The 288,358-nt window shown below is 35.0% G+C and overlaps 2 protein-coding genes across 3 annotated transcripts in view; both read right to left on the reverse strand.

The window, feature by feature from the left end:
• Positions 1 to 180,917: 180,917 nt before the first annotated feature.
• LOC146993942 (uncharacterized) lies at positions 180,918 to 187,554 on the reverse strand. Its single transcript, XM_085826433.1, has 3 exons — positions 187,421 to 187,554; positions 183,220 to 183,325; positions 180,918 to 181,339 (listed from the first exon to the last, which is right to left on the reverse strand). Exons 1-3 carry the CDS (start codon positions 187,540 to 187,542, stop codon positions 181,016 to 181,018), a joined length of 552 nt encoding a protein of 183 aa, XP_085682559.1. The 5' UTR covers positions 187,543 to 187,554; the 3' UTR covers positions 180,918 to 181,015.
• Positions 187,555 to 283,886: 96,332 nt separating this feature from the next.
• The window catches only part of LOC146993943 (mast/stem cell growth factor receptor Kit-like), a 12,007-nt gene continuing 7,535 nt past the window's right edge, over positions 283,887 to 288,358 (reverse strand). For both annotated transcript variants that reach the window (XM_085826434.1, XM_085826435.1), the window contains exons 3-4: positions 286,227 to 286,332; positions 283,887 to 284,342 (exon numbers count right to left, since the gene is read on the reverse strand). In XM_085826434.1, coding sequence (XP_085682560.1) covers positions 284,019 to 284,342; positions 286,227 to 286,332 — 430 coding nt within the window. In that variant the 3' untranslated portion in view covers positions 283,887 to 284,018. The remainder of the gene's footprint in view (positions 284,343 to 286,226; positions 286,333 to 288,358) is intronic.

Genomic DNA, 288,358 nt, shown 5'->3' on the forward strand with positions numbered 1-288,358 from the left:
CTCGTCTCACTGTAACAGTGAAAGAAGCGATGGATTTAAAGGGAATATCAAGTACTTGTTGGACTGACTCCTCTACCGTTATGTTCTGGATCAAGCATGAAGATAACTGGAGAACATTTGTACATAATCGAGTGAAGGAGATAAGAAATTTAACATCAAAGGAACAATGGAAGCATATTCCAGGAAGCGACAATCCGGCTGATCTCCCATTCAGAGGATGTTCTGCTGGAATTCTGTTCAGATCCAGATGGTGGGAGGGTTCACCGTGGCTTAAACAGCGTGAAGAAAATTGGCCCGTCTCTGAAATTAAATTAAATATGGAAGACGTTTATAAAGAAAGAAAAGAGGGGATAACTGCCTTAGCTACCTCAGTTGCTCCTAATAAAAAATGGTACTTGCATCGTTTTTCTAAATATTCGAGAAGCATTCGGCTGATAGCTTGGATTCTGCGATTCTTTAATAATTCTAGAAATTCCGATCAAAAACTGAAGGAAGAATTATCTGTTCAGGAAATAGAAGCAGCTGAGAAAAGGCTTTTCTTAATTGTTCAGAAAGAATCTTTCCAAAACGAATCTACAAAGTCAAAGTCGAAAACTCTTTGCATTTTCACTGATAAAGAAAGCTTAATGAGACTGAAGAAGAAAATCCTTCGAAGAGATGATATTTCGTGTGTCCCATACTTTTACCTTCTGATCATCAAATTGTAGAAAAGTTAATTTTCGAAAGACATACAGTACTTTCACACGTTGGAGTTCAAATTGTTTTCACGGATATTCGTCAACGGTTTTGGATTTTAAGAGGACGCAAAACAATTCAAAGGGTAATCGCAAAATGCATTCGATGCAAAAGATATAATGCAACAAAAAAAAAAAAAAATCGGAACAGTTCCAGCCCCACTGCCTGAAGATAGGGTCCGAGACGCTCTGGTTTTTGAAGTAACTGGGGTAGACTTATCAGGACCTCTTTATCTAAAGGATGGAAAGAAAAGCTGGATACTTTTATTCACCTATGGTGTTTATACGGTCATACATCTTGAACTGATACAAAGACTTTCCACCGAAGATTTTTTGTTGGGCTTCAGAAGATTCATAGCCAGACGTGGACGACCAAAAACTATGTATAGTGACAATGGTACGAACTTTGTTGGGACTAACAACCTCTTTCTTTCACTCGATTGGAGCAAAATTATGCAAGAATGTTCTATTTTGAAGATTACATGGAAGTTCAATCCCCCCACAGCTGCGTGGTAGGGGTGTTGGTGGGAGCGTATTATTCAGATGGTTAAGAAAATTTTGAGAAGAATATTAGGAAGAGCCTGCTTGAGATATGAGGAGCTGTATACCATTCTCTGCGATACGGAAGCTGTAATCAACGCAAGACCGTTAAATTATTTGTCTGAAAATCCTGAAGATTTAATGCCTTTAACACCCTCTATGTTCATTCAGGATATAAGAACGGTGGGAGTTCCGGACTTAGACCATATAGATGAAGTCAATATCAATAAGAGATATAGATAATTAATTACAAGATCTCAGAAAAAGGTTTAGAGACGAATATTTGAGTCTCCTAATTCAGTCCAGATATAATAAAGCTACTCGAAGGCAAATATATTTAGGAGATGTGGTACTTGCATCTACTAAATATATGTAATAGTAAATATAGTGACTAATATAGTGACTAAATATAGGGACAAAAAAAAAAAAAAAAAGATTGGACTGGCCATTGAGTTATTGAACTACTCCGGAGTCAAGAAAATTGTGTTAGAGTGACAAAGGTGAAAACAGCTGCGAGTGAATTGATCCGTCCTGTGCAACGACTGTATCCTTTGGAAGTGATGGACGACGAGAACTTGTTTTTACCTAAACAAAACCAATTTAACATTCCTGCTAGTAAAGAAATTAACTTTAAACCTCCTGATAAGATAATTAAAACTAGATGTGGTAGAAATATTGTAAAACCTTCGCGTTTTAATTAGTTTTTTTCCTTTTATGATTATACTAAGTATTCTTTAGCCTCGTTATTAAGTATATTGTATTTTGATTTATGTTCTGCCCACCATAAATCAAAAGGTCAGACCGTCTGAAGTATAGAGAGAATGTCTGCATAGGAGTCGCTATCTATCGTCAGAGATCAGAGATGCGCTAATAAGAGAATCTTCGAAGCGTCCACTGAATCTTAAATTGCTCTTTAATTCTAGAGACAGCGTGGCTTCTCAATCGTAGGAGGTACTTTAGTGAAACACCGTTTACCACATCCTGGGCAAATTTAAATAGCGGTTGCAAGACATTTATTTTTGCGTTCTCCATGTTGATTTTACAGGCGTAAAAACTCTAGACTTATAACTGATATGCACTCAGAGGCCACTAGTTAAAACAATAAGCATGTGAATGAAACGTATCCAGCATTGGGATCACAATGTACAAATCATAATACACCTACTAAACGTATCCAGCATTGGGATCACAATGAAAAGTGCAAAAATAGTGCGGAAATTTCTCAACCGAATAAGACCCTGTGTCAGACAGCTTTTCAACAGATAATGACACAAACTTACTAAATTTTCAAAACTGCCCTAAACTAATTCGTGTCTTCTTATGATCAAAAGTAACTTAATGACATATTTATGTAGCATTTTAAAAGCTTTCATGGTTCTTATGAACAGCTTCCATGGTTCTTCAGGCCACTTTTCCGTTAATAACTTATTAGTAGCGAATGCTTCGAGATCAAGTACAAAAAACTGAATCTCAGAAGCTTACGTAAATTCCCATTTAATTCTAGAGAAGGCGTGTCTCCTCAATGGTGGGAGGTGCCTTAGTGAAATACAGTTTACGACATCATGAGGAAGTTTAATTAGCGGCTGCAGGACATTTATTTTTAAGGTCTCCAATGTTAGTTTTACAGGCATAAAAACTCTAGACTGATACGCGCTGAGTGTGCTAAGCATGAACATGCCGTCGAGCGAAAGACAAGAGTAAGGTAACTTACAAAGTTCTAACCATGTGGTGCCATCTAGCGGAAGTTAAAGTCCATAAACATGTTAGTTAAACATCGGAACGTTTGTGAAAGACGAAGCGGAAACTTTGAAGGAAGACAATTAAGTGAAAATAAAGTTGTGTTTAGGTCGAAATGAAATATATGGAGAGATTCAACAAATTCGATCTGCAGACCGTTTTGAAATGTTCGTTTCGGAGAAGGTGACATTTAGTTATTCAAGTAGGTGTAGTCTGTAAAGTATTCCAATGAGAGCTTCCTTCTTTAATACAACGAGGGAATTTGCAAATATTTATCTTCGTGTAAAGAAATATAATAGAAACGAAAGAATTTTTCCCCGAAATTAACATTATATTACTTTGATTCGTTAAATTCCAGGAGTTATTAGGTCTCGACTGAATGCAATCGCAGGCATACTGACACCAGTTCTCTCTAAAATGCACCTTCTGAGTATATAAAACTAATCTTGTTTAAATAGCTTTTCGGAAGTGATTTTCTTATTTCAAAATAAAATTAAAATTAGTTTTACCATGTAAATTCTATTTTTATGTAATTAAAGGATGATGCACGTGAGAAACATGGCTAATGAATAATTACGAGAGCTTCCATTCTCATTATAGACAGATGAGTCATGATCTTTCAGTTTTCGTCCTGTACTCTTACCTCTCTAGGGTAATTATAACAAAAATTGTTTGCAACGGTATCACTTTAAACATTGACATAGTGATCTTTAATTTAAAGAAGTGACATCAAAATATCTGAGCTTTGGTATGAGAGATATCTTTCTCACAGAAAATAAAGAATAATCTTTATACCTTTTGAAAATAATTAAAATAGAAATATTCTTTCGAGTTTTCTCCGTATATTAATATGCTAAACACGAAATGTTTCATCTTCCAAAATGTACGTCGTAAGTACGACAAATCCTTAGTTACTTGTTAACTATCATTTTGGAAACATTCTGCTTTTCTTTTTTTGAAATTTTCACGTAATATCTTGAATAGGATACACTCCGTTCCCATCCATCTCACATTTTTTAATGAAACGCATTTCCAAGCAAGTGGAAACACGATACTGGATAGTTAGAACTAAATACATACAATTTTCTCCATGCAGTCAGTCAGTCATACCGGTATCGCAGATGTGCTGAAGCTAGTGAAAAAATAGCTACTAGTGAAAAGCTGTATCGTCTGCCAAAATTTATAAGAGAAATGATGAGACAGAGAAATAGATTTAGGAAATCCTATCATGTGACATGGGACCCGGCTATTAAAAAAGACTATAATAAAATCAATAAAAAGATCAGTAAAGCTATCAAACAATACAAGGAAGAACTTTGGGCGGATAAAATGATTAATCTCAGCATAAAAGATGGTTCCTTCTGGTCTTTAATTAAAAACATGAAAACTAATTATTCAAGCAACCGTCCCCTGCATTATAACAACTCCGTAGCAATTACCAACCAAGAAAAAGCTGACTTATTCGCGACACATCTCCAAACTCTCAATTTCTCCCTAATGTTTGGCCCGCAAACCCAGACATTGAAAAGGATACGCTACTTAAAATTAAAGACTGGCTTAATGCTCCTACTGCTAGAAATATTAGAAATCTTACTAGTCCCACAGAAGTGTCCGAAATCATCAGAAAACTCTACCCTAAAAAAGCTCCGGGAATTGACTGCATTGCGAATAACACCCTCAAGCATCTACCCAGGAACATCATTGCTAAAATCGCCAGCATTTTTAATGCATGCATCTCTAACACCTACTACCCTAGCTCATGGAAGTTAGCTAAAATTATCATGATTCCCAAACCGGGGAAAAATCAACTGCATCCTGATGGCTTCCGCCCAATTAGCCTTCTTCCAAGTCTGAGTAAAGTTTTTGAAAGGATTCTGCTTGCTAAAATGAGAACCTATCTCACTTTACTACCGCCTGAACAATTTGGATTCAGAGCTCAGCTTTCTACTACAAAACAACTTGTTAGATTGACCGAATTCATCGGATCAGCTCTGCACTGTAAACAAAATGTTGCTATCCTCATGTTAGATGCGGCGAAAGCATTCGACCGCGTCTGGCATGAGGGTCTCATCTCCAAACTCATCGACTTCAATTTCGAAAGAGAACTGGTACTTATTATCCTCTCCTTCATCACCTGCAGAAAATTCAAAGTGACCGTACGCGGTTCCTACTCCTCCGAACGTCCAGTACTCAGTGGAATTCCACAAGGAAGCGTTTTAGGACCTATCTTCTACCAGTTTTATGCTGCGGACTTTCAAATGTTCTTCACAGCAATAATTCCATCTTAGCGTGCTATGCAGACGATACTGCATTAGCAGTAAAGTCTGCTAATGTGAATCACGCCGTCCGTAAACTCCAGGATCACATCCCGCTCATCGAGGAATGGTGTAAGAACTAGAAAGTGCAAATTAATGCCTCAAAATCCCAGCTTCTTATCATACACAGAAGGAAAAAGAAAAAGAAACTCAAAAATCAGCTTAATCTTTTCAACGAACCTATCCCTATTATAAATCAAGCAAAATTTTAAACAGTAAAATGACTTGGACAAATCATATCAATCACGTTAGACAAAAAACGATCTATGTCATGAAAAGCCTATATCCCATGTTAGGATGCTTCTGCAAAGTTAGCTTAGAGAAAAAGAGACTTATCTACCTATCGATTTTACGACCAATAATGACCTATGCCTCACCAGCCTGAGCCACTGTGTCAGCGTCTGATTTAAAGAAGCTACAAGTAATTCAAAATCGCATCTTAAGACTCATTACCAACGCTCATTACTTTGTACGGAACGATGTTTTGCACACATACCTTAAAATTGAGACCATGGACAATTTCCTTCGTAAAACTAACAAGAACTTCTTTAGGAAAGCTAAAGACTGTGAGCATCTAGATAAATTCAACTTGTTTCAGTATGAAATACTGGACGAAGATAGACATCTCTGTCCTTTCGCTGCATTCATGCTAGATAGCAATCAGAACTTTCCAACTTAAATAGTTGTTTGTTTTTCTCAAAGTCTGACTTCACAGATGCAGTAGCATGCACCAGAGCCAGGACTTGGGAGGGTGACCTCTCACGTGACCTGTGTCGTATGACGTATTTCTAATTTCTTGAACAATTAATACTTTCCTGCGACTTTGTACATATGTAAATAGTGATTATTTAATCAAGAACTTGTTTTATACTTATCATTTTGCATTTTTAAATTTATATTTTCACTTGCATTTTGTATTTTATCGCATATAAGGTATACTGCACTGCACCTCACGTGACGTTGGTCACACCCCCTTCTACAATCCTGCACCGCCCAGCTCATGTAATTCTTTACTTTCAGCGCTCCTCGAAGTAACTATACGTGCTGTGTTCCGGCAGTCATAACGTGCTAATCGCGGCATAAAGTGGAACATGGAACATGGTATCGCAGAGCGGTCGCGGACTTTAAGCTGACAATCAATTAGCCGACGGGACATTTAACCGACACCAGTTAGCCGATATGGACACTTAGCCGCCAGGACATTTAGCCGACACGGACAGTTAGCCGACAAGACATTTAGCCGACAAAGACACTTAGCTGGCAGGACATTTAGCTGACACGGACATTTAGCTGACACGGACAGTAAGCCGACAGAACACTTAGCCGACAGTACATTTAGCCGACACGGACAGTTAGCCGACAGGACACTTAGCCGACAGGACATTTAGCTGACACACAAATTCGCCGTCAGGGCATTTAGCTACGTGACAGTTAACTGTCAAGACATTTAGTCAACAGGACTCTAAGCCGATAGTGACATTTAACTGACGCGTACCCACTAATTATTTAAATTTACAATCAATTACAAAATTTCTCGACTTCTCTATAAGTTCAATATTTAAGTTATTTTTTCCACCTATTAGTAAAATTCAGTTTTCGATTCTTGAAGAAGAGGGAGCCGCCTGGACAACGGCTCCCAGCGCATTTTCCAAGGTGTGCGCTAAGAAATTGGTGGATTCGAGTTGCTCGCAGCTCGAACGTTCTATGAACGTAAAGAAGCATTCGGAGCGGGGACTTGGTGGATGAAGGTTCACCGTCGGAGATTGTGCCTGCCTCTCAGATCCGGTTAGCAAGTACGTCCGTCTCGTGTGGTTTCCCTGGGCGACCACGTGCTCATACGAATCTGATTGCATCAGCACTTTTTAATGCTATTTTACGGTTAGTATTTATTGTGAAATGCTTATATGCTTTCACTATTTTACTATTTTATATTATTTTAGGATTATTTCGCAAAATTTTGATTTTCACCACCACATGTCTTGCCAAATTGCCTGATTGCTAGTATTGCGACTAATACTGCCATATTGCTTATCATTAAGATTAATTGCGCGATTGAATATTTAATCAGATAAAATTAAAATATTTTGCGCGTTTGATTTTGGATTTTAGGATCGGATAACACACGTAGTTACCCCCAAGCTCTCACTTCAGGTGACTATCAGGGGCCTCCTGTGTTCTTCGCCTGCACATCTGTCTGTGGAGAAGGCTATCGAGCCAGGGCTCTATTCCGGGGTGCAGGACTCCATTTTTATGGGCGCTGGATTTTGGATTTTTTGTGTTTATTTCTGCGTAGCGGACCATGGAGAGGCTCGTGGACATTTACACAAATCAGCTTAAGGAGTTAGATAAAATCAGAGGCAAAAATGATGGGAAATTATCTGACATTGAAAAAACATTTTACAATTTTCTGCTTAGCTCCCTTGAGATTGTAAATACTTTGAAAGAACAAAATAATAGCGTCATTGATAAAACACCTAAATCTAACACTGGTAAAAACTTTGATGAAAACAGCAGGGCCAGAAGTCCAATAAACTTGCATGATGATCCAATTAACAGTACCGAGGAAAAAACACTTGATCAAGATACAAGTTCGGATGAAGGACCATTTAAACGCCGCAGAGGCGACCAGACCGTTAGAACAAAAATTCGCAAACCAATTGCTAAAATAGTGAAACTCAGTACGCACACACAAATAATCTCACCGATCGTTACGGCTAACCAAGCTAGTAATAGCACGAATGATCATACGTCGATTAATAGTGTGCAAACACATGCAGAATATAATCAGGATAATGAAACAGATAATAACATGGATACCAACGTAAGCGAAACAGAAAATCAGGATAACACAAATAATCAGACGATAACAAATAATGAACGCACTGAAAGTAATACGCAAAATTCAGAGACTAACACGCAAAGAAAACTCCCACCGCTAATTCTTAAAGAAAATGTCATGACTTGGGGAAATATCAAAAAAGTATTTCATACCAAAACATTCTCATTTATTGGACAAAACTTGAGGAATGATGGCATAAAAGTCATTGCAGGAGATGCTGAAAGTTATAGAGGCATGGTTAAAGTACTCAAAGAGCTCAAAGTTGAGCACCACTCCTACATATTGCCTCAAGATAAAAACTTAAAAGTGGTCATAAATGGACTCACTACTACTTCAGACACAGAGGAAATTCAAACTGAATTAGAGGAATTGAATTACAAAATTATTGAAATTAAACAAATGTCACGACAACGAGGGGGGAAGTCATTCCACTCCCATTGTTCCTTGTTACACTGCCAAAAACTGACGATTCGAAACGAATCTATAATGAATAGAAACTCTGCGACATGAAAATTAAAGTAGTAGAGTATAAAGGCAGACAGGGGCCCATACAGTATTTTCGCTGTCAGGGCTTTAACCACACCCAAGCCGGATGCAATTATGCTCCGAAATGTGTCCGATGTGGCGGAGGCCATTCAATTAAAGAATGCCCTGACAGAAAAAATCCTGATAAGCCCTTAGTCTGTGCGAACTGCGGGGGACCTCACACATCTAGCTTTAAGGTTTGTGAAAAGTATCCCAAGAACAATAGTAGCACAAGTAATACTGTCAAAAACAAAACATTCTCAAACCGTATCATAGAAGGTAAAAGTTATGCACAAGCCATATCATCAGGACTATATTCGGAAACAATCAATGAAGCAAAAACAGTTTTTGCTAATCTAGCAGAGCTAGTAAAAATCATTAAAGGCGCTGGCTTCTTGCAATTAACACAACAAACAAAACAGACTATTCAAACCAGTCCAGAAACTGCCATAACACAGACTTTAGTTCATGGGTCAATACAGAAATAGTCGGGCCCCTATTCAGTTCATGACCTGGAACGCACATAGCGTCCAGAATAGAATTACGGAACTTCATAACTTTTTACTTGTGTATGATATTGACGTTGCACTCATCACAGAAACGTTTGCGACTCCCTGTTATAATATGAATATCGCAAACTATAGATGTTATAGATGTGACAGATTGAGTCATAGAGGTGGGGGGTCGCGATTTTTGTGAAAAGCACCCTACAATCTTGCCTCATCAGCGAAGATCGTGATAACAGATATGAAGCAGTTACTGCCTCAGTTCTACTCCCATATTATGGAGTTGTCTATTTTATTGCAATGTATAATCCACCGAACAATGTACTTGACATTGATAAATTAGCTGAGCTTCTCCCAAATAATAAACATATGATCCTGGCTGGAGATCTGAACTCAAAAAATACTGAATGGGGCTGTCGAAGAACCAACAATAATGGCGAAGTCCTAATCGAGTTTATCAATAACTATCCTATTTATTTCTATGCACCTGCAGTCTATACTTACCTCCCAGATAACCCTAGAAGAGGAGACATTCTAGACATTGTGCTCACTAATACCGCCATTCCAATGTATATGGACGTTAAAGTTGAACTAACCTCCGACCACGTGCCGGTTATTGCTATTTTAGGCACTAACAAATGCGAAGAAAACAAGTTTAAAAATATCACCGACTGGCAGCAATATTACACCCAATTGTTAGAGAACCCCCCCAATTATTAGCTCACTTAAGAATAACGACGGCATTGATAATGCGATTGAAATTCTCAAAAATAGTATCCTCGGTGCATATAACACTGCTACCAAGAAAATCCCAATTGATAGAGACAATTTCCGTTTACCCAGAGAAATCAGAGATATGATTAAACAAAGAAACCGATTGAGAAAGAGGTGGCATATCTCTTGGGACCCAGGGGTCAAGAAAGAACTTAACAGACTTAATAATAAAATCAGATGCAAGATTCGGAAACATCGGGATGAGGTCTGGAATAATAAAATTGAGAGTTTCAATGAATCTGGAAATGATTTATGGTCTTCGCAAGAACACTTAGGCGCAAGCCCCCCTGCAATAAACCAATTTATAGCAACACAAGAATCGCACTTACATACAAGGAAAAGGCCGCCCTTATGGCAGAGCACTTAGAACAATAATTCGTGCCGAATCAAGACCCTTGTGACCCATTTTTCTCATTTAATACTAGGCAATTTATCAAAGACTGGCTTAAAGGACCCGGAGCCAAAAATCGCACTGAATATACATCCCCGATAGAGGTTAGGAACATTATCAGAAAATTGAAAAACCGGAAAGATCCGAGTTATGATGAAATAACGAATGTTGCAATTAAAAATATGCCACTTAACACGGTCACAAAATATGTTAGCATTCTCAATGCCTGCCTGGAAAATAACTACTTTCCCGAAAAATGGAAAAAGGCGAAAGTCATTCTTCTACCAAAGCCGGGAAAAGACGCCACCAAACCGGAGGGATACCGACCGATTAGTCTACTCCCAGGACTAGGTAAGATATTCGAACGGGTCATCTATAAAAGAATTGAGCCGCATGTGTATAAGCTCCCAATGGAACAATTTGGTTTCCGTAGAAATCTATCAACGACAAAACAACTTGTTCGTCTATGCGAATTCATTGGATCTGCTTTATTCAGGCATCAAAGTGTCGCCTTACTCATGCTAGACGTGGCGAAAGCATTCGACCGCGTCTGGCATGAGGGGCTCATTTTCAAGCTCATCACACTTGATTTCAGTAGAGACCTCATCTTACTTATCAACTCCTTCATACGGAACCGCAAATTCTTTGTAAATTTTGGAAATGAACACTCTGAGACCAAATATAAGCCGGTGTAGCTCAAGGCTCTATTCTTGGTCCTGTTTTGTATCTTTTTTACGTTTATGATTTACCCAACAGTGCCGACCTCAATACTTACCTCGGATGTTATGCTGATGACACCGCCCTTGCCGTCAAGTCACATAGTCAAGAACATGCATTGATAAAACTTCAAGAAAAAATTCCAGCAATAGAGGAATGGTGCGCTAAATGGAGAATTGCGATTAACGGACAAAAATCCCAGTTGATTATCTTCGGCAAAAAACATTCCAGAATCCCTTTAGACAGAAAAATTAATATCTTTTCTGTACCACTTGTTAATGAAGAAGTACCACTTGTTAAGAAGGCTACATATCTTGGGGTAGTCTTAAATCACAGATTTACCTGGAAAGACCACATTCACAATATTAAATGGAAGACCTCTTATACTATCAAAACTGACTGCCATATATTATGCGCTTTTGTACATCTCAACGCTGCACCATTGAAAATTCATTGTATATACGGACTCCTACAGTGCATTGAAAGCTTTAGAATCCTTTTCTAGCACTGAGAATCCTGTCATGGTGGATGTTCTCAAGTTGAATATTAAATTGACATGTCGTGGATTTGAACTTCTCTACTGCTGGGTCCCCGGACATACAGGAATAAAGGGCAATGAGCTGGCGGACATCGCAGCGAAATCTGCTGTTGAAATGTCTGGCCGCCTGATCCCTTTTAAAGATATCCGTTGCGTCATAAAAAAGAAGATCCGAAAGAAATGGCAGCAACTTTGGGACATTCAACTTCATAACAAGTTGAGAAGGGAGAAGCCTAAAATAGAGCATTCGGATACTACTAGCAATCGCAGGGAGGAAGTGCTCTTGACCCGCCTTAGAATTGGTCACAGTAGAGTGACACATAACTACCTTCTGAAAGCTGAGAACGAGCCTGTTTGTTCAAATTGTAATGTTTGTCTATCTGTCCGTCATACTTTAATTGAGTGTCCATATTTTAATAATCTTCGTCAGAAATGTTTTAAAGGCTGTGACTTACCTCTCGACTGTTTAATCGGAAGAGAGGTCAATTGTAATTTATTTTATTATTTAAAAGAGACTGGCTTTTATTACCAAATGTAATTTGTTTTGAAAACTGTGTCTTGAATTTTAATGTGTGCTTTTAATTTGTGTTTATATGACTTCATCCTCTGGATTTGATACATTTGTCTACTTGTTTTTATTTATTGAATTTTAACGTCATCAATTGTAATCATCACATCTTGTGTTTGGCGCGGTATAATCATTTTTGGTTTTTGCGCCATAATCACTCACTCACTCACTCACTCTGCCCAAAGTGGAAATTGGAAAAAGAAGTGCAGACTGCAAAGGTGACGAGGAACATCTCATATGCCGAAGCCAGAAGATTAATCCAAAGCACACAGCTACGACCAAATACATCTTACGCCACTGCTCTTAAAAGATCTCGCACAGTTGCCACCCAAACATCAGTTAGTATGCAGACTCCCCCAAACAAAACTCAACAGACTACAAACAACAGGAAGAAAGAAAACCCAACCCATACAGTACAAAATAAAGAAATAGGAATTCATAACAAACCCAAAACTACCACACAGAAAGAAACAAATAAAGATAGAAGTTCCAGCAATAGCTCTCTTGATGGAATGGTTTCTGAATGTGTGGATTCAGACTTTATGGAAGAGGAAGAGGGTCTAGAAGTTCCCAGGAATCTACTTCCACGAAAAACAAAAGAACAGCACAGGAAAAACAAAAACCATTCATAATTTCCACCCTCGTGTCATGGAACTGTCGCGGTTTCCACCGAAATTCGCTAGACATCAAATCTATAATAAATGAGTATCATCCTGTATGCTTCGCAATACAGGAAACAAATCTAAAACCAGAACAACAGGCAAAACTTCGGAGGTTTTCCATCGTCAGAAAGCATAATCTTGCAGGTGAGCGTGCCAGTGGAGGTGTAGGTCTCCTCTCCTCACTGGATTATCCCTCAAATGTACTTTCTTTGACGACATCCCTCCAAGTTGTCGCTACTCAAATAAATCTTCATATTGTTGTTTCATTTGTTTCTTTGTATTTGCCTCCAAATGAGCACATTTATCAGCAAGATTTAAATAATCTAATAGAGCAGCTGCCTGAGCCTTTTATCATAATAGGAGATTTTAACGGCCATAGTCCACTCTGGGGTAGTAAAGATACAAATTGCCGAGGAAGACAAATTGAGCAGATGATCGAAGATCATACCCTTTGTCTCCTAAATAATGGGCAGGATATGCACTTCCATGAGCCTTCAAGGACATTCCCCGCTCTCGACCTTGCCATCTGTTCACCGTCTCTGTTGCCATTTTGCATTTTTAGTGTCGGAAATGACCTGTACAACAGCGATCATTATCCCATTTTTGTATCTCTTGCACGAAGAGGAGCAAACCCCATGTCGAGACTCCCTCGGTTTATATTGGACAGGGCAGACTGGGAACTCTTCTCTTCATCCGCAGAGCTGACAGAGAAAATGGTAGAAGATGTGCATATCGATGACGCTGTGGAAGCTGTTACTAATACTATTATTCAGGCAGCTATGCTTTCGATTCCAAGAACATCAGGAAAAATACTAAAATATTCGAAACCGTGGTGGAATTGCCATTCTCATGAAGCACTGAAAAAACAGAAAAAAGCATGGGGTATTTTTCGTAATTATCATACTCTGCGAAACCTCATAGCCTTTAAAAGAGCCAAAGCAAATGCACGAAAAGTAAGAAGGCAGAGCCAAAGGAATTCTTGGATTTCATATATGTCGTCAATAACATCCTCTACGCCTAGTAAGCGGGTTTGGGAAAGAGTTCGAAAAGCATGCGGAATATATAAAGACCACTCACTTTCCTTTTTGCAAGAAGATGGCCGAGTGATTAGCTCCATAGAAGAAATTGCGAATACGATTGGTGAGACATTTGCTGCCGTTTCTTCCAGCAGAAACTATTCACCTGCATTTCTCTCTATCAAGCAGCTCTCTGAAATAAATCCCATCACATTCAACTCTACCAAATCTGAATCTTACAGTAGAGCATTTACTATGCTGGAATTAAAGAGACCTTTATTGCAGACACATAAGTCTTCTCGGGGTTTTGATGGCATAAATTACGAAATGCTAAAGCATCTGTCCTATAAGTCACTGACTGCCCTTCTCACTCTTTACAATAGAGTGTGGAAGGAGCATATTTTCCCAGTGCATGGAGGAGAGCTGTTGTCATTCCTATTGCTAAGCCAGGGAAGGATCCAAGGAATCCTGCCAACTATCGGCCAATTGCACTTACCAGTTGGGTATGCAAACTGTTTGAAAAGATGGTAAACAGCCGCCTAGTCTACTCCTTGCAAAAGAATAATATTATATCGCCTTATCAAAGTGGTTTTCGAAAAGGGAGAACAACCGTAGATAAAATGCTCCTCTTAGAGACATCCATTCGAAAAGCTTTTGTAAGAAGAAATCACCTTGTCTTAATTTTCTTCGCTATAGAGAAAGCTTATGATAAGGCATGGAGATACGGTATACTTCGCGATCTTCACGAGAGTGGCTTGCACGGCAACCTACCAATTTTCATTCAGAATTTCCTGAACGCTAGAACTTTTCAAGTAAGGATTGGCTCTGTTTTTTCGGATGTTTTTCAACAGGAAGAGGGTGTGCCTCAAGGCTGTGTTCTTAGTGTAACGCTTTTCAGTTTAAAAATGAATTCTCTATTAAAAGAACTTCCTCCCACCATCTTGGGATCACTATATGTAGATGATTTACAGATTAGCTGTCGAGGAGCAGACATGTGATACATAGAGAGGCAATTGCAGATGGCTCTGAATAAGATCCAAGAATGGTCAGACAGACAGGGATTTACTTTTTCGAAACAGAAAACTGTGTGCGTGCACTTTTGTAGGAATCGAGGTCTCCATCCTGAAACTGAGTTATATCTAAATGGTACAATTATTCCAGTTGCGCACGAAGTAAAATTTTTAGGAGTGACCTTCGACCGGAAATTGACTTTCCTTCCTCATGTTTTAAACCTGAGAAAGAAGTGTTTAAAAACACTAAATATTTTAAAAGTGTTGGCGAACACCTCCTGGGGTGCAGAAAGTTCCTCTATGCTTCGCATTTACAGAGCCCTCGTTCGCTCTAGACTGGACTATGGCTCAGTTGTTTATGGATCCGCTCGGTCATCAGTTTTGTTAAAACTTGATCCTGTACACCATCAAGCTCTGCGGATTTGTTCAGGAGCTTTCAGGACTTCTCCTGTCCAGAGCCTGTATGTTGACACCAACGAACCATCACTTTATCTGAGGCGTGAGCAATTGTCCCTTTTGCAATATTTTAATATTCTATCACAACCTGAACATCCCAATAAGCTGTGCTTACTTGATAATATATGTAACACTTTATTTGAAACACGTCCATCCTGTGTTCCTACCTTTCCTTTAAGAGTTCGCCCTATCATTGAGGAACATTCCCTCTCTGATATGCGCCCCCAAGCAGTACAGAACTTTGACATTCCACCTTGGGAAAATTCACGGATTCAGCTTCTTGATGTTTTTAAGCATCATGCGAAGCCAAGCACTAACGAGATCATTTACAGACAACTCTTCGCTGAGCACAAGCACAAATATAGCAGTTATATGCCAGTCTATACAGATGGTTCAAAGTCAAAAGATCATGTCGGAATGGCATTTGTAATTGAAGATCACATGGACGGCAGACGCTTGAAGCATGCTTTGTCTGTCTTAACATCCGAACTAACTGCGATATATTATAGTCTTTTGTACATCTCAAGGCTCTGCCACAAAAAGTTTATAGTTTATATAAACTCTTGTAGTGCGCTTAAATCATTAGAAGCTTTTTCCCATACTCAAAATCCAGTCATAGTGGATATTCGGAAGTTACATATAAACTTAACGAGTTGTGGATATGATATCCTGTACTGCTGGGTTCCCGGCTATGTGGGAATAAAAGGGAATGAGCTGGCAGATATCACAGCGAAATGTGCTGTTGTTCTGTCCAGTCGCCTCATCCCTTTTCGAGACATCTGTTGTGTAGTCAAAGAGAAGATCCGAAAAAATGTCAGCAACTTTGGGATGTTCAGCTTCAAAACAAGTTAAGACATGTAAAGCCTAGAATTGACACTGGGAATTAACTAGAAATCGTAAGGAGGAAGTTCTTTTGACTCGCCTCAGAATTGGTCACACTAGAGTGACACATAACTACCTTCTAAAAGCTGAGAATGAACCTGTTTGTTCATATTGTAATGTTTGTCTATCGGTTCGTCACATTTTAATTGAGTGTCCCTGTTTTAACAGTCTTCGTCAGAAATATTTTAATAGCTGTGACTTATCTGTCGACCGTTTAATCGGAAGAGAGGTCAATTGTAATTTATGTTATTATTTAAAAGAGACTGGCTCTTATTACCAAATGTAATTTGTTTTGAAAACTGTGTCTTGAATTTTAATGTGTGCTTTTAACTTTTGTTTATATGACTTCATCCTCTGGATCTGGTACATTTGTCTACTTGTTTTTATTTATTGAATTTTAATGTCATTAATTGTAATCATCCCATCTTGTGTTTGGCGCGTTATAATTATCTTTGGTTTTTGCTCCATAATCACTCACTCACTCACTCACTTCATCTAATCAACTGGGTATTTTTGATCACTTTCTCATGATTATCAATTTCCCTTGTTTACTTAATGATAATAATTTTCCAATCTCGCTCTTCCAAATGCTTTCAAATTTCCAATATCCTTACGTTTCATTAATATTTTACTCATCATATAATGTTACATTCTTTCCCTTATAAAATCGTTTCGCTCCTCCCACTCTTGAAATTTCCTTTCCCTGTCCATTGCCTTTCCCTGTATATAGCAAGTGGAGTTAGTGAGCATAAGTTTTTCTTTCCTAGCATTAAGTTCAGGAGATTTCAATGCGAAGCATTCAGATACCATTTTAGCAAAGTAGGAGGGGATGAGCAATTATATTCATAGGGAGGAATTATAGTTATCTGGCAGATACTGTTTAGACATAACTTGGTTGTGGGAATATCGTGAGAGAATCCGCAGTGAGTGATCATTCATTTCGTGTTACGAAGCGCAGTTACTTGAGAGACATCGTAGGCTAGACTGAACTGGCTGCTGTCCTCAGCGTAGTAGAAGTAGACCGTTGTGAAAAATCTGAAAAATGCAATAAAAATTATTGTTATTCTTGAATTATACTTTTTTATAGAAACATATGGCGGTGAGGCTTAGTTTAGCAAATATATTTTATTTTGTTATTAGAAACAATTAAAAAAAGTGAAGTTCTAAGACAAGCAAAAGTATAAATTATTTGTGACCTCTATAATTTGCAGTTCATGTCACTATTCTTGAGATAAAAACATTGTGACCTTTTATTGACCACGCCTCTCGTTTAAAATACTTACTTAGGTTAATGTTTATTGCCCTAAACTAGTTCATAATGTTTAATTTAGAAGTAAAATTATTCTTTAAGGTTTTGATTTTTTCATAATTAAAGCTGCAGAAGGGGGCCACAAAGTAGGGCGGAGCAAAGTGACACATCGTGAAAAGTTACCTTAATGTAGTGCCATCTAACGGTGCTAGATTTAACTAGATCAATCATGTAAATAGATAATATTATTTACTGTGTTTTGAAAGTCGCGATGTGTAATTTACAATATAATATGTTATATTAATGTTTTTCTTATAAAATATAACTTTTCTCAATATCTGTTTAAAATGCATAAATTTTCATTTCCATTTCTCATTAATTTTTTTTTCCACTCTTTCATTCCTTCTCTTTCTCGTTTCTGGTTTAGCGGCCACCTAACAGAAGTAAGTTTGGTTTATGTAATTACGGCAAAGCCAGAGGGCTATTTGCCTAAGGGGAGGGATGCCTTCGTGGAGGACTTTCTAAGAAAAACTGCCTCGTATACATGTTACACATGGGAAAACCACGAAAACAGACTGTCTGTTCGCGGAAGTCAAATTCGGTCTGAACTGCCAGTGTTCAGTAACTTTACCGCTCGGCAGCTGCTGAGTCTAACAGAAATAGAGTGACCTTTTTTTAATACATAACCAGGCTCTTCCAATGAAAATTGCCTTTTTAGGCTAGAACCTTCATTAACACATTGAAAATGAAATGGAAATAATTGAGGAAAATGGGCACCAAAAAATTTCCCATTCATGTAGTTAAACCGAAAACGAGAAAGAGAAGGAATGAGGAAAAAAAAAATAAAATGAAAATTCATACATTTTTAACAGATATTGAGAAAAGTTATAAGAAAAACATTAATATAACATAGTGTTACGAATTTGGTATTTAAAAAGCTAATGTTAGTTCAATTATAAATTAAATGGTTTTATTTCTCGCGCAGTGCAGCGCGTGACGAATATTAAAAGAAAGCTAAGCCGGAAAATTGAAAATTCTAGCGCGTGATTTTAAAATCTTATAAAGGAGGAAAACATCTCAGTTTGTAGTAGTTGCTTAGTTTGATGTTGTTTAGAAAACTACTGTTGTTGATTGTAGCGAATTCGCGGATTAGCGTTCTTTAGCTGTTTTGAATTACGTTCTATTGGACATTTGAGTAGTTAAAAGAAAACTACTGTGAGATATTGTGATACTGCATGATAATTTGAGAAAATTTAAGCATTTTTGTTGTGATAATAATAAATTTTTGTTCATTTTTCATCGGACTTGTGCATTCATTTCATAACAAACCCGTACGCACGCAACAATTTTTGGTGTCAGAAGTGGGATTTGAATGCCAATAACAAGAGCGATGGAAGAACAATTGAGACAGCTCATTAGTGCTTTTGCTGCATTCCAAGAAAAGATGGAAGCTGGCCAAGCATCATTTAAGGAAGAAATGAAATTGTGCCAGGAATCCGTTAAGGAAGAAATGAAATTGGGCCAGGAATCCGTTAAGGACGAAATGAAAGCCGTTCAAGCTGGTCAAGAAGAAATGAAAAGAGAAATTACTTGCATAATAGAAAATAAATTTGAAGCTATGGAAGGCAGAATTGACGCAGTTGAAAATAAAGTTGGACATATTGAAGAAAGAGTTTCTTCGGTGAAAGAAGAAATAGAAGAAAGAGTTTCTTCTGTAAAAGAACAAATTGATGAGAGAGTTTCTGCAGTTGCCAAAGAAATGGATACTTTAAAGAAATTCGTAGCTTCGGCAGGGAGCAGGAGTGATGATTTTAAATTCTTACCAATGCCTGCTCGTCCACCTCTGAAGCTATCCACATATGATGGGAAGACCTCCTGGCAGGTGTATAAGACACAATTTTCTATCGTGGCGGATGCGAATGGATGGGATTCCCAAGCTAAGGCCTGTCATCTCGCCGCTTCTCTAAGAGCCGACGCAGCGGATATCCTTCAGACTCTTCCCGAAAACAAAAGGTTAGATTTCGAAGCTCTGTCCGGCGCCTCGGAGTTGCGCTTTGGGGAGAAGTGTTTAAAAGACTACAGCAGGCTCCAATTAAAATCTTGTCAACAGAAGCCTACCGAAACACTTCAGGAGCTCGCCGCGGATGTTGAAAGGCTGTCCCATCTCGCCTTTTCGGAATGCCCGACAGAAACAAGGGAAATCCTGTCCTTGCAATACTTTATCGACGGCATCCGAGATACTGAAATACAGAAAGCTCTACGAATGGCGGATGTAAAAGATTTAAAAAGTGCTCTAGTGTACGCCATGAAATTTGAGGCAGCCCAGCAAGCCACTCGTCGAGACCGCCACCCAGTCAGAGCTGCTCAAGTCCAGGAGCCAGGGGATCAAGTCACCGCTCGACTTGACGATTTAACTAGACAACTGAACGCCTTGAGACGGAATATTGGTGAGAAGAAACCGACCGTTAAGTGCTGGAACTGCGGTGCTGAAGGACACATACGACGAAACTGCAAAACACCCCAGGGTACTGATGTTAAGACCGCTTCTAACAAGCAGCAGGGAAACTAATTAGTGGCCATCTCGCGGGGCGGAGGTTGCCAGATAATGAAAAGCCCCCGTTTAAAGCGCTTCAGATTTCTGCAGTGAGAGGCGGCAGTAATGGAATTTTCATAATAGGACATATTAATGGAGTTCCGTGCAATATGACTATAGATACAGGAGCCAACGTCACCATCATCCGAAAAGATTTGGCTCAACAACTAGGAAACAAACTTATCTGGACGCCGCCCTGCGTTACCCTCCAGACTGTGTCCGGTGAGAAGATCGATATCGACGGAAAAGTAAATGTTAACATCACGTTTGGAAGTGCCGCTTACCATCACACGGCATATGTAGCAGAGATCACTGATTCTTGCATACTCGGATTGGACTTTCTAAGGAAATACAATTTTTCCTTGGATTTTAAAAATAACGAATTGCATTCTACATCTGAGGACATAGCGTTATTTGGAGTTAATGATGAAGAAGTTAAATCTGTCCATAAAATCATAGCACAAGACTATATTACAATACCGGCAAGAACAGAAATTTTACTTCCTGGATCCATAGCCGAAAATAGAAATTTCCGCTACGGCATCATAGAATATCCCAATAACTGTAATATCCCAAAAGGAGTATTAGTAGCCTCAACACTCGTCGACCTATCCAGAACGGTTATCCCGGTGAGAGTCGCCAATGTAACTGAAAAGTCGAGAGTTATTAAGAAAGGTGAAGTGGTTGCAACATGTACTCCAGTAACCAGGGTTGAAAAAAAGAGTAACATCCCAGAATCCGTGTCCTCAGAGAGCATTACATCGGAGTTATTGCAGAATGCACAATTAAACGATAAAGAGAAAAATGCTGCCGATCGCGTCATTAAAGATCTTCAAGTTGTTTTCTCCCGCTCGTCTTCTGACGTGGGTCGAACTAGTTTGACACAACATAGAATAGATACTGGCGATCATCCCCCGATCAAGCAACATCCAAGACGTCTACCGTTTGCTAAACAGGAAGAGGTGCGAACACTGTTAAAAGATATGGAAGAAGGCGATGTCATCGAGCCTTCAGCGAGTCCATGGGCATCTCCCATCGTTCTCGTCAGAAAGAAAGACGGCTCAACAAGATTTTGCGTTGACTATCGCCGGTTGAATGAGGTTACGAAGAAAGACAGTTACCCTCTTCCTAGAATTGATGACATTCTAGACACTCTTTCTGGAAGCAAGTGGTTCTCAACACTTGATTTAAAGAGTGGGTATTGGCAGGTAGAAATCCATCCTGATGACCGAGAAAAGACGGCATTTACTACGGGACAAGGACTTTGGCAGTTCAAAGTGATGCCGTTTGGACTGTGTAATGCGCCGGCAACATTCGAACGTCTTATGGAGACTGTTTTGAAAGGCCTTTCTTACGAAGCCTGTCTGATATACCTGGACGATATCATCATCGTCGGAAAGAGTTTTGAAGAGCATCTAGAAAATCTTAGAAAGGTGCTTCAGAAACTGAAAGAGGCCAATCTGAAGCTGACTCCCGCTAAATGCAAATTGTTTCGAAAGGAAGTGACTTACCTGGGACATGTCATCTCTGCAGAAGGTGTGCGCACGGATCCTGAAAAGGTATCAGCGGTTAAATCCTGGACGCGTCCCGAAAATGTCCATCAGCTGAGAAGCTTCCTAGGGCTTTGCACCTACTATAGGAGATTCGTGAAGAACTTTTCTTCCATCGCAAGACCACTTCACAAGCTGACAGAGAGCAAGCAAAGATTCTTGTGGACAAAGGAATGCGAGGATGCATTTAACAACTTAAAGGAAGCTTTAACATCTGCTCCAATCCTGACGTATCCTCAGCTCGACAGATCATTTATTCTCGACACCGACGCGAGCAATGAAAGTGTCGGTGCTGTTTTGTCCCAAGAAATAGACGGCCAAGAACGTGTAGTAGCTTACTGGAGCAAGTGCCTGTCTAAACCGAAGAGGAATTACTGTGTCACAAGGAAAGACTTGCTCGCCATTGTCAAAGCTGTAGAACATTTCCATCATTATCTATACGGGAGAAAATTCCTCCTCCGCACGGACCATGCCTCATTGGCCTGGCTTTTAAATTTCAAAAATCCTGAGGGTCAAATAGCCAGGTGGATACAGAGACTCCAAGAATATGACATCATTATCCGTCATCGTAAGGGATCATCCCACGGAAACGCCGACGCCCTGTCTAGAAGACCTTGCCAAGAAAACTGCCGATATTGTTCCAGGGTGGAAGTGAAATACGAGCTGCTGATTCCGGTCGCAAGACAAATTACAACATCAACATCGGCTGATCGAGACCCGTGGAGTGATGATGAAGTCAGGAAAGACCAGCTGGAAGACCGCGACATTAAACCCATACTTGATTTAATAGAGTCATCAAACAGAAAACCTACATGGCAGGACATTTCTATCTGTAGTCCTACAACAAAACAATACTGGGCACTCTGGGATTCACTTCACATTCGAAACGGCGTCTTATACCGGAAATTCGAGTCGGATGATGGGAAGACGTTCCGATGGCAACTGATACTTCCAAGATCCCGGATTCCTGATGTCCTCAAAGAACTACATAACAGCCCTACAGGAGGTCACTTTGGAATTATGAAGACCTTACAGAGAGTTCGTGAGCGCTTTTACTGGAATAATGCAAAGAATGACGTGCAAAAGTGGTGCCGATCTTGCGATACCTGTGCAGGTCGGAAAGGACCGAGGAAACGCAGCCGAGGCAGACTGCAACGTTACAACGTAGGTGCGCCTTTTGAACGTATCGCCTTTGACATCCTGGGACCTCTGCCATGAACTGTTGATGGCAACAAATACATACTCGTTGTCATTGATTACTTCACCAAGTGGCCTGAAGCTTATCCTATTCCTGATCAAGAGGCAGTCACAGTAGCTGAGGTAATGATACAGCACTGGATTTCCAGGTTCGGAGTGCCTCTTCAGTTACATTCCGATCAGGGAAGGAATTTTGCCTCGGCAGTAATCAAAGAACTATGCAAACTACTTGGCATTGACAAAACTCAAACGACGCCATTGCATCCCCAGTCGGACGGCATGGTAGAGAGGTTCAATCGAACCATCCTTAATAACCTCTCATTAGTGGTTTCCAGAAACCAACAGGACTGGGACAAGAAATTACCACTCTTTTTACTGGCTTACCGCAGTGCTGTCCACGAGACTACCGGCTATTCTCCATCACAGATGCTCTTCGGTCTTGACCTTCGTCTGCCTTGTGATCTATTGTTTGGCCGCCCTCCGGATGCTCCTTCATCGTCTGAGGAATATATTCAAGATCTCCAGGCCCGGTTTGAAGTGATGCACAATTTTGCACGAGAGCGAGTCAACTTGGCGACGGAGAAGATGAAGACCCGATACGACACAAGAGCTACTGAACATCAATTCCACGAAGGAGACAAGGTGTGGTTGTGGAATCCGACTCGACGGAAAGGACTTTGTCCGAAATTACAGTCACCTTGGGATGGGCCGTACACAGTCCTAAACAGGCTGAATGACGTCGTGGTTCGGATTCGTAAGTCTTCGAACTCTAAACCTAAAATCGTTCATTACGACAGGTTAGCTCATTACTATGGCCATAGTACATAATGTAAATAATTGTAAATAGTATAAGACCATGGTCCATTTTGTTTTTAAATGTGTATTTGATTTGTATTTGATAGCATTTGATTTGTTTTATGTATTGCATTTATTGTTCATGTTGTTTATTATTGTAATGTAATGCTTATTAATGCATTTATGCCACAGTTGTAAGTTTTGCTTCCTGTCCAGGGATTGTACTGCCCGGGACGTGCAGTCCTTGGGAAGGGGGCAGTGTTACGAATTTGGTATTTAAAAAGCTAATGTTAGTTCAATTATAAATTAAATGGTTTTATTTCTCGCGCAGTGCAGCGCGTGACGAATATTAAAAGAAAGCTAAGCCGGAAAATTGAAAATTCTAGCGCGTGATTTTAAAATCTTATAAAGGAGGAAAACATCTTAGTTTGTAGTAGTTGCTTAGTTTGTTGTTGTTTAGAAAACTACTGTTGTTGATTGTAGCGAATTCGCGGATTAGCGTTCTTTAGCTGTTTTGAATTACGTTCTATTGGACATTTGAGTAGTTAAAAGAAAACTACTGTGAGATATTGTAATACTGCATGATAATTTGAGAAAATTTAAGCATTTTTGTTGTGATAATAATAAATTTTTGTTCATTTTTCATCGGACTTGTGCATTCATTTCATAACGAACCCGTACGCACGCAACAATATTATGGTACTTTTCTGTTTTGCCGGAGCAGACGGTTAAAATCGTCAATAATGGTGCGACCGATGCCAGACGGAATATACTCGCTGGTAACCTTTTACTGTTCATTTTCAAAACAAGTCGCAGCCATTTCTTATCAGATTGATTGTTTCTTTTAGTACTGGCTCACGATTACATAGAATTTTTATCAGATAGTACAATTTTATGCCCTGAGGCCATTTGTGGTAATTAAGTCAATTAGAATGCAATCACACCTCTCACCCGAAGGCGAAAATATAGAAAAAGCAAAGTCAAGGGTTAAATTCATCAATTCTAGTTGAGAATGCACTAGCGAAGTAAAGCACTGCGGTTTCACATAATTTCTGAATAAGCTGTTCTTACGAACTGAAGTAATTCTTGCATTTAAACTTGTATTCCAAATTAAGAGTGAACTTGAAATTAATGTAGATAATTAGAGATAATTATATTTTTGTGCCTTGGGGTCACGTGATATGAACTGGCGATTCAGGACGTTCAACCATTAAAGCATTGTAAATTCTTAAATTAATGTGTTTTTACAAATTTATTGGCTTTATCTATTGGATTTTTAGAAAATTTTAAACGATATTAAAATGTTTATGCCTTCAAAATAAAAAAAATTCTTAGAACTAACATTTTGCTAAAACTTTTTATGTGTATATTGTCGCCAATAAAGTCTGCTTGGCGAGATTTGCGCCGAAAATTACACATCGCGACTTTCAAAACATAGCACATAATATTATCTATTGACATGACTGATCTAGTTAAATCTAGCATCGATAGATGGTACCACATTACGGTGAATTTTCACGATCTGACACGCTTTGTTCCGCCCTACTTGGTTTGTGGCCGCCTCCTTCTGCAGCTTTAGTTATGAATAAAACAAAACCTTAAAGAATATTTTACTTCTAAATTCAACATTAAGCATTAGTTCAGGGCTATTAACATTAACCTAAGTAAGGATTTTAAGAGAGAAGAATGGTCAATAAAATGTTAGAGAATTTTTATCTCCAGGATAGTGACATGAACTGCAAGTTATAGAGGTCACCAATAATTTATACCTTTGCTGGTCTTAAAAATTCACTTTTCTAAATTGTTTTTAATAACAAAATAAAATATATTTGCGAAACTAAGCCTCACCACCATATAGAAACATATAAAAAAGTATAATTCAAGAATAACAATAATTTTTATTGCATTTTTCAGATTTTTCATAACAGGAAAAGGAAATTTTATTAGTGGGAGGAGCCAAACGATTTTTTTAAGGGAAGGAATATAACACGATATGATGAGCAAAATAGTAATGTAACGTAAAGATATTAGAAATCTGAAACCATTTGGGGTTGATCTTTACATTATGGTAACTTGGCGATTTTTTGGCGAAAATTTGGCGACCAACTCTCCTACAGCAACCCTCTATTTTTTTTTTCCCCGCCGCCATTTTGTCTTCACGAAGTAAAGACATGTTTCTTTTCTTTTTATCTTCTGAACACTATCTCCTGAACACTCCTGAACACTTCTTCCAACAATCTACTAGCCGAATTACACTTATGCTAGAAATTTTATGAAACAAAACTGCTTAATCATGACAAATATTCACTGCAAAATTAGGAAAAACTGCACAATACCATCCTCCTTACGCATTTTTAAAATAACACATACACATAAACCATGTACACGCCGACTTATTTTTACTTAAAAAAACATCCCAGAATTGCACAAAAACGGCATTGCGCACACTCTTCACTATATCCATGTACACTGCTTTTTTCTCATAAATCAGAAAAATTTCACAAAAATACATGACAATTTTCTCAATCTTTAAACCCGGTAAAAAGAACATATATGAAATTACATGATCGCGAAAAAGTATTTACCCTTTACAAATATGAACATTTCCACATATAAAATAAATAAAATATCCAAAAACTTTTACCTCTAAATCATCTATTACACTATACACGTCACCAACGAATTCATACATGAAGCATTACAAATATTTAGTATCAAATATTTAAATTATTTCCATGCACGTTTATTTCAACTTAAACGTATACCAAATTCCTACAAGCATAAAATTCACAAAATAACTATCATTTCATTAAAATATAATTAAATTCAAAAACACTACTTAAAATATAAATGAGCACATACATTAAATTAATAAAAATTACCTTACAATCCTAATTACTTTAAACTAAATCATTGCTAATAACAATTTTCCCAATAATACCAAATTCCTTTCCACCTTACATTTACAACAATGCAAAAAAATAATATCCTCAAATAATTAAAAATACTAACTTACCTAATCTTCTTCAGAATCTTGATTACGTGGCGGATACACTTTTCTTCCTTCTGTATCAGAATCTTTAAAATCATACTTATCTTTCAAAGCAAGATACCAGGTAAAATAAATAACATAATAAAACACCTTTATTTCTCTCTCGCACAACCTTAAAAAACATTTCTTACTATCCTTTTCAATACCACTAAATACCCATTTCGAATTCACTTTACTTACGGCCATGGGATCCAAAAATTCACAAACACTATTTCACACAACACAGAATAAAGCCAAATACAAAATTCCCAGATTTTTCCCGATTAAAGAACAGTAATTCGTCCATTAATATCACATGACATATCCCATGATTTCTCATTTCCCTCACACAAAATAATGCGTAATCAGAACTGAATACTACTCACATTCTTAACAAAGTCTAACTAACCTAATCTTCTTCCGAATCTTTCTTACATGGTGGATACACTTTTATTATGGATTCAATAAAATTACTGAACGATTTTTTTTCCGAATTTTTCCTCCAAACTTCCTCCGCTAAATAAAAAGCAAAATTCTCCTTGTCGCAATGCCTAGGAATGGCGCTTTTTATACCACTCCAGGTGCCCTCTATTGTGTTGGTATGCGCACCACTTTCCGGATCTTTAAAATAATACTTCTGGTTTACAGCAAGATGCTTAAACCCTTCATCTTCCAAACATTGATATGATTTCCAACAATCTGAAATAATTATAGTAACCGGTAAAATATATTGTTTTATAAAACTCAATAAACAATCTTTACTTCTATCTCGCACAACCTTAAAAAAACATTTATTACTACCCCTTTCAATCCCACCAAACACCCATTTTCCTTCCACTCTCCTACCTCTCTCATACTTCCGCTTCCCAAACTTACTCTCATCAATTTCCACAATCACATTCATACCACCAAGCATACCCATATCATTTTCGCAAAATTCCACGCACACTTCCCTACAAAAAGAATTCCAATCAGCTGCAGTCCTACTACTAATTTCTAAATCCGAAATCCAATAGTCAACTGGCAATCTATTCACCCAATAATAAGAAATCAATAAAATCTCACCCATACTCACACGACTTTCAGCAAACCACGTACCCTTCCTTATACTCCGTTTCACAAAATGTGCATTTTCACCAGATTTCTTGCACCGCCATTCAAACTTATCAGTAATATCCTTCCTTTCACACAATTTCATTTCATTCCCACATTTTGGACATTCATACTTATCCGCAATTAAACCTACACTCATGCACCATTCAACCAATTCTTTTGAATTATCACACAAACGTATTAAAAATTTCGAATTCACTTTAGACAGCGCCATACAATCCCAAAATTATTCAACCCTACTTCACACAACACACAGTGAAGCTTAATACAAAATAATATACATCCACAGATACTTGTCCAAATTCCCCCCTTTTTCGATTTAACAACCGTAATTCGTCCATTAATATCACGTGACATATCCCATGATCTCTCATTTCCCCCACACAAAATAATGCGTAATCGGAAGTGAGTACTGCTCACATTATTACCAAAGTCCCAGATAGTAACCTTTATCGCCTCCAAAATGTCGCTAAACTACCAGTTACCATATTGTAAAGATCAACCGCATTTGGAAGAGCGAGATTGGAAAATTAATATCATTAAGTAAATAAGAAAAAGTATTAATGATGTGAAAGTTGATTAAATAAAGAAGCTTTACAGATAATTTTTGAAGATCCCATATTAAAATGTAATTAAGGGACCGCTGCACTTCTTTCTCCTTTCGAATTCTTTCTCTTCTTCGAAGTTTTTCTTTCTTTTCTTTCTTCGAAATTCTTTCTCCTTTCGAAATTTAATTCACATTCCCTGACGAGATATTTCAGCGCTTTTTCAATTTGGCCAATATGCATCAAACAGCAAGATACATATCAAACAATGCTAAATTAACACAATAATTAAAAGCAAGTATGAGATCTTCAAGAATCGAAAACTGAATTTTACTGATAGGTGAAAAAAATAACTTAAATATTGAACTTATGGAGAAGTCGAGAAATTTTGTAATTGATTGTAAATTTAAATAATTATTGGGTACATGTCAGCTAAACGTCACTGTCGGCTTAGTGTCCTGTTGACTAAATGTCTTGACTACTGTCCCGTAGCTAAATGCCCTGTCGGCGAATTCTGTGTGTCGGCTAAATGTTCTGTCGGCTAAGTGTCCTGTCGGCTAAGTGTCCTGTCGGCTAACTGTCCGTGTCGGCTAAATGTCCTGTCGGCTAAGTGGTGTCCGTGTCGGCTAAATAACCTGCCGACTAACTATCCGTGTCGGCTAAATGTCCTGTCGGCTAAGTGTCCTTGTCGGCTAAGTGTCTTGTCGGCTAACTGTCCGTGTCGGCTAAATGTCCATGTCGGCTAAATGTCAGTGTCGGCTAAATGTCCTGTCAGCTAAGTGGTTTTCGGCTAAATGTCACAGACCCGTCAAGGAGCTCTGGATATAAACAAAAAAGACCCCCTCTGGAGACAGTAAGTAAAAATACATGCAAAATCGAAGTATTGTAGGTCAGGTGTCCCCAACCTTTTTCTCCCTAACAGCACATTCTAGATTATCTGTTGGACGGCAGTCATCTTTCGCATTTTCAAGGTGAATTTATAGTTGGACATGCACATAAAAAAAAAAGAGATCCATCGCAATTCACTTTGTGCTTGTACCTGCGTTGGATGCAATTTCATTAAAAATGAGAAAAACTTTCACATACAATTTTATTGGAAAATAAAACATTTTTATTGTGATCGCACAGCAGCGGGCACATGTTAAATGATAGGCGGGCGCCCTGGTACCCGCGGGCATAGGGTTCGGAACCACTGCTGTAGGTAGCTCAAACATTCTACCTGAAGTGGTCTTTACTAATATCTTTATTTAAACATTACAACTAGCAATTAAAATGCTGCAAATTTACTAACTCTAGTCTACTGCTTAATGTTACGTTATATAATCCTAAGCCATTTAAAGGCGCCTCAATGATAAAATCACAAACATCATGTTTAGTTACAGAAAGAATTCTTATACTTTGTCAACCTTGTCTTTGACAGGATACGTCTGTTAAAATTATATATTGTCACTAATATCTAGGTATTATTTATGGCCTACGTTATTATTTGTACCTATTATTAGCTCGACATTGTAAATATATTGTGAATAAAATGATGAATATGAGTATCTAAAGTTTTTTTTTTTTTTTTTTTTTCAAAAAGTAACAGATTTTTCAAGGATATTGACTTTTAATATTCCTGTTTTCACACTATTGTAATAACAATTTAATGCATTTGTCTAACATGCACGACTTACTGATTTAATTAAAATACAATATAGTCAGGATATATATAAAAACATTGCAGTTTATTGCTCTTGTACAGCTGATGAAATGTCAATAGTTTAATTCATTGTTGAGATGCCAGTGTCAACACCAAATGCTCAACTTATTACATAGCTGATGCATCAGAATGTGCTCATATGTGTCGTAAATAAGCCGTTTTAATAGGCCTTTACGCATAAGCTTAGTATAAGCAATAAAGAAATTTAAGGAACAAGTAATATGCACTCTCTGTCATTGTCCAATAAATTCAATCATCTTCCTGACCACTCAATAGATGGCGCCACCAGCTCGACAGTAGCTAATACCCAAAATAATCAGCCAGACGAAATTCAGCACCAATCCACATCCACATCCTGAGCCTGGAAACTGGTACACAGACCTGAAAAGGTCTTTAACTAGGCAGCTACGTACCCTTGATAGGGATTCCAAATTTAGAAGTACTCCAGAAGCATTCACTTCTATTGGAGAGTGGCGCCATCCTTAGGCACAAGATCTCTATTTAGCAAGGAGGTTAGAATAGAAGGAGGGAGGGTTCGCAGTTTCCTCCACTATCGGGGAATGAAACTCCGCCGAACAAGCGGCGTCCATGTTTGTGACTTCAAAACATTGCATTACGACAGTGATATGTACGTGTTTCTAAGCTGTTCCGTGCATTTATTTTCCAGTAAAAATATGTTAAATTTATAATGAAATCCTTCGCTATTGTTGAATTTTTGTTTTAAAGTAATAAAGATGATATCCATAATTTACTTTGTACAGCAAATTATTAAGAAATAGTTCGAAATCTAAATGCATGCGCATAACATTAAAGCCTTTAAAAAATGATGTTTCTGCATATTTCACGGATTTGCTTAGGTTAGAAAATAAATCTTAATAAAATAAAACAGATTTATGTGAATTCATTGATTTCAGTTTATGCGCATTTCATATTTATTAATCTCAAAGAAACTGCCTTTAATTAAGTTGAATTACAGAAATACACCTATATAAGTTTTTGGATACATCTTTCCACATGTTCAATTGTGTAAATATTTTACTTAATTTTATCACTATACTGCCCAGAAATTTGTAAGTTTATGCAAAAAATTTTTAACAACAGAACAGTTTATTTTAACTTAAAAAAATGAATAATAATTAATATATAAAGAAAAGCATTGCTTTACTTAACACCTTTACAATTAATAAAAATAGTAACAATTGATTTCTTACTTTTCGTGAAAGTTACAAAATGAATTAACTAAAACGTTCAAATTATACAATTTAAATCCTACCGTATAGCATTGTATCTTAAGGAACGAAGATACCAGCTATAAACAGAAACATTAAAATGTATTTAATATATTTTGATTATAGTTATATTAAATAACCTATTTTAAGTCCTTTTTTTCACATCTGGAAAGAAAACCACATGACATTGTGATATTTTTTGACATAGTTGTCATATTACATAAAAAAAGAAAATTAATACTTACGTGTGAAAAATAATGCCCGGAATTTTTTTCGAGAATCTATTTGTGCATCCATATGCAATACAAGCTGACATGCTTCAAAAAGAAAAGAAAAAAATGTTGCAAAGACAGTCTTCCTTGCACAAGTCACGGTGATAACAGGAAGATGGCCGCCAAGCTTCACCGTTTGAGTTGAACCTTCCCTCCTTCTATTCTAACCTCCTTGCTATTTAGGTATAGCTTCTTCATAGGTGTCGCCATCTGTTGGTTGGTCTGCGTAAGAATTTAGTTTTCATCTTCAGCGAATTGTCAGGCTATTTTTACTGCTTGTAATGCTATTGCGAGTTTTTCAGTGTTTAATTTTGCTGTTTTAATATTTTTTGCGATGTCAGTCATGGCCTGAATGAATTTAAATATTTTTGGATTTGAAAAGACTTCTGTTATAGGGTTATCATCTTCAGTTGGAGTTTTTTGTCCTTTTAGGATTGCACTGTATGAGATATTTCTTGGAATTTCTTTATTAGTTGTTTCATTTTTTGAAAGGGCTTGAAATTGAAGTCTTTAAGTTTTGGAATTTCTTGAGGTTTTTCTGCTGATTTAGTTTGGAATCTCTTTTTATACATAGGACATCCACGATAGAACGAGACATGCTCGCCTTGGCAAAAATAGCAAGTAGGTTTGTCATCATTTTTTAATGTACAGGTATTTGTGCGATGATTCTTTGAACATTTGCAACAGATATCTTTTTTAAAACAATTTTTTTGTGAGTGTCCATAATTTTGACATCTGTAGCATTGGACTGGTCTTCTGTTTTGGGGGGAGTACTTTTCTATTATAACGTTAAAATTGAAGATATTGTTTAAATTGAAAATTGCTTCACCAGCTGTGGTTCTTTCAAGTTCGATGGGTAATTTAACATAGTCGCCTTCGATTCTTTTGGTGAACTGCTTTACTTTAATTATTGGAAATTTCCTTTTCTGTAAATCTTCTAGTATGGCTGCTTCGGAAATGCTTCTTGATATGTTTTTTAGTATAACTTTGATGGTGGATTTCGAATAGAGTTGATATGTATGGAATTCAATGACTGCTTTCTTTAAAAATTCTATGGCGTTATTGTGGTCGTCTTCGGTATTTGTTTGGAGATAAACTTTTTTGGCTTTCATTTGCGTCTCGTAAGGATTTTTGAGTATTTGGGTGCATAATAATTTTTGTAGCTCGAGCCAGTCTAAATCTTCGTCGGTAATAACTATTGGTGGGATTTTTACACTATTGTCATTTGATTTATTTTCAGTGGAATCTTTGTCTTCATTATTATTTAGGGGTTCAAATCTATTTGATTTTTCAATTTCAGTATCGAGTATGGGGTTTGGGTCCGCTTTACATGTTTTTGTGGGTTTTTCCATTTTTCTACACTTCTTAATACTGTTTCCTCATTGGGTATTTCTATTTCGCTGAGTGCATCATTGGCCCTCAGGGGCTCACTTTTGTGAGTACGGGTGTGGCAATCCCAAGGTACCCTAGCCCTTCAGGGGATCATCTTTTTGATGAGACGGGTGTCACGATCCTGGAGCCCCAGTGATATATCCTCTTTTCCGTCTCCTCTCCTCTTGGCTGGAACTTTTTCCCTTCCCTTCTCCCTTGTGGTTTCTCTCTACGGAGTTTGGGGCTCGTCACGAGAGGCTGGAACAGACCTTGTTTGTAGTTTTCGAGTGGCGAGAAAACTGCCCACGTGTTTGCCGTGCGTGGAGACCCGTGTCGCTGGAAAGGAGGGTCCTGGTAGTTGAGGGGCGAGGTACTGTCCCCAACACACTACTTTGGCCTCTGATTCAGCTAAACGGGAGGCACCTTAGTCGTCCTCACACGGGTGTCAATCGGCTGGTCACTAGTCCTTGTGTCAGTGGCTTGGGGTCAAGCTCTCGGGAGTACCTGCTTTCGGGAAAGCCGACTGTAGGGCTTCAGTTTGCGTATAGGTCCGGCTAGCCCTAGCACAGGAATCTGTGTTCCCTTGTAGGGCTCCGTGGTGGGCGGGGCCGTTGGACCCGAATCTTTTCTTTTCTCATGATGGCTAACCCTCAAATTTTTCTAATCAAGGATTTTGAAGTTACTCCAGTCACTCAACCGAATTCTGAAAAGTCTACTGCTAAGCCAGTCACTCAACCTAATCATGAAAAGTCTACTGCTAAACCAGTCACTCAACCTACTTCTGAAAAGTCTACTGCAAAAAAATTACGCACAGATACAAATGAAAAAAATCATAACAATAGTCCATGTTTCCTAGTCATTTCTAGTCCTTATGGCGAGCTGCAGAAGATGTCTCCTTTCATAATAAATAAATATATTCATTCTTGTATTGGTGAGCCGAGAAACATAAAGCGTCTCCGCTCCGGAGACTTGCTTATTGATACAATCTCAGCCACCCAGTCTGCTTCTTTACTTCAAATAACTAAACTTGGGCAAGCGAATGTCACTGTAACAGCACATAAGACACTGAATTATTGTCGTGGCGTAATATTGGAATTCGACCTTCTGTATGTTCCTGAAGAAGAGATCGCTTCCGAGCTATCCGATCAAAATGTCTGCGGTGCTAGGCGGATCAAGATGCGTAAGAAAGGTAAGTGGATCGATACGAAACACGTGATCCTTACCTTCAACACGCCTGATCTGCCTAAGAATATTAAGGCCGGATATTTAAATTGTCCTATAATACCTTATATTCCCAACCCTATGCGATGCTTCCAATGCCAGCGTTGCGGCAATTCTAAGACGTCTTGTCGTGGCAGCCTCACATGCGCCCGATGCTCACAGATTGGCCACGATTCTGAAAATTGTACCGCTGCGCCTCCTTGTATAAATTGCAAGGGTGAGCACCCAGCATTTTCACGCCTCTGCCCAAAATGAAAATTCGAAAAAGAAGTGCAGACTGCAAAGGTTAGGAGGAACATCTCATATGCCGAAGCCAGAAGATTAGTCCAAAGCACACAGCTACGACCAAATACATCTTACGCCAATGCTCTTAAAAGATCTCGCACAGTTGCCACCCAAACATCAGTTAGTATGCAGACTCCACCAAACAAAACTCAACAGACTACAAACAAGAAAAAAGAAAGCCCTACCCATACAGTACAAAATAAAGAAATAGTAATTCAAAGCAAATCCAAAACTACCAAACGAAAAGAAACAAATAAAAATAGAACTTCCAGCAATAGCTCTCTTGATGGAATGGTTTCTGAATGTGCGGATTCAGACGGTATGGAAGTAGAAGAGGGTCTGGAAGTTCCCAAGCATCTACTTCCACGAAAAACCAAACAAGAGCACAGAAAGAACAAAAACTATTCATAATGGCCATCCTCGTATCATGGAACTGTCGCGGTTTCTACCGAAATCTGCTCGACATCAAAGCTATAATCAATGCTCATCAACCTGTATGCTCCTCAATACAGGAAACAAATCTAAGACCGGAACAAGAAGCAAAATTTCGGAGGTTTTCTTTCGTCAGGAAGGATAACCTTGCAGGTGAGCGTGCCAGTGGAGGTACAGGTCTCCTCACCTCACTGGACTACCCCTCAAGTTCCTTTCCTTTGACGACACCCCTCCAAGTTGTCGCTACTCAAACAAATCTTGATATTGTTGTAACAGTCATTTCCCTGTATTTGCCTCCAAATGAGCATATTGATCAGCAAGATTTAAATGGCCTTATAGAGCAGCTGCCTGAGGCTTTCATCATAATAGGTGATTTTAACGGCCATAGTCAGCTCTGGGGTAGTAAAGATACAAATTGCCGAGGAAGACAAATTGAGCGATTGATTGAAGATCATAGCCTTTGTCTCCTGAATAATGGGCAGGATACTTACTTCCATGAGCCTTCAAAGACATTCCACGCTCTCGACCTTGCCATCTGTTCACCATCTCTGTTGCCTTTTTGCACTTTTAGTGTGGGAAATGATCTTTATAACAGTGATCATTATCCCATTTTTGTGTCTCTTGCACGAAGAGGAGCAAACCCCATGTCGAAACTCCCTCGGTTTATACTGGATAGGGCAGACTGGGAACTCTTCTCTTCCATTGCAGAGCTCACAGATCAAATGGTAGAAGATGTGCATATAGATGACGCTGTTGAAGCTGTTACTAATACTATTACTCAGGCAGATAAGCTTTCCATTCCTAGAACTTCAGGAAAACTACTAAAATATTCGAAACCATGGTGGAATCGCGACTGTCATGAAGCACTGAAAAAACAGAAAAGAGCATGGGGTATTTTTCGTAGATATCCTACTCTGCGAAACCTTATAGCATTTAAAAGAGCCAAAGCAAATGCACGAAAAGTAAGGAGGCAGAGCCAAAGGAATTCTTGGATTTCCTATGTGTCGTCAATAACATCCTCTACGCCTAGTAAGCGGGTTTGGGAAAGAGTTCGAAAAGCATGCGGAATATATAAAGACCACTCAATTTCCTTTTTGGAAGAAGATGGCCGTGTGATTAGCTCTATAGAAGAAATTGCTAATACTATTGGTGAGACAGTTGCTGCCGTTTCTTTCAGCCGAAATTACTCACCTGCATTTCTTTCTATCAACCAACGCTCTGAGAAAAATCCCATCGCTTTGAACTCTTCCAAATTTGAGCATTATAATAGAGATTTTACTGTGTTAGAGTTAAAGAGAGCTTTGTTACAGACACATAGATCGTCTCCAGGTCTCGATGGCGTGAATTACGATATGCTAAAGCATCTGTCCTATAAGTCACTGAATGCCCTTCTCACGCTTTACAATAGAGTGTGGAAGGAGCATACTTTTCCCAGTGCATGGAAGAGAGCTGTTGTAATTCGTATTGGCAAGCCAGGGAAAGATCCAAGGAATCCCTCCAACTATCGGCCAATTGCCCTTACGAGTTGCCTATGCAAGCTGTTTGAAAAAATGGTAAACAGCCGCCTAGTCTACTTCTTGGAAAAGAATAATATTATATCGCCTTATCAAAGTGGTTTTCGAAAGGGGAGGACTACCGTAGATAATATGCTCCTCTTAGAGACATCCATTCGAAAAGCTTTTGTAAGAAGAAGTCATCTAGTCTCGGTATTCTTTGATATTGAGAAAGCTTATGATAAGGCATGGAGATACGGTATACTTCGGGATCTTCACGAGAGTGGCTTGCGCGGCAACCTACCAATTTTCATTCAGAATTTCTTGAATACTAGGACTTTTCAAGTAAGGATTGGCTCTGTTTTTTCAGATATTTTTGAACAGCAAGAGGGTGTGCCTCAAGGCTGTGTTCTTAGTGTAACTCTGTTCAGCCTAAAAATAAACTCTGTATTAAAACAACTTCCTACCACCATTTCAGGAACTTTATATGTTGATGATGTACAAATTAGCTATGTAGAGAGGCAGTTCCAGATCGCTTTGAACAGGATCCAGGAATGGACAAAAAGACAAGGATTTACGTTTTCAAAACAGAAGACTGTGTGCGTGCATTTTTGTAAAAAGCGAGGTCTCCATCCTGAGCCTGAATTATACCTCAATGGGTCTGTAATTCCAGTTGCACCTGAAGTAAAATTTTTAGGGGTGATGTTCGACCGAAAATTGACTTTCCTTCCTCATGTCTTAAACTTGAGAAAAAAAGTGTACCAAAGTTTTAAATATCTTAAACGTCCTGACGAACACCTCCTGGGGTGCAGAGCGTTGCTCCATGCTTAGCATTTACAGAGCTCTAATTCGCTCTAAACTGGACTATGGCTCAGTTGTTTACGGATCTGCCCGGTGTTCAGTGTTGTTAAAACTCGATCCTGTTCATCATCAGGCTCTGCGCATTTGTTCTGGAGCCTTCAGGACATCTCCTGTGCGGAGCCTTCAGGACATCTCCTGTGCAGAGCCTTTATGTTGACTGTTACGAGCCATCACTCCGTTTGAGGCGTGAGGAGTTGTCTCTTTTACGGTATTTCAATATATTGTCTCTACCTGACCATCCTTACAAACTGTGTTTATCTGATGATAGCTGTGACCATTTATTTGAAGCACGTCCATCCTGTGTGCCTTATTTTCCTATAAGGGTTCGTTTGCTCATTGAAGAATTCTCCTTATTTGATATGTCCCCACAAGCAGTACAAAATTTTGAGATCGCACCTTGGGAAAATGCACAAATCCAGCTTCTTGACATTTTCCACAATTACAGAAAAACAACCACAAATGACATCATATACAGACAAATTTTTGATGATCACAGGCATAATTACAGCAGTTATCTTCCCGTATATACGGATGGATCAAAGTCAACTTGTCACGCTGGGATGTCCTGTATAATTGGTGACCACTTGGAGGGCAGACGTTTACACGACGCCTCCTCGGTCTTAACCACTGAACTGACTGCTATCTGTTATGCGCTTTTGTACATCTCAACGCTTTACTGTAAATATTTCATTATATATACAGACTCCTACAGTGCACTAAAAGCTTTAGAATCCATTTCAAGCCCCGACAATCCTGTGATAGTGAATGTATTATAGCTAAATATTAAATTAAGAAGTCGTGGATATGAAATTCTGTACTGCTGGGTCCCTGGACATGCAGGAATAAAAGGCAACGAGCTGGCAGACATCACAGCAAAATCTGCTGTTGAAACGTCTGGCCGCCTCATCCCTTTTAGAGATATCTGTTGTGTCATCAAAGGGAAGATCAGATATAAATGGCAACAACTTTGGGACATTCAGATACATAACAAGTTGGGAAGGGTGAAGGCTAAAATAGAGCATTGGCACACTACTTGCAATCGTAAGGAACAAGTTCTTTTAACTCGCCTTAGAATTGGTCACACTAGAGTAACACATAACTACCTTTTGAAAGCTGAAAACGAGCCTGTTTGTGCAAACTGTGATGTTTGTCTCTCAGTATATCACATTTTAATTGAATGTCCATATTTTAATAGTCTTCGTGAGAAGTATTTTAATAGCTGCGACCTGCCTCTCGACCGTTTAATCGGAAGAGAGGTCAATACCAATTTGTTTGGCTCCCTGAAAGAAACAGGTTTCTATTATTTAATTTGATTTTTGTCTTGAGATCTTATGTTAGAATTTTAATGAATCAGATATTTTAAGATTATATATCTATATTGCATATTTCATTATCTGGATCATAATCAATATTTTCATCCCACCATTTCACTATCTTTTTACTTGCCTCCATTTTAAAAGTGTGCTGTTGCTTTAGATTTTTTCTTTTATACTTTATATGCGAAATACGAATCCTGCGTTTGGCGCATATGGCCTATAGAGCTTTGCGCCATAAATCTACCACTACCACTGAGTGCATCATTGATTGTTTCCGTTAAATTTTCGTGGTCTTTTACCTTTCTATATAAGTTTTTTCATCTATTGCGCCTGTATCCATTAAATCAGTTTGTTCTATTATTCTTTCTTGGGATTTATTCAAAATTTCTCTGAGTGCATCGTATTGTATTTCTTGGTCTGATTTTACTGAATTTACACTTACAGGTTGAAATCCTTTAACTAAGTTGGGAAATATGCTTTTGTATTTTTCCATTATTTCTTGAAATTCTTTAGTTTTTGGAGTTGCCGAATTAGGGGAGCTATTTTTCTTAATTCTTTTAGTTTGATGTAACGTAGAGTCTGAGCCGGATGTTTTGAGATAATTTTTAACTTTATATTTTTCGCTATTTTTAGAAGAGGATGAATATTCTGAGTGGTCCATCTCGCTATCGCTATCATGCCTTTTCCAAAATCGGTCAGGTGGTTTTTTGGCCGCCATTGATGATGAAGAGGAGGAGAGAGCAAAAATTTCTTACAGTAATTCAAGATGCGTGCGTCGCTCAGCGACGCTAACCTCTGTGTGTGTGTGATGTGAATTCAGCACCAAGAGGAAGCCAACAATGATAATACTACTAATTATGATATTAATACTAATGACCAAAATAAACCCAACGAGTATAATCAATTCACAAAGCCCAATAACACTACAAACAAGATCCCACCACTTGTGATCACTCAACCAAACATCAGCTGGAAAGAGCTGCGTAAGGACATAAAAGAAAATCTAAAAATCGAGAAAATTGAAGGCAAAATGGAAGGTGAAAACCTTGTAATAAAAACCTTTACATCAGACGACTATAGTAAGGTTCAGAACAAGCTTGAAAAAGCGGAAATTCCTTTCCATACTTTCTTAATTAACTCCGACAAAAGTATTCGTCTTATTATCAAATGACTAACGACAGAGTTAGCGCTGATGAGGTTAAAGAAGAAATTGTAGCCCAGCAAGTTCCAATCAAAAGATGCAGACAACTTCAACGCATCCGCGATGGAGCTATCCAAACATTACCTGTATATTATATTGAAGTACCTAAAACATCGGAAAGAAAAAAGATATACCAACTACGCACAATTATGGACATGCGTTTCAGGCTTGTACCCTACAAATCGAGACCAGGGCCTACACAGTGCTTCAACTGTCAGCGCTATGGTCATACACAAAGTGCCTGCCATAACCCGGCACGATATGTTCGGTATACTGGCACTCACGAATCTACTCAATGCCCTAACAGACTTGCCATCAACTATACGCCTAAATGCATTTTGTGCCTTGGCCCGCACGCAGCCAACAGTGAAGATTGTCCTCAACGACCTGAGAAAACTAATTATTATCCCAATCCACCCAAAATGAATTTTAAAACCTCAGAAAATGACTTCCCTGCTATAACTCCGACTTCTAACTCAAATAATAGTCACTCAGAAACTTCCATTACTAACATGCAATCAGGAAAAAGTAACACTCAAGCAAACAATCAATCATATGCTTCGACCACTATCAGCAAGAATTTTACCAAGTCCAAAGCTCCTACTATCAATAATAATGCTAAACCCAGATCTATAGAAGTATTCCAGCTATTCATAACCGATCTATTTAAGATTTATCAACGATGTAACCAAACGGAAGCAATGGAGGATCGACTAAGTATGGCTCTAGAAGCCCTAAAGATATTTTCCTAATACAACAATGTATAGTACACCCAGTACTAAATATAATTACAATTTGAAACATATCAACTATGCCAAGTTTATGTTTTACAACTGCAATGGGCTCAAAAGACAATCTACAGAAATTAAGGATTACATCAACAATCATAGCATCGATATAGTACTGCTCAATGAGACTCATCTTAGAACCACTGACTCATTTAAAATGGCTAATTTTGACTGTTTTACTTTCAATAGAACTACAAATGGAGGAGGCGGCACCGCTATCCTGACGAAGAGATAACTTAAATGCATAGAATATCCTTTACCCAGTTTCAACAGTATTGACGCCTGCGCCTGTATCTTCACAAGTAAAAATGTTGACTTTTTTCTCATTTCAGTGTACAAACCTCCCTCCACTCCTCTTGATGTCCAAGATCTAGAAACAATCCGTAAACTAAACTATCCTACAATAATAGCAGGAGACCTCAACTGTAAACACCGCAATTGGCACTCGCTCAGCTACAATAATGATGGAATTCAACTAAATACCTACATTCTCCCTCACAATACAGCTGTCCGTGCACCCAATGAGCCTACAAGAATACCTACCATCATATACGGATCTCCTGATGTCTTAGACATACTCATTACCATGAATATACAACAAACACCTTATTTATATGTCAATAATGACTTGTCCTCTGATCACTTGCCTGTGCATTTCACCTTGTATGGCCTTAAGGGGGCTCATACACCTTAAACCCCTTATGATCTTCGAATATGTGACTGTTGCAAGAATTGGGATAACTTATTTATTTTAAAAGTAATTACTTCAAACTTTTTATGGCTATTAGGATTACATTATATTGATATTTAGCTGGGCCAGAGGCCTATCCATATTATTAAGATCATTATAGTCGTAGTTGCATATTTTGATACTTGGGTTGCTTAAAGTGTCCTGCTTTTCATGAAAACTTTTAGCTAGCTTGTAATAGTGAGATCTTAGTTGCTCCATGCAAAACTCTTGGTGAGTTCTGTTATTTCGAACGTACCATGGAGCGTTGTTTATCTGTTTTAATGTGATATTCTGACATGTCTGCAGTCTCTGCCTATTAGTTTTTCTGGTGTGTGCCCAAACAGGGCTTGCATAGCATAGCAATGGTCTGAGAATGGACTTGTAAATAAGTAACTTATTATCTATGGATAACACACTGTTCCGAGCAATTAAGGGGTTGAGTAATGCTTTACGAACTAGGAACTTATTGATAATAGATGTGATGTGTGGGGACCATGTGAGAGTATTATTGAGGGTCACCCCAAGATAAAGGACTTGCTTGGCCCATGGAATATTCTGATTGAAGAACTGGAGGTTTCTCATCTGTTTCTTTTTTCTGATGAAGAGCACAGCTTTAGTTTTGTCAACATTCACAGCAATTTTCCATTTATTTAGCCAAATCTCAAGTGTTTGTATGTAATTTTGTAATCGTTTTATAACTGGACCAGCAAATGCTCTTTGTGCTAGCATCGCTGTGTCATCTGCATAAATAGCAAGTGCTGTGTCATGAGTGGTGGGAATGTCGTTCCCGTAAATATTAAAATATGTAGGCCCAAGCAAAGACCCCTGTGGGACCCCTGCTAGGATAGGATGTGTAGTTGAGTTTGTTCCTGAGACGCGAACGACAAAGTGTCTACCTGTTAGGTAGGAATTAGTGATGTTTATGATGTATTCTGGGAATCCCATTTCTTATTGCTGCATCTGCTTATTTTTGTATTTATGTTGTGTCTGTGACATCCTTTTGTAAGTTCTGGCTCACTCTGCATTACATCCAACTGCTTCTTATTGTAACTATTCTGATTTGTAAATTTTCTGATTTTCACATGTATTTTAAACATTATTTCAAAGTACCAGCATTTCTTGTTATGTTCATTCACGTAAAATTATACTGCTTTCTCACGGCAGACTCCTGATACCCTGATTGGCTCTCAGTAACAGCTTTCTGAGCCACCTGACCCCGTCCCTCTTCCTCCTAGCTTGCCATGACTCTGCCCTTGACTTTCTACCTTGGACCAGTCAGCGTAGCGCATAGTGTTGTGTAGCGGATAACATGTCCTCGGCGACTTATTACCAGAATTTCATTCATCTATGTTGTATGTAAGGGCATATTATTTTCCTACCCATCCTTCCTCACATTTTGTATTTTTATCACCATGCCATGCTCTTCTTCTGTTTATCTTAGGAACTACTGATGCTATGGAAAATCACAAGATCGAAAATCGCCCACAATTGTTATTCTGCGGTAGCGCATCCGCGCGGGAGCCCGCTTTAGCGAACTGCGTTCCCCTAACTCTCAATAGGAACATTGTCACAAGAAAAAGTTTCAAGATTAACACCATCAACGAAGAAATTCTCAAATTATCTAAACATTTTCACACCAAATGTGATAATCATCAGCACAATGTCATTAGATATCTAGGAAATTACGATCACCGCATTAACCAGCCCTTCAAACGTCCTAAGACAATTTTCTATAATAATAATTGGAAGTAGTCAAATATCTATGTACGCATTTGTATATATTAACTCAAGAAATTTCGTTATTTATCCTGTTATCTATCCCAGAAGATCAAGTTTAATTACAACTCGTAACGTGTTGTAAATAATCTTTGCTAAATTTTTTTAGCTCCAATTGCTAATATTTATCACAGAAGTTCAAGTTTTATTGAAATCGTATCGTATTGTAAATAATAATCTTTGCTCAAGATACTCAGAATGTGTTTTCGTCAGATGACTATTGGACATCATAGCATTGATCAAGGCTAAGTCCCGCCAACATTTTTTTTTTCATTAATTCTACTTCATCTTTTTTAAAATTTTGGTATTTTCCCATGAACTTTGAATATTTATCTTACGAAAAATACAAAAATTTTACTACTCGGACAATTTTTAATGATATTGGAAGTCATTATTCTTCACTTAACTACTCTGCATATTCAATCAAATAGAATGCACTAGGTGTTGTATTTAATCTCGCCGTCATCTATTGCTTCGCCGAGGAAGACGTACAAATTGTACTGTTTAAGATTTTCACTAAGACTGCCCAGTAGGGGACTACCGTAATAAAATGCATCCATTCTCGACACATAACACAAACTTCCAAATCACACGATATTTCAGATAAATAAACAGAATATGAGCGCTGCAGCATATGCGCACAGGAAGATCAGATCACGATCCCAAAAGTTGCCATCTCTCCGTACACGCTAGTGTGAGATTTATGTGCGCTTTCTGAGGCACTTCAGAACCTTCTGCATGAAATTTTAGAGGATAATACAATGGGTAAATAAATGTGTCTTCCCTCTGGGCTGGCACATTGCACTTCAGTAAGCAAAGACTACACATCGTCGATGGCTCAATATCTCCTTTCAGTTCAGTTCAGTTATCCGATTTAGACAGCATTTAGCAGCCCACTGCTTTATCTGCCTGTCATGGTATTGCCCTTGGAAAAATGAGAATAAGGCAGTAACCGCCGCGCCTCTAGAATAGTACATGAGTACACAATGAAATTTAGAAGTGCATCTGGGGAAAACTGTTAGAGCTAGCAACAAAATATGAAAATATATTAAGTTATGTAGTAAATTAGTGATGAACAATCATAATTAAATCACTAATACATTGAATTTCAGAATTTAAATCAAATGGCACTTGCAGGTTAAATTGCAATGAGTTCTATCAGTGGGTGTGGCTTGAAACGTCGTAGGTCGGCGGCAGTTATGACTGGAGTCACCCTCCCGTAAACTGACCTCGGCCAATGCTTCTTGAAAGTTCACACACCGGTGGAAAAAGAAACAGTACTTGCAGGTAAGCACAGTGAAATAATAAAGCGAAAATGAAGAATTCACACTTGAAAACACACAATACTTGTAAAGCATAGTAAATTAAATATATACACAGTGAAATAGCAATAGTACACTTAATGAACCAACAACACAGTGATTTTAGTCTTGTACTCTGTAGCTGTTATTCTCAAAACGCGAAGTGGTGAATTTCTCTATATACACAATATGTACACAAAAGCAGATACTTATGACTAAGAAATTACCCATTTGGGTGTCGCAAAGTCAATCATAAGTAGTAGAAAACAAACTGAACATGAAAAATATAAAAAAAAGCTAACAAAGAGCGATGCCTTTATCAGGATGTCGCAAAGACCATCTGAGTTAGTTGAAAATACAAAGAACAAGTGCAATTTAAGGTGTACGGTAAAAGCCCAAGACGGAGTAAGTGCCTAAATCGTTAGTAGAGATTTCTTTTAATTACGAAGACGGCGATAGGAAAATATGATAAAGCACTCAATGGCGAGGGCTATCTGTTTGGAGAGCGGAATGGCGTAAACCCAAATAAATATACTTAACCGGTTCACAGCTGTGTTTTTCTGCAAGTTTTTTTTTTTTTTTTTTTTTTTCTTTTGAAGGAGACATGCAGCAGGACTAAGAGTTGAAAAATTCTTATAGCAAAATCAAATTTACAGTTCGCCTTTTATTTTCACGCGGAAGAAAATTTTTAAGCGTACAAAAACAAGTGAAGTAACTGAAATACTATAGTATTCGCATAAGCCTCCAAGAGATTTTTTCTGTTAAAATATATAAAAAAAGATATCAAGTGCACCAAAATTCCGTTCCATATTATTAATTATAAATATGCTGCTCGTAATTGAAATTTGGTGCAGGGAAAAAGTATGAAATAACAGAACAAAAATTTAAAAAAAAAAAAAAAAATGAGAGAGAGAGAGAGAGAGATAAAACTTGCAGAGTAGTTCAATATGGCTCATTTACCATTTATATCAGAAAGGCCATATTTCATGTGTATTTTATTTTATATAATTATTTTGCACTACATTCTGCACTTTTGAAAAGTATTTAATTTTGAACAAAAGTTAATTTAAGGCTATCAACTTTTAAACCCAAGACTAGGTATAGAAATTAAATGGTTTAAAAATATCCTGAAAATATATTAGAAGTTTACTTAACTATACACATTGATAACAGAAATTACCATAGAAATAAGCTTGTTTTTGAAACCATCACTTAAGCAATATTAGATTTTCTTGATTAAATTCGGTAGTTTTAAAACAATTTTCCTACATTATCAGGCTGAATTTATCTGTATAAATCGAGTACACGTTGAGAAATGTTACATATTTAAAAAAATGAATAACTAATTATTTTCAAATAAATGGATCTCCATTTTAAAATAGTAATGCGTAATGATACGTAAAAAGCAATTAGGAAAAGAAATATTCTGCTTACTTTTTATTTTATTTTATTTGTTTAGAAAATATTCATTATCGAATTTGAGTAGAAAATGCAAATCACAGTATACTCTACGCAGTGCGTAGAAATAAGGTGTCGCAAAAGTTTGATGTTATACTTCCTTTTTGCAAAATACAGAGCCAGCAGATTTAGGTTTTGCCAAAATTTAAGCGTAGAGTTAGAAAAATAATACAAAATCCTTAATTAATAATATATAAGACTTTAGTGTAATATTATATAAGACGTTTTTGTAATATCTAGTGCCAGAGGCGTGGTCAGTAAAAAAATGACACAAGAATACGCCTCTGATTGCACAACCTGTAATCCCATCCTAAAGACGTGGGAAGGAGTATCTTCATCATGTCTTTTTAAATTTAATAATATAATGTATTTAATTGGCTATATTCATTAGAAATAAATTTAGAAATTATGATTAAGGGTAGCGCTGAATTTAGCAAATGCTGTGACTTCGGAAACTAGGTGCAGTTTTCTGAGTTTGCCTATCTACATGTTACTTGCAAAGTATGAATGCTGAAAACTGGCGGCAGTGTATAAAATGATTAAACATTTCACACATTGCCTAGGGCTTAGGTGTTTTAGAGAATGCCAAATGACAAACCGGCAAAGTATGAACCGGCAAAGTATGAAATAGATCTGCGATTCTTTTCTAATAACCGAACCAGAAGTTAAAAAACAATGTAAAAAGGCCAAAATGACTGCTAAGAAAGAACCACAGGACAATTGGTTGCTAAATTGTTATGATGTGATGTTTGTGAAAAACAAAAGTAAACTCATTTATCTTGTTCAAAAAGAGAAGGTAAGTTGATCGATACGAAACACGTGATGATTACCTTCAACACGCCTGTTCTGCCCAAGAATGTTAAGGCCGGATACTTAAATTGTCCTGTAAGACCTTATATTCCAAACCCTATGCGATGCTTCCAGTGCCAGCGCTTCGGCCATTCTAAGATGTCTTGTCGTGGCAGCCTCACATGCGCGCGATGCTCACAGATTGGCCACGATTCTGAAAATTGTACCGCTGCGCCTCTTTGTATAAATTGCAAGGGTGAGCACCCAGCATTTTCACGCCTCTGCCCAAAATGGAAATTGGTAAAAGAAGTGCAGACTGCAAAGGTTACGAGGAACATCTCATATGCCGAAGCCAGAAGATTAGTTCAAAGCACACAGCTACGACCAAATACATCTTACGCCAATGCTCTTAAAAGGACTCGCACAGTTGCCACCCAAACATCAGTTAGTATGCAGACTCAACAGAATTTTTCAACAAACAAAACTCAACAGACTACAAACAAGAAGAAAGAAAACCCGACCCATACAGTACAAAATAAAGAAATGGTAATTCAAAGCAAACCCAAAACTACCACACGAAAAGAAACAAATAAAAATAGAAGTTCCAGCAATAGTTCTCTTGATGGAATGGTTTCTGAATGTGCGGATTCAGACGGTATGGAAGTAGAAGAGGGTCTGGAAGTTCCCAAGCATCTACTTCCACGAAAAACCAAACAAGAGCACAGAAAGAACAAAAACCATTCATAATGGCCACCCTCGAATTATGGAACTGTCGCGGTTTCAACCGAAATTTGCTCGACATCAAAGCTATAATCAATGTTTATCATCCTGTATGCTTTGCAATACAGGAAACAAATCTAAAACCGGAAAAACAGGCAAAACTTCGGAGGTTTTCTTTCGTCAGGAAAGATAACCTTGCAGGTGAGCGTGCCAGTGGAGGTACAAGTCTCCTCACCTCACTGGACTACTCATCAAGTTCCTTTCCTTTGACGACACCCCTCCAAGTTGTCGCTACTCAAACAAATCCTGATATTGTTGTTACAGTTGTTTCTCTGTATTTGCCTCCAAATGAGCATATTGATGACCAAGATTTAAATGGCCTTATAGAGCAGCTGCCTGAGCCTTTCGTCATAATAGGTGATTTTAACGGCCATAGTCCACTCTGGGGTAGTAAAGATACAAGTTGCCGAGGAAGACAAATTGAGCAGATGATCGAAGATCATAGCCTTTGCCTCCTGAATGATGGACAGGATACTTACTTCCATGAGCCTTCAAAGACATTCCATGCTCTCGACCTTGCCATCTGTTCACCATCTCTGTTGCCTTTTTGCACTTTTAGTGTGGGAAATGATCTTTATAAAAGTGATCATTATCCCATTTTTGTGCCTCTTGCACGAAGAGGAGCAAAACCCATGTCAGGACTCCCTCAGTTTATACTGGACAGGGCAGACTGGAAACTCTTCTCTTCCATTGCAGAGCTCACAGATCAAATGGTAGAAGATGTGCATATCGATGATGCCGTTGAAGCTGTTACTAATACTATTATTCAGGCAGCTATGCTTTCCATTCCTAGAACTTCAGGAAAACTACTAAAATATTCGAAACCATGGTGGAATCGCGACTGTCATGAAGCACTGAAAAAACAGAAAAAAGCATGGGGTATTTTTCATAGATATCCTACTCTGCGAAACCTCATAGCATTTAAAAGAGCCAAAGCAAATGCACGAAAAGTAAGAAGGCAGAGCCAAAGAAATTCTTGGATTTCCTTTGTGTCGTCAATAACATCCTCTATGCCTAGTAAGCGTGTTTGGGAAAGAGTTTGAAAAGCATGCGGACCACTCACTTTTCTTTTTGGAAAAAGATGGCTGAGGGATTAGCTGAATAGAAGAAATTACGAATACTATTGGTGAGACATTTGCTGTCGTTTCTTCCAGCCAAAAGTACTCACCTGCATTTCTTTCTATCAGGCAACGCTCTGAGAAAAATCCCATCGCTTTCAACTCTTCCAACTTTGAGCCTTATAATAGAGATTTTACTGTGCTTGATTAAGGAGTGCTTTATTGCAGACACATAGGTCTTCTCCGGACATGGCGTGAATTACGAAATACTAAAGCATCTGTCCTATAAGTCATGCCCTACTTTCGCTTTACAATAGAGTGTGGAAGGAGCGTACTTTTGCCAGTGCATGGAGGAGAGCTGTTGTAATTTCTATTGCTAAGCCAGGAAAAGATCCAAGGAATCCCTCCAACTATCGGCCAATTGCTCTTACGAGTTGCCTATGCAAGCTGTTTGAAAAAATGTTAAACAGCCGCCTAGTCTACTTCTTGGAAAAGAATAATATTATATCGCCTTATCAAAGTGGTTTTCGAAACGGGAGGACTACCGTAGATAATATGCTCCTCTTAGAGACATCCATTCGAAAAGCTTTTGTAAGAAGAAGTCACCTTGTCTCGGTATTCTTTGATATTGAGAAAGCTTATGATAAGGCATGGAGATACGGTATACTTCGGGATCTTCAAGAGAGTGGCTTGCGCGGCAACCTACCAATTTTCATTCAGAATTTCTTGAAGACTAGATCTTTTCAAGTAAGGATTGGCTCTGTTTCGTCGGATGTTTTTCAAGAGGAAGAGGGTGTGCCTCAATGCTGTGTGCTTAGTGTAACTCTGTTCAGCCTAATAATAAATTCTGTATTAAAACAACTTCCTCCCACCATTACAGGATATTTATATCTTGATGATCTACAAATTAGCTGTCGAGGTGCGGATATGAGACATGTAGAGAGGCAGCTCCAGATCGCTTTGAACAGATCCAGGAATGGGCAAAATGACAAGGATTTACGTTTTCAAAACAGAAGACTGTGTGCATGCATTTTTGTAAAAACGAGGTCTCCATCCTGAGCCTGAATTATACCTCAATGGGTCTGCGATTCCAGTTGCACCCGAAGTGAGATTTTTAGGGGTAGTGTTCGGCGGAAAATTGACTTACCTTCCTCGTGGCGTAAACTTGAGAAAAAAGTGTACCAAAGTTTTAAATATTTTAAAAGTCGTGGCGAACACTTCCTGGGGTGCAGAGCGTTGTTCCATGCTTCGCATTTACAGAGCTCTAATTCGCTCTAAACTGAACTACGGCTTAGTTGTTTACGGATCTGCCCGGTCTTCAGTGTTGTTAAAACTCGATCCTGTTCGTCATCAGGCTCTGTGGATTTGTTCTGGAGCCTTCAGGACATCTCCTATGCAGAGCGTTTATGTTGACTGTCACGAGCCATCACTCCGTTTGTGGCGTGAGGAGTTGTCTCTTTTACAGTATTTTAATATATTGTCTCAACCTGACCATCCTTACAAACTGTGTTTATTTGATGATAGCTGTGACCTTTTATTTGAAACACGTCCATCTTGTGTGCCTTATTTTCCTATCAGGGTTCGTCCTCTAATTGAAGAATTCTTCTTATCTGATATGTCCCCACAAGCAGTACAGCATTTTGAGATCCCACCTTGGGAAAATGCACAATTCCAGCTTCTTGACATAATACAGCAGGCGTATACGCCGTAATAAGGCGTAATTACAGCAGTTATCTTCTCGTATACACAGATGGATCTAAGCCAACTTGTCACGCTGGGATGTCCTGTATAATTGGTGACCACTTTTAGGGCACACGTTTACACGACTCCTCCTCGGTCTTAACCACTGAACTGACTGCTATCTATTATGCGCTTTTGTACATCTCAACGCTATGTTATAGAAATTTCATGATATATACAGACTCCTACAGTGCACGGAAAGCTTTAGAATCCTTTTCAAGCACCGAGAATCTTGTGATAATGGATGTACTGAAGCTAAATATTAAATTAAGAAGTCGTGGATATAAAATTCTGTACTGCTGGGTCCCTGGACATACAGGAATAAAAGGCAACGAGCTGGCAGACATCACAGCGAACTCTGCTGTTGAAATGTCTGGCCGCCTCATCCCTTTTAGAGATATCTGTTGTGTCATCAAAGAGAAGATCAGAAAGAAATGGTAGCGACTTGGGGACATTCAGATTGATAAGAAATTGAGAAGGGTAAAGGCTAAAATAGAGCATTGGCATACTACTTGCAATCGTAAGCAACAAGTGCTTTTGACGCGCCTTAGAATTGGGCACACTAGAGTGACGCTTAACTACCTTCTGAAAGCTGAGAATGAGCCTGTTTGTGCAAATTTGTAATGTTTGTCTATCTGTCTATCACATTTTAATTGAATGTCCATATTTTAATAATCTTCGTGAGAAGTATTTTAATAGCTGCGACCTGCCTCTCGACCGTTTAATCGGAAGAGAGGTCAATACCAATTTGTTTGACTACCTGAAAGAAACAGGTTTCTATTGTTTAATTTGATTTTTGTCTTGATGTTTTTATGTTAGAATTTTAATGAATCAGATATTTTAAGATTTTATATCTATATTGCATATTTCATTATCTGAATCATAATCAACATTTTCATACCACCATTTCACTATCTTTTTACTTGCCTCGATTTTAAAAGTGTGCTGTTGCTTTAGATTTATTTCTTTTATACTTTATATGCTGAAATACGAATTCTGCGTTTGGCGCATATGGCCTATAGAGCTTTGCGCCATAAATCTACCACTACCACTACCACTTGTTAAAAAAGGCATCAGTTTTTTTCACGTGCTTCATGAAATCCATTTTGCTGTTGGGCACAGAGGACGTGACAGAAAGTTAAAGAAATTTACAGAATGATATATTTTTTTTTGGATACTCTTATGCCGGGCTGCCGCTGTTGAGCTCTCGATGTTGCCGGCTCTTTGACTAAGTATGCCATTATGTCACAAGACGTTGAACGGTCTGACCGGGGAGTGAGAAGGCGTCGGAAATGTCAGAATGATATTGAACTGTATATCCAACTTTGTGAGTCCTGCCAGGAAAAGAAAAGGGGTGAGCGGGGTTAAAAAGGGCATTATTGTGAAAACTATGGTTTTAAGAATTTAATTCTCGTTGTCAGGTATTGATTTCAAGTTAGATAGAGAACATAAATTTATTATGGTGTACCAAGTTCATCTCATTTGTTTTTTTCAGATTAAAAGTTTTTTTAATGGCAGTCTTTCATTATTTTTTCATAATAACATTTGTATTTTGCAGGAATGAATGTCTTTTAAGTTATAGCTTATCACAACACTTCTTCATACTTGCCTAAAGCGCATTTATCATTCTTTAAAATACCTAGTGGATCTATACAGTGCCTATGTAAAGTATATAATTATAATAATTCTCATATTTCATACTTTGCCTTTGAGGATGATGCTTTCTCATACTTCATACTTTGCCTTTGAGGATGAGGATGATGATAGTTGTAGGAAGGTTCACAAATATAAAAAAAGTTTGATCGGTATACGAATAATGCCGTACTCTATCAAATGCTTTTTCCATGTCTAGGAAAATACCGATTATTATTATTATTATTATTATTATTATTATTATTATTATTATTTATTTATTTATTTATTTATTTATTTTATTGAAACTTTCTCCTGTATATTTTACTAATCTTAAGATCTGATGTACAGTAGAGTAGCCTTTCCTGAATCCAAATTGCTGTTTGCATAAAATGTTGTTAACTTGGGTATGTTGATGTAATATTTTAATTAAATTTCTTTCAAATAGTTTAGCAAATTCGAGAAGAAACCTAATAGCCCGAAAATTAGATGTGAGTCTATTATGTTTGCCAGAATTTTTTATTTTAAATACGATAATGACTGAATATTTCCATTTTTTAGGAAAAAAATTATTTTTTAAACAGGCATTGAATGTATTCGTGAAGAAACCTATGGCATTTTCAGGCATTTCCATGACTGTTTTGTTTGATGCGTAATCATACCCTAATGCTTTTTTGGGGATTGAGATTTTGGGGATTGAGATCGAGATTTTTTGGGGATTGAGATTTGCCTTCATACTTTGCCTAAAAACGGTAGACATTCTATAAAATGCCTAGATCTATACAGTGCCTATGTAAATTATATAATACCAGCGTATTATATAATTTACATAGTATTCTATAGAATGCCAGCGTTTATTCACTGTCAGTAACATATAGTACATTAAAAATTGGCAAACTGCACAGTCTCCTCTTTATAGATATTCTACTTTTAGTACCTAGGCAAATACTTTATTGCCTTGCTGAAGACTAATTTGGAAATTTGAGCTTGAAGAGCATTTATTGTATCATTTAAGATTCAGAATCAAAATATTCACCAGAAATAAACGTAGAAATATATTAAAAAATGACAAAGGCAAGAGCAAAAAGTTTTATTTTGATGCTATTAAAAAGTCATTTTAATTTATTGTCATTTTAGCAATATCAATAACGCATATGCCCGAAAAATTCGAGACGTTTATTACAATTTCTATGCTGTTTAAAGTTATTAGTTCACCTCTGTTACACCCACTATTATTAGTTCTTTTTTGTGCTAAGATGTATATATTGTAAATTTTAAGACGGCTTTAAGTGATTTAGATAACAAAAGGTGTATTTTATTTGTTCGCATAAGTATTAAGAGTTACCTGTATTAAGAGTTTAATAAATAGTATGTTCCAAACATCTTTTAGAAGTTATAAGCAGAAGAATTTCTTTCATTAAGCTTTATTTGATAACTAAATTCTTCGTCAAGTAAATATTTATAACGATTTTATCACATTTGTTTATTTGCACTAAAAGTTTGGCTATGCGGAAATCTCGGTTAACGAAATATTCCTTATAGTTAGGTGTATAAAAAGTGCAACTCACAGTAAAGAAATACGAACAAAAGAAGAGATTTCACGTCTAAAATAATAATATGTCATCTCATTTTCTTAACAACTTCACTACCAAACATTTAAAAGTTTATAATACCTCATACATAATGTGCCATAACTAGGAACAATTGTGCTATCGCGCAGTGTTAGATGTGTAATATTAAACAATTTTAAATTAAATCCTGTGCAGAGTTTATGTTAACGTTCTCCGTTAATTTCGCTTTTCTGTCCAAGCTCTGTACAGTAAGCTGCAGTTGGTGATATTCTGAAAAAGAGACAATAAAACTCTGTAAACAAAAAAATAAGTGATTATTAGTAATTAAATAAAATACAAAGTATTGGGAATTTAGTTATTTAATTTTATTCCTACTGTTAGTTATACATTAATGTACCTGGTTGAAGGAATTATCTTAACATCAAGTTTGAAACAATTTAGACTTGCCTGTTAAAAGTATTCCACCCAAGGAAGTGCATGCCCATCAGTAGGCGGGGCATAAAGTAAAAGTTGGTGTAACCACTTTGAAGGTCTGAGCCACTTTCACTACGAAAATTTAGTTCTTGAAGAAATTTGAACAAAGTTCTTAGTAAAAAAGTTCAAAATCTTTTCCTTTTTCCCTAATTAACGTTAAAACTTAACAGTTTAGGTTTAGATAGTGGAGACTTGAGGAACGCTACTTTTATAGGACGAATAGAAGTTTTAAGCTTTCACTTGGAAAGTTCTGTCATTGAGAAAACAATGGATGAGGATGATGATAGTTGCAGGAAGGTTCACAAATATAAAAAAAGTTTGATCGGTATACGAATAATGCCGTACTCTATCAAATGCTTTTTCCATGTCTAGGAAAATACCGATTATTATTATTATTATTATTATTATTATTATTTATTTATTTATTTATTTTATTGAAACTTTCTCCTGTATATTTTACTAATCTTAAGATCTGATGTACAGTAGAGTAGCCTTTCCTGAATCCAAATTGCTGTTTGCATAAAGTGTTGTTAACTTGGGTATGTTGATGTAATATTTTAATTAAATTTCTTTCAAATAGTTTAGCAAATTCGGGAAGAAACCTAATAGCCCCAAAATTAGATGTGAGTCTATTATGTTTGCCAGAATTTTTTATTTTAAATACGATAATGACTGAATATTTCCATTTTTTAGGAAAAAAATTATTTTTTAAACAGGCATTGAATGTATTCGTGAAGAAACCTATGGCATTTTCAGGCATTTCCATGACTGTCTTGTTTGATGCGTAATCATACCCTGATGCTTTTTTGGGAATTGAGATTTTGGACAACAGGCGGACTGTTAAAACCATACAGAGGAGTTTAATTTCTATATTAAGTTGATTAAATTTCCTTTCATTCTAGGGCCTTGAATATATTGAAATAATTTGCGAATGCGGTATTTCTCTTTGAAAAACATGCCGGGGAGATACATATCATCTTTTTAATAGAGTATTTGGCAGAATTAATACCATTTTGAGTGAGTGAGTGAGAGGTTATGGCGCAAAACCAGAGATGATTATAGCGCGCCAAACACGAGATGGGATGATTACAATTGATGAAATTAAAATACAATAAATAAAAACAAATGTACCAAATCCAGAGGATGAAGTCATATAAAAACAAGTTAAAAGCACACATGAAAATCCAAGACACAATCTTCAAAACAAATTACATTATGTAATAAAAGGCAGTCTCTTTTAAATAATAAAATAAATTACAATTCGCCTCTCTTCCGATTAAACGGTCGAGAGGTAAGTGACAGCTATTAAAATATTTCTGCGAAGACTATTAAAACATGGACGCTCAATTAAAATATGACTAACAGATACAGAAACATTACAGTTAAAACAAATAGCCTCATTTTCAGCTTTGAGAAGATAGTTACATGTGTCACTCTAGTGTGACCAATTCTCAGGCGAGTCAAAAGAACGTCCTCCTTACGATTTCCAGCAAAATCCCAATGTTCAATTCTAGGCTTTACATATTTTAACTTGTTGTTAAGCTAAACGTTCCACATTTTCTGCCATTTTTTCCGGATCTTTCCCTTAATGACACAACAGATGTCCCTAAAAGGGATGAGGCGACTGGACAGTTCAACAGCAGATTTTGCTGCGATAACTTCAAGCTTATTTCCCTTTATTCCAGTATGTCTAGGAACCCAGCAGTACAGGACTTCATCTCCTCGAATTGTTAAGCATATATGAACCTTAAGAACATCCACTACCACAGGATTCTGAATGTTAGGAAAAGCTTCCAACGAATTAAGAGCACTATATGAGTCTGTGTAAACTATGAACTTTTTGTGGCAGAGCTTTGCGATGTAGAACAGACCATAATATATTGCAGTTAGTTCAGATGTTAGAACTGAGAAAGCATGGTGCAGGCATCTGACCTCTATGTAATCTTCAAATACAAATGCCATCCCGACATGATCATTCGACTTTGATCCATCTGTATATATCGGGTAATAACTGCAATATTTGTGCCTGTGCTCAGTGAAGAGTTGTCTGTAAATGATATCGTTGGTACTTGCCTTCACGTGATGCTTGAGAACATCAAGAAGCTGAATTCTTGCATTTTCCCAAGGTGGGATTTCAAAGTTCTGCCCTGCTTGGTGGCGCATACCAGAGATAGAAAGTTCCTCAATGACAGGGCGGCGAACTCTTAAAGGAATGGTAGGAACGCAGGATGGACGTGTTTCAAATAATGCGTTACAAACATTATCAAGTAAGGACAGCTTATTAGGAGATAGAATATTAAAATATTGCAAAAAGGACAATTGATCACGCCTCAGATAAAGTGATGGTACGTTAGAATCAACATGCAGGCTCTGGATAGCAGAAGTCCTGAAAGCTCCTGAACAAATCCGCAGAGCTTGATAGTGAAGAGGATCTAGTTTTAACAATACTTATGACCTAGCGGATCCGTAAACAACTGAGCCATAGTCCAGTCTAGAGCGGACAAGCGCTCTGTAAATGCGAAGCATGGAGCAACGCTCTGCACCACAGGAGGTGTTCGACAACACTTTTGAAATATTTAACGTTTTTAAACACTTCTTCCTCAGGTTTAAAACATGAGAGAGGAAAGTCAATTTTCGGTCGAACGTCACTCCTAAAAATTTTACTTCGGACGGAACTGGAATAAATATACCATTCAGATATAACTCAGGCTCAGGATGGAGACCTCGCTTCCTACAAAAGTGCACGCACAAAGGCTTTTGTTTTGAAAAAGTAAATCCCTGTTTGTTTGACCATTCTTGTATCTTATTTAGGGCCATCTGCAATTGCCTCTCTACATATCTCACGTCTGGCCCTCGACAGCTAATCTGTAAATCATCCAGATATAGAGATCCCAAGATGGTAGGAGGAAGTTCTTTTAATACAGAGTTTATTTTTAAACTGAATAGGGTTACACTAAGCACACAGCCTTGAGTCACACCCTCTTCCTGTTCAAAAACATCCGACAAAACAGAGCCAATCCTTACTTGAAAAGTCCTAGTGTCCAAGAAATTCTGTATGAAAATTGGTAGGTTGCCGCGCAAGCCACTCTTGTGAAGATCCCGAAGTATACCGTATCTCCATGCCTTATCATAAGCTTTCTCAATGTCAAAGAATATTGAAATAAGGTGACTTCTTCTGACAAAAGCTTTTCGAATAGATGTCTCTAAAAGGGCCTATTATCTACGGTCGTTCTCCCCTTTCGAAAACCGCTTTGATAAGGCGATATAATATTATTCTTTTCCAAGAAGTAGGAAAGAAATAGGAAGTAGTTTGCTCACCATATTTTCAAACAGTTTGCATGTACAACTGGTAAGGGCAATTGGCCGATAGTTCGAGAGATTCCTCGAGTCTTTCCATGGCTTAACAATAGGAATCACAACAGATCTTCTCCATGTACTGGGAAAAATATGCTCCCTTCACACTATGTTGTAAAGAGTGAGAAGGGCAGTTAGTGACATATGGAAAAGAAGCTTCAGCATTTCATAATACACGCCATTCAGACCCGGACAAGGCCTATGAGTCTGTAACAATGCTCTCTTTAACTCCAGCGCAGTAAAGTCTCTATTATAAGGCTCAAAGCTGGAAAAGTTCAAAGTGATGGCATTTCTCTCAGAGCGCTGCTTGATAGAAAGAAATGCAGGTGAGTAATTTCTGCTGGAAGAAACGGCAGCAAGTGTCTCACCAATAGTATTCGCAATTTCTTCTATGGAGCTAATCACTCGGCCATCGTTTTCCAGAAAGGAAAGTGAGTGTTTTTTTTATATTCTGCATGCTTTTCTAACTCTTTCCCAAACCCGTATACTAGGCGTACAGGATGTTACTGATGACACATATAAATTCGAGTAATCCCTTTCTCTCTGCCTTCTTACTTTTCGTGCATTTGCTTTGCCTTTTTTAAATGCTATGAGGTTTCGCAGAGTAGGATATCTACCAAAAATTCCCTATGCTTTTTTTCTGTTTTTTTCCGTGCTTCATGACAGTCATGATTCTACCATGGTTTCGTATATTTGAGTATTTTTCCGGATGTTCTAGGAATGGAAAGCATAGCTGCCTGAATAATAGTATTAGTAACAGCTTAAACTGCATAATCGATATGCACATTTTCTACCATTTCATCTGTGAGCTCTGGGGCGGAAGAGAAGAGTTCCCAGTCTGCTCTCTCGAGTATTAACTGAAGGAATCACGACATGAGGTTTACTCCTCTTCGTGCAAGAGACACAAAAATGGACAATGATCGCTGTTGTAAAGATAATTTCCGACACTAAAAGCGCAAAATGGCAACAGAGATGGTGAACAGATGGCAAGGTCGAGAGTGTGGAATGTCCTTGAAGGCTTATGGAAGTATGTATCCTGCCCATTATTTAGGAGACAAAGGCTATGATCTTCAATTATCTGCTCAATTTGTCTTCCTCGGCTAGTTGTATCTTTACTACCCCAGAGGGGACTATAGCCGTTAATATCTCCTATTATGATAAAGGGCTCAGGCAGCTGCTCTATAAGACCATTTAAATCTTGCTGATAAATGAGCTCATTTGGAGGCAAATACAGAGAAACAAATGAAACAACAATTCAGAAATCATTTCATCAAGAGAGAGCTATTGCTGGGACTTCTATTTTTATTTAATATTTTTTGTGTGGCAGTTTTGGGTTTACGTTGAATTACTGTTTCTTTATTTTGTACTAAATGAGTTGAATTTTGTTCTTTCTTGGTGGATGTCGTCGGTTGAGTTTTATTTGGTAGAATCTTTGTACTTACTGATGTTTGGGTGGACACTGTACGAGATGATTTAATAGCACTGGCGTATGATTTATTTGATCGAAGCTGTGTTCTTTGGATTAATCTTCTGGCATCGGCGTATGAGAAGTTCTGGTAACTTTTACAGTCTGCACTTCTTTTTCTGATTTCCATTTTGGACACAGGCGTGAAAACACCCTTGCAATTTATACACGAACACGCAGCGGTACAATTTTCAGAATCGCGGCCAATCTGTGAGCACGGGCGCATGTGAGGCTGCCATGACAAAACGTCGTAGAATGGCCGAAACGCTGGCATTGGAAGCATCGCATAAGGTTTGGAATATAAGGTCTTACAGGACAATTTAAGTATCCGGGCTTAATATTCTTAGGTAGATCAGGCGCGTTGAAGTTCAGGATCACATGTTTTGTATCGAGCAACTTACCTCCCTTACGCATCTTGATCCGCCTTACACATCAGACATTTTGGTCAGACACCTCGGATGCGATCTCTTCTTCAGAAGCATACAGAAGGTCGAATTCCGAGATTACACCACGACAATAATACAGTCTTATGTGCTGTTATTACTGTGACATTTGCTTGTCTAAGTTTGCTTATTTGAAGTAATAATGCAGACTGAGTTGCCGAAACTGTATCAATACGCAAGTCTTCAGAGCGGAGACGCTTTATTTTTCTCGGCTCACCAATACAAGACTGGATGTATTTATTTATTACTAAAGGAGACATCTTATGCAGGTCGCGAAAATAACTAGAGATAACAAGGAAACGGGGACTGTTGTTAGGATTATTTGCATTTGTATCTGTACGTACGTTTTTAGCAAATTTTTCAGAACTAGTGCTTTGACCGACTTGACTAACTTCGAAGTCTCTAATTAGAAAAGTTTGGCCATGTTGAAGAAAGAAAAGATTCGGGTCCGACGGCCTCGCCCACCACGGAGCCGAGCAAGGGAACGCAGGTGTTAGGGCTAGCCGGACTTATACGAAAACTGAAGCCCCACAGTCGGCTTTCCCGAAAGCAGGCACTCCCGAGAGCTTATCCTCAAGCCACTGACACAAGGACTAGTCACCAGCCGATTGACACCCGTGTGAGGACGACTAAGGTGCCTCCCGTTTAGCTGAAGCAGAGGCCAAAGTAGTGTGTTGGGGACAGTACCTCGCCCCTCAACTACCAGGACCCTCCTTTCCAACGACACGGGTCTCCACGCATAGCAAACACGTGGGCAGTTTTCTCGTCACTTATGAACTTGAGACAAGGGCTGTTCCAGTTTCTTGTGACGGTCCCCAACCTCCGAAGAGGAAAACCACAAAGGAGAATGGAAGGAAAAAGGTATCAGGTCAGAGAAGAGGAAATGGAAAAGAGGATAGATCATTGGGGCACCAGGATCGTGACACCCGTCTCACCAAGAAGATGATCCCCTGAAGGGCTAGGGTACCTCGGGATTGCCACACCCGTAATCACAAAAGTGAGCCCCCTGAGGGCTAATGTATGGTGGAGAGTTGAGTGTTGTGAAATAATGGCAGTGTCGTCTGCATAAAGTGCTGGATCGACAGTAGGTAATTGTAGGATGTCATTAACATACAGGTTGAATAAATATGCGCTAATTATTCCTCCCTGCGGGAAACCGGCCAGGATAGGACGGGGGAGAGAGAGAATTTTTAACTTTGACACAATGTCTATTACTTAGATAAGAGTGCATTAGTCGCACAAAGTAATCCGAAAACCAAGTGGCATGAGCTTGTAAATAATGCCGATGTGCCAACACCTGTCGAATGCTTTAGCTACGTCTAAATAGACGATTGCTGTAGGCATTCCATTGCGAGCACCCGCATGAATGATTTCCACTACTTTCAGCAGCTTTGCATACAAAAGTGGTAAGGGCAACTGGCCGAAAGTTGGAGGGATTTCTTGGATCTTTCCCTGGCTTAGCAATAGGAATTACAACAGCTCTCCTTTATGCACTGGGAAAAGTACGCTTCTTCCACACTCTATTGTAAAGAGTGAGAAGGACATTCAATGACTTATAGAACAGATGTTTTAGCATTTCGTAATTCCCACCATCAAGACCCGGAGAAGACCTATGTGTCTGCAACAAAGCTCTCCTCAATTCAAGCATAGTAAAGTCTCTATTCCAAGGCTCAGATATGGTAGAGTTGAATGAGATGGGAATATTTTAGAACGCTGCTTGACAGACAGAAATGCAGGTGAGTAATTTCTGCTGGAAGAAACGGCAGCAAATGTCTCACCGATAGTATTCGCAATTTCTTCTATAGAGCTAACCACTCGAAAATCTTTTTCAAAAAAAGAACGTGAGTGGTCTTTATATATGCCGCATGCTTTTCTAACTCTCTCCCAAACCCACTTACTAGGCGTAGAGGATGTTATTGATGACACATACGAAATCTAGGGATCCCTCCGGCTCTGCCTCGTTAGTTTTCATGCATTTGCTTTGGTTCATTTAAATGCCATCAAGTTTTGCAGAGTTGGGTATCTACGAAAAATTCCCCATGCTTTTTTCTGTTTTTCCAGTGCCTCATGGCAGTCACGATTCCACCATGGTTTCGAGTATTTTATTATTTTTCCTGATGTTCTAGGAATGGAGAGCATAGCTGCGTGAGTAACAGCAGTTGTAACTGCTTTCACTGCATCATCGATAAGCACATGTTCTACCATTTTCTGTGTGAGCTCTGCAGAGGAAGAGAAGAGTTCCCAGTCTGCCCTTTGCAGTATGAACCGAGGGAGTCTCGACATGAGGCTCGCTCGTCTTCGTGCAAGAGATAAAAGAGTGGGATAATGATCGCTGTTTTACAGATCACTTCCAACACTAAAATTGCAAAATTAAAAAGAGATGATGTACAGACGGCTAGATCAAGAGCGTGGAATGTCCTTGTAGGTTCATGGAAGTAAATGTCCTGCCCATTATTCAGGAGACAAAGGCATTGGTCTTCAGTTACCTGCTCAATTTGTCTTCCTCGTGAATTGGTGTCTTTGCTTCGCCACAACGAACTATGGCCATTAAAATCACCCATTATGATAAAAGGCTCAGGCAGCTGAGCCACAAGTTCATTTAAATCCCGCTGATTAATGTGTTCATTAGGAGGCAAATAAAGAGAAGCGACTGAAACTACAATATGGAAATTTACTTGTACCGCGACAACTTGGAGAGATGTCGTCAAAGGAAAGGAACTTGAGGGATAGTACAGTGAGGTGAAGAGACGTACACCTCCACTGGTTCGCTCACCTGCATGGTTATCCTTCCTGACGAGAGAAAACCTCCGAAGTTTTGCATGTTGATCTGGTTTCAGATTTGTCTCTTGTATGGTCAAGCACACAGGATGATAAGCATTGATCATAGGTTTGATGTCAAGGAAATTTCAGTGGAAACCGCGACAGTTCCATGACACGAGGGTGGCCATTATGATTGCTGTTCTTTCTGTCTTCCTTTTTAGTTTTGCGCGGAAGCAAATGTTCGGGAACTTCTAAACCCTCTTCCACTTCCATACTCTCTGAAACTGCAGCTTCAGAAATCATTTCATTTACAGAACTATTGCTGGGACTTCTATTTTTGTTAGTTGATTTTGGAGGGACTTGTTTTGGTTTGCTTTGAATAACTATTTCTTTATTTTGTACAACGTGTGTTGTATTTCCCCTTTTTTTGCTTGCAAGTTGGGTGGGTTTTATTTGGTCGAGTCTGTGTACTTATGGAAGTTTGGGAGGTTATAGTGCTTGTTGATTTAACGGCGCTGATATATGACTTGCTTGATTGAGGCTGTGTGCTTTTAACTTGTCTACTGGCTTCGGCATATGAAATGTTCCTAGAAACTTTTAGGTTCTGGACTTCTTTTTCTAATTTTCATTTTGGATAGGAACGGGAAAATGCTGGATGGTCGCCCTTGCAATTAATACACAGTGCTGCAGTGGTGCAATTATCGCTAACGTGGCCGACCGACGAATACCGAGCGCACGTTTGTGTCCCACAACAGGACATCTTGGAATGGCCAAAACACTGGCACTGGAAGCATCCGATGGGGTTTGGAATATAAGGTCTTATGGGGCAATTTAGATATCCATCCTTAATATTCTTCGGCAGATCAGGCGATTTGAAGGTCAGGATCACGTATTTTGTGTCAACCAACTGACCTTCCTTACCTATCTTGATCCGCTTGGCAGAACAAAACTTTTGATAAGCTAACTCGGAGACGAACTCTTCTTCTAAAACACACAGAAGGTCGATTTCCGAGATCACGCCTCTACAAAAATTAAGTGTTTTGTGCACTGACGCAGTTATAGATACCTGTCCAAGTTTGGGTTGTCGTAATAGTGAAGCAGACTGGGTGGCCGAAGCGGTATCAATAAGCAGGTCTCCAAAACGTAGACGCTTTATGTTCCTTGGTTCACCTATACATGAATGAATGTATTTGTTTATCAGGAAAGGAGACATCTTTTTCAATTCTTCAGAGGCACTGGAAACAACAACAAAGCCAAGATATTCAGTAGTTTCTTTGGCATTTGCATCGGTACGAATTTTTTTGCTCGCAGCTTTGTCAATGATTTCAATGTCTTGATTGGTGTCATTTGACTCACGTTTTCTTTAAAATGAAAATTGAAGCCAAGATTGAAAAATATAAGATTCGGTACCGACGGCCCCGCCCACCACGGAGCCCATCAAGGGAACATACATCCCTGTGTTAGGGCTAGCCCGACCTATACGCAAACTGAAGCCCCACGGTCGGCTTTCCCAAAAGCAGGTACTCCCGAGAGCTTATCCCCAAGCCGCTGAGTCAAGGGCTAGTGACCAGCCGATTGACACCCGTGAGGATGACTAAGGTGCCTCCCATTTAGCTGAAGCAGAGGCCAAAGCTGTGTGTTGAGGACAGTACCTCGGCCCTCAACTACCAGCACCCTCCTTTCGAGCGACAGGGGTCTCCACGCACGGCAAACACGTGGACAGTTTTCTCGCCACTCGAAAACTAGAGACAACGGCAGTTCCAGTCTCTCGTGACGAGCCCCAAACTCCGTAGAGAGAAACCACGAGGGAGAAGAGAAGGGAAAAATTTCCAGCCAAGAGGAGAAGAGACGGAAAAGAGGAAAGATCACTGCGGCTCCAGGATCGTGACACCCGTCTCACCCAGAAGATGATCCCCTGAAGGGCTACCTCGGGATTGCCATACCCGTTCTCAGAAAAGTGAGCCCCTGAGGGCTAATACCATTTTGAATCTTGTGATTAAACCCTCTGTGAGCATTTTCTGTTTCAGCTTTAGTACGGATTACCAGATTTGCAGTGATAGTATTATGGAGATTTTGCTTGAATACATTCCAGTTCTCAAAAGTTTTAGGTGTCAGTGCATAGGTACGCAGTCCATAAAGTGGGAATCTAATCGGGAGATGGTCTGATGGTCTGATTGTAGATTGTAATCAACGTATAATTGAGGAGTGTGAGGAGACTTGTGATGATAATTTTCAGAACGTCGGGAGTGTAACTTTTTCTGAACGGAATATGGGCGTCTTTATTAAGAGCAAAAATATTGATAATTTTTTTTAATAAAAATTGTAGAGAATATTTCCATTTTCATTAGGATTAATCGAGTTCCAATTATGGTAATCGAGTTCCAATTATAGTGTTTACAATTTAGGTCCCCCGCAATTCAGGTAGGATAGCCTAAATAAAAGATGTTTTGAATATCTTGAGTGCCGAGTCTGCTACTGCGGAATTTAACAGACGGAGATGATTAAATATTAAATATCGCCGCAGTAGATAGTTGTAGTACATGTTGCGATACTTTAAAGAGGCGGAAGAGAAAAGCTGGTGTAATTGATGCGTCTTTTAATTGCTAAATACTTTGATATTTTTGTGGTCATTCTGGCTCAACCCCATCTAGGTCCTGATGTAGGTGGAAAATCTGTGATTAAATTTCTCCATCTGAGGCTCATCTGAAAGAAAAAGGAATGAAAACCATTTCTTCGGTGATGAAATGCCGTGTTTGGAAATTCAGTGCTGGAATGTCATCTCCAAAACCATGAACTATTTGAGGGAAAGTCATAAAAGTCTTCCTGAGGTCATTAAGTCCGTAAAAAACATTGTTAGAAAATATGCAATTCCTCTGAGGGCTTGCTGTTTTTCATTGGCCGACTCGGTTGATCTGAATGAGCTGTAAGGCAAATGAGCGTAGGTGTTTGTCGAGTTTCGCAACTGAGAATTTCAGCTAAGTTAGCAGGGTTTAGATTAAACGTTTTACAGAAAAAGTTTTCATTAATTCTGTTCATAAATCCCTGGATTGACTCTAATTTTAAATCTCGGTGCAGACTTCTTTTGCAGACAAAGTAAGGAGCGCCGATTATGGTTCTCCCGTCAGGGGTTCACTCTCGTGAGTACGGGTGTGGCAATCCCGAGGTACCCTAGCCCTTCAGGGGATCATCTTCTTGGTGAGACGGGTGCCACGATCCTGGAGCCACAGTGATCTATCCTCTTTTCCTTCTCCTCTCCTCTGATCTGCTACTTATTTTGCTTCCATTCTCCCTTGTGGTTTCCCTCTTCGGAGGTTGGGGCTCGTTACGAGAAACTGGAACTGCCGTTGTCTCTAGTTTTCGAGTGGCGAGAACACTGTCCACGTGTTTGCCGTGCGTGGAGACCCCTGTCGCTCGAAAGGAGGGTGCTGGTAGTTGAGGGTCGAGGTACTGCCCTCAACACACAGCTTTGGCCTCTGCTTCAGCTAAATGGGAGGCACCTTAGTCATCCTCACGGGTGTCAATCGGCTGGTCACTAGTCCTTGACTCAGCGGCTTGGGGATAAGCTCTCGGGAGTACCTGCTTTTGGGAAAGCCGACCGTGGGGCTTCAGTTTGCGTATAGGTCGGGCTAGCCCTAACACAGGGATGTATGTTCCCTTGATGGGCTCCGTGGTGGGCGGGGCCGTCGGTACCGAATCTTATATTTTTCAATCTTGGCTTTAATTTTCATTTTAAAGAAAACGTGAGTCAAATGACACCAATCAAGACATTGAAATCATTGACAAAGCTGCGAGCAAAAAAATTCGTACCGATGCAAATGCCAAAGAAACTACTGAATATCTTGGCTTTGTTGTTGTTTCCAGTGCCTCTGAAGAATTGAAAAAGATGTCTCCTTTCCTGATAAACAAATACATTCATTCATGTATAGCTGAACCAAGGAACATAAAGCGTCTACGTTTCGGAGACCTGCTTATTGATACCGTTTCGGCCACCCAGTCTGCTTCACTATTACGACAACCCAAACTTGGACAGGTATCTATAACTGCATCAGCGCACAAAACACTTAATTTTTGTAGAGGCGTGATCTCGGAAATCGACCTTCTGTGTGTTTTAGAAGAAGAGTTCGTCTCCGAGTTAGCTTATCAAAAGTTTTGTTCTGCCAAGCGGATCAAGATAGGTAAGGAAGGTCAGTTGATTGACACAAAATACGTGATCCTGACCTTCAAATCACCTGATCTGCCGAAGAATATTAAGGATGGATATCTAAATTGCCCCATAAGACCTTATATTCCAAACCCCATGGGATGCTTCCAGTGCCAGTGTTTTGGCCATTCCAAGATGTCCTGTTGTGGGACTCAAACGTGCGCTCGGTATTCGTCGGTCGGCCACGTTAGCGATAATTGCACCGCTGCAGCACTGTGTATTAATTGCAAGGGCGACCATCCAGCATTTTCCCGTTCCTGTCTAAAATGAAAATTAGAAAAAGAAGTCCAGACCATAAAAGTTTCTAGGAACATTTCATATGCCGAAGCCAGGGACAAGTTCAAAGCACACAGCCTCAATCAAGCAAGTCATATATCAGCGCCGTTAAATCAACACGCACTATAACCACCCAAACTTCCATAAGTACACAGACTCGAAAAAATAAAACCCACCCAACTTGCAAGCAAGAAAAGGGAAAATACAACACACGTTGTACAAAATAAAGAAATAGTTATTCAAAGCAAACCAAAACAAGTCCCTCGAAAATCAACTAACAAAAATAGAAGTCCCAGCAATAGTTCTGTAAATGAAATGATTTCTGAAGCTGCAGTTTCAGAGAGTATGGAAGTGGAAGAGGGTTTAGAAGTTCCCGAACATTTGCTTCCGCGCAAAACTAAAAAGGAAGACAGAAAGAACAGCAATCATAATGGCCACCCTCGTGTCATGGAACTGTCGCGGTTTCCACTGAAATTTCCTTGACATCAAACCTATGATCAATGCTTATCATCCTGTGTGCTTGACCATACAAGAGACAAATCTGAAACCAGATCAACATGCAAAACTTCGGAGGTTTTCTCTCGTCAGGAAGGATAACCATGCAGGTGAGCGAACCAGTGGAGGTGTACGTCTCCTCACCTCACTGTACTATCCCTCAAGTTCCTTTCCTTTGACGACATCTCTCCAAGTTGTCGCGGTACAAGTAAATTTCCATATTGTAGTTTCAGTCGCTTCTCTTTATTTGCCTCCTAATGAACACATTAATCAGCGGGATTTAAATGAACTTTTGGGTCAGCTGCCTGAGCCTTTTATCATAATGGGTGATTTTAATGGCCATAGTTCGTTGTGGCGAAGCAAAGACACCAATTCACGATTAAGACAAATTGAGCAGGTAACTGAAGACCAATGCCTCTGTCTCCTGAATAATGGGCAGGACATTTACTTCCATGAACCTACAAGGACATTCCACGCTCTTGATCTAGCCGTCTGTTCACCATCTCTTTTTAATTTTGCAATTTTAGTGTTGGAAGTGATCTGTAAAACAGCGATCATTATCCCATTCTTTTATCTCTTGCACGAACACGAGCGAGCCTCATGTCGAGACTCCCTCGGTTCATACTGCAAAGGGCAGACTGGGAACTCTTCTCTTCCTCTGCAAAGCTCACACAGAAAATGGTAGAACATGTTCTTATCGATGATGCAGTGGAAGCAGTTACAACTGCTATTACTCACGCAACTATGCTCTCCATTCCTAGAACATCAGGAAAAAATAATAAAATACTCGAAACCATGGTGGAATTGTAACTGCCATGAGGCACTGGAAAACAGAAAAAAGCATGGGGAATTTTTCGTAGATACCCAACTGTGCAAAACTTGATGGCATTTAAAAGAACCAAAGCAAATGCATGAAAACTAACGAGGCAGAGCCGGTGGGATCCCTAGATTTCGTATGTGTCATCAATAACATCCTCTACTCCTAGTAAGTGGGTTTGGGAGAGAGTTAGAAAAGCATGCGGCATATATAAAGACCACTCACGTTCCTTTTTGGAAAAAGATTTTCGAGTGGTTAGCTCTATAGAAGAAATTGCGAATGCTATCGGTGAGACATTTGCTGCCGTTTCTTCCAGCGGAAACTATTCACCTGCATTTCTGTCTGTCAAGCAGCGTTCTGAAATATTCCCATCTCATTCAACTCTACCATATCTGAGCCTTGGAATAGAGACTTTACTATGCTTGAATTGAGGAGAGCTTTGTTGCAGACACATAGGTCTTCTCCGGGTCTTGATGGTGGGAATTACGAAATGCTAAAACATCTGTTCTATAAGTCATTGAATGTCCTTCTCACTCTTTACAATAGAGTGTGGAAGAAGCGTACATTTCCCAGTGCATAAAGGAGAGCTGTTGTAATTCCTATTGCTAAGCCAGGGAAAGATCCAAGGAATCCCTCCAACTATCGGCCAATTGCCCTTACCAGTTGTATATGCAAACTGTTTGAAAAGATGGTAAACAGCCGCCTAGTCTACTTCTTGGAAAAGAATATTATATCGCCTTATCAAAGCGGTTTACGAAAGGGGAGAACGACCGTAGATAATATGCTCCTTTTAGAGACATCTATTCGAAAAGAAGTCACCTTGTTTCAATATTCTTTGACATTGAGAAAGCTTATGATAAGATATGGAGATACGGTATACTTCGGAATATTCACGACAGAGGCTTGCGCTTCATCCTACCAATTTTCATTCAAAATTTCTTGAACACTAGGCTTTTCAAGTAAGGATTAGCTCTGTTATGTCGGATGTTTTTGAACAGGAAGAGGGTGTGACTCAAGGCTGTGTGCTTAGTGTAACCCTATTCAGTTTAAAAATAAACTCTGTATTAAAAGAACTTCCTCCCACCATCTTGGGATCTCTATATCTGGATGATTTACAGATTAGCTGTCGAGGGGCAGACGTGAGATATGTAGAGAGGCAATTGCGGATGGCCCTAAATAAGATACAAGAATGGTCAAACAAAGAGGGATTTACTTTTTCAAAACAAAAGCCTTTGTGCGTGCACTTTTGTAGGAAGCGAGGTCTCCATCCTGAGCCTGAGTTATATCTGAATGGTACATTTATTCCAGTTCCGCCCGAAGTAAAATTTTTAGGAGTGACGTTCGACCGAAAATTGACTTTCCTCTCTCATGTTTTAAACCTGAGAAAGAAGTGTTTAAAAACGTTAAATATTTCAAAAGTGTTGTCGAACACCTCCTGTGGTGCAGAGCGTTGCTCCATGCTTCGCATTTACAGAGCGCTTGTCCGCTCTAGACTGGACTATGGCTCAGTTGTTTACGGATCCGCTAGGTCATAAGTATTGTTAAAACTAGATTCTCTTCACTATCAAGCTCTGCAGATTTGTTCAGGAGCTTTCAGGACTTCTGCTATCCAGAGCCTGCATGTTGATTCTAACGAACCATCACTTTATCTGAGGCGTGATCAATTGTCCTTTTTGCAATATTTTAATATTCTATCTCAACCTGAACATCCTAATAAGCTGTGCTTTCTTGATAATGTGTGTAACACTTTGTTTGAAACACGTCCATCGTGTGTTCCTACTTTCCCTAAGAGTTCGCTCTGTCATTGAGAAACTTTCTCTCTCTGATATGAACCCCCATGCAGTACAGAATTTTGAAATCCCACCTTGGGAAAATGCACGGATTCAGCTTCTTGATGTTTTCAAGCATCACGTGAAGGCAAGCACTAACGAGATCATTTAGAGACAACTCTTTGCTGAGCACAGGCACAAATATAGCAGTTACCTTCCAGTATACACAGATGGATCCAAGTCAAAAGATCATGTCGGGATGGCATTTGTAATTAAAGGTCACTTGGCGGGCAGACGCTTGCATCATGCTTTCTCTGTCTTAATATCTGAACTAGCTGCAATATATTAGTCTTTTATACATCTCAAGGCTCAGCCACAAAAAGTTTATAGTTTATACAGACTCCTATAGTGCGCTTAAATCATTAGAAGCTTTTTCTAAAACTCAAAATCCAGTAATAGTGGATGTTCCCAAGATACATATAAATTTACGATTCGTGAGTAGTAAGCGGGGGTACTCGGGCGGCGGAAGTGACGTCACAGAAAAGGGGCGTGGGCAGTATCCAGAGGGGCCTGGAACCGGAAATGACGACACCAGCGCCATCTTGTATCACGTGATGGAATGACGTAATCAAACTTTCGTTTTGATTCTGTGGCAAGGATTTTATGTTTTCAAAGTTTTTATTTTTTGTGGCAACGACACTATTTTTTATGTTTATGGCATCGAGTTCTTAACCACGTGTTTGGCAGGACACCACTTTTAATTTATTGTTTTTAATTATTTAATACGTGATTAATTATTTAATACGTCATTACTTTTAATTATTTACTCATTTTATACGATACATTTTAATTATTTAATCCTTCATTAGTTTTAATTAGTTTTAATTGATTACATTATATTTTAATCCATTTTTAATGAATTTAGTATCATTTTCCATGTATTTTAAAAATAAATCCACGGCTGAGATTCGAACTCGCTATCTCTAGGATGAGAGTCTAGCGCTTTACCGCTCGGCTACCCGGTCTTCTTATCAGACTTGTTATTTGAAACCATTGATGACATAAGGCTGAAAGTCTGAGCATGCGCTTCATTTGTTTTTACACGACGGCTAGGATTTCTTTTGGCTTCTTAATCATTACTTTATTCATTGCTGTTTTAAATGTAAGATTTTCCCACAGTTTAATTTTTTTATTATTAAGATATTTTTAATTGTTTTCATTTTTCATCTTATTCTTACTATTTTTTAATTAATTTATTAATTTTTGATTTCATTTTTTTTCCCTTTCCCAAACATAAATTTTATTTTTAACTTTCGCAAATTGACGTTTACTTCCACAAAAGTGAACTTAAATTTTCTTTTTACTTTTTATCTTGCAAAGTTTATTTTTTTATATTTAATTTTCTTTTTGGTTTTACAAAAGTAATATTTATTTTTACGAATTGAATTTTTCCTTTTCACTCCTTTATTTTGCAAAAGTTTTCTTTTTTTTCCAAATTTTTTTCCTTTTCGTATTTTTACTTTACTAAATTTTATTTTTTGTTTAACTTTCTTTTTGGTTCTACAAAACTAATATTTTTATTTACGATTTGAATTTTTTCTTTTCACTTTTTTATTTTGCAAAAGTTTTTTTTCCAAAATTTATTCCTTTTCGTATTTTTACTTTACTTTATTTTAATTTTTTTTTAAATTTTTTTGGTTTTACAAAAGTAATATTTATTTTTACAAATTTAATTTTTCCTTTCCGCTTTTTATTTTAAAAAAAAGGTGTTACTATATTTTTAACTTAATTTTTTTTTACAAAGGTAATATTTATTTTTATAAATTTAATTTTTCCTTTCCGCTTTTTATTTAAAAAAAAGGTGTTACTACATTTTTAACTTAATTTTTTTTTACAAAAGTAATATTTAGTTTTATAATTTTAATTTTTTTGAGTTTTTTGTTTACACAAATGCAGTTTTTTGTTTTTTCCATTATGCATTTTACTTCCAAAAGTAAATTTTATTTTTTTCCCTTTCCCTTAATTTCTTTGTTACATTTTTATTTTACCTTTAATTATTTTTCCCCTTGTTTTAAATACAACATCATGTTACACTTCCATTTCTCCAAAAGTAAACTTACCTACATTTCTCCGCCTTTGAAATTTTAAGCTGGAATTTATATGCATATAACTTCACTAAATAATATTTTCTGTAATTTTAAACCAATATACACAATATTCCTGCTATATAGTTTAACTGGAATACTACATTTCTTACTTTTTTACTACTAAGTTGGAGATACTCAGAACTTTTCCTTCTAATGTATTTTACTAACTATACAAAACTTTGTTGATTCCCTTTTACACGTCTTACTTTTATTCAAAGGATTCACCAAACTATAACTGACAAATGTAATTTTTACACTTTCCATTTACACATTTACCCTTATATTTAACTTATAAAACATATTCATGCTGTATTTCTGATTCCTTTTTCCCATATTAAATACAGATGTTTCTTTATTGTAAGACCTACTGACTTTATTAATCTTATAAGGAGCAATAAATTTTCATGGTATGAAGCCACTCAAACCAATGCATGGAACATTTCTACCCAGTTAAGTTTAGATACATACCAATAGTACTTCATTTCTTCTTATTTTACTCTACAGACATTTATACATATATATTCAGAACACTCTCTTTTATTCAGTAAGATTCATTTATACTACTAACACAAATTTTGCTAACTCTTTGAAATATTTTACCAAAATATCTTGTATTTTCTTGCACATATCCTACTTAAATCACCAAACATACACTGAACCTTGATTTTTCCTTCATGTGAAAACGTCACTCGGATTCTTAATATGATTCCACCATTAATCGCAGAACATTATAAACACTACTCTATTTGAACTTATCACAGTCTAACTCTTTTAACAAGGTAGAGAAGATTGAATTATATTTTAACTGCAGAGAAGAATATCCACATTGTAATGAATTATTTTACATTTGAATTATAGTCACATTTTGTGAAGGAGAACTTAATGTATATAATATACATGGAATTAATATTCAGCTATGGAAATGAAACTTTATCGCCTTTTTCCCAATTAGGAATATAAAAATTTGTTAACTTGGAATATTTTTAACGTATTTATTGTAACTTAACTGAAACAGACTCATATTTCACATTGTCAATAATTTATTTAGCACTGAACTCTTACAGCCTTTTGAGAACGAAATTTAATTTATCATTACTGACAAATGACTCCTACATAGTTATGATACATTACACGAAATATCGAGTAGAGTTCCAAATAATGATCTAACATAGTAATTAACATGACCTAACACAAATAATTTTAAGATAGAAATATCAAACTGACATTGCTTAATAATGAACTTTTACAGCTTTTTTGACATTTAACTTCTTATAGCTAATAAATAAAATTACACACAAATAATTATACAAAATAGGTAATAATGACAGAAAGTCCATATAATGATCTACTATAGTCACCAACTTTAAAAATTTTAACACATTTTTAATATGTCATAAGAAAGACCACACTTTTTTGAAAAGCATTATTTTAATTAAACATTGGAACCACGCAATCCTGCGCACATGTATAACATTTTTTATTTATCATAAGCATGACACATAATAAGTAAATAAAATTTTCACAAAGTACGAAACACATTTCTCTTTTAACTTAACTGTACTCTTAAGAAAAATGCAGTATGGAATGCTTAGAACACTCAGGGCCACAGTTCCTCATTTCCCCACGCATTGACCAAAATATACATGTACTTTAAAATCAGTTAAACAAATTCAAATGTTAGTATTCAAAGAGGAATACTTCACAAATTAGATGAAAGAAAGGTACACAAGGAACTTGAGTGATAAATACAGAAAAGCATGTAAGGACCGAGAAAAAGATGTATTCGTGGAGAACTTTTTTAAGATAAACTTGCTCTATTTTTTGCACATGAGTTACATTTTGCATTTCAGATTAAGCAAACATTCAAGATAATTCCTGTATAACTAGGGATTTTCACATGTTAGTAATGTAATTTATTAGAAGAGTCACAGATATATAGGACAAGTATGCCATTTCCAAGGAAAACAATTTTCCCAATCCAGACTTTAACAGTGAAATATAAAATGGAATAAGAAAATCCCATATTTCAAACAAAATTAGTATCTGAGTATGCAAAAACATGAACAAGAAATGAATATTTTTTCTGAAAATGTTCCAAATGGTTTAAGTCAGGACTAGTTTCATGAACAGAGCATGAAAAATAATGATGAATTTTTAATTTTATTTTGTCTGTAGTACATTTACTTATGCTAAAATCTTCCATTTGGTTGACTGTACTTTACATTTAGACCTAAGTTGATAAATCAGAGTGATTTTGTGTTTTAAAGCTTCAGATTCAGAAATAGTACAATTTCAGAAATAATACAACTCAAAAGCAAAAAGATTAAAACGACAAGAGAATATACTGCAAGCAAGCGAACGTGATAAATGATTTTTTGGGCTGAATTTCATGAATTCATAGATGGGGTGCAAAATTTTAATGCACTGTATATGAACTATTTTTCAAATGTATTACGATCACCAACTTTACATAGACTTTAAGTAAGCATTTCATGTTAATTTACCATTTTTTCCTGAGATTTATCTACGTAGTTACTAAATTTTTGCATTTTGTTTATAAATATAATACATAAGAGAACATTTGTTTCTTGAAAATGTCCATAATTTTACCCAACTGTTATTTCTTTCATAGCTTTGAAGTAACCTATTAAACATATAGTTATCTTGTATTGACCAGACAGCCGTTGGTCTTGCCAATGTCTGAGTTGAGCCACGAAGCTAGGGAATTTAAGTAATATTTTACCAGTAAGGAGAACTTCTTACGGCGTTTTTGATGAAAATTGACCGAATTTAGTAGTTCATTACTAACCTATGAGCCTTTAACTATTTTTTTATTCGAAAAAAACACACCAGAAATTATGCTCAAGATTTTCCATACAGATTTTCCATGTACTACTTTTCATGAAATTACATTTCCAATAAAATTTGATTCATTGTCCAGATAGTTAAATGTTTGTTATTTTTTCGCATACGAATGCATTTCGTGTCTCACATACGCTCATTACATATGATTTAACAAAATTACAAACGAGTTAGAAGTTAAGTGAATATTTCCTGAAATACTGTACATTTCATTTCGGAAAGTTTACACGAGTATCTTCATTTTGAATCCTTTAATGTTTCTTTTCCTGGATCCAAAGTAAATTTAGAGTAAAAAATTTTCAGTTTGGACGAAAGTTATTTACCGATGGTTGTGACGTGTTCGTGTTTTCATATATTGTTTTTTGTGAAGTACCTTATCGATAACCTTTTGAACACTTTGAATATTACGGCCACTGCAAATCATTGAATTTTCATAAATTTTCTTATTTATCTTTTACAAGTCCTTGTAAAGATTTGGGAACAAATTTTTATTAAATAGTTGTATTGTATGATTTAATAACTTTTTACACGTTTGGAAGATTTAACTTCAACAACACTACCACACTGAATCAGGAATTAAGAAAAGAAATGGAATTTTTTTTTATCTTAGTATACTACAGGAATAGATAATTTTTCTCTAATGTATTCGAATGTGGTAGATAATGGAGACTTTTAACACAGATCATACAGACTTTGAATATTTTCTCTAAGTCACCAAAAATTGCATTGTCATAGATTTTTCTCATAAAGTCTATTTCTTTCTTAAAAGAAGTTTATATACTAATTTCATTAGAAACATATCTAAGAAAATATATGATATTCATAAGAAAATCAGCGCTTGTTTCTTTACTAAATTTCTACTTTCTGACTTCATTCTACTGAAACGAAAATATTCATAACTTATTGCGAAGAAAAATGTTATACTTTTTGATTAATTTTCATATCACAGTATTACCTTTGAAATTTTTTTCCCTAGTCCACTGCTAATATATTGCTAATTTTCGTACGTGACAAAAGAACTCAGTTTAGAAACTTTCTACTTAAAACCTTGTATTGCATTGCTGAACCGGGCCATGCTTTCATTTTTATCACATATCATGCGAATATTTTAAAAAAAGCATATTTTTTCCTTCTGTTAGCACAATTTTTAACCAACATTATACTATTACAGAGACTTCTTTAGTAAAATCTCAAGTGTTAAATTGAACGTTTCATTACTAATTTTGAAGATTCTGGATATATCCTACTTAAAAGTTCATAACCGATTAGCAAAATAATTTATATATGTACTTCGTTGTGCTCTTGGTTAATTTTTAAATCGTTGTTCAACTATAACACTTCATTTCTAGTGAAGTATCGAAATGATTATTTACTTTCTGCTTTTTCCAAAGAATTTCGTAGACACACATGTTCAGTACAGAACATTTTCCTAACTTACCAGTATCATTACCAAAATAGAAAACATGCAAAATTTTCCTAAAAATTTATATGCAGTCAAAAGTCGTTAATCCGGACTCGTCGGGACTTCGGCGATTCCGGATTATCGATTTTTCCGGATTATAGATCATCAGTTTAAATCTGGTAAGATGGCATACAGAAATTATAAAATTAAAAATATGAAACCGTAATTTATGAAATAAAGAACAATTATGATCTAAAGGGTATCAAAATTTACAAAAAAAAGCTTAATATTTATTTGTTTACTTTATTAAACATTTCTTTCAATGTAAGTTGTTTAAGTTGCTTCGTTTTATGTGATAATACTTAATTCTATAAACAGACATAATTTCTTCTTCAGTTACAAAGTTCCGCTGTTCAAATCCTATAATTGCTGTGTCGAGAATACCGACTAATTTGACAATCGAAATTTTTTCGTTTTCAATAACCTCTGTGTCACTTTCTTCACTATTGGAAGCGAATTATAATGACGAGGAATTTGATTTAAATCATATCAAAGACGGAGTACATCGAGATGAAATACTACATTTAGTAAGCAATTATAAGCCAAATAAAATAAAAACATCTGCCCTGAAGATAAGGATAGTGCTGATAGATCAACTTCCAATTCATTGCGCACCGCGGCGTTTCCCCCCCTCCCACCGTAGAGCAGCGTGAAATTGATAAACACATTTCATAATGGTTAGAAAAACGAAGGATATGCTTTTATCCATTTTTTGCAGCAATTCCACTTTTTGTTTAATGGACTTCGAAACATACTTTCGCTTTAGAGATCCTTTACATATTAGTAAATATATATCGGAAATTCTATTTGACATAATCGAAAGTTCAAGCTTACTTTTATAAAATTGCTGTAACAGTCTGCAAAAAATAATAAGCCGGATCCAATTCGAAGATTAAGGAACAACGCAATCTGCAACATTAACTGAATTAGATAATTTTAGTTTAGTTTATACCGTCCGTTATACATTAAACGCGCATGCGTAAACATATGCGCACACGCATATTCGCAGCCGTAAAGGTCTTACGCGCATGCGTCAACGCGACGCATGCATAGAAAGTTTGTAGCTTTGAGGTCCGGATTATAGATCATTCCGGATTATGGGTGTCCGAATTAACGACTTTTGACTGTATTTGTTTTTTACAAACATTTACACGAATACCCACATTTAATTATTTAAGGTGTATTTTCCTATATCAGAACTAAAATTTCGAACGAAAATTTTTAACTAATGTTATGTTCCGTAAAATTTTTGTATTTGTGATGTCATCTTTTTTTTTGCAAAAGTTTTGAGAGTGTGCTCTCGGTAGTCTTTTAGACATTTTGAAACTGTTTTATCTTTGCTATTGGAAACTATTCTCTTTGCTATTGGAAACTATTTTATTTTTGCTGTTGGTATATGCCTATGAATTCTCGATACTTTCTTGGTTTATCTTTAACTTATGAAATATTTAAATACTTAAAAATATATTTGTAGATCGTCTATGTTGAAACTTGTGATAGATTTCCTGGATTAAATTTTTTTTGGAAAATGTATTTTATTTTATTTACGTGAATGAAACTGATGTTTTCTTAAAATTTTATTATTCAGAGTATTAGTCAATTATGACAGAATGTCTAATTTGTCCTCTTTTTAGTCAACATTCATATGAACTTCAGTATTTCAAATCTCTCACGTAACTGTAATTTTTCCTATTGGTAGTAGGAAGACAAATGGAATACATGCAGTTTATGCAGACATAAGGGTAAAAATCTGGAAGTAGAGAAATTCTTCATATTTAGGCAATTCAGTAGAATGTGCAAATATTCATCCTATTAGAAGCTTATTTTTGGAATTACATAGCATATAAAGTGTAAATTTAATAAAAAGAGATATAATGAAAATCAAGTACTCTGCAAAATCTGAACGATAATTATGCAAAACTAGTTATAAGGCAGTTTTTCATAAAAAGTGGTTTCAACGGAGGAAACATGCCAGCAATCTCCTGAAACTCTAAGTGGGCGTTTGATCTTCGCTCTTACGTAGTATTTACAATTCTACTTTACTTTTGTAAGAGCAAAGATCAGGTGCTCACTTAAAGTTTTAGAAGACTGCTAGCGTGTTTCCTCCGTTGAAACCACTTTTTATGAAAAACTGCCTTATAACTAGTTTTGCATAATTATCGTTCAGATTTTGCAGAGTACTTGATTTTCATTATATCTCTTTTTATTAAATTTACACTTTATATGCTATGTAATTCCAAAAATAAGCTTCTAATAGGATGAATATTTGCACATTCTACTGAATTGCCTAAATATGAAGAATTTCTCTACTTCCAGATTTTTACCCTTATGTCTGCATAAACTGCATGTATTCGATTCGTCTTCCTACTACCAATAGGAAAAATTGCAGTTACGTGAGAGATTTGAAATACTGAAGTTCATATGAATGTTGACTAAAAAGAGGACAAATCAGACATTCTGTCATAATTGACTAATACTCTGAATAATAAAATTTTAAGAAAACATCAGTTTCATTCACGTAAATAAAATAAAATACATTTTCCAAAAAAAATTTAATCCAGGAAATCTATCACAAGTTTCAACATAGACGATCTACAAATATATTTTTAAGAATTTAAATATTTCATAAGTTGAAGATAAACCAAGAAAGTATCGAGAATTCATAGGCATATACCAACAGCAAAAATAAAATAGTTTCCAATAGCAAAGATAAAACAGTTTCAAAATGTCTAAAAGACTACCGAGAGCACACTCTGAAAACTTTTGCAAAAAAAAGATGACATCACAAATACAAAAATTTTACGGAACATAACATTAGTTAAAAATTTTCGTTCGAAATTTTAGTTCTGATATAGGAAAATACACCTTAAATAATTAAATGTGGGTATTCGTGTAAATGTTTGTAAAAAACAAATATATAAATTTTTAGGAAAATTTTGCATGTTTTCTATTTTGGTAATGATACTGGTAAGTTAGGAAAATGTTCTGTACTGAACATATGTGTCTACGAAATTCTTTGGAAAAAGCAGAAAGTAAATAATCATTTCGATACTTCACTAGAAATCAAGTGTTATAGTTGAACAACGATTTAAAAATTAACCAAGAGCACAACGAAGTACATATATAAATTATTTTGCTAATCGGTTATGAACTTTTAAGTAGGATATATCCAGAATCTTCAAAATTAGTAATGAAACGTTCAATTTAACACTTGAGATTTTACTAAAGAAGTCTTTGTAATAGTAAAATGTTGGTTAAAAATTGTGCTAACAGAAGGAAAAAATATGCTTTTTTTAAAATATTCGCATGATATGTGATAAAAATGAAAGCATGGCCCCGGTTCAGCAATGCAATACAAGGTTTTAAGTAGAAAAGTTTCTAAACTGAGTTTTTTTGTCACGTACGAAAATTATCAATATATTAGCAGTGGACTAGGGAAAAAATTTCAAAGATAATACTGTGGTATGAAAATTAATCAAAAAGTATAACATTTTTCTTCGCAATAAGTTATGAATATTTTCGTTTCAGTAGAATAAAGTCAGAAAGTACAAATTTAGTAAAGAAACAAGCGCTGATTTTCTTATGAATGTCATATATTTTCTTAGATATGTTTCTAATGAAATTAGTATATAAACTTCTTTTAAGAAAGAAATAGACTTTATGAGAAAAATCTATGAAAATGCAATTTTTGGTGACTTAGAGAAAATATTCAAAGTCTATATGATCTGTGTTAAAAGTCTCCATTATCTACCACATTCGAATACATTAGAGAAAAATTATCTATTCCTGTAGTATACTAAGATAAAAAAAAATTCCATTTCTTTTCTTAATTTCTGATTCAGTGTGGTAGTGTTGTTGAAGTTAAATCTTCCAAACGTGTAAAAAGTTATTAAATCATACATTACAACTATTTAATAAAAATTTGTTCCCAAATCTTTACAAGACTTGTAAAGATAAATAAGAAAATTTATGAAAATTCAATGATTTGCAGTGGCCGTAATATTCAAAGTGTTCAAAAGGTTATCGATAAGGTACTTCACAAAAAACAATATATGAAAACACGAACACGTCACAACCATCGGTAAATAACTTTCATCCAAACTGAAAATTTTTTACTCTAAATTTACTTTGGATCCAGGAAAAGAAACATTAAAGGATTCAAAATGAAGATACTCGTGTAAACTTTCCGAAATGAAATGTACAGTATTTCAGGAAATATTCACTTAATTTCTAACTCGTTTGTAATTTTGTTAAATCATATGTAATGAGCGTATGTGAGACACGAAATGCATTCGTATGCGAAAAAATAACAAACATTTAACTATCTGGACAATGAGTCAAATTTTATTGGAAATGTAATTTCATGAAAAGTAGTACATGGAAAATCTGTATGGAAAATCTTGAGCATAATTTCTGGTGTGTTTTTTTCGAATAAAAAAATAGTTAAAGGCTCATAGGTTAGTAATGAACTACTAAATTCGGTCAATTTTCATCAAAAACGCCGTAAGAAGTTCTCCTATTTGGTAAAATATTACTTAAATTCCCTAGCTTCGTGGCTCAACTCAGACATTGGCAAGACAAACGGCTGTCTGGTCAATACAAGATAACTATATGTTTAATAGGTTACTTCAAAGCTATGAAAGAAATAACAGTTGGGTAAAATTATGGACATTTTCAAGAAACAAATGTTCTCTTATGTATTATATTTATAAACAAAATGCAAAAATTTAGTAAATACGTAGATAAATCTCAGGAAAAAATGGTAAATTAACATGAAATGCTTACTTAAAGTCTATGTAAAGTTGGTGATCGTAATACATTTGAAAAATAGTTCATACACAGTGCATTAAAATTTTGCACCCCATCTATGAATTCATGAAATTCAGCCCAAAAAATCATTTATCACGTTCGCTTGCTTGCAGTATATTCTCTTGTCATTTTAATCTTTTTGCTTTTGAGTTGTATTATTTCTGAAATTGTACTATTTCTGAATCTGAAGCTTTAAAACACAAAATCACTCTGATTTATCAACTTAGGTCTAAATGTAAAGTACAGTCAACCAAATGGAAGATTTTAGCATAAGTAAATGTACTACAGACAAAATAAAATTAAAAATTCATCATTATTTTTCATGCTCTGTTCATGAAACTAGTCCTGACTTAAACCATTTGGAACATTTTCAGAAAAAATATTCATTTCTTGTTCATGTTTTTGCATACTCAGATACTAATTTTGCTTGAAATATGGGATTTTCTTATTCCATTTTATATTTCACTGTTAAAGTCTGGCTTGGGAAAATTGTTTTCCTTGGAAATGGCATACTTGTCCTATATATCTGTGACTCTTCTAATAAATTACATTACTAACATGTGAAAATCCCTAGTTATACAGGAATTATCTTGAATGTTTGCTTAATCTGAAATGCAAAATGTAACCCATGTGCAAAAAATAGAGCAAATTTATCTTAAAAAAGTTCTCCACGAATACATCTTTTTCTCGGTCCTTACATGCTTTTCTGTATTTATCACTCAAGTTCCTTGTGTACCTTTCTTTCATCTAATTTGTGAAGTATTCCTCTTTGAATACTAACATTTGAATTTGTTTAACTGATTTTAAAGTACATGTATATTTTGGTCAATGCGTGGGGAAATGAGGAACTGTGGCCCTGAGTGTTCTAAGCATTCCATACTGCATTTTTCTTAAGAGTACAGTTAAGTTAAAAGAGAAATGTGTTTCGTACTTTGTGAAAATTTTATTTACTTATTATGTGTCATGCTTATGATAAATAAAAAATGTTATACATGTGCGCAGGATTGCGTGGTTCCAATGTTTAATTAAAATAATGCTTTTCAAAAAAGTGTGGTCTTTCTTATGACATATTAAAAATGCGTTAAAATTTTTAAAGTTGGTGACTATAGTAGATCATTATATGGACTTTCTGTCATTATTACCTATTTTGTATAATTATTTGTGTGTAATTTTATTTATTAGCTATAAGAAGTTAAATCTCAAAAAAGCTGTAAAAGTTCATTATTAAGCAATGTCAGTTTGATATTTCTATCTTAAAATTATTTGTGTTAGGTCATGTTAATTACTATGTTAGATCATTATTTGGAACTCTACTCGATATTTCGTGTAATGTATCATAACTATGTAGGAGTCATTTGTCAGTAATGATAAATTAAATTTCGTTCTCAAAAGGCTGTAAGAGTTCAGTGCTAAATAAATTATTGACAATGAGAAATATGAGTCTGTTTCAGTTAAGTTACAATAAATACGTTAAAAATATTCCAAGTTAACAAATTTTTATATTCCTAATTGGGAAAAAGGCGATAAAGTTTCATTTCCATAGCTGAATATTAATTCCATGTGTATTATACACATTAAGTTCTCCTTCACAAAATGTGACTATAATTCAAATGTAAAATAATTCATTACAATGTGGATATTCTTCTCTGCAGTTAAAATATAATTCAATCTTCTCTACCTTGTTAAAAGAGTTAGACTGTGATAAGTTCAAATAGAGTAGTGTTTATAATGTTCTGCGATAAATGGTGGAATCATATTAAGAATCCGAGTGACGTTTTCACATGAAGGAAAAATCAAGGTTCAGTGTATGTTTGATGATTTAAGTAGGATGTGTGCAAGAAAATACAAGATATTTTGGTAAAATATTTCAAAGAGTTAGCAAAATTTGTTTTCGTAGTGTAAATGAATGTTACTGAATAAAAGGGAGTGTTCTGAATATATATGTATAAATGTCTGTAGAGTAAAATAAGAAGAAATGAAGTACTATTGGTATGTATCGAAACTTAACTGGGTAAAAATGCTCCATGCATTGATTTGAGTTGGCTTCCTACCATGAAAATTTATTGCTCCTTGTAAGATTTGTTTTAAAGTTAGTATGTCTTACAATAAAGAAACATGTGTAAGTCTGTATTTATTATGGGAAAAAGGAATCAGAAATACAGCATGAATATGTTTTATAAGTTAAATATAAGGGTAAATCTGTAAATGGAAAGTGTAAAAATTACATTTGTCAGACATAGTTTGGTGAATCCTTTGAATAAAAGTAAGACGTGTAAAAGGGAATCAACAAAGTTTTGTATAGTTGGCCAAAACGTTAATACAGTCATTAATAGTTAGTACAATGCATTAGAAGGAAAAGTTCTGAGTATCTCCAACGTAGTAGTAAAAACATAAGAAATGTAGTATTCAAGTTAAACTATATAGAAAGAGCATTGTGTATATTGGCTTAATATTACAGAAAATATTATCTAGTGAAGTTATATGCATGTAAATTCCAGCTTAAAATTTCAAAGACAGAGAAATGTAGGTTAAGTTTACTTTTGGAGAAATGGAAATGTAACATCGTATTGTATTTAAAACAAGGGGGAAAAGTTAAGGGTAAAATAAAAATGTAACAAGAAAATTTTTTTAAAGGAAAGGGGGAAAAAATGAAATTTATTTTAGGAAGTAAAATGCATAAGGAAAAAAAACTGCATTTGTGTAAACAAAAAACTCAAAAAATTAAAATTATGAAACTAAATATTACTTTTGTAAAAAAATTAAGTTAAAAATGTAGTAACACCTTTTTTTTTTTTAAATAAAAAGCAGAAAGGAAAATTAGTAAAAATAAATATTAATTTTGTAAAAACAGGTTTGATAACATGAAGAGCTTAACCGAGCGGTAAAGCGCTAGACTCCCATCCCGAAGATAGCGAGTTCGAATCTCGTCGTGGAGTTATTTTTAAAATACAGGGAAAATGATACTAAATTCATTAAAAATGGATTAAAATATAATTGAATCAATTAAAACTAATTAAAAATAATGAGGGATTAAAATAATTAAAAAGGATATTTCATAATTAAAAATAATGAATAAAAATGATTAAATAACTAAAATAATAAAGGTAAATAAGGAAAATAATAAAGTTGACGTCACGTGGTTCAAGAGTTCGTTGCTACAAGCATAAAAAATATCTGCCACAAAATATAAAAACTTTGAAAAGATCGTTGCCACAGAATCAAAACGAAACTCAACATGATTACAAATGAACATGATTCAAAACAACATGATTCCATCACGTGATACAAGATGGCGCTGGTGTCGTCACTTCCGGAGAAATTCAAAATGGCGGAGGCCACGCCCCTTTTCTGTGACGTCACTTCCGTCACCCGAGTACCCCGGGTTACTACTTTCGTGGATACGAAATCCTGTCAGCGGGGTTCCTGGCCATGTGGGAATAAAAGGGAATGAACTGGCAGATATCACAGCGAAATGTGCAGTTGAACTGTCCAGTCGCCTCATCCCTTTTGGAGACATGTGTTGTATTGTCAAAGAGAAGATCCGAAAAAAAATCAATAACTTTGGGATGTTCAGCTTTAAAACAAGTTAAGAGAAGTAAAGCCTAGAATTGAGCATTAGGAATTTACTAGAAATCGTAAGGAGGACGTTCTTTTGACTCGCCTCAGAAATGGTCACACTAGAGTGACACATATCTACCTTTTGAAAGCTGAGAATGAGCCTGTTTCTTCAAATTGTAATGTTTGTCTATCTGTCCGTCATATTTTAATTGAGTGTCCATGTTTTAATAGTCTTCGTCAGAAATATTTTAATAGCTGTGACTTACCTCTCGACCGTTTAATCGGAAGAGAGGTCAATTGTAATTTATTTTATTACTTAAAAGAGACTGGCTTTTATTACTTAATGTAATCTGTTCTGCAGATTGTGTACTGTATTTTAATGTGTGATTTTACCTGGTTTTTTTTTTTTATACGACTTCATCCTCTGGATTTGGTATATGTATCCTTTCTTAATTTTTTTAATAAGTATTTTATTTTATTAAGTTAGGTCATCCCTCCTTTTTTTGGGGCGCATCATAATCATTTCTGGTTTTTGCGCCAAAAAGCTCACTCACTCACTCCGGTTATGGTTCTCAGAAACTTGTTTTGAACGATCTGCACTTTCTGATGGGCATTAGCCCAGGCATTACATTGTTTGCATTAGCCCAGTCCTTGTCGTTTGCATTAGCCCAGGCAAGGGAATTGAAGGGAATTGTAAGACAGAATCGGTCGATGACCGAGAGGTGGAGTCTCTGTTTCAAATTTACAGACAGCTTTTGACATTTGAGCGGTGATAGAAATTGAACGTAATTCTGTAAGATTTTCCGCATACCTGGGTCACGTGATCTTTCCAAGTGAAATTTTTTTTAACTCCTAAATAGGAGTTAGCTTTATCGACGTGGAACAGACAAAGAGACTGTCTTCAGTTTTAGTAACGTTTCTTTCTTGGTGTTTCCTGATGAGGAATATATTAGATTTAGCCGGTTGAATGCTGGTTTTTCAGCGTCTACACCACTTTTCCATAGTTGGGATTTTCTCTTGTAACGTGACGTGTGAATGATCCGGGCGACGTGACTTTAGTTTCAAACATGTGTGCTTTGAAATGTGCGCTAGCACTATTGACGGCGTATCTAGCGAGAAGTATATTTGTATCATCTGCGACGTTAGGAAAATTATTTACATATAAGATGTAAAATATCGGGCCTTGTGGAATACCAGCCTGGATAATTTCCGGCTGGAGATCACACTTCCATGTTTTACAGTAATGTGCGCTCTTTTAAAAAAGAGTTAATCATCAGGATTAGTTCAGGAGGCAGCTTAAGCCGGATGAGCTTGTAGTTAAGACCTGGATGCCAGATGCGTTCAAAAACTATGTTCAGTCTTACGTCCCTGATATATGAACTGCAAAATGTAGAAAATGCCTCCAGAGGGCATGCTGTGCAAAAAACAAAAACTCAGAGAATGTGTTCTCGCTGTGGAGAAAGAGTGTTCTCGCCTTTGTGGCGAAAGTGGTGAAATAACTTCAAAGATGTGAAATAAAAGCTACAGTCCTACCTTTATAAGTGTTTTCGAGTTATTAGAGTTCAGTGACTTTAAATACTACTCTCATGGGCCGTCGAGACCGAATTAGAGACAAATCAGCGACATTTAAATAGCGAGTTCGTGAAAACGAAAGTGTGCTCATCTTTCGAAGCGATTCTGTTGTGTAACCTGTGTTGATAATAATGGAAGAAAAAATTAATTTGTTAAACCGTGAAAAAGCCACCCTAAAGGGTAAAATCACCCGTTTAGAAACCTTTGTAGAATCGGTGGTTGAACCGATAAGTGAAGATATTATAACGGAATTAGAAGTAAAATTGCAAACTGTGTGCACCGTCAAAAGATGTATATCTGAATTACAAAAGGATTACTTCAAATTGCCTGTAAAAGTGATTATTAGTGAAGCAGAATCGAATTTAGAAGAGATGGAGATTCGTCTGGAAAAAATCGAAGTAAGATTAAAAACATTCTTACGTAAATTAAATGTGAAAATTTCTTACGTAAATTAAATGTGAAAATTTCTGTGAAAAGTACTGAGAACGAACAGGGTAAAATAAGTGTTGATAATTGTTCTAAAATAGCCCCAGATGTAAAGCTTCAAAATTCAGTTTACCTACATTTACTGGTAATGTTTATGAATGGATAACATTTAATGATTTATTTAAGGCTGTTGTGCATAACAACGATAATTTGTCAAAAGGACCAAAGCTTCAATATTTATTATCAGCCCTTAAAGGCGATGCAGTCCGAGTCGTAAAATCAATGCCAGTTTCGGATCCAAATTATGCAGTTGCTTGGTCACTGTAAGAAGAAAGATTTTCAAATCATCGAGAATAGGTTTTTGCCCTCATTAAGTGAAGTGTGTGTGTGATTATGACAAAGCCTCGAGGGCTATCTGCTTAGGGATGACTTTCGTGGAGGACTTTCTAAGGGAAACTGGCTCGTATACACGTTACATATGGGGAAAACCACGAAAACGCCCATGCAGCCAGCCCGTTCGTGGGATTCGAACCTCGGACCGAACTACCAGTGTTCAGCGATTTTAACGCTCGGCCGCTGGTGGGCCCTTGCCCACATTAAGAGATTTATGTCAATTCTACCTATTCACAGTGAATCTGCTATTTCTTTACTAAATTTAGTTGACATTACCTTTGAATGTACAAGAGCCTTAGAAATTTTTGAACACAAAATTTATGGATTTGCTGACACAATGTTTGCGTATGTTTTGTTACAACAAAATTATGGTTCGAAAGCGAATTTTGTAAGAAAAATAATGTTCGCAAATTGAATGACTTAATTGAATTTCTAAAAAATCATACAAGAACCTTAGAAGCGTCTATACCTTCTAAGAACACCAACCAAAAGCATTATTCTAAAGGAACTGTATTGTTGAATACTGTTAAGTCATCTAAGTCTAGTTTCTGTTTGGATAATCATATTATATATAAAGGTCCTAAATTTCAAGATATATCAGTGAATGATACGGTTGTATTTCTAAAAAGCAAGGAATGTGTTTTAATTGCTCTTTAAAGAATAGTGTAAAACAGTATTCTTCAAAATTTTCATGCGCTACGTGCAGTAAAAAACATAATACCCTAATTCACTTTAAGAAAAGAAATAATAATTCATCCCATAGTGTATATTCTCAAAAAGCATCTTTCGCCCCGAATAATGCTAGTAAAATAAATATTTCAAGCGAATTAACTCCGAATGCGATTAGTTTCGAAATTAACAGTGCGACTCCTTCCATAAATCAGTCATTTGTAGGAACGAGTTATGAATGTGAACAGAAATCCTTCTCGGCGCTAGAGCAAATGTTTCCTTTCCAAGGTCCAAAAACTTACACGTTTTTTGTCTATTGCTCTGGTTAAGGTTCGAATGAGAAACGGAGAAATAATAAACATTTTAGCAATTCTTGATGTAGGCAGTCAAGTCAGCCTAATTCGAAAGGAAATCGCGGATATGTTACAAATAAAAAAACAAGCAATAAATGCTCCTATATCCTGGCCTGAATAGTTCGATTCTAACTGTTAAAAGTAAGGTAGTAACATCAGTGGAAAATTCGAATGGAGCCTTTAAAAGAAATGTTGACTTTTTAATTGCAGATAATATTACTGATCTTACTCTTTCGAAGCAATTGGACGTTAAGAAAATTTGTTTTCTAACAAATATTTGCTATGCTGACCCAAACTATCCCATCAGTTCTAAAAATCCTGTACCCTTGAATTTTGAAGCTATCGCTTGGACGCGAGTGTGTCTCGTTAATGAGAAAAACATCAATGTCATGATGCTTCAGAAAGTTGATGACTTCAACATTTTTCTGCCGAATACCGCTGGCATTAAAGTAGGCAATAGTTAATGCTGCTGGAAGCAGTGATGTGAATTTTTGCATTGTTTATAAGAGAGCTAAAATTCATAATTTAAATTCGAGATGAGTTCTAAGACTTCCCAGCCAGTTTCGATTTTTTCCATTATTGATTTGGTCTTGATGAAACGCTCAAATAGAGCTTTTCCCTGTGCAAATAGCATTCTGATTGGCTTGCTGAGTGCTTGCCTCATTAACATTTTTTTGCGCTGTTTTGAGTGTCGTTCTTCGCTGGTAGCGGGAGGGGATTTTCCAAGTCCATTTCCGGAGGTTTATTTTTGCCGTTCTCCACGCTTCTTTTTTAGCTTCTCGTGCAGCGATCTTATGTTTTAAGTTGTCCGGGTGCATGTCGCAAGCACGGAACGAACTAACGTGCGGGCCTCTGCAAAGACAGCACTTGCCTAGGAGATTCTTGTCTTTAGTACAGTCTGTAGTGAGATGATTTTATCCACATTTTAAACAGCGAGGTTTGTGTTTGCAGTGCGAGCGACTATGACCATATCATTGGCAATTGTGACACTGCTTGTGTCCGGGTGGGGGCTTGAAATATACTATTTTGACTGCTAAGTCCCAAATATGGGTTATCCTGTATATAGCCTTTCCTTCATTGCAGCGTTTAACTTCGACCATAAAGGTTGGAAGCTTCACGATTTCATTGTCGATTTTTGTGGTGATTTGTCTAACCGATTTTACGGGAATTTTTTTGTCAACAAGCTCTTGAAGTATCTTCAGGTTTGGTGTGCACGAACAGCTTTTTGATGTCAACACGTGTAGGTTTATCCTGTGGAAGAGGGAAGATGTGATAGGGGATTTCTTTCTCATGTAGAAATTTGGTGACAGCGGGTTAGTCTATACCCTATTTAACTTTTATATGAATATCCCCAACCTTCTGATTGCCCTCCATGGCGTAAGTGAAATTTTTAATGGTATCTCTCAGCGATTTCCAATCTGTAACATCCGAGATAATAATCGGGGGAATCCTGTTGACAGTTTTTTTGGGAGCAATAAATTGGCCTTCATTGTTACCGTTATCTACTTGGGAATTTTGAGAGCCAACATAGTTAGTGTCCATTTCGTCATCTGGCTGCAAAGGGGCATATTTATTTTTAACGGAGGTAAGTGAGGCATTGCTGCAATCACTTAGCGTACGTTTATGCATTTTCTTTGGGAGTTATCCCTTTATTATTAACATCATTTTCATCGGCGGTGGTGTTCTGGGTGATGGTCTCGGGCAGTTTAACTTGCATATTTGGCTGATTTAAGATGTTAATATTAGGGTTGCTATTAGGTTTGGAAACACTAGCTGAGTGTAGTTTCAAAACACGTTCTACCTGATTTTGCTCGTAGAGCCTGTTCGCGAATTTCCTTGCAACTTCATCGTTAAGTTTTTCAAGCCACTGCACTGTTTCAGGAGGAGATTTATTCCTTATCAGATTAAGTGCCACATTAATTTCAGCATTTATTTGCTGAATATCCTCATCCGTGCCATTATTTAAAACTAATTCAACTCTATCGCGATCGGGTAAACAATCGCAATTATCCATCCTAATCCTAAAGCCCTAACTAAAAAGGCAATGTACATAATTAATGCATGCAATAAAATCAAAGCAATACTTCCGAAACGTCAAGATGCGCTGTACCAAGTAAGTCCAACTATTCGCAAATTCAAAGCGTGAATGAGTTCCGTTAGGAAAGCGGGAGAAATACCTTATATACTCCCCTTTTTAAAGGGCGACTGGGGTTTTTAGGGGACCCAGTCTCCAAATCCTGGGTGTGGAGAGTCCTCATCCAACACCCTTTTAGTTCGAGCGCCACTGTAGAGACATAATATTTTTTTTTTTTTTTTTTTTTTTTTTTTTTTTTAAAGTAGGCAAGATGAAAAATTAGCAACGCCTTCGCCGGAAATCAAACCACGGGCCTCTGGAATACCGGCCCAGCGTGCAGAACCACTACACCACGAAAGCACGCTAGGAAAGCGGGAGAAATACCTTATATTGATACTCTAGATAATGTTTAAATCCAAATGATAACTGTTCGGGAGCAAGCAAACATTAGTACATTATACTGAAGAGAGTAAAGATAATTCAAAAGATATTAATGATACAAAAATTTTTTCAGTTTTGTTAGATATCTTTCACCTGAAAGCAGTTTTTCACTAATTTTACACAGTTAGTGAAAATTCTTGAAACACTTCCATTATCGAATTAACGAATTTTATGGTAAATGAAATTTGAAAAAGGTTAAGAAATGTTATTTTAGGTTCTTACTTAAAATTTCCTTACTAAAGTTAAAGAAAATGTTTTAAATTGAAGTAAATCGAATTAAATTATTATAACGAGTAGATTTTGCACCATTGGTAAATAATACGCAATGTCTGAAATACTTTTTGTAAATTAAATTATGTAAAACCTAATTGTATTATTAAGAAGCATGTATTTTTTATTCACTCACTTTATTACAAGTGATTTATTTTTATAATTGAAAGCAAAAATTCATGCAGTGACATTAAATGATAATCTGACTGACAATTTTTATAAATGAGTCGAATAATAGTTGGAATGCCCTTGTAGTGGTGCGATAAGCCTACGAACACTGGTATTTCGTAGAGGGACGAGCCGCATGGGAGTTTTTTTTGGTTTTCTTTATATGTAATGCGAATCTGAGCCAGTTTCTCTCTTAAAAGGTGTTTACAAAGGCATTCTTCTTTACTAACCAGTATACATATTCTCTATTCATCAAAATTGTTCTTTTTCCTTGAACTCACATCTCTACAGTTTGTTTGCCTTCTCACAATAACTATCTTTCAACAAAAATAAGTTCGTTTATCTATCTATATAGTATATGAAGAATAAAGTATGTTTGTTTGTCCTTTAATTCCTATAATAACTCAATCAGTATAAACTACGATCGTAGAAACTACTAAAACTTTCTACGATTCTTTTCTGGGTCCTGGAAAAATTCGACTTTCCCTTCCCCCCCCCCCAAAAAAATCTGACTTCCTTGTACACCACATGACTTCTTTGTACGGAATATTAAATTATACCCATTTTTTCTTGCGTTTAATTTTAACTTTATTGAATTGCATTAAATCTACTTCGTCCATAGCGCATAAACCACAATAGAATAAATGCAGTCTTTAAAATTCACTATATTTGTTTACCACAGCGACACTCTGGCACTAGGTTCACTTAACAGCGTTATATTCACTTAACAGCGGTACAATTCTGAATGCACAAAATTTATAAAGTTGATGACTTTCATGCAACGCAAAATATTAGGAACACAACTCATCTGCCACAAGATCTCAACAGAGTTTTCGAGTGTTCAAATTGTTATGTCAGTTAAAACATTTTGAATTACACTAACTTTATTAACATATTTTTAGCCCAAAGGGCTATTAATTTCGTTTTGGCACTTTGCGTCGAAAAATGTCCGGTTCATTTTTCAAATTGTTGACACCAAACATTATCGCCCTGTGTTATATTTAAAGAAATTAAATAATGAAGAATCTGCAGAAATGTATCTACGTTTCTCGCATTGTGATAAAACGGCGATACCTAGAGACATTAAATTTTGAATGGCGGGATGTTACACCGAATATGGGTTTCTGGAAGTCCTAATTTGAAATTTTGTTTTATTTTCGCTTCCTATTTTGTAACACTTAAGCGAATTTTTTATTAACAAACTCAACGATTTCAAAGCGAGGCGTGGCTACACTGTACGAAAAAAAAAAAAAAATTACTTCAGCGCGAGAGACTGTGTATTGCAAATTCTAAAGATATTTCCTTTTTAATTTATTTTGTGTTGAATATATTGCTGTTGAATTGAATTTTATGGTTTAAGTGAGAAGAACATCATATTTAATAAATAAAGGTAACATACAAAACGCTAAAGAAACGACCGTTTGGAGCGTAATATAAAATCTGAAAGTTTTCATATATTTTTAATAAATTATTTTATTGCAAGGAATATTTTAATGATATTGATTTGGCCACAGTCAAGTTTCAGCCACAAGCAAGTTCAAGTTTCAGTATTTTAACATAAGATCTATGCCTATAAAAATTAGAGTTTTACAAAAAACGTGTAGAAACATTAGGTACTTTTTTTTCGGAGAAGAAGGCAAGATGAAAAATGTGCAACGCCTTCGCCGGGAATCGAACCACTGACCTCTCAATTATGCGCTGAGCGTGCAGACCACCACACCAAAAATGCAGAAGAGATACCTTATAACCGAAGTAAGCTAATGTAAGTATGAAACAAGTTAGAATATGTTTTGTGATATGCCCACATAGCTAAACATTATTTATATCACTATCCTTAATTGCCAGGAATATTGGCATCTTTACTTTACATCCAGTACATAATCTTAATTTATGCAATAATTTCATTTGTGAATGAACTGTATATATGATATGTAACTGCATTGTAAATATGAAGAAAATGTAAGATAAGTTTGTAGAAAATGTCTGAAAATTGTCTGAAATTATTCATCCAAGTTTGTTGAAATTTATGAGTAAAACTAAATAATTATATATATATTTCACAGTGCGAATAGAACATTCCAATTTTATCGTATGAAAGGAATTTATTATTCGCACATCCTTATTAATATCAAGCTCTTCAAAAATTTTTTTACTAAATCATTTGAGAGCTAAAACTGCAATTTAATTAAATTTTACCCCTATCATAAATATATTTGATCTTCGGTTTGAAAGATAATAACTAGGCAGTTTGCAACTTCTCTACTTAAACTCATGCTTCATTTCCTTCCATACTCTCCGGATTTTGCTTTTCTATTTGTGATTGTCTTAGGGGAAAAGAAAATTTATAGAAATAAAAGCTGAAATACAGCAGAGGTCTGAGACATCTATTAAATACGTTAATATTACATGGACAAAAATGGCGACTTTTTTTACGGTATCTCAGTATTCAGGACCTTTCTGTTTTATTGGAAAATTTCTCGATGTTATGTCCTGTAGTAGCCCCGACATCTGAGGCAAAGATCATCTATGTGCATAACTAGCATTGTTCAAAGCAGGCGAATTCATTTAGTTTCATGGTTAAGAGACTAGATCGTCAATCTCGGAACGCCTGCTATTGTCAGCTGGGCGAGTTCAATATACGCAGGTTAGAGGAATACAAAGGAAAGGTTCCGGAATGGTTTCCAACGGAAATAATTAGATCGTGGAATGGCTTTCAGTGGGTACTACGGAAAAAAATGGATATGCTCGCTGACGTGTTCCCGAACCGTGGAAGGAGTTTCACTTCTTATTTTTATGCACCATGTTTTGTTGAACATTTTGTTTAAGGAAAGATTAATTTTTATCAATTTATGAAACAAAAAAAAATATTTCGTAGAGAAATACGTGTTTGCAATGTAAAATTGTATGCTTATTTAAAATTTGCTTAAAGGCGTAACGTTTTGGCGAAATTACATAATTTTGTTTATTCCAACGAAATTTAATATTTATTAGAACTCTTATTACGGTAAAGTAAGAGAGTATTACATGAAGTTACAATACGTAACTGTAAAGTTTTTATTTACTTAAGGTATTGTAGAAAATTCTAACTGTAAAAAAAAAAAGGGCAGACAATAAGAATAATAAATAATACACTTACTAACGAAACGCTAGCTACCCTCACAAAGCAGGAGCCCGTTCATAGCAAGCGCTTAATCCCGGAATGACTGAAATTCCCTATACTCAAAATCCCTTTTCCTTTCTCCTCTTAGCTCATCCCTACTTTCACATACCATACCTACAAATCTTGGACTCTTCCAGCAAACAATAGAATTCGTTCCGGGATTGAGCGCCTATTGGTTAAGAGGGCTAATATACTTTTACCAAGCAGCGAAGCTAGCGATTTCACTACTCACACGGCAACACATCACAATAAGTTCGAGCGCTTTGAAAGAACGCACTTTTAGTTATAGAACGAAAGAAAATTCTACTGTTCGCATCATACTATCCTTTAATAGTCTATCGCATTACATTTGCTTTAACAGAATTTGTGATTTATGTTGAAGCATGATAAAGCAAGGGGCACAATAAAAGCCAAAGACGAAGCCCATTCGTTTTCTTTCGTAGGTTGTTGTTGGACAAGGCCAGCTTAAAGCCTGTCAAACAGGACGAAATTCCGGGGCTCAGTTTTAAGTGGTTTTCGCGAAATTTATCACTAGGTGGCTCTCGCGAACCACTTTACTCTGGTTATACGTTCAACATTTATAACGTAGCTTATCAACAACAAAAAGTGTCTTATTGAAAAGTATCGCTGTTTGCTATAGTAATACAGGATAGTATATTGTTGCATACCATACTGCAAAGTTTCTTCCCTTTAAGAAAATTTTTACAGTTGTATCATTTGCAAAAAATAACTGATGGAAATGCTATGCATAATACATAGCATATCCATCAGTTATATGTAATACAGATTTAATACAAATATCCATCAGTTATATGTAATACAGATTTAATACAAATATATAGTACAAAATTTCTTAAACCAATATGACATAAAATTTTAAAGCTTTAAAATTCTTTTGAAATGTCGCCCCACCCCCAGCTTTTGTATATAAACAAGCTTCTTAATATAGCTTTTCATCTTACATTTATTGTAATGTATGCTGTCAAAAATCTGTTTGTCAACTTCAAATTCGTTTGATCTTTATTAGCCAATTTATATTTAGACCTATTTTTTTATTTATTTCATTTCATGCAAGTTACTGCTCCGAATTTCTCATGATATTACCTCATAATCCTTATGGAATAAATGAATCTGTCAGTAATACCTTCTAAATCACTGTATACTTAGCTCATGTGAATCCTTATGGAATAAATGAATTTGTCAGTAATACCTTCTAAATCACTGTATACTTAGCTCATGCGAATTGAATCTGAAGAATAGAAGGAATAGAAATTATTTGCGTAAATTTTTATTCTGATTTGCACTCTAAACTTCTGTGATGTATATTTAGTTTATTTATTTTTTATTTGCATGCTAAGTGTACATTCAGTGTATTGAAATCTCAAGCAATGAAGTATGCCTATAGTTTATGAGCATTGATTATATTGCATCATTTATTATGTTTCTTAAATTAGATATTTTTCTTCTTCATATATTAAAAATATCATAAACATTTTCTATCATAATGGAGATAATATCTGTTATATATATATATATATATATATAATATTTTAACCTGCTTTGTATATATATCTGAGACATGTTTGATTTTTTTTCCCAATCGTTAGCTCTTCAAGTAGGAAATTTAATGCAATTAAAATTTTAAAATGCATCCATCATGCATATGTTTTATAATAAATGTTAACTGCATTACCTTTTTTATGAAATTAATTAATTTTTAGCTCTTCTATTTGTTATCTTTGATCCAGAAACATTTAAATACTGTCTGTACCAGCTTCAAAATTTCACAGTGCATAGCTTATTGTAATTAACGTTGTGTATCAGTAATGTTGCACGTGAATTTGGTGTTTACTTGGTTGAGTGTTTTACAGTTGTACTTAACGTAATGGAGATTCCTGCGGTATCCATATCTATGTGTAATTAATAGAGATAATACATTTTTGTTTTATGAAATACGGCTTTATGTTTTATTATATTCTGTAAATTATATTGAAATACTTGGTATTCAGCACTAATAGTCTGAGAAGTTCGTATATGATTCATTGTAATTAATGTTATGCAAGTCATTATTATTTGCTGTCGATGATATTGAAAGCACTATAAGTCTGACAATTTTAGATATTCATTGTGATGAAGGTCGTGTATATTATTATTATATGCTGTCGGAGATATTAAAATATGTGGCATTCAACACTAACAATCTCAAAATTTTATACATGATTCATTGTGATTAATGTCATGTATGTCATTATATTGAACTCACTGCTGTATATTTTTGGGTTCTACTTATTCGTAAAACATTTAAGACACATATCTGTAAATAATAAGCAATACTTATATTAGTCTTTTTGCTTTGGTTTATTTCTTACAAGGTCAATGAGTAGATGATGCACAACGCAGTCGTTTCATAGTAGGAGGAGCTTAGAAATAAGGTGGGACTGGAGATCGATGCTATTAGCTTCTTTTTTTGCGGAAAACGGAGCTTGAAAATTCAGATTTTTCAAAATTTTAAGCACAATGTTAAGGAAAACGCGGAAAAAAATCCTCAAATAATAATGTATATCAGCTCTTTCAACGCTAATTGTTTATCTAATGTAAAAGGCGTGGTCAGTGAAAAATGACAAAGAAACACGGCTCTAAGAGGTCAGAAAGAGTATCTCCATCATGCTATCCGGAAATTGGAATCTGGGTAAAGGATTGTTGAGGTGCTTATAGTAGTTTCTGAACTTCGGTTCTTGGAATGTAAAAGGGCCTAGCGTGCCTTAACGGCTTCATTGCTCGGATCTTTTACTCTTGACAACGCCAGACTCGGATTATGGATTTTATTCGACAACTGATTGCTGATTACCAGATGCTACGTGCTTTAAAAGAAGCTTCTAGTCTGAACGAAGAAGATGCCATTGCTTTCCGGATTCTCACATGAATGGTGAAGGATTTTCCGCTTGAAGCAAGGCTATTTCCTGAGTTGCCAACTCGTCTAGCACTGATTCAAAGAACGCTGCCACACCTGCTGGCAATTCCAGAAATGACTTGAAAGAAGGTGTAGACCCCAGGACGGGGATATGGACTTTCAAGAACAACGCAATAGGAAACAAAATTTACCGGATATAAAAAAGATGGATACACAGATCAAAAATAAAAGACCTCTGAGACCCACATGTGACACTGATGTTCTTCTCAACAACACATTTGCACCGCTGTCAGAGGACGAAGAAACCACTCTAGCACCTCAAGCTAAGAACTCTCCCGTTCAAAGTCAGCCAAGGAAAAAAGCTGCCAAGAAAAAGTCCAAAACGCCAAATATTCCTGAAGTAACTAAGGAGGGAATGCTTGGTAAGTAAAGTTGTTGTTGATTGATAACGTAGCACCCTGAAAATTCTGGAAAACGTGCAAACAGAATCATAAATTCTTCAGTATCAATAATCAGTACTCAAATGTAGCAACAAATTTGGGACAGAGGGAGTGTGCTAATGTCATACATGTTATTATTATATGCTGTAGGTGATATTGAAATACGTGGTGATATTGAAATACTTGGCATTATTTTGAACATCTGTAGTGCTGTGTTTACTCTTCAGGGCTCTAAATCTGCATTATTCAAAATTTTACTTTTTTAATATTTCCTAAAAAAGTATTTTATATTAATTAAAAAAGAGAAAAACTCTTCAGTACCTAAAACCAAATCTCTTTTAGAAATATTTTTTCTCTTATGTATTAACTAATTTTAGATCAGGATTTATTAATTTCTTATTTACATATTTAATAGTGGCTCCAAATTATTTTGTTGCACAGAACAACTGATATTAATACGATGAAAATTTTGCGCTGAAATAGTTTATATTCTGAAGCTACCTGCTAACTTCGTACTATATAAATACTTTAAAAGTAAAACATGTGCTCTGACTTACCCTGAAATTAGAATAGGTAACTCAAATAAGTACAATTAAAAACAGCAAGCAGGAATTAAAATCAGAATCAAGTAGCTGAAGTTATATACGAAAAAAAAGGGGTAACTTGAAATTTCATGCTTTCTTTTTAAATAAAAATATTTTATTAAAAAGAAATGTATAATTTCTGACTACTGCAGATTAATCGTTTTTAAATTTTGCATATAACAAGACAATTATTTGAATGGGGTACCATTCTGCTCATTGTTAACGTCGCAAAGCGTAGCGGAATAGAAGCGCCCTCTTGCGGTCAGTAGAAATTTCAAAGAGGCCACCGAAAACAGAAAAGAATATTTTCACACTGGCAGGCCTTGAGTATAAGTTGGCCTTGCTGAGACAAAGTGTTTCAAATTTCTCCCATACACGTTCGAGCGCTTCACTAAGGAATTTTTATCACAAGGCCCATTGTGGACACAATTGATAGAATAGGAAAGTATTGTCTAATGCAGTAGAATGCCTGTATAAAACACATAAGTATCCAAGTATCCATCATGCTTTTAAGTCTTTTTTCATTTATAATAATGTATTTTATTAGCTTTATTCATTAGAAATAATATACAAATTATTGCTATAAAATGTACCATTAAGTTTAGCAAATGCCACTGCTTATTCTAAAATTTGGCTAGTATACCGCTGACCTAGGGGAATGTATGTGATACCAAGAGAAAACTTTACATCACCCTCATCAGACCAATTCTACTTTATGCAGTTCCTGCATGGGCGACTGCTGGAAAAACTGAACGCCAGAAAATAAACGTCTTACAGAATAAGATTCTTCGAAGCATTACCAAAGCCCCTTGATTTGTGCGTAACGCGCAAATTCATAAGGATTTAAAGATTCTACCGATTCACAATCAAATACTAACTACTGCACACAACTTCTTTGAAAAAAGGAAAAACTCGCACTGAATCCTACCATCAGCGTCTATGACATTTACGAGGAAACTCAGATGTTTGGCATAGACATTGAAGTGGAGAAACACAAGGGATGAAAAGGAAAGGTCTCACAATGCTGGAGATGCCAGAGCTTCTTCCATTCCAGTGCTGTATGCACGCTTCCTGTTCGATGTCTGCGGTGTGCTGGACCTCATTTTGCCAGGGACTGCCCCAAGCCATTTGACGAGCCCAACACATGTACCAACTGCTCTGGAAGACATGGCGCCAACTGGAATTACTACCCAAGTCATCCTTCTAATAAAAACAAGAAACAGAGGGAACCTTCTAACCCCATTTAGAAAGCCCAAGGTGCCGGGAAACAAAATTTCATACCCGCTCCCTCCCTCCCTCAGGGGGCTCACTTTTGTGAGTACGGGTGGGGCAATCCCGAGGTACCCTAGCCCTTCAGGGGATCATCTTCTTGGTGAGACGGGTGTCACGATCCTGGAGCCCCAGTGATCTATCCTCTTTTCCATTTCCTCTCCTCTTTGCTGAAACTTTTTTCCTTCCCTTCTCCCTTGTGGTTTCTCTCTACGGAGTTTGGGGCTCGTCACGAGAGACTGGAACAGACCTTGTTTCTAGTTTTCGAGTGGCGAGAAAACCTGCCCACGTGTTTACTGTGCGTGGAGACCCGTGTCGCTGGAAAGGAGGGTCCTGGTAGTTGAGGGGCGAGGTACTGTCCCCAACACACTACTTTGGCCTCTGCTTCAGCTAAACGGGAGGCACCTTAGTCGTCCTCACACGGGTGTCAATCGGCTGGTCACTAGTCCTTGTGTCAGTGGCTTGGGGTCAAGCTCTCGGGAGTACCTGCTTTCGGGAAAGCCGACTGTAGGGCTTCAGTTTGCGTATAGGTCCGGCTAGCCCTAGCACAGGAATCTGTGTTCCCTTGTTGGGGTCCGTGGTGGGCGGGGCCGTCTGACCCGAATCTTTTCTCTTTCAATTATGGCTTCTCTATTCATTCTGAAAAAAACCGATTCAAATGACACCAATCAAGATATAGAAATCGTTGACAAATCAATTAAAAACATCCGGACCGATGAAAATGCCAAAGATACTGAAATTATTGACAAATCCAGTACCAAGAAGATCCGAACCGATGCAAATGCCAAAGAATCTACTCATTGTCCGCGCTTCCTTGTTGTCTCTAGTCCTTCTGGTGAACTGCAAAAGATGTCTCCTTTTCTCGTAAGCAAATACGTTCAATCATGCATAGGTGAGCCAAAGAACATAAAGCGTCTCCGTTCTATCTTTGGCATTTTCTACTTATTGATACCAAATCGGCCACCCAGTCTGCTTCTCTTTCTTGACAAACCAAACTTGGAGAAATATCTATAACTGTGTCAGCACACAAAACACTTAATTCTTGTAGAGGTGTGATCTCGGAGATCGACCTTCTGTGTGTTTCAGAAGAAAAGTTCGTCTCCGAGTTAGCTGACCAAAATGTTGTGGTGCTAGGCGGATCAAGGTGCGAAAGGAAGGTAAGTTGATTGACACGAAACACATGATCCTTACCTTCAACACGCCTGCTTTGCCTAAGAATATTAAGGCCGGATACTTAAATTCTCCTGTAAGACCTTATATTCCTAACCCTATGCGATGTTCCCAATGCCAGTGTTTCGGCCATTCTAAGATGTCTTGACGTGGCAGCCTCACATGCGCCGGATGCTCACAGATTGGCCACGATTCTGAAAATTGTACAGCTGCGCCTTCGTGTATAAATTGCAAGGGTCAGCACCCAGCATTTTCACGCCTGTGCCCAAAATGGAAATCCGAAAAAGAAGTGCAGACTGCAAAAGTTACCACGAACATCTCGTGTGCTGAAGCCAGAAAACTAGTTCAAAGCACACAGTTCCAACGTAACAAATCATATGCCAGTGCCGTTAAAACAACACGTAGCCTTGCCACCCAAACATCAATAGGCATGCAGACTGTACCAAATAAAGCCCAACCGAACACATCCAACAAGAAAACGGAAAAGTCAACTCATTTAATACAAAATAAAGAAACAGTCATTCAAAGTAAACCCAAAACCGCCACTAAAAAAGTATGATATAAAAATAGAAGTTCCAGCAATAGCTCTTTTGATGAAATGATTTCTGAATCTGCGGATTCAGACACTATGGAAGTAGAGGAGGGTCTAGAAGTTCCCAGGCATCTATTTCCACGAAAAACCAAACAAGAGCACAGGAAAAACAAAAACCATTCATAATGGTCACCCTCATGTCATGGAACTGTCGCGGTTTCCACCGAAATTTGCTAGACATCAAATCTATAATTAATGTGTATCATCCTGTATGCTTCGCAATACAGGAAACAAATCTAAAACCAGAACAACAGGCAAAACTTCGGAGGTTTTCCTTCGTCAGGAAAGATAACCTTGCAGGTGAGCGTGCCAGTGGAGGTGTAGGGCTCTTCACCTCACTGGATTATCCTTCAAATGTGCTTTCTTTGACGACATCCCTCCAAGTTGTCGCTACTCAAATAAATCTTCATATTGTTGTTTCATTTGTTTCTTTGTATTTGCCTCCAAATGAGCACATTTATCAGCAAGATTTAAATAATCTAATAGAGCAGCTGCCTGAGCCTTTTATCATAATAGGAGATTTTAACGGCCATAGTCCACTCTGGGGTAGTAAAGATACAAATTGCCGAGGAAGACAAATTGAGCAGATGATCGAAGATCATACCCTTTGTCTCCTAAATAATGGGCAGGATATGCACTTCCATGAGCCTTCAAGGACATTCCCCGTTCTCGACCTTGCCATCTGTTCACCGTCTCTGTTGCCATTTTGTATTTTTAGTGTCGGAAATGACCTGTACAACAGCGATCATTATCCCATTTTTGTATCTCTTGCACGAAGAGGAGCAAACCCCATGTCGAGACTCCCTCGGTTTATATTGGACAGGGCAGACTGGGAACTCTTCTCTTCATCCGCAGAGCTGACAGAGAAAATGGTAGAAGATGTGCATATCGATGACGCTGTGGAAGCTGTTACTAATACTATTATTCAGGCAGCTATGCTTTCGATTCCAAGAACATCAGGAAAAATACTAAAATATTCGAAACCGTGGTGGAATTGCCATTCTCATGAAGCACTGAAAAAACAGAAAAAAGCATGGGGTATTTTTCGTAATTATCATACTCTGCGAAACCTCATAGCCTTTAAAAGAGCCAAAGCAAATGCACGAAAAGTAAGAAGGCAGAGCCAAAGGAATTCTTGGATTTCATATATGTCGTCAATAACATCCTCTACGCCTAGTAAGCGGGTTTGGGAAAGAGTTCGAAAAGCATGCGGAATATATAAAGACCACTCACTTTCCTTTTTGGAAGAAGATGGCCGAGTGATTAGCTCCATAGAAGAAATTGCAAATACTATTGGTGAGACATTCGCTGCCATTTCTTCCAGCAGAAACTATTCACCTGCATTTCTCTCTATCAAGCAGCACTCTAAAATAAATCCCATCGCATTCAACTCTACCAAATCTGAGTCTTACAATAGAGCATTTACTATGCTGGAATTAAAGAGAGCTTTATTGCAGACACATAAGTCTTCTCCGGGTTTTGATGGCATAAATTACGAAATGCTAAAGCATCTGTGCTGTAGGTCACTGACTGCCCTTCTCACTCTTTACAATAGAGTGTGGAAGGAACGTATTTATCCCAGTGCATGGAGGAGAGCTGTTGTCATTCCTATTGCTAAGCCAGGGAAGGATCCAAGGAATTCTTCCGACTAACGGCCAATTGCACTTACCAGTTGCGTATGCAAACTGTTTGAAAAGATGGTAAACAGCCGCCTAGTCTACTTCTTGGAAAAGAATAATATTATATCGCCTTATCAATGTGGTTTTCGAAAAGGGAGGACAACCGTAGATAAAATGCTCCTCTTAGAGACATCCATTCGAAAAGCTTTTGTAAGAAGAAATCACCTTGTCTCAATTTTCTTCAGTATAGAGAAAGCTTATGATAAGGCATGGAGATACGGTATACTTCGCGATCTTCCCGAGAGTGGCTTGCGCGGCAACCTACCAATTTTCATTCAGAATTTCCTGAAAGCTAGAACTTTTCAAGTAAGGATTGGCTCTGTTTTTTCGGATGTTTTTCAACAGGAAGAGGGTGTGCCTCCCTCAAGGCTGTGTTCTTAGTGTAACGCTTTTCAGTTTAAAAATAAATTCTGTATTAAAAGAACTTCCTCCCACCATCTTGGGATCACTATTTGTAGATGATTTACAGATTAGTTGTCGAGGAGCAGACATGAGATATATAGAGAGGCAATTGCAGATGGCTCTGAATAAGATCCAAGAATGGTCAGAGAAACAGGGATTTACTTTTTCGAAACAGAAAACTGTGTGCGTGCACTTTTGTAGGAAGCGAGGTCTCCATCCTGAACCTGAGTTATATCTAAACAACATCTGAGTTATATCTGGTACAATTAAACAACCTGAGTTATATCTGGTACAATTATTCCAGTTGCGCCCGAAGTAAAATTTTTAGGAGTGACGTTCGAATAGAAATTGACATTCCTTTCTCATGTTTTAAACGTGAGAAAGAAGTGTCTAAAAACTCTAAATATTTTAAAAGTGTTGGCGAACACCTCCTGGGGTGCAGAGCGTTTCTCTAGGCTTCGCGTTTACAGAGCGCTTGTTCGCTCCAGACTGGACTATGGCTCAGTTGTTTATGAATTCGCTCGGTTATCAGTTTTGTTAAAACTAGATCCTGTTCACCATCAAGCTGTGCGGATTTGTTCAAGAGCTTTCAGGACTTCTCCTGTGCAGAGTCTGTATGTTGACAATAACGAACCATCACTTTATCTGAGGCGTGATCAATTGTCGCTTTTGCAATATTTTCATATTCTATCCCAACCTGAACATCCCAATAAGCTGTGCTTACTTGATAATATGTGTAACACATTATTTGAAACGCGTCCATCCTGTGTTCCTGCCTTTCTTTTAAGAGTTCGCCCTGTCATTGAGGAACATTCCCTCTCTGATATGCGCCCCCAAGCAGTACAGAATTTTGAAATCCCACCTTGGGAAAATGTACGGATTCAGCTTCTTAATGTTTTTAAGCATCATGCGAAGGCAAGCACTAACGAGATCATTTACAGACAACTCTTCGCTGAGCACAGGCACAAATATAGCAGTTATATTCCAGTCTATACACGTGGTTCAATGTCAAAAGATCATGTCGGAATGGCATTTGCAATTGAAGATCACATGGAGAGCAGACGTTTGAACCATGCTTTCTCTGTCTTAACATCCGAACTAACTGCGATATATTATAGTCTTCTGTACATCTCAAGGCTCTGCCACAAAAAGTTTATAGTTTATACAGACTCTTGTATACCTCTCAACTAGAAGGTATTCCATATGTTGAATTTAATTTTAGGGGTATTTTTAATGGTTATTTCTTCAAAATGTACGAATAGTATTTACATAGAAAATTGAATTTCAAAATACCACATGAGGGTGGTTCTATCTGTCGCTAAGACTTTATAGGTTGTATTCCTCCATCGGGAAAATCGAACCGTTTGTTGCCGCTGTTCCGCGACAACATCAGTTGATTCAATTTTTATGGGAATTTTGGAGAAGTAAAGCTTGATTGTGGAGAGTCCCTTTTTAGATATTGTCCGTGGATTACATGACCAAACATCAGCGGTTTTGCTTGTGATGCCTTTTACAAATCTGGCTTTTGTTGACAGGTGATATATTGAAACAAATAACAACAATACAATAAAACATTGGAAGCATTTACGATATTGAGGATAGTAATAAACAAAAACAACATTAGAATTTCACAATAGTTCAATTATGCGATATCGAAAAGAAAGATATGTACAGGGGAATGACAATTTCACATAAAGCTGTTGAATGTGCTGGGGGGAATATTTACAAGGGCATTACTATGTGGTTAACCTTCGCCGTGAGCTGGTATCTGTTTTGTGTTCGGTGCTATCGTGGAGGTGCACACATGGATTGAGGTAAGACTTAGCTAGCGTTCGGAGAGAGAGGTTTGGGGGTAATGGCAAGTATTTAAGTTAGACCCATGATACGGTCAAACCTTTCATTATCGTTTGTTAGATTCTTGACCTGCTGCACGAAACACTTGATAAAGTTTTTTTTTTTTTTTTAAGTTTTTCATTAGCTTCAAAAAAATTTTTTTAAACTTTTCATCTTTATTCTATATTTAGCAGATGTCACGGTTTATTTTAAAATAAAGATTAGATATTTAATATTTCGAATTGAATTTTTAAATTTAAATTTCAAAGTGAAATTTTGATGATATGGAAACAAAGAAGAAACCATCCTGTGCGCAGAATCGTAAACGCTGAGAAAAATGCTGCTCTTCAGAAGCAGGCAGATGCACTATCTCATTTCATAAAGAAGATGAAGACTACTTCAGACGTAAATGATGTTCGCACTGAATCAGCATCAGAATCGAATACAAAAGAACGGACGTCATCCACCCAAAGAACATCAGCTACATTGGATGAAGTTATTGAAAGGACTGATGAAACTCGAAAGGAAGGGAATGATGATCCAAGCATGGATTAATCGGAAGTTAAAGATTATCCAAACAATTCGATGAAAGAGAATGGCATAAATGAAAATTCCTTTCCTCATATATTGATCTTGATGATCCTGCAAAATGACCAACTCTTAGCGACAAAGTGATAATGACTTTGAAATGGGAGCCTATTCAAAGATATATAAAAATGAAACTAAAATATTGGTTAAATGTATTAAGAATACTGATTGAGATCACAAAATTTCTTGGCAGCCAGAATTTAGCCTTTCGAGGCTCATCTGATGAGCTTTACCAAAAATACAACATAACTTCTTAAAATTAATGCAATTGTTTGGAAGATTAATGCAATTGTTTGGACCCAGTTATGGAATTTCACATAGAAAGAGTATTAAGACCTAAAAGTAGCAGCAGCAAGTCATTATCTAAACAAAGAAGAGTCCAAATGAAATGCTGTAAATTATTGGCAGTAGTATAAGAGAGAAAATCCTACTATCTATTCGAAAAGCCAATCTCTGTCGATATTAAGAAAACTGAACAGATGAATGTCGTCATACGTTTTGTTCTATGCAATGATGGAATAGCAGAAATCAAGGAGCAGTTTTCAGGCTTTATTAAAGTTGATGATTCTACAGTTAAACGACCTAATTAGTAACGGGAGACAGTAACGGAAATGTTTGAAAATGCGGAACATTCCCCTTGATGATATGAGAGGCCAGGGATGTGACAATGGCGCAGATATGAAAGGGAAGAAAAATTATCTTCAACATAATGTCTTAAAAATAAATTCTTGTGCATTTTATGTTCCTTGTACCGCTCCTAGTTTGAATCATGGAGGTAGGAAAGGGAGGAGGGGCCATTCCGCGCTAGAAGTGAAGCACTGCTTTGAAGCTTGGGTCACCAGACGGGGTGTTCTTTGTTTACATTCAGAAGCTCGCTTGACAAGATTCTGATAGTATTTCGACACACGACAGTTCCATAGAAATCGAAAAAGGGACACTCTCGCATGAAAGAAACATTCATAGTGTGATGGAGAATAGCAATTTATATAGTTTACTGACATTTACACAAAAATCACGTCTTGGTTATTTTTCGATAACTAACAACAGCGATTTTGATTATGAATTTGTTTTATAAAATTATAAGCTGTTGCACTACAAAAATATAGATTTTAAGAAAAATGTTATGCTTAAAGAATGAAAAATACCTTACGGTACATTTAAAATTGTATACGTCTTTCGATACCCTTGATAGAGTATTCGCTACTTTTATTTTATTTTCCAAACGTCTAAATGTTTTAAATAAAACAAATTTTTTTCACATCCATATATTATTGTAACATGTACCTTTTAAAATTTTTTAGAGCAGAGGCCTTTACTTCTGCTCATTTTAAACCCATCGTTTTAATTTTATATATCTGAAAAATAATAACTTTGGGCTTACACGTTTTACTTATTTGGGTTAACTAAAAATAAAATTACCATCAAATGCTGCAATCCTCGTCAAAATTAATAAATATACACACAGATATGCCGACAAGTTATCTTTCCCTTGATTTGGAACCACACATTTGTATAAAATTATGTACAGTTTTACACAAATGTGTGGAACAGAAGAGGGATACATTTGCGAATTTAGCGGAAGTACCATGTGCGGTCAAGATGATGTGACCATGCGAACGTGCTACATCATCAAGACAGCTTATTCAGAATTTGAAAATAGGGTAATCGACGGAGGTGAACTGTGAAACAATTGTGAAAGTACTGTGAAGAAATCTAATGATTCAATGTATCTAATTTATAATGATTATAAATGTTATCTAAATATATAATAACCTTAATATTGAATTGTAAACATAAATTGAAATCCTGTTGACAAATACGTTATAAAACTATTTAAGCAAGAATTGTTCGTATTGGAAAGCAATCTGTTAAAAGGTATTGTAAAGCAAATGCTATGAGATGCGCACTTAAGAACGTAATAAAGAGTTTGGGAATATGTATTGTTGAAATGAAGAGTAAAAAAAAATCTGATAATTAAAAGAATTATTCCCCTTACATTTTATAATAACTCAGTTACAAGTTTTAAATAATACTTAAAAAAAAACTTATTTTATTCCCTTTCAGAAATGTTCAGAGAAAGTCAAATGCTATTTAATACCTATTTAATTATTAGGAAATACTTATTTAAAGTATTTCGCTAATTCCTAATAATTCTCTAATTTAAAATGAACCGAATAGAGTATTAATTATAAATTGACTTACATTTTTCGATTTAAAAGATGCCTCAGAAGCCAAAAAATTATGTCATAGTTAAGAAAGTATTTTAGGAAGAAGCTCTATAAGTAGAAAAGAAATAATGCATAATTTTAATATTAATAATACAATAAACTTTGATCTTAATTTTTGTACCTTAACCGAATAAAATTGAATTACCTTAATTTTTTTTGTCTAATGTAATTAACGAAAACTTTTGAAAATATTTCATTCAAATTAAACCATTCTGAGAAAACTGTCCTGTAAAAAGTATATCATTTAATTGCATTCAGAATGAAATGTTGTTTAAAAATATGTTGTTTTCACATACTTAGGACTCTGAAGTGTTGTAGAAAAAGAAAATATATACATTTATATATATATATTTGTGACGTAATTACAAAATATTTATACCCGAACGCGTCAAATCCCATAGAACTCAATGGTAAATGACCCAATGTTTTGGTCACCACGTAGGGATCGCTGGTGCTTCAGAGCAGGGTACGGAGAAACTTGTTTAGGGCGACTCCATCTCACTTCCTACCTCCATGGTTTGAATATAATGATTAAAGATGCAGCAAAGGTGAATGCAGACACAGTTAGTTTTTTCTTCTTTTTTTCCCTCCCCCCCTTTTTTTGGTTATACAGTCAAAAGTCGTTAATTCGGACACTCATAATCCGGAATGATCTATAATCCGGACCTTTCGATGATATTGAATATCAAGTAATTCAATATCATCGAAAGCACATAATAAAATATCTAAATTTTCTTTTAAATCAAAGATTTAAACAAAACAGCAAATTTTAAAATAGCTAAAATTTTTACCAGTAAATTGACCTCTTTATATTGGTTTAATTTGGTAACTATTATACATTATTTTTCTTCCACGACTATTATATGTACCAAGGTTATTCGCTACATGGAGTGTTCATTAAGAGCAGCAGTAATTTTAATTGAAACAAACTTATGCTGCTTTTTATAAGAAAGAAATATGAAAAATAATTTAGCTGCAACTACAATTCTTATAGTTTTATAAATTTAGTGATTGTTCTTTTGCAACTAAAATTCTCAAATATACTCACCTAACAACATGAAATTTTTTAATGACTATCAGATGACAGATGTAAAATTTGAGATGCCAATTACAAGACCACAGCTCCAATAAATTATGTATTTGTATACCTAATTTTAATAATAGTTGAGAAATAAAAATTATTCAAAAATGCTTTTAACTAAAGACATTTCCTCATTAACTCTTTTGACTGTAATGTCCTGTGGTTATGTGTTTGTGTGCATACATATGCATATAGTATATATAATATAATTTGATAACATATGAGCTCCAAAATTATTTCAATTCTTTTTTATGTATACGTTATTATCATTTCATATTTGATGTTCAGAATAGTACTTAATTTCAGTCATAATTTTAGAATGTGTAAATGAAACATGTGCATTTATTTATTACTTAATTTTACTCAATAAATTTTTCAGAAAAAGAATATATATATTCTGAACTGATTAAAACTGATTTATTTACACACACACACACACACACACACACACACATATATATATATATATATATATATATCAATAAATCAGTTTTAAGTGACAGTTTTATCAAATTACTTGAAATTATCATTCTTAGATTTAAGTAATCCTAAATGTATGGCATTATGTAAGGGCAGAATAGAAGGAAATAAATAAGAACACTGAAAGAAACTAATAAATTGATGGAAATATAAAATCTTAAATTACATATAATTTTAATGTATGTAGCAGTTATAATTCGAAAAAGACAGCCATTTTTATAATTTTATTTCTTTCTACATTTATCAGACCGTGGGCAGAACCGTGCGAAATAATCGAATAAAATTATTACTTTCAGCTTATCACTGTGGGTTTTGTTAACAAATGAAATTTTAAAAAACTTTAAAATACATGTAACATATTTTGAAAACACTCAATTTTCAATTAGTTGCAGTTGCTAAGTGTTAAATAGCAGTAACTTTACGTTTTCGAGATATGTTCTTGATGGGTCCGTGACACTTAGCCGACAACCACTTAGCCGACGACACACTTAATCGACACCAGTTAGCCGACAGGACATTTAGCCGACACGGACACTTAGCCGACAAGATACTTAGCCGACAAGGACATTTAGCCAACAGGACATTTAGCCGACACGGACAGTTAGCCGACCAGGACATTTAGCCGACACACAGAATTCGCCATCAGGGCATTTAGCTACAGGACAGTTAACTGTCAAGACATTTAGTCAACAGGACACTAAACCGACAGTGACGTTTAGCTGACGCGTACCCAATAATTATTTAAATTTACAATCAATTACAAAATTTCACGACTTCTCCATAAGTTCAATATTTAAGTTATTTTTTTCACCTATCAGTAAAATTCAGTTTTCGATTCGTGAGGATCTCATACGTGCTTTTAGTTAATTTAGCATTGTTTGATATGTATCGTGCTGTTTGGTGTATATTGGCTAAATTGAAAAAGCGCTGAAATTTCTCGTCAAGGAATATGAATTAAATTTCGAAAGGAAAAAGAATTTTTTTAGCTAAGTACGGCGGTCACTTAATTGCATTTGAATATGGGATCTTCAAAAATTATCCGTAAAGCTTCTTCATTTAATCAACTTACACATCATTAAAAATTTTTCTTGTTTACTCAAATTTCTAATATTTTTACGCTACATTACTATTTTGCTCATCACAACCTGTTACATTCCTTCCCTTAAAGCCCACCAGCGGCCGAGCGGTAAAGTCGGCTGAAAACTGGTAGTTCGGTCCGAGGTTCGAATCCCGCGAACGGGCTGGCTGCATGGGCGTTTTCGTGGTTTTCCCCATGTGTAACGTGTATACGAGCCAGTTTCCCTTAGAAAGTCCTCCACGAAAGCATCCCTCCTCTTAGGCAGATAGCCCTCGAGGCTTTGCCATAATCACACACACATCTTCCCTTAAAAAATCGTTTGGCTCCTCCCACTAATGAAATTTCCTTTCCTGTCATGAAAAATACAATAAAAATTATTGTTATTCTTGGATTATACTTTTTTATAGAAACATATGGCGGTGAGGGTTAGTTTAGCAAATATATTTTATTTTGTTATTAAAAACAATTTAGAAAAGTGAATTTTTAAGACCAGCAAAGGTATAATTTTTTATGACCTCTGAAGTGTCTGGTGTGCAAATATAGAAAAATAACACTTCTCTGACTCCAATGGAACCAATATTTTATTCCTTACGATGTTATAGATTCTTATTCATAAGATTTATTTACATTTTACATGCACGTAGCATCGCGTGACAAAAACTCGAAGTTTGTTTACTTCGTTCTTCGCGGAGACTAGAAGGTGTTGCCATTCCTCTTTAACTAAATTTAATTAGAAACTTAGCGGAACTGAAGCGGCACTACACACCCCCTTCCTAGTGACAGCGATTATGGAAGATAATCTTTAAAGTGACTGGGGAACTTCACATGTCTGCCGGTTCTAGTAGTCTTGGTTTCATGATGAGTTTCCGAATTTTCTTCAGTGTTCTTGAGTGCAGGTGTTTGTTTCCCCAAGTTCCGCTTTCTTGGAATGGGAGTTTGAAAAAGAATATCAGAATTTTGCACTAGGAAACATGGCTTTAGTCTGTCTATTGAAAATCTTTTAACTTTTCCTTGGATTTCAATATCGAAGTACTTATCATTTCTTGCTCTTACAGGATACGGTCCAAGATAGACGGGCTGTAACGACGAATTATTAATGTTGTTGTATAGGAATACGTGAGAACAGTTGGAAAGATGTTTAGAAACAAAGACTGTTCTATTTCCATGGGTGGTGGTAGAACTTGGCTTCATAGCTCTTATTATTTTCTGAAGGTTTTGAGAAAATTCAGACTGTTTCATATGAGGTACCGTTGAAAAGAATTCACCAGGTAATGCTAAAGGGGTTCCGTATACAAGCTCTGCGGATGAGCAACCTAGGGCTTCCTTGATGGCAGATCTTATGCCTAAAAGAACGAAAGGCAATGCTTCCAGCCATGGTTTTGATTCGAGTAGATGACATTTGAGACTTGCTTTTAAAGTTCGGTGTTGTCTTTCGATCAGGCCATTTGCCTGTGGATGGTACGCAGTTGGAGTGTTTGTATGAAAACCAAGATATTTTCCTAAAGCTTGAAAAAGTTGGCTATCAAATTGCCGACCTTGGTCAAATGTTATGCGATTCGGAATTCCAAAGCGTGAAAACCAAGTATAAATCAAAGCTTTAGCAATAGATTCTGCTGATTGATCTTCTAACGGTACCGCTTCGATCCATCGTGTATAACGATCGATGATGGTTAGAAGGTATTTGTATCCTTTGCAAGGAGGTAGCGAACCCACCAGATCTATGTTTAAATGCTGGAATCTGTGTGGAGGTACTTTGAATTCTGCCAAAGATGTGTATGTCTGTGAACTTTAGATCTTTGGCAAGATAAATATGCTCTAGTCCATAGTTGGCAGTCTTTATTTATATTGGGCCATATGAAACGTCGTGTTATCAATTTTATCGTGGATGTTATTCCAGGATGAGATAAATTATGGATTGAAGAAAATATTTTCTGCCGAAACTTTGCAGGGATGTATGGTCGATTATAATTTGTAGAAGTATCACAGTAAATTTTCTTGTCGCTGTCCGGTATAGGGATCTGTAGGATTTTTAAGTTTAGGTTGTTTTTTAGTATCTCCAAGTCGTCATCTTCTTGACAGTCTACTATAGTTTGTAAGTCTATTGCAGATGGTACAGAAATGGTGTCTATACGAGAGAGAGCGTCAGCGACGGTATTTTCATGCTCTTGTATGAATCGGATATCGGTTGAGAACTGGCTTATATATGATAGTTGTCGAGCTTGTCGTGGCGAAGCTTTTTCCAAATTTTTTGGAAGGCAAATGTTAGTGGTTTGTGATCCGTGTATATTGCAAACGTTCGCCCTTCTAAGATGTATTTCAAATGTTTTACTGCTGTATAGATGGCTAAGAGTTCTCTGTCGTAGGCACTATATTTTTGTTGTCCTGATGTCAAATTTCGGGAAAAGAAACTGAAGGGTTGTTTTTCATTATTCACAATCTGATGTAAAACGGCTCCAATGGCAGTATCAGAAGCATCAGTTGTTAGCAATATTTCAGCCTTTTCGGATGGGTGAGTTAAGTTTGTGGCATGAATAAGTGCATCTTTTAAGATCTGGAAGGCGTTTCTTGTTTCTGCCGTCCAGGTTATTTCTTTTCTGCAGTTCTTCTTAATACCATTGAGCAATGTTGTTAAAGGTTTGTTGCAGTTTCGCACAATTTGATGTTAAAGGTTGTATGAATCTGTGATAAAAATTCACCATACCTAAAAATCGTCTTAAACTAGTAAATGACTTTGGTTCTGGGAAATTTTTGATGGCATCAACTTTCGTTGAAAGAGGTTTAAGTCCTTCAGCTGACACTTCGTATCCCAGGAATGCAAGTTTTGTTTGACCAAATTTACACTTTGCCGCATGAATACACAGGCCATATTCGTTTAGTCTCTCGAGGACTGCTCGTAGATGTTTTCGGTGAGTTTCTTCATCTGGAGAGGCTATTAGAATGTCATCCAAATAGCAAAACACGAATCTTAGTCCATTCAACACACTGTTCATGGAACGTTGGAACGTTTGGGCCGCATTTCGTAGGCCGAACGTCATGAATGGGAACCCGAATAAGCCAAAGGGAGTGAAAATGGCCGTTTTCGGTATATCTTCTTCGCGAACTGGAATTTGTTGGTACGCTCTAATGCGGTCTATGGATGAGAAAACTTTTTTTCCAGCTAAAATGGAACTGCAATTAGTTAAAAATGGGAGAGGGTATCTATCAGGAATCGTGACGTTGTTTAACGCTCGATACTCTCCACAAGGTCTCCAATCACCTAATTTCTTCATAGCGAGATGTAGTGGGCTCGACCAGTTACTTTTGGATGGCCTGCATAAACCCATTTGGAGGATAAATTCAAACTCCTTTTTAGCCGCTTTATGTTTCTCAGCTGACAGTCTCCTGGCTTTAGCGAAAACTGGTGGACCTCTGGTTTCGATATAATGTTCGATGTTATGATTTTTAACTTTATCATTAACTACATTCAGTTTTAACAAATCCGGAAAGTCGTTAATGATACGTTTATATGGATCATTTACGGCATTTAAAATCGGAATATTATTATTGTTATTTTGAAAACAAGGAGTTCGATTGGTTGTTAAGAATGTAGTACCATCAATCAACTTGCGATTTTTAGAATCTACCAAAAGGTTAAAATTTGCAAGAAAATCCATGTCTATTATCGGTTTGTTTACGTCCGCAATTACAAAAGGCCATGTGAATGATCGTCTGAGTCCAAGATCAAGCTTGAGTAATATTTGGCCATATGTTTTAATTTTCGTACCATTTGCAGCAAAGAGTTCTAATTTTGAGTTGTTTTTTTTTTTATTTGCAGGCAAGACCATGACCGAAATTTCTGTCCCGGTATCTATTAAAATTGGGTAGCCGTTTCTTTGTCGCTGATGAAAAGACGACTCAGCTGCACCCCTTGCCCCTCCGTCGTCAATGAGGGACGGGGAGCTGGTTTTCCGGACTATTTGTCTGTGATGTTGATGAGTAGTTGCAGGGTTGTTTACACTTAAATGACTTATCACCGAATTTTTTATGATAGTAACAAATATCACTAGATCTGTTACCACTGTAACTCCTATCTCGTGATTTGGATCGGTTACGACAATAGGGACGACTGTGACGTTGCTTGTTTAAAGCAGAACCTTGTAAGCTAAGTTCACTAACCTGTTTTTGTAAACTTTTAATCACTTCCGTTTTTACCGTTATGGATGACGCAGTAGCTATTTGGGGAGTAGCAGGGTTTAATTCCCAAATCTTATCGGCCGTTGTAGCCACTTTTGACAAATCTTCACTACTAACAGATATAATGCTACGCATATTAACGGGTAAACGTTGTAGCCACAGTGTTTTTAGGAAAGTATCTGTTAATTTATCGCCAGCCAAATTACGCATCTCACACAGTAATTGAGGTGGCTTTTTGTCACCCAGTTCTAACTCACTCAGTAATTTTTGGGTTTTTTGAGTCTCTGAATCAGCATATAATGAAATTAGTCTATTTTTAATTGCGTCATATTTATTATCTTGTGGTGGACTTAGCAAAATATCAGATACCTGTGACAAAATATCAGTTTCAGTGGAACTTATAACATAATCATATTTTGTTTGATCTGCATTTATTTTTGCATTTCTAAATTGTGCTTCTAGTTGAATAAGCCATATTTTAGGATCTGGCTTCCAAAAAGGAGGAACTTTAACGCTTACCTTGGCGACAGATGCAGTTGTTGCTTTAATTTCGGTTTCGTCTTCGTCAGCCATTCTAGAATTCGATCACGCCGGGATACACCAGTGAAGTGTTTAGTGTGCAAATATAGAAAAATAACACTTCTCTGACTCCAATGGAACCAATATTTTATTCCTTACGAAGTTATAGATTTTTTTTCATAAGATTTATTTACATTTTACATGCACGTAGCATCGCGTGACAAAAACTCGAAGTTTGTTTACTTCGTTCTTCGCGGAGACTAGAAGGTGTTGCCATTCCGCTTTAACTAAATTTAATTAGAAACTTAACGGAACTGAAGCGACTCTACAACCTCTATAATTTGCAGTTCATGCCACCATACTTGAGATAAAAATTTTGTAACATTCTATTGACAACGCTTCTGGTTTAAAATACTTAGGTTAATGTTTATAGCCCTAAACTAGTGCTTAATGTTGAATTTAGAAGTAAAATATTCTTTAAGGTTTTGTTTTATTCATAGCTAAAGCTGCAGAAGGAGGCGGCCACAATCCAAGTAGGGCGGAGCAAAGCGTGTCTGATCGTGAAAAGTTACCGTAATGTGGTGCCTTTTGTCGATGCTAGATTTAACTAGACCAGTCATGTCAATAGATAATATTATGTACTATGATTTGAAAGTCGCGATGTGTAATTTTCAGCGCAAATCTCGCCAAGCAGACTTTATTGGCGACAACATACACATAAAAAGTTTTAGCAAATGTTAATTCTAAGAATTTTTTATTTTGAAGGTATAAGCATTTTAATATCGTTTAAAATTTTCTAAAAAGCCAATAAATAAAGACAATAAATTTATAAAAAGACATTAATTTAAGAATTTACTATGCTTTCATGGTTCAACATCCTGATTCTCCAGTTAGACAGTATTGACAGAAACAATCACGTGACCCCAAGTGATCTCATCTTACGCAAACTACGCTACAAAAATATAATTCTCTCTAATTATCTACATTAATTTCAAGAATAAGTAAACTTTGAACCAAAGAAGTGCTCGTGTGGCGCCATCTATTAGTAGTGATCAAAAGCATTTTATTTGACTGGAACCTTGGTTGCGCCATCTCTTGCAGGATATATTGTAAGGCATTTTTAAAATTTCATAAAAATTATTCTTCTGATAAGCAATAATTGGAAAGTGAAATGATGAAAAACACAATTTGCAGTTCATTGAAACGTTTCACACGAGTAAAAATTATTTATACAAAAAGTCTACCTGCTTTGGTATGTACAAACAAATTTTGGTTCATCAATTATTAATTTCTTAATTACGTACTTAATAGTGGCTCTAAATTATTTTGTTGCACCGGACAACTTATATTAATACGATGAAAATTTTGCACTGAAATATTTTATGTTCTGAAGCTACCTGCTAACTTCGTACTCTATAAATAATTTAAAAGTAAAACATGTGCTTTAAATTACCTTTAAATTGGAATAGATAACTCTAGATGCAAGCAGAAATTAAAATCAGAATCAATTCTTGTACACATATGAAAAAAAAAAAAAAAAAAAGTGGGATAACTTGGAAATTTCATGCTTTCTCTCTAAATAAAAATATTTTTGTTAAAAGGAAATGTATAATTTCTGACTATAAAATATATATATAATTTCTATATTAAATATATTTCTATATTAAATATATTTCTATATTAAATATATATATAAAATATATATATAATTCTGACTATATAATATATGTATAATTTCTGACTATTAAATAGCAGAAACTTTACGTTTACTTTAAATTATATATATTAAATTTTACATATAACAAGATAATTATTTGTCTCGGGTATCATTCTGCTCATTGTAACGTCGCAAAGGATAGCGGAATAGTAGCGCCCTCTTGCCGTCAGTAGAAATTTCACGAAGGCCACCCAAAACACAAAAGAATATTTTCACATTGGCAGGCCTTGAGTATAAGTTGGCCTTGACAGATATAGTTAAAAATAGCGTCGTTAGATGGCACTACTTTACAATGACTTTTTACTATGTGTCACTTTGCTCCGCCCTACTTTGTGGCCCTCCCTTCTGCAGTTTCAGTTATGAAAAAAACAAAACCTTAAAGAATAATTTACTTCTAAATGAAACATTATGAAATAGTTTAGGGCAATAAACATTAACCTAAGTAAGTATTTTAAACGAGAGGCGTGGTCAATAAAATGTCACATTATTTTTATTTCAAGAATGGTGACATGAACTGCAAATTATAGAAGTCACAAATAATTTATACCTTTGCTTGTCTTAGAAATTCACTTTTCTAAATTGTTTTTAATAACAAAATAAAACATATTTTCTAAACTAAACCTCACCGCCATATGTTTCTATAAAAAGGTATATTTCAAGAATAACAATAATTTTTATTGCATTTTTCAGATTTTTTATGACAGGGAAAGGAAATTTTATTTGTGGGAGGAGTCAAACGATTTTTTAAGGGAAGGAATGTAACGCGATGTGATGAGCAAAATGGTAATGTAGCGTAAAGATATTACAAGTTTAAAACCATTTCGAAGAGTGAGATTGGAAAATTAATATCATTAAGTAAACAAGAAAAATCATTATTGATGTGAAAGTTGATTAAATGAAGAAGCTTTACGGATAATTTTTGAAGATCCCATATTAAAATGTAATTAAGTGACCGCCCTACTTAGCTAAACAAATTCTTTCTCCTTTCGATCCTTTCGAAATTTAATTCATATTCCTTGACGAGAAATTTCAGCGCTTTTTCAATTTAGCCAATATACACCAAACAGCACGATACATATCAAACAATGCTAAATTAACTAAAAGCACGTATGAGATCCTCACGAATCGAAAACTGAATTTTACTGATAGGTGAAAAAAATAACTTTAATATTGAACTTATGGAGAAGTCGTGAAATTTTGTAATTGATTGTAAATTTAAATAATTATTGGGTACGCGTCAGCTAAACGTCACTATCGGCTTAGTGTCCTGTTGACTAAATGTCTTGACAGTTAACTGTCCCGTAGCTAAATGCCCTGACGGCGAATTCTGTGTGTCGGCTAAATGTCGTGTCGGCTAAATGTCTTGTCGGCTAACTGTCCATGTCGGCTAAATGTCCATGTCGGCTTAGTGTCCTTGTCGGCTAAGTGGTGTCCCGTCGGCTAAGTTTCCGCGATAATCGAATAAAATTATTACTTTCAGCTTATCACTGTGGGTTTTGTTAACAAATGAAATTTTAAAAAAACTTTAAAATACATGTAACAAATTTTGAAAACACTCAATGTTCAATTAGTTGCAGTTGCTAAGTGTTAAATAGCAGAAACTTTACGTTTTCGAGATATGTTCTTGATCCATCTTTCTTTCAGACATTCCTCGAGGGAAATTCACATTTTTGGTTTTTATGTTATCGGAACTACAATATGGCACGCTAAAATATACCATGTTGTGTTACTTTCAGTAACGAGCCACGTTACAAATAGCGAACGTATAGCAGAATGTGAGCGCCACCTAGTAATGAATTTCGCGAAAGCCTCTGAAACTGGGAACCGTAATTTCGTTCAGTATGGCAGGCTTTGAATAGAAGTTGGCCTTGATTATAAGTGTCCGAAATTTGCCCCTGATGCACAGTCTTGTTTTATGGCTACATTTTTCTGGTCATTAAGTAGACAATTCAACCGTGTAACCATTTATCAGCATAATGTAGTGTTGTAGGGTTAAGTGCGAGTAGCATATTATTTAACAAAGGTAATACACAGAAGAAAAAAAGAAAAAAAAAAGCTCCTTTGAGGTTATTCTAAGGTTTGAAAACTTTCAGATTTTATTTTTTTTGTTCCTAACTCAACATTCATGAGCTTTATCCCTCTGCTACTGATGAGATTCTTAGCAATAAACAAGTACTATATATTACAAATAAGATGCGTTCTCACTAAAGAACACACCGTAATTTAGAATGTACACAGAAATTTCTAAGCAGATAAGTTGGCAAGGCTTTTTCCTATGCATTTTAATTTAAGTTAAAACTGGTAGGTAAAGAAGAAACTGGTAGATTTCTTTTCTTTTTTTTCCCAATTTATGCGTCAAATTAAAAGTTTTTTTTTTTGTATCGTAAAAGCACCTGCGTTTTGCTGCAGACTTCTTTTGATTAGGAAGGCGGATGACAAGGTTCATATTCACCTTACTCATCGGCAAAGACCAGGTAAACAAACCTTGAGGGCAGCTCATTCTCTTGATTTCAAACTCGAGTTACCATTATTCACGTACAATACTCCAGAGTTATCACATGTGGTGACGTTAATATTCTACTAGAAGATTTGCGTGGTAATCGAATTTTTACATTCGGTTAGATGGTGCTATCCGAGATATCCATTACAATTACAATTCCTTTTAGAGTTATTAATTCACCCTTCTTACACTCACTATTATTAATTTTTCCTTTCTAAGAACTAAGATATGTGTTTATTTAGATTTTTGGCGGCGTTAAGTGATTTTTAATGTGTTTTTTAGTTGCTCACATATATTGTTGAAGCTTCTCCTTTCACTGACACATCTTAATAATTCTGATAATGATAGATTTTATTTGCTAGAGGATATTGAAATTAAATTTCTAGACTGTAATATTTATAAACAATCTCAAAATATCATTTTCAAAAAATTGTAATTTTGTCATTTCCTGATTTTGATACTGAATATTCTTTTGTTTCTGCTACAAACCAAATTTTTAATAAAAGGGATCATCTATATTAAGAATTTCGTAGATATATTCCAAACCTTTTTAGAAGATACAAACACTAGGCTTTCTCGGAGTCAAGTAAAAATTGAGAACGATTTTATAAGATTGAGTTGGACCATCCGGAAAACTCGGGAAATGATGAATGGTATGGAAAATTTCCGAATAGTTGAGTGCATAAAAAGTGCAACTCACGCTGAGAAAACAAACAAAAGGAAAGAGATTTCGGGCCTAAAATAATGGAACATCATCTCATATGCTAATAACTTTAAACACTTATTCAAAAGTGTCAAGCATACATAATGTACCATAACTACAAACAGTTGTGCTATCAAAATGTTCGGTGCACAATATTAAACAGTCTAAATTAATCTTATGCAGAATTGAAGTTAATATTCCCCATTTGCTTTGCTCTTCTCTCCAAGTACTTTATAGTAAGCTGTTCATGGTTATACACTTTAAAAGACAAATAGCATTTTTTAAACAAATAAAATATTTATTAGCAATTAAATAAAATGGAAAGTCTTAAAAATTTAGTTAATTCATTTCAATCTTAATGTAAGTTATAAATTTATGTACCTGGTTGAAGAAATTAATATCAGTTCTGAAGTTTTAGATTTGTTTGATACAAATGCTCCGCCCAATGCAATGCATGTACTGTAGTAGGCGGAGCTTAAAGATAAAGATAGGTGCAGCAGGACATTGAAGACCTAGCCTCTACAATGGGCAAAATTAGTTGTTGCAGAAATTCAAACTACATTCTTATTAGGAAATGCAACCCTTTTTTTTTCCTTTTCCTAAATTCACGTTATAATTTTTGAATGTAGTTTGTACTTTATACTTGTATTGTAGTTTGTATTTAATTTTATTTACTTAATGTCGTTTGGTTACTAATAATTAGTATCAGTTTTATTTCTTGGACTTGGCAAAAATTAGCAAAAAGATACACATGAAGGGTAAATCAATATTAAAATATTTAATTATTTACATGGTTGCCGTATTTAACTTATTAATTATTTACATGGTTGCCCATCGTAACTTATTTTCGGGAATAATGATTACTTTAGCATATGTTTATTAGTTTCTGCAGTCGGTGATATACTGCTAACGTAATAGTTTATTTTGACGCGTATTAACTTTACATGCAGTATTAACTTTATATATTTAATAATCTTATGCAAAGCGCCGACATCACAACCCACCTTCATTGTAGGCCATCTTAACCACCCTCCCAGGCTAGATTAGTATAAAGTGACCACACGTCCTGATTTTGGCGGGTCAGTCCCGCATTTTAGAAAACATCTGCATTTCTTATTTTAAATGTACAGTAAAAATATATTACCTTTTATTTATTAATTATTATAGTAAATATAAAGATATAAAAAATACATAAATAAAAAACACATAAAATGCCTGCAGAGTAAACTAAATTAGGCGATGTAACGAGTTAGATTTACTCGGTGGGGTTGGATCATTGTCGGTACCTCTCGTCAAGGAATATGTATTATTAACGGAGGAACAGCTAGCATTAGTTGAAGAGCTATTCGCTTTCCACACCATAAATCACAAAGTTTCAGATCAGTTGATTGTACGTCGCAAATAATCAAAACATTGTACGACCAAAAATTTACATGTGCAAGGACAAATACCGAAGCAATTATATGTAATGTTTTTTCACTATATTCGTTTTCACGACTGCAGAAAGAATTAGATTTTAAATGTACATTTATATCCATATATTATGATACTTCCAACCACAAAGATTTAAAATTATTTCCCAGAATTATTAGACTTTTTGATCCAGAAACAGGAATTAAAATTAGTATATTAGATTTTGTTTCATTGCCGGGTAAATTCATTGCCTTCATAAATAAATTTTGATTCAATATTAACTATTTTAAAAAAGAATAATTTGAACAATAATATTATTGCCTATTGTGAGGATAACACTAACGCAAATTTTGGTGGAAAAGCTAGAAAAGGCATCAATAACGTTTTTACGAAACTTAGCGAACATTTGAACCAAAAAAATTATTGGAGTAGGTTGTGCAGCGCATATTCTACACAGTACTATTCAAACAGCTTCTGACTTACTTCCAGTGGATCTTGAAAATATCATTGCAAAAATTTATTCGTATTTTTACTTATATACTGCGCATGTTGAAAGTTTGAAGGATTTGAGAAGGTGTTGATAATTACGAATACTTTTGCTTCCCATATGTTAGTTATTTAGTTACTTTTGAGTATTTATCGAAATTCAATAGTGTTAAATATTGAAATAAATATAAAATATTGAAATGTGCATTGTTAATTGCTAAATATTGAAATGTACATTGCTAATTAATGTGATATTGTTTATTACGTTGTGCAAGTCGTGAGCTAGGTTTTTTTTTTTTTTCAATATAATCAGTTATATTCATTTTTTAAAAGCTTTTTGCGATATATTTGACAGCGTTATGGCAATATGTTTAACAGCAAATATAAGTTCAGAAAACAAACATCATTGAGCATTTGCAACAGACAAATTTAGAATTGGTACTAGAAGATTTTAAACTTGATAAATTTGTGACAAAAATAAGAATGTAATGTTCAGAATTAAGGATGAAAAATGAATAAATAAGAATATAATCATCATTCATCATATATTTATGTAATCATTCGTTTCTGAACGATGTAAATATTTCAGGTAAACGAGTTCGAATTTATTTATTCAATTTCAATTTCATTTATTTTATTTAGGATATTTATCCCGTTAATAATCTTTCATTTTCTCAGGAAATTCTTCAATTACATTGCTTTGTTCAATTTCAGCTACAGTTGCTCTTCACTGTTATGGTATGTGCTCATGATGCCAATCTAAGGAAAAATACCTTTAGAAAATTTTATCAACAATTGTATACAACAACTAGTATTTGTTAAGCATTTTAATTTATCTTAATTGTTATCCCTTTCTAGACCATATTTTACAGACAGTACACCTTTAAGCATAGGCACTGCATTTTATTTCGCAGTATTCAATTTTAATACATCTATTCTGCTAGATAACAATTGCACTTTATTTTAACCCGCAAAATTAAGATATTATCTGCAATATTCCAAAATAGATTTTCGCCACTACCAACTACCGTAAGTACTGATGATATTAATCCATTAAGCCTATTATTCCATCAAATATTTAATACCGGAAAATTGTCTTCATTAAGCTTTGAACCAAAAGAACATTTTACAGATAATGGCAGTTTAGGCGACACTGACATTTAGCCGAAAACACGTCAACACGAATTTACAAAATTATGATAACAAAAATGTGTCCATATTTATCCGACTAGAAGCAGTTTCCCGAGTCACCATGAGGCTACATAGTATATTATATATAAATTATAATGGTACTAAATTGATAACGCGCTTCCCGTCTCAATTTTACATGCATGGTTTTCTTGAAAATTTTAAATTCTTTTCTGTTAAATTAATTTTCTTTTAAAAAAAGATGACATTATTGCTACACGTACTCTCATCTAACTTCGTTAATACATAGCAGAGAACGAATTTGCCATTCTCTCCTTACGTAAAATTTATGATCCGATTTAAAAGAGTACCAAATATAAAGAATGATACGTTATACACTATACGTTTTCTTTGTAATTTTAGCGCTGGATAATTTTATATTTATATCAATCAATCAGAGAAATTATTGTCGGGATATCACTGATGTTACACTACGTATCCAGCTCATTAATGAAATCTAAAACCTAAAGAAATTCCAGAGGAAGAACATGGCATTAGAAGCAAGGCCAACTTATACTCAAGGCCTGCTAATAATCAAGGAAAATATTCTTTTGTGATTTCGGCGGCCTCTGTGAAATTTCTACTGACCGCAAGATCGCCCTACTCTGCGACGTTAACAATGAGCAGAAATATATAAAGACTGTCTTGTTATATGTAAAATTTAAAAACGATTAATCTGTATTAGTTAGAAGTTATACATTTCTTTTTAATAATATTTTTATTTAGAAAGAAAGCATGAAATTTCAAGTTATCCCTTGTTTTCTTTTTTAGCGATCTACCTTGAGAAGCCAGAACTCCCAATCCCGACCTCGTCTCTCGCAGCTCAGCGAAGGCGTTACTGAATAATACCACTTCGATTTCCCATACCATAGAAATCAGGTATTGTGAAGTCAGGTACGTTTATGAAACAAGTCGGTTTGAAGCAAGGCTAACGATCTAGGGTTAGGAAATGATATTATATACTATAAGTTTTCTTTAGTATTTCTTTTTCTTCTATATTTATATGAATCAAACAGAGCAATTATTGCCGGGATATCACTGGTGTTACACTACGTATCCGTACATGTTAATGAATAATACCTAAGACGCAGAACGTAGAAAAGTCCGGATGAAATGATTCCAGAGGAAAAACATGACATTACAAGCAAGGCTAACTTATACTCAAGGCCTGCCTTAGGACTTCATATAACAGATAGACGGCTCACCCACAGAGAATTCGTCTGCTAGGCTGTTTCCAACATATACCACGTGTATGGTTTTGGCGCTCTTGGGAGTGATAGCTTAGGCTGTTCATCGCCAGTTTCTCGTGCTTTTGATATGGCAGTAGTGTTTTTTTATTTCCGTCTGCTAGCATCCCGGCAGACAACGACCTCGAATTAGGTTATTCGATTTTTTACAATTATTTTTAAATATAACTAAACCCCCTTTTTCCTGAATATTTTTATTAATCGCTTTAAATTATTTACGCCATTATTTAAGATGTTTAGGTTAAATAATTTTAGGAAGAAAATCTAAAGCAAATAATAAAAAATTGAGATGGAAACTTTAATTTTGAATAACGTTTAAAAATTAATTGTACTACTGTTATAATATTTGAGAAGGTAAAAAAAAATCTCGTTTATTTTTAATGCATTGCATACTAAAGAGAAAAAGAAAATCACATTGTAATATATGTATTTATGCAATTGATGAAATATATACTTACAGACTGTTGACTTCCAGCTTGAACTACAGTAAGACCCCGCTTAACGTGGGGGATACGTTCCATCAAAGTAGAGCGTAATGCGAAACAGCGCTAAACGAGGCTATCTTAATATGTAAATAATGGAGTTAGGGGAAGATGGATAAGAAAATTGGTTAGGTATTAAATTTAATAATGTTTTTTTTTTAATAAAAATAAAACCAAACATTGTTTCTTACAAAAATGAAAACGATGTAAACGAATATACTCATAAAAACGAATAAAATTCTCAGTCAGTCAGATCATTCAGTCTCTGTGTTTCCAATTTTCAGCCTTTTTGTCAAGAAGGCATTATGATAGATTGGCTTAATGGCATATTGCGTTCAATTTTGTCCTCAATCCATATAGACAGTCGTTTTTCCATTTCCTCTATAATGTTATTTCTAGAACTGGTAATTCTAGTTGCAGAGCTAGACGTAGTTGCAGTTACCGATGACAGTATTTTTTCTTTATTCTTAAGAATTGTCCTTATTGTTGAAGTTGTCAAATTCAATGCAGTACTAATCTGAGATTGACGTTCACCAGAAACTAATCATCTAATCACTTGCATTTTAGTGTCCAGTGAAATGCTTCTTCTGGTTTCTTTCTTTTCTTGTTTTTTATTATCACCTATGATAAAAACTAAAGATCATAATATTTGTCACTGTATTAATCTTTATAGTATTATATAAATTTATACTTATAATCATGTCAACAAATGTTTCAAATGATAAAATGCGTCCCTACAGCACCGCACCAAACAAGAAACACAACTATACTGTTTCGGATATGTTATTTGGAAACCTAGCTCTGCGCACAATTTCGGGGAATACCCGTAATGCTGCGAGCAATTTTGGGGAATCCCCGGGTTGAAATAAAAGAGCGTTAAACTGAAACAGCGCTAAACGAAACAGCGTTAAGCGGGGTCTTACTGTATAAACTATTACTGTCCAAACTTATAATATAGTTTATGATACAAAAAGATAATTTATACTGAAATCTTATTACAGGAAAATATTTTACTTTCTTATATTTAAGTAAACATAATTTTACTTAAGTCAGAAATAGTTTTTGGAACAATTTCATTTACCTTTGACCTTTCAGTGTTACCAATAGTACTTGCGTTCTGGAAATGTATGATAGTAAATAAAATTTTTATTTTTAAAAAGATCTTTCACTGATTGTAAATGCCCATTTTATTCAGTTACTTGCATATTAAAGTGCTTATAAACTTAGCAATGTCCAGAAAATAATTTCATGCAAACTTGGAAGCTACTGCCTTAACTGTATGATGCTATACATTAAATTTATTAAGATTTCATATTTTGAACATCAGCTGTAAAATGTACATTTGTAAGGATCCTATGTTTTACTAACGTTTATTTTATTTTAAAACTGTACTATCACTTCTTATTTTCTACTTCCGGCCAGAATTAAATGCTTGAACTTGTTTATGCAAATTGTCTTGCTAAAGTCCAAGTATTTAAGCTATTTTTTTTTTCATTAATTCTACTTCATCTTTTTTTAAATTTTGGTATTTTTCCATGAACTTTGAACATTTATCTTATGAAAAATACAAATACTTTATTACTCGGACAATTTTTAATGATATTGGAAGTCATTATTTTTCACTTCACTACTCTGCATGTTCAATCAAGGCCAACTTATAATCAAGGCCTGCCAGTGTGAAAATATTCTTTTGTGTTTTCGGTGGCCTTCGTGAAATTTCTACTGACCGCAAGAGGGCGCTACTATTCCGCTACGCTTTGCGATGTTAACAATGAGCAGAATGAAACCCGAGACAAATAATTGTCTTGTGATATTCAGAATTTTAAAACGATTAATCTGTAGTAGTCATAAATATGCATTTTTTTTAATAGAAATATTTTTATTTAGAAAGAAAGCATGAAATTTCAAGTTATCCCATTTTTTATTTTTCATATATAACCGTCAACTACTTGATTCTGATTTTAATTCCTGCTTGCATCTAGATATATGCTATTTTTGATTGTACTTATTAGAGTTACCTATTCTAATTTAAGGGTAATTTAGAGCACATGTTTTACTTTTAAATTATTTATATAATACAAAGTTATCAGGTAGTTTCAAAACAAAAACCATTTCAGCCCAAAATTTTCATTATATTAATATTACTTTCCCTCTGCAACAAAATAATTTGGAGCCACTATTAAATATGTAATTAAGAAATTAATAAATTATGATCTAAAATTTGTTAATACATAATAGAAAAAGTAATTCCTAAAAGAGATTTGGTTTTTGGTACCGAAGATTATTTCTATTTTTTAACTACAATAAAATACTTTTTTAGGAAATATCAAAAAATAAAATTTTAAATAATGCAGATTTAGAGCTCTGAAGAGTAAACGCCAACAATACAGATATTCAAAACAATACCAAATATTTAAATATCACCGGGAGCATATAACAATGACATACATAAGATTAATTACAATGAATATAGCCTGTTAGTGATAAATATCAAGTATTTCAATATCACCTACAGCATATAATAATATGTAGGACATTAATCACAAACTCCCTCTGTCTCAAATTTCTCATTACATTTGAGTACTGATTATTGATACTGAAGACTTTATGAATATATTTGCACATTTACCAGAGATTTCAGGGTGCTACGTTATCAAACAACAACTTTACTTACCAAGCATTCTCTCCTTGGATTAGTACTAAATTACGTTCAAAAATTCAGCTTTCGCACACCCTTTAGCCACGCCCCATTTTGTAAGGACTCTTCCATCAGTAATCTCTTAAAATCTTCAACCTAATTAAATATAAATTCAATTATTTCTCTCGTCTATACGAATTCTTCCACGAAGGCTCACCATAGGCTGACAGCTTTCGAGGCCTTGCCTTAATCACATAAACACAATCTTTCTGAAATGTATTTCGGTATAGTCCTTTCAAAATGGGGTGTGGCTAAAGCACGTGCGAAACCTTTTGGTCCTAAAATAAGGGCTACATTTGTGGAAAGTTTTTACTTTACTAAGAATGAAAACCTAGTATAGAGCGTTACACTCCTTGTAGTATATTGTATAATTTTATTGATGTGGATCTACTAAACTGCATCGAAAGTTATTTACAGTGTTACATTCCTTGTAGTTTATTGTATAATTTTACTGATGTGGATCTACTAAACTGCATCGAAAGTTATTTATGACTCCAACTAGTTTTGGACGGAGGGAATATAAAATTTTGAGGCTGCTAGTGTTGAACACCAAGTATTTCAATATTATCGACAGCATATTTTAAAAAATAAAGCCATATTCCCTAAAACAAAAGTTTTTTTCTATTAATTACATATATATATGGATTCGACATGAATCTCTATTACTTCAAGTGCAGCCAGGAAACACTCAACCTGGTAGACAAGAATTCATGCATAGCATATTGATACATCACACTAATTAAAATGAGATATGCACTTTAAAATTTTGAAGCTATAACACACACCATTCAAATGTTTTTCTATGAAAGATAACAAATACGAGAGCTAAAAAGTAATAATATATATATATTCATACATATATATATATATTTAATGCCTTTAAATTCATATGTATATAGATATATATAAGAATTTAATGCAATTAAAATTTAAGAATGCATCCACATATATATTTTATACGAAATGCTAATTTATATATATATATATATATATGTGTGTGTGTGTGTGTGATAGGTTAAACTACCATTTATGCAGGAAACAGATTATCTCCAGTATGATAAAAAAAACTATGATATTTTCATTTCAGGAAGACGAAAAAATGACATTAGGCTGAACACACGTATTCAGAAGCTTGTTTATATAAAAAAGCTGAGGGAAAGAAACACATCAAAAGAATTTTAAATTTTTAAAATTTTACGTGATGATGGCTTTTGTTTAAGAAATTTTGTATTATGTATTTGTATTACATGAAACTGATGGAGATACTATCCATCCAACAGTTATATGTTGGCAACAATTATTTAAATACAACCATAAAAAAAATTTTTAAAGGGAAAAAACTTGGCAGTATAGCATGCAACAATATACCATCCTATATTATTATTAGTTACAGCGGCACGTTTTAATAAAGTACACATTTTGTTAATAACAAGCCACATTACAAATAGAGAACTTATAGCAAAAGTATAGCAGAATATGAGCGCCACCTAGTGATGAATTTCGCGAAAGCCACTGAAAACTGGGAACCGGAATTTGTTCAGTCTGGCCAAAGAATATGTATTCATAGGCTTTCTTTGGTCTGGCAGGCCTCGAGTACAAGTTGGCCTTGGTTCAATCAAACAGAATGCACTAGGTGTTGTATTTAATCTCGCTAAGTCTCACCGTCATCTATTGGTTCGCCAAGGAAAGACGTACAAATTGCACTGTTTAAGATTTTCACTAAGACTACCCAGTAGGGATACTAATTTTTCGAGTAAAGGCCGATAGGCCGAATATTTCAGATTACTGTAACTCACCGTGATTATTTCAAATCCTCAATCCCTTGCGAAACTCTTTCATTTTCCAACTATTGAATGGTACGTTATCACAAATTAAAGTTCCATGTGTTTCAAATATCGCTTTCAATTTACTAGTAACTTCCACTACACGTTTATTTTTTAGAGGAATTATGTCTACCCATTTAGTTAAGTAACAGCCTATTACTAGATAACTTTTCCCCCGCATACTCACAGATATCAGCAGCAACCTTTTCATAAGGTAAACTGGGAATTTCACGAGAAACAAGAGGTTCTTTTACTGTTTGAGGCCTGAACCTATCACAAATTAGGCATTTAGAAATCATATTCTCAATGTCACTGTTGGTTCCTGGTATTTTAACCAGGAATCAACTTGTCGAGCCCTAGCTTTTGATTTTTCAATCCCACTGTGAGCTTCATGCAATAATGTTAACATTCACTTTCTTAATGCAACAGGTACTACAATTCTATTATTAAAAAAAAAAACTAAATCTTGTTCAACACTCAACTCATTTTTAAATATAAAATAAGATCTTGCTTCTTTAGGAACTTTATCAACACTCAAAGGCTATCCATTATGCCAATATTCTTTCACTAACATTAACCCTTCATTTTCTAATGTAGCTTTCTGAAATTCCCTTTTCTTACTCTCGGACATTTACAGTTGTTGTTAGTGTATGAACAATCTCTGTCATATACATGTTTTCATTTGTGTGTGTATCAATAAAAGAACGTGACAGTAAATCTGCAATATACATATATTTCCCAGACAAATATTTAAGTTCTATTTTAAGAGCTTAATTTTTATCCTTTGCAATCTATTTGACAACACATTAGCAATATTTTTGTTCATAATTGAAACTAATGGTTTATGATCAGTAAGCACTTCTACCTCTCTACCATAAATGTAATAGTGAAATTTATTAACAGCAAATAAAATACTAAGAAATTCTTTCTCAACCTGAGCATAGTTTTTTTCTGCATTATTTAAACTCCGAGACGAAAAGCAATTGGTTGCCCATTCTATAAGCAGCAGCCTAACCCATCTTTAGAACTATCTGCCTGTATAGTTATAGGTTTACTGCTATCAAATATTCCTAACACAGGTGCACTGGAAATTAATTTTTTTAATTCCCTGAATGCTTTAGAATGTAGCTGTAACCACTGCCATTCTACTTTGTTTTTCAAAAGTTTCCTTAATATGGCTGTTTTCTCTGAAAAATGTGGTACAAATTTCCTCATATAATTACACATTCCCAAAACACTTTGTAATTCATGCTTATTCTGAGGTTCGTGTAACTCAGTAATGGCTTTAATTCGATCAGGATCAGGTCACATGCCTGATGCATTAAATAAATGACCTAGATATTTAACCTCACTAACCCTATATTGAAGTTTTTGCTTGTTGAATTTAATATTGAGTTTTTTAGCTCTGTTGATGACCTCTGTTAAAATTTTATCATGTTCTTGTATAGTGCTAGCAGCAATGAGGATGTCATGAAAATAGACCAATACTCCTGGTATATTACCAAAGCTTTCAAGACTGCGTTTCTGAAAAATTTCAGGTGCACAGGAAATACCCATTGGAAGCCTTAAGAATTTATAGCATCCAAATGGTGTGCTAAAAGTACAAAGATCACTACTATTTCCATCTAACGCTATTTGAATAAACCCATCCTTTAAGTCCAAAACAGAGTAAATTGATTTATTACATAGCTTTGGTAAAATCTCCTCAGTTGTTGGAATCAACACATGTTCTCTTTTTATAGCTTTGTTAAGATCTTGAGGATCAACGCATATTCTTAAGGATCCGTTAGCTTTTTCAGTTATTACTAGATTGCTAACCCAGTTCAAAGGGTAATCAACTTTTGCAATAATGCCCTGTCCCTCTCTCCCTGTCTAATTCGCTAAATTTTAATTCAAGTTTAGGTTTTAAACTAAGTGATACTCTACGTGGTGGTCTCACTACAGCAGCTATCTGATCATCAATCATGATTTTACACAATCCATTAAATTTTCCCACACTTTCAAACACTTCTGAATTATTAATAATAAATTGATCTTTAGATGGAGGTAAAACAATTGTCTACTGATCCAACTTACCTTTAATTGATATTCCAACCTTATTTATAAACTGAATTAAATTAAGTTTAACACATGCATCAATTCCTAATAATGGACGTATATGCTTGCTAGAAACAATTAAAAACTCTAGAGTATGATCCACACCATCTGAGGAACATTGTAACATTAATGATCCATCAGGTTTAACCTTGGACCCCCCAAATGCTTTTAATACAACATTACACTTGTTTAAAATAACATTAGAGTTCTTAGCACTCAGTGTTTCACAGGCAAAACATTCACTTCAGACCCTGTCTCCAACTTAAAAGTCACAGTTGCCCCTTCAACAATTATAGTTTTAGTCCACTCTTTTGTAGACGATGTTGAGCACACACTTTTAGTTCTTTGAACATTTATGGAATTCACGAAGAATTCATCATCAGATTCCCTATATACATCTGTGTTATCATGCTGAGAAACATTTTGGACGTGCTTCAGTCTGCACATAGTCAAAAAGTGATTTAGTTTGCCACAATTAAAGCATTTTTTTCCATATGCCAGACACTGTCCATTAATGTGATGTCTGTTGCATTTTTTACATAAAGATGTCTCAATATTTGAAGCGTCATCACGCCATCCTCTGTGCTTCCTCACTGCTAAGGCTACATTGGTTCCTTCTGCCAGATGTTGCTTCACTTTCCCTCTAGTTACGCTGTCAACATTGTGTTTTCTTAACGTTTGAGCACGAGCTTTACTCAATTGAGCTGCTCCCTAATTCAATTGCTTTTTCCAAACTCAGATTATTTTCTCGCAGCATCCTCTTCTGTAAATTGGCATTTGATATTCCAAGGACAATGCGATCACCTATGACAGAGTCTGCTCACCAAATTCGCGAGATTTTACAGGTTTTTTCAGGTCAGTCACGAAACAATCAAAAGGTTCCCCTCTTCTTATTTTCTGTTATTGAATAAAAATCTCCCCACCACAACATTTGTTCTAGGCGTCGTGAAAGCTTAAATCCTCTCAAGCACTTTTTCATAGTTACCCTGATCTCCTGTTGAAAGATTGAGGGTGTTGAACACTTCAACTGCTTCTTCACCAGCGGCATTTAAAAATAAAGCAACTTTCACATCTGAATCTTTTGAAGCATTTCCTGAAGCTTTCATATAAATATGGAACAACTGCTTGAATCTGAGCCAGTTTTCAGCCACATTGCGGTCGAAACTTAGGCCTTGCGGTGGGCGACAAAATTCCATCTTGCGTCTGCTGAGAGGAAAAACAATCAAAGGGATTGCCTGGCAATTAGTTGTAATACTATTCCACACGACTACGCCATGTTTTAATCATATTAATATTTATTGATCTATAATTAAGTTCATTACAACATTCTCACATAGCACATTTTTTACTCCAGACCAACATCAACTGACAATTACTTCATTTCAGTTTGACCAGCAAATAGTGTGTTGCCACATATATGTAACACTACTGACATGGCTAGATCCCAACCTAATCTGCTGCTATCTGGCTGATTTGGCTCTGCATACTCAAGAAACCTAGGTGCTCCAATCAGATGTTACCTAGGTGCTCCAATCCGCCAGGCCTCCAAGTCTCGAACTTCGAAACTCCTTATCGAGATAACGATATCCTCGGACATTTTTAAGCTCATCAATGTCGAGCAAAGAGCGACCAGACCGTCTTTGGGCAAATAGGCATGATAGTGACGATGATTTAATGGATTCAAACTACTCAACAAATTCAAGTTCTAGCAAACTCAGCCGAACGGACTTTACTTATCATTTTTATGATGAACAGGACTCTGACGTCAACCGGAAGCTAATTAAAAAAGAGATTAAGAAATTTACGAAAGCTTAGGATACTTTCGCCAATTTAGAAAAAATTAAAAACGTATTGCCTAATTTAATTGCTGGACAAACAGAAATGAAATCTAATCAAACTCCCACTCAGAAAAGGAAAATTCTCTCATACACAGAAGCCTCTCCAGAAGAAAGAGTAGCGCAGGTTACATCACTCTTCGGCGAATTTTAACAGTTTGAGCAAAATACTCCAGCATACGAAACCTATAAACAATTGTTAGCTATGTGTGCAACACAAGAAGAGAGCAGTACTCCAAACTTACCCAAGAAAGCTGATTTCCCTGCAAAAACCACCACAAAGGCAGCAAAACTTCACGACATACAAAAAGATAAGGCAGAATGGTAAACTCCTACTAAGGCATGCAAACCTACTCTTAATTTAACTCAGAAAATTCTACAAGAAAATAGATTCACAACTCTCAGTGAAACTGAACAAACAGTTAAAGAAATTAGTACTTCAGATAAAATACCACCCATAGTTATCAATGAAAATAATCCAGATTGGAAATCAATACATAAAATGTGTAAAGATACCTGTACAGAAAACTTTGAAGCAGAAATGAAAATAGAGCAATTTATCTACAAACTAAAAATTTGACTGATTTTGAAAATACAGTAAAAAACCTTAAAAAGCTAGGAATTCAATTCCACACATACCAAATCAGTAATGAATCTACAATTAATGTGATCCACAAAAATATCCCGAGCACTATTACTGAAAGCGAAATACAAGATGATCTTTCCAATTGAGGTTTTCCTGTCATAAAAGTGCGCCAATTCTCTAAGAAAATTGACAACCAAAAAATCTCACTCCCAATTTATTTTTTGGAACTCTACCGCAACCCAGCTGGTGAAAATATTCATAATCTCAATAATATATTCGATTTTAATATCATCATTGAAAAGTATACACCCAGAAAACGCCCCATCCAATGTTTGAACTGCCAAGAGTATGGACATTCTCAAGCTGTTTCGAAGAAGTAAAATATGTTAAATGTGCAGGAAATCACAGAAGCAATACTTGTACTCTCAGAGATAACCAGAAATCCAAGTATCTATTTTGTCTACCCTGTGTCTATTTTCTTCGGAAGAACACGTCAGTTCTTATCGTGGATGTAAGATTTATAAGGTGGTGGTGTGGTGTGGTGTATTTAATTATGGCAAAGCACACTAGGGCTATCTGCCTAAGGGGAGGGATGCCTTCGTGGAGGAATTTCTAAGGTCTCGTATACACGTTACACATGGGGAAAACCACGAAAACACCCATGCAGCCAACCCGTTCGCGGGATTCGAACCTCGGACCGAACTACCAGTGTTCAGCGACTTTACCGCTCGGCCGCTGGTGGGCTTAAGATTTATAAGAAAAGATTTGAAAAAATAGATGGCAAATCTTATGTTTATCCCACTACCACCCACAGCAGAAGATTTTCCATCTACACTTCCCAAAACCTCTACAGAAAGCAGCAAATCCTTCAAGACTCACAAAATTAACTACAGTGCAGCGCTGCAAAATAATCTCAATCCAGAAATTCAACTTAAAGATATTTTCAAATTTTTCAAGCCCCGCAAAGTTTTTCAACTCATCACTTCTCTCACTGAAATAGCACAGAAAACTCGTAGATCACGTAGCACCACTCAGAAAATGTTATTAGCATTTAAAACAGCAGAAATTATGTTCAGATTTGCTGAAGAAAACTAAATTTATTTTTCATTTCTCAAATGTTCAGAATCTTACTTTAAATTGCTGGTAGCATCAAGGCCAACTTATAAGTTACTCATAAGTGGGCCTTGCTTCTGCTTCTACACTTCAATTAACCTCCAATAGATGGCGACACGCTAGCTGATCTTCCCAAGGCATCGTTAACCCTGACTTCAAATTTTCGGCACAACTCTGATCCATGACATCTTTGCAGATCTTTTTTCGATACTTGAGATGTTTAAATGCAAATAAAACTCAAGAATTCCATCTTCTGTAATCATAAGAGCCCTCTTGGGACAAACATTACACCATTTCGTCGCCCTTCGTTGGATAGAACGACCAAGCAATGTACTTTCATTAGTACGACCAAGGTCAACTTATACTCATATATAAGTATAAGTTGGCGTTGATTGAACATGCAGAGTAGTCAAGTGAAGAATAATGACTTACAATATCATTTAAAATTGTCCGAGTAATAAAGGTTTTGTAGTTTTCGTAAAGAAAGATGAAATAGAATTAATGAAAAAAAAAAAAAAATCATAAATTCGTGGGCGGGACTTAGCTTTGATCAACGCTATGATGTCCAATAGTCATCTGACGAAAACACATTCTGAGTAACTTGAACAAAAGATTATTTACAGCAAATTATTTACAATACGATACGATTTCAATAAAACTTGAACTTCTGAGATAAATATTAGCAACTTTAGATAAAAAGATTTAGCAAAGGTTATTTACAACACGTTACGAGTTCTAATTAAACTTGATCTTCTGGGATAGATAACCGGATAAATAACGAAATTTCTTGAGTAAATATATACAAATGCGTACATAGATGTTTGACTACTTCCAATTATTATTATAGAAAATTGTCCTAGGACGTTTGAAGGGCTGGTTAATGCGGTGATCGTAATTTCCTAGATATCTAATGACATTGTGCTGATGATTATCACATTTGGAGTGAAAATTTTTAGATAATTTGAGAATTTCTTCGTTGATGGTGTTAATCTTGAAACTTTTTCTTATGACGGTGTTCCTGACGAACCACTGAGGGTCTGACATAATTCGTAAGTGAATATTTTGTTGGCTTTGTAATTTGGATCTGTGGGTATTGGCGATAGCAGCCCAAGCCGGAACTGCATATAGAACTATTGGACGAATGGATTGCAAAGAAATGATTCTTTTGGTAGCATATTGGAGTTGCGATTTTCTCCCCAATAGAGGATAAAGCGCCATAAATGCTTTTTGAGCTTTCTCTTTCACGTAGTCTGTATGTCGACGGAAGGTTAATTTCTTATCAAGGAAAACTCCTAGATATTTAACATGAGGTTCTCTTCTAATGATGTCGTTATTGATTTCGATATCCTCGAAATTTCGTCTGAGAGTTTTTTTGCTGAAAAAAACGACTTTTGATTTTCATTTTCCATTTTGTAAACCAGCTTATTAATTTGTCGGTGGATTCTTGCAATTTAATTAAGGCCATGTGGGGATTCATAGATTTGCATAGAACGGCTGTGTCGTCTGCATAACATGCAATGAGTGCACAGTCCATAATTGGTAGATCGTTGATAAAGTAATTAAAAAGCGAAGGGGAAAGAATTGCACCCTACGATATGCCAGCACTGATTTTTCTGATGGTAGAAAGATGATCATTAATTTTTGTTTGAAAGGTTCTGTTGTTGAGGAAGTCAGCTATTATTAGGATAATCTCAGGAGGAATTTTGTGATAGATAAGCTTGATATGGAGGGCATCATGTTACACCTTATAGAAATAATCACCAGTAGTCCTCGATATCCTAAATCTAATGGATTTGCAGAAAAGTTGGTAGGTATAGCTAAGCGTTTATTTAGAAAAGCAGGATTAGAGAAATTAAATGAGGCTTTACTGGAACATAGAAATACTCCAATTTCAGGTATAAATTTATCACCAAGTCAAATGCTATTAAGTAGGAATTTAAGAACACGATTAACAGTTACACAAACAGAATTGAAACCAACTGTAAAAGATCAATATAGAGAAAAGGTGAGGAGTAAGCAGAAACAGGCTAAAATCTATTATGATAAGAATGCAAGGGAAAAACCTGAATTTATTCCTGGGGAAAAGGTAATGTTGGGATGGGAAAATAAATGGAAGCCTGCTATTATTATATTATTTTGTGCGTATTATATTTGACGTAGTATTATATTATTTTGTGCCAACCTGGCAAAGTTGTTTAAATAATTATCTCCAATTGGTTAGTGTGAATTTCGTATTTGAGAAATTAAGTCTCGCCAGAAATAATACATTTTTAGTACAAGTACGATCTTTTAGATTCAATTTCAGAAGGAAACCTAATAAAGGTAACTAGTGTCAACATGTCATTCTTAGCTAGGAGTAAAAAAAAGGATTTAAAAGTACTAGCAGAAGAGTTAGGTTTAACCGTGAGACCTGAATTTAGGATTGCTCAGTTGCATAAACTGATTACTGAAAGTCCGGGTTATGATGAGGAGTTTACTCGAGAACTACTGGCTGCAATTAGAGAAGAATGGGAACAAAAAGAAGAACGCAAAAGAGAAGAAAGAGAAAAAGAACGCGAAAAAGAAGAAAGAGAAAAAGAACGTGAACGAGAAAAAGAACGCGAAAGAGAAGAAAGAGAAAAAGAACGCGAAAGAGAAAAGGAACGCGAAAGAGGAGAAAGAGAAAGAAGAGTAGAAAGGGAAAGAAATGAAGAGCGTGAAAGAGAAGAGCGAATTAGAGCCTTTGATCTGCAGAAACTTCAGTTGGAAGCAATGGCTGCAACAGCACAGCATGTAGAAACTACCCAGTTACCTGAGCAGCCTTTAAAAATCAGAATTCACGATGTCATGCCACGTTTAAACCCTAAAGAAGATGAAATAAGTTTTTTCTGGTGTTATTTGAGCGTCAAGCTAAAAAAAAAATAATGAATATACAGGGTGAAAATCAAGTGACTCAACTTATTTCATTGCTGCCTCCTGACATTGTTCAGCTTATTGCTAGAGAACCAGAAGAGGACGCGGAAAAGTATGAATATGTAAAAACTTTACTGTTACAATAATTTAAATTGAGTGCGGAAAAATTTCGACAACTTAATAAAGACCAAAATCTACTGAAAGTACTTGGTATGATTTCTACTATGAATTAAAGAATTATTTAGAAAAATGGCTTAACGGATTAAACATTAAAACTTTTGTACAGCTAAAAGATCTCATGCTGGTTGATCAAATTAAAAAGCGTACTTCTCCTATTTTCAAAGAACATTTTATGGATCAATGAACAACCGTCATTCCACCTACTGAAATGGTTAAGAAAAGTGAAGATTTTGAAGATGTGATTATTATTTAATTAATTTATTGTTGACGTGGCAACGCCATATTTGTATAAAGTAACAGTTGCTCAGCAACGTGAGAAATTGTTTTAAAAATGAATTCTGAAGTTTTTACCAGCTAGAAGTAGTATGAAAGTTTTGCCACTAAAGAATTTCGTCAAATTATCTATCTCCGTAAACTAGAAATAAAATTTATGTTCTAATAAGAAGATTACAGCTTTTTCAATTACTGGAAAATACATTACAGTACATAAAACAAGAAGTGGTCGTAATGCATATCGACCATCCAAATACGATAATTATGTAATGCATTGATTCCTATGAGTTTCCCAAAAGAGGGAGTTGCATCTAATGGTTCTGTGAGACTAAAGGTGCATCCAAGAGATAATAAGAGGTTTTGTTAACAATAACAACATTTATTTACAAGAAAATATACGAAAATTTTAATCAATTAGAGATATATTATTAGGCATCTCTGCCTTCCACGTCTTACACCTTTAGTATCCTGCCTGCCACTGACTATTAGGACGAACGCAGCGCCCTCTAGTCAGAATGACGCTGGAAATACGTAATACTCCCCACCTGAACTCACTTGAGTTCACTTACCATTGAATTTTAACTAAATTTACATTCAGGAACCATTTAAAATTACAAGAATAAAAATATAAGTAGCATATTATATCAAATACAAAGCTTCAAAATTATTCAGTGACTTAACATACAAAAACCAATTACACTTTTAACTTCCAAAGAAAAAAGTTCAAATATCAATCATTAAAATATAAACACAATTAAACTATCATTAAGACACAGATAGAACATTAACAGGTTGCAACTCAATTAAACTAACACAATTAAGGATTAATTTCCAAATTATACACAAGTTGTACTGAGCGTTTTATTTGTCCTTTAGGAGTCTGAACAAGAAGAGAACGAACTTTTCCATCTCTTCCTGGATATAGCTCTAAAATTTTCCCCATCATCCACATATTTCTGGGATAACGCTCATCATTAATCAAAACAATATCATTCACTTTAAATGAAACTATTTTACCTGGTTGTGGAGAAATATAAGCTGATCTTAGATTAAGTAAATATTCCTTTCTCCACCTGTTCCAGAAGTGATTCAAAAGTGTTTGCTGATATTTATATTTCTTTACCAAAAAATTCCTATTAACATTTAAATTTTCCTTTTTATGTTTTACAGGTAAAGACACCAATCTTCTACCAATAAGAAAATGAGATGGGGTGAATGGAGAGGGTTCTGAGGGTTCGTTGTACAGATACGTGATAGGCCTGGAATTGACCAGAGCTTCAATTTCCGAAAAAACAGTTTCCAATTCCTTCAAAGATAGAGAGGATCGTCCAACAATTTTCTTTAAGCAGGTTTTAACCGTCCGTATCTGTCTCTCCCAGAAACCTCCCCACCATGGACTTTTTTCAACTATAAAATTCCAAACTATACCTTTAGAAGCAAACAAATTTTTAACTTGATCATTATCTATCCTATTCCACCATTTTTTCAATTCACTATTTGCTTTTTTAAAAGCTTTGGCGTTATCAGAATATATAGTGGAACATAATCCTCGACGAGAAACAAATCGTCGGAATCCTAACAAAAAGGAATCAGCACTTATGTTAAGAACTACTTCTAAGTGGATAGCTCTTGTCACTGCACAGCTGAATATAAGTAAATAACACTTTGAATTAAAATCACGAATAAAAAATGGTCCGGCAAAATCCACACCGCATACATCAAATGGTGGATGCTCTTGAATTCTATCAGGCGGTAAAGGGGCAACCACCTGCATTCCAGATTTCACTTTGAATCGTCTACAAATCAGACAGTTATTTAACACTTTTTTCACAAATTGACGACCTTTAACAATCCAGAATTGTTCTCGTAAATGTGTTAAAGTTGCATGAACACCTAAATGGCACATTTTAGTATGAGAATCACAGATAAGTAGTTCAACAAATTTATCATTAGATGGAAGAAGCCAAGGATGTTTGGCTCGCATATCGTTACATGAAAACTGTAAACGTCCCTTTAAACAAAGTAAGTTATTATCATCAAGTTCAGGATTCAAATTAAATATGCGTGAACTCTTATCGATAGTTCCTTTAGAAAGAAGTTGGGTAACTTCTGTACTATAATGTTTGAATTGAGTAGCTTTGATCCAAAAACGCAAAGCTTGCTCGAGTTCTGGAGCACATATAGGTCCATTTAATTTTGTAGAATTAGGTTTAGAATTGTGCACAAACCTTTTAATCCAAGCAGTAACACGCAGTAATCTACTTAATTTGCTGAAGTCATTAATGTCCAATAACGACGACATAGGTAAGTTTCCATTAGCTGAACTGGTTACCATGGAATTAACCAGTGTAGTCCGTCGCTCTTTCACTACAGCGCGTTCATCACAGATGTCATTAAAATCATGTAGCGATTCTTGAAGAGGCCACGAGTGAAGTGGTTTAGACAACCAAACAGGGCCTGACCACCACAGAGAACTTGTAAGAATCCTCCTAGCCGATTCTCCTCTAGTAAGGTCTGCGGGATTGTCGGAGCCACTGCAATGGTTCCAACACTCTGGTAGAGTCAGCAACTGCACTTGAGCTACTCTGTTGGCGACAAATGGTTTCCATTGTTTAGAAGATCCTTTCAGCCAATGAAGGACGATTTGAGAGTCGCTCCAAAAGAAAATTTGTTTCGCGAAATTAGGAAATAGACCTTGTAAATAATTTCCTAAACGTGCAGCGAGGAGAGCTGCCATTAACTCTAATCTTGCAAGAGTCAAAGGTTTTAAAGGAGCAACTTTACTTTTTGACATTATAAAGCTCACTTTGATTTGGCCATTGTAATTCACGTACCTTAGGAACGCAACAGCCCCATATGCCTTGGGACTGGCGTCACAAAACACATGAAGAGAAACTTCACTTATTTCTACACTTTCAAAAAACCTTCTTTCAATAGATACTGATTCAAGTTCACAAAGTTCAGAACACCAGGTTCTCCATTTATTTTGTAGGTCACTTGGCAAATCTTCATCCCACTGTAGACCACGTTCCCACATCTCTTGCAGAAGAATTTTCACAGTGATTACAAAGGGATCACAGTGATCAAATATCTTTGAAATAACTCTCAAAGCATGACGCTTGGTGATTCTAGCATCAATGGAATCCCTAACATCTCTTAAATCTAATTTAATTTTATCCTCAATCGGATCCCACTTCAATCCCAAGAAACCTGTTCCTTGACCGAAGTCAGTATTTTCCTCATATCCGTTTTCATTCCAAAGTTTATACAATTCCGGACAATTAGTTTTTAATTTCCTCAAATGAAATCCCGCTGCTTTTAATATCTTTATTGCCGTAGATGTTAAATGATAAGCATCTTGAACGGTATTGGCTCCATAGCAGAGATCATCAACATAAAGAAAAGAATTTAACATGTCATAACATTTTGGATGAAGTTCCTTAAATTTCTTTATGTGAAATTTCAAAACACAAGCCAAGGAAAATGGCGAAGTAGTTAAACCGAATGGGAGACGATTTAAATGGAGAGTTTCGGTTGAATGACCTACCTCTTCGGAAAACCACAAAAATTTAAGGTATTTTCTATCTTCCTCCGCAATCTCTATCATAAGAAAAGCTTTCTCTAAATCTCCGCAAAATGCAACTTGATATTCTCGAAATTTAAGAATTATGTCCAATAAATTTGCATAAAGATTTACTCCTGATTCTAGAGACTCATTAAGAGATTTATTATTTTCATTAGCCTTACTGCTACAGTCATAAACAATTCTAACTCGAGTTGTTTCCTTGTCATCCCTAATTACCGCTCTGTGGGGCATATAATACCCTGAATTTTTATCTTCATTAACACATTTTCCCACAATCTGACATTCTAACTGATCCGATATAATTTGTTTATACTGGTCATAAATTTCTTGATTTTTATTTAGTTTGTGCTTTAACGAATCAAAACGCTTTTTCGCAACCTCATAATTAGAATTCAACCCAACTGCAGGTCCCAAGTTTTCCTTCCACATCAATCTACAAACGTACCTTTCCCCATTAAATTAATTCCAGAGAATTTTCAAAATTTTCAATCAACTGATTGTCCCATTCAGAAAAGTTTTGTTTGTCTGACTGAAATTCTTCCATCTCCCAAAATTTTTTCAAATCGCACAAAATGGAAGAAGAGTCCATGACTAAACATACATTTTCATAATTATTAGTCAATTTATTACTTCCTTTCACTCCCGCAAGTAACCAACCGAAACAAGAATTTATCGCAGTAATGTTTTCATTTAACTTTACTCTCTCGTCATAAACAATATCCCAAAATGAATCGCATCCGATAAGTATTTCCGTCTGACAGTCGCCAGAAAATGAATCAGCCAAAGGTAAACCTCTTTCCTTTAACGCATTGCGAATAGATACATCAGGAATTTTCAAGGACAAATTAGATATATATTCCGTTATGACAGCTTCTAACTCGTACGATTTCGAACTTTGATCCCTATTGCGCAACGTCAATGAAACGATACCGTATTCCTTCTCACGTGCTATTTTGTCTCCGAAAGCAAAAATAGCTATTCTTTCGTAGCGTATTGGCTTTAATATTAATTCTTTAACTAATCGAGATGAAATAAAACTTCGATGACTACCATTGTCTAAAATAACATTAGTTAAGACTGAATTTTTATCCGAACAGGCTAAAACTGTACATGTTTGTAAAAAGGGCTTATTTTTGGTACATATATTACTATAAGACACAGAAATATTCTCGGCGTTTTTATTAGATTTAGATTGTGAGTCATTGAAAACAGTTTCGCTTTCCACTCGCTTCTCACAACCTCTCGTCTTAACATTAACGGGTTTATTTTTTCTACACACAGACTCATGATGAAAATTGCTTAAACAATTTTTACACGATATTTTTGCCCTGCATACACGAGACACGTGATATTTCTGGTAACAACACCAGCATCTAGCTGCAGTCCTAAGCTTATTTATTTTTTGTTCTACATCCAATTTTTTACAACTTACGGAATCGTGATGACCGTCACAGAATAGACAAACATTTTTTATTTGTGTATTTAACGCTGAAGCGGTTGATATATTTTTAGGTTTTGAATAGTTTTTCTGATAAGTTTGACCACTTTGATAATTTTGGGAAAAGGATCGTTTTGTTTCGTAACTTTTTAGGGGGCTCATCACAGTTTCGGCAATTTCCCTAGATTCGACTTCATTCCTCAAAAACGTAATAATTTCCGAAACCTCACAATTCACTTCCCTGTTTCGTTTTCGGTGAAAATCTAACACCAAATCTTGTGGTAGCAACTTCAATAATATTGGATTCAATAAATGCCCATATGAACCCTCCGTTACATTTAATGAACGCAAATTTCTTATATTAACTTCTATTTCATCGTATAATTTACGCAAACCCTTAACATTAGACGAACTTCTCACGGGTTCTAAGCTTAATAATTTAGTCATATAAGAATTTATAATAGAATCAGTTCTACCATATCTTTGTTTTAAAAGCTCAAGACATGAGTCATAGTTTTTCTCATTTAATTCAAAACCCGCAACAACGTTATATGCAGGACCAGAAAGAAGAGATTTTAAATATTGGAATTTTTCAATTTTCGTAAGTGAATTGTTTGAACCGATTGCGCTATCAAAAGTGTTTAAGAATTCCATAAATTTTCCAGAATCACCAGAGAATCGCGAAATTTCTAACTTTGGTAATTTTAAAGCCGTAACGGTGTTTTCCGAAACACTAGATGTGTTAAGAACTGAAGAAGTCCGCTGAACATTTTCTGCTGCTAATTCTTTAATTTTGCTTTTTAGTTTAATCTTAGCTAACAATATTTTGTCATCGTATTCTTCCGAAGCTTTTAATTCACCTTTAAATTTTTCCGGATCGTCTATGAGTGCTTCCACCTCTAAATCATGGCTTTTCAACATCTGCTCTTTCGTTTCTAATAGTTCCAGTAGTTCTGATAATGAACTTACGTCTTCGACGGCTTCATCAAGCTTCTGCACTCTTTTAACTAGTTTAGTAACACTAGCGCGAACGTTACTTCTTTTTTCAATTATTTTCGAAAGCTTATCCATATTAACTCAGAATTTGTGAGTTCAAAAGATCTTACCTCCACAGTCCAGTATGCAATGTTACGTATCCAAAAGCGTGCGTAAAGTATCCAAACTTCTCAGAACTATAATCCAGTAATGATGACTAATTGCTTCCGATATTCCACATTCGCGGACAAGATGCACCAATTTTGCATCTAATGGTTCTGTGAGACTAAAGGTGCATCCAAGAGATAATAAGAGGTTTTGTTAACAATAACAACATTTATTTACAAGAAAATATACGAAAATTTTAATCAATTAGAGATATATTATTAGGCATCTCTGCCTTCCACGTCTCACACCTTTAGTATCCTGCCTGCCACTGACTATTAGGACGAACGCAGCGCCCTCTAGTCAGAATGACGCTGGAAATACGTAATAACATTACAGTACATAAAACAAGAAGTGGTCGTAATGCATATCGACCATCCAAATACGATAATTATGTAATGCATTGATTCCTATGAGTTTCCCAAAAGAGGGAGATGTTACATATATGTGGCAACACACTAGTTGCTGGTCAAACTGAAGTGAAGTAATTGTCAGTTGATGTTGGTCTGGGGTAAACAATGTGCTACGTGAGAGTGTTGTAATGAACTTAATTATAGATCAATAAATATTAATATGATTAAAACAAGTAGTTGATATAGAAGAATTAAAGGAAACATTTAGATGAACAATTTCTCCGTAATTTGCCGAAGGAAAATTTTAATGAGGTTTATAAGAATTAAGAGGATTACGGAAAAAGTTCAATTAGAAAAATCAGGTTTGAAAGCAGGCCCGGTTACTGAGAGAATTCAACGTATTTCAGAGCAACTAAAGAATTTCCATCTATGCAAGTGCAGGAAACCCCTAAAATTAAGAGGACAAATTCTAAGCCTAAAAAGAAAAACGCAACTGATGAGGATGACTTTATTGGCCCCGGAAATACCCTAAAAAGAAGGCGTTCAGAGACAGAGATCAATGAACTTTCTCAGAAAATTAAATTTTCGGATTTACAAGATGACGACAGAATGGATAGCGCAGATACTGAAGGGGAATTTATTGCCCCCAGAAAGACGACAAACCATGTTTCTCCAATCCTGTTAGATGACTTCAGTGGCGACTTGGATAGGTTAAAAGAGAGAATAGAGTAAGAATTAAATATTAAAAGCTACAAAGGCGGATTGAAAGGAGATACCCTAACCATTCGAGCAAAAACCCCTGATGATTATAGAGCGATCACAAGCTTGTTGGCAAGTGAGAGGGTCCCCTTCCACACTTTTAAAATTAACTCAGATAGGCCACTAAAAGCAGTGATAAAAAAGTTACCCAGAACGATGAACGTAGAAGCTATTGAAAACGAACTGAAGAAGTTAAAAATACCTGTAGAAAGTGAGTGTAAGTTGGCCTTGGCAGAAGTCATAGGAATTATTACATGGCATAATCTGAAGATAGGAAGTTTTCTAAATAAAATCCTAAATTCTGTGCCTAAGTCCAAGTAGCTAATCTGTTTCAGCAAATTTCATGATATATTCAGTTACTTGAAATGCTAATCCAAGTTTGTTGATAGGATTCTATGTTTGTTGAATTTGCTCGGCAATTTTTGAAATACGAGTATATTGTAAAACGTTAACGATTTTGAGATTTTTGAAAATAGAGAATATATCATCTATTCTGTTGCAGTTGGAATTTTAGATTTAAATTTATCACTGTATTTGATTTTATTAGTAGAGCTATATCTTTTTGTAGCATGACGAATTCTGGGAAGTCTGCACTTGTGGGTAAGTTTTGCGTCGGAAATTTAATTTCTTCATTTTCTTGCTTATTAAATCATTTCTGATAAACATCACACCCACGATAAGAACTGACATGTGACTGATTAGAGAAAATGCATTTCGGCTTCTGTTCAGGTTTTAAATGGCATGTATTAGATCGGTGATTATCTCCGCATTTGACACATCGTACTTTACTATAACAGTTCTGTTGAAGAATGTCCATATTCCTGACATTTATAACATTGGATGGGTCTACTTCTAGGTTTATATTTTTCTACTGCAATGTTAAAATTAAATGGTTTCTTCAAGTTATAGATTTGTTCTTCTGCTTTATCGTTATCAAGTGCTGCAAAATAGATGGATAGCTTAATGAGTTTATCTTGCTCTTTGGTAAATTGTACAAGTTTTTGTACTGGATATCCTTCTCTAATTAGTTGTACGTGTATTTTTGCGGGATCGTAAGAGCTCGGTATATTTTTGATAACTACTTTTAATGGAATTTTGTGTGTCCACTTTATATGTATGAAAGTAAACTTCTTTTTTTCTTAAATGCCTTTATTGTAGTTGTGTAATCATTTTAATTGTCTAATTTAATGAATATTTTCCTATGCCTCATTTCTGCTTCAAATTTTACTGAGCAAGTTTCATTAAGTATTTTTTCTATGTCTTACCGTTCAGCTTCTTCATCACTAATAACAATTGGTGGTATATTTATTTTGTTATTTTCCTTAGTAGTATTTTCTGCATTTTCTATTTCAGAGTTATGATTTTCTTTTAGCGCTTCGGATCTATTATTTTGATTAATTTCTGCAGGGGATTTTATTCGTGCCTTCTTAAAAGTTTTGTTGGGCGATTTCCATTCCTGATCAGTTTTACTTTTATCATTTGGTTTTTCAGGCGATTGATTAATTTCCATTTCATTCGAAGTTTTAGCTAATTTTTCCAGTACTTGTATTTTTATGTCTTGCAGTTATATCAGGATAATTTTAGGAATCTTCTTTCATTAATTTATCTGCTCTTTCGTTAAGGGTTTTAATTTGCTGACTTAGGTCCATTTCTTTTACTATTCCATCTGTTCAGTTAGGAAAAAAATCTTCTATTTTTCTCGAAAATTGCGTTTAAGTCCAGAGCGTGATTTTTTTAGGGATTCTTTTTTTCTTTTGCAGGGTAGAATTATATTTTGAATTTCTGTCCGATATCGTAGATATTACTGAGTCATTGTCGCTATCGTTAACATCGCTAATATTTCCATGCCAAGACGGTTTGCCCCTATTCATTGGTGATTTGCTAGCCATTCGAGGAGAAAATAAGTGACTTACCAAAATTCAAGACGAGCTTGAGAAATTCTGAACTGGTGTCTTGGAGCTCAGATAGTTATGATGATGAATTATGACGTTCGTTTTTTTTTACGTTGTTGGTAGTCATTTTCTTTTCATTAAAAAGGCGGCCGATAAGAGAAAATACGTAGCAAAGCACTCGACCAAGGGACCAAGGCGTTGGCTTTCGAAGTACCTTTGCTGAAAACAGCAATTACTTCCACAACTTCGTTAAGAAAACTGAATAATTAAAAGTTAAGCATAGCTAATGTAAAGGAACGAGAACCGTTAAGAGTTTAAAGGTACGAGAGATTGATAAGAAATGGGACGAAAACTTCTTTCAACTCCTAACTTCGCCTAGGTAGGCGTCAAAGACCTCCCGCCGCAGCAGTTGAGGAGAGAAAGAGTTGAATATTGAGGCGATTACCGGCACGTGTCACGTGAATGGTATCGAAACATGTTGAAAGAAGATGGAACGGGAGGCGAATTCCTCTAAGTCCTGGGAAACATTGTCAGGGCAACTCGAAGAGCCGCGGAATTCGCTAGTGCCTTGGTATTGGTCGGGGAGGGGGAGAGGTCGAGCGACCTAAAGAACTGGTATTGTAAGAGGAGTCAAAAGCGCGAGGAGAAGAAAGAGAAACTAGGCGGGACGGAGTCAGCTGTTGTCATGGAGGTAAAAATGGTCTAACTTCCTACCTCCATGGCTGATGTGCAGGGAACGATAAGTAAAGCTCTTTCAAAGCGCTTTGGCTAAATGAAAGAACTTTTAACGCGGAATAGAATGCTTTAAGTTAAAATTAATTTAATGTGTAGCTTTAAAGATAAACTTTAAACTGGAGATGCTAAGTAAAGATAAAATTATTGATTATTATTTAAGATAAATTAAGTTAAGGAGTTAAAATTAATTATTTAATTTGAGGAATTAGATAAGATAAAATATTAAGATTTAATTTTTCCCCCAAAATAAAATAAAATTACAAGTCTGGACCGTGTGTGATGAAAAGGAGAGGTCTTGGCAAGTCGAGGAGCAAAATAATTTTAGCAGCACGGATATTCAATGCCGGCTGAACGATGCCGGATTAAGTCCGGCGGGTAAAAAGAAATTGTTAAGGATCGCCGGGTAGGCACGTGAAGTGCTAGTAGTTTCTTAAGTCAGAGAGAATTCCTAGTCAAGTAAACACCTCCGCTTAAGCTTCCTAGGAAAGATGTTAAATGTTTTGTCAAGAACGCTCCTATGTCGCTTAGCTGAACTGGGTTCTGCTGGGTTATATGCAGGAAATGAATGCAAGACTGGGTTTTCAATCTGTGATAACCTATTGAAAACCTTGGCCGAATTTTGCCGAAACAAGGCATCAAGGGATAAAATTTGGAGGTCATTATGTAGTACTTCATTACGGACGAAATAATAAGCATTAGTCAGCATACGAAGCGTGATGCTCTGGAATACTTGAATTTTCTTTAGATGGCTGTTGGCTGTAGTGGATCAGACGACGGCTGCATACGTCAGGATGGGGTTGGATGGTGCTCTTGTGCAGTAGGATCTTATGAGAGAGAGGTTGCTAGCTCTAATGATGAGTGGCATTAGCTGGTTTCTGGTGTTCCTTGCTATGGATATGGCATAGTTGATATGTGTATTCCAGAGCAGCTTCGCATCTAGATGCACTCCCAGATATTTATAAGAATCCACCCAGGGTATGTTTTCTTCAAACAAACTGAGTGGTTGAAGTTGACTATGGACATTCCTTTTTCTGGAAAAGAAAACTGTGGCCGCACTTTTGGCGACATTGATTTTGATTTTCCAGGTAATGAGCCAGGACTCCAAGTCTAACAAATACTGTTGAAGGTGAATGAGAGTAAGATGCAGTGATGGGTGCTGTGATATGATGACTGTGTCGTCAGCATAAAGTGCTAGGTCGTCAGTAGGTGATAGTGGTATGTCATTTACATGCAAATTGAAGAGATAAGGACTAATTAGCCATCCCTGTGGGACTCCAGGAAGGATAGAGAAGATATAGAATACTTTACTTTGACAGAAAATGAACGATTAGTGAGGTAAGAATGCATTAAGTGCACAAAATTAGCCGAAATTCCAAGTCGTATGAGCTTGAATAAAATTCCGATATGCCAACACCTGTCGAAAGCCTTTGCTACGTCTAAATAAACGATAGCTGTGGGCTTTCCACTGCGAGATCCTGTATGAATGATTTCAACTACCCTCAGTAGCTGGGTCTGAGATGAGTGTTTAGCACGAAACTGAATTGCTGAGAAATGATAATATTTCGGCTTCGGCAGAAATCATTCAGGAATGTAAGCAGTATAGCTTCGTAGATTTTACTAAGTGAAGACAGAAGGCTGATCGGTCTGTAATTTTGAGGGACTTTGGAATCCAACGCAGGTTTTAGAATAGGAATGACAAGCATTCTTCCAGCTATCAGGAAAATATTTTAACCTTAGCATAGAATTAATCAAAACTGCTAAGTAAAATATGAATTTGACTGGTAAGTTTTTAATGATGCGATTAGAAATCCTATCCAGGCCAGGAGCTTTTCCAGGTTTAAGATTTCTGATAATATCAGAAATTTCTGAAATTGTTGTGGTAATGGTTCCTCAGAAAGAGTACCTGAAGAGAGAAACTCTTCAACTGGGGGTTGGACTTCATGCGTATGCTCAGCACAGGAATCGAACATGAGTCCAGTGTTAGGTGAAAATTGAGTTTGGAGGCTGTCCACTATGCCTTCAGCCTTCTCGGTGTCTGTCATTGCCATCCGATCAAGGGGGGAATGTCGTGTTTAGGTTCGCGTAGCCGAGCGCTAGCTTCCCAAAGACTATTGTTTGAAGTCTTTAAGGACTTGTGGTAATTTGAGTATTTTTCGTGTGCGTATTTCTTAATATCAGACTTAAGAAATTCTTCAGTTCTTCCATTCTTAATATCAGACTTGATCTCATTCTGGAGTCTACGAAGTTGAACTCGAAAGCTTTCAAGACGTGTATTCTGCCAATTTCTGCGAAGACGATTTTTATTTTGGATTTTCTTTTTAATAAAGTCAGGTAATTTATAATGATTAGACCTGAATTTGGGTTTGGAAGCAGCTGTAAATGCATTTTCTAGGGTTTAATTGCGCCTGCTAATGGCTAAACCATCCTCCTTATTATCTTTAATTTTGATAGGGAGATGGAGAATACCATTTTCCAAAACAAACCGAAAGTTGTCCCAATTGGTAGAGACTTGCGCCTTTCAATTTTGATTGATTTTGGTTGTTTTACGGGTGAGGTGTACGGGATAGTGATCAGAGGACAATTCCGGAATCATTTCGATCGAATAATCGACAGGAATACTTTTGAATAAGGCAAATCTATGGTAGAAGGAGCACCAATACCCCCAGGAAACTGAAAATGGGTAGGTGTGTTCGGCGCATTAGTTTGGATGTGGGCGTTCTGAGCCCAGAGTTTTAGTTTATCGCCATAGTTGTTGGAAGTGACACAATCCCAACATCTATGACAGGCATTTAAATCTCCTGCGATAATCAGGTTATTAGAAACACCACTGAGTTTTCTGAGATCAGAGATAAATGCAGGTCCCTGTCTCGGAGGCATATAGCAGGATGCTGCTACTATGGGGAGCAATTTGGAATATGAATTTGAATAATAGTCGCTTCTGGAGCCTTCAGTGGTGGTGTGGGAATTCTAGAATGCTTTAGTTAGCGTTTTACATAAATGCTACTACCGCCACTAGCACGAAGAGTGTCACTGATGCAGTCCGCTCTGTCATTGCGGTAGTAGTAATAATTCGCGATGTTCGCGCCAAGTCCCTTAACCAGATGTGTCTCCTGAACGAGGAAGAGGTCCATGTGGTGCTCATTAACAAAATCCCGGACTTCGTGAATCTTCTTCTTGATTCCGTTTGCATTCCAAAAGGAGATCAGGAGGCGGTCATCACTTGTAGATCGATCGAATTTTAGGCAGTTAAATTAGGAGCCACAATAGGCTTCGTAGATGTAAAAAGGCCCCGAGGAGACAGTTCGGAGCTTTGGTAGAGCATTTCTAAATGCAGTGGAAATCTGGAACACACTCCTCGGGGTGTCGGTACAACTTCCATCATCAGGAGATGGGGCTAGAGCCTATTTCTGTCTTTAATATATCCGTTTGTCTAGGAGACGTTCTGTATGGTTTACAGTGGATTGGGATGTTTTCTGTCAATTGAATATCATGCGTTATTAAATGAGTTTTTCCAGGCTTACTAGAAAAGATTTTTGAAAACTTCAGCAGCATATCATGCAATTCTTGAATCTATTGTTCATTTAGCTTATCACTTAAGGAACTGTTTCCTTTAATGTCCTCAAAATCGAACAATGTTGGTTCAGAGTCAACTGCTGGGAAATTTTCCTCCATATCATCAATTTCAGAGTGATCTTCTGTAATCATAAGGTTAACCGATTCTGCTCGCCCATGATAAGGTTTTAGCATGTTAACATGGAGACTTGATTAAAGTCGTTTTTTCCTTCGAAACTCACAATATAATTAGTTTCGGATAATTTCTTCTCAACCTTTAAAGGACCTTTCCATTCAACTGCTAGTCTGTTTGGTTTATTCGTTGATACAACTAATACTAAATCTCCTTCAGAGACTTCTCTTTTGATACCTTTACGATCATACCACACTTTTCTTTTGGTTTGCATTTCCAGCATTTTATCTGTAGCCAGCTCTTTGCATCTCTTTAACCGATTTATCAATTGAAAAACGTATTCAACAACATTAATTCCTTCGTCTTCAGGACTCATCCATTGTTCATATAATAATGTTACAGATGTTCTAAGATTTCGGCCATATACTAATTCTGCAGGTATTAATCCCGTACTTTCGTGCGTTATTGTTCGTAAGCAAATAGAGCTGCGGGAACTTGGTTCTCCCACACAGGAACTGCTTGGATACATAAGTCTTTTAAAATTCGTTTGATTGTTCGGGGAAATCTTGCAACAGGGTTGCTTTGCGGATGGTGTACTGAGCTTCTAGTTACTTTTATTCCAAATTTTTCTACAAATTCAATGGCTAGATTGCTCATAAAGGAGGTACCTTGATCAGTTTGTATTTCTTTCGGGAAACCTATTCTACTAAATATTTGTAACATGGCTTCAATTACTGACGTTGTGCCAATATTAGGAACAGATACAGCATCCGCATATTTTGAAGCTAAACAAATGGCTGTAATTAAATATCTATTGTGTTACTGGTAAAGGGCCGCATGCGTCAAAGTTAATTTTTGAAAATACTACTGCAATAATTGGTACTAAAGTCAAAGGTGCTTTCGCTTTATCATTAGATTTTCCCACTCTTTGACATGGATCACAAGTTTTAACATACTCTTCTATTTTTTTATAGCAGTTAGGCCCGTAAATGTATCTTGTTAATCTATCTTTAGTTTTGACGACGCCTAAATGTCCTGGTGTGCTATCATGACATAATGATTTTATTTGATCCCTATATTTTTCAGGAATAACAATTAATTCCCTTTCAGTTCCCTTTTTGTCTATTTTCCTTCTCACCAACAATCTGTTTTCTTTTACTTTGAAATCATTTGTCTTGCTGGAATTTTCATTTTAGCTTCGTTCAGCAATGACGCTTTGATGCTGAGATTCAATTAATCACTTTCTTAATTTCCTTTTCTTCCTCATCAGCTTGTGGTAAAATATCTCCGTCAGTCTGAATAAACGTCAGTTCTTTTAGTTTCTCCATTTCGGTTTCTCTACTTCGATCTTCTTCATGAGATCTTTTTACTTGAGATCGTGTCAAAACTTCTAAATTTAAGAATGATTTATTTTTGAACAATTTCGCAGTTTTATTACGAAATACATATGTGCCTGGATCATTTGTAACAACAGCTGCCTTTGTCTTTATATGACCAAGTTCGCAATTAATTTCAACTTTCGCTAACGGTAGACACAATGGCCATTAAATGGTCATTTAAAAGATATTGTACCCAGAAATGTTCTCCAGTCATTTTTGCTTTATCTATGTATTTCCGAGAAATAACATCGACAGTGGCTCCTCGAAGAATAGGCATTTCATACCCATTAACTAAACCGTTAATTGTATACGTCTCTAAAAAGTCATCATTCGAAGATACACAATTTACCCGTTCACTTAATTTTAAGCGAGGGCACTAAGGCTTAAAATATTCGTATGATCCACACTTGAAACAATGTGGTCGATATCTTTTGTCATATAAATTTTCTTGGTTCTTGTTTTGAAATTGATTTCTTTGTCGGTGATCTTTCAGGTATTTTGAATCATCCCATTTATCAGAATGCTTAAAATGAGCGGATGCTCTATTTTTTTCGCAAAAGTATCATAACGCGGTTTAAATGATCCTTTGTTAATTTTCTCAGTCTGATTGGGAGAAAATTTCGATTTTATTGTCTTTCTCACATCTTCAAAATCTTCAATTTTTTAACCATTTCAGTAGGCGAAATGATGGTTGTCAATTGATTCATAAAATGTTCTTTGAAATCAGGAGAAGTACGCTTTTTAATTTGATCAACCAGCATGAGGTCTTTTAGCTGTTCAAAAGTTTTAATGTTTAATCCGTTAAGGTATCCTTCTAAATAATTCTTAGTAGAAATCATACCAAGTACTTTCAGTAGATTTTTGGTGTTTATTAAATAGTTGTCGAAATTTCTCCGCACTCAATTTAAATCGAAAGTTTTTACATATTCATACTTTTTCGCGTCCTCTTCTAGTTCTCTAGCAATAAGCTGAACAATGTCAGGAGGCAGCAATGAAATAATTTGAGTCACTTGATTTTCAGCTGGTATATTTATTATTTTAGCTTGACGCTCAAATAACACCAGAAATAACCTAATTTCATCTTCTTCAGGGTTGAAACGTGGCATGACATCGTGAATTCTGATTTCTAAAGGCTGCTCAGGTAACTGCGTAATTTCTACCGGCTGTGCTAATGCAGCCATTGCTTCCAACTGGAGTTTCTGTAGCTCAAAAGCTCTAATTCGCTCTTCTCTTTCACGCTCTTCTTTTCTTTCTTCCCTTTCGCGTTCCTTTTCTCTTTCTTCTCCAATTGCAGCCAGTAGTTCTCGAGTAAACTCTTCATCTTAACCGGGACTTTCAGTAATGAATTTAGGCAACTGAGCTATCTTAAATTCAGATTTCACGGTTAAACCTAATTCTTCTCCTAGTACTTTTAAATCCTGTTTTTTACTCCTACCTAAGAATGACATGTTGACACAAGTTACCTTTAATAGGCTTCCTTTTGAAATTGAATCTAAAAGATCGTACTTGTATTAAAGCGTATGTATTACGTTTGTATCACGTTACTACTACCACATAGTAATACCATCATTCTACTACCATCATAACATCATCTACTACTACCATCATACTTACCTTGTATGACGTTACTATCTACCACACGCCTGGATGGCGAGAACTAAGAAAAAACTTTTGCCAATTCCGCAGTATAATTAAATCACACTACGTCAGTTTGACGTCACTATTTTTTTTCCACGCGCCTGCTTGGCAACAAATTCAAAATCTCAGCTAGCAGTTTCTTTTGTTTTTTTTTTTTTTTTTTATAAATGCCGGAATGACGTACATATATCAATTATCAACGAAAAAAATTCAATACAAATAACAGTAAAGGCTAAATAATAATTTAAAATACTTTTCTACCACAAATATCAATTATAAATTACTCCTAATATTTTTAGTGTCAGTTATTTTACACAGAAACGTTTACTATTGAAATATAATTCTGAAATGAAATACTAAAATTCAACCAATTTTTTTTTTTTTATGAAACCAAAAGTTAATCTTATCTTGGAAGATCAGCAGTATCCTGTTTTTGACAATTCTTTGCTCGGACGCAAGTTATAGAAGAACAGAAGATAACCTTGGAATGATCCGATTCAAATCTGGCTTGAAAACGGCAGACTTCTTACATCCATTTCTCCTTGAAATAAACAAACTCGGCAATTGGTATTAGCAAACTTGTTCTAAAAATTTCTGCAAATTTCTGGGATTAGGAGATTGGCACCATCGAAATTGATAATTGCACTCCTAATTTCCAGTATCTCGGTGGAACCTCCAATTAATTATTTTGCAGTAATTGACAAAACAAGCAATCTTCTTATTAGAACATAAATTTTATTTCTAGTTCACGGAGATAGATAATTTGACGAAATTCTTTAGTGGCAAAACTTTCATACTACTACTAGGTGGTAAAAACTTCAGAATCTAATTTTAAAACAATTTCTCACATTGCTGAGCAACGGTTACATAATACAAATACGGCTTTGCCACTTCAACAATAAATATAGTTATTTATTTAATACCAAGATATTGCAAGGGGAACACAGGATGGCGTCCAAATGAGATTTTCTTTAAATCGTTGAGATAATTCTTTCCGAGTGATGGTAATTATCTCTTGTGTCTTTCCGAATGACGGTCATTATCTCTTGTGCCAATGATCATATTACAAGGAACTTCACTAAAATGCCCATTAACACTTCCCGGCACGCTATCTTTTAAATTCGGAGTTTTGATTAAAAAAAAAAAAAAAAAAAAAAAAAAAAAAAAAAAAAAAGGTAGGCTGTCTAATTAGATCTAGAGCAGTACACAAGTAAAATTTTGTAAGGATAGCACTTATCGTTTTAATTCTGTGGGTGTGCTCAAAGTGGACACACTGATTGAATAGAGCTTCGAAAAGAGCGCTATAACGAGCACTGTTGTTAATGAACTGACCTATGAGATGCGGAGAAGCAAAATGAGGTTTTTCAATATCATTCAAACTCCGCTCCGCGATATGATCAATAGTTTGCTTCCTATGGAGTTGCTCAGAAATGGTCTTATTTTCCGTATTGGTGTGTTCTGCACTTCCTTCGTACGTGGCCGCCAGCTTCGCAAATCCAGCACTTTGCTTTCTTGTCACTCCTTTCCCGTCCCATGGCATTTAATTGTCTGTTTAACTCGTCTGTCTTATTCCCGTGTTGGCCACCAGCGGCCGAGCGGTAAAGACGCTGAACACCGGTAGTTCAGTCCGAGGTTCGAATCCCGCGAAAGGACTGGCTGCATGGGTGTTTTCGTGGTTTTCCCCATGCGTAACGTGTATACGAGCCAGTCTCCCTTAGAAAGTCCTCCACGAAGGCATCCGTCCCCTTAGGCAGATAGCCCTCGAGGCTTTGCCGTAATTAAATAACCTAACATAACCTAACCTTATTGCCGTGTTCTGGGGTACTCGGCATTTTCTACCGTATGTGGTCTTCAACATCGCAGTTCCAACACTCTGGAATTGGATTCTTTCCACTCCCATTCCGTATCAAGGCACTGTCTGGTCTTGTCAAATCGTCTGGTTTATTTTCCGTTGCCCGGGGTGTTCTGCAATACCGTCGTATATGGCCTTTAGTTCCACATTTCCAACACTTTGGAACGGGTTTAGTTTTGTTCTCACTCTTACTCCGTATCAAAGCGTTGACTTGTCTGGATAAATCATCTAAACAAGCCATCAATTGATCCACTGACTCGTGGACTCGCACAATTCTGACTGGGTAGCGATCTTTACGAGTTGCTTGCTGGGCTGCCCCATATTTTTCACGGCTTAAATGCTTATGCATATATTAGCCCAGTTGGGCTTTAATAAGCTATATTGATCTAATCCCCTAAGGACAATCAGAGTGTCAACTATCAGCTAGTTCCCAGCCGGGAAATCGGAGCAGGTAAGGGAAAGAGGGCTTATGGGCCATAGTGACAGAAGTCCAATCATCAAAGTAACTTAAATTTCACCCCTGAGATAAGAGTAATAATCACGTGTATGGAGCTGTGAAGATGCAAAGGAAAGAAAATACATGAAATGTACATAGGATACACTGTTAAACATGTAATAAACAAATGAAAGTGAAATAATGTACGCATGAAAATGTGTTATTTACATATTTAAAAACGAGTGGGCTAGGTGACAAAATTGTCATCCCTCATTCTGTGAGCCGTAAAAGGCCTGATATTGTAGTCCTCAGGAATGCAGACATAGTTCAGTACAGCATTAAAGTTTCCTTTACTGCAATTCAAACCGTTGTCAAAGAACTTTCAGTTAAGTTTTTGCAGAAATTTCTCAATATTTTCAACTTTTAAATCATCGTGCAGGAGTTTGTTACGGATGTAAAAATGCGCTCCTGTAATGGTGCGTAAGATTGTGTTTTGAGTCACTTGCAATTTGTTGATATCTGAGCTCGTAGCAGTCGCCCAGACAGGGGACGCATAACACATAATTGGTCGTTGTTTGCAATGTAATTGACATGCGTACTCCACGTTGAGTCTTTGATTCAAATAAACACCTAAATACTTGGCCTTGTTTACCATCGGGACACGTTGGCCGAATAGGTAAATTGGCTGAACTGAGACTAGAATTTTCTTCCTTTTAACAAGAAGTAGCTAAGATTTAGTCACAGCTACGTACCGCCTATTTTATGTCTGTTGTCGCCTATTTCACGGCGTACAAAAGAGCGGTTTATATATCCTGACATCGGCCATTCATAGAGCTTTCTGTATTTCAGGATCCCGGATGCCGTCGATGAAGTATTGAAGAGACAGCCTTTCAACATAGGTGGCGAGCTCCTGGAGTGTTTCCGTGGGTTTCTGTCGAAGGCATTTCAATTGAAGCCTGTAGTCTTTTAAACATTTCTCGCCAAATCGCAGCTCCAATGCGCCGGTTAGAGCTTCGAAATCTAGCCTTTGTTTTTTTGACAGAGTTTGAAGGATATCCTCTACGTCTGCTCTCAGAGAAGCGGCGAGACGACAGCTTGGGAATCACATCCGTTCGTTTCCGCCACTATTGCAAATTGTGTCTTATACACTTGCCAAAAGGTCTTACCATCATATGTGGATAGCTTCAGGGAGAGACGAGGAGGATGGTTAAAAACTTAAAAGCATCAGAATTGCTCGCTGCCATCTCTACGAATTTCTTTAAAGCATCAAGTTCCTTGGCGACAGAAGAAACCCTATCATCAATTTGTTGTTCGATTTGTTGCTGAACGGAAGAACTCGTCCTTCGATTTCTTCTTTGACAGAAGACGCTCTGTAACATATTTGTTGTTCCATGGCCGAAAATCTTTCTTCTATTTACTCTTGATAGCATTTGATATTTCTGTTTGACTATGAATAAGATTCTCTTTTGAAACGCATTTATAAACGCTTTATTTAGCTAATTATAGCGTTCCATTTTCCTTCCTCGCAGATGTCTGTAAGTCAACGTGTTTAAAAACTATTAACGTTTGAAGTCTGCATATTATGAATATTTTTCGCAATGTCTCGCCATTTAACAACTCGTAAACGATAATATAAATTCTTTAAATTTGAATTTAAGGCACCAAATATATAATTTTATTTATTAATTTTGCAAGGTTGTATAGTTTATATTTTTTTTATTGTCATGTAGTTTCTATATAAAAAAAATTTTGCTGCTGTAAAGGATATTCAATATATTCCAGTTTTTGCTTGATGTTATTATTTTTAAATTTGCGAAAACCATACTCTCAGATTTTGATACTTTATTACATATAAACACCTATTTGAACTTTTAAATTTAAAATTTATTGATGAAAATTGTAATGAAGTAGTAATTTTTCTATCTTCAAATAGCTAAATCTTTTCTCTTTCATATGATATAAATTTTATTGGGAAATACTTTAATTTGTGATAGATATTTCCTAAAATTAAATTTTAAATTCTATTTATTTTTAAATTTGATTGCCAGATATTGCTGAATAGTTACTCTCGATAAGAATACTAGCGCATGCAAAAAAAAATTAATTTTATAGGAAATAAATACTTTATACTTAGTTTCTTCCCATTAATAATTTATTTAATAATAATAATAATTCTTTTGAAAAAGGATCTCAACAACTCCACTTACTAAAAAAAAAAAAAAAAAAATATTATCATTAAGATTCATATAGTTTATACTTACCTAGCTTTCAATTTCCCTGTAAAACTTCTTTTCTAGTATCGTTATTACCTTTAGTGGTAACATTTATCATCATTTCATCCTTTTTTAAGTATTAGTTTGACTATATATTTCGTAATGGTTTAAAGTAGGATTAATAAGAGTTATTATTTAACTATGGCAGCTACGGAAAACACAGAACACCATAAGCCACCAGGTGTGGATAGCGGTAGGTCTTCATTTCTAACTCCACATGCAGAAAGATCTATTTCAGCACATTCAAAATCACATTTTAGTAATACACATGGAGATATATCAGATCCAGTTATAACAGATAGTACTGCTGAGGACGTTAGCGTTAAAGTTTCAAATGGACAAGATTGTAATCCTGCTAATTTTACTTCCAAAGACTCTTGTTCCAGTGAATTTACTGATTCTGCGTTTGAATGCTTAGAAAATTTAGAGGGTATCCTTTCTCGAGAGAATATTTCAAAGAAACTCTCTAAGACACTAAGATCTTATTTCTTGGATATTTTCAAAATTGTAACAAAACAAAATGCAGTGATAGCGCAACTCCAAGGACAATTGGAACAATCACAAAACATAGAAAACTATTTGCAAGGTTTAGCGGAGGTAAAAAGCAATGGAATTATTCGAGAGACTTATGCAGAGAAGGCTGCAAAGACAGTGCACGAAAGAAGTCGATCAAAATCTAGACATAAAGGTCAGAGCGAACATATCCTGCTGGTTTACCCAAAAGAGGATGGATCAACATCAGAGAATACAAAAGAAAAAGTTGAAAAATATATAAGTCCTGCAAAACTCAAAATAGGAGTTAAAAGTGTCAGGAAAATTCGCAAAGGAGGCATTCTAATTCAAACCAATAAAGAGGAAGAACTTAAAATTCTGGAGGATGCAATTAAGGAAAATGCAAAATTAAAGGACTTGGTTGAACCAAAACAACCGACAAAAATTAATCCTAAAATCATAATCTACAATGTAGAGGAAGGTTTTAAGGAAGAGAAAATTGCTAAACTTCTAAAAACACAGAATCATGAGCTACGTGATGCGACCATGGAAATTAAATTCAAAATGAAAAGTCAGCATGGATATAATTGGGTTCTCTCACTTGACCCCACAGCTTTTAAGTCGATAATGCAGTCTCAAAAGGTTAATATTATGGTTTCACAACGGGTCGTAGCACAATTGATGCAGTAAATAACCTAGTTAATGAAATTCATAACAATAGAATAAACAATCTTCATACTTGTGTTATTTCTTTAGACGTTGCATCAGCGCTCAATAACCTTTGGTGGCCTGGATTGCTATCAAGGTTAAATGAAGTCAAATGTCCAAGAAATCTTTTTCGCATAGTTCGAAGTTATTTGAGTAACCGAAAAATACAATATAAAAGAGATGGAGTCAATATCTCACATTCTTATCAGAGAGGGGCACCTCAAGGTTCCAACCTAGGGCCCACTTTATGGAATATTTTGGCTGATACAGCTTTAAATTTAGAATTTGACACAGGCCTAAAAATTCAAGCATATGCTGATGATTTCTTAGTCATCACTTCTGGTAGCAACAGACTGCGAATTGAAGAAAAGGCTCATAGAGCTCTAGAAAAACTTAAGCACTGGAGCAATAAATATCACCTTAAATTTAGTATTGATAAAACCAAATTAATTTTGTTTCCTAAAGGCACTAAATTACATAGATCGCCTCCATGTATTAAGTGGGACAACATTACCATCTCAAGAAGTTTTACATTAAAATATTTGGGTTTTATTCTTGATCAAAAACTCACATGGATTCCACACTTAGTACATTTAAAGGAGAAAACACAAAATTTAATTCATAAACTAAATCGGATCATTTCTCAAAACTGGAGAAAGAAAGGAAAATTACTTAAAATACTTTATCTCAGAGCTATCGAGCGATTATTACTTTATGGGTGTCCCGTATGGTTCACGGGAACCGTACGCCAAAAGCAAAAACTTTCACAAATACAAAGGTCAGTTCTTTTATGTATTACCAAGTGTTATTCAACATCTCCCACATCAGCTCTGCAAGTTCTCTCGGGCCTTATGCCTTTAGACATAAAAGCTGAGATGGAGAGAAAATTCTTTAGACTAATTCATTAGAAGGAAAACTTGGAAATAAGCAATCTTGTTATATGGTACAATACCTTAGAAGAAAGAGTCCCGCACTTCGACACGCACCCTGCTCATCAAGACATACTTCCCTGGTATAAAAATACTCCAACACAGAAAAATATCGAAATCTTTACAGATGGATCTAAGATTGGTAAACATGTAGGTGCGGCTTTCGTTATGTACAACAATGGGCACGAAGTTCATTCAGAAATTTATAGATTAAATGATACGGCTTCTGTGTTCCAAGCAGAGGTTCTTGCTTTAAAAAAGGCACTCATCTGGATAGGTTCCACAATAACTGACAACATTCCTATTCGTATTTTTACAGATAGTCGTAGTTCCCTTCAAAGTTTAAATAGTGATAAAATTACGAAAAGACGCATTCTTAGCTTAAAGGAAATCATAAAAACTCTTTTAGATTCCCATTCTCTAGAGCTTAATTGGATTAAAGCTCACATTGGAATCGCAGGGAACGAAAGAGCAGATTCCAAAGCAAAAAGAGCAACACAACAAGATCAGATAGATGTTGAAGTGCCACTTTCAGAGATTTCGGCGAAACATCAAATCCTGCAAGAATCGCTTAAAACATGGCAGCAAAGATGGGATGAGGACTCTACAGCACGTTCGACTTATGCCTTTTTTCCGCAAATTTCTCTCTCTCGTATACATTCAGATCACATTTTAAATCAAGTCTTGACAAATCATGGTAAATTTCCGCAATATATGCAAAGATTTCATAAAAAGAACACAAGATGTGGCTGCGGGACAAGTGGAGAGCTTGCAGGAGCTCTCCATTACATCACGTCTTGTCCAATAACAGCAAAAGAAAGAACAACTCTTTTTCCATCGCCATTGCCTTCACTGGAAATTTTGGCAAAATGCAATTCTACTCTTAATGCCATGAAGTCAATTATGCAACTTATACATGCAAATGACTCAGACTTTATTGTTTATCGTTAATCCTACAATGTTTATGTCATTCTGATTGTTATTTTTCTTCCATTCACTTCAATGTAATGCTCATTTATTTAGTCACTGTAGTGTTTACTGTAGTGGTGTAGTGTATACACCTGCAAGAAATTGTATATCTGTTTATAAGTTTCTTTGAATTTTTCTATTATTTTGTTGTTATTGTTATTTATTATTTATTTTTGTTATTATTATTATTTATTTGTTATGATTATGCTTATTATTTTTCTGTTGTGATTATTATTTTGTTTGTATATATGTTTATTTTAAATTTTACTCTGCTTTAATTAATTGTTCATTTATGTATTTTTTTCCCCCTATATTACGCTAGCATTGTAACTTTACTGGCTGTCCCTTCACTTCCTGTTTTAGCCGTCATGACTTCCCCCCTTTTTTTTTTTGTTTTAAGTTTACAAAGCTTTTTCTAAGTTTAGCCTTTCCTCTCAGCCCCTTTTAGTCGATAGGCTTTGCTTCATTTCGCCTGTTCCCCTTCTTTTTAGCCGTAATAACTCTCCCCTTCTTAGACTAATTTTTGGCTTTTTGTTTCTTTCCTTTTAGCCGAAAGGTACCCCTGCTCTATTACCCGCTTGGCAGCTTTTTTTTTTTTTTTTTTTTTTTTTTTTTTTCAGCTCTTTTGCTTAGTTGACGTGCTTTGCCCAGTTTTAGCCTATTGGCTTTTGCCGACTTTGGTAGTTAGCACCTGTCTCCTCCTGCCTAATCCGGAGTGAGATAACGGAGTGGTTAGAAACGTGGATTCCAATCGTTACACTTTAACAATCGTTTTGTAACAATTAGAATAGTTACAAAACCCCGCAGTTGCTTTTAGTAGCAGGAGCGGTTATAAGAGTTTGTTGTTGTTGTTGTTGTTCTATTTACTCTTTCACAGAAGAAACTTTTTCTTCAATTTGTCTATTCTGCCTCCATAGCATCAAATTATTTTCTTATTATGCAAATAATTTCCTTTTCCATTTCTTCTTGAACCGATCCATCTTTCCTTTAACGGATTCCTGTCCCCCTTTAATCTCTTTTTTAAAGGATGCTTGGCCAACTTTTATCTTTTCTTGGAATGCAGCAAAAGCAGTGACGAGCTGTCTCAAGTATTCTTCCATCGCTCTTGTGATTGGCCTTCAAGCCCCACCGCTGGAACCAAACTGTGTTGCGTGCGTACGGGTTCGTAATAAATTGAATGCACAAATCCGATGAAAAGTCAATAAAATTTATTCTTATCTCGAGAATAAATACAAAATGTTTAAATTTCCTTAGAGAAATTTATATAATATCGCAATAATTCACAGTAGTTATCCTTTAAAATACTAAGATGTTCAACAGAATTTAATTCAAAACAGAGAAAGCTAATCCGATTTCACCCCGAATTCGCTACAATAAACCACAAGAACTAAGTTCGCATCTGAATTGAGATGTTTTCCTTCAGCTTTTATAAGCTTTTTAATCAACACGAGAATATTTTCGTATTTTCTCGATACCAAGAGTACAATTTTATTAAAGTGTTAAATGCGCATGCTCCTGTATTTTAATTTTTTGGCGCAGCTCTCTCTTCAAATAAGTCTTGTGCTGCATTGCAGGGGGATATAAAGTATTTTGATTACAAATTCTACTAAAAATAACTAAATACAAAAACCGTAGCAATATAATTGTTAATTAATGTAATGTTGTGTGTTTCGTTTTGCAAGTCCGGTTGGGCAGTTTTCAATATATTCAGTCATATTAATTTTTTTAACTTTTCACAATATGTTTTAAGAATTTAGAAATATTCATGCAGTTTAACAGCAAAAATATGTTCTCAAAATAAACAAAGTCGAGAATTTGCAACAGACAAATTAAAAATTGGCAATACAAGCTTGATTTTGAGCTAATTTCTTTTGCTATGTTTGATAAATCTGTGACAAAAAATACGAATGTTATGTTCAAAATTAAGAATGAAAAGTGGCAAAATTAAGAATGTAATCATCATTCATCGCTTATTTATGTAATCACTGGTTAACCAAGCAATCATTCGTTTCTGAACGACATAAATATTACAGAGACTGTGCTATATTTAAAGAAATTGGAAAATGAAGAATCTGCATAGAGGTATGTATGTTTCTCGCATCGTGATAAAACAACGGCCCTAGAGCCATCAAATTTTGAATAACGTAATCTTCCACCGACTGGAAAATTTGTTATCGATTTATAATCGATTTCATGTTTAGTAACACTTTAACGAATTTTTTATTAACAAACTCAACTATTTCAAAGCGAGCAATTGCACACACAACAACAGAGGGAAAAAATAAAAAATCATCTCCAGCGTGGGAGACTGTGTATCGGATATTCTAAAGATATGTTCATTTGAAAATTATTTTGCGATATTGCTGTGAATTGAAATTTAAGGTTAAGCGCAAAGAACATGATATTTAAAAAGTAAGAAGTCCTTTTGAGCGTAACGTAAAATCTGAAAGCCTTCAGATTTTTTTTTTTTTTTTTTTTACATTTTTCTCATTTATTTATTTTATTTAGGATATTTTATCTTTTATCAGGGTAATAATTTTAAATGTTGTCGGGAAATTCTTCGCTTAGGTTGATTTGTTCAGTTTTAGCTACAATTTGCTCTTCACTGTTATGGTAAGTGCCCATGATACCAATTTTAGGGAAAATATGTTTTAGAAAATTTTATCAAACTGTAATCCCTTTTTAGGCCTATTTCACAGACAATAGGCCTTCAAGCATAGGCGTTGCATTTTATTTCTGAGTTTTCATTTGACTATATCTACTTTGCTAAATAACTCTTGCACTTCTGCATTTTATTTGGCAAAATTAAGGTATTAACTGCAAATGCTGCAATATTCCGAAAGGTATATTTTCATTATTAGCCTATTCCAAAAGGGATTTTCAGCAGTGCTGGTGATATTTATCATTGTGTATATACACTAGTGCTTTTAGTATTAATTATCTATGTCTTCACCATCTGCCAAGTGTCTTCCTGTATGATGCATAACCTTTATATCTGTATATGTTTCCACTATTGCAATAGTGATTATTATTTCATATTTACAGCTTCAAATGATTCAACAGCTGCAAAACATGTGATAACTTGTGTGCGATATTTGACCCACCAAGCGATATCTTTGCGTGTGCATTTACTCAAGTGTTTTTCAGTACTATTTACCCAAGTTATCATCAGATTCCAAGTGTTTTTCTGCAAAATGCACAAATCCTTATGTCTGTAATGTAAATGTTTCTACTATTGCAAAAGTGTCTTTTTTACTTCATATGTACAACTTCAAATGATTCAACAGCTGCAAAACAAGTGATATTTTTGTGTGTGATTGTCCCTTAACAAGTGATATTTTGTATGTGTTTGTATTGTCACTCAACATGTGATATTTTGTGTGTCTACTATTGCAAAAGTGTTTCTTCATATTTACTACAAATGATTCAACAGCTGCAAAACAAGTGACTTTTTGTGTGTGTGTGTGTGTGATCGTCACCCAACAAGCGATATTTTGTGTGTGTATGTTACTATAATGGCTTTAGTACCAAATTTTTCTTCATCTACCAAGTGTTTTTCGGCATAACACATATACTCTTATATTTGTGAATGTTTCTACTATTGCAAAAGTGTTTATTACGTCAAATTTACAACTTCAAATGTCTCTACAGCTGCAATTGCATTCGTTACGTTCAAACTACTGTTTAAAATATGTTTAAAAAAATTGCTGCTAAACAACTGTTTAAAATTAGCTGTTCTCATTTTGTGCTGCAACATGCCATATTGCAACAGTTATAGCCGAATGGCTGCAATCCTATCTCTTATACAAGTATTTCAGCCTAATTTTATTTATTTGCTGCATGAATGCATCTAAGAAACTTTATTGTTTACCAAATTTAAGCAACTACGAACAAATTTGTTTTTCTGTTTACGTATAAAACTCACTCGGTGCAGAATGTAAACAAACGCTGCTATCACGTTTGCACTAAAACCTCACCTCCTCAAATGCTTGAAATTGACAGAACTTTATTTATTCATTAATACTTATCTACTAATTTGCAAGTAACTTCATGGTTTGCAAATTCGCAATATTTTTCATAATCTGGAACTGCCATTTAATTGCCTATTCATCATCACATGCTATCACCTTCATCGATTCCTTCTTCGGACCAGATTCTAATGTTTATCGCCTATATTGGCGGCGCTCTGCGCACTATTTCATCACTACAAATGCTCAACCTAAATTAATACAAGTGAACAGTCATAAGGCTAGGTACTTGTTTCTAGTGAAATGATTCGATTCGATTTATCATTGTTTCATCAAATTTTAATTGTGAGAAATTTTTCTTCATTAGGCATTTAACCAAAAGGACATTTAACAGACATGGTAACTGAGCCGACACTGGCATTTACCCGAAAACATGTCTACACGAATTTACAAAGCTGTTTTAACAAAAAGGGGTTCATATTTATTCTACCAGAAGCAGTCTCGGGGAAAGAGCAGAATCGCCCACTGCTTGGCGCATTTTTAAGAATTGCAGATACTCGCTATCCATGTACACATCATGGATTTTCACTTAAAAAACATCCCAGAATTGCACAAAAATGGCATTGCGCACTCGCTTGATTTTATCCATGTACACATAACACCTATTTTCACTTAAAAAGTCAAAGAAAATTGACAAAAATACAATTATTCTTACTCTTGTAAAAAGCGCCAAACAAATAAGTGGGCGATTCTGCCCTTTACCGGCAGTTTCTAGAGTCACCACGAGGATACATATGACATAATATTATATACAAATTATTAGGAAAAGAGGAATTGTATGTATATTTTTACAGGTTACAAAAATATGCACCATCGAATTTCAGTCGTAGAGCTGGATAAAGTAATACTCTACTCAAGATGCGTCCACTTGCAAAAAATGCAATGGAATCACGCAGTGGGCCGGGTAGAAATAAAATTAAGTACAGCTGCTGCTGGATGACAGTAAATTTTACGAAATGCGAACATTTAGTTTTTGCAAAATTGTGTGCAGTTCTGAATAGAACAAAAACGTTTGGAAATATTTTATTTCTAAATTAGGGTTTTGCGACATGTTTATTTTTGTAAATATTAACCTAAATAAGTATTTTAAGCGAGATGCGTTGACAGTAAAAAAAAAAGGTGTAACAGAATCGCGGGTTTAATTCCAGGTCTTTAAATCTCTCAAAGGTGAGGAAGATTACTTCGCATAGAAATAGCAGAATGAGTCGACTGCTTAGGTATTCATTGAGCTACTTTTACCTTGATACTTTGATATGCCTGTTTCAGCAGGAATTATATCCCGCTATTACAGGCCCCTCAAATAACCTCGGTTAGAGGAGACATAACATGCAGTGCTTCGCAGGAACACCTTGATAAGAGAGAGCTACTTTTAGAAATAAAACAAGCTGTAAATACTCAAAACTACTTAACTAATTCATGTATGGGGAGGAGCTGTATTCGTAGTTATCAACGCCTTCTCAAATTCTGCGCTAGTAGCGCCATCTGAAAACAAACTAAAACACTAATAAATAACAGCTAGATCGCTTGCTAATGTACTATAATTGCGAATTCGTGCATAATGTACCATAACGGCGAACATCTGTTTAATCACAATGTTCGATGTGTAACATTTAACAATGATAAATTAATCTTACGTAGAGTTTATGAAAATATTTTCCATTTACTCCATTACTATTCTTATAACTCTTGTTCTAAAGTTCCCAATAGTAAACTCGGGTTAGTTATACACTGATATAAAAAAAGCAATTAAACATTTTAAACGAATAAAAGAATTATTTAGTAATTAAATAAAATACAAAGTATTGAAAGTATTGGTATTTGATTTTATTCTTTATGTTAATTATAAATTTATGTACTTAGTTGAAGAGATTATCTTAACATCAAATTTGAAGTTTTAAATAATTTCAGATTTATGTGATACAAATGCTAAGTTCAAGGAAGTGAATGTAGGTTAGTAGGCGGGGCGTAAAAAGAAAGGTATGTGTAATAAGATTTTGAAGCCCAAGCCTCTTTGAGGGCACTAATTTAATTTTTGCAGAAATTCAAACTACGTTCTTAGTAAGAAAGTTTATTTTTTTTTTCTAAATTAATGTTATAAAATATCAGTTTAAATTCTCTCAGTATTAACTTTATAATTAAGGATAGCTTAATTAACTATTTATATATTTAGTCCACACATAGGCAAAGTGTGGACTACGCTGCCAACTCTAAGCCATTGACACACCCCCTCTGCGTACTGGTAAGGTCAGGTCTTCATTAGTTCCAAGTACCGCTGATTTATAATTTCAAATTAACGTTGTACAAGAAGGTATTTACACTATTCATTATTCTGATGTACATGGTAAGTCCAGCTCCATGAATATGAAAACAGGTCATTTTCCCTTAGATTCGGTAAAATCCTAGGAGAAGCCCACAGCCAAAGAATATGTATTGTTACATATACATTCTTTGCCACAGCCTTGGCCACGAACTGGGAAAGTACAGAATCACCCACTCGGCGCGTTTCTCAAAATCGCCAACTGGAAAATAACAAGTCAAAAAATTGCACATACTCGGTATACATGTACAAATCGATCTATTTTCACTTAAAAAACAACCCAGAATTGCATAAACTGGACATTGCACACTCCCTTGACTTTGTCCATGTACACATGGATTACGTGCCCTATAAGTGGGCGCGCCAAGGGTGTGGACTTTGCTAGGATCCATCTCTTAGATTTTTTTCCTGGATTTTTAGCTTGCAGAAATTATTAGAAATACTCTTAACAGTAATAACGCTTTAAATCCTTAATGAATAAGTTATATAGAGAAATAGGAAATTAAATTTGATATTAATATTAAGCTGATTCTTATTGCTTTAAGTTCTTAAATAATAGTAGTTCGGCGTATTATTTTAACTCAGATCTTAAAACCCTCTCTCATTTACACATATGAAGATTCTGCAAATCACGAAGGTCAAAGTGCCTCAGCTTTACCCTTAAATGTTTCTGAATCCAAGCCCAAGTGCCGCTGATATGCCGCGAATATCAACTATTTGCATGACGTGCTCCAGCTCTTTGAAATAATTGTCCAATGCCAATGCCAATGATTATAAGTTACGGAGTGCTTATGGTTCAAAACCATTTGAACTGGGGATTTCAGTTTTCTTTTCAGCTCTTTCTTGCCTGCAAGTGCCATTAGACCTTCTATAAATGAGAGAAGAAAATCTTTCATTGTTTTTACATCATGATCGGTTTCGCGAACAAACTTTACTATACTCGCATCTAAAAAGTTTAAAAAAAAAAAAAAAAAAAAAAAAATCATGTGCTTTCATTTCTTGCTTTTGCGATCTATTTCATATAGTATTTTCAGTTGATCAATCAGTCGACATATCCCATATTCTTATTGTATGAAATAATGCTGTTTGGGCACAGTACTTTTTTTGTCTTTCCATCTCGTTCTTTTCTAATAATTTCTTTCATTTCAGTTGCTTTTTCCAAGCAAGACAGGATAGAAACAGATCTTTTATCTTCCATTTTATGCAATAAATTGAATCATCGCTAACTGAAAAGTCTATATATTCTCTTGACATACATTTGTCTTTTAAATTTTTGAGTAGATACTTCCGATTCATATTTACAGTGCCACATAGATGACAGCCACATGCATAGATGGGTCTGGGTCTTTAAAAAGCGAAACAAATTATAACTACTTCCCTTTCTTCTTCAGCAATAAAGTCAACCTCAGTTATTCTGTCCTGGATTTCAATTTCATCTGAATCAGAACTTACATCTGAAGCATATGAGTCGCAATCAGATGGCAGTTCAGCAAAAAAATCCAAAGCTTCCTGAGTTGTTAATTTTTTCTATACATTTTAGCACATCAGAGCATACAACGGATGTAAAAACGCGCGCAATCACGAAAAAAAGTAGATGGAAAAAAGAAAAGAAAAATAATCGTGAGTGCTGCCATCGATTGAGCGAAAATTCAAGTGTGTGGTGGAACAAATTTTAACCCACTTATTTCAACTGCAAAATTAATGTTATAAAATATTGAATCCAATTAAGATTTTTGAAAATAAAATACCTTTGAATATTAAAAAGAATCATACATATCATAAATTGTATACCAAAAATTTTAAAATATTGAAAAATGCGAGATACATGGATATCACTCTTGTGATCCTATTTTGAATATTTTTTGCTTATAAACTTAAGCCCTGGTATAGTAGTAACATCTACTGAGAAAAATAATAACTAAAATAGATTATTTTTAAAATATTAGAAAATATCGAACGGAAACTGCTAACTGAGAAAATAAATATTAATTAGGTGGGACATATATTGACCCACCATGCCGCAAAGGGTTATGTCGCGAGATATATCTTCAGGGAGTTTATTCCTCAAGGTATCTCTGCAAGCATACGAAGAACTCTTAATCGCATTTTGAATTTTGGAAGTCAGCGAATAAATTTCACTTTCAATTTTCCCGCTGTCTCTCAGATGGGGATTACAAGGCATGTTCCGTAGTTTATCTGTAAAGTTGTCCAATTCACTTTAGTGCGTTTCCTTGGAGGGTCAGGGTAAGAGCCGTGAAAATCAAACACTACTGGATAGTGGTCTGACGACAGTTCTTTCTTGACTTCAGTCAAGAAAGGGAGTTTGACTAATATTTTTAAGTAATGCAATATCTAGTATGTCTTTGCCACTTCGACAGTAGAAAGTGTATTCACTTGGGGTGACTAGCTGTAAGTTATTTGCATAGATATAGTTTTTAAGCACACTACCATTTCTGTCACCCATCCTGGCTCCCCAGGAGCGATCTTTTGCATTTAGATCACCCGCAAGTATGGTAGGGAAATTCATCGACATTATGATGTCCAAGTCCTGTAAGTTGATATCCTGCGGGGGGGGGGGGTTGTACGCTGCTACTATAAGGTAATTCTCATTGGTCGTACTGCTAGCAAGAATTGCAGTGTATTCTAATCTCGTCGTCGTCGGGAGCTTGATAGTGTTGAATTTAATGTGATTCTTGATTACAACTGCAGTACCTTCGCGGGTAGTCCTGAGCCTATCGCTTCTAATAACGCTATAACCTGTGCTTTTGAACTTATCACAAGGCTTGAGATGAGTCTCACTTATCAACATAATGTCAATATCATGAGCCGATAAAAAGTCCAGTAATTCAAGTTTCTTGTAGTAAACACCCTTTGCGTTGAAAAGGGATATCCTTAAGTAAGAATGCGTCGCATCGATCAGATTTGTCACGTGAGCATGGTTATTAGAACTCATATTCAATATTTGAAATGTATTCGATGGCTTCCATGCCGACTTCAATTTTACCCATTAGGGACTTTGCTGACTTAAACTTCGTAAAAAGTTCCTTCACTTTGCAAAGCTGTTTTTTGAATCAATCAAATATGTTCTCTTCAGGTTTTCCGCCTTTCGCCCAACTGGGCCAAGTTTCGGCGTTTTCGTCAGTTTTTCCAGCCGGCAAGGTGGGAAAGTCATCTTTATTCAAATTAAATCTAGCTTCCTGCTCTTTCGCTGAGAGTTGGGGTTCATTTTTTCCGATTTTAGGATACTTTTCACATCCCTTTTACGACGAGACATGACTTCCATCAGAGAGCGCACAGCACCCCGGTAGTTTCTCCTTGGGAGTTTTGCACGTGAACGTTTCATGCCAGCCTGCACATTTCATGCAGCGGGCTCTGTAATGGCAGTGCTCTCTTGAGTGTCCATAACGCTGGCACCTGTGACACTGCACAGGTCCAGGCTTTTTCTTGTACTTTCTGACTACGACATCAAGTCCTCGAAGTTTTTCCAAATTCCAAATCGTCTTTCCATCATCATTTCGTTTGGTTTCAACTAGAAACAAGGGTAGCTTCACTATCTGACATTCCCTATAGCTGGTCAGCTGCCTCACTTTTTCTACGGGTATTTTTAACTCCTTCAGCTCGTTTTCAATAGCTTCTACTTTCATCGTTCTGAGTAGCTTTCTTTATCATCGCTTTTAGCGGTCATTCTGAGTTAATTTTAAAAGTGTGGAAAGGGACTCCTTCACTTGCGAACGTGCCTGTGATCGCTCTATAATCATCAGGGGTCTTTGCTCGAATGGTTAGGGTATCTCCTTTCATTCCAGCTTTGTAACTTTTAATTTTTAAATCTTCCTCTATTTTTTTTTATCTTATCTCAGTCGCCACTGAACTCGTTTAACACGATTGGGGGAATATGGTTTGTCGTTTTTCTGGGGGCAATAAATTCACCTTCGGTATCTGCACTATCCATTTTGTCGTCATTCTGTAAATCCGCAAATTTAATTTTCTGAGGTGGTTCATTTATCTCATTCTCAGATCGCGTTCTTTTTAGGGTATTGCGAGGGGCAATAAATCCGTCCTCATGGACCACGTTTTTCTTTTTAAGCTTAGAATTTGTCCTCCTAATTTTAGGGGTTTCCTGCACTTGCATATTTAGCTCGAGATCACTTAACTGCTCTCAAATATGCTGAATTATCTCAGTAACCAGTCCTGCCTTCAAACCTGATTGTATCTTTTCCATAATCAGATAACGTTTCCTTCGGTAGGTTACGGATAACCCGTTCATCTAGATATTTCCGTAAATCATCTATATCTATTTCTAATTGTTTTGCCAGTTTCTGACATGGCTAGTTCCAACCTAGCTGTTAGCTACTGGTAGCCGCAGCTTTGTATAAACTTTATACTCTGATGTAATTCAAAGCGTTTCGAAAGCGCGTCACAAGTCACAAATTTTCAGAAACGTATTTTAAAACCAACTTGCTTACTTCAGTAACGAATTTCACACTTCAACAATTCAAAAACAAAAAAAACTAACACAAACTACTAACTAACAGTTATGTGTTGCGAATAATTATTTAAATACAATCGTAATTTTTTTTTAAGGAAGAAAACTTTGCAGTATAGCACGCAACAATATACCATTCTATTAGTTACAGCAGCACGTTTTATTCAAATACACTTTTTGTCAACAACGAGCCACATTACAAACAGAGAACGTATAGCAAAAGTGTAGCAGAATGCGAAAGCCACCAAAAACTGCGAATTGGAATTCCTGTCAGTCTGGCAAGCCTTCATAACAGAAAGCGCACCCCTTTTCTAACATGTAGTATTTAATTGTTTTGCCAGTTTATTATACCTCTTCTTATTAAATGTGCTATAACCAATATTATGCACACTGACCATGAGAGAGGGTAAATTAATATATTCAACACATTACTGTGAAGAACCTTTTTTTTCTACTTTGACCTATTGATTTAGTATTGAACTGGTGGTAAATAAATATTCCGTTTCCTCAACTGGAATCTCTTTTTCGATTTAAAGATGTCCGCTGTACGCGATTTCTCTCCGAGGTTATTACTACAGATTGCTTTTGATTAGAACGACGGCCTATAAGAGAAGAGGGCAAAAGATTAGACGCCCAGCTCTATCTATCTCCAGGACAGGATGACTTCGCGTTGAAGTTTCAAAGAGAAACTGGCTCATATTCCATTTACTCATCGGGAGAAACCAGTTAAACAATCTTTGAAAACAGACCATTTTCATGATTTAAAATTCGAGTTACAGTATAATATTACTCAGTTATCACATGTAGCCATGTTGTCGTGATGTAGAAGATATAGTGGAATTTTCCTCACTGTTTTCGGTAATCGTATTTTTCAATTCCGCTGGATGGCGCTGTTATCGCGAGACATTCCCGATACAAATCCAAGCTACTTAATACACTTTCTGTTTAAGGGTGCGTCAAAGCTTGAATTTTGAAACTGATTTGAGGAGATTTAAGGAGGGAATGCTTGGTAAGTAAAGTTGTTGTTGATTGATAACGTAGCATACCTGAAATTTCTGGAAAATGTGCAAACAAAATCATAAAAACTTCAGTATAAATAATCAGTACTCAAATGTATCTATTAATTTGGGACAGAGGGAGTATATGATTCATTGTGATTAATGTCATACATGTTATTATTATATGCTGTAGGTGATATTGAGATACTTGGTATTGATCACTAACAGGCTTAAAATTTTATATAAGTTTCATTGTGATTTGTCATTATTATATGCTGTCGGTGATATTGAAATACTTGGTATTATTTTGAATATCTGTAGTTTGCGTTTATTCTTCAGAGCTCTAAATCTGCCTTATTTAAAATATTGTTTTTAAATATTTCCTAAAAAAGTATTTTATATTAATTAAAAAAAGAGAAGAAATCTACAGTACCTAAAACCAAATCTCTTTTCGAAATACTTTTCCACTTATGTATTAAGAAATGATCATTTATTAATTTCTTAATTACATATTTAATAGTGGCTCCAAATTATTTGTTGCACAGGACAACTGATATTAATACGATGATAATTTTGCGCTGAAATAGTTTGTGTTCTGAAGCTACCTGCTAACTTTGTACTACATAAATAATTTACACAACATGTACAACATTAAGTACAACATGTGCTCTAAATTATCCTTAATTAGAATAGGTAACTCTAATAAGTACAATTAAAAATAGCGTATATTTAGATGCAAGCAAGAATTAAAATCAGAATCAAGTAGCTGACGGTTACATATGAAAAAAGAAAAATGGGATACCTTGAAATTTCATGCTTTCTTTCTAAATAGAAATATTTTTATTAAAAAGAAATGTATAATTTCTGACTATTACAGATTAATCGTTTTTAAATTTTGCATGTAACAAGTCGATTATTTGTCTAGGGTACCATTCTGCTCATTGTTAAAGGCGCAAAGCGTAGCGGAATAGTAGCGCCATCTTGCGGTCAGTAGAAATTTCGCGGAGGCCACCGAAAACACCAAGGCAAACAAACTCAAGGCCTGCCAGTGTGAAAATATTCTTTTGTGTTTTTGTGGCCTCCGTGAAATTTCTACTGACCGCAAGATGGCGCTACGCTTTGCGAAGTTAACAATGAGCAGAATGGTACCCGAGACAAATAATCGATTTGTTACATGCAAAATTTAAAAATGATTAATCTGTAGTAGTCAGAAATTATACATTTCTTTTTAATAAAAATATTTCTATTTAGAAAGAAAGCATGAAATTTCAAGTTATCCCTTTTTTTTTTTTTTTTTTTCATATGTAACCGTCAGCTACTTGATTCCGACTTTAATCCTGTTTGCATCTAGATATACGCTATTTTTAATTGTACTTATTAGAGTTACCTATTCTAATTTAAGGATAATTTAGAGCACATGTTGTACTTAATGTTGTACATGTTGTGTAAATTATTTATGTAGTACGAAGTTAGCAGGTAGCTTCAGAACATAAACTATTTCAGCGCAAAATTATCAGCGTATTAATATCAGTTGTCCTGTGCAACAAAATAATTTGGAGCCACTATTAAATATGTAATTAACAAATTAATAAATGATCATTTCTTAATACATAAGAGGAAAAGCATTTCGAAAAGAGATTTGGTTTTAGGTACTGTAGATTTCTTCTCTTTTTTAATTAATATAAAATACTTTTTTAGGAAATATTTAAAAACAATATTTTAAATAAGGCAGATTTAGAGCTCTGAAGAATAAACGCAAATTACAGATATTCAAAATAATACCAAGTATTTCAATATCACCGACAGCATATAATAATGACAAATCATAATGAAACTTATATAAAATTTTAAGCCTGTTAGTGATCAATACCAAGTATCTCAATATCCTCTACAGCATATAATAATAACATGTATGACATTAATCACAATGAATCATATATACCCTCTGTCCCAAATTAATTGCTACATTTGATTACTGATTATTGATACTGAAGTTTTTATGATTTTGTTTGCACATTTTCCAGAAATATCAGGGTGCTACGTTATCAATCAACAACAACTTTACTTACCAAGCATTCCCTCCTTAAATCAGTACCAAATTAGTTTCAAAAATCCAGCTTTGGCACACCCTTAAGCCACGCCCCATTTTGAAAGACTGTTATCAGTAATCGCTTAAAATCTTCAGGCTAATTAAATGTAAATTGAATTATCTGTCTTGTGTATACGAGCCAGTTCGCCTTAGAAATTCTTCCACGAAGCCATCCCTCACCTTAGACAGACAGTCCTCAACGCTTTGCCTTAATCACATAAACACAAATTGTCTGAAATACGGGCGGTTTGTCCTTACAAAATGGGGCGTGGCTTAAGAGCGTGCGAACCCTCTAAATTTGCATGGATAAAATTGTCCCAAAATATGTGCTACATGTGTGGAAAGTAAAAACTGAGAATGAAAACCTAGTATGCAAGCATTACATTCCTTGTAGTACACCTTATAATTTTACTGATGTCCATCTACTAAACTGCATCGAAAGTTATATATGACTGCACCTACTTGAAATGTAGCACCTAATGTGAGACAAAACTTTCGACCGAAGTGTAGCAACTAGTTTGGGACGAAGGGAAAAAATAATTTTGAGACTGCTAATTTCAATATCATTGACAGCATATTTAAGTAATATCATAGTTTTAAAAAATAAAACCGTATTTCCTAAAACAAAAAGTGTTACCTCTATTAATTACATATATCTATGGATGTGACATGAATGTCTATCACTTCAAGTGCAACCACAAAACACTTAACCAGGAAGAGAGAAATTCATGCACAGCATCACACTAATTAAAATGAGATATGCGCTTTAAAATTTTGAAGCTAGTACAGCCAGCATTCAAATGTTTTTGGATCAAAAATAACAAATATGGGAGCTAAAAAGTAATAAATTTCGTAAAAAAGCTAACGCAAGTAGCATTTCTTATAAAATATATACGTGGATGCATTCATAAATTTTAATTGCATTAAATTAATATATATATATATATATATATGAAAGGTTAAAATATCATTTATGCAGAAAATAGAGATTATCTCCAGAATGATAAAAAAAATTATGATATTTTTATTTCAGGAAGTCGAAAACATAACATGAAGCTGAACACACGTACACACACATATCATGAAGCTTGTTTATATACAAAATCTGAGCGAAAGAAACATATGAAAAGAATTTTAAAGCTTTAAAATTTTACGTGATGATTGCTTTTGTTAAAGAAATTTTGTATTATTTAGTATTTGTATTAAATCTGTATTGCATGAAACATATGGAAATGCTTCCAACAGTTATATGTTGCGAATAATTATTTAAATACAATCGTAAATTTTTTTAAAAGGAAGAAATCTTTGCCGTACAGAACGCAACAATATACCATTCTATGTTACTATTAGTTACAGCGGCACGTTTTAATTAAATATACTTTTTGTCAATAAGGAGCCACATTACAAATAGAGAACGTAAAGCAAAAGTGTAGCAGATTGCGAGCGCCACCTAGTGATGAATTTCGCGGAAGCTGAAAACTGGAAACCGGAACTTTCACTGAAAACTGGGAATCGGAATTTCGAGTAGCGTTTCGCCCTAGCATTGAAGTTGCTTAACGCATGCGCAATAGGCATATTTTCAGCATGGTAACCTTCGTCGCTTGGCCGAAGAACATCTATCAAAGAATATCACCTTAGAGATTTTTTGCATCTATGTATGTTTGGCATTGCGATGAATTCAGATTTCTGTGATTCGTAAGTGAACTGTTGCGGAATGTGTGAAATTAGGTCACTTTGTGCCCAATTATGCGAGCAATTATTTAAGGCGCATAATTGGGCACTTAAAAAAGCATATCGGGTGAGCTTTGTGCTCAAATATATGAGGATTTATTTACTGGGGACTTGAAAAGCGTATAGGGAAATAGACGTTATCTTTTTTTCGCTTGGATTGATTTTTTGAGTTGCTTAAATTATTGCTGTAGGTTTTCGTAACACCAATAATCAGTTAACCGTATTTTACATTTATTTCCAGATGTATTTTTGTTTGATATTTCATCTTATATTTACCTTTATCATAAAAGTTTTTAAATTCATGCTTTCCTTAAAGGCATGCCTTATCTACTAAGCAAATAACTCTTCAGTGCTTTGACATAATCAATTAATTTAACCTCATTTTACAATTTTTTTTGTTTCATATTTACAGGTATCATAAAAGAGTGAGTGAGAGATTATGGCGCAAAACCAAAGATGATTATAGCATGCCAAACACGAGATGGGATGATTACAATTGATGAAATTAAAATACAATAAAAAAAAATAGACAAATGTACCATATCCAGAGGATGAAGTCATATAAAAACAAGTTAAAAGCGCACATTAAAATTCAAGACACAGTCTTCAAAACAAATTACATTAGGTAATAAAAGCCAGTCTCTTTTAAATAATAAAATAAATTACCATTTACCTCTCTTCCGATTAAACGGTCGAGAGGTAAGTCACAGCTATTAAAATATTTCTGACGAAGACTGTTAAAACAGGGACACTCAATTAAAATATGACGAACAAATAAACAAACATTACAATCAAAACAAACAGGCTCATTTTCAGCTTTGAGAAGATAGTTATGTGTCACTCTAGTGTGACCAATTCTGAGGCGAGTCAAAAGAACTTCCTCCTTACGATTTTCAGTACATTCCCAATGCTCAATATTGGACTTGACATTTCTCAACTTGTTGTGATGCTGAACGTCACAAATTTGCTGCTTTTTTTTATCGGACCTTTTCCTTGATGACACAGCAGATATCTCTAAAAGGTATAAGGCGACTGGACAGTTCATCAGCAGATTTTGCTGCGATATCTGCAAGCTCATTTCCCTATATTCCAGCATGTACAGGAACCCAGCAGTACAGGACTTCATATCCTGGAATCGTTAAGTTTATATGAATTTTGAGAAGATCCACTACCACAGGATTCTGAGTGTTGGGAAAAGCTTCCAAAGATTTAAGAGCACTATACGAGTCTGTATAAAATATGAACTTTTTGTGGCAGAGCTTTGAGATGTACAAAAGACTATAATATATTGCTGTTAGTTCAGATGTTAGGACTGAGAAAGCATGGTGCAAGCATCTGCCCTCTATGTAATCTTCAAATACAAATGCCATCCCGACACGATGATTTGACTTTGATCCATCTGTATATCGGATCCATCTCTATATCGGATAATAACTGCTATATTTGTGCCTGTGCTGAGCAAAGAGTTGTCTCTAAACGATCTCGTTAGTGCTTGCTTTCACGTTATGTTTGAAAACATCAGGAAGTTGAATCCGTCAATTTTCCCAAGGTGGAATTTCAAAATTCCGTACTGCTTGGGGGCGCATATCAGAGAGGGAAAGTTCCTCAATGATAGGGCGAACTCTTAAAGGAAAAGTAGGAACACAGCATGGACGTGTTTCAAATAACACGTTACTCACATCATCAAGTAAGCACAGCTTATTGGGATGTTCAGGTTGGGATAGTATATTAAAATATTGCAAAAGTGACAATTGCTCACGCCTCAGATAAAGTGGTGGTTCATTAGAATCAGCATACAGGCTCTGGACAGGAGAAGTCCTGAAAGCTCCTGAACAAATCCGCAGAGCTTGATGGTGAACAGGATCCAGTTTTAACAATACTGATGACCGAGTGGATCCGTAAACAACTGAGCCATAGTCCAGTTTAGAGCGGACGAGCGCTCGGTAAATGCGAAGCATAGAGCAACGCTCTGCACCCCAGGAGGTGTTCCCCAACACTTTTAAAATATTTAATGTTTTTAAACACTTCTTTCTTAGGTTTAAAATATGAGAAAGGAAAGTTAATTTTTGGTCAAACGTCACTCCTTGTTGTTGCGAAGCTAAGATTCTCTAGATTGGCAACAAATCCACTACTCTGCTGTTTCAAATGTAAGCAAGCAATGGTCGCCATGAAGAAAATTATTAGGCTTAGAGGCACTTGAGCAACTTTAAAATTGTTGATAATTCTAAAAATATTGCATACAGATTTACTAAAGGCATAAAAACCTTAACCGGAAGATAAGAACAACATAATTCAATCATTTTTAAAGCAAAAAATGTAAAATTTACAAACACATACGAGTAAAGAAACTGAGATCACTGAGCCGGGTAACAGAGTAGATATATATATATAAATATATTTATATACGTTTGGTGCGGCCGACTGCAACCAAAATACGAGGTACACATCTACACGTTATACCAGTCCTATATACAAAATTTTAATGTTCTAAGGTTACTCGTTTTTGAGTTATGCGAGATACGTACGTACGTAAATACGTTCGTACAGACGCCACGAAAAATTTTCTTCAGAATTCATTTTAAAGCAGTTTTATAATTTTTTTGGAGGAAAAGAGTATTTAATTCTTTCCTTACATAGAAATATCATGCAAAACATCGTTAAATTGCATTCGATAGCGGTAAAAATGGATATTTTCGTTGAAATATGCTGCCTGAAACTTTTCGCGATTATAATACTTCCTTTTTACTTCGTACAAAGAAGTAAAAAATTGATTAAATTTGTAGAAAAAATGAAATAAATCAAAAACGAATTCGAAATTTAATATTCTGTGTTGGAGGTGCACATACTCGGGTGAAGGACTACGAGTGTTCAATACTTGGTGGCTCTAGGTTCCACCGTTTTTGCGCTATACAAACATTTATACAAATAGATTCTTCATTTCTTGATATTAAAGATTTAAACTGCTTACTAAAACACACAGTTATTGTTTTAAAATTCATTTATTATTCATTTTCATCAAATTTTTTATGAAAGTATTTTATTGAACAATGCAATCTTCTGCAAGAATAGTTATTTAAATCTTTACATGAATATTAGGTTTGAGTATATTACATTATTTTAGATCTACGTTAATTATTTCTAGCTTTCTGCCATGAGTGGGTAATCAGCATGGCGTGCTCTATTTCTTTGTTCTTCAATTGTTTCTGTTCTCATTACTTCATCTTCTGTAATAGTGTCCAAAAATTTGGAAAAATTTAATTCCGTTTTATCTTTTGAAGTTGCTTCAGAACGACACTGTTTTGACATTACTAAAGTATTATCATTCAAGGAGTTATTACATATTTCTGAATTAACATAAATATGAGATTGTCCTTGATTCTGTGCTGTCTGCAGGTTAAAGTAATCATGATTTAGCATTTTGCGGTTCATTTCCATGTATGGAGCATTCACATCCAGATAATGCTAAAAGTATATCAAAACATTTTACTTTTTTGTCACGTTGCATAAAATCAAATATTTAGTAATAGCAGAAGAATAAGTTACAGTGGTACCTTTGTATATGTCATTAATCCGTTCCAGATTAATCCGTTCCAAACGAAATTTTTCAGCAAGGAATAAAGGGAAAATAATTACTCAAGTTCTCATAAAAAATTCGGTATTGTCCCAACTGGCGATATACCGGAATTCGTTAGTTAATCAGTTTTATACTAGATGGCGCCACCTCTTTTCAGACTATTTTGTAAAAGCGATCTTTTCTTCACATGTAAAGTTTGCGTTCAATTTGCCAAGAATTTTTAAAATGCTGTCTTCGACTCTTTGTTATCAATTTACTCTCAAATAGAAACTTATTTTCTAACGTTTACATTACAAAGAATTGAAATTAGAAGCAAATAAAATAACTGTTATCTTAAGCGGCCACGGTGTTTAATTTATCTTTTTTAAATTCATTATTTCTCTCTTTTTTATACTCTGCTTATAACAAATTGTTTGTAAATAGATTTTTAAACAACTAAACACTGAAGTACCAAATCGGGTGTATTTTGTTTTACTTCTTAACTGTTTCATTCACTATATGCTCGAAACTAATTGATATATCTTACATCCGTAACATTTAGGGGATCACTCTTAGTTATATTACTATCGAGTAATTCATTGAAATATCAGCCAATCTAATCTACTTAAACCAGCTAATCTAATTAAAAAAAGAGTTTTATCCGCGCACTGAAAGTTTTCTTATACGCAGCGTAAGACACAGCAAAATAAATAATGCTAAACGTAAACAATTATTAATATTAAATAATAATAAATCTGATCATGCAAATTTGAATAAAATGGCGAAAGAAAAAATAACTCTAAAAAAAAGTAGTGGCCCTATCTGTCAATCCATAAAGTAAGGGACATCGCTTATAGGGAGAATACCAAAAATTCCTACTGTTTAATACTAAAATGCTATTTAACACGAAATTGCTGTTTAATTCTAAATGATAATACTGTTTTCTCCTACCGTTCATAGTGTTTAATGCTGTTAATAATGCTGTTTAGTACTGAAATACTATTTAATACTAAGCTACTGTTTAATACTAAATAACAATTCTGCTTAATATCCTTTAACACCGTTATTGCTGTTTAATACTGTTAATAATACTATGTAATAGTGTTAATAATACTGTTTAGTACTGTTAATAATACTGCTTACTACTGAAATTCTTACTATTACTAATTCTTACTATTACTATTTGCAATGCACATGATCCCGCACATAAATGTTTTCTGCTATCCGGATAAAAAGCAATTTCTCAGTGTACCCCTATGATGTTTGTTTGTAAGCGGATTTTACCGCCTTCGCAATGGTAGCTGATTTATTAATGTCAACCGCAGAAACCATCGTACTCGGCATACGGTATGCAATAACGAAGTTCTGAATACATCTTCTATCTTCATACTTTTCAGTTATTTCTTTTTTCACTATGATGATCCTAACACTCTTCTTCGTTGCTTGACTCTTCTCATTAACTTTCCTAAAACTGTTTGTTAACGAATTTGTAACTGATTTTACGTGTAAATACAAAAACATTTGAAAATTCAGAGCTATAATGCCGGTTGTTTATTGAATAGTGGCAAATGGCTTACTGAGGCTCACGGAAAGTCATGAAATTCAAGTCGTATCAAAGATACCCATTCAAAATATTATACAAACTCGGACGCATTTCAAAGGAAATGTATACTAAGGTACCATTGTGCTACATTTGAGAGATATGTAAAATATAAGAAGAGTAAATTTACTTTGAAAATGTTTCATTTGGAAAGACTAATAAAATTGCTTTTCAAAATAAAATTAGTACCTGCTTTACTCCAGTTTCTAAAAGATCCCCAATAGCAAAAGAAATATCATCGAAATCAGGTCTGTTATCGGGACAAGCATTCCAGCAATTCTGCATTATTTGGTAGCTGAAAATAGAAATCATCCTAAGAATTGATATTTATACACACAGGAATTTCTCAGAAATCTTAATTACGTTATCAACATCCATTATGCTTCTAGGTTCGGTAAGATAAGCTTTTGAACACCCAAAATCTTAAAAAAAATTAAATATTGATACCGTGCTAATCTTAAATACAAAGTAAATATAATAAAAATAAAAGAAATACAAAATTTGAAAGTTTTCAGATTTCATATTGCGTCCATAGGGGCTTTTTTTTTTAGTTTCGTGTGTTACCTTAATTTATTAAATATCATGTTCTTCGCACTTAAAAAATAAAACTCAATTTAACAGCAATATTGCGAAATAGTAATTTAAAAGCAGCATATCTTTAAAATTTCTGACACACAGTCTCGCGCGCTGGAGATAATTTTTTTTTTTCCGTAACTGTTGCCATTTCTCGCTTTAATCGTTGAGTTTCTTAACTAAGAACTCATAAATGATTTACAAAGTTGTAGAGATATTAGGATTTTTTTGGAGGCCGGAGAGATGAAAGATTAGCAAAAACCTTCGCCGGGAATCGAAAAACGGACCTCTGGATACCGGCTCAGTGTGCAGAACCACTACCCCACGAAGGCACGCTAGGAAGGTGGGAGAAATACCTTATATACTTCCCCTTTTAAAGGGCGACTGGAGTTTTTAGAAGACTCAATCGCCAAATCCTGGGTGTGGAGAGTCATCATACACAACCCTTTTAGTTCGGGCGCCAATGAAGAGACATTAGAATTTTTTGGAAGCAAACTAGATGAAATATTAGCAACTGCCTTCGCCGGGAATCGAACCACGACCTCGGGATACCGGCCCAGTGTGCAGAACCACCACACCACGAAGGCACGCTAGGAAGGTGGGAGAAATACCTTATATATGAAATGGTTAATAAAACAAATTCCAAACTTGGGTTTCCAGATTCCCATATTCGGGGGGAAACATACGTTATTCAAAATTTGATGGCTCTAGGTACCTTTGTTTTATCACATTGCGAAAAACATGCTTACATTCATGCAGATTCTTCATTATTTAATTTCTTTAAATATAACACAGGGCGACAATGTTTGGAGGCAACAAATTCAAAAGTGAAACGCCACAAAATGGCGAAACGAAATTTAATAGCTCTGTTGAGCCAAGGTCCTCTGGGCTAATGATTAAAAAAAAAATCTGAATGCTTCCAGATTTTATATTACTTCCAAAGCGGTGTTTTTTTTCACGATTGATTCAAAATGCTTTTGAAAAGGGATACAGATATTCAAAGTCCTTCGATGCAAAATGCCGTTAGATACTGTTACGTTTTTGCGATGCTAGGCTGTACATAACACCAGTAAGAAATGTAAAGAAACCTTCCGCATAAGATAGCCGTGATTGAAGATGCACGCGATATTAATATTAATGGAGCGTTTTGAAATTGTTGAGTTTTTTAATCAAAAGTTCTTAAAAGGTTTACAAAATACGAAATAGATAATAAAACAATTTCGAAATTCTAAATTTGGGCTTCCAGATGCCCATATTCGAGAGGAGGACTACGTTATTCAAAATTTGATGTCTCTAGGTACAGTTGCTTTTTCGCAATGCGAGTAACATAGATACATTCATGCAGATTCTTCATTATTTAATTTTTTAAAATATAATGTAGGGCTCTAACATTTTGTGGCAACAATTTGAAAAGTGATTCAGACTTTTATGGTGAACCAACGCAAAATGCTTAAACGAAATTAGCAGCCCCTATGGATAACGCCTATTACGGTTAAGAATATAAGTAATGAATTATATATTAATAAATTAATAATAAATTCATAAAATACTGCTTCATACATACGGGTTTTTAATACCTAGATTGAATGCACATGGAACCGATAAATATAATACATAAATTATATATTAATAAATTAATAAAATACTGCTGCATGCATACGGTTTCTTAATAGTTAGACTGAATGCTCACTAAACCACGTTTAAATTAATTTATCAAAAGAAACACTTCACAATTCTCTAAATTCCCAGCAAAATAGTCGTACACCTCTTTACAGTTTCACAGAGTACAATCAGTACTTGCATCTAAAAGCACTAAGAACTTTAAACACAACAGAATGCAAAGCTCATTTAAAAGGCGAAGCTGCCATTGATATCTCAGTACTCCAAATTCAGATCAGAACTAATAACTTATAAAATTATGCTCTCTCCGGCCTTATGTAGTTTCTCCGCGGCTGCCAAGAAATCTCTAGCACTTCTCGAAATTCATCGAGACAATGAGGCCTGATACGGTTACAGTTTCTCAGCGGATCAATTACAGTCATTCATTACAATAAAAACCCTCTACAGTTAAAGAGGGAGCGGACCAAAATATCGCCAAATGGTTACCATGTTTTGACGACTTTTGCCATTTCTCGCTAAATTTGGAGACAAAAATTAGTCGCCAACTCCATCGCCATCTTGGCGATATCTCGCCATTGAGAGAGACAGCTTTTTACGCAATTTTAAATAGACAAGAATTCGTAACAAACTGATAGTGAAAGCATTTAAATTCTACTCTAGGTTCTACACTGTAAAGTTCAATATTGTTCTAAAGATATAATTAACACGGCCCCATCTAACGGTTTTAATAAGAAGTTATATTTGCTTTGTTATTAATTACGTCTTTTCTCGGAAAATCATCAAATAAACTGTATTCTTACTTTTCCGGTAAAGTTTCGCTTGTTTAGATCTTCGTGTTACATTATACAAAATAATATTCGAATTTTACAAGTAATTTCACTAAAATTACTTGATATGTACAGAATTCGTAAGAATACAATAAAAAAAAAAAAAAAAAAGATTTTTATGCACTGAGGTTTTACTCGGGTATGGTATTTAATGCATTGAAAGGAAGAAAAATATTTGTCAAACAGTTTAATGGGAATAATAGATTAAATAATTCTTTTCAAAAAATTCATGAACGTGGATAATATAAGCGTGGGGCGTTCATGATAAATAAAAACTAATGGCTGATACATAGACAATCTAAGTAAATTGAAGATTATTAGGCCATAAATATAGGCCCTGCGGTATTTGGGTAATTGAAGTGATAGTGGTCGGGATCTCCGATCATTCCACAAACACATTAATCATTATCACATAGGAAGAACCGATTCTTCTTCTTTTTTTAATGCTACACGTATTTTGTAAATTTCTGCTTTCTTTTCGCACGAAGTCATTCAATGAACATCATCCTATCTCGCCAATTTAGCCAGATAGCTATTTACTCTGTGTTAAATATACTTCCCTGCATTCTTATTTTTCAAGCAGAGCTTAATCTGATTCAAGCATTCCATGTTACATTAAATATAAAGTATTACAGTTCACTCACAATTCCACTGAAACCATTTGCATACATACAGAATTCGTAAAAAGCTGATAGTGAAAGCATTTAAATTCTACTCTAAAGGTTCTACAGTGGAAAGTTCAATACTGTTCTAAAGATATAATTAAGACTGCGCCATCTAACGGTTTTAGTAAGAAGTTATGTTTGCTTTGTTATTAGTTACGTCTTTTCTCGGAAAATTATCAAATACGTTGGCCGATTTCTTCACCGATTTCAAAATTTTAGCGAAAGAAATTTGCTCTAGAAATTCTACACTTTCCCGAAGGGTAAAAGAACGTGGTGTCATCTAACGGTTTTAGTAGGAACTGATAACGGAAGGCAACAACAGCTATGCGAACCTAAAATGAGTGACATGATTTCAAAAATGAAATTGAAGAAATATTAATATTTATTTTCGTAAAAACGTAGCCATTCTTTGATTAGAATGCATGACATCATCTGAGAGCAGGAACGCATAAAGGGCGACTTTAAATTAAGAGAAGCAAAATGTATTTTCTGAGTGCACTCGTCTGATATACCGTTTTGAGTGTGCACCCTGTGAATCTTTATATAAACAGAAACCCATCATTTGGCTGTGTCAGAGATAATCAAAGTCGGAATAAAAGTGTAGATTTGTACAAAAGACAGACATACGAACAATTTTCTTTATTAACATACATTTAAATAAGTAAATTTAAAATATCTTTAGAAAATAATATCCAGTCTACTCACATTTCATCTGGACAAAATTCTGGTTTTCCTATCCTGTATCCAGCTTTTAGTTTCTTGTAGAATTCTTCGTCTATTTCAATTCCAGGATATGGGTTGCCACCCGGAGTAAAAAATTCCCACATGAGAATTCCAAACGACCACCTGTTGATAGTGTTAGTTGGAATAAAATATTTCACGTGAACACTTTAGCTGTAACTGTCCCTAGCTATTTTGATAATATTAACTGACTATATTCATGCTTAGTAATGATTTAATGGTAATGAAATTACCGTATTTGACGGCATATAAGACGCACCCTTATTTAGAAGGCCACACACATGTAGATGTAGAAAAAGTTACGTGTGTCTAGACTTTTATCCGGGCTAAAAATAGCATTCAGTATTGAAAGTTAACCTGTGTCCTTCACGTATAAGACGCAGGTAACTCTTTTGAGACCAAATTTAGGAAAAAAAAGTGCGTCTTATAAACCGTCAAATACGGTAATGTAATGTCAGACTTCAAATAAGTGAAATTTTGAAAGCTTTGCAGTAGATTCATAACTGAAAAGCTCTCGGAGGTTCATGTGGGCAACAAATCACCAGACTGAGATCACTATAATACGAGGACTGTTCAAAAAAGAACGGGCGTTTTTTTTTTTTTTTTGAAATACGTTATAAAACTATTTAAGCAAGAACTGTTCGTATTGGAAAGCAATCTGTTAAAAGGTGTTGTAAAGCAAATGCTATGAGATGCGCACTTAAGAACGTAATAAAGAGTTTTGGAATATGTATTGTTGAAATGAAGAGTAAAAAAAAATCTGATAAGTATAATTAAAAGAATTATTCCCCTTACATTTTATAATAACTCAGTTACAAGTTTTAAATAATACTTTAAAAAAAACTTATTTTATTCCCTTTCAGAAATGTTCAGAGAAAGTCAAATGCTATTTAATACCTATTTAATTATTAGGAATACCTACTTAATTATTAGGATTAATACCTATTTAGTTATTAGGAAATACTTATTTAAAGTATTTCGCTAATTCCTAATAATTCTCTAATTTAAAATGAACCGAATAGAGCATTAATTATAAATTGACTTACATTTTTCGATTTAAAAGATGCCTCAGAAGCCAAAAATCATGTCATACTTAAGAAAGTATTTTAGGAACAAGCTCTATAAATAGAAAAGAAATAATGCATAATTTTAATATTTATAATACAATAAACTTTGATCTTAATTTTTGTACCTTAACCGAATAAAATCGAATTACCTTAATTTTTTTTTCTAATGTATTTAACGAAAACTTGTGAAAATATTTCATTCAAATTAAACCATTCTGAGAAAACTGTCCTGTAAAAAGTATATCATTTAATTGCATTCAGAATGAAATGTTGTTTAAAAATATGTTGTTTTCACATACTTAGGACTCTGAAGTGTTGTACAAAAAAAATATATATACATTTATATGTATATCTGTGACGTAATTACAAAATATTTACACCCGAACGCGTCAAATCCCATAGAACTCAATGGTAAATGACCCAATGTTTTGGTCACCACGTAGGGATTGCCGGTGCTTCAGAGCAGGGTACGGAGAAACTTGTTTAGGGCGACTCCATCTTACTTCGTACCTCCATGGTTTGAATATAATGATTAAAGATGCAGCAAAGGTGAATGCAGACACAGTTAGTTTTTTTCTTCTTTTTTCCCCTCCCCCCTTTTTTTGGTTATACAGTCAAAAGTCGTTAATTCGGACACCCATAATCCGGAATGATCTATAATCCGGACCTTTCGATGATATTGAATATCAAGTAATTCAATATCATCGAAAGCACATAATAAAATATCTAAATTTTCTTTTAAATCAAAGATTTAAACAAAACAGCAAATTTTAAAATAACTAAAATTTTTACCAGTAAATTGACATCTTTATATTGGTTTAATTTGGTAACTATTATACATTATTTTTCTTCCACGACTATTATATGTACCAAGGTTATTCGCTAGATGGAGTGTTCATTAAGAGCAGCAGTAATTTTAATTGAAACAAACTTATGCTGCTTTTTATAAGAAAGAAATATGAAAAATAATTTAGCTGCAACTACAATTCTTATAGTTTTATAAATTTAGTGATTGTTCTTTTGCAACTAAAATTCTCAAATATACTCACCAAACAACATGAAATTTTTTAATGACTATCAGATGACAGATGTAAAATTTGAGATGCCAATTACAAGACCACAGCTCCAATAAATTATGTATTTGTATACCTAATTTTAATAATAGTTGAGAAATAAAAATTATTCAAAAATGCTTTTAACTAAAGACATTTCCTCATTAACTCTTTTGACTGTAATGTCCTGTGGGTATGTGTTTGTGTGCATACATATGCATATAGTATATATAATATAATTTGATAACATATGAGCTCCAAAATTATTTCAATTCTTTTTTATGTATACGTTATTATCATTTCATATTTGATGTTCAGAATAGTACTTAATTTCAGTCATAATTTTAGAATGTGTAAATGAAACATGTGCATTTATTTATTACTTAATTTTACTCAATAAATTTTTCAGAAAAAGAATATATATATTCTGAACTGATTAAAACTGATTTATTTACACACACACACACACACACACACACACACATATATATATATATATATATATATATCAATAAATCAGTTTTAAGTGACAGTTTTATCAAATTACTTGAAATTATCATTCTTAGAGTTAAGTAATCCTAAATGTATGGCATTATGTAAGGGCAGAATAGAAGGAAATAAATAAGAACACTGAAAGAAACTAATAAATTGATGGAAATATAAAATCTTAAATTACATATAATTTTAATGTATGTAGCAGTTATAATTCGAAAAAGACAGCCATTTTTATAATTTTATTTCTTTCTACATTTATCAGACCGTGGGCAGAACCGTGCGAAATAATCGAATAAAATTATTACTTTCAGCTTATCACTGTGGGTTTTGTTAACAAATGAAATTTTAAAAAACTTTAAAATACATGTAACATATTTTGAAAACACTCAATTTTCAATTAGTTGCAGTTGCTAAGTGCTAAATAGCAGTAACTTTACGTTTTCCAGATATGTTCTTGATGGGTCCGTGACACTTAGCCGACAACCACTTAGCCGACGGGACACTTAATCGACACCAGTTAGCCGACAGGACATTTAGCCGACACGGACACTTAGCCGACAAGATACTTAGCCGACAAGGACATTTAGCCAACAGGACATTTAGCCGACACGGACAGTTAGCCGACAGGACAGTTAGCCGACACGGACAGTTAGCCAACAGGACAGTAAGCCGAGAGGACATTTAGCCGACACACAGAATTCGCCATCAGGGCATTTAGCTACAGGACAGTTAACTGTCAAGACATTTAGTCAACAGGACACTAAACCGACAGTGACGTTTAGCTGACGCGTACCCAATAATTATTTAAATTTACAATCAATTACAAAATTTCACGACTTCTCCATAAGTTCAATATTTAAGTTATTTTTTTCACCTATCAGTAAAATTCAGTTTTCGATTCGTGAGGATCTCATACGTGCTTTTAGTTAATTTAGCATTGTTTGATATGTATCGTGCTGTTTGGTGTATATTGGCTAAATTGAAAAAGCGCTGAAATTTCTCGTCAAGGAATATGAATTAAATTTCGAAAGGAAAAAGAATTTTTTTAGCTAAGTACGGCAGTCACTTAATTGCATTTTAATATGGGATCTTAAAACATTATCCGTAAAGCTTCTTCATTTAATCAACTTACACATCATTAAAAATTTTTCTTGTTTACTCAAATTTCTAATATTTTTACGCTACATTACTATTTTGCTCATCACATCGTGTTACATTCCTTCCCTTAAAAAATCGTTTGGCTCCTCCCACTAATGAAATTTCCTTTCCTGTCATGAAAAATACAATAAAAATTGTTGTTATTCTTGGATTATACTTTTTTATAGAAACATATGGCGGTGAGAGTTAGTTTAGCAAATATATTTTATTTTGTTATTAAAAACAATTTAGAAAAGTGAATTTTTAAGACCAGCAAAGGTATAAATTTTTTATGACCTCTGAGGTGTCTGGTGTGCAAATATAGAAAAATAACACTTCTCTGACTCCAATGGAACCAATATTTTATTCCTTACGATGTTATAGATTCTTATTCATAAGATTTATTTACATTTTACATGCACGTAGCATCGCGTGACAAAAACTCGAAGTTTGTTTACTTCGTTCTTCGCGGAGACTAGAAGGTGTTGCCATTCCACTTTAACTAAATTTAATTAGAAACTTAACGGAACTGAAGCGGCACTACACACCCCCTTCCTAGTGACAGCGATTATGGAAGATAATCTTTAAAGTGACTGGGGAACTTCACATGTCTGCCGGTTCTAGTAGTCTTGGTTTCATGATGAGTTTCTGAATTTTCTTCAGTGTTCTTGAGTGCAGGTATTTCCCCAAGTTCCGTTTTCTTGGAATGGGAGTTTGAAAAGGAATATCAGAATCTTGCACTAGGAAACATGGCTTTAGTCTGTCTATTGAAAATCTTTTAACTTTTCCTTGGATTTCAGTATCGAAGTACTTATCATTTCTTGCTCTTACAGGATACGGTCCAAGATAGACAGGCTGTAACGACGAATTATTAATGTTGTTGTATAGGAATACGTGAGAACAGTTGGAAAGATGTTTAGAAACAAAGACTGTTCTATTTCCATGGGTGGTGGTAGAACTTGGCTTCATAGCTCTTATTATGTTCTGAAGGTTTTGAGAAAATTCAGACTGTTTCATATGAGGTACCGTTGAAAAGAATTCACCAGGTAATGCTAAAGGGGTTCCGTATACAAGTTCTGCGGATGAGCAACCTAGGGCTTCCTTGATGGCAGATCTTATGCCTAAAAGAACGAAAGGCAATGCTTCCAGCCATGATTTTGATTCGAGTAGATGACATTTGAGACTTGCTTTTAAAGTTCGGTGTTGTCTTTCGATCAGGCCATTTGCCTGTGGATGGTACGCAGTTGTAGTGTTTGTATGAAAACCAAGATATTTTCCTAAAGCTTGAAAAAGTTGGCTATCAAATTGCCGACCTTGGTCAGATGTTATGCGATTCGGAATTCCAAAGCGTGAAAACCAAGTATAAATCAAAGCTTTAGCAATAGATTCTGCTGATTGATCTTCTAACGGTACTGCCTCGACCCATCGTGTATAACCATCGATGATGGTTAGAAGGTATTTGAATCCTTTGCAAGGAGGTAGCGGACCCACCAGATCTATGTTTAAATGCTGGAATCTGTGTGGAGGTACTCTGTGTGGAGGAGGAATTCTCCCAAAGATGTGTATGTCTGTGAACTTTAGATCTTTGGCAAGATAAACATGCTCTAGTCCATAGTTGGCAGTCTTTATTCATATTGGGCCATATGAAACGTCGTGTTATCAATTTTATCGTGGATCTTATTCCAGGATGAGATAAATTATGGATTGAAGAAAATATTTTCTGCCGAAACTTTGCAGGGATGTATGGTCGATTATAATTTGTAGAAGTATCACAGTAAATTTTCTTGTCGCTGTCCGGTATAGGGATCTGTAGGATTTTTAAGTTTGGGTTGTTTTTTAGTATCTCCAAGTCGTCATCTTCTTGACAGTCTACTATAGTTTATAAGTCTATTGCAGATGGTACAGAAATGGTGTCTATACGAGAGAGACCGTCAGCGACGGTATTTTCATGCCCTTGTATGAATCGGATATCCGTTGAGAACTGGCCTATATATGATAGTTGTCGAGCTTGTCGTGGCGAAGCTTTCTCCAAATTTTTTGGAAGGCAAATGTTAGTGGTTTGTGATCCGTGTATATTGCAAATGTTCGCCCTTCTAAGATATATTTGAAATGTTTTACTGCTGTATAGATGGCTAAGAGTTCTCTGTTGTAGGTACTATATTTTTGTTGTGCTGATGTCAAATTTCGGGAAAAGAAACTGAAGGGCTGTTTTTCATTATTCACAATCTGATGTAAAACGGCTCCAATGGCAGTATCAGAAGCATCAGTTGTTAGCAATATTTCAGCCCTTTCGGATGGGTGAGTTAAGTTTGTGGCATGAATAAGTGCATCTTTTAAGATCTGGAAGGCGTTTCTTGTTTCTGCCGTCCAGGTTCTTTGTTTTCTGCAGTTCTTTTTAATACCACTGAGCAATGTTGTTAAAGGATTGTTGCAGTTTCGCACAATTTGGTATGAATCTGTGATAAAAATTCACCATACCTAAAAATCGTCTTAAACTAGTAAATGACTTTGGTTCTGGGAAATTTTTGATGGCATCAACTTTTGTTGAAAGAGGTTTAAGTCCTTCAGCTGACACTCCGTATCCAAGGAATGCAAGTTTTGTTTGACCAAATTTACACTTTGCCGCATGAATACACAGGCCATATTCGTTTAGTCTCTCGAGGACTGCTCGTAGATGTTTTCGGTGAGTTTCTTCATCTGTAGAGGCTATTAAAATGTCATCCAAATAGCAAAACACGAATTATAGTCCATTCAACACACTGTTCATGAAACGTTGGAACGTTTGGGCCGCATTTCGTAGGCCGAACGTCATGAATGGGAACCCGAATAAGCCAAAGGGAGTGAGAATGGCCGTTTTCGGTATATCTTCTTCGCGAACTGGAATTTGTTGGTACGCTCTAATGCGGTCTATGGATGAGAAAACTTTTTTTCCAGCTAAAATGGAACTGCAATTAGTTAAAAATGGGAGAGGGTATCTATCAGGAATCGTGACGTTGTTTAACGCTCGATAGTCTCCACAAGGTCTCCAATCACCTGATTTCTTCATAGCGAGATGTAGTGGGCTTGACCAGTTACTTTTGGATGGCTTGCATAAACCCATTTGGAGTATAAATTCAAACTCCTTTTTAGCCGCTTTAAGTTTCTCAGCTGACAGTCTCCTGGCTTTAGCGAAAACTGGTGGACCTCTGGTTTCGATATAATGTTCGATGTTATGATTAACTTTATTATTAACTACATTCAGCTTTAACAAATTCGGAAAGTCGTTAATGATACGTTTATATGGATCATTTACGGCATTTAAAATCGGAATATTATTATTGTTATTTTGAAAACAAGGAGTTCCATTGGTTGTTAAGAATGTAGTACCATCAATCAACTTGCGATTTTTAGAATCTACCAAAAGGTTAGAATTTGCAAGAAAATCCATGCCTATTATCGGTTTGTTTACGTCTGCTATTACAAAAGGCCATGTGAATGATCGTCTGAGTCCAAGATCAAGTTTGAGTAATTTTTATCCATATGTTTTAATTTTCGTTCCATTCGCAGCAAAGAGTTCTAATTTTGAGATGTTTTTTTTTATTTGCAGGCAAGGGAGGAATGACAGAATTTTCTGCCCCGGTATCTATTAAAAATTGGGTAGCCGTTTCTTTGTCGCTGATGAAAAGACGACTCAGCTGCACCCCTTGTCCCTCCGTCGTCAATGAGAGACGGGGAGCTGGTTTTCCGGACTATTTGTCTGTGATGTTGATGAGTAGTTGCAGGGTTGTTTACACTTAAATGACTTATCACCGAATTTTTTATGATAGTAACAAATATCACTAGATCTGTTACCACTGTAACTCCTATCTCGTGATTTGGATCGGTTACGACAATAGGGACGACTGTGACGTTGCACGTTTAAAGCAGAAACTTGTAAGCTAAGTTCACTAACCTGTTTTTGTAAAATTTCAATCACTTCCGTTTTTACTGTTATGGATGATGCAGTAGCTATTTGGGGAGTAGCAGGGTTTAATTCCCAAATCTTATCGGCCATTGTAGCCACTTTTGACAAATCTTCACTACTAACAGATATAATGCTACGCATATTAACGGGTAAACGTTGTAGCCACAATGTTTTTAGGAAAGTATCTGTTACTTTATCGCCAGCCAAATTACGCATCTCACACAGTAATTGAGGTAGCTTTTTGTCACCCAGTTCTAACTCACTCAGTAATTTTTGGGTTTTTTGAGTCTCTGAATCAGCATATAATGAAATTAGTCTATTTTTAATTGCCTCATATTTATTATCTTGTGGTGGACTTAGCAAAATATCAGATACCTGTGAGAAAATATCGGGTTCAATGGAACTTATAACATAATCATATTTTGTTTGATCTGCACTGATTTTTGCATTTCTAAATTGTGCTTCTAGTTGAATAAACCATATTTTAGGATCTGGCTTCCAAAAAGGAGGAACTTTAACGCTTACCTTGGCGACAGATGCAGTTGTTGCTTTAATTTCGGTTTCGTCCCCGTCAGCCATTCTAGAACTCGATCACGCCGGGATACACCAGTGAAGTGTCTGGTGTGCAAATATAAAAAAATAACACTTCTCTGAATCCAGTGGAACCAATATTTTATTCCTTACGATGTTATAGATTCTTATTCATAAGATTTATTTACATTTTACATGCACGTAGCATCGCGTGACAAAAACTCGAAGTTTGTTTACTTCGTTCTTCGCGGAGACTAGAAGGTGTTGCCATTCCGCTTTAACTAAATTTAATTAGAAACTTAACGGAACTGAAGCGACACTACAATTATAGAGGTTTCTAAACAACCTCTATAATTTGCAGTTCATGCCACCATACTTGAGATAAAAATTTTGTAACATTCTATTGACAACGCTTCTGGCTTAAAATACTTAGGTTAATGTTTATAGCCCTAAACTAGTGCTTAATGTTGAATTTAGAAGTAAAATATTCTTTAAGGTTTTGTTTTATTCATAGCTAAAGCTGCAGAAGGAGGCGGCCACAATCCAAGTAGGGCGGACCAAAGCGTGTCTGATCGTGAAAAGTTACCGTAATGTGGTGCCTTCTGTCGATGCTAGATTTAACTAGACCAGTCATGTCAATAGATAATATTATGTACTATGTTTTGAAAGTCGCGATGTGTAATTTTCGGCGCAAATCACGCCAAGCAGACTTTATTGGCGACAACATACACATAAAACGTTTTAGCAAATGTTAATTCTAAGAATTTTTTATTTTGAAGGTATAAGCATTTTAATATCGTTTAAAATTTTCTAAAACGCCAATAAATAAAGACAATAAATTTATAAAAAGACATTAATTTAAGAATTTACTATGCTTTCATGGTTCAACATCCTGATTCTCCAGTTAGACAGTATTGACAGAAACAATCACGTGACCCCAAGTGATCTCATCTTACGCAAACTACGCTGCAAAAATATAATTCTCTCTAATTATGTACATTAATTTCAAGAATAAGTAAACTTTGAACCAAAGAAGTGCTCGTGTGGCGCCATCTATTAGTAGTGATCAAAAGCATTTTAGTTGACTGGAGCCCTGGTTGCGCCATCGCTTGCGGGATATATTGTAAGGCATTTTTAAAATTTAATAAAAATTATTCTTCTGATAAGCAATAATTGGAAAGTGAAATGATGAAAAACACAATTTGCAGTACATTGAAACGTTTCACAAGAGTAAAAACTATTTATACACAAAGTCTACCTGCTTTGGTATGTACAAACAAATTTTGGTTCATCATTTATTAATTTCTTAATTACGTACTTAATAGTGGCTCTAAATTATTTTGTTGCACAGGACAACTTATATTAATACGATGAAAATTTTGCACTGAAATAGTTTATGTTCTGAAGCTACCTGCTAACTTCGTACTATATAAATAATTTAAAAGTAAAACATGTGCTTTAAATTACCCTTAAATTGGAATAGATAACTCTAGATGCAAGCAGAAATTAAAATCAGAATCAATTCTTGTACACATATGAAAAAAAAAAAAAAAAAATGGGATAACTTGGAAATTTCATGCTTTCTTTCTAAATAAAAATATTTTTGTTAAAAGGAAATGTATAATTTTTGACTAAATATATTAAATTATATATATTAAATTTTACATATAACAAGATAATTATTTGTCTCGGGTATCATTCTGCTCATTGTAACGTCGCAAAGGATAGCGGAATAGTAGCGCCCTCTTGCCGTCAGTAGAAATTTCACGAAGGTCACCGAAAACAGAAAAGAATATTTTCACACTGGCAGGCCTTGAGTATAAGTTGGCCTTGACAGATATAGTTAAAACTAGCGTCGTTTGATGGCACTACTTTACGGTGACTTTTGACTATGTGTCACTTTGCTCCGCCCTACTTTGTGGCCCTCCCTTCTGCAGCTTCAGTTATGAAAAAAAACAAAACCTTAAAGAATATTTTACTTCTAAATGAAACATTATGAACTAGTTTAGGGTAATAAACATTAACCTAAGTAAGTATTTTAAACGAGAGGCGTGGTCAATCACAATATCTTTATTTCAAGAATGGTGACATGAACTGCAAATTATAGAAGTCACAAATAATTTATACCTTTGCTTGTCTTAGAAATTCACTTTTCTAACATATTTTCTAAACTAACCTCACCGCCATGTGTGAAGTATATTTCAACATAAAAAAGTGTATTTCAAGAATAACAATAATTTTTATTGCATTTTCAGATTTTTCATGACAGGGAAAGGAAATTTTATTTGTGGGAGGAGTCAAACGATTTTTTAAGGGAAGGAATGTAATGCGATGTGATGAGCAAAATGGTAATGTAGCCTAAAGATATTACAAATTTAAAAGCATTTCGAAAAGCGAGATTGGAAAATTAATATCCAATTAAGTAAGTAATTAGTATTAAGTAAGTAATTAAGTAAACAAGAAAAATGATTATTGATGTGAAAGTTGATTAAATGAAGAAGCTTTACGGATAATTTTTGAAGATCCCATATTAAAATGTAATTAAGTGACCGCCCGGGTTTTCATCCGCAGAGAACCCGTTGGCGCTTCGGGAAAGAACCCGTTGGCGCCGTTGCATTTTTACTCGCCAAGCTCGCGGTTCATCGCGATGAGCCGAGCCGCGAACGTGATATTTTGTAAACGTGATTTTTAGTGCATGTAAATTCAAGTTAGCAGACAAAACAATATATTAAGCATATGGTAGTAAAAATTCACTGATAATAAGCATGTAGATGTAAAACTAACCTGTTAAACGTGATATACGAAAATTATATTAAATTCAATTTAGCACAGAAAAGAATATATTAAGTATAAGACAATATATAAGCATTTATAACGTAAATAAAAATTCATTTGAAAAATATAAATTAGTATTAATGTACTGAAATTAACCTGTTAAACGTAATAAACAAAAAAACAAAAAAAAAAAAAAAAAAAAAAATTGTCTTAAATTCCAGTTAACACAGAAAACAATATATTCCTTACACCAGCAGTGGTTTGCTAATTTTGATGACCATGGTGATGCATCAAACTATTCTATCATGTTAGATAATGAATAATCTTTTTTATTTTAACTCAATCATCTATTTATGTCACACTTGCCATTCTCTGAAAGGTTATTGTTAGAAAAGCATTAACAATACATTATCTTGTTAAAATTTTACGCCAGAAAATTGATTTATTCTCATAATTTTAGATGACAATAACCAATAATAAAAATAAAAGCATTACTTAGTAATTTAAATTGCTGGTTCTTACAGCTGTTAATAATTAAGAACACAACGTGAACAGCCGTGTTACAAATTAGCTTCAGCCCTCCCGCCGTATTTTTTTCCTTTCATCCTAAACCGAGAACCGGCATCTATCTACGAAAATATTTCTATCTATTCGTTGTTAAAAAATTCAGAAAAAATAATAATAAGTAAGAGAAGAATAATATAAATCTGCAAATGCGAACAACGACAGTGATAATTCAACAAAATGAACGCAAGAGGAATGGTTGCAAACTTCGAACAAGCGAATAGGATAAATCAGCTGGGTTACCAGCTTTGAACTATTATCGCCAAAGTTGGCGATGTTTACAATTACCGGGTAGTCTGAGGAAGTGCTTCCGACCGCCCTACTTAGCTAAAAAAATTCTTTCTCCTTTCGAAATTTAATTCATATTCCTTGACGAGAAATTTCAGCGCTTTTTCAATTTAGCCAATATACACCAAACAGCACGATACATATCAAACAATGCTAAATTAACTAAAAGCACGTATGAGATCCTCACGAATCGAAAACTGAATTTTACTGATAGGTGAAAAAAATAACTTAAATATTGAACTTATGGAGAAGGTCATGAAATTTTGTAATTGATTGTAAATTTAAATAATTATTGGGTACGCGTCAGCTAAACGTCACTATCGGATTAGTGTCCTGTTGACTAATTGTCTTGACAGTTAACTGTCCCGTAGCTAAATGCCCTGACGGCGAATTCTGAATGTGTGTCGGCTAAATGTCCTGTCGGCTAACTGTCCGTGTCGGCTAACTGTCCGTGTTGGCTAAATGTCTTGTCGGCTAACTGTCTGTGTCGGCTAAATGTCCATGTCGGCTTAGTGTCCTTGTCGGCTAAGTGGTGTCGGTTGTGTCCCGTCGGCTAAGTGTCCGCGATAATCGAATAAAATTATTACTTTCAGCTTATCACTGTGGGTTTTGTTAACAAATGAAATTTAGAAAAACTTTAAAATACATGTAACATATTTTGAAAACACTCAATGTTCAATTAGTTGCAGTTGCTAAGTGTTAAATAGCAGAAACTTTACGTTTTCGAGATATGTTCTTGATCCATCTTTCTTTCAGACATTCCTCGAGGGAAATTCACATTTTTGGTTTTTATGTCATCGGAACTACTATATGGCACGCTAAAATATACCATGTTGTGTTACTTTCAGTAACGAGCCACGTTACAAATAGCGAACGTATAGCAGAATGTGAGCGCCACCTAGTAATGAATTTCGCGAAAGCCTCTGAAACTGGGAACCGTAATTTCGTTCAGTCTGGCAGGCTTTGAATAGAAGTTGGCCTTGATTATAAGTGTCCGAAATTTGCCCCTGATGCACAGTCTTGTTTTATGGCTACATTTTTCTGGTCATTAAGTAGACAATTCAACCGTGTAACCATTTATCAGCATAATGTAGTGTTGTAGGGTTAAGTGCGAGTAGCATATTATTTAACAAAGGTAATACACAGAAGAAAAAAAAAAAAAAGAAAAAAAAAGCTCCTTTGGGGTTATTCTAAAGTTTGAAAACTTTCAGATTTTATTTTTTTTGTTCCTAACTCAACATTCATGAGCTTTATCCCTCTGCTACTGATGAGATTCTTAGCAATAAACAAGTACTATATATTACAAATAAGATGCGTTCTCACTAAAGAACACACCGTGATTTAGAATGTACACCTACATTTCTAAGCAGATAACTTGGCAAGGCTTTTTGCTACGCATTTTAATTTAAGTTAAAATTGGTAGGTAAATAAGAAACTGTTAGGTTTCTTTGCTTTATTTTCCCAATTTATGCGTCAAATTAAAAGTTTTTTTTTGTATGGTAAAAGCACCTGCGTTTTGCTGCAGACTTCTTTTGATTAGGAAGGCGGATGACAAGGTTCATATTCACCTTACTCATCGGCAAAGACCAGGTAAACAAACCTTGAGGGCAGCTCATTCTCTTGATTTCAAATTCGAGTTACCATTATTCACGTACAATACTCCTGAGTTATCACATGTGGTGACGTTAATATGCTACTAGAAGATTTGGGTGGTAATCGAATTTTTACATTCCGCTAGATGGTGCTATCCGAGATATCCATTACAATTACAATTCCTTTTAGAGTTATTAATTCACCCTTCTTACACTCACTATTATTATTTTTTCCTTTCTAAGAACTAAGATATGTGTTTATTTAGATTTTTGGCGGCGTTAAGTGATTTTTAATGTGTTTTTTAGTTGCTCACATATATTGTTGAAGCTTCTCCTTTCACTGACACATCTTAATAATTCTGATAAGGATAGATTTTATTTGCTAGAGGATATTGAAATTAAATTTCTAGACTGTAATATTTATAAACAATCTCAAAATATCATTTTCAAAAAATTGTAATTTTGTCATTTCCTGATTTTGATACTGAATATTCTTTTGTTTCTGCTACAAACCAAATTTTTAGTAAAAGGGATCATCTATATTAAGAATTTCGTAGATATATTCCGAACCTTTTTAGAAGATACAAACACTAGGCTTTCTCGGAGTTCAAGTAAAAATTGAGAACGATTTTATAAGATTGAGTTGGACCATCAGGAAAACTCGGGAAATGATGAATGCCAGGTATGGAAAATTTCCGAATAGTTGAGTGCATAAAAAGTGCAACTCACGCTGAGAAAACAAACTAAAGGAAAGAGATTTCGGGCCTAAAATAATGGAGCATCATCTCATTTGCTAATAACTTTAAACACTTATTCAAAAGTGTCAAGCATACATAATGTACCATAACTAAAAACAGTTGTGCTATCAAAATGTTCGATGCGCAATATTAAACAGTCTAAATTAATCTTATGCAGAATTGAAGTTAATATTCCCCATTTGTTTTGCTCTTCTCTCCAAGTACTTTATACTAAGCTGTTCATGGTGATACACTTTAAAAGACAAATAGCATTTTTTAAACAAATAAAATATTTATTAGGAATTAAATAAAATGGAAAGTCTTAAAAATTTAGTTAATTCATTTCAATCTTAATGTAAGTTATAAATTTATGTACCTGGTTGAAGAAATTAATATCAGTTCTGAAGTTTTAGATTTGTTTGATACAAATGCTCCGCCCAATGCAATGCATGTACTGTAGTAGGCGGAGCTTAAAGATAAAGGTAGGTGCAGCCGGACATTGAAGACCTAGCCTCTACAATGGGCAAAAAATTAGTTGTTGCAGAAATTCAAACTACATTCTTATTAGGAAATGCAATCTTCGCGAACGGGCTGGCTGCATGGGCGTTTTCGTGGTTTTCCCCATGTGTAACGTGTATACGAGCCAGTTTCCCTTAGAAAGTCCTCCACGAAGGCATCCCTCCTCTTAGGCAGATATCCCTCGAGGTTTTGCCATAATCACACACACACACATACAATACTATTAGGAAATGCAACCCTTTTTTTTTTCCTTTTCCTAAATTCACCTTATAATTTTTGAATGTAGTTTGTATTTTATACTTTAATATTGTAGTTTGTATTTAATTTTATTTACTTAATGTCGTTTGGTTACGAATAATTAGTATCAGTTTTATTTCTTGGACTTGGCAAAAATTAGCAAAAAGATATACATGAAGGGAAAATCATTATTAAAATATTTAATTATTTACATGGTTGCCGTATTTAACTTATTAATTATTTACATTGTTGCCGATCGTAACTTATTTTCGGGAATAATGATTAATTTAGCATATGTTTATTAATTTCTGCAGTCGGTGATATACTGCTAACGTAATAGTTTATTTTGACGCGTATTAACTTTACATGCAGTATTAACTTTATATATTTAATAATCTTATGCGAAGCGCTGACATCACAACCCACTTTCATTGTAGGCCATCTTAACAACCCTCCCAGGCTAGATTAGTATAAAGTGACCACCTCGTCCTGATTTTGGCGGGTCAGTCCCGCTTTTTAGAAAACATCTGCATTTCTTATTTTAAATGTACAGTAAAAATATATTACCTTTTATTTATTAATTATTATAGTAAATATAAAGATATAAAAATACATAAATAAAAAAACACATAAAATGCCTGCAGAGTAAACTAAATTAGGGGATGTAACGAGTTAGATTTACTCAATGGGGTTGGATCATTGTCGGTACGTCTCGTCAAGGAATATGTATTATTAACGGAGGAACAGCTAGCATTAGTTGAAGAGCTATTCGCTTTCCACACCATAAATCACGAAGTTTTAGATCAGTTGATTGTACGTCACAAATAATCAAAACATTGTACGACCAAAATTTACATGTGCAAGGACAAAAACCGAAGCAATTATATGTAATGTTTTTTCACCATATTCGTTTTCACGACTGCAGAAAGAATTAGATTTTAAATGTACATTTATATCCATATATTATGATACTTCCAACCACTAAGATTTAAAATTATTACCCAGAATTATTAGACTTTTTGATCCAGAAACAGGAATTAAAATTAGAATATTAGATTTTGTTTCATTGCCGGGTAAATTCATTGCCTTCATAAATAAATTTTGATTCAATATTAACTATTTAAAAAAAGAATAATTTGAACAATAATATTATTGCCTATTGTGAGGATAACACTAAAGCAAATTTTGGTGGAAAAGCTAGAAAAGGCATCAATAACGTTTTTACGAAACTTAGCGAACATTTGAACCAAAAAAATTATTGGAGTAGGTTGTGCAGCGCATATTCTACACAGTACTATTCAAACAGCTTCTGACTTACTTCCAGTGGATCTTGAAAATATCATTGAAAAATTTATTCGTATTTTTACTTATATACTGCGCATGTTGAAAGTTTGAAGGATTTGAGAAGGTGTTGATAATTACGAATACTTTTGCTTCCCATATGTTAGTTATTTAGTTACTTTTGAGTATTTATCGAAATTCAATAGTGCTAAATATTGAAATAAATATAAAATATTGAAATGTGCATTGTTAATTGCTAAATATTGAAATGTACATTGCTAATTAATGTGATATTGTTTATTACGTTGTGCAAGTCGTGAGCTAGGTTTTTTTTTTTTTTCAATATAATCAGTTATATTCATTTTTTAAAAGCTTTTTGCGATATATTTGACAGCGTTATGGCAATATGTTTAACAGCAAATATAAGTTCAGAAAACAAATATCATTGAGCATTTGCAACAGACAAATTTAGAATTGGTACTAGAAGATTTTAAACTTGATAAATTTGTGACAAAAATAAGAATGTAATGTTCAGAATTAAGGATGAAAAATGAATAAATAAGAATATAATCATCATTCATCACATATTTATGTAATCATTCGTTTCTGAACGATGTAAATATTTCAGGTAAACGAGTTCGAATTTATTTATTTAATTTCAATTTCATTTATTTTATTTAGGATATTTATCCCGTTAATAATCTGTCATTTTCTCAGGAAATTCTTCAATTACATTGCTTTGTTCAATTTCAGCTACAGTTGCTCTTCACTGTTATGGTATGTGCTCATGATGCCAATCTAAGGAAAAATACCTTTAGAAAATTTTATCAACAATTGTATACAACAACTAGTATTTGTTAAGCATTTTAATTTATCTTAATTGTTATCCCTTTCTAGACCATATTTTACAGACAGTACACCTTTAAGCATAGGCACTGCATTTTATTTCGTAGTATTCAATTTTAATACATCTATTCTGCTAGATAACAATTGCACTTTATTTTAACCCGCAAAATTAAGATATTATCTGCAATATTCCAAAATAGATTTTCGCCACTACCAACTACCGTAAGTACTGATGATATTAATCCATTAAGCCTATTATTCCATCAAATATTTAATACCGGAAAATTGTCTTCATTAAGCTTTGAACCAAAAGAACATTTTACAGATAATGGCAGTTTAGGCGACACTGACATTTAGCCGAAAACACGTCAACACGAATTTACAAAATTATGATAACAAAAATGTGTCCATATTTATCCGACTAGAAGCAGTTTCCCGAGTCACCATGAGGCTACATAGTATATTATATATAAATTATAATGGTACTAAATTGATAACGCGCTTCCCGTCTCAATTTTACATGCATGGTTTTCTTGAAAATTTTAAATTCTTTTCTGTTAAATTAATTTTCTTTTAAAAAAAGATGACATTATTGCTACACGTACTCTCATCTAACTTCGTTAATACATAGCAGAGAACGAATTTGCCATTCTCTCCTCACGTAAAATTCATGATCCAATTTAAAAGAGAACCAAATATAAAGAATGATATATTATACACTATACGTTTTCTTTGTAATTTTAGCGCTGGATAATTTTATATTTATATCAATCAGAGAAATTATTGTCGGGATATCACTGATGTTACACTACGTATCCAGCTCATTAATGAAATCTAAAACCTAAAGAAATTCCAGAGGAAGAACATGGCATTAGAAGCAAGGCCAACTTATACTCAAGGCCTGCTAATAATCAAGGAAAATATTCTTTTGTGATTTCGGCGGCCTCTGTGAAATTTCTACTGACCGCAAGATCGCCCTACTCTGCGACGTTAACAATGAGCAGAAATATATAAAGACAAATATTGTCTTGTTATATGTAAAATTTAAAAACGATTAATCTGTATTAGTTAGAAGTTATACATTTCTTTTTAATAATATTTTTATTTAGAAAGAAAGCATGAAATTTCAAGTTATCCCTTGTTTTCTTTTTTAGCGATCTACCTCGAGAATAGAGCTGGAGCAAACCGCATGTATTCGTTACTGAGTAACGGGTACATCGGTTGACTCGAAGTACCGATTCGGTACTCACAAATTCATTTCGTTATTCGCATCTGTTCGTTACTCGCATCTGTCGTACGATGCGGTTTGTTCGAGTACGAATGATGCGGTTTCTATGCGAATACGAATGATGCGGTTGCTGTTCGAATAGGAATGATACGGTTGCGTCACAATGCGCTCATATTTTTCATAGATAATTTTGAATTTTTTTGGGCATCGGGCAAACTCTTGTTTACATTATGTGTTTTAGTTGAAATACTATTTAGTTGTTGATATTTAAGAAAATGAGCAATTTTGATAGCGCGAAGCGTTATTTTGTATTTGCTTTTTACTATTGCTATTTATGTTTGTAATTTGAAAATTTAGATGATTCTTTTTTCCCCCCTTCAAATTTAATTAATTCTTAAATTAATGATGAATAACTAAGTAATGAAATAAAATACCAGACATTGTCTTGTTTGGGGGCTGTGGCTAAAATTGCAATTTAAGAACTAAGCCGAGCATTAGCTAAATTTAGGCTTTTGATGAGCAAATAATGTACTGTTTACCAAAGTATAGATAGAAATTTGGTTATGTAGCCCATTCTTCTAAAACGACGTTTCGTAGCTGCCTTCCACCACCAATAGCCCTTTTTTTTTTTTTTTTTTTTCAGTTTCGGTTAATTCGGTTACAGCAAAGCACACTAGGGCTATTGCCGACGGGGAGGGAGGCCTTCGTGTAGGATTTGTTAAAGGGAACTGACTCATATGCAAATTACACACGGGAACAACAAGGAAAACGCCCGTGCAGCTAGCCGTTACCCGGGAATTGAACCCCGGAAGCGTATTTCCAAACCCTACCCCACTTTTCGAATTTTTGACGTCATGGACAAATCGACTAGTTTCGCCTGGATGGTAATTCTTGAGCATGCGCTGAAGGGTGAGAAGTAACATAAACAGAACTTTGGCTTGCGCTTGTAAACAGTATTAAGTATATTGTCTGAAAGTGGATTCGTTTATGTAATTGCATAATTTTACTGTTTCTGTAATAAGAACACATCATTCAGATAAAATTTATTTTAATATTATTATTATCTGGTTATAGGATTATACGAAATGCTGAATACTCTAGGTACTATCGTAATCTTCGCATAACCTTTGACATTGGATTTTGCCTTATCATTTTAAAATATATTGTATTATAAAGATTAAATCAAAGCAAATTACTTTGTTAGAGATGTGAATGTTCTAACTGAATTTTCTTTTTATCACTTATTATTTATTTCCTCTTTGAAAACACATTCATATTTGACAAATAATTATCTCCGCTGAAAATTTTTTGATCGTTTAAAAACTATATTTGTCAATAATGTAATAAAAACTCACTAATCTAGTGCTTCAAAGATCAATATGACAACGAATTCAAAATGCTTTAAAAACAGTTCTTTAATCTTTATTTTGTAGTAGATGCAACTGTCACAGAGAAAAAATATTTCAATAAAAAAAGTTCTCCATGTTAATTCAATAGCAAAATTATTTCTATTTCAGTGAGAAATCCACTTTCAATGCTTATATAACAGAAAAATGTAAGATAAGCATTTTAGAAGTTTTAAATATAAGCTAAAGGTTTACTGTACAATTTTATGTAAGAAGCGTAATAATTTACTTTCATTCCTTTTAAATCCGGATATTAGTTTCCAATCAACTAAAATTTTTGGCAAGTTAGAGACTTAACACACAGTATTCTGTCACTTAAACTATCAATCAATTGTTCTTTTTCATTTAGAGATACATTGGAATTGAAAATACCAAAGGCAAAATGGGTCACATATCCAACCTAATTCTTTATTTGGAAATTTTTCAAAAAAATTTCTGCCAATTTTATCATATGTTGTTTTAAACAAGAAATCTGTATTATTTTCTTTAGTAAAATGTAAAAAGCATGTTTCTGTTTTTTTTTTTTTTTTTTTTTTTTTTTTTTTTTGTTCAATTCTCTTTGCCAAAGTATTGGCTTAGTTTTAAAAGCTTACATTAGTACAAACTGTGAGACAGTGTGTTGTATGAGGTTTTAAATTTTTTGCAATTAATTATGAAACTTTTAAGGATGCCTGTAAATCCTTCTCAGGAACTGTTGTATATTTTTTCAAAAATACATTTTAATTTTTCATGCTCTCAGCTCATTCCTTAAAAAAATTCTTCGGATTTATTTACTTAATCTTTATGTTTAGTTTCTGAGGTACTTTTCAGTTTCACTGGCGCAAATCTCGCCAAGCACACTTTGTTGACAACATACAATATACACATAAAAAATGTTAACAAACATTAGTTCAAAGAATTTTTTATTTTGAAGGCACAAACATTTTAATATCTTTTAAAATTTGTAAAAAGCCAATAAATAAAGATAATAAATTTGTAAAAAGACATTAAGAATTTACTATATTTTCATGGTTCAACATCCTGATTCGCGGGTTCGTATCACGTAACACCACGTGATCTCATCTCGCGTAAAGTACGCTACAAAAATCTAATTCTCTCAGTAATTATCTACATTAATTTCAAGTTAAATCTTAATTTGGAATACAAGTTTAAATGCAAGAATTATTTCAATTCGTACAAATAGCTTACTCAGAAATTATGAGAAACCGCAGTGCTTTACTTCACTACTGCATTCTCATTAGAATTGATGAATTTAACCCTTCATTTTGCCTTCGGGTGAGTGGTTTGATTGCAGTCTAATTGTCTTAATTACCGCAAATGGTCTTGGGGCATAAATTTTAATTATCTTGTAAAAATTCTATGTAATTGTATGCCAGTATTGAAAGAAACAATCTGATAAGAAATGGCTGCGGTTTGTTTCGAAAATGAGGCAGAAAACGTTGGCAGCGAAGATATTCCGTTTGGCATCAGTAGTACCGTTGTTGGCGACTTTAATGTTTGCGGCGGCAAAACGGGAAAAGTACCATTTTTAAATGTATTTTTAATTTCGCAGGTTTCATGCTTTCCATTTGCCAAGTTTTCACTGCATTTAACACACAATAGATATTCTTTTTCCATTGATAATGCAACATGTAAAACAGTATAAAATAAACTCTTGATATTTACTCAATTTTTTTTTTAAGAAGTAGAAAGAGAGCCAATGGTTACATTTTTGTTTACATTTTCATTAATAGTTTTTCTCTAAGTTTATTTGACGTTGGTGCATCCATCCCATTTCTCTTACAAGAGATTTTGGGCCATTTAACCATCATGAACAAAATTGCAACGAAAACAAAATTGTTTTTATTATCCTTTGAGACACTACTGAATTTTCCAATGCTTAGGATATGTTATGTGCTTACTTGACAACAAATTTGATTAGAAATAAGAAACATAGTTTATAAATGATGCGTATTACAATTACAAATTGCATGCAAGACACTACTAAGATAGCCGAAAAAGCTAAATCTTAGCTGCGCGTATACAAATGCTTTGAAATTTGATTCGAGCTGTTTGGAAATCATCAAGCATAACACATAAATCAAGTGGAAAGCAATAAAATCAGAATTAAAATATGGAAATGTTTAATTTAAAATTCCTGGCAAATGTTAAAAAACATCCAAAATTCTCTTCAAATTCCATATATCTTTCATTGTGAAATAAATTTCTTTGAATTTGGTGACCCCCCACAAATTCGTTCATTTTGTAAAAAAACAAGTTATCAATGCATTTAAAAAAATGATTTCAGGCTTGTCTTCAACAGAACAGCATACAATATTTTCAAATTTACGAGACAGTACGACTTATGTGAAAATTGATAAACATTGGCTGTCCAATGTGAAAAGTGAATTACGATTTAATATGTTATGTTCATAGCTTGTGTATTTTGATTATCTAACTAAATACAGAATGATCCGTTCTTGCAAACTTCTGCTAGAATAACTGGTAGAATATCTATCCCATTTCAGATGAACAGAAAGCAAGTGTTGTATTCTTATTCAACAATTACAATACTCTTGCATAATACTTACAAGGAATGAAATTGGTTATTTAACTAAAGTGCAGTCAATTTTATTTCTTATTTACATGAATGATGTTATCGCACAATGCTGTGTAGGCTGGTGACCTAGCGATGATGACTCAAAATGCATCTTTGCATTCAGGCATACACTCCTTATAATATAACCATGCACTGGAGTCCTAGCTTCAGGTACATTTTGTTGTGCTATGCAATCTCTGTGGGTCCTAAATTCTAAAAACTTTTCCACTCCTAAATTCCAAAAATTTTGCTACTTGATATTTCTGTAAATTCCAAAATTTGCACACCTGCCATAACTGCACTGGCTGTGGCCTCAGTTATCCAATGTTCCAACAAAATCAAATATTGTAACGTTATTTTAGACCAGACTTTCTTAAACTGTAGATCGCAACCCTCATCTACAGCTGGGGGTCACAAAAAATTTTAGTAGTTTTGGTATTTCTTAAACTTAATATAATAATTTTACAATTACCCAATATTTTTACACAATGTATTTGAAAATAGATAAAGATAAGACAATACAGACAAAGAGAAAAAAAATGTTTCAATGCATTTATTTTATAATATAAATGTTTATTTTACTTGCTTTGCACGTGACGCTGTCATTTCGTCTGTTACTTAATTAAAATTTCACATTGTTCTATGTCTTAAAATGAGAAATTAAAGATAATGACCTAAAACCGCAATACTATCTTACAATACAAGTGGGAAAATTGACAGTTTCATTTGCGCGTGTGTCAGATTTTCGCAATGCTTATGGGGTCGCACAAAATTTTCATAAATATTTTGGGGTCGTGGAAAAAATCTATGATAAAAAAGGGTCACGACTGTAAAAAAGTTTAAGAAGCTCTGTTTTAGACCAATCAGTTTCCTGACGCCAACCCATTTTTTTTTGCCTGTTTTGTTTCTCAGCCGATTCCAAAGATTTTGGCTCCTATCGAAAAGGCTTTCAAGTTCAGTAAAGTTTCAGATTCACAGAAAGATATGATTAGGCATCTTATCGCTCATAATGTGAAATTCAATAATAAACCTTTGAAATCAAATCTAACTGCGAGAGAAAGAGCTACAATTCGCGAAATTCATTCTAACCCGGATATTATCATTTCAAAGGCCGACAAAGGTGGCCAGATAGTCGTCATGGATAAGAACACTTACATCAATGGTGTCACTAAACTCTTAAACGAAGGACCATATAATCCGATCCCTAAAGATCCTTCACCTTCGGACTTATCCAAAATAAAAACTGCGATCAAATCTTCCCAAATCATTTCAAGCAACTTAAAACATTCGCTTATCCCATCTGTTGCGAATTGTGCCAGATTATATGCTCTTCCCAAAATTCATAAAAGTGGTATTCCTTTCCGCCCTATTGTATCAAATTTAGGTACTGCCTCGTATCCTTTAGCTAAATATTTAGTTTCTAGATTTTCCACTCTATTAGACAATAACATTTACACCATAAAAAATTCAATAGAGTTTGTAAAAAAGGTTAAAACATTTCTCCTAGTAATTTACTCATGGTTTCTTTTGATGTAAAATCATTATTCACCAATGTCCCAGTGGAGGGTGCATTAAGATGTCTAGAAACCAGACTTCGCGAATTTCATTTCTCTTGCATCGAAATTGATGAGCTAATTTCTCTCACTCAACTCTGTTTGAAACAAACACACTTTGTTTTCCAAAATAAATATTACAAGCAAACTGAGGGATTAGCCATGGGAAGCCCCCTCAGTCCCATCCTGGCTGATATTTACATGCATTATTATGAATCAAAATTGTTTGAAACTTTAAACTTCCTGGCATGGTTCCGCTACGTAGACGATACTTTTACCCTGTTTGAAGGTAATAAAGATGATTTAAATAAAGTTCTTTCAACAATGAATTCTATTGATCCTGCTATTCAGTTCACTTTTGAACTTGAGACTTGCAATTCTCTTCCGTTTCTCGACATTCTGGTCACACGTAACACATCCAACTTCAGTACTACAGTTTACCGTAAACCTTCATCTGTTTGCCTTCCACCACACTTTAAATCATGTCATCCGACTAAACAAAAGTTAGCTTCATTTTATTCCTATGTTTTCCGTGCTCTTCAAGTTTGCTCCTCCAAACTAGCCCTTGATGAAGAACTAAATTATTTAAAAGCAATAGCTATTGACAGAGGCTTTTCACCCAACATTATTAATCAAGCAATTAAAAAATTCTCATCTCAACACACTAAAAGCCACACTCTTATTTTAGGAGATTATAAAAATTCTGTTGTCATTCCCTTCTTTCCATCAATTAGCTATAAAATTGCACATATTTTGCAGAAATTTAACTTTCGGGTTGTTTATTCTCCCATCAATAAAATTCCAACTTCAATACTCAAGGACCCCATTCCGGATATGAATTCCTGGGGTATTTATAGGATTCCTTGCCAGTGTGGTTTAATTTACATTGGCCAAACTAAGAGAGCCTTAAAATTTCGCGTCAAAGAACATGAGGCATATGTTAGAAAAAAGGAAACACAGAAGTCTTCTGTTGCTCAACATTGTTGGTCCGAAAATCACACTTTCAATTTTTCTGCTGCCAAAATTATTCAAAAAACATCTTCCATTGGAGAACTGGATTTTCTAGAGGCATTTCACATTCATAAAAATCTTTCTGTTCTAGTTAACGATCCTAATTCCAATCCAAATTTGCCTTAGGCTTTTAGAGAAATTATGTTTTAGTTCTGGTTTCGCCAACAGATGGCGCCACTTGCTTATTCTTGTCCAGGCTTTCTTATCTTATCTAATCATTATTTCCTATATTGTTCATTTGCGGTTTTGCAGCTGAAGATGATGGTTCGGTAAAACCATCGAAACTAGTCCTGTGAAAATTTTGTAGGTATAACGCTGATTTTTGTTGTTTGACTTCTGAATTGGTACTTAATGAAATGTTTGAGAAAGTTTATTAATGAACTGTCCTACTGTACCATCGGAAGAACAGAAGCATGAAAATAACTACTAATGTATATCTGCCCTTGTTTAGCCATGTACAATGCTATTCTTGAAGATTCAAAATCACTGGACCCGGGCACTTTGAACGGGTGTCTACCCGGTGGCATTTGGTTCGCGGAACTGCCAACCAGATGGTCCAAGCGTTGGGTTTGGGCGCCTTGTGCAAGCCTCCCATGTGGCCTCTCTGGCTTTACTCTGTATAAGGGCGGACGTGGCCCTATATGCTAATTAACTTAATAGTAAATGGGTGGTGGCCACGTCCTCCGTCACTATCACTATCACTATCACTGTACTATCGGAAGAATTCGTTGCAGTAGTTTATGATAATGTGTGTACAGCCCCAATTATGGCAGACAAAGTTATTTTGGAGTTTGTTCATAGCTAAAAAGATATCATTGATGCAGATTCTGATAACGAAAATAAAATGAATGCAGTTCCTGTTCCCACGTCATTCGAAATGAGGAATATCATAAAAAGTATGGACAGTTACTTAGAAGCACATTCCAATGGTGAAATGAATAACAAAATGTTTGACATTGAACAATTTGATGCTAAAAAAGACAATGCAAAGAAAAATATCAGATTATTTTCCCAAAACTCAATAAATGTTTGGTTTTTCAAAAACTTGAAAATTTTGTATTGAATTCCATTAAGTTCTTGTGGATGTTTTTTGTTTCATTGGTTTTTATTAAATACATGCATATATACATATCTATGTAAATAAAATGTACTCTAATAAGCTTAATTTTGTTGAATATGTGCTTTTTTTTTTTTTTTTTTTTTTTTCTTTTCAATATACTTTAACACGAAAAAATATTTCAGTCCCCTCAATTTTGTGTTAAATGATTTTCACTGTATATCTGTTGCACATAAATCCCTTTCTTACATAAAATATAAATATATGTATAGAATAACTAACTAAATTGTAAAGGAAGTTTAATTAGCAACTATGAAATCTTAAAAAAGTACATAGTATGAAATTTATAATGGCAAACATTAAAAATAGATGAAAGTAAATAAAATTTAAATTATAGAATGTACTTTATAAAATTAATAATAAGTGGTTAAAAATATTTTTTAATTACTTCAAACATGGAAGTTATTTGGCAAAGATTGTTGGATATAAAATTACTACTTCAAATTTTCAGATTACTATTGTTCATATTTAAAATCTCAACTTGCAGTCTTAATCCACATAACAACCATTGTAAAAATCACTCGTTATCATATTCCAAAGATCAGCAGCATACATTTTTTTTTCAAAATTGTGCATAATATTAAATATTGCCTTTTGATAGTCAAGTTGATACAAATAAGATGAACTGTTTTTATGATTTTAGACTAGTAGTTATTCTTCCATTCACTTATTACAATATTTCATTTTTTATATGCTCGGCTATCCAAAATTTCAAGAGCTTTCCGAATATTTTTTTTGTTGAGTTTTTAATACACATACATTTCAGTATTTACATCGTCACAATTGCACAGACACATACTTGAAGTGAATTTACTTTTACAGCTAAACACAGGAACTGGAAAACAAAAAAGTACTTATTCGGAGATTGTATTTCTTTTTCATTCATGAAAATCAATGTTCATTACACAAACATGCATTCACACTGCACAAGCATGTATGGAAATTCTTAATACATTTAGTAATCCTGATAATTGATTACGCATTTAGTAAATAAATCAGAAAATATTTTAATGTATAACAAATGAATAAAGTAGTTAAGCTTTTATAAAACAGCATAATACTACAGTTATGAAGATATTTAATATTATAAAGTTAGGTAATTTAGTAAATTTCAGTTGTTCACCAAAGCAATGAATTATGAAGTTCCTTGTATATCTTTATAAATAAACTTTACTGCTGTTTTAAGCAATTAAACAACTGTTCAAGTTATTTTAATAATTTTGAAATATATACACTAAAAGAAACAATAAAATGTATTAATCTATTTGTCAACCTTGATTTTGGCACGAAAGTCTGCAGAATGCTTCGTAGTTTTTAAGGACATAGAGGCACTGCAATTCTTTCATGTTCCTTGATCTGAAGTTTTCTGCAATTTTTTTTTTTTTATTTATTTAAATTGCTGTATTGGCACACATACAATTTTTGTATAGTGGCTTCAGATGTGGATAAGTTTTTCAAACACTTTCGTTTGTTTTACTGGCGTCGCTGAATTTTGTGATGAAATGCAGCACATTTATTGCCGAGTGTCACCTTCCAAATTTTTCATACTGTTAATGTATACATCAGCAGTGAATTATTCTCCTCTTTTCTCAAATACACTACGGCGATAAACAATAACCATTCACTAAAGATTTTGCGTAAATTCCACCTCATAATAATTTAAATTGCGAAAGTCTCACAATTAGCACCTAAACACACTATTCAGCAGCACAATTCTTTCGAAAGCGCGCCGTAGTAGACAAAAGTGGGGTAGGCGTCTTGCCAGGTGAAAGTAGTCGATATTTCCGTGACGTCAAAAATTCGAAAAGTGGGATAGGGTTTGGAAATACGCACCCCGGACCGAACTATTAGTGCTCAGCGACTTTACCACTGGAGCTCTGGTGGGCTCTTTTTTTCTTTTCATTCGTTGTTTGAAAAACGGGTGTTCACTTTACGATAAAGTAAGCACCTGTTTACTTCAATTAAAATGGGTTAGACGATATGACTCTTCCTACTTTAATCTCACTTAGCTTTTGATTTCTAATATTGATTCAATGTTTTCACTAGACAAAGTATTCTGATTAGAAAAATAGATTTCAAACATGTTCAAAAGGTGTGTATCTGAATATAATTAGGTTTTTATAACATAGGGCACATTTTATTAGTTTCACATAGTTCTAAAGCAATTGAACCACAGCATCGCTGTTTTGAAAGAAAGTAAAAATGTGAGAAATGTATAATGAACATTAATATATACAGGCTTTATTAAAAGTAGTCAGCCTTTTAAAACGTGACCGTCTATGCTTTTAGAGGATTTTTGGAGCTCTGTGCATTTGCTCTGGCATCTTAAAAAAGTGATGTTCAATATCAACGTATGTTTATGTTCTCAAAAATACAGGTCTCTTTCAGAAAGCGACCTCTTAGAAGTCGTCAATAAATGATTCAGTATAGTTATTTTCTAATAGACCATAGAATAAATTTATTTTAACGTCAATTTAAAAATGGCTGCTTGTACTAAGAGTTAAGAGCAATAAGACTCTAATTTTTCTTTCGCAATTAGCTATCATGCCAGCTGAATTGTTTTCTGCATAACCTTTATTGTGTATAATTGAAATATTTAGCTATGCATTCAACAAATATACAACAAATGTAAGACAAATCATTAAAAAAATTAAAATTTTGAACATTAACGATAATTTTTTTGTTATACATAAAATATTATTAATGAATGATGAATTTATATCATATTATATATAAATCAAAATTTAAACTCCTATTCCTTTATAATAAATTGAAGAAAAGCTATAAAGAGAATTAATTTTTAAAAACAAAAATTTAAAAAAAAATTTTTTTCGTACACCTAGAATCTAAAAATGACGAATACTGAATTTTACGACTCATGTGTGTATGGGTGTATTTAATTATGGCAAGGCACACTATGGCTATCTGCCTAAGGGGGGATGTCTTCGTGGAGGACTTTCTAAGGGAAACTGGCTCGTATACACGTTACACATGAGGAAAACCACGAAAAAACCCATGTAGCCGGACCGTTCGCGGGCTTCGAACCTCGGACCGAACTACCAGTGTTCAGCGACTTTACCGCTCGGCCGCTGGTGGGACGTTTTACGACTCATATAATAATAAATGCATATTCATATTGTAACAGAAATTTTGTTAGAAGTCTAGCATATGTATAGTTATTTGTGATCTTTTAAAATTGTCGTAACATGATGCACATTTATCATTATCGTGAACCAAAACAGTATGCTTTACATCCTTACAAATATACGTGATAGATTTTAATATTTATTTCTGCATATACTTACGTTTCCCAAAGACGCGAAAGCAAGTCAAACAGATTTTTGTTGTATTAAGCAGACTTAAGTTCTCTGTTAGCTAGTGTAGCATAATTTCGGATGTTAGTGTAACATAATTTCGGATTCTATGAGCCTTCCAGAACTATTAGCAAAATAGTGGAAACGTCTTTAAATTATGCTTTTATAAGCAAACAAAAAATTATGTTTTTATAAGCAAACAGCAGATGTACACTGAGCAGTGATCAACTGATATATTTCTTAAATGATTTGGTTTAGTTGATTATGACAAAACACACTGGGGCTATGTGCCTAAAAGGAAAAATGTCTTCGTAGAGCACTTTCTTAGGAAAGCTGGCTCGTATGGTACGTGGTAAGCTGGCTTGTAAGCTGGTACGGGAAAAAAAACCACGAAACGCTTATGAAGCCAACTCGTTTGCCTGAGATCGAACTCAGGTCGGAACTACCAGCGTTCAGCGATTTTACCGCTCGACCGCTGGTGGGCCATTTCTTAAATGAATAAAGGTATACTCATAGCATTATGAAATAACACTGATTGAAATATTTAGTGCTTCACTATTATCTGTAATAAAGTAACATAAAACTTTCTTACCTTTTATAGATTTCTAAATTTCTTTCAAGTTCTTATTCGTACTTAACCTATACATTTGCGAATGTTTTTATCGATTTTATTGTTAAGTGTAAAAAGCAAGTTGACATTTATAATATAGCATTCCTTGTCTCAACAAATAACAGTCTCAACAAGGAGTTTTTGGAGAGGGGATGAATCGGAGAAATTTCACCCTTTCGTCATTAGCGGTTCTGATGAAGGGAATGGGGGAAGCAGCAAACGAAATAACGAATTGGTCATTATGAAAAAGTGAAAATTTGATATGGATTCCGCATGACTTCCTGCTATGACTATTTAAATTATGCTTATTTTTTCTGCACTTCATTTAAACTTATTTCCTCGAATTATTCTAACTCAATTAAGCGATACCCAAAGGCAAGTTACATCAAACATTGCAAATTTTGAAACTAAATTTCCCGGTCAATCTTTGTCCTACGGGACTCAAACTTCTTGTATTTTTATTTTTTCATAACAAGTATAAAACTTTGCCAGATATAAATATAGAAACCAGAAGACGACATTAAAAGTTAGATTTCATAATTTGTCCAAAATTAGTTCTTTTTAAAATTTGACATTGACAAAATATGAATATTTTCGTCATTTAAAATACTTCTGTATTTTTGTTGCACCGTATTTAAACTTGCTTCCTCGAGTTATTGACATTAAATTACATTAATTCCATTATCTATCGGAAAATAATTATAGCAAATCATCTATTTACGACATCTCTAAGAGGTCACCTTTTAAGAGATCTCTATTTTTGGGAACATAAACAAACATTGGTAGTGAACATCATCTTTTTAAGACCACCACATGTAAAATCCTCTAAAAGCATGAATGGTTGCATTTAATGAGGACCCATTACTTTTAATAAGGAATGTAACATTAATCTTAATTATACATGTTTTTGATGTGTGTGCCAAAATAGTGATAACGTACTTCTGTTGCTTTAGAAATGTGTGAAATTTAAAAAATGGATACTATACAACAAAAATGTTATTATATTCAGATACACACCTTTTGAACACGTCTGAAATTCATTATTCTGCTCAACATAATTTGTCTGCATAAAATATTAAATAATATTAAAAAATCGAAAGCTAAGTCGAAGTAGAAACAGTCATCTCTTCTAAACCATTTTAATTGAAGTAAACAGACGTTCGCCTTATCGTAAAGTAAACACCTATTTTTCAAACAGCTGATGAAACGGGAAAGAGGGAATTGGTGGGGGAAGGCAGCGAACGAAATAACACTTTTTCGAGCTGGGGATAAAATGAGATAGGACGAAACGATACTAAGCCAGTAAGACAAGATCTGGTATTTTACTTTATTATTTAATTAGTCATCATAAATTAAAAAATTATTTTAATTTTTATTTGTTTTTACATTTTTATTAAATTGTACTTATATGTATTTTATATTTCAGTTGCTAATTATTATGTTACTTTAATTATTCATTATTTTAATCACTATTTTTTATTATTTTAATTATTAAGTTTTTAATAAGTAATTTTTTGTTATTTTAATTACTAATTAATGTTATTATTGTAATATTTATTTCCTTTCTTTCTTTATTTTTTATTTTATTTTTTCCTGTTTTCCTGACGGCCTTCTGACTTTAGAAACTAAGCCCTGACAGCAATAGAAAAATTAATAATGAATCCAGTGCACCAAAAAATAATAGCCAAAATAAAGTGAATTATTTCTACCCAAAAATGCGACGCAAAACTCCCTATCGCAGGACTACCCAGTTCCCGCGGGGTAGAATAGCTCAAGTGATTCAATGCAATGCGACGTTTCAAAGCCCTTTTTAGGGCCGTAGACCGATAAAACAGGCTCAAGATACGGGTACCGATCGATTTTACCGAAAGTAACGAGTAACGATACGATAGTAACGAGTACTGGTTCACCGAGTAACGAATACATACGGGTACACAATTTCTCGTTACTTCTACAGCACTACTCGAGAAGCCAGAACTCCCACACCGACCTCGTCTCTCGCAGCTCAGCGAAGGCGTTACCGAATAATACCACTTCGATTTCCCATACCATAGAAATCAGGTATTGTGAAGTCAGGTATGTTTATGAAACAAGTCGGTTTGAAACAAGGCTAACGACCTAGGGTTAGGAAATGATATTATATACTATAAGTTTTCTTTGCAATTTTAGCGCTGAGTAAGTTTATATTTATATGAATCAAACAGAGCAATTATTGCCGGGATATCACTGGTGTTACATTACGTATCCGTACATGTTAATGAATAATACCTAAGACGCAGAACGTAGGAAAGTCCGGATGAAGTGATTCCAGAGGAAAAACATGGCATTACAAGCAAGGCTAACTTATACTCAAGGCCTGCCTTACGACTTCATATAACAGGTAGACGGCTCACCCACAGAGAATTCGTCTGCTAGGCTGTTTCCAAAATATACCACGTGACTTATGGTTTTGGCGCTCTTGGGAGTGTCAAACATCAACTGCAATCAGGTAATTTTGGTTAATTCTGTCCCAATGTTTATTTCTTTCCCCTTTTTTAATCCACCTCTCCTCTCCAACTTAAAACACTTTTCCTAGCTTCCCTTCCCCTCCGTCTTTTCTACAGTTAACTTTCTTCACGGTTCCTTCCGCTTCAAAAGTTGCTCCTATTCTTCTCTCGCCACGGGCGATAGAACTTTTTCGCCTCTTGAATCCTTCCCCCCTTCTTTTCGTTCCACCATCCCTTGCTCCGAGATTTAGTCGTAAGACTCTCTCCCCCCCCCAAGCCCATCCCCAAGGCATTAGCGATTACTGCGGTTTTCCGTATTACCTAATATACCTTTCCCGAGCCCTGGAAAATTATGTTTCCCGGCTAATTGTCTTTCAATCTCTCTGATTCCATTAATGCAATGCATTCAGGAATTCGCCTTTGTCCATCACCTCTCTCTCTTTCAACCTAGTAAAACAGGTTGAAAGCAGAAAGAATTTATCGTCCATAGTGTGGACTCCTTATTCACTTCCTTCCCTGTAAACCCTTAATGGTCTCCTTCATTACCCTTCAGCCAGTGCTTTGTCTTAATCACCTCAGTTCTCCTTAACGAAGTTGTGGAGGTAATTGCATTAAGTTGCAAAGGTACTCCGGAAAACATCGCCTTGGGCCTTGGGAGTGATAGCTTACGCTGTTCGCCAGTTTCGCGTGCTTTTGATATGGCAGTAGTGTTTTTTTACTTCCGTCTGCTAGCAGTCGGCAGACAACGACCTCGAATTAGGTTATTCGATTTTTTACAATTATTTTTAAATATAACTAAACCCCCTTTTTCCTGAATATTTTTATTAATCGCTTTAAATTATTTGCGCCATTGTTTAAGATGTTTAGGTTAAATAATTTTAGGAAGAAAATCTAAAGCAAATAATAAAAAATTGAGATGGAAACTTTAATTTTGAATAACGTTTAAAAATTAATTGTACTACTGTTATAATATTTGAGAAGGTAAAAAAAAATCTCGTTTATTTTTAATGCATTGCATCCTAAAGAGAAAAAGAAAATCACATTGTAATATATGTATTTATGCAATTGATGAAATATATACTTACAGACTGTTGACTTCCAGCTGGAATTACAGTAAGACCCGCTTAACGCGGGGGAAACGTTCCATCAAAGTAGAGCGTAATGCGAAACAGCGCTAAATGAGGCTATCTTAATATGTAAATAATGGGGTTAGGGGAAGATGGATAAGAAAATTGGTTAGGTATTAAATTTAATAATGTTTTTTTTTAATAAAAATAAAACCAAACATTGTTTCTTACAAAAATGAAAACGATGTAAACGAATATACTCATAAAAACGAATAAAATTCTCAGTCAGTCAGATCATTCAGTCTCTGTGTTTCCAATTTTCTGCCTTTTTGTCAAGAAGGCATTATGATAGATTGGCTTAATGGCATATTGCGTTCAATTTTGTCCTCAATCCATATAGACAGTCGTTTTTCCATTTCCTCTATAATGTTATTTCTAGAACTGGTAATTCTAGTTGCAGAGCTTGACGTAGTTGCAGTTACCGATGACAATATTTTTTCTTTATTCTTAAGAATTGTCCTTATTGTTGAAGTTGTCAAATTCAATGCAGTACTAATCTGAGATTGACGTTCACCAGAAACTAATCATCTAATCACTTGCATTTTAGTGTCCAGTGAAATGCTTCTTCTGGTTTCTTTCTTTTCTTGTTTTTTATTATCACCTATGATAAAAACTAAAGATCATAATATTTGTCACTGTATTAATCTTTATAGTATTATATAAATTTATACTTATAATAATGTCAACAAATGTTTCAAATGATAAAAATGCGTCCCTACAGCACCGCACCAAACAAGAAACACAACTATACTGTTTCGGATATGTTATTTGGAAACCTAGTGCTGCGCACAATTTCGGGGAATACCCGTAATGCTGCGAGCAATTTTGGGGAATCCCCGGGTTGAAATAAAAGAGCGTTAAACTGAAACAGCGCTAAACGAAACAGCGTTAAGCGGGGTCTTACTGTATAAACTATTTCTGTCCAAACTTATAATATAGTTTATGATACAAAAAGGTAATTTATACTGAAATCTTATTACAGGAAAATATTTTTCTTATATTTAAGTAAACATAATTTTACTTAAGTCAGAAATAGTTTCTGGAACAATTTCATTTACCTTTGACCTTTCAGTGTTACCAATAGTACTTGCGTTCTGGAAATGTACGATAGTAAATAAAATTTTTATTTTTAAAAAGATCTTTCACTGATTGTAAATGCCCATTTTATTCAGTTACTTGCATATTAAAGTGCTTATAAACTTAGCAATGTCCAGAAAATAATTTCATGCAAACTTGGAAGCTACTGCCTTAAATGTATGTACATTAAATTTAGTAAGATTTCATATTTTGAACATCGGCTGTAAAATGTACATTTGTAAGGATCCTATGTTTTACTAACGTTTATTTTATTTTAAAACTGTACTATCAATTCTTATTTTCTACTTCCGGCCAGAATTAAATGCTTTAACTTGTTTATGCAAATTGCCTTGCTAAAGCCAAAGTATTTAAGTTATTTTTTTTTTCATTAATTCTACTTCATCTTTTTTTAAATTTTGGTATTTTTCCATAAACTTTGAACATTTATCTTATGAAAAATACAAATACTTTATTACTCGGGCAATTTTTAATGATATTGGAAGTAATTATTCTTCACTTCACTGCTCTGCATGTTCAATCAAGGCCAACTTATAATCAAGGCCTGCCAATGTGAAAATATTCTTTTGTGTTTTCGTTGGCCTTCGTGAAATTTCTACTGACCGCAAGATGGCGCTACTATTCCGCTACGCTTTGCGATGTTAACAATGAGCAGAATGAAACCCGAGACAAATAATTGTCTTGTTATATTCAGAATTTTAAAACGATTAATCTGTAATAGTCATAAATATGCATTTTTTTTAAATAAAAATATTTTTATTTAGAAAGAAAGCATGAAATTTCAAGTTATCCCATTTTTTATTTTTCATATATAACCGTCAGCTACTTGATTCTGATTTTAATTCCTGCTTGCATCTAGTTATATGCTATTTTTGATTGTACTTATTAGAGTTACCTATTCTAATTTAAGGGTAATTTAGAGCACATGTTTTACTTTTAAATTATTTATATAGTACAAAGTTATCAGGTAGTTTCAAAACAAAAACCATTTCAGCCCAAAATTTTCATTATATTAATATTACTTTCCCTCTGCAACAAAATAATTTGGAGCCACTATTAAATATGTAATTAAGAAATTAATAAATTATGATCTAAAATTTGTTAATACATAATAGAAAAAGTAATTCCTAAAAGAGATTTGGTTTTAGGTACTGAAGATTATTTCTATTTTTTAATTACAATAAAATACTTTTTTAGGAAATATCAAAAAATAAAATTTTAAATAATGCAGATTTAGAGCTCTGAAGAGTAAACGCCAACAATACAGATATTCAAAACAATACCAAATATTTAAATATCACCGGGAGGCATATAAGCAAAATGTACACTGCTAGGACAATGGCTTGAATTTGGCCAATGACAGTTCAGATGAGGGTCCCATTAGCTCCGCGCACATGAGTGTCGTTTGTTTACATTCTGACGTTTGTTTACATTCTACTGTTCGTAGTTACGAAGTGCTTTTTGAATGTACATTTAGTTTTTCGGAATAAAAGTGTATATATATGCGTATATATCTGTATATAACGATTTAATGTTTGTTTCGGAATATTAAGGATGATTCTACTGTTCCAATACAAAATTAGGTCTAGTCAGATAGAAGTTACTGATGGCTGGAAGATACATGTAAAGTGTAGTTTACAAATTATACTGCATATTGATAATCAGAAACTTTTAAGTGATAATGACTTAAATCATCTACTATATAAAATGTACCTGCGGGAATTAAACCAAGTGAAGTTAATGTTAAGTTAGTGAATCCAAGTGCTATTTTGTGTCATTAATTAATGCAGTAAATATTTTGAATCAAAATGCCACCAGTAACTATTGCAATGAATTGACATAGTGTGTGTCAAGAAATCCTTAAAATACATTTCATATATATCTATTTCAATATTTACAACATTAATTGTGCTTTGATTAAGAAATCAATATGCTTTACAGGATTCAATATGCTTTCTTAGAAATAAACTTCATTTCATTATTAGAACGTAAAGAGTATAAAAGAAAATAAACTTCATTTCATTATTAGAAATAAACTTCATTTCATTATTAGAACGTAAAGAGTATAAAAGATGAAAGAATGTGTCCACTCTAATGAACATATTGGAATGTAATTTAGCTGTAAAACTACTGAAGTTAAATGATGAACATGTTATTTAATAAGAACTGAATATATTTAAGATATGCTACCAGCTCTGATATTTCAAGACTGTTGGATATGCTTATCTATAAAGATTAAATCACTATTAACTGACAAATTATGGTTCTGGTAAAGCATATATCATATTTGAAATCGTAGAAAGGAAGTTCATTATTTTTCTGAAATGTAAAGAAAATAATACTGAATAACTGTAAGTGCTTAGTGTTATAGACCTACTGAAATCTAATTTAGCTATAAAACTGCAAATGCTAAATGATGCTGAACAAAATTTAGCAAGAACTGAATTTAGTAAGATATGTTACCTGTAATGATATTTCAAGACACTCAAAAATGCCTAACAATGAGGTATCGTTACCTGTTCTAAGGTGTAATGCTGAATTGAATAAGTATACTTTTATTTCCAGGAAACATACCTTCAAGTGAATTGCTTGAATTAATCAAATTCAATTTTAAAAAAATCATTATTAACTGACATTATAGTTCTGGTAAAGCATATATAATATTTGGAATTTTCATTGTTCAGTATGCATTCTTAGAAAGGAAGTTCATTGTTTTGTTGAAATGTTAAGAAAATAATAGTGAATAACTGTTAAGTGCTTAGTGTAATAGACCTACTGAAATCTAATTTAGTTATAAAACTGCAAATGCTAAATGATGTTGAACATAATTTAACAAGAATTGAATTTAGAAAGATATGTTACCAGTTATGCTATTTCAAGACTATCGAAAATGCCTAATAATGAGGTATCATTATGTGTTCTAAGGTGTAATGTTGAAATGAATCCAATAAGTATACTTTTATTTCCTGGAAACGTACCTTCAAGTGAATTGTGTGAATGTGTGTTTATAGTTCTTTACATCTAGTTAAATACAGTGATACTTACATAAGCCAAAACTGAATGGATTAAAAAAATTATCTTAAAGTTGTATTTCAAATTTTACATTTTGTCGTATTAAAGACTGATTACCTGGGTTTCCACTGATGGTTGAACTTAATAAAATATGTCTTGAACAAGCAAATTTTTTTTTCTTTTGAGAAAAAGCATTTAATATTGATTTTCTTACATTAGTATGTATTTTTAACTGTGAAGTTTGTGCATTTAAAAATTGTAATGACATGCAGATTATTATATTTTCATTTATTTCCAATTTCATTAAAAGTATTTTTTTACAATTTACTGCCTGATTTTATACATTATATGTATGAGTAATAAATAATTATTTTAAATATGCTATGTAACTTATATTGTGACCTTTATATTGAAACAACTTATATATGTATGAGTCATGCATCAACTCATGGCAATTGAAATCAAATTGTTAGTAAGAAATTAATGATAATAAGATGCATTGATGTATCTAATAAGATGTATTATTGATGACAGTACATAAAATTAATCAAAATGTAAACTTGTAATATTGAAAAATTTCTCTCTTAAGTAAAATTATTGCCACTACATAATTTCAGCACAAACTAAATACTACAGTATATAAAAGAATACAGTATATTGCCTGTAAAATTAATGATACTTACAGAGTAACACAACCACCTTAGCTCAATTTGGATTTAACACATGAAAATGTAAAAATTATTCATTGGGTGCAAGTTGATGGTTTTCACAACTTTTCTTAAATAGATACCCAAATTATTGATATTTATCATAAGTTGGCTAAGATTATCAAATTATGAAAAGAAAACATACTTTAGAATTTGAAATATAAATTTTAATTATTAAATAAGGAAATAAAGCACGTTCATCTCCAAATCTTTCTGTAATTGGTTTGCCCTATTCTTTTCCCCAAGCAGTTTGTTTTTGCTTGAAAAAAAAATTAAATAATTTCAGAGACTCGGCATCACACAAACTTCAGCAGCATCAGCTATCTACCAAATGCATTTCCTTTTTCTTTCTTTTAGAAATTTTGTATTCCTGTAGAGTTTCCACTGTAGTTTTTTCCATTGTTGATAAAGTCCAAAGAGCATATTTTAAAATTAAAGCAAAAAATATCACAATTTGTTGAAACTTTAAAAAATGTTGAAACTTGAAATACAACACAAAGAATGTGTACAAAAATGGCGACATTGTGCTATTAAAGGATTGTTATGAGCATGGTTGCTAGAGTTTGGCACATTTTAAAAATTTGACGAGTTCTACTGAGGTGGTTGCAAGTAATAAATTAATTTCATTGTAATATGTGCATTTTTACTGTTAAAAATATAAAATTTTTGCTTACAATAAATATCTGAATATGCTAATTATTTATTTGCCCTCTTATGTAATTTTGATAAATTAGACACTATTTATTTTACATTATGGTGATTTCCTGTTATGTTTTTACCACCAATCCTCGAATTCCATATCACAGATTATGTTCTTACTGCATTAATATAAATATTAACAAGACATAGTGCACAATAAAAATTAAGCTTTATTTATTTACTCCAAGAATGGGTGTACTAACATTTGCTATAAGAAAAGTCCATGTAAACTGTCGTCTTAATTTGAAATCCAAAGAAAGTGTTTTTTGACCATAAACAAGAATAGTAGAAGAATTAGCAGCGAAAAGTGTTTGTTGGGACGAATTCCGTTTTTGAGAATTATTTGCTGGAAGTAAGGACACGTCAGAGCCGGTATCGACCAAGAATGAAAGGTTTGTTCTACGGTCACGAACGAACAGGCGACGTGAAACTTGAGGCAAAGAATAAGTCGCCTCTATTCTTTGCTGGTTTCGTTTCCCTGCCATGAACACGGTTTTGTACATTTGTCATCTCTACACTTTTTCCCAAAACGTCTATGATACCAGCAAACAGAATAATCTCTCTTTTTGGAATTGCTTCTTTCCTTATTGCGATCTCTGCGATTTGGCGAGCGACCACGAGAAAGAGAAATGCGATCAATACGTTTGTTTAATTTTTATATTTGTTTAAATAATTTATCCTCAAGAGACTGATCGACTGTGCGAGAAACGGCACAAGTCCCTGGGGTTGAATTTACTTCGAAAATTCTGTCGGCAATTTCTGCAGCTTTATCTACAGTTAAATTGGAAACCACTGCCAAAATAGACTGAACAGTCGAAGGCAAACGTTGAAGGAATAATTCTAACATTAAGTTATCAGGAACATTTAAAGATTCTGCTCGACGTTTCATATTTCTAAGCAAATCAGAAGGTTTTCGAGCACCTAATTCTTCTCCAGATAATAACTGGCGAATTTCTTGCTGAGAAGATTCTCCTGAACGATTTATTAACTCAGTTTTGAGCTTTGTATATGGATCAATAGGGTCTGGTTTCATAAGTAAATCCCGTACTAGTGATGCGATATCTGGAGGAAGATGAGAAACTACATAATTATATTTAGTAATGGATTCTGTGATAGGTTTGGGGGTGGCAAGAGCAAAGGTACTTTCACACATAATAAACCATAAAGATGGGTCTGATCGGTTATAAACCGGAATTCGGACGGCATGAACATCAGACATTGTGCAAGGTTTTTAAGCCAAAATAAAAGCAAAAATTTTAACTAAAGAAAATGAAATTAAATGATAAGTAGAAAACAGAATTATAAAATGATCTATAATTACTACTCATCTGTGATCCGGAGGACGAAAACCGATGTAATCCATTACTTCTGGTTTGGAGATCTTGAGTGATGGCTTGTAGTCAAAACCGAAAGTGCTTGAGAACTGTTCATATGATTTAACACAGTCCGGGTTACCATTATGGTTTTTTCCTGTTATGTTTTTACCACCAATCCTCGAATTCCATATCACAGATTATGTTCTTACTGCATTAATATAAATATTAACAAGACATAGTGCACAATAAAAATTAAGCTTTATTTAGGAACTTTGCGCACACTGCCCGACAGCCTGCCTGTTTCGCTCTGCTCGCTACTTGTAAGAAATTTCTCCTCTAGGGTTGCCACATTTATCGGAGGGCGCAAGGCGCGCTCCTTATCGCCATCACCACAACATCAGTAACCTTCAGACTAATTTTAAATTTAGTTTCAGTGTGAATTTCTTTTGTTCTCTGCTTTCTTATGTTTAAATTGATGTCATGTAAAGCAACATAAAAAATAAAACTACCGTAATTTCGCGCGTATAGTCCGCGGACTATCTGTGTTTAAAATGCGAATTTTTGAAGCTGCGGACTATCCACCAGTGCGGATAATACGCTGGTTGTTCACGGTTAAAATCGTTGAAATTTAAAAAACACGCTGTCGTGAACTGCCGATGATCAAATATAAAAAAAGCGCGAGATTCCAAGAAAACATTCGTATGTATCGTATCGATAGTAAACCTTAGAGCATAGTGCAGAAAGAATGAGTAGTAGCAAGTAGAGCTCCTAAAATCCAGGCTGGCGCATCAAGCCATGCCGGGATATGAGCCAAAGAAAGTCTTGTATGAGCACTCACTTACCGCAACCAGAGTCTTGTATCCCAGTGTCCTTCGCACTGCTTTAGCGCAACTGCCGGGAGGGGGAAAAGTAATTGATGCGTCACCTCGGTTTTTAGGAGCCATAGTAGCAAGTACCTGGAGTTAAAAAAAAAAAAAAAGCGTGATTCGTTTACTTATAGCGTGGTTTGGCAACACCGAGTAAGTGGGGTCGAAAATCACATTTCATTACTACTTATCACGAGCATAGCACGTTGCACAGTATTTTGTCTTTCATCTTTGATAACGTTGATGAAACATCGCCGGGAAAAAGATGGAAATAGAGAAGCGGGCCGTTATTGGTTTAATCCTAGTATTCCGTGAACACGGGATTTGGCTACTTTTGGCGACTTTATGATGAGTAGTTAACGGGTCATTCAAAGAAAATATATAGTTAAACATAGTATATACTATGTATATAGTATATATACTATGTGTGTATATACATATACTATGTGTGTATAGTATATATATAGACGTTCTTTGGATCATTTTTGGTGTTGGCGATAATTTTCAAAGTCGCGCCAAGGCTGCACCGTATACTAGGATTTTACCCCGTTATTTTGAAGTGAACGAGAAAGCGGTGAGAAATTGGCGCAAACAAAGGATGTGTTTAAAAAGCATGGGAATATTGCCGTTTAAAAAAACGTAATTTCGGACGTATAGTCCGCGGACTATCCGGTGGTGCGGACTATCTGACGATTTTTGAAATATTTTTTATATAAAATCTTGTGTGCGGACTATACGATGGTGCGGACTATACGTGCGAAATTACGGTATTAAAAAAAATATATGAAAAGCAAACAAATGAACAGATATGAAAATTTATCAGTTCAGTTTCATAGATATTCCGTATAATAAAACCCTAAGTTAATTAATAGGTGAAACTAATGAAATGTACAACTTCACATACAGGATCTGTCAGAAAAATACATAGAAACTTTATAGATGATATCTATATATTGGTTTCTAAGTTGAATTATCTTTATAATATGTAGTATGATGTTCGTACTCTCGCATATATGTAATACATGACAGTGAACCAAAATGGATTTGGAGGACTCTGAGAGATGTTGTGTAGTACAAGAAATCGGTTAGGCTAGAGGTCCTTCATCAAAAAATTATAGCAGAATGTGCAGCAGTTGCCTCAGACACATCGACTAAACATTGTTCAAATAGCTGCTCAGTATTGTGCTATAACTCTAGCTGTTAATGTCTACCGCTGTGACTGAGCAATCTAAGTAACTGTACAGGTACATATTCATAAATATTTTTATTAAACCTAGCATAGCCTCTGATATGTATGATTTAATTAAGTTCAATACTAAAGCACAAGAATTTTCTGCTAATCTTTGGAATATGGTAACAGGTAGTTTGGCGACATTTTGGTAAGGCGATAAATGTTACTAGCTAGAACTTTAGCAGTGTACATGGATAAAGTCAAGAGTTTGCGCAATGCCATTTTTGTGCAATTCTGGGATGTTTTTTTAAGTGAAAATAGGTCGATGTGTACATGGATACTGTGTATGTGCAATTCTTAAAAACGCGGCAAGCGATTCTGCACTTTCTCCCAATTTCACACCTAATTTTTGTCATGATTAAGCACTTTTGTTCCATAAAAGTTCTAGCATAAGCATAATTCGGCTAGCAGATTGTTGGGAAAAAATGTTGAGTTTAAAAAAAAAAAAACTGCCTTTACTTCGTGAAAACAAAATGGCGTCCAAAAAAAAAAAAAAAAAAAAAAAAAACTAGCAGGTTGCTGTAGCAGAGTTGGTCGCCAAATTTTCGCCAAGTTACCATAATCCAAATATTAACCGAATTTTCTTTTATTATTAAAGTGTGTGCATTTTTTGATAGGCCGTTTATAAATATAGATGAATTTTAGTTTAATAGGACCGAGGGCCAGACAACCAGCACCTGAGTGGTAAAGTTGCTGAATACTAGATATTTAGCCCAGGGTTCCAATTTTGCCGAATGCATGGGCGCTTTCATGGTTTTCCTCAAGTGTAATGTGTTTAAGAGCCAGTTTTCCTTTGAAAGTCTTCCATAAAAGCATCCCTCCTGTTAAGTAGATAGCACTCGAGTGCTTTGCATAATTAAATAAACCAAACCAAACCAAGGGCAAAAAAATCACTAAACCAAGGGCACTAAATCATGCTACTTGGCGGTCAAAGGGATAATAGTAAGAACATAAAATAGTATTAAAATTAATACACTGCATTTTTGTGGATGCCAATTGCCTCATATTTAGCACACATTTGTAATTAGCATCTATGTTCCCCATAGCCTTTTATCATTTGAGCAAAGGATCTTTTGTCAAATTTGTGACTATCATACATTTTTCTGTTTAATTTAAAACTGTGTAACCTCACGTTCCCTTAAGTCAAGGATGAATATTCCATAACATGTGAAGAAAACATATATTTATTTTCTCATATGTCGAACCTTTTTCAGTATTATACTCAAATATAAGACTTCATACTATATTTAAAGTTTATTATATACATCAATAAACCAGAGCTTGATCTTTCCATTAAAAAAAAAAAAAAATCACATTACAGGAAATGAAATTTGAGATTAACGCTACATTCAAATTTATATAATTTTAATTTCAGCTTCAACATTATTCATTTCCTAAATTAAATCTTAACCTGGACTATTTAGACATGTTATGTTCTACACTTCCTTCCCTACAAAAAAAGGGGCCCACCAGCATCAAGCGGTTAAGTCGCTGAACACTGGTAGTTCGGTCTGAGGTTTGAATCCTGCAAACAGGCTGGCTGTATGGATGTTTTCATGGTTTTCCCCATGTTTAATGTGTATACAAGCCAGTTTCCCTTAGAAATTCCTCCATGAAGGCATCCCTCTGCTTAGGCAGATAGCCCTCAAGCTATAAATTGCTATAAATAACATAAACCAAATCAAACCTTGCAAAAATGTTAGGAACAGATTATCATTTTAACACAGTAAACTTTTTCTTTGTCATCACTTCTGAAACTGACTGCTTCTCCTCAATATACAAATTCTGGTACTGAACATCTTTTTGAAATGACAAGCTTTACACAAAATTAAAATCATGTAGAACTGCTGGTGGTCATTGTAGAGAGGGTTCACTGTATTTATTAAAGGTCAGAAATTTATTCAACTATTTCTAAAAATGTAAATTAATCAACAAAATCTGATATTAAGTACTTTGTAAGCATAATTAATAACAACTTCCAAGTCTGATTTAGTATATATGATTACAGTTTATTACACTAACGAATGTCATTTGCTTGACAGATATGAAGAATTTCTTTTGAGGAGCTGTTTTGCTTGGAGGGTTGGTTTAGTTTGTTTGATTATGGAAAGCATACAAGGTCTATGTGGGAGGGATGTCTTTGTGGAGGATTTTCTAAGGGAAAAACTCTCATATACATGTTACACATGTGGAAAACCAGGTAAGTGGTCATGCAGAAAACCTGTCCAACTGAAATCAAACTCAGATCGAACTATCAGCGTTCCAGTCACTTTACCACTCAGCCGCTGTTGGGCTGTGTGAGGAGGGCCATGAAGGTTAGGTTATTTCATTACGGCAAAGCCTCGAGGGCTAACTGCCTAAGGGGAGGGATGCCTTCGTGGAGGACTTTCTAACGGAAACTGGCTTGTATAGACGTTACACATGGGGAAAACTACGAAAACGCCCATGCAGCCAGCCCGTTCACAGGATTCAAACCTCGGACCGAACTACCAATTTTCAGCGACTTTACCACTCGCGCTGGTGGGCTCGAGGGCCATGAAGGAAAATAATTACATGCACTGAAAACTGAATTCTAAACTAAATGTATAAAGAAAGCAATGGAAATTCACTTTTCAACACTAGTTCTTATTAAATTAAAATACTGCTTAAAATAAATTTATAAAGCTATTGAATGAAAATTTTCTGTTAACGTATTTCAGACATGTGTAAGGAGTAACAGATTAATTATTTCTAATATTATTTAAGTAATTTTTGGTTAATCTTTGAATTATGGTAACTTGGCGATTTTTTGGCGACCAACCCTGCTACAGCAACCTGCTAGTTTTTGTTTGGACGCCATTTTATTTTCAAAAAGTAAAGGCATATTCTTTTTTTTTTTACTCAACATTTTTTTCGAACAATCTGCTAGCCGAATTACGCTTATGCTAGAACTTTTATGGAACAAAAGTGCTTAATCATGACGAAGATTAGCTGCGAAATTGGGAGAAAGTGTAGAATCACCCACTGCTTGCCGCGTTTTTAAAAATTGTACATACACGGTATCATCCATGTACACGAACTATTTTCACTTAAAAAAATCCCAGAATTGCGCACACTCTTGACTTTATCCATGCACACTGCTAAAGTCCTAGCTAGTAACCTTTATCGCCTTACCAAAATGTCGCCAAACTACCTGTTACCATATTCCAAAGATTAGCCTAATTTTCTTAAAAAGGAATTAAAAAATAAAAACAAACAAAATCTTCTTTAGAGAAATTATTCTACTATTAAAAATCATATACTACTGGAATTAACATCCCACTTTATCCAAAATTAAATAAATGCATTTTTAACTGAGAAATCAAGTTGTGCAGAAATATTAAATATGAATACATTAATTAATCTTAATTATTTAAAAAAACTGAATGTGAAGATGGGAAAAATTAAGAGAAAAAAGCTTTGTAGACTATTTGCTAGGAAATCTGACATTCTGAAAAATGAATACATGCATACACACACTCACACATACTTATATGTATAAAACACACACATATTGATAGATATAATTCACATATGATTAATTATATATTGAAATATATATGTATGTGAGCATGCGTGTGTATACACACTCAGGCATATAGTGAGAAATTTTGTAATGTTTGAGACATAAATTTATATTCCTTCTGGAACAGTAAGGAAATAATACTTTAAAGGAAAATTTAAAAAATAGTGTCACTAGAACAAATTTACGTTGCAAAGTAAAAATGTTTTTCATTCAAACAACGCACTTCCTCACGCCGAATAACAGAATGTAAACAACGTCAGAATTTGACATCAATCATGTGGGCGGAGTTAATGGTGATCCTTATCTGGATTGTCATTGGCCAAACTTAAGCTGTTGTCCTAGCAGTGTACATTTTGCTTATATGCCACCGGGAGCATATAATAATGACATACATAACATTAATTACAATGAATCTAGCCTGTTAGTGATAAATACCAAGTATTTCAATATCACCTACAGCATATAATAATAACATGTAGGACATTAATCACAAACTCCCTCTGTCTCAAATTAGTCGTTACATTTGAGTACTGATTATTGATACTGAAGACTTTATGATTATATTTGCACATTTACCAGAGATTTCAGGGTGCTACGTTATCAATCAACAACTTTACTTACCAAGCATTCTCTCCTTAGATTAGTACTAAATTACGTTCAAAAATCCAACTTTCGCACACCCTTTAGCCACGCCCCATTTTGTAAGGACTCTTCCATCAGTAATCTCTTAAAATCTTCAACCTAATTAAATATAAATTCAATTATTTCTCTCGTCTATACGAATTCTTCCACGAAGGCTCACCATAGGCTGACAGCTTTCGAGGCCTTGCCTTAATCACATAAACAATCTTTCTGAAATGTATTTCGGTATAGTCCTTACAAAATGGGGTGTGGCTAAAGCACGTGCGAAACCTTTTGGTCCTAAAATAAGGGCTACATTTGTGGAAAGTTTTTACTTTAATAAGAATGTAAACCTAGTATAGAGCGTTACACTCCTTGTAGTATATTGTATAATTTTATTCATGTGGATCTACTAAACTGCATCGAAAGTTATTTAGAGTGTTACATTCTTTGTAGTTTATTGTATAATTTTACTGATGTGGATCTACTAAACTGCATCGAAAGTTATTTATGACTCCACCTACTGGAAATGCAGCAACTAATTTGGGAGAAAACTTTCGGCCTAAGTATAGCAACTAGTTTTGGACGGAGGGAATATAAAATTTTGAGACTGCTAGTGTTGAACACCAAGTATTTCAATATTATCGACAGCATATTTTAAAAAATAAAGCCATATTCCCTAGAACAAAGAGTTTTTTCTATTAATTACATATATATATGGATTCGACATGAATCTCTATTACTTCAAGTGCAGCCACAAAACACTCATCCTGGTAGACAAGAATTCATGCATAGCATATTGATACATCACACTAATTAAAATGAGATATGCACTTTAAAATTTTGAAGCTATAACACACACCATTCAAATGTTTTTCGATGAAAGATAAATACGAGAGCAAAAAAGTAATAATATATAAAATATAGGTTAAACTACCATTTATGCAGGAAACAGATTATCTCCAGTATGATAAAAAAATTATGATATTTTCATTTCAGGAAGACGAAAAAATGACATTAGGCTGAACACACGTATTCAGAAGCTTGTTTATATACAAAAGCTGAGGGAAAGAAACACATCAAAAGAATTTTAAAGCTTTAAAATTTTACGTGATGATGGCTTTTGTTTAAGAAATTTTGTATTATGTATTTGTATTACATGAAACTGATGGAAATACTATCGGTCCAACAGTTATATGTTGGCAACAATTATTTAAATATAATCATAAAAAAAATTTTAAAGGGAAAAAACTTGGCAGTATAGCAGGCAACAATATACCATCCTATATTATTATTAGTTACAGCGGCACGTTTTAATAAAGTACACATTTTGTTAGTAACAAGCCACATTACAAATAGAGAACGTATAGCAAAAGTATAGCAGAATATGAGCGCCACCTAGTGATGAATTTCGCGAAAGCCACTGAAAACTGGGAACCGGAATTTGTTCAGTCTGGCCAAAGAATACTTACTTATTCACAGACTTTTTTTGGTCTGGCAGGCCTTGAGTACAAGTTGGTCTTGGTTCAATCAAACAGAATGCACTGGGTGTTGTATTTAATCTCGCTAAGTCTCGCCGTCATCTATTGGTTCGCCAAGGAAGACGTACAAATTGTACAGTTTAAGATTTTCTCTAAGACTACCCAGTAGGGTTACTAATTTTTCGAGTAAAGGCCGATAGGCCGAATACTTCAGATTACCGTAATTCACCGTGATTATTTCAAATCCCCAATCCCTAGCGAAACTCTTTCATTTTCCAACTATTAAATGGTACGTTATCACAAATTAAAGTTTTGGGTATTCCATGTGTTTCAAATATCGCTTTCAATTTACTAGTAACTTCCACTGCACTTTTATTTTTTAAAGGAATTATGTGTACCCATTTAGTTAAGTAACAGCCTATCTTCTCAACCTGAGCATAGTTTTTTTCTGCATTATTTAAATTCCGAGACGAAAAAGTAATTGGTTGCCCATTCTGCAATAAGCAGCAGCCTAACCCATCTTTAGAAGTATCTGCCTGTATAGTTATAGGTTTACTGCTATCAAATATTCCTAACACTGGTGCTTTGGAAATTAATTTTTTTAATTCCCTGAATGCTTTAGAATGTAGCTGTAACCACTGCCATTCTACTTTGTTTTTCAAAAGTTTCCTTAATATGGCTGTTTTCTCTGAAAAATGTGGTACAAATTTCCTCAAATAATTACACATTCCAAACACACTTTGTAATTCATGCTTATTCTGAGGTTCGTGTAACTCAGTAATGGCTTTAATTCGATCAAGATCAGGTCGCATGCCTGATGCATTAAATAAATGACCTAAATATTTAACCTCACTAACCCTATATTGAAGTTTTTGCTTGTTGAATTTAATATTGAGTTTTTTGGCTCTGTTGATGAGCTCTGCTAAAATTTTATCATGTTCTTGTATAGTGCTATCAGCAATGAGGATGTCATGAAAATAGACCAATACTCCTGGTATATTACCAAAGCTTTCAAGACTGCGTTTCTGAAAAATATCAGGTGCACAGGAAATACCCATTGGAAGCCTTAAGGATTTATAGCATCCAAATGGTGTGCTAAAAGTACAAAGATCACTACTATTTCCATCTAACGCTATTTGAATAAACCCATCCTTTAAGTCCAAAACAGAGTAAATTCATTTATTACATAGCTTTGGTAAAATCTCCTCAGTTGTTGGAATCAACACATGTTCTCTTTTTATAGCTTTGTTAAGATCTTGAGGATCAAGGCATATTCTTAAGGATCCGTTAGCTTTTTCAGTTATTACTAGATTGCTAACCCAGTTCAAAGGTTAATCAACTTTTGAAATAATGCCCTGTCTCTCTAATTCGCTAAATTTTAATTCAAGTTTAGGTTTTAAACTAAGTGATACTCTACGTGGTGGTCTCACTACAGCACTATCTGATCATCAACCATGATTTTACACAATCCATTAAATTTTCCCACACTTTCAAACACTTCTGAATTATTAATAATAAATTGGTCTTTAGATGAAGGTAAAACAATTGTCTACTGATCCAATTTACCTTTAATTGATATTCCAACCTTATTTATAAACTGAATTAAATTAAGTTTAACACATGCATCAATTCCTAATAATGGACGTATATGCTTGCTAGAAACAATTAAAAACTCTAGAGTATGATCCACACCATCTGAGGAACATTGTAACATTAATGATCCATCAGGTTTAACCTTGGACCCCCCAAATGCTTTTAATACAACATTACACTTGTTTAAAATAACATTAGAGTTCTTAGCACTCAGTGTTTCACAGGCAAAACATTCACTTCAGACCCTGTCTCCAACTTAAAAGTCACAGTTGCCCCTTCAACAATTATAGTTTTAGTCCACTCTTTTGTAGACGATGTTGAGCACACACTTTTAGTTCTTTGAACATTTATGGAATTCACGAAGAATTCATCATCAGATTCCCTATATACATCTGCGTTATCATGCTGAGAAACATTTTGGACGTGCTTCAGTCTGCACATAGTCAAAAAGTGATTTAGTTTGCCACAATTAAGGCATTTTTTTTCCATATGCCGGACACTGTCCATTAACGTGATGTCTGTTGCATTTTTTACATAAAGATGTCTCAATATTTGAAGCGTCATCACGCCATCCTCTGTGCTTCCTCACTGCTAAGGCTACATTGGCTCCTTCTGCCAGATGTTGCTTCACTTTCCCTCTAGTTACGCTGTCAACATTGTGTTTTCTTAACGTTTGAGCACGAGCTTTGCTCAATTGAGCTGCTCCCTAATTCAATTGCTTTTTCCAAACTCAGATTATTTTCTCGCAGCATCCTCTCCTGTAAATTGGCATCTGATACTCCAAGGACAATGCGATCACGTATTTCAGAGTCACTCTGCTCACCAAATTCGCAAGATTTTACAGGTTTTTTTCAGGTCAGTCACAAAACAATCAAAAAGTTCCCCTCTTCTTGTTTTCTCTTATTGAATAAAAATCTCCCCACCACAACATTTGTTCTAGGCGTCGTGAAAGCTTAAATCCTCTCAAGCACTTTTTCATAGTTACCCTGATCTCCTGTTGAAATATTGAGCATGTTGAACACTTCAACTGCTTCTTCACCAGCGGCATTTAAAAATAAAGCAACTTTCACATCTGAATCTTTTGAAGCATTTCCTGAAGCTTTCATATAAATCTGGAACAATTGCTTGAATCTGAGCCAGTTTTCAGCCACATTGCGGTCGAAACTTAGGCCTTGCGGTGGGCGACAAAATTCCATCTTGCGTCTGCTGAGAGGAAAAACAATCAAAGGGATTGCCTGGCAGTTAGTTGTAATACTATTCCCACACGACTACGCCATGTTTTAATCATATTAATATTTATTGATCTATAATTAAATTCATTACAACATTCTCACACAGCACATTTTTTATTCCAGACCAACATCAACTGACAATTACTCCATTTCAGTTTGACCAGCAAATAGTGTGTTGCCACATATATGTAACACTACTGACATGGCTGGATCCCAACCTAATCTGCTGCTATCTGGCTGATTTGGCTCGGCATACTCAAGAAACCTAGGTGCTCCAATCAGACGTTACCTAGGTGCTCCAATCCGCCAGGCCTTCAAGTCTCGAACTTCGAAAGTCCTTATCGAGATAACGATATCCTCGGACATTTTTAAGCTCATCAATGTCGAGCAAAGAGCGACCAGACCGTCTTTGGGCAAATAGGCATGATAGTGACGATGATTTAATGGATTCAAACTACTCAACAAATTCAAGTTCTAGCAAACTCAGCCGAACGGACTTTACTTATCATTTTTATGATAAACAGGACTCTGACGTCAACCGGAAGCTAGTTAAAAAAGAGATTAAGAAAATTACGAAAGCTTAGGATACTTTCGCCAATTTAGAAAAAATTAAAAACGTATTCCCTAATTTAATTGCTGGACAAACAGAAATGAAATCTAATCAAACTCCCACTCAGAAAAGGAAAATTCTCTCATACACAGAAGCCTCTCCAGAAGAAAGAGTAGCGCAGGTTACATCACTCTTCGGCGAACTTTAACAATTTGAGCAAAACACTCCAGCATACGAAACCTATAAACAATTGTTAGCTATGTGTGCAACACAAGACGAGAGCAGTACTCCAAACTTACCCAAGAAAGCTGATTTCCCTGCAAAAACCGCCACAAAGGCAGCAAAACCTCACGACATACAAAGAGATAAGGCAGAATGGTAAACTCCTACTAAGGCATGCAAACCTACTCTTAATTTAACTCAGAAAATCCTACAAGAAAATAGATTCACAACTCTCAGTGAAACTGAACAAACAGTTAAAGAAATTAGTACTTCAGATAAAATACCACCCATAGTTATCAATGAAAATAATCCAGATTGGAAATCAATACATAAAATGTGTAAAGATACCTGTACAGAAAACTTTGAAGCAGAAATGAAAAATAGAGCAATTTATCTACAAACTAAAAATTTGACTGATTTTGAAAATACAGTAAAAAACCTTAAAAAGCTAGGAATTCAATTCTACACATACCAAATCAGTAATGAATCTACAATTAATGTGATCCACAAAAATATCCCGAGCACTATTACTGAAAGCGAAATACAAGATGATCTTTCCAATTGAGGTTTTCCTGTCATAAAAGTGCGCCAATTCTCTAAGAAAATTGACAACCAAAAAATCTCACTCCCAATTTATTTTTTGGAACTCTACCGCAACCCAGCTGGCGAAAATATTCATAACCTGAATAAGATATTCGATTTTAATATCATCATTGAAAAGTGTACCTCCAGGAAACGCCCCATCCAATGTTTGAACAGCCAAGAGTATGGACATTCTCAAGCTGTTTCGAAGAAGTAAAATATGTTAAATGTGCAGGAAATCACAGAAGCTATACTTGTACTCTCAGAGATAACCAGAAATCCAAGTATCTATTTTGTCTACCCTGTGTCTATTTTCTTCGGAAGAACACGTCAGTTCTTATCGTGGATGTAAGATTTATAAGGTGGTGTGGTGTGGTGTATTTAATTATGGCAAAGCACACTAGGGCTATCTGCCTAAGGGGAGGGATGTCTTCGTGGAGGACTTTCTAAGGGCTCGTATACACGTTACACATGGGGAAAACCACGAAAACACCCATGCAGCCAACCCGTTCGCGGGATTCGAACCTCGGACCGAACTACCAGTGTTCAGCGACTTTACCGCTCGGCCGCTGGTGGGCTTAAGATTTATAAGGAAAGATTTGAAAAAATAGATGGCAAATCTTATGTTTATCCCACTACCACCCACAGCAGAAGATTTTCCATCTACACTTCCCAAAACCTCTACAGAAAGCAGCAAATCCTTCAAGACTCACAAAATTAACTACAGTGCAGCGCTGCAAAATAATCTCAATCCAGAAATTCAACTTAAAGATATTTTCAAATTTTTCAAGCCCCGCAAAGTTTTTCAACTCATCACTTCTCTCACTGAAATAGCACAGAAAACTCGTAGATCACGTAGCACCACTCAGAAAATGTTATTAGCATTTAAAACAGCAGAAATTATGTTCAGATTTGCTGAAGAAAACTAAATTTATTTTTCATTTCTCAAATGTTCAGAATCTTACTTTAAATTGCTGGTAGCATCAAGGCCAACTTATAAGTTACTCATAAGTGGGCCTTGCTTCTGCTTCTACACTTCAATTAACCTCCAATAGATGGCGACACGCTAGCTGATCTTCCCAAGGCATCGTTAACCCTGACTTCAAATTTTCGGCACAACTCTGATCCATGACATCTTTGCAGATCTTTTTTCGATACTTGAGATGTTTAAATGCAAATAAAACTCAAGAATTCCATCTTCTGTAATCATAAGAGCCCTCTTGGGACAAACATTACACCATTTCGTCGCCCTTCGTTGGATAGAACGACCAAGCAATGTACTTTCATTAGTACGACCAAGGTCAACTTATACTCATATATAAGTATAAGTTGGCGTTGATTGAACATGCAGAGTAGTCAAGTGAAGAACAATGACTTCCAATATCATTTAAAATTGTCCGAGTAATAACGTTTTTGTAGTTTTCGTAAAGAAAGATGAAATAGAATTAATGAAAAAAAAATTCATAAATTCGTGGGCGGGACTTAGCTTTGATCAACGCTATGATGTCCAATAGTCATCTGACGAAAACACATTCTGAGTAACTTGAACAAAAGATTATTTACAGCAAATTATTTACAATACGATACGATTTCAATAAAACTTGAACTTCTGAGATAAATATTAGCAACTTTAGATAAAAAGATTTAGCAAAGGTTATTTACAACACGTTACGAGTTCTAATTAAACTTGATCTTCTGGGATAAATAACCGGATAAATAACGAAATTTCTTGAGTAAATATATACAAATGCGTACATAGATGTTTGACTACTTCCATTTATTATTATAGAAAATTGTCCTAGGACGTTTGAAGGGCTGGTTAATGCGGTGATCGTAATTTCCTAGATATCTAATGACATTCTGCTGATGATTATCACATTTGGAGTGAAAATTTTTAGATAATTTGAGAATTTCTTCGTTGATGGTGTTAATCTTGAAACTTTTTCTTATGACGGTGTTCCTGACGAACCACTGAGGGTCTGACATAATTCGTAAGTGAATATTTTGTTGGCTTTGTAATTTGGATCTGTGGGTATTGGCGATAGCAGCCCAAGCCGGAACTGCATATAGAACTATTGGACGAATGGATTGCAAAGAAATGATTCTTTTGGTAGCATATTGGAATTGCGATTTTCTCCCAATAGAGGATAAAGCGCCATAAATGCTTTTTGAGCTTTCTCTTTCACGTAGTCTGTATGTCGACGGAAGGTTAATTTCTTATCAAGGAAAACTCCTAGATATTTAACATGAGGTTCTCTTCTAATGATGTCGTTATTGATTTCGATATCCTCGAAATTTCCTCTGAGAGTTTTTTGCTGAAAAAAACGACTTTTGATTTTCATTTTCCATTTTGTAAACCAGCTTATTAATTTGTCGGTGGATTCTTGCAATTTAATTAAGGCCATGTGTGGATTCATAGATTTGCATAGAACGGCTGTGTCGTCTGCATAACATGCAGTGAGTGCACAGTCCATAATTGGTAGATCGTTGATAAAGTAATTAAAAAGCGAAGGGCAAAGAATTGCACCCTACGGTATGCTAGCACTGATTTTTCTGATGGTAGAAAGATGATCATTAATTTTCGTTTGAAATGTTCTATTGTTGAGGAAGTCAGCTATTATTAGTATAATCTCAGGAGGAATTTTGTGATAGATAAGCTTGATATGGAGGGCATCATGTTACATCTTATAGAAAAAATCACTAGTAGTCCTCGATATCCTAAATCTAATGGATTTGCAGAAAAGTTGGTAGGTATAGCTAAGAGTTTATTTAGAAAAGCAGGATTAGAGAAATTAAACGAGGCTTTACTGGAATATAGAAATACTGCAATTTCAGATATAAATTTATCACCAAGTCAAATGCTATTAAGTAGGAATTTAAGAACACGATTAACAGTTACACAAACAGAATTGAAACCAACTGTAAAAGATCAATATAGAGAAAAGGTGAGGAGTAAGCAGAAACAGGCTAAAATCTATTATGATAAGAATGCAAGGGAAACACCTGAATTTATTCCTGGGAAAAAGGTAATGTTGGGATGGGAAAATAAATGGGAGCCTGCTATTATTATATTATTTTGTGCGTATTATATTTTAACGTAGTATTATATTATTTTGTGCCAACCTGGCAGAGTTGTTTAAATAATTATCTCCAATTGGTTAGTGTGAATTTCGTATTTGAGAAATCAAGTCTAGCCAGAAATAATACATTTTTAGTACAAGTACGATCTTTTAGATTCAATTTCAGAAGGAAGCCTAATAAAGGTAACTAGTGTCAACATGTCATTCTTAGCTAGGAGTAAAAAACAGGATTTAAAAGTACTAGCAGAAGAGTTAGGTTTAACCGTGAGACCTGAATTTAAGATTGTTCAGTTGCATAAACTGGTTACTGAAAGTCCGGGTTATGATGAGGAGTTTACTCGAGAACTACTGGCTGCAATTAGAGAAGAATCGGAACAAAAAGAAGAACGCGAAAGAGAAGAAAGAGAAAGAAATGAAGAGCGTGAAAGTGTGTGATTATGGCAAAGCCCCGAGGGCTATCTGCCTAAGGGGAGGGATGCCTACGTGGAGGACGTTCTAAGGGAAACTGGCTCGTATACACGTTACACATGGGGAAAACACCCATGCAGCCAGCCCGTTCGCGGGATTCGAACCTCGGACCGAACTACCAGTGTTCAGCGACTTTACCTCTCGGCCGCTGGTGGGCCCAAAGGCATAAAGAGAAGAGCGAATTAGAGCCTTTGATCTACAGAGACTTCAGTTTGAAGCAGTGGCTGCAACAGCACAGCATGTAGAAACTACCCAGTTACCTGAGCAGCCTTTAAAAATCAGAATTCACGATGTCATGCCACGTTTAAACCCTAAAGAAGATGAAATAAGTTTATTTCTGGTGTTATTTGAGCGTCAAGCTAAAAAAAATAATGAATATACTGGCTGAAAATCAAGTGACTCAACTTATTTCATTGCTGCCTCCTGACATTGTTCAGCTTATTGCTAGAGAACCAGAAGAGGACGCGGAAAAGTATGAATATGTAAAAACTTTACTGTTACAATAATTTAAATTGAGTGCGGAGAAATTTCGACAACTTAATAAAGACCAAAATCTACTGAAAGTACTTGGTATGATTTCTACTATGAATTAAAGAATTATTTAGAAAAATGGCTTAACGGATTAAACATTAAAACTTTTGTACAGCTAAAAGATCTCATGCTGGTTGATCAAATTAAAAAGCGTACTTCTCCTGTTTTCAAAGAACATTTTATGGATCAATGAACAACCGTCATTCCACCTACTAAAATGGTTAAGAAAAGTGAAGATTTTGAAGATGTGATTATTAATTAATTTATTGTTGAAGTGGCAACGCCATATTTGTATAAAGTAACAGTTGCTCAGCAACGTGAGAAATTGTTTTAAAAATGAATTCTGCAGTTTTTACCAGCTAGAAGTAGTATGAAAGTTTTGCCATTAAAGAATTTCGTCAAATTATCTATCTCCGTAAACTAGAAATAAAATTTATGTTCTAATAAGAAGATTACAGCTTTTTTAATTACTGCAAAATACATTACAGTATATAAAGCAAGAAGTGGTCGTAATGCATATCGACCATCCAAATACGATAATTATGTAATGCATTGATTCCTATGAGTTTCCCAAAAGAGGGGAAATGTTACATATATGTAGCAACACACTAGTTGCTGGTCAAACTGAAGTGAAGTAATTGTCAGTTGATGTTGGTCTGGAGTAAACAATGTGCTACGTGAGAGTGTCGTAATGAACTTAATTATAGATCAATAAATATTAATATGATTAAAACAAGTAGTTGATATAGAAGAATTAAAGGAAACATCTAGATGAACAATTTCTCCGTAATTTGCCGAAGGAAAATTTTAATGAGGTTTATAGTTTGATTACGGAAAATGTTCAATTAGAAAAATCAGGTTTGAAAGCAGGCCCGGTTACTGAGAGAGTTCAACGTATTTCAGAGCAACTAAAGAAATTCCAGCTATGCAAGTGCAGGAAAACCCTAAAATTAAGAGGACAAATTCTAAGCCTAAAAAGAAAAACGTAACTGATGAGGATGGCTTTATTGGCCCCGGAAATACCCTAAAAAGAAGGCGTTCAGAGACAGAGATCAATGAACTTTCTCAGAAAATTAAATTTTTGGATTTACAAGATGACGACAGAATGGATAGCGCAGATACTGAAGGGGAATTTATTGCCCCCAGAAAGACGACAAACTATGTTTCTCCAATCCTGTTAGATGACTTCAGTGGCGACTGGGATAGGTTAAAAGAGAGAATAGAGTAAGAATTAAATATTAAAAGCTACAAAGGCGGAATGAAAGGAGATACCCTAACCATTCGAGCAAAAACCCCTGATGATTATAGAGCGATCACAAGCTTGTTGGCAAGTGAGAGGGTCCCCTTCCACACTTTTAAAATTAACTCAGATAGGCCACTAAAAGCAGTGATAAAAAAGTTACCCAGAACGATGAACGTAGAAGCTATTGAAAACGAACTGAAGAAGTTAAAAATACCTGTAGAAAGTGAGTGTAAGGTGGCCTTGGCAGAAGTCATAGGAATTATTACATGGCATAATCTGAAGATAGGAAGTTTTCTAAATAAAATCCTAAATTCTGTGCCTATGTCCAAGTAGCTAATCTGTTTCAGCAAATTTCATGATATATTCAGTTACTTGAAATGCTAATCCAAGTTTGTTGATAGGATTCTATGTTTGTTGAATTTGCTTGGCAATTTTTGAAATATATTGTAAAACGTTAACGATTTTGGGATTTTTGAAAATAGAGAATATATCATCAATTCTGTTGCAGTTGGAATTTTAGATTTAAATTTATCACTGTATTTGATTTTATTAGTAGAGCTATATCTTTTTGTAGCATGACGAATTCTGGGAAGTCTGCACTTGTGGGTAAATTTTGCGTCGGAAATTTAATTTCTTCATTTTCTTGCTTATTAAATCTTTTCTGATAAACATCACACCCACGAAAAGAACTGACATGTGATTGATTAGAGGAAATGCATTTCGGCTTCTGTTCAGGTTTTAAATGACATGTATTAGATCGGTGATTATCTCCGCATTTGACACATCGTACTTTACTATAACAGTTCTGTTGAAGAATGTCCATATTCCTGACATTTATAACTTCTAGTCTACTTCTAGGTTGATATTTTTCTACTGCAATGTTAAAATTAAATAGTTTCTTCAAGTTATAGATTTGTTCTTCTGCTTTATCGTTATCAAGTGCTGCAAAATAGATGGATAGCTTAATGAGTTTATCTTGCTCTTTGGTAAATTGTACAAGTTTTTGTACTGGGAATCCTTCTCTAATTAGTTGTACGTGTATTTTTGCGGGGTCGTAAGAGCTCGGTATATTTTTGATAACTACTTTTAATGGAATTTTGTGTGTCCACTTTATATGTATGAAAGTAAACTTCTTTTTTTTCTTAAATGCCTTTATTGTAGTTGTGTAATCATTTTAATTGTCTAATTTAATGAATATTTTCCTATGCCTCCTTTCTGCTTCAAATTTTACTGAGCAAGTTTCATTAAGTATTTTTTCTATGTCTTACCGTTCAGCTTCTTCATCAGTAATAACAATTGGTGGTATATTTATTTTGTTATTTTCCTTAGTAGTATTCTCTGCATTTTCTATTTCAGAGTTATGATTTTCTTTTAGCGCTTCGGATCTATTATTTTGATTAATTTCTGCAGGAGATTTTATTCGTGCCTTCTTAAAAGTTTTGTTGGGCGATTTCCATTCCTGATCAGTTTTACTTTTATTATTTGGTTTTTCAGGCGATTGATTAATTTCCATTTCATTCGAAGTTTTAGCTAATTTTTCCAGTACTTGTATTTTTATGTCTTGCAGTTATATCAGGATAATTTTAGGGATCTTCTTTCATTAATTTATCTGCTCTTTCGTTAAGGGTTTTAATTTGCTGACTTAGGTCCATTTCTTTTACTATTCCATCTGTTCAGTTAGTAAAAAAATCTTCTATTTTTCTCGAAAATTGCGTTTAAGTCCAGAGCGTGATTTTTTTGGGATTCTTTTTTTTCTTTTGCAGGGTAGAATTATATTTTGAATTTCTGTCCGATATCGTAGATATTACTGAGTCATTGTCGCTATCGTTAACATCGCTAATATTTCCATGCCAAGACGGTTTGCCCCTATTCGTTGGTGATTTGCTAGCCATTCGAGGAGAAAATAAGTGACTTACCAAAATTCAAGACGAGCTTGAGAAATTCTGAACTGGTGTCTTGGAGCTCAGATAGTTATGATGATGAATTATGACGTTCGTTTTTTTTTACGTTGTTGGTAGTCATTTTCTTTTCATTAAAAAGGCGGCCGATAAGAGAAAATACGTAGCAAAGCACTCGACCAAGGGACCAAGGCGTTGGCTTTCGAAGTACCTTTGCTGAAAACAGCAATTACTTCCACAACTTCGTTAAGAAAACTGAATAATTAAAAGTTAAGCATAGCTAATGTAAAGGAACGAGAACCGTTAAGAGTTTAAAGGTACGAGAGATTGATAAGAAATGGGACGAAAACTTCTTTCAACTCCTAACTTCGCCTAGGTAGGCGTCAAAGACCTCCCGCCGCAGCAGTTGAGGAGAGAAAGAGTTGAATATTGAGGCGATTACCGGCACGTGTCACGTGAATGGTATCGAAACATGTTGAAAGAAGATGGAACGGGAGGCGAATTCCTCTAAGTCCTGGGAAAGATTGTCAGGGCAACTCGAAGAGCCGCGGAATTCGCTAGTGCCTTGGTATTGGTCGGGGAGGGGGAGAGGTCGAGCGACCTAAAGAACTGGTATTGTAAGAGGAGTCAAAAGCGCGAGGAGAAGAAAGAGAAACTAGGCGGGACGGAGTCAGCTGTTGTCATGGAGGTAAAAATGGTCTAACTTCCTACCTCCATGGCTGATGTGCAGGGAACGATAAGTAAAGCTCTTTCAAAGCGCTTTGGCTAAATGAAAGAACTTTTAACGCGGAATAGAATGCTTTAAGTTAAAATTAATTTAATGTGTAGCTTTAAAGATAAACTTTAAACTGGAGATGCTAAGTAAAGATAAAATTATTGATTATTATTTAAGATAAATTAAGGAGTTAAAATTAATTATTTAATTTGAGGAATTAGATAAGATAAAATATTAAGATTTAATTTTTCCCCCAAAATAAAATAAAATTACAAGTCTGGACCGTGTGTGATGAAAAGGAGAGGTCTTGGCAAGTCGAGGAGCAAAATAATTTTAGCAGCACGGATATTTAATGCCGGCTGAACGAAGCCGGATTAAGTCCGGCGGGTAAAAAGGAATTGTTAAGGATCGCCGGGTAGGCACGTGAAGTGCTAGTAGTTTCTTAAATCAGAGAGAATTCCTAGTCAAGTAAACACCTCCGCTTAAGCTTCCTAGGAAAGATGTTAAATGTTTTGTCAAGAACGCTCCTATGTCGCTTAGCTGAACTGAGTTCTGCTGGGTTATATGCAGGAAATGAATGCAAGACTGGGTTTTCAATCTGTGATAACCTATTGAAAAACTTGGCCGAATTTTGCCGAAACAAGGCATCAAGGGGTAAAATTTGGAGGTCATTATGTAGTACTTCATTACGGACGAAATAATAAGCATTAGTCAGCATACGAAGCGTGATGCTCTGGAATACTTGAATTTTCTTTAGATGGCTGTTGGCTGCAGTGGATCAGACGACGGCTGCATACGTCAGGATGGGGTTGGATGGTGTTCTTGTGCAGTAGGATCTTATGAGAGAGAGGTTGCTAGCTCTAATGATGAGTGGCATTAGCTGGTTTCTGGTGTTCCTTGCTATGGATATGGCATAGTTGATATGTGTATTCCAGAGCAGCTTCGCATCTAGATGCACTCCCAGATATTTATAAGAATCCACCCAGGTATGTTTTCTTCAAACAACCTGAGTGGTTGAAGTTGACTATGGACATTCCTTTTTCTGGAAAAGAAAACTGTGGCCGCACTTTTGGCGACATTGATTTTGATTTTCCAGGTAATGAGCCAGGACTCCAAGTCTAACAGATACTGTTGAAGGTGAATGAGAGTAAGATGCAGTGATGGGTGCTGTGATATGATGACTGTGTCGTCAGCATAAAGTGCTAGGTCGTCAGTAGGTGATAGTGGTATGTCATTTACATGCAAATTGAAGAGATAAGGACTAATTAGCCCTCCCTGTGGGACTCCAGGAAGGATAGAGAAGCTATAGAATACTTTACTTTGACAGAAAATGAACGATTAGTGAGGTAAGAATGCATTAAGTGCACAAAATTAGCCGAAATTCCAAGTCGTATGAGCTTGAATAAAATTCCGATATGCCAACACCTGTCGAAAGCCTTTGCTACGTCTAAATAAACGATAGCTGTGGGCTTTCCACTGCGAGATCCTGTATGAATGATTTCAACTACCCTCAGTAGCTGGGTCTGAGATGAGTGTTTAGCACGAAACTGAATTGCTGAGAAATGATAATATTTCGGCTTCGGCAGAAATCATTCAGGAATCTAAGCAGTATAGCTTCGTAGATTTTACTAAGTGAAGACAGAAGGCTGATCGGTCTGTAATTTTGAGGGACTTTGGAATCCATCGCAGGTTTTAGAATAGGAATGACAAGCATTCTTCCAGCTATCAGGAAAATATTTTAACCTTAGCATAGAATTAATCAAAACTGCTAAGTAAAATATGAATTTGACTGGTAAGTTTTTAATGATGCGATTAGAAATCCTATCCAGGCCAGGAGCTTTTCCAGGTTTAAGATTTCTGATAATATCAGAAATTTCTGACATTGTTGTGGTAATGGTTCCTCAGAAAGAGTACCTGAGGAGAGAAACTCTTCAACTGGGGGTTGGACTTCATGCGTATGCTCAGCACAGGAATCGAACATGAGTCCAGTGTTAGGTGAAAATTGAGTTTGGAGGCTGTCCACTATGCCTTCAGCCTTCTCGGTGTCTGTCATTGCCATCCGATCAAGGGGGGAATGTCGTGTTTAGGTTCGCGTAGCCGAGCGCTAGCTTCCCAAAGACTATTGTTTGAAGTCTTTAAGGACTTGTGGTAATTTGAGTATTTTTCGTGTGCGTATTTCTTAATATCAGACTTAAGAAATTCTTCAGTTCTTCCATTCTTAATATCAGACTTGATCTCATTCTGGAGTCTACGAAGTTGAACTCGAAAGCTTTCAAGACGTGTATTCTGCCAATTTCTGCGAAGACGATTTTTATTTTGGATTTTCTTTTTAATAAAGTCAGGTAATTTATAATGATTAGACCTGAATTTGGGTTTGGAAGCAGCTGTAAATGCATTTTCTAGGGTTTAATTGCGCCTGCTAATGGCTAAACCATCCTCCTTATTATCTTTAATTTTGATAGGGAGATGGAGAATACCATTTTCCAAAACAAACCGAAAGTTGTCCCAATTGGTAGAGACTTGCGCCTTTCAATTTTGATTGATTTTGGTTGTTTTACGGGTGAGGTGTACGGGATAGTGATCAGAGGACAATTCCGGAATCACTTCGATCGAATAATCGACAGGAATACTTTTGAATAAGGCAAATCTATGGTAGAAGGAGCACCAATACCCCCAGGAAACTGAAAATGGGTAGGTGTGTTCGGCGCATTAGTTTGGATGTGGGTGTTCTGAGCCCAGAGTTTTAGTTTATCGCCATAGTTGTTGGAAGTGACACAATCCCAACATCTATGACGGGCATTTAAATCTCCTGCAATAATCAGGTTATTAGAAACACCACTGAGTTTTCTGAGATCAGAGATAAATGCAGTTCCCTGTCTCGGAGGCATATAGCAGGATGCTGCTACTATGGGGGGGCAATTTGGAATATGAATTTGAATAATAGTCGCTTCTGGAGCCTTCAGTGGTGGTGTGGGAATTCTAGAATGCTTTAGTTAGCGTTTTACAGAAATGCTACTACCGCCACTAGCACGAAGAGTGTCACTGATGCAGTCCGCTCTGTCATTGCGGTAGTAGTAATAATTCGCGATGTTCGCGCCAAGTCCCTTAACCAGATGTGTCTCCTGAACGAGGAAGAGGTCCATGTGGTGCTCATTAACAAAATCCCGGACTTCGTGAATCTTCTTCTTGATTCCGTTTGCATTCCAAAAGGAGATCAGGAGGCGGTCATCACTTGTAGATCGATCGAATTTTAGGCAGTTAAATTAGGAGCCACAATAGGCTTCGTAGATGTAAAAAGGCCCCGAGGAGACAGTTCGGAGCTTTGGTAGAGCATTTCTAAATGCAGTGGAAATCTGGAACACACTCCTCGGGGTGTCGGTACAACTTCCATCATCAGGAGATGGGGCTAGAGCCTATTTCTGTCTTTAATATATCCGTTTGTCTAGGAGACGTTCTGTATGGTTTACAGTGGATTGGGATGTTTTCTGTCAATTGAATATCATGCGTTATTAAATGAGTTTTTCCAGGCTTACTAGAAAAGATTTTTGAAAACTTCAGCAGCATATCATGCAATTCTTGAATCTATTGTTCATTTAGCTTATCACTTAAGGAACTGTTTCCTTTAATGTCCTCAAAATCGAACAATGTTGGTTCAGAGTCAACTGCTGGGAAATTTTCCTCCATATCATCAATTTCAGAGTGATCTTCTGTAATCATAAGGTTAACCGATTCTGCTCGCCCATGATAAGGTTTTAGCATGTTAACATGGAGACTTGATTAAAGTCGTTTTTTCCTTCGAAACTCACAATATAATTAGTTTCGGATAATTTCTTCTCAACCTTTAAAGGACCTTTCCATTCAACTGCTAGTCTGTTTGGTTTATTCGTTGATACAACTAATACTAAATCTCCTTCAGAGACTTCTCTTTTGATACCTTTACGATCATACCACACTTTTCTTTTGGTTTGCATTTCCAGCATTTTATCTGTAGCCAGCTCTTTGCATCTCTTTAACCGATTTATCAATTGAAAAACGTATTCAACAACATTAATTCCTTCGTCTTCAGGACTCATCCATTGTTCATATAATAATGTTACAGATGTTCTAAGATTTCGGCCATATACTAATTCTGCAGGTATTAATCCCGTACTTTCGTGCGTTATTGTTCGTAAGCAAATAGAGCTGCGGGAACTTGGTTCTCCCACACAGGAACTGCTTGGATACATAAGTCTTTTAAAATTCGTTTGATTGTTCGGGGAAATCTTGCAACAGGGTTGCTTTGCGGATGGTGTACTGAGCTTCTAGTTACTTTTATTCCAAATTTTTCTACAAATTCAATGGCTAGATTGCTCATAAAGGAGGTACCTTGATCAGTTTGTATTTCTTTCGGGAAACCTATTCTACTAAATATTTGTAACATGGCTTCAATTACTGACGTTGTGCCAATATTAGGAACAGATACAGCATCCGCATATTTTGAAGCTAAACAAATGGCTGTAATTAAATATCTATTGTGTTACTGGTAAAGGGCCGCATGCGTCAAAGTTAATTTTTGAAAATACTACTGCAATAATTGGTACTAAAGTCAAAGGTGCTTTCGCTTTATCATTAGATTTTCCCACTCTTTGACATGGATCACAAGTTTTAACATACTCTTCTATTTTTTTATAGCAGTTAGGCCCGTAAATGTATCTTGTTAATCTATCTTTAGTTTTGACGACGCCTAAATGTCCTGGTGTGCTATCATGACATAATGATTTTATTTGATCCCTATATTTTTCAGGAATAACAATTAATTCCCTTTCAGTTCCCTTTTTGTCTATTTTCCTTCTCACCAACAATCTGTTTTCTTTTACTTTGAAATCATTTGTCTTGCTGGAATTTTCATTTTAGCTTCGTTCAGCAATGACGCTTTGATGCTGAGATTCAATTAATCACTTTCTTAATTTCCTTTTCTTCCTCATCAGCTTGTGGTAAAATATCTCCGTCAGTCTGAATAAACGTCAGTTCTTTTAGTTTCTCCATTTCGGTTTCTCTACTTCGATCTTCTTCATGAGATCTTTTTACTTGAGATCGTGTCAAAACTTCTAAATTTAAGAATGATTTATTTTTGAACAATTTCGCAGTTTTATTACGAAATACATATGTGCCTGGATCATTTGTAACAACAGCTGCCTTTGTCTTTATATGACCAAGTTCGCAATTAATTTCAACTTTCGCTAACGGTAGACACAATGGCCATTAAATGGTCATTTAAAAGATATTGTACCCAGAAATGTTCTCCAGTCATTTTTGCTTTATCTATGTATTTCCGAGAAATAACATCGACAGTGGCTCCTCGAAGAATAGGCATTTCATACCCATTAACTAAACCGTTAATTGTATACGTCTCTAAAAAGTCATCATTCGAAGATACACAATTTACCCGTTCACTTAATTTTAAGCGAGGGCACTAAGGCTTAAAATATTCGTATGATCCACACTTGAAACAATGTGGTCGATATCTTTTGTCATATAAATTTTCTTGGTTCTTGTTTTGAAATTGATTTCTTTGTCGGTGATCTTTCAGGTATTTTGAATCATCCCATTTATCAGAATGCTTAAAATGAGCGGATGCTCTATTTTTTTCGCAAAAGTATCATAACGCGGTTTAAATGATCCTTTGTTAATTTTCTCAGTCTGATTGGGAGAAAATTTCGATTTTATTGTCTTTCTCACATCTTCAAAATCTTCAATTTTTTAACCATTTCAGTAGGCGAAATGATGGTTGTCAATTGATTCATAAAATGTTCTTTGAAATCAGGAGAAGTACGCTTTTTAATTTGATCAACCAGCATGAGGTCTTTTAGCTGTTCAAAAGTTTTAATGTTTAATCCGTTAAGGTATCCTTCTAAATAATTCTTAGTAGAAATCATACCAAGTACTTTCAGTAGATTTTTGGTGTTTATTAAATAGTTGTCGAAATTTCTCCGCACTCAATTTAAATCGAAAGTTTTTACATATTCATACTTTTTCGCGTCCTCTTCTAGTTCTCTAGCAATAAGCTGAACAATGTCAGGAGGCAGCAATGAAATAATTTGAGTCACTTGATTTTCAGCTGGTATATTTATTATTTTAGCTTGACGCTCAAATAACACCAGAAATAACCTAATTTCATCTTCTTCAGGGTTGAAACGTGGCATGACATCGTGAATTCTGATTTCTAAAGGCTGCTCAGGTAACTGCGTAATTTCTACCGGCTGTGCTAATGCAGCCATTGCTTCCAACTGGAGTTTCTGTAGCTCAAAAGCTCTAATTCGCTCTTCTCTTTCACGCTCTTCTTTTCTTTCTTCCCTTTCGCGTTCCTTTTCTCTTTCTTCTCCAATTGCAGCCAGTAGTTCTCGAGTAAACTCTTCATCTTAACCGGGACTTTCAGTAATGAATTTAGGCAACTGAGCTATCTTAAATTCAGATTTCACGGTTAAACCTAATTCTTCTCCTAGTACTTTTAAATCCTGTTTTTTACTCCTACCTAAGAATGACATGTTGACACAAGTTACCTTTAATAGGCTTCCTTTTGAAATTGAATCTAAAAGATCGTACTTGTATTAAAGCGTATGTATTACGTTTGTATCACGTTACTACTGCCACATAGTAATACCATCATTCTACTACCATCATAACATCATCTACTACTACCATCATACTTACCTTGTATGACGTTACTATCTGCCACACGCCTGGATGGCGAGAACTAAGAAAAAACTTTTGCCAATTCCGCAGTATAATTAAATCACACTACGTCAGTTTGACGTCACTATTTTTTTTCCACGCGCCTGCTTGGCAACAAATTCAAAATCTCAGCTAGCAGTTTCTTTTGTTTTGTTTTTTTTTTATAAATGCCGGAATGACGTACATATATCAATTATCAACGAAAAAAATTCAATACAAATAACAGTAAAGGCTAAATAATAATTTAAAATACTTTTCTACCACAAATATCAATTATAAATTACTCCTAATATTTTTAGTGTCAGTTATTTTACACAGAAACGTTTACTATTGAAATATAATTCTGAAATGAAATACTAAAATTCAACCAAATTTTTTTTTTTATGAAACCAAAAGTTAATCTTATCTTGGAAGATCAGCAGTATCCTGTTTTTGACAATTCTTTGCTCGGACGCAAGTTATAGAAGAACAGAAGATAACCTTGGAATGATCCGATTCAAATCTGGCTTGAAAACGGCAGACTTCTTACATCCATTTCTCCTTGAAATAAACAAACTCGGCAATTGGTATTAGCAAACTTGTTCTAAAAATTTCTGCAAATTTCTGGGATTAGGAGATTGGCACCATCGAAATTGATAATTGCACTCCTAATTTCCAGTATCTCGGTGGAACCTCCAATTAATTATTTTGCAGTAATTGACAAAACAAGCAATCTTCTTATTAGAACATAAATTTTATTTCTAGTTCACGGAGATAGATAATTTGACGAAATTCTTTAGTGGCAAAACTTTCATACTACTACTAGGTGGTAAAAACTTCAGAATCTAATTTTAAAACAATTTCTCACATTGCTGAGCAACGGTTACATAATACAAATACGGCTTTGCCACTTCAACAATAAATATAGTTATTTATTTAATACCAAGATATTGCAAGGGGAACACAGGATGGCGTCCAAATGAGATTTTCTTTAAATCGTTGAGATAATTCTTTCCGAGTGATGGTAATTATCTCTTGTGTCTTTCCGAATGACGGTCATTATCTCTTGTGCCAATGATCATATTACAAGGAACTTCACTAAAATGCCCATTAACACTTCCCGGCACGCTATCTTTTAAATTCGGAGTTTTGATTAAAAAAAAAAAAAAAAAAAAAAAAAAAAAAAAAAAAAAAAAAAAAAAGGTAGGCTGTCTAATTAGATCTAGAGCAGTACACAAGTAAAATTTTGTAAGGATAGCACTTATCGTTTTAATTCTGTGGGTGTGCTCAAAGTGGACACACTGATTGAATAGAGCTTCGAAAAGAGCGCTATAACGAGCACTGTTGTTAATGAACTGACCTATGAGATGCGGAGAAGCAAAAAGAGGTTTTTCAATATCATTCAAACTCCGCTCCGCGATATGATCAATAGTTTGCTTCCTGTAGAGTTGCTCAGAAATGGTCTTATTTTCCGTATTGGTGTGTTCTGCACTTCCTTCGTACGTGGCCGCCAGCTTCGCAAATCCAGCAGTTTGCTTTCTTGTCACTCCTTTCCCGTCCCATGGCATTTAATTGTCTGTTTAACTCGTCTGTCTTATTCCCGTGTTGGCCACCAGCGGCTGAGCGGTAAAGACGCTGAACACTGGTAGTTCAGTCCGAGGTTCGAATCCCGCAAAAGGGCTGGCTGCATGGGTGTTTTCGTGGTTTTCCCCATGCGTAACGTGTATACGAGCCAGTCTCCCTTAGAAAGTCCTCCACGAAGGCATCCCTCCACTTAGGCAGATAGCCCTCGAGGCTTTGCCGTAATTAAATAACCTAACATAACCTAACCTTATTGCCGTGTTCTGGGGTACTCGGCATTTTCTACCGTATGTGGTCTTCAACATCGCAGTTCCAACACTCTGGGATTGGATTCTTTCCACTCCCATTCCGTATCAAGGCACTGTCTGGTCTTGTCAAATCGTCTGGTTTATTTTCCGTTGCCCGGGGTGTTCTGCAATACCGTCGTATATGGCCTTTAGTTCCACATTTCCAACACTTTGGAGCGGGTTTGTTCTCACTCTTACTCCGTATCAAAGCGTTGACTTGTCTGGATAAATCATCTAAACAAGCCATCAATTGATCCACTGACTCGTGGACTCACACAATTCTGACTGGGTAGCGATCTTTACGAGTTGCTTGCTGGGCTGCCCCATATTTTTCACGGCTTAAATGCTTATGCATATATTAGCCCAGTTGGGCTTTAATAAGCTATATGGATCTAATCCCCTAAGGACAATCAGAGTGTCAACTATCAGCTAGTTCCCAGCCGGGAAATCGGAGCAGGTAAGGGAAAGAGGGCTTATGGGCCATAGTGACAGAAGTCCAATCATCAAAGTAACTTAAATTTCACCCCTGAGATAAGAGTAATAATCACGTGTATGGAGCTGTGAAGATGCAAAGGAAAGAAAATACATGAAATGTACATAGGATACACTGTTAAACATGTAATAAACAAATGAAAGTGAAATAATGTACGCATGAAAATGTGTTATTTACATATTTAAAAACGAGTGGGCTAAGTGACAAAATTGTCATCCCTCATTCTGTGAGCCGTAAAAGGCCTGATATTGTAGTCCTCAGGAATGCAGACATAGTTCAGTACAGCATTAAAGTTTCCTTTACTGCAATTCAAACCGTTGTCAAAGAACTTTCAGTTAAGTTTTTGCAGAAATTTCTCAATATTTTCAACTTTTAAATCATCGTGCAGGAGTTTGTTACGGATGTAAAAATGCGCTCCTGTAATGGTGCGTAAGATTGTGTTTTGAGTCACTTGCAATTTGTTGATATCTGAGCTCGTAGCAGTCGCCCAGACAGGGGACGCATAACACATAATTGGTCGTTGTTTGCAATGTAATTGACATGCGTACTCCACGTTGAGTCTTTGATTCAAATAAACACCTAAATACTTGGCCTTGTTTACCATCGGGACACGTTGGCCGAATAGGTAAATTGGCTGAACTGAGACTAGAATTTTCTTCCTTATAACAAGAAGTAGCTAAGATTTAGTCACAGCTACGTACCGCCTATTTTATGTCTGTTGTCGCCTATTTCACAAAAGAGCGGTTTATATATCCTGACATCGGCCATTCATAGAGCTTTCTGTATTTCAGGATCCCGGATGCCGTCGATGAAGTATTGAAGAGACAGCCTTTCAACATAGGTGGCGAGCTCCTGGAGTGTTTCCGTGGGTTTCTGTCGAAGGCATTTCAATTGAAGACTGTAGTCTTTTAAACATTTCTCGCCAATTCGCAACTCCATTGCGCCGGTTAGAGCTTCGAAATCTAGCCTTTGTTTTTTTGACAGAGTTTGAAGGATATCCTCTACGTCTGCTCTCAGAGAAGCGGCGAGACGACAGCTTGGGAATCACATCCGTTCGTTTCCGCCACTATTGCAAATTGTGTCTTATACACTTGCCAAAAGGTCTTACCATCATATGTGGATAGCTTCAGGGAGAGACGAGGAGGATGGTTAAAAACTTAAAAGCATCAGAATTGCTCGCTGCCATCTCTACGAATTTCTTTAAAGCATCAAGTTCCTTGGCGACAGAAGAAACCCTATCATCAATTTGTTGTTCGATTTGTTGCTGAACGGAAGAACTCGTCCTTCGATTTCTTCTTTGACAGAAGACGCTCTGTAACATATTTGTTGTTCCATGGCCGAAAATCTTTCTTCTATTTACTCTTGATAGCATTTGATATTTCTGTTTGACTATGAATAAGATTCTCTTTTGAAACGCATTTATAAACGCTTTATTTAGCTAATTATAGCGTTCCATTTTCCTTCCTCGCAGATGTCTGTAAGTCAACGTGTTTAAAAACTATTAACGTTTGAAGTCTGCATATTATGAATATTTTTCGCAATGTCTCGCCATTTAACAACTCGTAAACGATAATATAAATTCTTTAAATTTGAATTTAATGCACCAAATATATAATTTTATTTATTAATTTTGCAAGGTTGTATAGTTTATATTTTTTTTATTGTCATGTAGTTTCTATATAAAAAAAAATTTTGCTGCTGTGAAGGATATTCAATATATTCCAGTTTTTGCTTGATGTTATTATTTTTAAATTTGCGAAAACCATACTCTCAGATTTTGATACTTTATTACATATAAACACCTATTTGAACTTTTAAATTTAAAACTTATTGATGAAAATTGTAATGTCAAGTAGTAATTTTTCTATCTTCAAATAGCTAAATCTTTTCTCTTTCATATGATATAAATTTTATTGGGAAATACTTTAATTTGTGATAGATATTTCCTAAAATTAAATTTTAAATTCTATTTATTTTTAAATTTGATTGCCAGATATTGCTGAATAGTTACTCTCGATAAGAATACTAGCGCATGCAAAAAAAAATTAATTTTATAGGAAATAAATACTTTATACTTAGTTTCTTCCCATTAATAATTTATTTAATAATAATAATAATTCTTTTGAAAAAGGATCTCAACAACTCCACTTACTAAAAAAAAAAAAAAAATATTATCATTAAGATTCATATAGTTTATACTTACCTAGCTTTCAATTTCCCTGTAAAACTTCTTTTCTAGTATCGTTATTACCTTTAGTGGTAACATTTATCATCATTTCATCCTTTTATAAGTATTAGTTTGACTATATATTTCGTAATGGTTTAAAGTAGGATTAATAAGAGTTATTATTTAACTATGGCAGCTACGGAAAACACAGAACACCATAAGCCACCAGGTGTGGATAGCGGTAGGTCTTCATTTCTAACTCCACATGCAGAAAGATCTATTTCAGCACATTCAAAATCACATTTTAGTAATACACATGGAGATATATCAGATCCAGTTATAACAGATAGTACTGCTGAGGACGTTAGCGTTAAAGTTTCAAATGGACAAGATTGTAATCCTGCTAATTTTACTTCCAAAGACTCTTGTTCCAGTGAATTTACTGATTCTGCATTTGAATGCTTAGAAAATTTAGAGGGTATCCTTTCTCGAGAGAATATTTCAAAGAAACTCTCTAAGACACTAAGATCTTATTTCTTGGATATTTTCAAAATTGTAACAAAACAAAATGCAGTGATAGCGCAACTCCAAGGACAATTGGAACAATCACAAAACATAGAAAACTATTTGCAAGGTTTAGCGGAGGTAAAAAGCAATGGAATTATTCGAGAGACTTATGCAGAGAAGGCTGCAAAGACAAGAAGTCGATTAAAATCTAGACATAAAGGTCAGAGCGAACATATCCTGCTGGTTTACCCAAAAGAGGATGGATCAACATCAGAGAATACAAAAGAAAAAGTTGAAAAATATATAAGTCCTGCAAAACTCAAAATAGGAGTTAAAAGTGTCAGGAAAATTCGCAAAGGAGGCATTCTAATTCAAACCAATAAAGAGGAAGAACTTAAAATTCTGGAGGATGCAATTAAGGAAAATGCAAAATTAAAGGACTTGGTTGAACCAAAACAACCGACAAAAATTAATCCTAAAATCATAATCTACAATGTAGAGGAAGGTTTTAAGGAAGAGAAAATTGCTAAACTTCTAAAAACACAGAATCATGAGCTACGTGATGCGACCATGGAAATTAAATTCAAAATGAAAAGTCAGCATGGATATAATTGGGTTCTCTCACTTGACCCCACAGCTTTTAAGTCGATAATGCAGTCTCAAAAGGTTAATATTGGTTGGACAAGGAAAAACATTCGTGAGTATATCCGAATAATTCAATGCAAAAATTGTTTAGAATTTGGTCACACGAAAAGATCTTGTACAAGAGAACAAAGATGTTTCAAATGTGGTAAAAGAAGACACCTTAACAAAGAATGCAATTTTCTGCAAGAAAAATGTGTCAACTGCAAACGTGCTAATAAGCATTATCATTTGAATTTGGATATCAATCATTGTAGTGTAAGTAAAAAATGTGCAAGTAAGCAAAGAGAAATGGATCTGTTAATTAAAAAGATTAATTATGGATATAGTTAAAATAACACAGTTAAATTTACAGCACTCACGGAGTGCAAGTGCACAATTAAAAGTTGACATTGAAAATATTCCAAATTTAAAAATAGCTTGCATACAAGAACCTTACCTTATTAAAAATGCGGTAAGTGGATTTCCACAAAGATATAGGATCTATTCTCACCAAATACAAGCAAAAGCTGCAATAATTGTGAAAGAGGGCTCTTTTTCAATCATTCAGATTTTCACAACGGAGGAAATAACAGTAATCAAAGTAGAAGGGTCGCCCAATTTTATATTAATCTCGGTCTACTGTCCACCAAGCACAGAAATTGATCCAATATTAATTACATTAGAAGGAATAATAAATGATGCAGGTGATCTTCCAATAGTTATCTGCGGTGACTTTAATTCGAAACATAGTATGTGGGGTCCAGTACCAACAAACCGTCGTGGAACACGAGTGGGAGACTTTCTAGCAACAACTAATCTCACAGTTATTAATGAACAAAATAGTAACCCGACATTTGTAGGTCCTCTGGGAAATTCATGGATTGACTTAACTCTCCTCAAAGGGCTACAAAGTTTAAAAATAGAAAATTGGGAAGTTGATCCGAGAGACACTTTAAGTGACCATAAAGCAATTAATTTTGAAATTCACATGGATATGAGGCCTTCTTCTCCAAAACTCAAACTGAGAATTGAAAACTCTCAATGGCTTACATTAAGGCAGGAGATAACAGATCTTTCGTGTTCAGAATTTAATTTGAATTCTGATGCAGAAATTAATTCTACAATTAAAGAAATTTCAGAAAAATTAAAGACGCTCTTTAAACAACATTTAAGGCATTTACCATCTAATAAAACACACAAAACTACAAAAACTTGGTGGAGCCATGCTCTCACACAGGAAAGAAGACAACTAAAGAAATTGCGCAAAAACTATCAAAATGCAAGGAATCAAGATAGGGAAGATAAACGTCAAATCTACAATAAAGCAGCGGCGGCTTATAAAAGAAATATATATAATGCCAAATTACAGGCTTGGGAGAATTATTGGGAGAATTTAAAACTGAAATCTCCCTTTAATACTTACTACGATATAGTTAAAGGAAAAGGATATAAAGCCCTTAAACTCTGTAAAATTAAAAGGACAGATGGTAGTTGGACAAACACAGTTGAAGATACTCTACGCTATATCATTTGTGTTCACTTCCCTCAGGACAATATTGACGATGATAAGGAAGAACACAGAGAGATAAGAAATCGTTCTATGATAACTCCAGACACAGATGATGATCTCCCAATAACTACCCAAGAAATAAAAAATATCATAAAATCTACAAAAAGAGGAAAAGCGCCGGGGGACGATGAACTTTCCATAGATATCGTAGAAGAAGTCTTTATTGCTAATCCAAATCTAATGACTCGAATTATGAACAGATGTTTAGCAACTGGTTACTTTCCAGAAGAATGGAAAATTGCTAATTTAGTGCTTTTTCAAAAAGAAGGGAAAGATGTTACAAATCCCAATGCCTACAGACCCATTTGCCTTTTATCGGCTTGGGGGAAGATTTTAGATAAGCTTATTGCACGACGACTAACTCATTTTTTGATTGCAAAGAAAATACTCAATAGCCAACAATATGGTTTCACAACGGGTCGTAGCACAATTGATGCAGTAAATAACCTAGTTAATGAAATTCATAACAATAGAATAAACAATCTTCATACTTGTGTTATTTCTTTAGACGTTGCATCAGCGTTCAATAACCTTTGGTGACCTGGATTGCTATCAAGGTTAAATGAAGTCAAATGTCCAAGAAATCTTTTTCGCATAGTTCGAAGTTATTTGAGTAACCGAAAAATACAATATAAAAGAGATGGAGTCAATATCTCACATTCTTATCAGAGAGGGGCACCTCAAGGTTCCAACCTAGGGCCCACTTTATGGAATATTTTGGCTGATACAGCTTTAAATTTAGAATTTGACACAGGCCTAAAAATTCAAGCATATGCTGATGATTTCTTAGTCATCATTTCTGGTAGCAACAGACTGCGAATTGAAGAAAAGGCTCATAGAGCTTTAGAAAAACTTAAGCACTGGAGCAATAAATATCACCTTAAATTTAGTATTGATAAAACCAAATTAATTTTGTTTCCTAAAGGCACTAAATTACATAGATCGCCTCCACGTATTAAGTGGGACAACATTACCATCTCAAGAAGTTTTACATTAAAATATTTGGGTTTTATTCTTGATCAGAAACTCACATGGATTCCACACTTAGTACATTTAAAGGAGAAAACACAAAATTTAATTCATAAACTAAATCGGATCATTTCTCAAAACTGGAGAAAGAAAGGAAAATTACTTAAAATACTTTATCTCAGAGCTATCGAGCGATTATTACTTTATGGGTGTCCCGTATGGTTCACGGGAACCGTACGCCAAAAGCAAAAACTTTCACAAATACAAAGGTCAGTTCTTTTATGTATTACCAAGTGTTATTCAACATCTCCCACATCAGCTCTGCAAGTTCTCTCGGGCCTTATGCCTTTAGACATAAAAGCTGAGATGGAGAGAAAATTCTTTAGACTAATTCATTACAAGGAAAACTTGGAAATAAGCAATCTTGTTATATGGTACAATACCTTAAAAGAAAGAGTCCCGCACTTCGACACGCACCCTGCTCATCAAGACATACTTCCCTGGTATAAAAATACTCCAACTCAGAAAAATATCGAAATCTTTACAGATGGATCTAAGATTGGTAAACATGTAGGTGCGGCTTTCGTTATGTACAACAATGGGCACGAAGTTCATTCAGAAATTTATAGATTAAATGATACGGCTTCCGTGTTCCAAGCAGAGGTTCTTGCTTTAAAAAAGGCACTCATCTGGATAGGTTCCACAATAACTGACAACATTCCTATTCGTATTTTTACAGATAGTCGTAGTTCCCTTCAAAGTTTAAATAGTGATAAAATTACGAAAAGAAGCATTCTTAGCTTAAAGGAAATCATAAAAACTCTTTTAGATTCCCATTCTCTAGAGCTTAATTGGATTAAAGCTCACATTGGAATCGCAGGGAACGAAAGAGCAGATTCCAAAGCAAAAAGAGCAACACAACAAGATCAGATAGATGTTGAAGTGCCACTTTCAGAGATTTCGGCGAAACATCAAATCCTGCAAGAATCGCTTAAAACATGGCAGCAAAGATGGGATGAGGACTCTACAGCACGTTCGACTTATGCCTTTTTTCCGCAAATTTCTCTCTCTCGTATACATTCAGATCACATTTTAAATCAAGTCTTGACAAATCATGGTAAATTTCCGCAATATATGCAAAGATTTCATAAAAAGAACACAAGATGTGGCTGCGGGACAAGTGGAGAGCTTGCAGGAGCTCTCCATTACATCACGTCTTGTCCAATAACAGCAAAAGAAAGAACAACTCTTTTTCCATCGCCATTGCCTTCACTGGAAATTTTGGCAAAATGCAATTCTACTCTTAATGCCATGAAGTCAATTATGCAACTTATACATGCAAATGACTCAGACTTTATTGTTTATCGTTAATCCTACAATGTTTATGTCATTCTGATTGTTATTTTTCTTCCATTCACTTCAATGTAATGCTCATTTATTTAGTCACTGTAGTGTTTACTGTAGTGGTGTAGTGTATACACCTGCAGGAAATTGTATATCTGTTTATAAGTTTCTTTGAATTTTTCTATTATTTTGTTATTATTGTTATTTATTATTTATTTTTGTTATTATTGTTATTTATTATTTATTTTTGTTATTATTATTATTTATTTGTTATGATTATGCTTATTATTTTTCTGTTGTGATTATTATTTTGTTTGTATATATGTTTATTTTAAATTTTACTCTGCTTTAATTAATTGTTCATTTATGTATTTTTTCCCCCTATATTACGCTAGCATTGTAACTTTACTGGCTGTCCCTTCACTTCCTGTTTTAGCCGTCATGACTTCCCCCCCTTTTTTTTTTGTTTTAAGTTTACAAAGCTTTTTCTAAGTTTAGCCTTTCCTCTCAGCCCCTTTTAGTCGATAGGCTTTGCTTCATTTCGCCTGTTCCCCTTCTTTTTAGCCGTAATAACTCTCCCCTTCTTAGACTAATTTTTGGCTTTTTGTTTCTTTCCTTTTAGCCGAAAGGTACCCCTGCTCTATTACCCGCTTGGCAGCTTTTTTTTTTTTTTTTTTTTTTTTTTTTTTTTTTTTTTTAAGCTCTTTTGCTTAGTTGACGTGCTTTGCCCAGTTTTAGCCTATTGGCTTTTGCCGACTTTGGTAGTTAGCACCTGTCTCCTCCTGCCTAATCCGGAGTGAGATAACGGAGTGGTTAGAAACGTGGATTCCAATCGTTACACTTTAACAATCGTTTTGTAACAATTAGAATAGTTACAAAACCCCGCAGTTGCTTTTAGTAGCAGGAGCGGTTATAAGAGTTTGTTGTTGTTGTTGTTGTTCTATTTACTCTTTCACAGAAGAAACTTTTTCTTCAATTTGTCTATTCTGCCTCCATAGCATCAAATTATTTTCTTATTATGCAAATAATTTCCTTTTCCATTTCTTCTTGAACCGATCCATCTTTCCTTTAACGGATTCCTGTCCCCCTTTAATCTCTTTTTTAAAGGATGCTTGGCCAACTTTTATCTTTTCTTGGAATGCAGCAAAAGCAGTGACGAGCTGTCTCAAGTATTCTTCCATCGCTCTTGTGATTGGCCTTCAAGCCCCACCGCTGGAACCAAACTGTGTTGCGTGCGTACGGGTTCGTAATAAATTGAATGCACAAATCCGATGAAAAGTCAATAAAATTTATTCTTATCTCGAGAATAAATACAAAATGTTTAAATTTCCTTAGAGAAATTTATATAATATCGCAATAATTCACAGTAGTTATCCTTTAAAATACTAAGATGTTCAACAGAATTTAATTCAAAACAGAGAAAGCTAATCCGATTTCACCCCGAATTCGCTACAATAAACCACAAGAACTAAGTTCGCATCTGAATTGAGATGTTTTCCTTCAGCTTTTATAAGCTTTTTAATCAACACGAGAATATTTTCGTATTTTCTCGATACCAAGAGTACAATTTTATTAAAGTGTTAAATGCGCATGCTCCTGTATTTTAATTTTTTGGCGCAGCTCTCTCTTCAAATAAGTCTTGTGCTGCATTGCAGGGGGATATAAAGTATTTTGATTACAAATTCTACTAAAAATAACTAAATACAAAAACCGTAGCAATATAATTGTTAATTAATGTAATGTTGTGTGTTTCGTTTTGCAAGTCCGGTTGGGCAGTTTTCAATATATTCAGTCATATTAATTTTTTTAACTTTTCACAATATGTTTTAAGAATTTAGAAATATTCATGCAGTTTAACAGCAAAAATATGTTCTCAAAATAAACAAAGTCGAGAATTTGCAACAGACAAATTAAAAATTGGCAATACAAGCTTGATTTTGAGCTAATTTCTTTTGCTATGTTTGATAAATCTGTGACAAAAAATACGAATGTTATGTTCAAAATTAAGAATGAAAAGTGGCAAAATTAAGAATGTAATCATCATTCATCGCTTATTTATGTAATCACTGGTTAACCAAGCAATCATTCGTTTCTGAACGACATAAATATTACAGAGACTGTGCTATATTTAAAGAAATTGGAAAATGAAGAATCTGCATAGAGGTATGTATGTTTCTCGCATCGTGATAAAACAACGGCCCTAGAGCCATCAAATTTTGAATAACGTAATCTTCCACCGACTGGAAAATTTGTTATCGATTTATAATCGATTTCATGTTTAGTAACACTTTAACGAATTTTTTATTAACAAACTCAACTATTTCAAAGCGAGCAATTGCACACACAACAACAGAGGGAAAAAATAAAAAATCATCTCCAGCGTGGGAGACTGTGTATCGGATATTCTAAAGATATGTTCATTTGAAAATTATTTTGCGATATTGCTGTGAATTGAAATTTAAGGTTAAGCGCAAAGAACATGATATTTAAAAAGTAAGAAGTCCTTTTGAGCGTAACGTAAAATCTGAAAGCCTTCAGATTTTTTTTTTTTTTTTTTTTTTTACATTTTTCTCATTTATTTATTTTATTTAGGATATTTTATCTTTTATCAGGGTAATAATTTTAAATGTTGTCGGGAAATTCTTCGCTTAGGTTGATTTGTTCAGTTTTAGCTACAATTTGCTCTTCACTGTTATGGTAAGTGCCCATGATACCAATTTTAGGGAAAATATGTTTTAGAAAATTTTATCAAACTGTAATCCCTTTTTAGGCCTATTTCACAGACAATAGGCCTTCAAGCATAGGCGTTGCATTTTATTTCTGAGTTTTCATTTGACTATATCTACTTTGCTAAATAACTCTTGCACTTCTGCATTTTATTTGGCAAAATTAAGGTATTAACTGCAAATGCTGCAATATTCCGAAAGGTATATTTTCATTATTAGCCTATTCCAAAAGGGATTTTCAGCAGTGCTGGTGATATTTATCATTGTGTATATACACTAGTGCTTTTAGTATTAATTATCTATGTTTTCACCATCTGCCAAGTGTCTTCCTGTATGATGCATAACCTTTATATCTGTATATGTTTCCACTATTGCAATAGTGATTATTATTTCATATTTACAGCTTCAAATGATTCAACAGCTGCAAAACATGTGATAACTTGTGTGCGATATTTGACCCACCAAGCGATATCTTTGCGTGTGCATTTACTCAAGTGTTTTTCAGTACTATTTACCCAAGTTATCATCAGATTCCAAGTGTTTTTCTGCAAAATGCACAAATCCTTATGTCTGTAATGTAAATGTTTCTACTATTGCAAAAGTGTCTTTTTTACTTCATATGTACAACTTCAAATGATTCAACAGCTGCAAAACAAGTGATATTTTTGTGTGTGATTGTCCCTTAACAAGTGATATTTTGTATGTGTTTGTATTGTCACTCAACATGTGATATTTTGTGTGTCTACTATTGCAAAAGTGTTTCTTCATATTTACTACAAATGATTCAACAGCTGCAAAACAAGTGACTTTTTGTGTGTGTGTGTGTGTGATCGTCACCCAACAAGCGATATTTTGTGTGTGTATGTTACTATAATGGCTTTAGTACCAAATTTTTCTTCATCTACCAAGTGTTTTTCGGCATAACACATATACTCTTATATTTGTGAATGTTTCTACTATTGCAAAAGTGTTTATTACGTCAAATTTACAACTTCAAATGTCTCTACAGCTGCAATTGCATTCGTTACGTTCAAACTACTGTTTAAAATATGTTTAAAAAAATTGCTGCTAAACAACTGTTTAAAATTAGCTATTCTCATTTTGTGCTGCAACATGCCATATTGCAACAGTTATAGCCGAATGGCTGCAATCCTATCTCTTATACAAGTATTTCAGCCTAATTTTATTTATTTGCTGCATGAATGCATCTAAGAAACTTTATTGTTTACCAAATTTAAGCAACTACGAACAAATTTGTTTTTCTGTTTACGTATAAAACTCACTCGGTGCAGAATGTAAACAAACGCTGCTATCACGTTTGCACTAAAACCTCACCTCCTCAAATGCTTGAAATTGACAGAACTTTATTTATTCATTAATACTTATCTACTAATTTGCAAGTAACTTCATGGTTTGCAAATTCGCAATATTTTTCATAATCTGGAACTGCCATTTAATTGCCTATTCATCATCAATTGCTATCACCTTCATCGAGTCCTTCTTCGGACCAGATTCTAATGTTTATCGCCTATATTGGCGGCGCTCTGCGCACTATTTCATCACTACAAATGCTCAACCTAAATTAATACAAGTGAACAGTCATAAGGCTAGGTACTTGTTTCTAGTGAAATGATTCGATTCGATTTATCATTGTTTCATCAAATTTTAATTGTGAAAAATTTTTCTTCATTAGGCATTTAACCAAAAGGACATTTAACAGACATGGTAACTGAGCCGACACTGGCATTTACCCGAAAACATGTCTACACGAATTTACAAAGCTGTTTTAACAAAATGGGGTTCATATTTATTCTACCAGAAGCAGTCTCGGGGAAAGTGCAGAATCGCCCACTGCTTGGCGCAATTTTAAGAATTGCAGATACTCGGTATCCATGTACACATCATGGATTTTCACTTAAAAAACATCCCAGAATTGCACAAAAATGGCATTGCGCACTCGCTTGATTTTATCCATGTACACATAACACCTATTTTCACTTAAAAAGTCAAAGAAAATTGACAAAAAATACAATTATTCTTACTCTTGTAAAAAGCGCCAAACAAATAAGTGGGCGATTCTGCCATTTACCGGCAGTTTCTAGAGTCACCACGAGGATACATATGACATAATATTATATACAAATTATTAGGAAAAGAGGAATTGTATGTATATTTTTACAGGTTACAAAAATATGCACCATCGAATTTCAGTCGTAGAGCTGGATAAAGTAATACTCTACTCAAGATGCGTCCACTTGCAAAAAATGCAATGGAATCACGCAGTGGGCGGGGTAGAAATAAAATTAAGTACAGCTGCAGCTGGATGACAGTAAATTTTACGAAATGCGAACATTTAGTTTTTGCAAAATAGTATGCAGTTCTGAATAGAACAAAAACGTTTGGAAATATTTTATTTCTAAATTAGTGTTTTGCGACATGTTTATTTTTGTAAATATTAACCTAAATAAGTATTTTAAACGAGATGCGTTGACAGTAAAAAAAAAAGGTGTAACAGAATCGCGGGTTTAATTCCAGGTCTTTAAATCTCTCAAAGGTGAGGAAGATTACTTCGCATAGAAATAGCAGAATCAGTCGACTGCTTAGGTATTCATTGAGCTACTTTTACCTTGATACTTTGATATGCCTGTTTCAGCAGGAATTATATCCCGCTATTACAGGCACCTCAAATAACCTGGGTTAGAGGAGACATAACATGCAGTGCTTCGCAGGAACACCTTGATAAGAGAGAGCTACTTTTAAAATAAAACGAGCTGTAAATACGCAAAACTACTTAACTAATTCATGTATGGGCAGGAGCTGTATTCGTAGTTATCAACGCCTTCTCAAATTCTGCGCTAGTAGCGCCATCTCAAAACAAACTAAACAACTAATAAATAACAGCTAGATCGCTTGCTTATGTACTATAATTGCGAATTCGTGCATAATGTACCATAACGGCGAACATCTGTTTAATCACAATGTTCGATGTGTAACATTTAACAATGATAAATTAATCTTACGTAGAGTTTATGAAAATATTTTCCATTTACTCCATTACTATTCTTATAACTCTTGTTCTAAAGTTCCCAATAGTAAACTCGGGTTAGTTATACACTGATATAAAAAAAGCAATTAAACATTTTAAACGAATAAAAGAATTATTTAGTAATTAAATAAAATACAAAGTATTGAAAGTATTGGTATTTGATTTTATTCTTTATGTTAATTATAAATTTATGTACTTAGTTGAAGAGATTATCTTAACATCAAATTTGAAGTTTTAAATAATTTCAGATTTATGTGATACAAATGCTAAGTTCAAGGAAGTGAATGTAGGTTAGTAGGCGGGGCGTAAAAAGAAAGGTATGTGTAATAAGATTTTGAAGCCCAAGCCTCTTTGAGGGCGCTAATTTAATTTTTGCAGAAATTCAAACTACGTTCTTAGTAAGAAAGTTTATTTTTTTTTTTTTTCTAAATTAATGTTATAAAATATCAGTTTAAATTCTCTCAGTATTAACTTTATAATTAAGGATAGCTTAATTAACTATTTATATATTTAGTCCACACATAGGCAAAGTGTGGACTACGCTGCCAACTCTAAGCCATTGACACACCCCCTCTGCGTACTGGTAAGGTCAGGTCTTCATTAGTTCCAAGTACCGCTGATTTATAATTTCAAATTAACGTTGTACAAGAAGGTATTTACACTATTCATTATTCTGATGTACATGGTAAGTCCAGCTCCATGAATATGAAAACAGGTCATTTTCCCTTAGATTCGGTAAAATCCTAGGAGAAGCCCACAGCCAAAGAATATGTATTGTTACATATACATTCTTTGCCACAGCCTTGGCCACGAACTGGGAAAGTACAGAATCACCCACTCGGCGCGTTTCTCAAAATCGCCAACTGGAAAATAACAAGTCAAAAAATTGCACATACTCGGTATACATGTACAAATCGATCTATTTTCACTTAAAAAACAACCCAGAATTGCATAAACTTGACATTGCACACTCCCTTGACTTTGTCCATGTACACATGGATTACGTGCCCTATAAGTGGGCGCGCCAAGGGTGTGGACTTTGCTAGGATCCATCTCTTAGATTTTTTTCCTGGATTTTTAGCTTGCAGAAATTATTAGAAATATTCTTAACAGTAATAACGCTTTAAATCCTTAATGAATAAGTTATATAGAGAAATAGGAAATTAATTTTGATATTAATATTAAGCTGATTCTTATTGCTTTAAGTTCTTAAATAATAGTAGTTCGGCGTATTATTTTAACTCAGATCTTAAAACCCTCTCTCATTTACACATATGAAGATTCTGCAAATCACGAAGGTCAAAGTGCCTCAGCTTTACCCTTAAATGTTTCTGAATCCAAGCCCAAGTGCCGCTGATATGCCGCGAATATCAACTATTTGCATGACGTGCTCCAGCTCTTTGAAATAATTGTCCAATGCCAATGCCAATGATTATAAGTTACGGAGTGCTTATGGTTCAAAACCATTTGAACTGGGGATTTCAGTTTTCTTTTCAGCTCTTTCTTGCCTGCAAGTGCCATTAGATCTTCTATAAATGAGAGAAGAAAATCTTTCATTGTTTTTACATCATGATCGGTTTCGCGAACAAACTTTACTATACTCGCATCTAAAAAGTTAAAAAAAAAAAAAAAAAAAAAAAAAAAAAAAAAAAAAAATCATGTGCCTTCATTTCTTGCTTTTGCGATCTATTTCATACAGTATTTTCAGTTGATCAATCAGTCGACATATCCCATATTCTTATTGTATGAAATAATGCTGTTTGGGCACAGTACTTTTTTTGTCTTTCCATCTCGTTCTTTTCTAATAATTTCTTTCATTTCAGTTGCTTTTTCCAAGCAAGACAGGATAGAAACAGATCTTTTATCCTTCCATTTTATGCAATAAATTGAATCATCGCTAACTGAAAAGTCTATATATTCTCTTGACATACATTTGTCTTTTAAATTTTTGAGTAGATACTTCCGATTCATATTTACAGTGCCACATAGATGACAGCCACATGCATAGATGGGTCTGGGTCTTTAAAAAGCGAAACAAACTTCCCTTTCTTCTTCAGCAATAAATTCAACCTCAGTTATTCTGTCCTGGATTTCAATTTCATCTGAATCAGAACTTACATCTGAAGCATATGAGTCGCAATCAGATGGCAGTTCAGCAAAAAAATCCAAAGCTTCCTGAGTTGTTAATTTTTTCTATACATTTTAGCACATCAGAGCATACAACGGATGTAAAAACGCGCGCAATCACGAAAAAAAGTAGATGGAAAAAAGAATAGAAAAATAATCGTGAGTGCTGCCATCGATTGAGCGAAAATTCAAGTGTGTGGTGGGACAAATTTTAACCCACTTATTTCAACTGCAAAATTAATGTTATAAAATATTGAATCCAATTAAGATTTTTGAAAATAAAATACCTTTGAATATTAAAAAGAATCATACATATCATAAATTGTATACCAAAAATTTTAAAATATTGAAAAATGCGAGATACATGGATATCACTCTTGTGATCCTATTTTGAATATTTTTGGGTTATAAACTTAAGCCCTGGTATAGTAGTAACATCTACTGAGAAAAATAATAACTAAAATAGATTATTTTTAAAATATTAGAAAATATCTAACGGAAACTGCTAAGAAAATAAATATTAATTAGGTGGGACATATATTGACCCACCATGCCGCAAAGGGTTATGTCGCGAGATATATCTTCAGGGAGTTTATTCCGCAAGGTATCTCTGCAAGCATACGAAGAACTCTTAATCGCATTTTGAATTTTGGAAGTCAGAGAATAAATTTCACTTTCAATTTCCCCGCTGTCTCTCAGATGGGGATTACAAGGCATGTTCCGTAGTTTATCTGTAAAGTTGTCCAATCCACTTTAGTGCGTTTCCTTGGAGGGTCAGGGTAAGAGCCGTGAAAATCAAATACTACTGGATAGTGGTCTGACGACAGTTCTTTCTTGACTTAAGTCAAGAAAGGGAGTCTGACTAATATTTTTAAGTAATGCAATATCTAGTATGTCTTTGCCACTTCGACAGTAGAAAGTGTATTCACTTGGGGTGACTAGCTGTAAGTTATTTGCATAGATATAGTTTTTAAGCACACTACCATTTCTGTCACCCATCCTGGCTCCCCAGGAGCGATCTTTTGCATTTAGATCACCCGCAAGTATGGTAGGGAAATTCATCGACATTATGATGTCAAGTCCTGTAAGTTGATATCCTGCGGGGAGGGGGGGGGTTGTACGCTGCTACTATAAGGTAATTCTCATTGGTCGTACTGCTAGCAAGAATTGCAGTGTATTCTAATCTCGTCGTCGTCGGGAGCTTGATAGTGTTGAATTTAATGTGATTCTTGATTACAACTGCAGTACCTCCGCGAGTAGTCCTGAGCCTATCGCTTCTAATAACGCTATAACCTGGGCTTTTGAACTTATCACAAGGCTTGAGATGAGTCTCACTTATCAACATAATGTCACTATCATGAGCCGATAAAAAGTCCAGTAATTCAAGTTTCTTGTAGTAAACACCCTTTGCGTTGAAAAGGGATATCCTTAAGTAAGAATGCGTCGCATCGATCAGATTTGTCACGTGAGCATGGTTATTAGAACTCATATTCAATATTTGAAATGTATTCGATGGCTTCCATGCCGACTTCAATTTTACCCATTAGGGACTTTGCTGACTTAAACTTCGTAAAAAGTTCCTTCACTTTGCAAAGCTGCTTTTTGAATCAATCAAATATGTTCTCTTCAGGTTTTCCGCCTTTCGCCCAACTGGGCCAAGTTTCGGCGTTTTCGTCAGTTTTTCCACCCGGCAAGGTGGGAAAGTCATCTTTATTCAAATTAAATCTAGCTTTCTGCTCTTTCGCTGAGAGTTGGGGTTCATTTTTTCCGATTTTAGGATACTTTTCACATCCCTTTTACGACGAGACATGACTTCCATCAGAGAGCGCACAGCGCGCCGGTAGTTTCTCCTTGGGAGTTTTGCACGTGAACGTTTCATGCCAACCTGCACATTTCATGCAGCGGGCTCTGTAATGGCAGTGCTCTCTTGAGTGTCCATAACGCTGGCACCTGTGACACTGCACAGGTCCAGGCTTTTTCTTGTACTTTCTGACTACGACATCAAGTCCTCGAAGTTTTTCCAAATTCCAAATCGTCTTTCCATCATCATTTCGTTTGGTTTCAACTAGAAACAAGGGTAGCTTCACTATCTGACATTCCCTATAGCTGGTCAGCTGCCTCACTTTTTCTACGGGTATTTTTAACTCCTTCAGCTCGTTTTCAATAGCTTCTACTTTCATCGTTCTGGGTAGTTTTTTTTATCATCGCTTTTAGCGGTCTATCTGAGTTAATTTTAAAAGTGTGGAAAGGGACTCCTTCACTTGCGAACATGCCTGTGATCGCTCTATAATCATCAGGGGTCTTTGCTCGAATGGTTAGGGTATCTCCTTTCATTCCAGCTTTGTAACTTTTAATTTTTAAATCTTCCTCTATTCTCTTTTTTATCTTATCCCAGTCGCCACTGAACTCGTCTAACACGATTGGGGGAATATGGTTTGCCGTTTTTCTGGGGGCAATAAATTCACCTTCGGTATCTGCACTATCCATTTTGTCGTCATTCTGTAAATCCGCAAATTTAATTTTCTGAGGTGGTTCATTTATCTCATTCTCAGATCGCGTTCTTTTTAGGGTATTGCGAGGGGCAATAAATCCGTCCTCATGGACCACGTTTTTCTTTTTAAGCTTAGAATTTGTCCTCCTAATTTTAGGGGTTTCCTGCACTTGCATATTTAGCTCGAGATCACTTAACTGCTCTCAAATATGCTGAATTATCTCAGTAACCAGTCCTGCCTTCAAACCTGATTTTTCTAATTGTATCTTTTCCATAATCAGATAACGTTTCCTTCGGTAGGTTACGGACAACCCGTTCATCCAGATATTTTGCGTAAATCATCTATATCTATTTCTGACATGGCTAGTTCCAACCTAGCTGTTAGCTACTGGTAGCCGCAGCTTTGTATAAACTTTATACTCTGATGTAATTCAAAGCGTTTCGAAAGCGCGTCACAAGTCACAAATTTTCAGAAACGTATTTTAACACCAACTTGCTTACTTCAGTAACGAATTTCACACTTCAACAATTCAAAAACAAAAAAAACTAACACAAACTACTAACAGTTATGTGTTGCGAATAATTATTTAAATACAATCGTAATTTTTTTTTAAGGAAGAAAACTTTGCAGTATAGCACGCAACAATATACCATTCTATTAGTTACAGCAGCACGTTTTATTCAAATACACTTTTTGTCAACAACGAGCCACATTACAAACAGAGAACGTATAGCAAAAGTGTAGCAGAATGCGAGAGCCACCAAAAACTGGGAATTGGAATTCCTGTCAGTCTGGCAAGCCTTCATAACAGAAAGCCCACCCCTTTTCTAACATGTAGTATTTAATTGTTTTGCCGGTTTATTACACATCTTCTTATTAAATGTGCTATAACCAAGATTATGCACACTGACCCTGAGAGAGCGTAGAATTAATATATTCAACACATTACTGTGAAGAACCTTTTTTTTCTACTTTGACCCATAGATTTAGTATTGAACTGGTGGTAAATAAATATTCCGTTTCCTCAACTGCAATCTCTTTTTCGATTTAAAGATGTCCGCTGTACGCGATTTCTCTCCGAGGTTATTACTACAGATTTCTTTTGATTAGAACGACGGCCTATAAGAGAAGAGGGCAAAAGATTAAGACGCCGAGCTCTATCTATCTCCAGGGCAGGATGCCTTCGCGTTGAAGTTTCAAAGAAAAACTGGCTCATATTCCATTTACTCATCCGGAGAAACCAGTTAAACAATCTTTGAAACCAGACCATTTTCATGATTTAAAATTCGAGTTACAGTATAATATTACTCAGTTATCACATGTAGCCATGTTATCGTGTTGTAGAAGATATAGTGGAATTTTCCTCACTGTTTTCGGTAATCGTATTTTTCAATTCCGCTGGATGGCGCTGTTATCGCGAGACATTCCCGATACAAATCCAAGCTATTTAATACACTTTCTGTTTAAGGGTGCGTCAAAGCTTGAATTTTGAAACTGATTTGAGGAGATTTAAGGAGGGAATGCTTGGTAAGTAAACTTGTTGTTGATTGATAACGTAGCATACCTGAAATTTCTGGAAAATGTGCAAACAAAATCATAAAAACTTCAGTATAAATAATCAGTACTCAAATGTAGCAATTAATTTGGGACAGAGCGAGTATATGATTCCTTGTGATTAATGTCATACATGTTATTATTATATGCTGTAGGTGATATTGAGATACTTGGTATTGATCACTAACAGGCTTAAAATTTTATATAAGTTTCATTGTGATTTGTCATTATTATATGCTGTCGGTGATATTGAAATACTTGGTATTATTTTGAATATCTGTAGTTTGCGTTTATTCTTCAGAGCTCTAAATCTGCCTTATTTAAAATATTGTTTTTAAATATTTCCTAAAAAAGTATTTTATATTAAATAAAAAAAGAGAAGAAATCTACAGTACCTAAAACCAAATCTCTTTTCGAAATACTTTTCCACTTATGTATTAAGAAATGATCATTTATTAATTTCTTAATTACATATTTAATAGTGGCTCCAAATTATTTGTTGCACAGGACAACTGATATTAATACGATGATAATTTTGCGCTGAAATAGTTTGTGTTCTGAAGCTACCTGCTAACTTTGTACTACATAAATAATTTACACAACATGTACAACATTAAGTACAACATGTGCTCTAAATTATCCTTAATTAGAATAGGTAACTCTAATAAGTACAATTAAAAATAGCGTATATTTAGATGCAAGCAAGAATTAAAATCAGAATCAAGTAGCTGACGGTTACATATGAAAAAAGAAAAATGGGATACCTTGAAATTTCATGCTTTCTTTCTAAATAGAAATATTTTTATTAAAAAGAAATGTATAATTTCTGACTATTACAGATTAATCGTTTTTAAATTTTGCATGTAACAAGTCGATTATTTGTCTAGGGTACCATTCTGCTCATTGTTAAAGGCGCAAAGCGTAGCGGAATAGTAGCGCCATCTTGCGGTCAGTAGAAATTTCGCGGAGGCCACCGAAAACACCAAGGCAAACAAACTCAAGGCCTGCCAGTGTGAAAATATTCTTTTGTGTTTTTGTGGCCTCCGTGAAATTTCTACTGACCGCAAGATGGCGCTACGCTTTGCGAAGTTAACAATGAGCAGAATGGTACCCGAGACAAATAATCGACTTGTTACATGCAAAATTTCAAAATGATTAATCTGTAGTAGTCAGAAATTATACATTTCTTTTTAATAAAAATATTTCTATTTAGAAAGAAAGCATGAAATTTCAAGTTATCCCATTTTTCTTTTTTCATATGTAACCGTCAGCTACTTGATTCCGACTTTAATCCTGTTTGCATCTAGATATACGCTATTTTTAATTGTACTTAATAGAGTTACCTATTCTAATTTAAGGATAATTTAGAGCACATGTTGTACTTAATGTTGTACATGTTGTGTAAATTATTTATGTAGTACGAAGTTAGCAGGTAGCTTCAGAACATAAACTATTTCAGCGCAAAATTATCAGCGTATTAATATCAGTTGTCCTGTGCAACAAAATAATTTGGAGCCACTATTAAATATGTAATTAACAAATTAATAAATGATCATTTCTTAATACATAAGAGTAAAAGTATTTCGAAAAGAGATTTGGTTTTAGGTACTGTAGATTTCTTCTCTTTTTTAATTAATATAAAATACTTTTTTAGGAAATATTTAAAAACAATATTTTAAATAAGGCAGATTTAGAGCTCTGAAGAATAAACGCAAATTACAGATATTCAAAATAATACCAAGTATTTCAATATCACCGACAGCATATAATAATGACAAATCATAATGAAACTTATATAAAATTTTAAGCCTGTTAGTGATCAATACCAAGTATCTCAATATCCTCTACAGCATATAATAATAACATGTATGACATTAATCACAATGAATCATATATACCCTCTGTCCCAAATTAATTGCTACATTTGAGTACTGATTATTGATACTGAAGTTTTTATGATTTTGTTTGCACATTTTCCAGAAATATCAGGGTGCTACGTTATCAATCAACAACAACTTTACTTACCAAGCATTCCCTCCTTAAATCAGTACCAAATTAGTTTCAAAAATCCAGCTTTGGCACATCCTTAAGCCACGCCCCATTTTGAAAGACTGTCATCAGTAATCGCTTAAAATCTTCAGGCTAATTAAATGTAAATTGAATTATCTGTCTTGTGTATATGAGCCAGTTCGCCTTAGAAATTCTTCCACGAAGCCATCCCTCACCTTAGACAGACAGTCCTCAAGGCTTTGCCTTAATCACATAAACACAAATTGTCTGAAATACGGGCGGTTTAGTCCTTACAAAATGGGGCGTAGCTTAAGAGCGTTCGAACCCTCTAAATTTGCATGGATAAAATTGTCCCAAAATAAGTGCTACATGTGTGGAAAGTAAAAACTGAGAATGAAAACCTAGTATGCAAGCATTACATTCCTTGTAGTACACCTTATAATTTTACTGATGTCCATCTACTAAACTGCATCGAAAGTTATATATGACTCCACCTACTTGAAATGTAGCACCTAATTTGAGACAAAACTTTCGACCGAAGTGTAGCAACTAGTTTGGGACGAAGGGAAAAAACAATTTTGAGACTGCTAATTTCAATATCATTGACAGCATATTTAAAAAATATCATAGTTTTAAAAAATAAAACCGTATTTCCTAAAACAAAAAGTGTTACCTCTATTAATTACATATATCTATGGATGTGACATGAATGTCTATCACTTCAAGTGCAACCACAAAACACTTAACCAGGAAGAGAGAAATTCATGCACAGCATCACACTAATTAAAATGAGATATGCGCTTTAAAATTTTGAAGCTAGTACAGCCAGCATTCAAATGTTTCTGGATCAAAGATAACAAATATGGGAGCTAAAAAGTAATAAATTTCGTAAAAAAGCTAACGCAAGTATCATTTCTTATAAAATATATACGTGGATGCATTCATAAATTTTAATTGCATTAAATTAATATATATATATACGAGGGCCATCCAGGAAGTAGATTACGTTTCCGTCTGTGTCCGCTAGGGGCGGGGCTAGCGCGGCCATCTTGGGGTCAGAGCGTTGCGCAGCTCAGTCTGCATCTAGCCGTGCTAGTGAGAGGTTCGTGCTGTGCTCCGTTCAGATACTGTGACGGTTTGAAATGTCTGCGTTAATTGAAAATCCCGCGAGCTGCGAGGTGCGCTCAGTAATAAGGTTTCTGACTGCAAAAAACTGTAAACCAATAGAAATCTATCGGCAGCTTCGTGAAGTGTATGGGGACAACATTATCACTGAAGGTGGAGTGCGTCAGTGGGTCATAAGATTTCAAAATGGCCGAACCAATGTTCACGACGAAGATCGAAGTGGGAGACCCAGCATAGTGACCGCCGAACTTCTCGAAAAAGTCGATGCTAAAGTCCGTGAAAATCGAAATTTCACAATAACGGAACTTTATTTGAGTTTTCCACAAATTTCGCGAAGTTTGTTGCACGAAATCATCAGCGAAAAGCTTGGTTACCACAAGTTTTGTGCAAGATGGATTCCAAAAATCTTGACAGAGGACCACAAAAATCAGCGAATGACTGCAGCGTTGAACTTTTTGGACGCTTACCATAAGGATGGTGACTCTTTACTCGATCGCATCGTTACTGGTGACGAAACATGGGTGAAACATGTGAACTGTGAAACGAAATTGCAATCAATGCAGTGGGGGCACACAAGTTCTCCACAAAAACCCAAGAAATGCATGCAAACAATGTCGGCAAGGAAGATGATGGCGACTGTTTTTTGGGACAGAAAAGGTGTAATTTTGGTGGACTTCCTGGAAAGAGGCACTACAATAAACTCTCAAAGGTATTGCCAAACTCTCCAAAAACTCAGAAGAGCAATTCAAAACAAGCGCAGAGGAATGTTGAGCTCTAAGATCTTGTTGATTCACGACAATGCCCGGCCCCACACGGCAAATGTCACTCGTAAAGTTCTTGAATCTTTTAAGTGGGAGTTGTTTCCTCATCCGCCGTACAGTCCCGACCTGGCACCGAGCGACTTCCACCTATTCCCAGCAATGAAGAAGTGGCTGGCTATGCAGCGTTTTGATGACGACGCACAGCTGCAAGAAGAGGTAACGAAGTGGTTGAAGGCGCAGGCGGCCGAATTTTTCGACGAAGGAATTTCCAAGCTCGTACATCGCTACGATAAATGCCTTAATTTGTATGGTGACTATGTAGAAAAGTAGTATTTGAGTGTGGCTTTCATCTGTATATAATAAAATTTGTTTCCTATACTTTGTTTATTTTTTTATTCCAAAACGTAATCTACTTTCTGGATATATATATGAAAGGTTAAAATATCATTTATGCAGAAAACAGAGATTATCTCCAGAATGATAAAAAAAATTATGATATTTTTATTTCAGGAAGTCGAAAACATAACATGAAGCTGAACACACGTACACACACATATCAAGAAGCTTGTTTATATACAAAAGCTGAGCGAAAGAAACATATGAAAAGAATTTTAAAGCTTTAAAATTTTACGTGATGATTGCTTTTGTTAAAGAAATTTTGTATTATTTAGTATTTGTATTAAATCTGTATTGCATGAAACATATGGAAATGCTTCCAACAGTTATATGTTGCGAATAATTATTTAAATACAATCGTAAATTTTTTTAAAAGGAAGAAATCTTTGCCGTATAGAACGCAACAATATACCATTCTATGTTACTATTAGTTACAGCGGCACGTTTTAATTAAATATACTTTTTGTCAATAACGAGCCACATTACAAATAGAGAACGTAAAGCAAAAGTGTAGCAGATTGCGAGCGCCACCTAGTGATGAATTTCGCGGAAGCTGAAAACTGGAAACCGGAACTTCCAGTGAAAACTGGGAATCGGAATTTCGAGTAGCGTTTCGCCCTAGAATTGAAGTTGCTTCACGCATGCGCAATAGGCATATTTTCAGCATGGTCATCTATCAAAGAACATCACCTTAGAGATTTTTTGCATCTATGTATGTTTGGCATTGCGATGAATTCAGATTTCTGTCATTCGTAAGTGAAGTTTTGCGGAAGGTGTGAAATTAGGTCACTTTGTGCCCAATTATGCGAGCAATTATTTAAGGCGCATAATTGGGCACTTAAAAAAGCATATCGGGTGAGCTTTGTGCTCAAATATATGAGGATTTATTTACTGGGGACTTGAAAAGCGTATAGGGAAATAGACGTTATCTTTTTTTCGCTTGGATTGATTTTTTGAGTTGCTTAAATTAATGCTGTAGGTTTTCGTAACACCAATAATCAGTTAACCGTATTTTACATTTATTTCCAGATGTATTTTTGTTTGATATTTCATCTTATATTTACCTTTATCATAAAAGTTTTTAAATTCATGCTTTCCTTAAAGGCATGCCTTATCTACTAAGCAAATAACTCTTCAGTGCTTTGACATAATCAATTAATTTAACCTCATTTTAGAATTTTTTTTTTGTTTCATATTTACAGCTATCATAAAAGAGTGAGTGAGAGATTATGGCGCAAAACCAAAGATGATTATAGCGTGCCAAACACGAGATGGCATGATTACAATTGATGAAATTAAAATACAATAAAAAAAAAATAGACAAATGTACCAAATCCAGAGGATGAAGTCATATAAAAACAAGTTAAAAGCGCACATTAAAATTCAAGACACAGTCTTCAAAACAAATTACATTAGGTAATAAAAGCCAGTCTCTTTTAAATAATAAAATAAATTACCATTTACCTCTCTTCCGATTAAACGGTCGAGAGGTAAGTCACAGCTACAAAAATATTTCTGGCGAAGACTATTAAAACATGCACACTCAATTAAAATATGACGAACAAATAAACAAACATTACAATCAAAACAAACAGGCTCATTTTCAGCTTTGAGAAGATAGTTATGTGTCACTCTAGTGTGACCAATTCTGAGGCGAGTCAAAAGAACTTCCTCCTTACGATTTTCAGTACATTCCCAATGCTCAATATTGGACTTGACATTTCTCAACTTGTTGTGATGCTGAACGTCACAAATTTGCTGCCATTTTTATCGGACCTTTCCCTTGATGACACAGCAGATATCTCTAAAAGGTATAAGGCGACTGCACAGTTCATCAGCAGATTTTGCTGCGATATCTGCAAGCTCATTTCCCTATATTCCAGCATGTACAGGAACCCAGCAGTACAGGACTTCATATCCTGGAATCGTTAAGTTTATATGAATTTTGAGAAGATCCACTACCACAGGATTCTGAGTGTTGGGAAAAGCTTCCAAAGATTTAAGAGCACTATACGAGTCTGTATAAAATATGAACTTTTTGTGGCAGAGCTTTGAGATGTACAAAAGACTATAATATATTGCTGTTAGTTCAGCTGTTAGGACTGAGAAAGCACGGTGCAGGCATCTGCCCTCTATGTAATCTTCAAATACAAATGCCATCCCGACACGATCATTTGACTTTGATCCATCTGTATATATCGGATAATAACTGCTATATTTGTGCCTGTGCTGAGCAAAGAGTTGTCTGTAAACGATCTCGTTAGTGCTTGCCTTCACGTGATGTTTGAAACCATCAGGAAGCTGAATCCGTCAATTTTCCCAAGGTGGAATTTCAAAATTCTGTACTGCTTGGGGGCGCATATCAGACAGGGAAAGTTCCTCAATGATAGGGCGAACTCTTAAAGGAAAAGTAGGAACACAGCATGGACGTGTTTCAAATAAAGTGTTACACACATTATCAAGTAAGCACAACTTATTGGGATGTTCAGCTTGGGATAGAATATTAAAATATTGTAAAAGTGACAATTGCTCACGCCTCAGATAAAGTGGTGGTTCATTAGAATCAGCATACAGGCTCTGGACAGGAGAAGTCCTGAAAGCTCCTGAACAAATCCGCAGAGCTTGATGGTGAACAGGATCCAGTTTTAACAATACTGATGACCGAGTGGATCCGTAAACAACTGAGCCATAGTCCAGTTTAGAGCGGACGAGCGCTCGGTAAATGCGAAGCATAGAGCAACGCTCTGCACCCCAGGAGGTGTTCCCCAACACTTTTAAAATATTTAATGTTTTTAAACACTTCTTTCTTAGGTTTAAAATATGAGAAAGGAAAGTTAATTTTTGGTCAAACGTCACTCCTTGTTGTTGCGAAGCTAAGATTCTCTAGATTGGCAACAAATCCACTACTCTGCTGTTTCAAATGTGAGCAAGCAATGGTCGCCATGAAGAAAATTATTAGGCTTAGAGGCACTTGAGCAACTTTAAAATTGTTGATAATTCTAAAAATATTGCATACAGATTTACTAAAGGCATAAAAACCTTAACCGGAAGATAAGAACAACATAATTCAATCATTTTTAAAGCAAAAAATGTAAAATTTACAAACACATACGAGTAAAGAAACTGAGATCACTGAGCCGGGTAACAGAGTAGATATATATATATAAATATATTTATATACGTTTGGTGCGGCCGACTGCAACCAAAATACGAGGTACACATCTACACGTTATACCAGTCCTATATACAAAATTTTAATGTTCTGAGGTTACTCGTTTTTGAGTTATGCGAGATACGTACGTACGTAAATACGTTCGTACAGACGCCACGAAAAATTTTCTTCAGAATTCATTTTAAAGCAGTTTTATAATTTTTTTGGAGGAAAAGAGTATTTAATTCTTTCCTTACGTAGAAATATCATGCAAAACATCGTTAAATTGCATTCGATAGCGGTAAAAATGGATATTTTCGTTGAAATATGCTGCCTGAAACTTTTCGCGATTATAATACTTCCTTTTTACTTCGTACAAAGAAGTAAAAAATTGATTAAATTTGTAGAAAAAATGAAATAAATCAAAAACGAATTCGAAATTTAATATTCTGTGTTGGAGGTGCACATACTCGGGTGAAGGACTACGAGTGTTCAATACTTGGTGGCTCTAGGTTCCACCGTTTTTGCGCTATACAAACATTTATACAAATAGATTCTTCATTTCTTGATATTAAAGATTTAAACTGCTTACTAAAACACACAGTTATTGTTTTAAAATTCATTTATTATTCATTTTCATCAAATTTTTTATGAAAGTATTTTATTGAACAATGCAATCTTCTGCAAGAATAGTTATTTAAATCTTTACATGAATATTAGATTCGAGTATATTACATTATTTTAGATCTACGTTAATTATTTCTAGCTTTCTGCCATGAGTGGGTAATCAGCATGGCGTGCTCTATTTCTTTGTTCTTCAATTGTTTCTGTTCTCATTACTTCATCTTCTGTAATAGTGTCCAAAAATGTGGAAAAATTTAATTCCGTTTTATCTTTTGAAGTTGCTTCAGAACGACACTGTTTTGACAGTACTAAAGTATTATCATTCAAGGATTTATTACATATTTCTGAATTAACATAAATATGAGATTGTCCTTGATTCTGTGCTGTCTGCAGGTTAAAGTAATCATGATTTAGCATTTTGCGGTTCATTTCCATGTATGGAGCATTCACATCCAGATAATGCTAAAAGTATATCAAAACATTTTACTTTTTTGTCACGTTGCATAAAATCAAATATTTAGTAGTAGCAGAAGAATAAGTTACAGTGGTACCTTTGTATATGTCATTAATCCGTTCCAGATTAATCCGTTCCAAACGAAATTTTTCAGCAAGGAATAAAGGGAAAATAATTACTCAAGTTCTCATAAAAAATTCGGTATTGTCCCAACTGGCGATATACCGGAATTCGTTAGTTAATCAGTTTTATACTAGATGGCGCCACCTCTTTTCAGACTATTTTGTTTGTAAAAGCGATCTTTTCTTCACATGTAAAGTTTGCGTTCAATTTGCCAAGAATTTTTAAAATGCTGTCTTCGACTCTTTGTTATCAATTTACTCTCAAATAGAAACTTATTTTCTAACGTTTACATTACAAAGAATTGAAATTAGAAGCAAATAAAATAACTGTTATCTTAAGCGGCCACGGTGTTTAATTTATCTTTTTTAAATTCATTATTTCTCTCTTTTTTATACTCTGCTTATAACAAATTGTTTGTAAATAGATTTTTCAACAACTAAACACTGAAGTACCAAATCGGGTGTATTTTGTTTTACTTCTTAACTGTTTCATTCACTATATGCTCGAAACTAATTGATATATCTTACATCCGTAACATTTAGGGGATCACTCTTAGTTATATTACTATCGAGTAATTCATTGAAATATCAGCCAATCTAATCTACTTAAACCAGCTAATCTAATTAAAAAAAGAGTTTTATCCGCGCACTGAAAGTTTTCTTATACGCAGCGTAAGACACAGCAAAATAAATAATGCTAAACGTAAACAATTATTAATATTAAATAATAATAAATCTGATCATGCAAATTTGAATAAAATGGCGAAAGAAAAAATAACTCTAAAAAAAAGTAGTGGCCCTATCTGTCAATCCATAAAGTAAGGGACATCGCTTATAGGGAGAATACCAAAAATTCCTACTGTTTAATACTAAAATGCTATTTAACACGAAATTGCTGTTTAATTCTAAATGATAATACTGTTTTCTCCTACCGTTCATAGTGTTTAATGCTGTTAATAATGCTGTTTAGTACTGAAATACTATTTAATACTAAGCTACTGTTTAATACTAAATAACAATTCTGCTTAATATCCTTTAACACCGTTATTGCTGTTTAATACTGTTAATAATACTATGTAATAGTGTTAATAATACTGTTTAGTACTGTTAATAATACTGCTTACTACTGAAATTCTTACTATTACTAATTCTTACTATTACTATTTGCAATGCACATGATCCCGCACATAAATGTTTTCTGCTATCCGGATAAAAAGCAATTTCTCAGTGTACCCCTATGATGTTTGTTTGTAAGCCGATTTTACCGCCTTCGCAATGGTAGCTGATTTATTAATGTCAACCGCAGAAACCATCGTACTCGGCATACGGTATGCAATAACGAAGTTCTGAATACATCTTCTATCTTCATACTTTTCAGTTATTTCTTTTTTCACTATGATGATCCTAACACTCTTCTTCGTTGCTTGACTCTTCTCATTAACTTTCCTAAAACTGTTTGTTAACGAATTTGTAACTGATTTTACGTGTAAATACAAAAACATTTGAAAATTACGAGCTATAATGCCGGTTGTTTGTTGAATAGTGGCAAATGGCTTACTGAGGCTCACGGAAAGTCATGAAATTCAAGTCGTATCAAAGATATTCATTCAAAATATTATACAAACTCGGACGCATTTCAAAGGAAATGTATACTAAGGTACCATTGTGCTACATTTGAGAGATGTGTAAAATATAAGAAGAGTAAATTTACTTTGAAAATGTTTCATTTGGAAAGACTAATAAAATTGCTTTTCAAAACAAAATTAGTACCTGCTTTACTCCAGTTTCTAAAAGATCCCCAATAGCAAAAGAAATATCATCGAAATCAGGTCTGTTATCGGGACAAGCATTCCAGCAATTTTGCATTATTTGGTAGCTGAAAATAGAAATCATCCTAAGAATTGATATTTATACACACAGGAATTTTAATTACGTTATCAACATCCATTATGCTTCTAGGTTCGGTAAGATAAGCTTTTGAACACCCAAAATCTTAAAAAAAATTAAATATTGATACCGTGCTAATCTTAAATACAAAGTAAATATAATAAAAATAAAAGAAATACAAAATCTGAAAGTTTTCAGATTTCATATCGCGTCCATAGGGGCTTATTTTAGTTTTGAGTGTTACCTTAATTTATTAAATATCATGTTCTTCGCACTTAAAAAATAAAACTCAATTCAACAGCAATATTGCGAAATAGTAATTTAAAAGCAGCATATCTTTAAAATTTCTGACACACAGTCTCTCGCGCTGGAGATAATTTTTTTTTCCGTAAGTGTTGCCATTTCTCGCTTTAATCGTTGAGTTTCTTAACTAAGAACTCATAAATGATTTACAAAGATGTAGAGATATTAGGATTTTTTTGGAGGCCGGAGAGATGAAAGATTAGCAACCGCCTCCGCCGGGAATCGAACCGCGGACCTCTGGATACCGGCTCAGTGTGCAGAACCACTACCCCACGAAGGCACGCTAGGAAGGTGGGAGAAATACCTTATATACTTCCCCTTTTAAAGGGCGACTGGGGTTTATAGAAGACCCAATCGCCAAATCCTGGGTGTGGAGAGTCATCATACACAACCCTTTTAGTTCGGGCGCCAATGAAGAGACATTAGAATTTTTTGGAAGCAGACTAGATGAAAAATTAGCAACTGCCTTCGCCGGGAATCGAACCACGGACCTCGGGATACCGCCCATTGTGCAGAACCACCACACCACGAAGGCACGCTAGGAAGGTGGGAGAAATACCTTATATATGAAATGGTTAATAAAACAAATTCCAAACTTGGGTTTCCAGATTCCCATATTCGGGTGGAAACATACGTTATTCAAAATTTGATGGCTCTAGGTACCTTTGTTTTATCACATTGCGAAAAACATGCTTACATTCATGCAGATTCTTCATTATTTAATTTCTTTAAATATAACACAGGGCGACAATGTTTGGAGGCAACAAATTCAAAAGTGAAACGCCACAAAATGGCGAAACGAAATTTAATAGCTCTGTTGAGCCAAGGTCCTCTGGGCTAATGATTAAAAAAAAAATCTGAATGCTTCCAGATTTTATATTACTTCCAAAGCGGTGTTTTTTTTCACGATTGATTCAAAATACTTTTGAAAAGGGATACAGATATTCAAAGTCCTTCGATGCAAAATGCCGTTAGATACTGTTACGTTTTTGCGATGCTAGGCTGTACATAACACCAGTAAGAAATGTAAAGAAGCCTTCCGCATAAGATAGCCGTGATTGAAGATGCACGCGATATTAATATTAATGGAGCGTTTTGAAATTGTTGAGTTTTTTAATCAAAAGTTCTTAAAAGGTTTACAAAATACGAAATAGATAATAAAACAATTTCGAAATTCTAAATTTGGGCTTCCAGATGCCCATATTCGAGAGGAGGACTACGTTATTCAAAATTTGATGTCTCTAGGTACAGTTGCTTTTTCGCAATGCGAGTAACATAGATACATTCATGCAGATTCTTCATTATTTAATTTTTTAAAATATAATGTAGGGTTCTAACATTTTGTGGCAACAATTTGAAAAGTGAGTCAGACTTTTATGGTGAACCAACGCAAAATGCTTACACGAAATTAGCAGCCCCTCTGGATAACGCCTATTACGGTTAAAAATATAAGTAATGAATTATGTATTAATAAATTAATAATAAATTCATAATATACTGCTTCATACATACGGGTTTTTAATACCTAGATTGAATGCACATGGAACCGATAAATATAATACATAAATTATATATTAATAAATTAATAAAATACTGCTGCATGCATACGGTTTCTTAATAGTTAGACTGAATGCTCACTAAACCACGTTTAAATTAATTTATCAAAAGAAACACTTCACAATTCTCTAAATTCCCAGCAAAATAGTCGTACA

This window comes from Stegodyphus dumicola, chromosome 11, assembly GCF_044657685.1.
Source record: "Stegodyphus dumicola isolate Sdum_Otavi_A_Nest chromosome 11, ASM4465768v1".
NCBI lineage: Eukaryota > Metazoa > Arthropoda > Arachnida > Araneae > Eresidae > Stegodyphus > Stegodyphus dumicola.

Excerpts from the sequence above, each read along its gene's own strand:
- LOC146993942 (XM_085826433.1), bottom strand. The coding sequence starts at position 187,542 with ATGTGGGAATTTTTTACTCCGGGTGGCAACCCATATCCTGGAATTGAA. Across the intron at positions 183,326-187,420 it reads GAATTTTGTCCAGATGAAAT|CTACCAAATAATGCAGAATT; the intron begins GTGAGTAGACTG and ends TTCTATTTTCAG. Across the intron at positions 181,340-183,219 it reads TAGAAACTGGAGTAAAGCAG|CATTATCTGGATGTGAATGC; the intron begins GTACTAATTTTA and ends ATATACTTTTAG.